At 40.7% G+C, this 288,358-nt stretch overlaps 8 protein-coding genes across 15 annotated transcripts; 2 read left to right on the forward strand and 6 right to left on the reverse strand.

The window, feature by feature from the left end:
* Positions 1 to 370: 370 nt before the first annotated feature.
* On the reverse strand, positions 371 to 22,744 carry lypd6b (LY6/PLAUR domain containing 6B). Of its 4 annotated transcripts, XM_077215593.1 has the most exons (7): positions 22,569 to 22,744; positions 18,457 to 18,627; positions 4,238 to 4,333; positions 2,091 to 2,216; positions 1,448 to 1,546; positions 1,210 to 1,337; positions 371 to 1,091 (listed from the first exon to the last, which is right to left on the reverse strand). In XM_077215593.1, exons 4-7 carry the CDS (start codon positions 2,191 to 2,193, stop codon positions 921 to 923), a joined length of 501 nt encoding a protein of 166 aa, XP_077071708.1. In that variant the 5' UTR covers positions 2,194 to 2,216; positions 4,238 to 4,333; positions 18,457 to 18,627; positions 22,569 to 22,744; the 3' UTR covers positions 371 to 920. The 4 variants fall into 4 exon arrangements, with proteins under 4 accessions (XP_077071708.1, XP_077071709.1, XP_077071707.1 ...); XM_077215594.1 differs by lacking the exon at positions 18,457 to 18,627; XM_077215592.1 differs by lacking the exon at positions 4,238 to 4,333.
* A 287-nt stretch (positions 22,745 to 23,031) lies between these two features.
* kif5c (kinesin family member 5C) lies at positions 23,032 to 48,743 on the reverse strand. Of its 2 annotated transcripts, none has more exons than XM_077215264.1 (26): positions 48,227 to 48,743; positions 42,191 to 42,278; positions 42,011 to 42,084; positions 40,321 to 40,425; positions 39,513 to 39,561; positions 39,351 to 39,406; positions 39,168 to 39,255; positions 38,901 to 39,025; positions 38,526 to 38,630; positions 38,187 to 38,335; positions 37,911 to 38,059; positions 36,631 to 36,797; positions 36,466 to 36,534; positions 32,576 to 32,782; positions 32,333 to 32,476; positions 30,865 to 31,053; positions 29,730 to 29,847; positions 29,511 to 29,587; positions 29,050 to 29,159; positions 28,778 to 28,879; positions 27,786 to 27,846; positions 27,585 to 27,656; positions 26,448 to 26,552; positions 26,152 to 26,368; positions 25,725 to 25,891; positions 23,032 to 25,170 (listed from the first exon to the last, which is right to left on the reverse strand). In XM_077215264.1, exons 1-25 carry the CDS (start codon positions 48,350 to 48,352, stop codon positions 25,737 to 25,739), a joined length of 2,907 nt encoding a protein of 968 aa, XP_077071379.1. In that variant the 5' UTR covers positions 48,353 to 48,743; the 3' UTR covers positions 23,032 to 25,170; positions 25,725 to 25,736. The 2 variants fall into 2 exon arrangements, with proteins under 2 accessions (XP_077071379.1, XP_077071378.1); XM_077215263.1 differs by having other exon boundaries at positions 23,032 to 25,125; positions 48,227 to 48,722.
* Positions 48,744 to 50,328: 1,585 nt separating this feature from the next.
* Positions 50,329 to 63,384, forward strand: map3k19 (mitogen-activated protein kinase kinase kinase 19). 3 transcript variants are annotated; one of them, XM_077215189.1, is made up of 15 exons: positions 50,342 to 50,468; positions 50,910 to 51,091; positions 52,493 to 52,684; positions 52,892 to 53,046; positions 53,201 to 53,313; positions 53,590 to 53,720; positions 54,592 to 54,646; positions 55,787 to 55,865; positions 56,291 to 56,499; positions 59,778 to 59,821; positions 59,913 to 61,781; positions 62,061 to 62,159; positions 62,279 to 62,461; positions 62,564 to 62,979; positions 63,115 to 63,368. In XM_077215189.1, exons 2-15 carry the CDS (start codon positions 50,921 to 50,923, stop codon positions 63,203 to 63,205), a joined length of 3,807 nt encoding a protein of 1,268 aa, XP_077071304.1. In that variant the 5' UTR covers positions 50,342 to 50,468; positions 50,910 to 50,920; the 3' UTR covers positions 63,206 to 63,368. The 3 variants fall into 3 exon arrangements, with proteins under 3 accessions (XP_077071303.1, XP_077071304.1, XP_077071305.1); XM_077215188.1 differs by having other exon boundaries at positions 50,329 to 50,468; positions 53,611 to 53,720; positions 62,279 to 62,979; positions 63,115 to 63,384; XM_077215190.1 differs by lacking the exons at positions 50,342 to 50,468; positions 50,910 to 51,091; positions 52,493 to 52,684; ... (2 more) ...; positions 53,590 to 53,720; positions 54,592 to 54,646 and adding an exon at positions 54,920 to 55,062 and having other exon boundaries at positions 62,279 to 62,979; positions 63,115 to 63,384.
* Positions 63,385 to 65,790: 2,406 nt separating this feature from the next.
* On the reverse strand, positions 65,791 to 74,198 carry ccnt2a (cyclin T2a). Its single transcript, XM_077215905.1, is given in 11 exon segments — positions 65,791 to 65,970; positions 65,972 to 66,160; positions 66,162 to 67,270; positions 67,359 to 67,429; positions 67,523 to 67,686; positions 69,889 to 69,934; positions 70,158 to 70,220; positions 70,584 to 70,644; positions 72,360 to 72,488; positions 73,311 to 73,392; positions 74,003 to 74,198. Coding segments are annotated over 11 exon segments (2,106 nt in total). The 5' UTR covers positions 74,161 to 74,198; the 3' UTR covers positions 65,791 to 65,936.
* Positions 74,199 to 91,229: 17,031 nt separating this feature from the next.
* On the reverse strand, positions 91,230 to 95,787 carry acmsd (aminocarboxymuconate semialdehyde decarboxylase). Its single transcript, XM_077215573.1, has 10 exons — positions 95,616 to 95,787; positions 94,991 to 95,035; positions 93,671 to 93,767; positions 93,301 to 93,350; positions 92,926 to 93,162; positions 92,690 to 92,783; positions 92,445 to 92,540; positions 92,133 to 92,305; positions 91,863 to 91,961; positions 91,230 to 91,423 (listed from the first exon to the last, which is right to left on the reverse strand). The coding sequence occupies exons 1-10, from the start codon at positions 95,670 to 95,672 to the stop codon at positions 91,361 to 91,363; spliced, it is 1,011 nt and encodes a 336-aa protein (XP_077071688.1). The 5' UTR covers positions 95,673 to 95,787; the 3' UTR covers positions 91,230 to 91,360.
* A 1,536-nt stretch (positions 95,788 to 97,323) lies between these two features.
* tmem163a (transmembrane protein 163a) lies at positions 97,324 to 150,391 on the forward strand. Of its 2 annotated transcripts, XR_013197124.1 has the most exons (9): positions 97,390 to 97,847; positions 101,461 to 101,580; positions 130,342 to 130,385; positions 130,732 to 130,823; positions 132,174 to 132,270; positions 145,641 to 145,752; positions 146,195 to 146,336; positions 146,476 to 146,786; positions 149,353 to 150,391. XR_013197124.1 is itself a non-coding variant. In XM_077215906.1 (8 exons), exons 1-8 carry the CDS (start codon positions 97,658 to 97,660, stop codon positions 146,534 to 146,536), a joined length of 858 nt encoding a protein of 285 aa, XP_077072021.1. In that variant the 5' UTR covers positions 97,324 to 97,657; the 3' UTR covers positions 146,537 to 150,391. The 2 variants fall into 2 exon arrangements, 1 of the variants encoding a protein (XP_077072021.1); XM_077215906.1 differs by having other exon boundaries at positions 97,324 to 97,847; positions 146,476 to 150,391.
* Positions 150,392 to 183,428: 33,037 nt separating this feature from the next.
* On the reverse strand, positions 183,429 to 185,009 carry arl4cb (ADP-ribosylation factor-like 4Cb). Its single transcript, XM_077215205.1, has one exon. It carries the CDS (start codon positions 184,637 to 184,639, stop codon positions 184,061 to 184,063), a length of 579 nt encoding a protein of 192 aa, XP_077071320.1. The 5' UTR covers positions 184,640 to 185,009; the 3' UTR covers positions 183,429 to 184,060.
* A 6,150-nt stretch (positions 185,010 to 191,159) lies between these two features.
* On the reverse strand, positions 191,160 to 215,302 carry sh3bp4 (SH3-domain binding protein 4). The gene is made up of 5 exons (XM_077215907.1): positions 215,157 to 215,302; positions 207,071 to 207,231; positions 204,628 to 206,975; positions 193,433 to 193,621; positions 191,160 to 192,108 (listed from the first exon to the last, which is right to left on the reverse strand). The coding sequence occupies exons 2-5, from the start codon at positions 207,180 to 207,182 to the stop codon at positions 191,884 to 191,886; spliced, it is 2,874 nt and encodes a 957-aa protein (XP_077072022.1). The 5' UTR covers positions 207,183 to 207,231; positions 215,157 to 215,302; the 3' UTR covers positions 191,160 to 191,883.
* Between the last annotated feature and the right edge of the window lie 73,056 nt (positions 215,303 to 288,358).

The following is a 288,358-nucleotide window of genomic DNA, read 5'->3' on the forward strand; positions in this document are numbered from 1 at the left end:
TGATGCGGGTGCATGTTTTCATATTTATGCAGCAATCAAAATCTCTTTTAGAGACATTTGCATCGTTTAGATAACTAGAACAACACATCCAGCGTCCTCTCATTGGTGTGGCCTGTGTGACAGAATCTGGGAACAGAGCCACAGGACCATCCCGCATAGAGACATCCAATGCTCAGTGTGAGCCTCAATTTGCTCAATACTAATCCAGTGAGGCAGCATAAGTGAAATCCACTGCTTTAGCTGCTAAATGCTACTTTGCTATAGCCATCTGTTTTTCGGTCCGATTTAGCACATCATTAGTAGCAGTCGTCACAAGCCGTACTAGTACTCCATTGACAGATCTTCCAGACACAACTGGCTGTCTTCTCACTGAATCCATTAAAGAGTTAGGTTTTGCTGGTTAGCACTTTCCAGTTGGTTAACCCCTACTGGTTGATGCTGTAACTACAACATATGGCTGCAAAATGCATCCACTGATGGAAATTCAAATGTATTTGTGTTTTGTTTTCTGACAGAATAAAAATGTTTTCGAGCAACATATAAATCACAAATATTTTATATTTATATTATAATAGATTTGTCCAACTGTTTTTGAAAGGAGTCAAAAAGCATAAAAATGGAATAGTCACTAGTGCTCCTCTTCTTCTTGTGGTGACACTCCAGGCTGATGAGTCACAGATCACTCATGAAAACATCAGTGAGCACATGAGCAAAGACAGCAGATTTCAAATCATGCTCTTCCAGGGTGTCCTGCAACATCCTGCCATTGAGATGGATGGGAATGCCAACAGATATCTTTCTCCAGCATGATATTACTGTGACCTCCATCTAACTGTATTAATATTCCAGTGTGGATGACGTCTCCTTGGCCTCATTCACTTGTAGTGTTGTTCATCACCAAACAAGTTCTCATGACAGGATCACAACGGTAAAAGTCCAGTGAGAGCCGGGATCAGCAGGATCACAGTATCCCAGTTCCTGAAAGTGGGTGCTGCTGAGCTGTGGGTTTGTCTCGGAGAAAACACTGCATTACTGTGATTGGTCGGCAGCTCTACGTTACAAACCATCCCTTCACAGCAAGATACACACTCCTGCAACACAGAATCACATTTTATAAGTGAATACAATTTTTGTACAAGAGATTACTGTATGTATGTACTATGTTGCCATGTATTCAGTACAATGAAGAGTGGATATGTGGATACTCACATGGTGTGTATTTTTGTGATGTCTACAGCCGGCTAACTGGCATTCTTCATGAATTGCACATCTTTTGGTAACAAACTTTGTCTTCCCATGATGGTAGAAGTGATGTATTGTCATACAGTACTGGGTATCTATAAATGAAGGAACGGGATATCAGGAATTTAAAAGGATAATGCCTTAATAATCTTTATTATCTATAGACAAGGTCTGAGAGCGGTGGGTTTGTGTTTTGTAAACTCACTCAGAGGGCACCACACATCTTCTGCCCAGCGGTTACAGCTGTAGTTGTCTGAGGCCTGTTCACAGGTGAAGCACTTGAAACTCTTGGGATACGGGGTGGCTGTACAGACATGAACACTGCGTTATTGCTATAAAGTCAGTTATGGTAATGCTTCATCATATGATAACATTCATGTCAACAAACATGATTACATTATTGCTTAACAGGTCACTGATTAATGTTTGGGGTAATACAGTAATATTGTGAAATATTAATCACAATAGATAACTGATTTAAGATAAGAGATTTCTATTTTAATATGTAATTTATTCTTGTGATGGCAAAGCTGACTTTTCAGCATCATTACACCAGTCTTCAGTGTCACATGATCCTTCAGAAATCATTCTAATATAATGATTTGATGCTTAAGAAACATTTCTTAGTATTATCAATGTTAAAAAGCAGTTGTGCTGCTTAATAATTTTGTGGAAACTGTGATACTTTTTACAAGGTTCTTTGATGAATAGAAGTTTACAAATAAAGCAAAATATTATAAATGTCTTTACTGTCACTTGATATATTTATTATGTATTATTAAATAAAAGTGTTAATTTCTTTAAAAAAAAATCTTACTTTTCCCAAACGTTTGACCAGACACACTCACCTTCTACAGCAGGCATGAGATTGTAGAAGTCAATGTTGTCACTTGCCACCAAATCAACAAGAAGCTGAACAAGAACAGTGACTAAAGCCAGATCTGCTGCCATGTTTAAAACACTGATAGTGACACCTAAAATAAACGGTAAAAGATATGGTAAAGTCTCTGAGCATTTGACTTCCCGCAATTGTCCTCATATTTTGTTAAGCACCTAAAAAGTATAACTATTATGGATTGGGCAAATACACATTAGCTTCTAGAGCTTAAGCATGATAAACATAAACCATATCTCCATGGTAAGAGGCCAATGAATGTTGACTGGAATATGAAATTATTTTATGCAGATTATGCCTGTAGACTGATCATCTACAATCATCTTTTTTTGTTCAAAAAGTAATTTAAGATCTAATATTGAACAAAGATCTAAGATCAAAGATCTACGATTGATGCGTACAGCTATAAGATAACCTACCTATTCATTCATATTAATCATACTTTCTTTAAACAGAATAATGACAAAGCTCAAATGCCCGACCAACAGGACAGAATGGTAGGTGATGGATGTTTTAACACATTAGTCCATTAATTATAGCAGAGGCTCATATTCTGGAGAACTACAACCTATGAATTCTAATCACCCAAACTGCATTTATTTCATGCATTATTCAGTTTACTGAATGCACCAGAGTCACTAATATATCCATTTGCATAAAGCCCTCTGGTCCTTCAGTTGCAAGTACCTACATATTTTTTTTACAATCCAAAATCCAGCATAAGGCCTTATAACTTATGACTAGAGACTAAAGTCTAATGTCGCCCACATTTTTGAAACGTCTTGCATCTGCCCCTGGCATTTTAAGAAGCAGTAAGACACATTGACCTCAGAGGTTAATCATTAAGGCTGAACACATTCTCTGAGGACACTAACATGCTCTAGTGCTTGTTTCCATCAGTGTTTAGTTACATTGACAATTTCATTCTGCGACCGACATTAGACTAGTGTTTTCACAAGTAACTTATTTCCAGTCTGAATTAACATGACACTTAATCTGTGAAACATGTGGTTAACAAGTTCTTTAAATCAAATTACAATCTGGAATATGAAGGCCTGGTTTCAGAGACAGGGCTTAAACCAGGATTAGGTTTTAGTAAAATTAGCACATTTAAGCACATTTCTAAATGTACCTTTAAAAAAAAGATACTGGTGCATCTCGAGACAAAACAATGGTACTGACATATTTTAAGATATGTCAGTGCAAAGTTGCTTTCAGACAGCTTAAACCTGCATTTTAGTCTGTAAAATTAAATTGAAATTTCTTATTTAACTTATTTAATTTAACTTAAGTTCTCCGCATTAAATCACACATCTTAGTACACAGAAATCCACAGGCTCTATTTCATCTCTAGACAGCATATGGTTTGAAAGTAAACAGATGAGTGTCATTAATCTTGTGGCAGTGACAATCTACTCCTGAGGGTCTCTAACAGAGTAAAGAGAGATCACACATATATAATGACTGACAGCACAACAGCAATCAGCTATACTGACCCAGAGGTTAAAACACACAAAGAGACCTGCGGTCTGAAGCCTTTCAGCTCCTGGCGTACGTGCTCTTAGGTCATAGACCAGCCAGCGGACATGTAGGGACTTAAAAGCAGTTCATTAAGAGTGAAGAGCGTAAAATGGTCATTTGCATGCATCTTTATGTTGGCATATTTATGCCGAATATAAACCCACACAGACACACACTCCTTCATTATGGGCAAAGATTGCATTATGAAACATGGTGGTCTTTTAGATCAAAACAGTTGTCTACTTTGATATTTAAACTCATTCTTTGAAAGTAAATGTCTTGAAGTGAACGTGATGTAAATGAGCTCTAGAGTGCAGTGCTGTCTGACAGCTTCAAGAACCTCAGAGGCCTGTTGATTGCTTCAGTGATCTGTGAAGATCTTTTAACATAGTAACTTCTAAAAAACATTTGTGAGAGACTAACTGCTGATTAATATTTATCATTTAATCACTTGTTAATTAGACCAAATTTGCAACAAAAAAAAACAAAACAAAAAAAAGCCAGGACGTATAAAAATACGTATCCAATACAAATATAATGCAAGCAAAATACACTTAAGTCACACAAAACATGGCTTACCTTTTGTCTGTAAAGTTGAAAGCTTATACACAACGTTACATGGGAGGCAGACAGATTCCCTGAGTCAATGTGCAGAGACTGCTGTCTTGACTGAGACTGTCAAAAGGAAAAGAAAAGAGAAAGCTTAGGAGTCATTTTCCATTTCAGCTCTCTCACACACAACAACAGAAAAGAGACCACCGACCCCAACCTCCTGACAACCCCCGCTTCTGATTGGACAGCAGGTGCATTGTGGGGGCGGGGCCTGCAGCCATTGTGTGAAGTCAACAGTGTAGTGTCAAGCCAGTCTAGCCCATGTAATTAGCATTCACACAAACGCAGTTAGCACACACCCGATCCTCATAACCTCTGGAAGACCAAGAGCCTCAACAAAAAACACCACACGACAGTTAGATTAACTGTACTTTCCTCAATACACTACATGAGTGAATGAGTGCATTGATTTTTGCTTAAGCTGCAGAGATCAATACTAATAACCCTAAAGATATTCGGAGCTTTATGGTCTTGGGGTGGGGGGTTCTTATGCTCACCAAAGCTGCATTTATTTGATGAAAAATACAGTAAAACAGTAATATTCTGAAATGAAATGACCTTTTTTATTTTAATAAATTTCAAAAAGTAATTTATTCCTGTGATGGCAAAGCTGAATTTTCAGAAAACATGATTCTTCAGAAATCATTCTAACATGCAGATTTGGTGCTCAAGAAACATTTATTATTATTATCATCAATGTTTAAAATAATTGTGCTGCTTTTTGTGAAAACTGCGATCCTTTTTTTTCCAGGATTGTTTAGAAACTTAAAAAAAGAAAAGCTTTTATTTAAAAACGACATCTTTTGTAACATTATAAATGTTTTTAATGTCACTTTCGATTAATTTAATGTGTCCCAAACTTTTGTACTTGTATTATACACCGCCTACTTAGACAGGCAGTCATTTATCATATCATGAATAAAGCTGTTTATTTCGGAACCTATACAAGCATCACCATGTTTAAACCTTCTGTCATGCACAGGGTTAGGTGGGGAAGATAAACGGTTGCATTTAATCCAGGACTGCTCATACATGGAAATGAGCAGTGATCACCAATTATATCAGTCTCTTTTTTTCTTTTTTAAACCATTTTTAAACCTCAAGGGGGATTTACCTACTGTAACATATTTTGATTGAATTATATACAGTTTTAAGTAGCAAAAAATATGTATGGAATCCCAATCTAATTATGTTTGTAACATAACTGAATCTACAATCTGACCTAACTGATAGCAGCACCAAAAGTTAGCAATATGTGGTATTCCTATGAAGCGCTGCATTGAAGCGGCCAGAGAAATGATGAAAAAAGACAGCAGAGAGTGAACAAATCACATCTATACCACAGTAACTCAAGATATAGGAGACTTCATATGTCACCACTGATTCTCTCATGCAATATGCTGAATAAAAAATATATATATTACCAGTAAATTCAGATACTCTTTTCTTTGTAAAATATATTATGGCTATCTGCCAGTCCCCATAAAATAGCTGCACGTGGAATATCAATGAAATATGATACAGTATTGCTCATTTGATATCTTGAGTTCTAGCTGTCCCTCACGGCTGCCACAGTAAATGTACAGCTGTGAAATCTTTAAGTCTTGTGTAAATATCACACCACAGTGAGTTTTAGTGCATCCTTTGAGCTTTATATAAGCCTGATGTGCTGACAGGTTTAGAATTACAGGAATGTTCCCAGACTAACCAAAGCTTTTAAAAATTCCTCAAATTAATGGTGGATCATCCTTTGAATATCCAAATAAAACACTTGTGATATTCTCAAACACATTCCCTATATTTCACAACTGCCTTATTGGAAATGAAAAGTTTTTGTCTTTCAGTGAAGGTTTTGCACTTTTTGTCATTACATTCTTTCTATCATGTGTGTAAAAAAAATGAAAAGCTCTTTAAAACACGGAGAACGCAAACTGCCCACTGTCTCGCCTCCAGGGAAACTGTCTTCCACAGTGATGATTTTGAAACAAAGAGGCTCAACAGGATTTGAAAGGAACGAATCAGGGACAAATTGTCCTGACTCCAGGGTCTTTGTTCAGTTAGTCTTAGAACTAGTCAATTCACTATTTTTCATGAGCCAGAAAATATGTTATAATATTTATAAAGTAAATAATTTGCTTTGAATGGAGATGTATATTATCTTAATCTACTGAATGAGACAAAGCCCTGTTTACACCTGGTATTAAGATGCGTTTTGGTCGATCGGATCACAAATAGACGAGGAAGACACATTTTCATGACACAAATTCTCATTAACAAATCATTTAAAAAAAAAAAATATGACAGTTTGAACGCTAATAGAACTAAATGTATCATTATCTTTTTTGAACAGGACCAAAAGAACCAAGAGACCCGAACTACAAGCCTGGCTAGCATGCTTCCCATCATGTTCATGCGTTAGGTCAGTAGGCGGTCTTTTGTGGATGTTCAAACACATTCGATCATATGAGCATCTACACTATGAAACCAATCACGTCGAATGCGTTTTCGACTACCTCTAGAAGTGGTCGAAAGTGGACAAGCTCAAAACATTTTAGACCCCGTTTACACATGTATTTAGCGTCGTCCACTTGTAATCGGATTGACGAAAAGGCAACCGGGTGTACAGGCCCAATAATAGTAAAACTACCTGTGGCTGGTGATGATAAATACATCATTTTCAGAGTCTGTGCTCAAGGCTTTTCAGAGAAATAGACTCCATTACTCTTAAGACTCGCTTAAAGTCTTATGATTAATTTATATTTTATCCTTTGTTCGTTAGGTCAGGTTAAAGTCAGACTGAGTTCATAATCAAAGGAGCTTCAATTATTGCATGATCTTTACTAAAATTAATACTAAAACAAGATATGTCCAGAAATGGTATATTGCTCTGTCAGCACTTTTACTGGAAGTGTATTGTTGATAGATTTACTACTTTGTTTTGAAACCGGCAGATCGTCTTTTGACACAGATAAACTGAACACATGACGTGACTACAGGTGATGGTCCCGCCCTTCTCAAAAGCCGGAGGCCTTTTCTGATGGCCTGAGGGCCAGTGGATCAATTTCATTATTTTGTGCTCTATTTTCGCTTCTTTGAGGTTACAGTTGAGAAAAAGAGGAATGTGCTCTCGGGGGGGGGGGGGGGGGGACTTCATGTCAAGATTAAATCTAATCTGAAAGGCCAATCTTCAGATGTACCATCTCAGAAATCATTTAGTAGCTTTTTGTTTAACGAATGGCATGATTTAATACTCCTCAACAACCTTCTCGTGGTATGTGATCCTAAGTCTAGCAATTTAAAGACAATTTGTCTGAACATGAAGAGAACCAGAAGAAAACATTCCCACAGTTGACTTGGAAGCACCTGCATAGGTACGACCCAGATCCTGACCATTCAAGTGAAAAACACTTAAACCCACATGTCATGTCTCTTGAAATATGTCAGCACTGAAAGCTTACCATGAATTAGAAAAATAAGCTCTAAAGACCTAAAGATGGTAAGACCTGGTTCCAAGACACTTTCATCAAATGAAAGATTTGAGGAATCAAATTTTTGTTGGCATATGGGTAGAAAGTGACATCAAAGCAATATTTACCAGACCTCCATGTTGCACAACACACAGTAACACTGGCAGGATTTCAAGTGCGCCACACTCAAGTGTGTGCGTATTCACCATGACATGAATCACCACAGCTTAGCAACAGTGATTCAACAATACAAACATTCAAATGTTACCTGAGATTTCCTGTTGAGATCCTTAAAAAGGGTTAAAAAAACTTCCTCTCTTAAACCACTTTCGTCCTTAAGAAACAGCTGATAAAAAAGGACACAATTGTGAAGAAACCACACAAATAAAACACATCCAGGGGCTGATTACTGAACAAGCATCTTCATTTCCTTTTTGAATTGAAAGAGGAATTTTCCTACACTATCTCACCACATTTATATCTCCCTTGTCTTACATTTGTCACTGACTGGTTTGGTATGCGAGTCCACCTTCACAGGAAGACAGGCCGTCATAAACACACCAGGTCAAGGATATAAACTCAGGGGGGCTTTGTGTGACTCCTTTTATTGCTCATTTGAGATGGGTGTCTTTCCAGCTCATTTATCAATGCTGACCAAGTCAGCACACAGACATGTAGGTTGTAAAACAAAAAAGCCCCGAGGAGGACAATATACAACTGAAAGGGACTTTTAGTACTCTTATGGAATTACAGGCTTAAAAACTATATGTGCTTCATGGAATTTAATTAATATTCGAAGGTTACTTACTGTATTACTTATACCTGTATTATGTGAATTTTTTAAATCTTTAAAAATATTCTAAAGTAACAATAAATCTCTCTCACAACTACAATTCAACAAAACAAATAAAGGGCCTTCTAAAATAATTAGCACTGAGAAGGAAGAAAACGCGCAGATCATGATAATTTATTGTTTACTTATCGAATGAGTTATCAGGGAAGGCTGTAGGCTATAAAAAGCTTAAATCTGTTCATTCTGTAAATCTATTACTGACTTACATAATCTTTTCCATTCACAGATAAACATCAGACTGGCAATTGTTCACTATTATATAAAACTGCCATATAAAGATTCCATTATATCCTTCAGGCTATGTCATGTGGATAACGGAGGTGACGTGCAGTAATAAATTCAGTATAATGCCTTTCTGTTACCCGATCAGGTCTAGTCGTGCCTAAGTGAGATTTGTGTGGAAAATCCCTGAGGTGTGTATTCATGTGTATTTGAAGACGAGGGTCACAGTGAGTTAGGATAAAAAAAGCAGCTTGCGGTGGATCATTTTCACTTGTGTCATGGCATTTCAGCTGAACTGAGAACAGTAGGGAAGACTGGGACTAGTTGTCAAACATTTAGTGAAGGTTTTAGTTTTAATTTTTAAAGTCAAATTCTGTTTAGGCTCATAATATATTGAGAACAAAAAGCCATGAAGATTTCTACTGATATTTGCCTGGGGGAAAAATATACTTTTAGTCACTAATTTGCCATTAAACAACCTAGGCTTTACAGCAAAATATAAACAGTAAACCAATAAATCAATCCAAAAAAAAAAGAAAAGAAAAATAACAATCCATTATTTTTTGCCTCCAAAAATATTGTAATTAATAAATTGCATACATTTGTAAAATGTGGCAAATTACCATAAAATGAAAGTTTATATTTTCAAGACATATTTTTTATATAAACAAATTCAGAGCTTATCTGACAATTTATAAACTACCATTTAATGGTTTGGGGTCAATGAAATTTAAACATTAATGTTTTTGAAATGCTCACTGATCAAAAATGCAGTAAAAACAATATGACATTGAGTGAAATTGTGAAATATTATTACAATTTAAAATAGCCATTTTTTATTTTAACACATTTTAAAATGTAATGTATTCCTTTGATGGTAAAGCTGAATTTTTAGCATCATTACTAGTCTTCAGTGTCACATGATCCTTCAGAAATCAGTTGAAAACTGTTGTGCTGCTTAATATTTTTTAATATTAATATTTTTTCAGGATTTCATTTATTTGAAATAGAAACATTTTCTAACAATGTGAAAGTTTTAAATGTCACATGAATAAATGTAATTTCTTTAAAAAAATTCTTACTGACCCCAAACTTTAGAATTTTAGTGCATATTGGAACGGAAACGCAGAAAACACCTTTTCTGTAAATGATCCCTGGAGTGAGCCACATCGTTTGGCATCTGCACTGAACCGAGAAAAGGGTTTCAGAGAGGGAACCTGAACGTCTCCTTCCACAATCATTTCAAGGGCTCAACAGCCACCCTGGTAAAATTACATGTCTCATATTTCACTTGTGATTTCTTTGTGCGCCCTGTCCCTTGTATTGATTACTTTGTGGTATGTAACACCTAAAAGCAGCTTAGAAAGCCTTTAAGAAATTCCAAGAACGTGCATATAGAGTCTCAAATCTAGAAGACCTAGTCCTTCATTTGTCAACCCAAATAGTTCAAATTACCGAAGGAGGGTCTTTCTAAAAGCTTATATTCTAAAGTCCATTATGAACCGAGTCATAAATTGGTCTTCTTTCCAAAAGCTTTTAGACCATTGTTCAAGATTTTAGAAGTGCCATCTTCTTCAAAATTTAGCATACTTTTTTAATCCTCGCTTTCAAATCAATTTTATGGTAGCTTAACAAGCATAGCTCATCTGTGCATGCGTACCGAAGCAGAAGTATTCCTTCCTAGGGTTCATATGTTGAGAAAGGAACCCTTGAGTGTCAGCCTCTCTCATTACATGGGGGTGAGAGACCAGGGTCTGTTTAATTGGCCAACTGATTACAGCACATACGCTTTTTCTCTCCCCTCGTCCTCCTGCAGACTCTCAGAAGCCTTCCTGTTCTTTGGCCTGCAGGTTCAGAGAGATCAGAGCTCCGCAACAAGGGCTTCCTTTGTGTGCTTTGCTGGGCTGGGAAATGGAGATGAGTTTGTCCATTTGCCTCTGAGGCCACAGCGAGGGCTGAATGGGGCCCTGGGAGAAACGTGGGCTCAGGTATCGCTAACAGCATCTGAAGCATATGACTCTGAACTGATATCTAACTCGAGGAGATCTGGAAAAATCCAGCATTCGTATCACCGATTGGAGTGCTGTGATGTTCTGCAAATGATTTGGCGTTCTGGAGCCAAGGACATTATTAAAGTTGATGACATCTTTACTTTAGGTTTTGCTCATGATTAACCTTGAAAAAGAAGAGCTGTTTCAAAGCCAGACCAAAATGCATTCTCTAATATTCGGGCTTGGCTCTCAGATATTGATGGACCCTAAAAATAACAGAGCTTTAAAAAAAATAATCAGCAATAATTTTATAAAATCTTGCAGTATTCTCTGAGTTTTTACAGCAGAACATTAAGGAAATATATGAATGCACATAAGTTGAGCAAATCAATTATGATCAACATGCTTGCTTGACGCATGACAACAAACCTCATTGGTTCTAGTGCATCAGGCAAGCATGAAGCTTCTGTTTATCATATTTGATGTGCTCTCTGTATTTGCGTTGGTCAATATTTATATGTGAATAATCTGTTCATCATATACAGCAATCATGTCTCTTCAGAAAACTTTGATACAACAGCTCGATTCATATGGATTACATTTACTATCTCTTTAGAAACTTTTTGAAGCTTGAAAATGTTAATTATAGAATTGTAATAGATGGTATAAAATGAGAGAATATAAAAATATCTTCATTTGTGTTCTGAAATTGACTTTTTATGGATTTGGAACAACATGAGGAATAACAAAATAACACTTTTGACAATCACAGTTAAAGACAATGTATTCAACTTACTCTATACTCTTCTAAACACTTCTTTATGTTACACCCAGTGTTAGAGAAAGTTACTTTTAAAAGTAATGCTTTACAATATTGCGTTACTCCATAAAAAGTATGTAATGTGATATGTTACTTTTGTGTTACTTTTTCTTCTTCTTTACTTTAACTTTTTTTCTTGCTTGCCAATTTTTGAATGTATGGTTGAATTGGATCATCAAATGTCAGCGGCAAAGTCGTTGGTTAATAAAGTGAGATTAAATATAGAGTGTATTTGTGTTAACAAACAGAATTATTGCAGGTTTGTGTAATATTCTGAGTTTGCTTTTCACGGTTTTTATTAATTTTTAGGAATACTGAATCTGTTTTTGTGCAAGTGAAATTAGTAAATGCCTGCTCACATTTAGTTAAGAACTACAATAACCATCATGTTTACAGAGCACACACAATGCCTCTCAAGAAGAAAAAGAATAAGAAGTTTTTATTTATATAGAGCCTTTCCGTAGCTCAAGGTCGCTTTACATTGTACATTACAATATATTAGCACACCCACATACAAATTGCAAACACACAAGGCCACATATAGCCACATTATCCAAAATATATATTAAATAGATATGTTTTCAGCTGAGTCTTGAAGGTAGGAAAAGTTGATATATATTACAAAGTGTAAGGGGTAGTGAATTTCGTAATTTAGGAGCATTAACACAATATGACCTTTCACCTACAGCGGACAACTGAAAACGAGGAATGGACAAAAGACCAAGTTCTGATGATCTAAGGGACCGGGCAGGGCAGTAGGGGAGGAGTAGATCTGACAGATATGGATGTGCAATACCATTTAATGCCTTAAATGTTAGAAGTAATATCTTAAAGTGGATTTGTGATGCCACAGGTAGCCAGTGAAGATCATGCAGTAGAGGAGTAATGTGAGCAGAGGCCTGGTGGAGATGAGAACTCTTGCTGCTGAGTTTTGAACATACTGTAACCTTGCAATAAGTTTTTTGGGGAGACCAAGAAATAGAGCATTGCAATAATCCAGATGTGATGTGATTAACGCATTCATTAAGATTTCAGTATCATTTAGAATGAGAAAAGATCGAAGACCTGCAACATCACGAAAATATAAAAAATAGTTTTTGAAACAGAAGAAATATAGGCAAAAGATAAGAGTTGAGTCAAATAAGACACCAAGATTACGGACAGATGAAGAAGGCTTAACATGAACCCCATCAATGTTAAATGACAGGTCCATCCTTTTGACTGAGGTAGCAGGGCCAATCATCCATATTTCAGTTTTGATATTATATTTAATTTAAGGAAATTCAGGGACATCCAATGCTTGATATCCCTGATACATGCAGTAATTGAGTCAGACAGGGATGGCCTATTAGAGCTGGTGGTAAGGTAAATTTGAATGTCATCAGCCTCAGCCAATGAAATTGAAATCCATGTATGCGTATGATGTCACCAAGTGGTTATTCTATAAATGATGAACTATAGTGGACCGAGAACTGAACCTTGAGGAACACCCGGTGAAAGCAGAGCAGTGGGAAATTTATTTCCGTGGTTGATGTAGCAAATGAGCCAGGAAAGAGCTGAACCAGTGATGCCGATAGCAACAAGGCTAGAAATAAGTATTTCATGGTAGACTGTGTCAAGTGCAGAGGCATCAAGATGTTTATTAACCCTGAATCCATGGACAGAAGAATTTCATTTACCACACGAAGAAGAGCAGTTTCAGTGGTATGAGATGGGAGAAATCCTGACAGAAAAGGTTCAAAAATGCCATTAGCATCCAAGTAAGATCTCAACCATGAAGTAGAGACCTGCGCGGGACGGATTTTCCCGTCCCGGTCCCGCAAGATTTTGTCCCGCTCCCGCAAAAATATATGTTATTAAAAATAAATTAAAATAAATAAAAAAATACCATAATAATTATAGTATAGCCTAATAAATTATATAATAATAATAAACCTGGATTTCTTGACACTTTCGACTGACTTGCCGTAAACGTCAGGGAAGTTTGGCCTTTCAAAACGGTGCACACATGACGCTTCAGACCTGAAGTTCCAGACTTGTTCCCGCTGTATGCGAGTATTTTGCTGCATTTGTCACAGCTCGCAAAAGGAAGGTGCTTTCCATCGCTGTCGCATACTACTGAAAAACATTTCCAAATCTCAGATTTTCCTTTGTTTGGTTTTGTAGTTTTCCATGTTCCTTTCTTTAATAACGAACTAATATCTGTAGCACTAAACGATCCACCTGAGTCATGCGGTGCAGACATTTTGCCTCTGTGTGGTAGGCTTGGCTGTTCTGCGCCTATGAACCATGCGAGAGTTAGCTTCCGACCTTGTGCCTGTAAATCGTTTTTATTTTAGTTATACTTGTTGCTTGTGCATTAAATAAATAACGGTTTATTTGTTTCTAGTTATTTTATTTTGTTCTATATTTCCCGCAAATAATTTTATTTTCCCGCAACCCGCACACAATAATATCTTGCCGCCCGCACCCGCATTCACCCATCAAATATTGTCCCGCGCCGCACTCGGTTGCGGTGGGTCCCGCGGTAGTCCCGCGGGAGTGCAGGTCTCTACCGTGAAGCCACAACTTTTTCCAAGTATTGTACTTAAAAATGGTAAATTTGAGATTGGAATGTAATTATTCACGTTTAGATGGTCAAGGCCCGGTTTCTTAAGAATGGGGGTCACCACAGCCATTTTTACTTCTGCTGGAACAATGGAAGATGCTAAACTACAGTTTTTCATACGTGCAACCTCTGGAATACACATCTTAAGCAAAACGGTAGGTGTAGGATCAAGCTGGTGGGATGTGGAATTAAACTTCACATTTAGGTCACTTATGGCATCAAAAGTAGTAAGAGCAGAGAGAGAGAATTTGTTGAGTGAGCCGAGTCAGCTGACATCAAATGAACATGAGTTGCTTACATGAGGGGTGTCTTTTGCAATGGATTCAGTGAAAGACTTCAATTTGTCTGAAAATAATTAAGAAAAGCTATTCACAAGCACCTCAGAGCCAGAAATAATATGTTGTGGAGGGTTACTTAGTGAGATCGACCATAGCAAACAGTGATCTGCACTTCCTCCCTATTTCTCTCAACATGTGGACAGGAGAGGTGTCAGTCAATAAATGAGAAACATTTGAAAAAGAGTGTTAGTCTTGGGGTCCTTGGGTCTGTAAAAGTTTGAAACCCCTAGTCTAGGGTTTACAATGGCACAAACATAAACTGTATAACAAATGAGGATTTCAAACAACCCAGTAATATAAGCTCAGGCTCTACCATAGAGGTCTTGATTTTAAAGGAGTTGCTGTACATGGTGTTTGTGGCTATTTAGTGACTTAAAGGGGTTATGAATTGGGAAATAACATTTTCCTTGAGATTTTGACATATAAGAGGTCATCATACTATACAAATATCCTGTAAGTTTCAGAACGGAAAACTTCCTTGTTAGTACAAAAACAGCTTTTATTGAAACCAAGCTTAGAAAACAACTTGTTTTGGAATGTGCCTATTTATGACGTCATAGATAGGTGAAAGACCGCCTAATCAGAAGAAGATCAACACCTACAGTACTTCTACATCGTTACCACTGTAGCCCCGATAAACATGCCTTTGAAGAGTGCAAAATGTTGTGCAATGCCAGGTTTTGGAAAAACAGTAGCTGCATAACTATGGAATGCCATTTCTGACTTAATAATAAATAAATAAATAAATAAATAAATATGCGAAGAAATGTAAAAACAAAACAAAAATAAATGACTATTTATACCTTTATTTCCTTATTTATGAATAATTATATATTTTTTCATTTATATCATTTTTATCATTTATTTATGTTTAACAATATAACAAACCGCAGAATACAGAACATCATGGCAACCATTGGAAGTGGGTATCATGGCAGGGTGCACCATATCTCCTCTAGCCTTCACCATGGCAATGGAGGTGATTATCAGGGCATCTAGATGGGTAGTCGGAGGGGAGCGTCAGCAGGCTGGACGGCGGCTACCTCCGATTCGCGCCTATATGGACAACATGACCACCTTGACCTCAAAATTCGCCTGTACCAAACGCCTGTTAGCGAAGCTTCATTCCAACATAACATGGGCAAGGATGAAGTTGAAACCCAGTAAATCCAGGAGCATATCCATCATCAAAGGAAAGATTACCGACCAGAGGTTCAATATCAATGAAACACCCATTCCATTGATATCAGAGCAGCCCGTCAAGAGCCTAGGACGGTGGTACAATGCAAGTCTCAAAGACACAGAGCAGGGTGATCAACTGAGCGAGGAAACCATCAAAGGCCTTGTCAGTATTGATAAGGCTTCACTTCCAGGCAAGTTGAAACTGTGGTGTCTGCAGTTTGGGTTGCTCCCCCGCCTAATGTGGCCCCTAAAGGTGTACGAGTTTCCCATTTCCAAAGTTAAGAAGCTGGAGAGCACAGTCAATGCATACGTCAAGAAGTGGCTGGGACTCCGGCGCTGCCTCAGTAACAGATTGGCAACTGGGAGGAAGTGGACCCCAGCTGAGGCGGTAGAGCAAGCACAATCCGCTCTCAGACATGGAGACATACTGGGACATGTGCAGCAAGGAAGATATGGGTTTGGACTTGGGACAAGTCTACCTACATGGCACAAGGCAATACCGGCAGAGAGAAGAAAGCTGGTAGTAGCTGAGTTCCGGCACCAACAGGAAGCAGAGAGATGTGCAAAGGCAGTGTCACAGGCCAAGCAGGGCCAGTGGACTACCTGGGAAAACCTGGAGGAACGTAAGCTCACTTGGAGAGATCTGTGGGAGATGGAAGGAAGCCAAATCAGCTTCATCATCAGGGCCACCTATGATGTTCTTCTTACACCCAAGAATCTTAAACAGTGGTTTGGAGATGATCCAGCATGCCCTCTCTGCCAAACCCTGGTAACTCTCAGGCACATCCTCACCGGCTGCAAAACCAGCCTGTCCCAAGGCCGGTACACCTGGAGGCACAACCAAGTCCAACGTTAACTGGCTGTCATTCTGGAAGGAAGGCGAAAGTCCATCAATGCCCTCCCTCACCCAACAGCCGGACACTCATCCAATATCCCCTTCATGAGAGCAGGGCAGTGCCCAGTGAAAACAGCTGCAAGAGTGGATAGCACCCTCTTGGATGCCGCGCGGGACTGGAAAATGCAAGTGATCAGCAACTCAAGTTTCCACCGGAGATTTTAAACACCAATCTCAGGCCGGATCTTGTTTTATGGTCTACTTCACAGAAGTCCCTGTTCATCGTGGAACTAACTGTACCATGGGAGGCTGCTGTGGGAGAAGCGTATGAACGGAAAAAGCTGAAGTACTCTGATATAGCTGTTGAGGCAAAACAACAAGGCTGGCGTACACAGGTACTTCCGGTAGAGGTTGGGTGCAGAGGATTTGTGGCCACATCCATAACCAGACTACTGAAGGGGGTGGGAGTTCAGGGACAGGCCTTCAGGAAAGCCATCAGATCACTGTCGGAGGCAGCAGAGCGTAGCAGCAGATGGATCTGGATAAAGAGGAAGGACACCAACTGGGCTGCAAAGAACAATAAAGAGGGGTAAAAGCAGAAGGGGGCTCACCTGGTCTGCCAGGTGTTGTCGTTGAGCCCTTTGGAGGTGTCGTGGGTTTATCAACGAAACACCGGTGAAGGAGTGTGCCCACCTGAAGACCCTAATGACGTTATTACCCCTCTCCCCACTTAAAACAAGGAAGTGCTGATTAATAGGGATATTAACAGCAAGTCCTATGAGCTGAACTGTTTTAATTTATTTATTTATGCATTTATTTATGTATATATGTATTTATGTCTACATTTAATTATATCCACATTTATTTATTTATTCATTTATTGCCCTGTATGCTAACGAGGGGGGCGTGTTTTACCTCAGACATAGCAATCGAGCTCAGAGTGGCAGTGCTGAAGCTTTGAGGCCACAGTGACACTTTGTGGTGTGACCAAACAATACGCAAGAGGTTTGTGGAAGTGACTTTGCAGGTCACGCAGTTAAGTAATGCCAAAGACATGAAGTTGCTGAAATAGTCACAACTAGTCACAACTCAAGTTGACCATACAGAAGACAGTATCAAATGACAGTCTATGTAGCCTCAACTCCTAGAGTGAACAAAAGTAGATGAGTCTATGTGCTGCACAATGTGATGAGTCCCTTATCTATTCACATCACAACACACAAACTGATACACACAGTGTCAATTTCAGAAAGCAGTGGGCCAAGCCTCCACACAATAGTACGTTTTATACTCACAAAATAGACTGTAAACAAAACTTGCAAGCACAAGGATGTAACACATATATTCTTAGTCTCCATCTCCTAAAAAAAGGTTGCAGGTACATGTGTATGGTTATTATGAATGGATAGTTGGCAATTGTTGGCAACCAGGAGATTAACAAAGAAACAGATAAAACTGAGAAATTAATTAATGTACGTCTTTTTGCATTTGCTATTCTAAACCTACACAACTCTATCTTAAAAACATTGTGAAATGTATTTATAATCGGAGAAGTTAAATTCAACAGAAGAACTATTAATTGGATGTAAATGAGTAATTCATGGGTCTGAATCATTTTATTTTGTCAAAAGCTTCTCATTACTCTTCCAGAACATTTCTATTCATGTTTAATTAACTGGTCAGAGTGCTTCATCTAAAGACACACTGGGATCAGAAGCTCAGACCTAAGTGCCTATTACTCTGGCCACTGCTTTCGACGCATCTGATTCGTGGGTGTGCGGATCTAATCTCCTGAGATGATGAGAGATTGGGTTCTTTTCCAAAGTGCTCTCTTCAAGTTAAGATTAAATAGACCCTTTAGCTGTCTCACCTGGGACTGTGGCCAAGGTAACTGAATAGAGATGCCTGGACATTTATTCTGTGTGAGAGAGTCTCCCTGCATTCTCAGGATCTGATGAGGATTACAGTGCTCTTATTGAAGAAAGCATTGAGATGGAATGCAGCATGTGCCATAATACTGCAGAGGTCATGCGCAGTTTACCTAAAGAGAATGAGAAAAAGGTGGAAATAAATACAGTTGCATAATGTGGGCTGCCCTGCAGATTGTGGCTGTTTGCTTAGCCAGATCCTGTTATAAATGACAATTAGTGCTCAAACTACAAAATGTTTTTCAAAGAAATCTCTTAGGCTGCATTTATTTGATCGAATATAGAGTAAAAACAGTAATACTGTGAAAAATTATTACAATTTAAAAAAAAAACTGTTTTCTATTTCAATATATTTTAAAATGTAATTTATACCTGTGGTGGCAAAGCTGAATTTTCAGCATCATTATTCCAGTCTTCAGTGTCACATGATCTTTCAGAAATCATTCGAACATGCTGATTTGCTGCTCAAGAAAAATATCTTATTGTTATCAATGTTAAAAACAGTTATGCTGCTTTTTTATGGAGACCGTGATAAAAAAATTGTTGAACTTTTAATTTTTTTAATTTTTGATGAATATAAAGTTTAAAAGAACAGGATTTTTTGAAACAGAGATCTTTTTTAACATTAAAAATGTCTTTACTGTTACTTTTGATCAATTGAATGCATCCTTGGTAAACATATTTATTTAAAAAATCTTACAGACCCCAAATAATATGTACAATGGATGGACCAAATTCACACATTTGAAAATGGTAAATGCAGCCACAACGTTGTAATATAAACAATATAAGTCATTTTATTTCTTGGAAGTTGCATTCAAAATATATCTGGCTCAAAAAACCTTGCCCTCTAAATTCGAATAGGCATGATTTTCCTAAGGAAACCTGATCCTTTTCATTATGACTTGAACCACCTAGACGCCAAGATGTAAGGGAGGAACTATTCTTCAACTATATAAGAGTTGATTCTAGATACTCTAGTAATGCTTCCTCTCACTTTTGGAGATAAAAGAGTACGTGTCTCTTATCGATGACCCTGGGGACCTCTATTGTTTCCATGACCTTGAGGGGAAGGACAGGTGACCCTCCCCTGTCGTTTTACTTGGTGAAATTGTGATAGTTCTGACACAAAAGGCCTCAGGTCAGGCTTATCTCCACGCTTGACCATTCCCAGTCATTCTAGAGGGGGACATGAGTTCACATTTCTACTTTTTGGTATCTTCAGGATCTAAACATTCTGCAAAATAGCAACTACTACAAACGGCCTCCCTCAACCTGAATGCATTGGTCTAAACATGCCCACAGTGAGGCAGAGCCTGTCAAGGTAGTTTTTAAAAACTGGGACAAAAAAATACAAGTCAGAACCTTGCCATGAACTGAAACGGCATCTTTACATCATTCCTTGAGTTGAACATGACATAACTAGAGTCATGTGATACCAGTCAAGATAGGCATGTACATTGTGGTTTGATGAAGACCCACTTGTGAGCTCTGAGCTCCCTCTTAAGTCATCTGTAAAGAGCTGATACTCATGACTCACTCTAATGATAGAGTGCAGTGAAATAGCTGAGCTGTGAGCTCTTAGCTATCGTAAGCAGCACTTCAGCGAGTAAAACTACCCTGTGTTTAAAGTAGATACAAACACCTATTAAGCAAAAATATCTCCCCACGTCATTCATAAAGGAACAAACCTGCTCAAAAAATGAGGAAAAACATGAGCATCCAAAACAAAAAGGGATAAATATTCCTCCTGACTATAAACATGAAGGATTTGGAAGTTGAAATGCTGCGCAAACATGAAAAGAACACAAGTAGTTTCGCCATCGAGCACAACGCTGTTTAGGTCAGTCAACAGGAGCTGCAACCTCCAAAACCATCAAGCCCTCGTGGCATCTGTCTCCCTTCATCTGTCCACAGCAACAACGGTCCTTCTGAATCAAAGAGGGCAAGCAAACAAGGCTCTTACTCTCTAAGCAAGTGATAAAAGCGTAATTGGTGTGTTATGGCCACTCTTGAAATTCCACAGTAATTGCAAAGGTTCGAATCAGGACCAAAACAGCAGTGTCATGTGGCTTTGATCTAAACAGTTTTATGCAGAACTTCCTAAGCTACGTTTTGAACCAACAATTAGAGACAATGATCACATTGCATTATTGTTGCAAGAACACTTTTCTTACAATTTACATAGACAACGAATTGCGGTCAATGACATCAAGCTAATTTTTTAAAATACAAAAATAAAAATTTATTCATATGTACATGAGTCTAATATTCCTCTTCTGCGATGAGCAAGTTTTCCCATTTCTGAATCATAATAATTCTTTGCTGGGTGGATCATGATGTCGGGACTTGGGATGGTACAACAGTCCTGATAACAAAATGAAGAAATAGGCCTCATTAAAAGGAATGTGTTTTGTGGGGCCTTACGTAGTTCGGCACAATTTCCTAGTTTATACTTAAAAAACTTTGGCCAAAGTCATGAGATCGACGTGACTAGCATGCAGAAACAAAAAAACAAAAAATTACATAACACATAAAACATTGGGGAGTAGTGCAACCTTGTATAAAAAAGAAAAATATTTTTTAATGAAAATTAAAACTGAAAATATAAAATAAAAGCCACTTCAAAATATTAATTAATACTATAAGAGTATATAAATAATATTAAAATGTTCAAGGTATTCAAGACATAAGGAAACTATATTACTGCTTTTTCCAGTCTACACAAAGTAACACGAAAATGTATTAAAAACAGCTAAATGACACAGACTTTTTGCAAAGTGTAAATGGGTGAGGGAGAAGCCTTCAGTCTTTGGGTTTAGTGAGGCGTACAACACACCAAGGTTTGAATGGCAGGACGTGACCAGCTCATCTCTATCTTGTGGGCTCCTCAAACCACTCTTAATGACAGTCTGACTCTCGATTGCACTGATACATGGCAGCTGACATCAGAATCTGATCCCCGGGTACGACTGAGTTTTCGCTGACAGACTAATGGAAGCTTTCTCGTAGCCAGAGACGGAGCCTCAATGAAATCTAGAGGAGCTAAGGGCCACATCAAAGAGAACAATCCTGCCTGTGATCTGCTAGTGTCCTCCAGTTCTACATGAGAGCAGAGATGAGTGACAGCCGAGGTAAGAAGAGAGGAGGGGCTCTCGATCACTCCTCAACCCCATGACAAATTACAAATGGAGGAAGATATGCAGAGGGCAACATGAGAGCCACTGATCACAATAACAAGTTGGACCTTCTGTAACATCTAAATGAGGTGTAGCAGATTTGATATTCTCAGTCAAGAGATTTGTCCTGAGGTATATTAAAGATATATTTTATTGATCCTGTTTTGTGAACAGCCTCACAACAGCTGTGTAACCACTATATAGTTACGCAACAACTGCTTCCAGAACAGGTGCCTCACCATGGTCTTACAAGTTAGACATCTCACTTTTTTTTTCTTCAAGATGGCTCACCATTTTATTTAAGTCAGTTACATAAAAAGGTAAATTGGTCTAATTTGAATCTGAAAAGTAAGACTAATTAGCCCTAATGGCTAGCTATTAAGACACAGATTTAAGTTGTAACTATGTTTATGCAACTGGCAGCTGGGCTAGTTCTCACAGTTGTTTTATGTACATTTTTTGTTTTATTAATTTGCTTCATAATTGAAAATCCATTAACTAGTCTACATACTTTTTAAATACAGGCATGTTGTGGAAGGTTACATTTTTAAGATAGTAATTCATTTTATAATATTTTGTATTAGGCTACTGAAGAATAAATAAACAAACGGCGTATTCCTATTGTGACAACTTACCCCATACAGTGGCAACATATAAACGTCACTAAATGTTCAATTACTTTTTGTACACAATATTTAATTGTGTGTCTAAATAACAGCATTAACAGTTATATTCAGTGGAATGAAGACAGGGAACTCAAATTTAAGTTTATTCTGAGTGAACGAAGGTAGCTTGTTTAAGGATTGGGAAAAAGATTTAGCCTAACTGACACTAAAAGTATCTAACGTTAAACGTAAATAAGAAGTCACACTAACTGTATTGGCGGTCTGTGTGGCGTTCCGTTCATGCGTTTGGGGTTGGTGAAGACAGAGAAGACCTCGAGCGTTTGTTTGTCCCAGAGTTTAACTGTCCAACTTCAAAGCAGAGCTCGAAACAACCTTACTGTTGAGTGAATCTCCAGCAGCAGAAACCGCACTGACTGCGACGCGGAACGACTAGAACGCACATTCGCGCCGGACCGGCACTCTCAAACAAAGTCTCTGATTGGTCGACTGGTTGCCGACGTCAGGATTCCTCATTTTCTTTTGAGTTGAATCTTTTAATAAATCAGTTGCATTAGTTCACAATCTAAATGATTCGTTAAATTGTTCCAAGTGGTTTTTATTTTTAAAACACAATTGTAAAAAAAAAAGATTTTTTTTATAGTGATATAAAAAGTATGTTTCACAAACTATAGCTGTAGAAGTAAAATTGTTTGCCAAGAGAAAAATACAGAACTGATGAAAGACACATTTAGTAACATTTTATTGATTCCACATCAATATCTGATAAATGAGTGTCAGTGTAGCTGAAACCCTGTTATGTTATCCATAACTTTAAGCTTGATATCTTGGAACAAACATTAGCAATCATTTAATATCCATGTTGTGGCACTTCCTTCAAAGCAACTGAAGTTCATTTATTGTCCTCTGATCTCATTTTCAGATGCTCCATACACTGCTGAGGTAAAGTTCATAGCATGTTTCATAAACGTTAGAAACACTTATGAACAAGAATCTGAAGACAAACACGATTTTAAGAGGTCACTGTGTGCATTACAGTAACTCACCACCATAGAGCTACATTGAAAAACAACATCCAAGGACATACAAAAACACTAGACCTTGTAAAGTTATGGGCTTTGAGTACTTTACATTAGTAATTCTTCAAAAGAGGAAAAACTAATTATTTCAATGATGAGCAAAGTTCATTTGCCTGCAGGGAAATCCTCATATGGAATCATGATGAATTTCTGTGAAAGTAGCCTATTTGTGTTTTTAATTTGTCAGTTACACAATCCCTCAAGGTAATGCAATAAAGTGCTCACAACACTTATCAAGTTGGTCAGCCTTTACAGTAAACTGAACAATTTGGTTTACACCATATTAACATTTTCATGTACTGATGTAGTTACAAGTGATGTGAAACCAAGCTGAGCACACAGACTCAAAATCTTTCCAGATACAATTAACACCAGACAGTAGGCAACGTTTTATAGTAGCAAAGGATTGTAAATAGCTATGGCATGATAGCATGGTTTACATGGTTTAATATTCGTTGAAACAATATTTGTGGTTCTTTAAAAAGCCTATGATATCTCTCTCATGGAGGTTTTTTAAAAATCCTTCATCATATCTTAATATCAATAAATAATGATAAAATTATATAAAAATAAACAAAATTAAATTATGCAGTATAATTGAGCATATAAAAATCTAATTATCAATCAGCTGTAAAATCTTTCCACATTTGCTTTCTTAAACGCATCTGATCTTTTCATATGTGCTGCTCTTATGTCTCTGACTTTGGCTTTCTTTAAATGATTGCATTTCATGCCCTTTAAAACATGTCAGTTTAAGTAACAATAGTATTACTTACACCAACAAAGATATCTTCAAATGATTCCTGGTTTTACCACTAATGTGGTATTACACTACTGATATTTTACAGTTGTTGTTTGCTCTAGAGCACCTTACGGTATAAATTACCGTAAAGAATATTTTCAAAGCACCGATATCTGTATAAAAACATGTACACATAATCAGCTGGCTCTAATGTGAGGAAATTAAAATAACCTAAAAAAGACAAATAAAATAAACACAATTCCAATACTTAATGTATACAAAAATAAATATAAAAATTAACATCCAGTAAAATCAGTTATTATAAATCATGACGAATTAAGCTTGAAGCAACGTGTGTGTTCCTAAACTACATTCCAGTCATGTCAACGCATGTTCTCAATGGCCATTAAGACTGATAGAATTAGTGCCAATTAAAAGAACCACACAGGCTCTGTTACTCCTGAGGTTGTAAAAACTTCCAATGCCGATTTTTGTGACAACTTTTCATCTTTCAAGTCTTCCTACTATGGAAACTATCCAGGCATCTTTGATGAAAGATGAGGTGAATTACTATAATCAGAATGTAATTCCAACACTGAAGACTTTTTGAAATACAAAGCGACTCAAAGCAGAAAATAGCCAAAGAAAAGAGAAAAAGCCACGATGAAATAGCACTTCATATCTGTTTAAAAGACAATATCCTTTTGTCTTAGTGTGTGGGTCTGGGTTTGTTTATTCATTGATGAGTCCACAGATCTCCATTCAGGGCTGATGAATAAAAGGAGGGAAGAAGGGAGTTGACTTAAACAGGATGAATGCGTGGAGGTCATGGTAAGGACAGTAAGTAAACCTGAAAAATCTTCGTAAAAGATGACAGTAGTTGTTTTCCCCCTCAGCGAATAGAAGAGACTGCATTGGAAAAAGACGTCTTGTTGCCACAGAATGAAAAGATGTGCAGACAGGTATCCAACTGGTCTTTTTTTGTCCCCTGTTGGAAGTGTGAAAAGTTAGACACACCATGTTGCAAGGAATCCTGTCAGGAAACATATATTAGTAAACATTTCAGCACCCTAAACATTACATTGCCAACAAACAGCTTTTCTTGCCACCCAGAACATGAAGAAAGTTATCTTCATGACTGGGTAAAAAAAGTGACCTACCCTGAAATAGATGCATAAACTCTGACAACATTTCAATGAATGCCAGATGGCACTAGAGTCTGTCCACTGTTCACTGACTTTCCCAAGCATTCTGGCGCAGATCTTTTGTAGCTATTATATCCACGTAGCTCCATCTTAGTCAAACAGTTGGCACAGTAACTAATGTTACACCACAACTTTCCAACTAGTCACTAGCGCTTCCCAGATGCATCACATGCTGTTGAAACCTAATTAGCAGCATTTTTCAGCACTGACCCATTCATTTCAACATTAAGCCAAGCAGAATCACACTAGCTTGTTCCAAAGTCAAATTAAGAAGAAAAAAACATTAATCTGAAGGAACATGACATGACTCCATAACTTAAATGAACCAAAACATTTTGTTGTAGCAGGAAAAGCAACAAAATACTGTTTAAAACAAACATACGTGGTGTGTTTTTCACTTGTTCCTGTGATGGTACTGCAGCAGCTGCTGCTGGTGCTGCGGTTGGTGTTGGTGGTGTCGGCGTGGGCTTGGGACGCCTCCTCCTCTGACGCTGTGGCCCGGTGAGGCAGAAGCCACTGGGTGATGATGTCCAGCACGAATAGGTTTAGCTACAAAAGTGAAAAAGTGTGGTTCAAAATGCAACGTATTTAAAATACGTTTAACTTACAGATAGAAGTAAATGTATATGAATTTGAAAATATCAAGTTAAGTGAATGAATTTACTTCATAATATATGGGAGACATATACAGCAATGCATGAGAGTATTTGGTCATCATGTAACAGGAGACATTGTGGTACTATTGAGTATGTGGCGCTCTCTACTGGATATAATGCAACATTGAAATCTGAAGAAGAAATGGGTCTGACCGATCTGTGCGGTGTGGTTCCTCCTAGCCTGATTCTTGGCTTGGATGACCTCCTTGATGCGGTCCACCTCCTGCTGGTACTTCTTACGGTCTCTCATGGCACTTTCTTTGGCCTCTCTCAGAGCAGACTCCAGGATCTTCACACGCTCAGCAGTTGCACGCAGGCGTTTCTCCAGTTTGGGCAGCTCACATCTTAAGTCTGCATTATCACGTACCAGCTACAGATAAATAGAAATTGAAGAATATAGATAACTATATACTGAACTACTAATTATACTAAATTACATTTCAATATACCTGTTTGTGGACTTTAGTGAGCTGTTCCAGGTTATTCTCCAGGAAAATTATTTTCTGTTTTTGTGCCAGACTTCCCCCAGATTCATCAGCATCCAACTCCATGCTCTACAAAAAAAAAAAAATGTTTTTGATACAGTGGCCAGTTACACTATTTATTTGAACCATAGGTAAAAAGGGTAAACATTTTAACTAACACTGTAGATATCACCATACATCCTAAGTTGATTTAACCACATTACACTAAAGGTGCTCTAAGCGATGTCACTCGTTTTTTAGGCCATAACATTTTTGTCACATACAGCAAACATCTCCTCACTATCCGCTAGCTGCCTGTCCCCTGAACACACAGTCTCTGCAGACACCCCAGGCTCCAAAAATGGCAACAAAAACACACTGTTCCAGCCAATAACCCACAAGAAGGATTACGGGGTGGGGTTTGGGGGGGTTAGTGCGCGGATGAGGAGGAGGTTGGGTCTAGCTAGCCTCCGTTTTGTTTGACAATACTTCGAATGTCAACAAGAAATTACGTCACCCAACATCGCTTAGAGCACCTTCAGGAAAACTGTTTTTTTATTGCAATATTTCTGAAAGGTTATGTTTAAATATGTAAGTGAGCGAATTATCATTAGCGAATTAAATTTGAAAAAAGACTGAACTTTGGACAAAGACAAGTTAAGAAATCTTTTTTATTTTGTTGACATTTTTTGGATCACTCCATGTATTATCAAAAACAACATATTCTCACCATGTTTTGAAGAATAAAATGTTGTACAAATCAAAGCTTGAAAGTTTGATGTATGTAATTGGACGGAGATTTCTGGCTCAATGCATGATAAAAAAGAATTTAAATATATGTATTGTGTAAACTTTTTTTAATTATATGTATTTTGGATAAGTCTGAAAGAAGATGTTTTGGAAGTAAACTCTCAAATTTGGCCAGTGCATAAAACAAAAACAACAATGATTTTGCCTGTAGTACCTTGTCTTAATGTTTTTCCTTGATATTGTCTAGTTTTGTATCATTAATAAAAACAGTCGCAGCTGTTGGTCAGAGAATACTATCACAAAGTCAACATGAAAAAAGAAAATTCATAAATGAAGGGAACACTATTTGGATTGAATAGTTTGGAAACTCACTCGTCCAATGCGACTATTGATGTCCTGGATGAACAGCTTGCGCAGGTTTTGGAGAGTCTGGAGCTCTTTGACCTTGTGGAAGAGAGAACAGCATGAACGGTGATATAAACAACTGCTCCATATAAGAAAAACAGCTATGCATGTTAAAAGTGAACTACTTGGAGATACAAACTCAGGGAATGCTGGGTATTTAAATCTTACCACAGTCTCTTCCAGACCTTTGAGATCTTCTTTGACTTGCTCTCTCTTCTCATTCAGCACACTAATTAAAACAAAAACAAATTTGATCAAAATGCATCTTTTCTAAATTGCACAGAGCTACAAATGCCTGACAAACATACACTGAAGTATTTGTCATTTTAACTGCTCAGAGATTGGTTAAAGGTGCAGTAAGCAATTTCTGAGGAATTTTGTTGAAAGTGAATTGGACCGAGCAGCACAACAAACTTGCAGCCAATCAGGAAGAAAGACTGTAGAAAGAGAGATGGCTGAGAGACATTACAAAAGAGAAAAGGTCAGAGGACTATCACTGGGAAAATAAGGGTTATGACCAGGCAAGAGCTTTAGGACCTGTGTTAATATTAGACAAGCTTTCCAGCACTGAAGAGACTGTAGAAGATTTTATTATTTAGAAAATAAGTAATTTAATATAATATAGCTATATGTTTGTACACTATTATTTTCCCTGTTTGTGACTTTGGTTTGACTTTCTAAAGCCTGCAGAAGCCCTGGAATGTTGCTCACAGCAGACAATTCTATTCTAGTGTGTCACATGGTGAAACACCTTTACCTAAGAATACCTATAGTGTGTGTTACCATTTTTGGAAAAGGATGTATGGTATATATTTGTGAACTGGGCAAAAATCTGGAGCTGTCTTTTAAAATAAAGTTAAAAAAATTCTGGCATCAACGATCTCTGAGAAGTGATTTTTTACAAAAGAGAGAAACCACAACAAGACCCGAGAAGGAGGGCCTGAAAACGGACACAGAGGTTCCGTTGTTTCTGCTCCATATGCGAGTAACAGTTTTGAGTGTGTGCTGCTGGTGACTAACAACAAACAACTAGTTTTGGGGGCGGATCAAGGAAGGGAGGGGTGTGTTTGTTTGGGTTGATTTCAAATACCAACAGTGTTTTTCAGAAATCACTTACTGCACCTTTAATCTCTCCTAAACAATATGAGCAGTTGACTCACACAAGCTTCTGCAGTCTCTCGTCCTTCTTCAGTTCCTCCTGTTTGAGCTTTTCATAGTCAGACAGAAGCTGCTTCTTTTCAAGTTGAAGAGCCTGGTTCACACTGACATCACATAACAGGATATTACTGCATAAAGTGTTAGACCAATGCCAGTCACAAGCATATGAATTGCAAAAAAGCCTTTTTCGCTAATTTTCTCTTTAATATTAATAATATTCAATTGTTGAGGTGACCACGAGTAGTCAGAAAATAAAGTGAGTTTAAGCTCTTACTCCTTAAACTCATCCAAGATCCTCTGTTTCTCTTCAATTTCATCTCGCAGACGTGAGAGCTGCTTCTGATGAGCCTCTCTGTGGCTTTCCATCTGCTGTTCTAGGGCTTGCTACATGCAGATACACAGAGAATATACATATTTCTGCTCGTATTAATATAAATGGCACTTATATGGCACTGTCTATGTGAATCTTCAAGGGCAATTTTGTGTAGAGTGTTATTCATTTAACAATGGATTTCAATAATAAAATATTTTCTTATTCTATGCAGCAAAATTGGCCTTTTCTATACAGCTAAATAGTATCTATATAGCTTAAAATATCCTTAAATACTTTCTTCAATCCTATCCCATTCATTGTTTGGTTCCTCAATGACACTGCTCTGCTTGTTTGAGCCTGACAACCAATGGTGAGATTTTAGCCGCCTAAGTCTATCTGACAAATGTGTTTGTGTACATCACCTTCATCTCCTCAGCGTCCTGCATCCTGCTCATGTGTTCCTTTTCCTTATCCAGGACTGAAACCTCATGCATCGTTTCTGTATGAAAAAAAATAGATTATTTTAAACATACTGTACAGTGAAATCGCTGTCAAAGGAACAAGTTGTGCTTTTTCTGGATCTAAGTGAAACAATTTTACTTTGTAAAACAATGCTTGTTTAGTATTAACTACACACAGACCCTGTGCGTGGAGTTTAGCGAGCTCCTCCGATAGCGAGTCGTGGCTTTCCTCCAGCTGTCTCTTCTTCTGTTCCATGTTCTGCATGTAGTCTGTGAGGGATTTGATCTTTGCCTGATGCTAGGTGCATTAAAAGCAAGTACACACTCAGAAATGACACATAGCCTACATACCAATTAAACGTATACACATACATTTAAAGGGATAGTTCACCCAAAAATGAAAATTCTGTCAGTATTTACTCACCCTCATGTTGTTCCAACCCTGTAAGACCTTCGTTCATCTTCGGAACACAAATTAAGATATTTTTGATGAAATCTGAGAGCTGGATCATTCCTCCATACTAGTCCATAGGCTTCTTCAGGGATATAACTTGACGGCATCGAAAAGTTATTAAAGACATTGTTAAAATAGTCCAAGTGACTACAGTGGCTCAATCTTAAGTTTATCAAACGACGAGAATACTTTTTGTGCGCAAAAACATAAATAACGACTTTATTTCAACTATTAATTTCCTTCTCTCTGGGCCTCGAGTCAGTTCACTAGTGTAATAGTGTAAACTACTGTTGTTGTACGTCACACGCATCACACACATGACCAGCGTCGGCCAATAGTGAGCCTACGTGTGATGTTGCTCTACGCAATCATACTAGTTTAACTGACTAGAGGCCCAAAGTGAAGGAAATGAAAAGTTGAAATAAAGTCGTTATTTTTGTTTGTTTTTGCGCACAAAAAGTATTCTCGGCGCTTGATAAACTTAAGATTGAGCCACTGTAGTCACTTGGACTATTTTAACAATGTCTTTAATAACTTTTCGAGGCCGTCAAGTTATATCCCTGAAGAAGCCTATGGACTAGTATGGAGGAGTGATCCAGCTCTCAAATTTCATCAAAAATATCTTAATTCGTGTTTTGAAGATGAACGAAGGTCTTACGGGGTTGGAACAACATGAGGGTGAGTAAATACTGACAGAATTTTCATTTTTGGGTGAACTATCCCTTTAAAGCAATAATAATGTATCCTTTAAAAACTTTGTAATTCATCCAAAGGGACATTATACAAGATAAAAGTTCAAAGGGAGGAATCACATATACAGGATTCTGATCTAGAACCAACACTAGATGGAGCCATGCGTACCTGAGAGATCAGGAGCTGGCAGGAAGCGAGCTCCTTCTCGTTGGCCTGCATTTTGCGCACTGTGTCGGTCTGTGTGCTTTCAAGTTGTTTACTGCGGTTGACCAGAGACTTCACTTCTGACTTCATCTTACTGATGAAGAGCCGTGCCATGGTGAATTCCTCCTCGATTCCTCCGTTCATCTCTGTCATCTTAATAAAGAGAGAGATTATTCTATTCTAGTCTATTATGAATTATATATTATTGAATTAGCTTTGTCATGAAAAGAGACGGTATTGCTGCATCTCTATTCACCTACTTATACTATGCCCTAAAAGTATGTACTCTTTTTGTGAAGAAAAAGTAGATACTTTTGAGTGTGTAGCAGAAAAGTAGACAAGCTTTGGGACATACTATCACGTCATACAATTGCCTCTTTAACGGTTGCTCTCTGTTGCATCATGTCACATTAAACTGGCCTGTCAATCATCTTGCCACAGTTAAAATCCTCCACATTTAATTTAATTCAATTTCCTACCGTATTTGAGAGAAATACAGAAGAAGTTTGACAGTCGCAAGTCTTTCATGTGAAGATTCCCCTCTTTTTAATGCATAATGATGCATTTAAAAGTTAATGGCCAAACAGATCTTTATAAAAGTCCACATTGTTATTGCAGATGGAATATAACACAGATAACATTAAATATTTTTTTTTATCAAGTTAAACTTTGATTAGTCACTTAAACCTTTATCTGAACCTCTCACCGTCAGTCGCGCATATCTGCCATGTATTGTAGTTTGTTTGTTTTTTTAACACTTTTTACTTGTATTTGTAGTGCCTCCTTCAAAGCGCAATGGGTTGTGGGAAATATTAGCCTTTAGGAGTGTGCACGGATCCACACTTCAAAAATCCCCCGGGAAATAGTAGACTATCTGGGGACTTCTGGCATGCTCTTTTTAACATACTATGCTTTGTGGCACACTTATTTTAATCTCACATACTGTATAGGATGAATAGTATGGACATTGAGACGCTTAAGAGTAAGACTCTTACATTGTTACACAAACAATTCAATTTCAAATCAATGCTGTTCTTTTGAACTTCCTATTCATCAAATAATCTCAAAAATATAATGGTATTTTTTTTTACATTGTTCAAATAAATGCAGTCTTGGTGAGCATGAGTCTTTTTTCAGAAACATAAAAAATCATAATAAATGCTTTTTGTAAACATCCACATATTCACATGTGTTGTTGTACTCTATGTTTTTGTGAGGTGTGTATTCTTGAGGTTGATGAAAATTGAGGTGCAATTTCCAAATTATATAAAAAAGGAAGTATAATGCACTCAGAATACTAAAGAAAAGTAAAAAAAAAATATATATATATATATATAAATAAAAATATATATCTTTTGTAAGTAAATAAGCCCATTATTCTTGGGCTTTTGTGTTGTGCAGTTAAACTTTTTATGAAGGAGTGTATTTTTACCTTGTGGTCATTCAAGGCAATAACACCGCCAATCTCATTGAGGTCCCGGAGCAGTAGACTGAGGATCTCTGCTGATCTCTTCTTGTGATGTCTACTGAGTTCCTGCAGGGCAGACAGATCCCTCTCCACACCAGTCAGAGCGACCTAGAAGACAATAACAGCATATAATCAATGAATTCTTCAGTTACATGAGCGTTTCATGATATTCATTCTCTCTCTTTCCCTTCTATTCATTGTACTTACACTCTTTTGCACAAGCTCCTCTGAGATCTGTTGGTTTGTCTTGCCTCTCTCCTCCACTTCATGGCTTTTCTGGTCGTAATTCACAGCTAGCTCCTCTAAGGCCTGGAGCACCTCCTTCACCTCCCCTTTTGCTGCCTCGTTCTCATGCTGCAAACGGTTCAGATCTTCCTGGATCTTCTCATAGTCACGCCTTGTGCATGCCATTAACTGTGTGGATGCAGAACGGGGAAGTCGCACATTTATGTTAGTCAGAGGACTGTCGAATTCCACCAGTCACACCTCCTTTTATCATATAGACAGGAAAATCACTACCCAAACTTAAATGGTTGTAATTCAAGAATGCTTTGAAATATAGACAATATTCCAAATATTCCACTTGTTTTAAAGAAGATATTTGCCAGATTATTGTAGACGTGAAATAAATTATGAAAGTGAAACAGAAAAAAGTTATATAAAATTGAGTTTATGAAAATGTACAATGTAAAAATATAATTATTAATATTTTATATGAAATATATATATGACAAAATATATTTTACTCTGCAAGAAAATGAAAGCCAGCAATGTAAACAAGTTGTGTTCCAAATTTTAGGTTGATATCTCAAAAAATGAGCTTTCAGTAAGATTTCATTTGGGTGCAGTACCAAACTTTTTCACTAGGTGGACAGCCAAGCTTCCTTACTGACCATACAGTAGAAGGGCACCTCCATTTTCATATTATGTTTTGAGTGTTCTGAACCATGTGATTCCATAATTTAAATACAATTTATGAAGTAAACATCCTATTCAGAAGTAGTATGGATGGGTTGGCAGTATTTGATTTGATTTCATCCTCTTATAAACGTATAAAAAGAGCACATGTGCGTTATAGCTCGCAGACGCATCACAAATCAAGAACCATAATATTTTTCTATATTTAAAACATTTTCAGACCTTTTTTTCTCATAAAATTGAACTGGTGTTGTCTTTTGAACTCTAGGCATGAAAACAAACTGAGGTTTCTACCAAGTTTTCATGATTTTTCATGTTTATTGCCATTTCAAAATAAAGGCCTAAACACGCCTAATGAATATGAAATATTCTTGTTGCAAATTGATTAATTTCTGCTCCTCTATAATTTATTTTAAATAACAGCCACCAAATATGAAAACTAGATATTGTAAGCTTTCAAATGATATATACTGTAGTTTGTCAATATTACCTTAGGTTTTTACTAAGATATTTTTGTTCTAATTATATAATGGCAACCGTCCCACCTGTGCCAGTTAAAGGTCAAGATAGGAGTCTTAATTAATACTTTTATTCAACAAGGATGCATTAAACTGATCAAACACAGAAACATTTCAACAATTTACAATTTTACTATTTCAAATAAATGATCTTCTTTTGATCTTTCTAGTCATTATAGAATCCTGAAAAAATGTATCACGTTTCCACAAAAATATTAAGCAGCACAACTTTTTCAACATTGATAATAATAAGAAATGTTTCTTGAGCACTAAATCTGCATATTAGAATGATTTCTGAAGGATCATGATTGTGACTGAAGACTGGAGTAATGATGCTGAAAATTCATCTTTGCCATCACAGGAATACATTACATTTTAAAATATGTTAAAATATAGAACAGTTATGTTTTATAATATTAAAGTTTTACTGTATTTCATCAAATAAATGCAGCATTGGTGAGCAGAATAGACTCAAATATAAAAAATGTGCTGCATTATTTCCTCACATGGAAGTAAAAGGTGTCAGTTGACAGTTCATTAGAAGGACATGTGAGGTCACTGCTATGTTGTTCAGTAAGATTTCATTAGAATCATCAGCAAAACTGATAAAGGTGCAGAAATATGGGAATACAAAGATATGTCCAAATTTTTCAAAAGAGGAGAAAACCCCAACAGAGATGCTGCAGAACTGTTTCCATGGGAACAACATTTATTTCCACCTGAATAATTAGGAGCAATTTTGCTTTGCAGCCGCTTGAGAGATTCTCTTTGTACCGGATGGGAATTTCTAAGTATAGGCAGTGAGATGATAGAGCTCAACAGGGAACATCAATTATTTTCAACCAATAATTACCTCAAGCACTTGTTTTGATAAAAATTCCATCACCTATGCATGTTTAAATAAGTGTAGCGTCTGGACGAAATCACGATGACTTATTCATTCTAAGCTTCAGAAAAGCTTTTAACCTACTGACCAACCGACTCATTCATTTAACTCACACAGTGGCGAGCAGGACGAGACTACAGATGAGCGACACGACCGTGAGGGGCTGCTGTCTTTTACTTTCGTTTTGTATTTGTTTTATTTTTGGTATTAAAATCTGTTGATTGTTCGCCGTTTCCCGCCTCCTTCTTCTACAACATCTAAACTGCGTTACACACACGTTTAGTGCCAAAGAGTCTGGATCAAATTGCCCCATTGTCACTTCTAGTGGCATGATAGAAGTTAAACAGAAACACTTACAAACTCCTTCGAGAGCTTCAAAAAGATCTTAATCAGCTCACTTCCCCTCCCACGGCAAGCACTGAGGCCAGGTGGCATGGATGGACATCTGAGAGACGCCCCAATACACATATTATGAGTTAAATGGACTTTACTTTTGTATCTTCCAGACATATCTTTCTTGGTACCGAATTAAACCTCTCGGTTTGCCTTAGCTAAATATATATATTAGGTTACGATAAGATGGATTATACTATGTTTACCATCCTTTGGAGTAGAAATGATGAATTCTGACACCATCAAAAACCATGCAAATGAGTCTGTCAGAAGGAGACAAAGAAAGTCTTTGCCGTTAAAAGTTTTCGGAGTGTTATTGGTCAGTTCACCCAGAAGAGGTGTGGGCTAAGATCTCCTTAAAGGACGATGACGGCGGCTCACCCTTGCTTCTGCTTCTTCGAGTTTTGTTTTGTGTCTTACCTCTTTTTCTTAGCTTTTTGTCTTAGTCTTATCTCTGGCTTTTTTCCTTGTTTTAGTCTTGTGCTTATTCATTTCGATCTCCGAGTGAAACGGAAATTTCCGGCAACTTCACTTTCAAGTAAACTTTTAAACTTCCCGCGAACTACACGCGCTTCGGAAGAACCGAAAGAGCGGTTCAAACTCAGGACCCAGTGAGGATCATCACACACACACACACACACACACACTCATTCTTGCTCAGCACCAAAGATCCATGCAAGTATTATTTCTATTGAGATTTAGATGCGTTTAAGATTGTTTGCCCCTGCGCTAAGGTGATTTGATTCTTTGCTGGCTCTGTTTGTGATATTTGCCCTTCTGTGATCTCTCTCTCTCTCTCTTTCTTTCTTTACTTTCGTTATTCTGTTTATATGTATTCTTTGTTTAAATGTAGTCGTATGTTTTCATAGTTTCATTAATTAAAACCCATTATACACTTGATTGTCTCTGTCTGCTGCTCACCTAACAAAGTCTCTTAAATGTGTGATCGGAAGAATAACCTTTCTTGAGAATTTATAAGAAGAATAATCCTCTTTGAGAATTGATAAGAAGAACGTACGGTCGGCCCGGTGGACGAACAGATTATTCGATGTGAAATTGATTCTGTTAAAGGTTATTCTGAAAACTGAAAGCCTATCTGTATATTCATAATTGATTATAATTCGTTATGATTAATTATCTATATAGAGAGATACAAATACATGGCCTATGCATTCCTTTTTGGGCGATTAAAAATATGTATGCAATACTCGATCATAGCCATAATTAATTATTAATTCTAGATTCCCTTCTTTGAGCTAATTTGCTACAAAGTAAAGCTGTTCCATGGTTCCTTCAGACCCATTGCAGGCGAGGCATCATGGGACGACATGTGTGACATCATAAATTGTAGAGTGTTCATCTCTATATTGAGCCGGACTCACCTCATCCTGATCCACCATCTGCTGTTTCAGGTTCTCTGCCAGCTGACTGTGCTGGTTGATCTCATCATCCTGTGGTGAAAGAGGGAAAGAGAGAGGAAGGACTGAATTGTGAGGCTTGCACCTTCTGATGCACATTTCTAACAGCGTGTGAGAAGTATTTATCACCTTGTCGTCTAGCTGCTGATATAAGTCATTGATCAGCTCCTCATATCGGGTTTTCTCTGAATCAGGAAGAGGCTCAGGAGGCGGAGCCGAAGTGTCAATTACGGGAGCAGCTTCAGAATTCTTTGTTTCTTTATTGCTGTGCTGTTCATTAACAGGTACAGTCTCACCTGAAGATAAAGGAGCGAAATATGTCAAAACAAAATAAATAAAATCAAATAAAAAAGCAAAGGTTCCTTAACTAATTAAATGAACAAGGCTTTCAGGAAACAGTCCTGCAGACCTGATGATAAAAAACACTGACTGGACGTAAATGAAAGAACAGCAAAAAGAGTCAGAGCCACATTCATTCTCTGGGCTTTATAAGTCTGAGGTGGTAGAGAAATCTTGAACTCAGCATCTGTGTGTTTTATTGGGCAGTAGAGGTGGAGGGGAGCTGATAACACTGACAGAGAAAAAAAACTATTCATGGGGATGCATGAGAGAGATTGAGACATTCTGAGAGAATGACAAACACATCTCAGGATTCAGAGAAGGAGAAAGAAAGTAAAGCTTTTGGTTGAGGTCTGAAGCTGAATATGTAACTGAAAATATTAAAGGAAAGTGAATATATTTAGCCATATAAATTAGTGCTTTGTAGCAAACATGCATTCACTTAATGACAGGCCTTCTGTTTCGAGTCATTACGTGTTTACCCTTCCACAATCTGAGTAATTAGTGCTAATTGGTATTTATCATTGTCAATTATTTGGGATGTTTGTCATCAATACACACATGGTTTACATGAAAGCCAATTTGTGTCAAGCTCTCATCAATATAACAATATATTAACAAATACTATTGAATAACTTCATTTCCTCTTTGGAAACATCATTATTTTACTCAAAAACTAAAATCGGCTATGACCTTAATAAGTCTTAAGCAAACAGAGGAGGAAGAAATAACTGGCTCCCCTCATTGTGGGGTTCATTTCAGAACTCAAATCGGAAAAAACAAAGCTTTTGTTAAGACAATTACATCAAAAAATCGAATGGCCTCTGCAGAAAACCAAATTATACGCATCTCAACCATTACAGTATTTTCAAATAAACTGCTTCAAAATTCAAACATCATTCCGGTGAAATGTTTCTCATTGTCCTAATTAACAATAAAATATAATAATAAAACTATTAAACTCAATAAAAATATCTTTCTAATCAGTTAAATATTTGTCAGTCTGTAACAACAAAGTGATGTGTTATCATTTGCGGTGGCCGTGTGCATTCTCCGTTTTCTCTATTTACCTTTTCGCCATCGTTTGAGCTCATTTTCCAGCCGCTGGATGATGATTTTCAGACCTCTGGTCTTTTCTTTCTCTTTCTCATATTTCTTCTTCCATTCCTCAGCTGTGAGCTCCATGTTAACAGAAACTGTGTTTTTGATGGTTTTGGCCCTGCGTGAAAGAGAGTACAGTGGAAATGATTTGTATACGCGCATGTTTGTTTCATATTTACCGCAGCACTGAAATTCAGACTTTCTTAATTTTAGGAGAAATATTATAGGGCATAAAATGGCTTCACCTCTGGCCGAACATGAGAGTGGATTTGGTCTCAGCCTCATTAAATACAGAGGGAGAGCAACAGATGACGATGGTTGTCCTGCAGTTCCCACCTAAAGAGTCCTGAAGGATCCTGGTCATTTTACTATCTCTATAGGGCACATGGGTTTTCTGTAATTAGAAAGATAAGGCAAGACATAAATAATTTATATCTCAAATGTATTGCTTTGTACTGTGAGAGGTGTATACATGGCCTAGATTCTGTACACAAGATGTACACAAATAGCATTTCAGAGAGAAGAGAGGAAGAGAACGGAAAATAAGAAAACGTCTGGGTAGATGAAACCGGTTTAGCACTTACGGTTCCTTCGGCCAGGGCTGAGATGACGTTCCCCAGAGCAGAGAGAGACTTATTGATATTTTTAGCCTCGTCCAACACAGATCCTTCTGCTCCAGTTTTACTGACCTGTGTGTGTGAGAGAGAGAGACACACAGGTGAAGAGAGAGTGTGGAGATATTATATCATTCTCAAACCTATTTGTAGGTTTATTATGACTCTGTCAGGATTTTTGAACTATAATTCTAAGACTGAGAGTGTGATCATGTATTGTAACGCTAGCCAAAGGCTGACGTAAAAAAAATGGATGCTGCGTTAAAAGTATTTTTAATTTCATACACATTTCATACAGAAACAAAGACAAAAACAGAAAGAAAAAATAAATCAATAAAAACATGCCTTTTCACTTCCTGCTAGATCCACCAGGTAGAGTTTTCCGCACAATTTCTTCTCTGTCTCCACATTCTCCTGCTTAATATTAATGAGGAAAATGCTGTGACTGCGGGAGCTGTGCTCATTCATGTCTGTAACACAATGTAACATCAGAGGACCTTGAGTTATGGTAAAAACAGTGTAACAAGGTCAAGATAACAGTGTACACTGGTTTTGTTTGATTGAAAATGTGATGTATTATATTCAGGGAAATTAGGTTAAATAGTCACTCACTTGTGACAGCCACATGACGATTGGATTTACCCTCGTCGATCACATCCATGACATCCTCTGGACTGGACACAAAACGCTCTGTGCAACCCTGGCAACAGAACAGCATCAAAATACACAACACATCAAGGAAGTGTTTGCTTCAAGCCTGTGACTGAAAAACACTGTATTTTGCATCTGTCCTACCTTCACAAAGGGCACCCTGTTCTTATCCTCATGAACAGCCAGGTTGGTTTTGGAAACTTTAGGATTAGACAACAAAAATGTAATTTACACCATAAAAAAACATTATTATTTTTTAAAAGAATCTTAATACGATGAAGAAGAAAGTGATTGTTTTTATCTCACCATCAAGCAAGTCTCTGATTTTGTCCAGGTAGATTTCAAAATAAGACACCTGTGATAAATGGGTGTCTGTTAATTTTTTTGTAAAAAAAATTAAAAATAAAAAAAAATATTAAAATTTAAATGGAAACTTAAAAAAAAAAACATTTAAAAAACTTTGAAACTAATGATTCAGTTCTACATTAAATGGACATTATTTCAAACAACAGTCCAATACTTTATTAATATACCCTATTACTGAATAAACTGTATATCACTTTATGTCAGAGATACATTCCACTAATATATATTTTTTCTAAACAACTAAGCTTTATATATTTTTTTCTAATTGTTAATATGTGCATTTTATTAAAAACGATGTAATAATTGATAGTTTCACATGTGAACATACACAAGCAGATTTAATGTTGACTAATTTCAGCTGGACCATTTCCATATTTCAGGGGTTCTCAGAAGCAGAAGTCATCATAGTTGGGTTAACTTCTATAGTGGTAAATGGAAATTCAATTACAATTTCTGCAGTCCCATTTGATCCAATAGTAAATGATAAAAATCCACGATAGCGTTTCTATGACTTTTTAAAAGAGGAAAAAAATATAGAGACTGTCACTCATTTGACATCACTCCCTCAGCCGTTGTGTTAGAAACACTCACAAAGCAGCGCTAACTACTTTTCTGAAATGTAATGCCAAAGTAATATTACAAAGTAAAGGTTATAACTGTACATAAATTTTTTTACAAATGAAAATATAATAAACAATGTTAATAACTGTAAAAACGTGTCATCACAGTTTGTGTAAATGGTCCATACCTTGATATGGAACTCCAGGTTCTCATCCATAGAGTAGATGTGGTCAAAGATGTCCTGGGAAATGCGAGGGATGATGCCCATCAGCTGGGGGTTGTGGAGCTGTCCCTGTGTGCATGTTGTAGAGGACAATCTGAGCAAATATTCGTTTAGATGGCACTTATTTGACTTAACTTATGTAAGAACTAAGCACTGTATTGAAGAATTTCCTTCTCCGTCTACTTTACTATAGAGGGTATGCGCATGACGTCACAGTCGGCCGGAGTGACTCCGGTTAAGCCCACTGAGTGGCAAAAAGACTGAGCGTTAACATTGGTATTTAGCGTGAATGCCGCGAAAAACACACAAAACACATCTAAACGGGGAAAGAGATTTGAGATTGGCTGTATAAATACACTTAACAAGAAATCTGGTCTATATTTTTACAGACTGCTGAAAGTTACAGAAAAGAGAAGCAAATGGATCACTGCAATTAATAGAAACAACTGGACTCCAGGCAGCGAAAGGTGGTATTGCAGTTATCGTTTTGTGTCAATATGCTGTATTTAGGGCTAAAATCATACCCCATATGTTGTATTGTTATATTTTGTATTGACAACTCATCAATTCAATATTTACCATCGTATATTCTGCATAATTGGATGTTTTTAAATAAACTCTGACAAAAAACTATACAAGTATTAGGGCTGATTGAATTTATGATATATATATAACATTGATATAAGTGATCAACCGGATTTAGACCTATCTATATTGTATTTATATAAAGCGTTCACAGGCAAATTTGCTTTATGTTTTTCCCCGGCGTCAAAATCAGGCACATATAAATGTCAGGAAACACGATTCCTTGCTGCGTGTCAATATCCATGGATAACTGGATCTTTGGCAAGTTGTAAGGAACACTATATCAAGTCCAACCTTTAGTTTAAACTGATAATCATTCATTTTACTCAGATTTTCGCAGTTTCCCTTATTAAATCCAGTCACACAGAAAGCTCCTTTGCCACTCAGTCCGGATGAGGGGGAGTGTTCCGGCGGGAAAGTGATGTCAATGCATACCCTCTATAGAATTTATGTTGCCCCGCCCCTTTTCAGCACTGCACTCATTGTGTTCTGACTTTTTTTTTGTTTGGTTTGTTGGTTTGTATTTCCACAGCATGAAGGTAAGATCTTACGGATTTATGAATGAACCGCTCGTTTTAAAATGTTCCCGGTCTACTGACATTTGTCATCCGCTTCAAACATTACAATGCTCATGATAACTTTCGTTAGTAAATCTATTTGACCAGCTAATTACTCTTCAACAGCGATGCCATTGGATTATACAGAGCTGCCGCAAAAACGGTATGAGGACATCTTGTTTGGCATGCTAATTTGCACCTTTCAGTGGTTACAAAATTATTCATTTTCAGAGACATTTTTCAAATAACTGAATTTATTGACTTTATATTCAAAACGTTTGCTGCAAGCACAGGCTGTTTCCAAGGCAACACCTGCAGTTAAGTGGCATTTTGCCGCTGGTACAGCAGTTTGGCATTTCAGTCATGAAAGATGCTGAGAGATATTCATCAATCTAGAGCATTTTGTGACTGAGCATAATGACACTCTGTGCTGAAAGGTTACTTTGTTATTTTACAGTAGAAATATTTGAACTAGATACAAATTGTTATATGATATATTTTTTCTGCCTTACCTCCATAGTGTGAGTCTTCCCTGATGCAGTTTGGCCATAAGCAAAGATAGTCCCATTATAGCCATCCAGCACATCTGAAATGCAAGATTCGTGTTTTAACTTTCAAACATTTTCATTTCTTTACAGGTCTGTAAATTGTAACCTTTCATACTTGTTCATGCAACTATACGAATGTACAACCTTTAACAATCTGTTTGGCACAGGCATCATATACTTGTTCTTGTGACGTGTTCGGAGGAAGGACTCGGTCAAAGATATAAGGCTTGCCCTAAAAAGACAAACACATTAGTCAAGATGCAAGTAATGAACAGGAACAAGTAAAATGGTTCAGTAAAAAATACCAAACTTGTAGTTGAAAATGTACTGTATGTGTTTGTGAATGTGGAGTAAATCAGACCCCCTTTTTTTGCTGATATTGACAATTGCTACAACATATTTTATAACACATAGTATGGAGGAACGATGTCTTGAATAGAAACTAGGGCTACATTCACACAGTGCTTACGAATAATAACTCTATTAGACAGCTAATGATAAAAGCTGGATGTTTATCAGTAAGACTGAAATTGTTACGTTTCTCTATTAGTTTGTATTATTTTAGCCAAATGCAGATAAACTAGTTTGATTTCATTATATATCATATTCATTTATGCATTATTGTATTATTGCATCGAGAGGTCAGTCAGCCTCTTTCTTTTGCTGACGCTACACAGATTCTATACCAACGGCTATTTATGAAGTTCCCCAGAGGATTTCAGTGGTATACATTGTTAAAGAGAAAATATGAAGGACCTTGTGATGAATACAGCCCTTCCCCCAACTGCCAGTCAATCTTATTGAGCCCTAACACATCCCTCTCTTTTGTTTTGATTCTCTGAGCTGAAGCCTGAACCTGATGGTAAGATCTGGATACTTTGAAACTGCTGTGCAATGAGAAATAATTCTCCAAAGAAAGAACCATGCGCAGTGGAATATTTTTAACATTATGTAATCTACAAATGAATAATGCTAAGCTAGGAAATTGGAGAGTGTTGGAAATGTGTTTGCAAACATTCATTACTACATAAGCTGGTAATACTTTAGTTCAGCGTCCAATTCTCACTATTAACTAGTTTTGTCACGATTAGCCACGCACACTACATTTCCCATCATACACCTCCCTGGACTGATTACACCAAACACCATACACCTGCACAGCACTGATTGCACACAAATCTGCACTTCATTTACACACTTCCACACACCACTTCTCTGTGAAGTATTGATCTGCCCTGGCTAACATTTCTACATTGATTGCATCTCTGTTTACTGACCCTTGCCTGTTTGCTGTTTCTCATCTCTTGTCTGCTGCCTGCCTTGACCCTTGTCTGGTATTGTTTATGATTCTGGATTTCCTATTATATCCCTGGTTGCTGATCTCTGTATTTCGCCTGTCTGACTTCTCTTCAATAAATACTGCAAATGGATTTGAACGTCTCTGACTCTGCATTACAAGTTTCTTATGAGCATGCATAACTAGGATATTGGCTGTTTATTAGTACTTACAAAACACATATTAACGCCTTATTCTGAATGACCATATTCTACATCCCATATCCTAATTCCTACTCAATGCCTAAACTGTAAAAACTACCTCACAAACTATTAATAAGCAGGAAATAGGAGTTTATGAGGCAAAAGTCATATAATAGTGAGAGTTGGACCCTAATCATAAGTGACCCAAAAGCTTTTGCAAATCTGTTCGAATTGTACAGAAAATCTTTCTCCTCAGCCATTCTTTTTTCCATTTGTTTTTGTGTATTTTTTTATATAATCTATCCTTTTTTGTCTAACCATTATGGTTAAACTTTTGTATAAATAAGTAATATAAAAATAGTAAGCTGCATACTGTCTTTTACTGTACATACAGTGCAAAATCAGCTAACCAAGATATATATTTTAGCACTCCCACTTTATATTAACTGTCTTTAACTACTAACATTTAAATTAATAATTTGATACATTGCATTCATTGAGTAAATATTACATTGTACAAAAATACTTGCTTGTAATTACAGCTGTAATTAACTTATAATCGCACTGTTGACTCTTCCTTCAGATTTAACCCACCCTTAAACTTAACCACATCACCAAACCTGTCCTAACCTTACCCGCATCACACCTCAATAGCAGTGTTGCAATTCAACATGAACACAATAAACACACTGTACCTAACATTTATGTACCTAACACATTTAAGACCCCCCTAATATTAAAGTGTGACCGTGTTATTTTTACTGATGCACACAGATATCATGGGGAGCTCATGTACTGCTGACAGCAGTTTTTCCACATCCTCCTCCACCCATGTGCACACAAATACTCTCTCATATGAGGAGAGAGAGAGAGAGAGAGAAGAGAGAGAGAGAGAGAGAGAGAGAGAGAGAGAGAGAGAGAGAGAGAGAGAGAGAGAGAGAGAGAGACCTTACTAAAACATCAATAAATCTAACATATGGACCAGCGGACCTAATACAGATGAAATGAAATATCCCTGACCTGCATTTACCCTGTTGATTATCCTGTTGAGACATCACACGCAGACAGCATTTCTGCAGCGTTTACACAGACGCATGATTTCTCTGTCTGTCTGTTTGATTAAGCAGGTAGGGGTCAAGCATCCCTACTAAGACACAAATGAGAGCTGTTGCTCAAAGCCAGACCGTCACCACGGAAACAACATCCCACTCAGAAAGAAAGGCACTGATTGGCTGACAGTCAGCACCTGTCTCCTGGCCAATAGTGGAGGAGAATAACATGATTGCTATACAATCATCTCTTCCTACCATCTCTATCCTTTCTTTCAGCACATATAGGCAATCTTTTCTGAGACAAATACTCTTATGCAAATTTAATTCATCTTTGTAATACAGAATAATTGTAATAAAAAAGAATTACCGGAAAACTGCTATCAAAAGGCAGATATGTTTTTAAAAGTATTTTATATTTAGTGAATAGCAAATATCTTAGATGAAACTTCACAGAAGTAGACAAGGACATGTACGCTAAATCTTGCATTTGACTTTCATATCTGCCATAGTCAGACCACTTTTTCCTTTATAAAAGATCCTTTATGAAAACATCCTTTATCATATTTTCCTGTTTTCCAAAGATGGCTCCTGCCTATATACGTGAAGTGTACTGTCTTTATAAAGTATCTCCATATTAGACTCTCTGTACACTTACAAAGTTCTTAATGCTTCGGTTTGTATGTAAAGACCCTCATTATGCTTCCGTGTCAGTGTGGGTTTATTTTAAGCCTTGTTAGTGGTATTAACTAGCGATTTTTATTTTTTACTTATTCTATGCCCCATACACTAGCGTTATGAGCTAATCTGTGGTTAAACTAAAACTAACGTTAAAACTGGGTACATTCGATTATCATGAAAACGCATCCCAGAGAACGGTTGACTCGCTACCCATCTGTTATTTAGCCCCAGGTTCATTTTTGGCTGGAATTGTCATTTAAGTCAATAATTTATGCACACTATCTAGGGACCATCAAGGCTTTTCCAGGAGTGCTCAGTATTTTACCAGCTTCAATCAAAAACCTATACTTCCTGAACAAATGCTTGAAAGGATAATGCATCTTTTCCTGTCCATTTCAGATGGGTTTGTAGAATAGAAATAGCAGACTGCATGCAGTATATATAAATGATGTGCATCACAAATAAATCTAATAATGCACTAAATGTAAGGGTGGTGACGTCAAAATATCAAAGAGAAATAGAAATGCAGGCAACTAGAAGGGTTTATACAAGCAACATGAATGTGACTATGTGCGTGACAAACAAGATTGTCCCAATCCTCAGAGGACTTGCTTAAATATTCCACTAAATCAGCCTAAACGTTCCCTGCCAGACCTGGCCCCTCAAATGGCACCTCTGTCACTACAGCAACGTAAATTACTCGCAGGAGCCAGGCCTCTTTGTGGCCTTGCACATATAATAAGATGTTTCCACCCACATTAAACACAGCTGACCAGACAACCCTCATAATGCAAAAACATCAAATCCAGCCTGAGACTGACATACTGCAAATGATTAGTGATTTCTCACTGTCACAAAATGTCCTATAAATCTCCCTGCAATTGTTTTGTGGTGGACAGTCATTTAAGGAGTTTATACGCAAACACAAACCGTGCAATCTCTTTACATACTTTTTTTATTTTTTAAATAATACATATTTAAAGAAATAATTATATTGTAAGATAAATTATTTTCTTCAAAATAATTGCAAAGTTTCTGAATTTTTTGATGAATTAGTCAGTTAAAAACAATACATTTTAGTAACAAATAATAATAATAATATTACGCCATCGATTACTAATTATTATAATTAAACACTCAATTATTCTTCACATTTTAAGTCCATGTTATATCATACATTTCAATCAATAATTCAGAGGTGGATTAAAAATACATTTCATTTCACGATGTGGAAGATTATATTCCATATAATATATTTGGTCGATTAAGAATCTTAAATGTTACCTTTGCATCATAGATAGATAGATAGATAGATAGATAGATAGATAGATAGATAGATAGATAGATAGATAGATAGATAGATAGATAGACAAATAGATATTTATTTTTATTACCAGTTCATCCGAACTGTTGGGGGAGGAGGTGTGAAATTCACCCTTCCCCCACAAATGAATTGGATTTTTTTTTACCGTTTACAATCTGTTGCGTTAAAGCTAAGATTAGACTTTCTGTGACACCACACAGACAGGTTCACTACTAAACAACTAATGAGATACAGGAAGTAAAACGTTGACAGTAATAAATGTACATATATTAACCAGATCTCCATTCAAAACCACACTTTTATCCTAAAGCTGAATGTCTGGCATTAGGACCATCAGGCTGTGCATTGCCTGCAGGGCACCATTAAAGAGAATTTACATCAGAAGCAGGAGTCTAATACCTGCTACGCTCGATTTTCTGTGCAGATTAGACATGGTAATGCTGATTACCATTTCAATGGGTCGGATAATATGGGCTATTGTGTTTGCACAAGGGATTTCTGGAGGTTTACTGTAAAACATAAAAACCATCAGTATCTTACTGCGTCGACACTCCAGCTTATTCATAGCATGTCATACACCCACACTAACAGTTTTTTGGACTCTGCATTCCAGGTATCAAAAGTTCTTTAATTTAATCACTACCATATTGTGTTATTAAAAGATAAACGAGGCTAGGCTCCGACCCATAGTAATCATCTTCCAAAGAAACCACAAATACTTCCAAGCCCTAAAGTGAAAGCATTGCACATGGCTGACAAGCACTACCTCTACATTCAAAACAAAGTAGAATGCAATAAGTTTAATCAATAAAACACTTGCCATTCCAAATTATTATTACAAAACCCTGTCACATCTGGTGGCCATTAAGAAAAAATTATGATATTAAAATAAACAAAGTTATTGTGGTGAGACATGAAAACAATGAGTGTGAGAATTTTTGTGTGAATTCTATCCTCCAAACTAAAATTTCACACTGTTGCATCAATTGAGCAAAGTGTAATTTAAAGTACATTCAGACAAGAGTCAACTAATGAAGATAGATTGAAAATGAATATATGAATTGTGATCTCGGAACCATGTTTTTTGGCAAAGTGCCACGTGGTATTTTATATAATGTGCAATTTATTAAATATATTATTTGTTATATTTGTTAATAATGTTTGACATTTTTGTACATTAGACCTACCTTTCAAATGTTTATTTTGTGTTTCAACTGTATCTGTTTGCATACTAAAACAATTTTGCTAAAGTAAAACAAAAGAAAGCATGTTCGATGCTATAATGCTTATAAAATCACTATATATAAATAACTTAAAATGCAACAAATTTTTAAAAAAGAGTTTGCTTTTCAAATGAAATGTTTGACTGTCAAAAAAAAAATACAAAAAAATAAATAAATAAAATAAGAACGTTGTACGAGCAAGTCCTGAATTCAGGACTTACCTTTTGAAATGAAAGAGCCATCAGATGATTCATCCAGACATGAGACATATATGAAATGATCACACAAATGAGTCACAACAGATAGGCTATTATCTAAAGTTACATCATATAGCTATTTCCTGCACAAATAAAGAAAATGTGAGAAAAAGATAGGGATTTTCTGTCCGCCTTAATAACATCTGTAGACTCTAAAGACATCTTACCGATATCACCACAGTGTCTTCTCCTTTGAATTTCGGTATGTACTTATCACCTCTGGTGATTTCCGATTCGTTGAGTGGCCTGAATCGGCACATCACCTTCACACAACATTCAGCTGCATCCACCATCGTGTATGATACCGATTTTATCTAACGAAACTTTCTCTCCGGTCAGCAGATAAAGTCATCCACCCAGCAGTCTGCAGAGGAATGCATCAATCAAACAATTAAAATGTCTCGATGCTTGCCAGCCGTTCAGCCCGTACGTTCCCTTCCTATTGGCTGGGCGAAAGAAGCGTTGACACTGAAAACAATCTCAGATAAAACTCCTGGACACCGTTTTAAATATCGCGTAACATATCATACATATTCACTTAACAACAGTTTTGTTGTCGTCGACGGTGGCTGTTAGTAGCTGAAGTCGAGTGCACCTTGATCGCTGGAAGAGCATCAGCACTGGACAGTTCCACCTCCTGCGGCTCCACGCGCTCTGACTGACGGCGAGCCGCTCCTTCCACGCGCGCTTCTGCTGTCCAACAGCGCCTCTCAGCAGCGCTGGCCGTGCCTGCAATAGCGACAGCGAGAGTTCATCAAAAATGCCCGAGTACTCTTTTGCTAATTAAAAAGTGCCAAAAATAAAGAAATTAATAGCAGGGGAATTATCATATAAATTATGTAGCTACACTCATGTATGCATCATCACAAGACTGTGCTTTTTTTTTTTTAAATACCGTAACATTACATGTAGCCTATATACCCCACCAAGGAGATCACATCTACATCTGGTAATGTTCACTTGAATTGTAATTTCTGTAAATTCAGTTTTGACTCAGTTTATCATATTTTCTTTAAATGTCCCCTTTTCAAAGAATTTTGGTCTGACCTTTCAAAATGATTTGCCTCAAAATCAAAATTGAGCTTTGATTTAACATTGTGTGACATAATCTGTTATTTCACTTACTGTAATCATAATATAGCATACATAGGAAATGTAATTATTTTATTTGCAAAATATTTGATCAAAAATGTACATATTCTTTACCAAGCCCAATTAAATAATTTCCTTAGTGATTTTAATTACCTAATTATGACACTAAAAACAACTTTTAGTTTGTTTTCATTCACATCATGTGTTCCTTTATTTGATTTTCCCAAAAATCCTTTTCTAAGGTTCCTGTTATTAGTTCATTCTGCTCAGGTGCACGTCATCTTGTTTGAGTCACCACTTAAGTTCTTCCTTCACAGTCTCAGTGTTCGGTCTACGTTACATTTAGTGTGTGTTGCCTTGCCTGTCTGATTATTATTTGTATTATCCTCATTAAACTTCTATTGGAATTTTATTCTTCATATTCTTCTGCCTTCCTGCAACCACCCGTGACACATGTAAACAAAACAAGCAAGCCAAATAATGCAACAGTAAAAACAATATACATCGACCAATCAAAAAAAAATGCATATAAGTGGAAAAATAAATTATTCAAACAAGTATTTCCTGCTGGAATGATTTAAAAAAAAAAAAAAAAAAAAAAAAATTTTTTTGCATTCTATAATAGTGTGTGAAATCCGCAGTGACCACTAGAGGTCGTTAGGTTCGGTGGATGTTCAAGTCTTGTATGTTATGTGATGTCTGATACTTAATGTTAAACCTAAAAATGTTCCTACTAAATCTAAAATGCGATGGTGTTCCATTTAGTACTGTAAAAGGTATAGCAAAGATTCAGTTAGATCATGATCAGTGAAGAGGATCATAGTATATGATCCTTTAATACAGTAGAATGAAAGAGCGGTGTAATTCTGCCTATAAAGGCTGTTGGTCTCAGTGAAGGTCAATCAATGCAACTGTATCTCCATAGAATGATTCCCAGGACAGCTTTTGCTTAACACACGCAAAGAGGATATAAGAGACAGTTTATATGCTGATTGGGAAATATATGTTTTTTGGGAACAGGTGTAAAATATTGGAATAATACAATATTTGTTTTTAAGAATTATGAAATATACAAAATGCACACTTCCCCTTAGAAACCAAAACAAAGGTCTCATGGTGAGTTCATTGTTTTCATGCCAAAGCTTTCCTTAGCAGAGTCTCCTTGGCAACAGGCTGTAAACTCAAATCTGCTTCAGGCAAAGACGCAATGAAGACAAAGGACTGACCCTTAAAACACAAGGACATAAACATTGGAACTAATTTAACTTAATTTAACTCAAACATTTCAATCCAGAGAGGCACGGATGAGTGACACTGGTGAGTCTTGCTGGTTTTAATGTACGTAAGCAACAACAAGACCTTTTCTTATGGTCTCTTATTTAATAAGTACTACTTTAACATAAAATAATTTGTCTTGAGAAGTTCTATGATGCATAACTTTATGCATTATAAATTGTTATTTTTGGCTCACAACAGCTTCTCTTTTTCTTATGCATAAATACATGATCATTCATTTTTGTTTATTAGTCAATTATGAGCTGCTTTAGGGTGTTAATAAGTAAGCAAGAAAAAAAACTATTTGGAATGTATCATAAGTTAAAAAAACAGTTAAAATAGTATTGTGCTGCACTCTTAAGACAGAACTGAACAATTTTTACTGCAGCACTTTTACATGTTGTGAATACTGAGGAAGGTATTCATTACAACTAGTGCCAGAACTGCTGCTAATTTCTGTGTTTGTGCATCTGCATCTGCCAGAACACTAGAGCATGAATAAACATGAAAGAAGCAGCTTTGTGGAGCAGCTGTTGAAGGAAGAGCTTGAGGCTGTGTCTCTGGGGCTGGAGCAAGGGATCTACTCCGGGGAAGAAATTGACCTGCCTCATGATTCACAAGGCTGCACTCCCCTTATCAGTGCATGCAGAAGGGGTTTTACTAGGGTGAGACATTAGTGTGATATGAAAACTAGGCAGAAACTATAGCTGACTTCTGTGTAGTAAATCTGGCTAATGTAATGGAGTGTATTGCAGTGAATGTAATATAATGGGCATTATATTTCACTAAGTAGCCTTTCTACTTCCTGTTTTCTTTATTTAATAGCTGCATTAAAGATTACACAATTAGTTATAAGGATACTAATATACAGCCCAGCGTCACTGGGGGCACTGAATTGTTTCTATCGTTCCTTTAGCTTGTGTCTGTGCATTGGTTATGAGGATTTTGCAGTGACACTGTCTGCATGTTACATCGTTACACCACTTAGTGATGACAAGTGACATGTTTTGATTCACTCAATCAATTCATTCTAAACATTCATTCAGGAATGAAAAAGACTGTATGACCCTCTACTGTACCTTTATTTATTTAAAGGGACAGCCATGTAGCAGTGTTCAAAACAACTGGCAGTTACCGAGTGCGCTCTCATAATGTACCCCAATAACGAGTGTACAACCAGGGGTCGGCAACCTATAAGGGATAATCCCTGGAATGAGACAATAGCTAAAGAAATGTATATTAGGCAAAATTTCATTTAGTTAAATTAAAGTCGCTCGAACTTGCATTCAGATGTACATTTTGAGGTAACTATTCATCAAAGTCACACTGCCTTTTGTTTTATTAAGATAGGTGATATAGCCTACTAAGGTGTGAGATTTTTAACCTGTGCTTATGCGCAGATTCGACAAACCATTCGTGTGACCAGTGGTGCGTGCCATAAGGTTGCCGACCGCTGCGCTAGAGATTCAATGCCCATGCACTGTGAGAGTCAAGGTGAATGAAGTTTTTCTTTCCGCCTTTACGTTTTTCTTTTTCGTTTTTCGCCATTCACGTGGATCCGTGAAAATGACTAAAAATGCTGCATTATGCATGCCAGGGCAGTAGTTGGTGATGTCACTTTGTAAAAAAAAAAATCACTACACGGCTACTGAACACGTAATACGCACGTGCATGCCGTCACTTTTTACACAAACTCGCGTTTTTGTAGTTTACACAGACGATAGGGCTCAAAAACGCTGTTGTCGTGTCTATGTTTATGTGGCTTGTAGTTTTTATGAGTGTGTCACTGAAGCATTTACTCAACCAATTAGTTCAAAATGACTGACTCATTCACAGCGGAATGGCAACATATAATTTTGATGTTGCTTCGTTTTGAACGATTTTCACATGTGGAACAAAAATATTAAAGTAACTGCTAATGCTGTGTCAAAAATGTAGATTACTCAATATTAACTTATTGTTTACTTAATTGTTGTAATATCACACTTGCAATCGTGATGTTGGTCTTAATATCACCACCATCATATGTGCATTGCTCAGACTACATACATACATTTTGAACACAGGTGATGCATTTCCTTCTGGAAAGAGGAGCTGATGCTACACTTTGTAACCATAGCAACCAGACAGCTCTTCACGTTAGTCAACCAGCACTCCAGAGGGAGATGTTGATGGCTATGATGAGTGGCATACCGCACCAGAGGCAGCTCTCACTAGCAGCCTGGTGGGGAGATCTCTACTGTCTACAGGACCTGATGGTGAGCAGCTCAGACTTTAACTTGCCATTTGACTGTTTGAAATGTGATATCAACCCTAGGTACAAACAAAGCAGGCCAGACTCCACAGGGAGATCTCTGATGGATCAGTATTGGCCATCTGTCATGAGATATTTTTACACTCACCTCAAGCAATGGCTGCTGGAAGGAATTATAACAAACAAGTCTTATATTGTTTATGTGTTGCAGGCCCGGACAGACTTGATGGACTTAAATAAACAGAACAGAGATGGTCTGACCCCACTGATGCTGGCTGTAAGGGATGTGGATCTGTTTGAAGGACTCGAGATGCCCTGGGACTATCAACCCGTGGAAGTGGTGAAAGAACTTGTGTCTCTTCAGGTGTAAGAAATCCAATTTCAATTTTATTTAATTTTACAGTTAATTTTACTTCTTGGATCTGTAATATATAAAAATAAAATACAAAGGTAAGGTATTTGATTTCTTGAGGCCTCTCTCATAAAAAATCGTCACTGATCCACATGTTCTGATTTCCAGTGACACAAGGATCCTTGATCGGAGTGGTCACACTGCTCTGTGGTACGTCTCTCAGATAAAGAGCACCAAGAAGGAAGATCTCTGTAGAATAATGGAGTCTTCAATGCAAACAGGTAAAACACTGCATGCTTTAACACTTTTCTTTTCATAAATTGTGGAAGAGATCTACATGGTCCATAATAGTACTATAAATGTTTTACCTATAAAAGTTCTTTCATGTGAATGTAAGGGTCCCAGCAATGCCAACTATAACTAATGTAATATGCAATAATGTTCTCAAATCACTGTTTTATTCATGAGCATTTTGCTTATACAGTGTTATTTTTATTTATTTGTAGTGCAATTATTTAGAAACCTGTTTATGTTCTCAATGCGTTTACTTATTTTAGTGTTTGTATTGTATTTTGGAGATACAATATTCACGTGTCTGGACGTGTCTAATTGGTCAACGAGTCCTGTTGTACACTCCAGCTGCCCTCCTACACGTGACTGTTGCACACCAGTTTCAGATAAGATGAAGGTCAGGTGCTTTAACACGACTTACTCATTAATGCAGTGAATATTGGCAGTGTCTCCCACAGAAATCCATGTGAACTGAGTGAACAAAAGCGAACAAGTATAATTACAGCATAAAATAATAAATATGTCTCAGTGGGACTGTAAAGGCAAAACCAATTAAATGTAGTTTATTTGCTCTGAAATGTTTTAATCAAGCCCTTAATGGCGTTCCATTTGGCTGAGCCTTGGTCACATGCATCACAGCTGGCTAATGATGGTGTTTGTTAGTTGATTGAACGGACCACCTCCAGATGGTCAGTCGTCAACAGGTGCATTAGTCATGTAGGATTCTGTGAGAGGTTATTGTATGGGACAGTCGACCTCAAAGCTTTTATGCAGTTTTGTTTCTTGCTGCATAAAAGCTGTTTCATTGAAAACCTTTCCTTTACTGAACTTTAAAGTCTCCATGAAATCAAAATTGACAATTCAAATTTTTCAGGAAATATTGCTGTATTTATTATAAACGATTTAAACCATGCACTTTTTTTTAAATGTATGTGCCCTCATAAACTAACTCCTTCCCTGCCAGCATTTTTTGATTTGTTGTATGAATATTTGAACATGCAATATATTCAAAAGAATTAACTAATCTAGCTTAATGTATTCTTTTTTTATCAAAACTTGAATGTCGAGAAAATCATGTTTTTGTCAAAGACTAAAACGTGCATAAGCAATGCTTTTATTGCTTGTCTATGCTTCAATTCCCGATAGGCAAAATCGAGTCCAGTTCTATATATTTTTCGTTAAGAAGCCGTTTCACTCAGATATACATCAGAATAGGGAAGAAAAGACTATTGCAACTTCTGTTTAATGCCGACTTTCTTTTTTTGCAGAAAGAATCAGCTGAGATTATCATTGCACAAAAGAACAATGCAGACATCCACCAAGGTGAGTTGCTAGAATAGACTTAACAAACATTAATTATGCTCATCCTAGAAGACAGAATACAGAATGTCTGAGGTACTGTACACCTGCTGAATCATTCCAAAAGGACAGTGATTCTCTGTATTCACCGGGCTTTCAACCAACCACTCCCTTTGGCAGCAACCACCACCCTGAAACACACACTCACACACTCCAGCCTCAGGCTCTCAGCCAATCCCTCAGAGGATCCATGATAATGGGAGGGGTGTGTCTGACTCTGCTTTCTGGGTTCCTCTATTTCAAATGACTCAGGCTACAGAGTCATCAGCAGAGAACCTCTGACACTCGCAGATCAGGATTATGTAAGACTCAGAGGAACTGTAAAACATTTGGTTTCAGTGAGGCTTGGGCAACTTTAGAGAGGATAGACTTTATCAAAGGTAATTTTTTGAGACACACACACACACACACACACACACACACACACACACACACACACACACACACACACACACACACACACACACACACACACACACACACACACACACACACACACACACACACACACACACACACACACACACATTTAGGTAGGTAAGATGTTTTAAATGTTTTTGACAGAAGTGCTCACAAGGTTGCATTTATTTGATCCAAAATACAGTATACACAGTAGTAAATGTATTACAATTTAAAAAAGCTATTTTCAATTTAATATATTTAAAGTGTAATTTATTCCTGCGATGTCAAAGCTACATTTTCTGTAGCCATTATTCCAAACTATTCTTATGTATATCTATCTATCTATCTATCTATCTATCTATCTATCTATCTATCTATCTATCTATCTATCTATCTATCTATCTATAATAGTTTTCTGTTAACTACATGAAAAGTGATGTCTATGCGTATATGATAAAAGGATTAATGCTTCTAAGGACATTTTGACAAACACATTTCATTTAATAATATTCATGTACGATGATATATAGATCTTGAAATGTTGGTGGATTTAATTTGAATGAATTTGTATTGGTTTTAGTGTTGCCTTTGGATAGTGAATCTAGTTTTTGTGAGTTTTTATACTAGCTCCACAGTATAACCAAGATAGGGAACGTTTCACATTACCCTTTTCACCCAGAGTGTATTTGGATGTCTCTGCAGATAACAGGATTTGCTTTGAGGGCTGTATTGAGCCAAAGATGGACATCAGACAAGACAAAGATGAGAGGAAACGAAGGAGGTTAGCCATCTGACTGCATACACTCATTCATCACTTCCTCAAACTAAATTAGCATTCAGATAAACAAGAGAGCAAATAGAGTCAACAAATCTGACTTAAACACCAATATCAGCAGCTGAGTATACATAAACTCCACAAACAAACTGCCCTCACAAACAATCTGTCTGCATGAAAGCCCATGTCCATTCAGTGGCTCCCTTTCATTTCTAAACAAAGACCGTACAGAGGAGTACAGTTACAGGATCAAGCCATCATCAACATAAGACTATGCTTCCAGGGTGTGCCATTATCCACAGAGAGAGAGAGAGAGAGATTTAGTTCTGCCCTTACTTTTCAGAATCATTCAGCACATTTCAAAAGAGGATATAGCTAATTTTTAAATGCTTTGAAAAATATGAACATGTTAATGTAAATTTTTCACTCAGTCGGACTTCATCCTTACCCAGCATATGGAAGAGTAGAAAAGACTGGGGCAAAATAAGGCCCTTGCATCCATCACTCAGTTTGACTTCCTCCTCAATACCCGTTCTCCCTGCTGCTCATGCCACTCAGCTCAGCAAATCTGCACCAATGCTGATGAACCCTCTTCTTGATGCAAGTGTGCTGCTGAAAGCACGGGCTAACATTCATAACAGTAAGTATAGACCGTTGTTAACTGTGAAAAAAAATCTTGTATTAAACCATTACAGAAGCAGATAAATAGATACATACAGAAAGATACATACATAAAGAATAAATGCACTTCCTGGAATGTAGTTTGACAGATTATATTGGGGGAAAAAAGCACAGTAAAATATTAAAACTGTACCTACATGCATCAGCTGAAATGCAAGTTGGTCCATAAGTTAAGGCTTATAGCTTGTTTGCAGTCATGTGATTCTGATGACGAGCGAAATTCAGATGGAGGGCAGGAAGTGAAAAGCAGAATGGATGAGTTGGAGGAAAGTCCATACTGTGCTGGTCAAGAAAGGTAAACAGAAAATCACAACATAAGTTGGACGTGATCCTTATGTTATGAAGAGGAGATATGTTTCTACTGAATTGAAAGACTTGTCTGCCATTGAGGTGATAGATATAAAGAATCTGAAGCTGCCGTCACGCCGTGTTTAGTTCTGGGTCTGATCTGTTTATATTTAGCTGCCTTTCTGCTATTGAGTTTAGGGGAGTATTTTGATTTTCTGTCGTGATTGTGAAAAATGTCGCCATTGTAGGTCCTCCACGCTGAATCGAGAATTGCCAATGGAACTCATATCATCGCTCCGGGAGAAAACTGAACAATGTAATATGCTTTTTTCCGCCTTTAAAAACACTAAAGGAAGCAGGTTGAGGAGGTGACGGGAAGACGCAGGATAGTGTTTTTGAAAGTTCTGTACTTTGTTTGGTTTCATAATTAACATTACATTTGCGAGTATGACTGTCAACTCGGCTTGTGAAATAACTTGCACGCAGCCACTTCAAAATGGTTCATAAGCTTCTGTGGATTTGATTTTGGTTGTCATTTGATAAAATAAATACAAAAACAGTGTGTCGGTGTCTGTCCGCTGAATGTAACCCTCTCCGATTATCCTCCGTGTCCATATGGGAAAGTGAATTTTTACAATGACAACAATAAAACTTCAGTCAACACTTGTTGAACACATTTATAAGCAGCAGCACGTGACTGTTTTCACGGTAACCAGATCAACATTTTTACAGAAATTCATGATCCTGCAATGCAATAAAATAGCTTCTCTTCCCTGCAAACGATACCATGAAGATTGTGAATATTTAACCAAGTCAATAACAAAACAAAAGGTAAGCAGGTATCCATATTAATGTCAGTATCAGCAGATGCAAAACGCCATTAAAAGGCGACAACTTTTAAAGTAAATAAACAATAAAAGTTAAGTAAACTATAAAAGCTCCTTGTGGTTTCTCGGTTTGATGGATTTGAGCAACCATAAATGATGCGAAACAGGCATTTTGAGTTTGTGATAGTGCTTCCCATGTAGAAAATCGCTTCCTGCCCTCCATCTGCATTTCACGCCACAGCAACGCAGTGATGTGATGTCATGTGCAAACAAACTATACACACGGCACCGACAGATGTCAACCAACACCAACAGATACATGCATCAAATTTAGTCGGTTACTCCTGTCAGAGTCTGTTGCAATTTGCTCTCATTGACTGCATTTTCAATCAGCATTTGTTGTTAGGTCGTAGAATGTCTGAGCAGTGATGATTTAAGCAGTCAACTGATCATTTTGCCAGCGTCTGCCTTTAGTAAAACTGCACGCAATCCAGAAGGTAGGTACAGATCATGGAGCACTATGGAGTTCACAATGGAGATGTGTTTATAGCCAGAATCAATAGAGCCCTGGTGCAGCTCCCCAAACAGTCCAGATTACATTGAATGTTACATAGTTTTGCTGCTTTCCCAGTGCTCAGGAAATTCTACATTGCTTTCCATATTGCTGATAAGACTGGAGGAGTTTCCAAAGAACATCTGCAGATAACAAAAAACTAGAAATGGACTGCGTATATGATAAACAAGAAGGGAAGTAGTGCCAGTGTTAGTCATTTCTGTATTATTAGGGTAGTCTGTGATCCAGGAGACATTTACTTGTATTGCCTGGAGATTACAGTTATAAAAACAGAATGAATTGAAAGAAGCTGGAGAAGTCACAATCTCAGATAAAAGAATCCTGACAGAGGTACCTTCATCCAGGTAGGAGTAGGTAAAGCATGAAGAACAGGCTCTCCATAATTTTCATCATAAGTGAGAGCAACTGGTTTGAAGTCGTTTGTGGTTCAGATTTTATGACAGGATTATCCAACTGCTGTGCATCTTCAACCCCCAATGTCTGATTTCAGCAGAACCCAGAATCTTGATCAAAGATAGCCTGAGAAGAATGAGTGTGGGAACTTTTTCGTCAGGTGACAGTATTGGTGCAGATGAGGAGTAGAATTACAGCATGCTAGTGCTGGCGTAATGTTATGGACATTTCCACTGAGCTGCTCTGAAAGTACTCCTCGGCTGCACTAATACTGTAGCAATCAGACGAACTCTAACCTACTAAATTTCTGACCTGATATAACTTTGGTCAAAAGGAACTACGAAATTGCACTAACCATTTTATTGTGAAATGATTTATTGAAATATTAACCCCTCATATTGTTTTTTGATGATACAGGATATTTTGCTGATGCCACTAATAAAGGGTAATGAAAAGGGGGGAATTTGATTTAACAATGTAACCAACCGTGGTGATTAAGAGCGTGATGATTAGTCATGATGATTCTGTTTTGATATGTCTGGCTTACCCTATAAAGAGGGTTGTATTTTTCTTATGGGTGGAGTTTCTCTGAGTATTGCTCGAGAATTCCCGAGGTCTGTTATTTTCTGCTGCAGCAGGGTAAGTTAGTAAACAAGTTAGAATTTATGCAATTGAAGACTCGGCTGTAGTCGACTGTAGACTCGCTGGAGTATAGGACTAGATGTATGCTGTAGTCGACTGTAGACTCGCTGGAGTATAGGACTAGATGTATGCTGTTGTCGACTGCAGACTCGCTGAAATTTAGGTAAAAGGCTGTAGTCGACTGGAGACTCGCCAAAATATAATTTTAGGTAAAAGGCTGTAGTCGACTGGAGACTCGCCGAAGTTTAAGATAGAGTAGTTAGGTTTAGGAAGAAAAATCTGCAACAATGTTCAAGAAGTATTTTTCAAACAAAAAGAATGTTGCCGACCTTGTGGTTGGTGTGTGACCAAAAATGAAGACCTGCTGAGTTAATGGGGCTGAATGTAACTCTACTTTTAAGTTGTGTCTGTGTGCAAATTTTGATGGCCATGAATGAAAAATTCTGTTGAAAAGGTTGTCACATGAAGGGAAAGCATATAATAAATCTTCTACAACTTCTTAATTAACTACAGGGCTTAGAGCTGTTGACACAGGGGATGACAATAACAGGCAGAAGGTGAGTGAAATCTTATCAAAATAAATACAAATAATAAAAGTAAAACATCTTGACTTTAATAGCATTTTGATTATTGTGATGTGATTACCAGATGCCACCTACTCTATGTTCAAGGACAGACAAACATCTCACTCCTTTGGACAATAGATGCACGGATGGTTCTGCACGTTCAAGTCTTGAGCACTCATTGATCTTAAAACAAAGGAACATCTTGCCCATCTCATCACAATCTGGACAAAGATTGGAAAGGATCTCCAGCCAGTCTTCACGAAGATCCAGAGGCACCAGAGCGGGCAGTGAAGAGAGCAACTCTTGCAGCAGTAGTAGCCAAGAGGAGGATGAGACTGTGCCCCAAGATGCACACAAGATACATGTGGGATTAGAGAAATCACTCAATTTGGAATTAGGGACCTATTTGGATTTTCAGGATTTAGTCAGTTCTGTAATTAGCAATACCACAAAAGATAAAAACAATATAATTTCAGACAACAATAAAGGCTATACAGCTGTCGAATCATTGACTGTTAGGGAGATCGAGGCTAATACAAGATCTTCCAAAACAACTGAAAATTCAAAGGATCTTCAAAGAAAGTGTCCAACTTTGGATTGCTGCTCTAAAGGACACAAAAGCATAGTCAGGGAAATACAACATTTAGTCAGAGAATCCCGTTTTATCGCAGATGAGAAGCACTTTACCACTGAGGATATTTCTGAAGTAGAACAAACTACGGATGAAAAGAACAAACCAGTTCAGAAAACTAAAGGAAATGACAGGAAAGGCAAAACATCTATTCAGACAAACCAGTCATTCAATGTTCTGGCACACATAAATCTAAGTACTGTTAAAAGTACAAGGAACAGGATAAATTCACCAATTCAATCAAAGCTGCAACTAGGAGAAAGTAAACCCACAAGCCTAGTAACTGCAGGAGAAACTACTAACAAATATTTGCCAAGAGCACCTACAATAGCTCACAAAAAAACAGCAGATGAAGGCCCAACAACAAGAAGGATCTCTGAACCTTTTCAGCACATGAGGTCAAGTGATGACAAGAAAGTAAACAATAACAGTCAAAAGCAAATTCACAGAGATCCAAGAAGTGCAAGAGCATCCAAAAAGCCTGCATCCGGAGTAGCACAGCGAGCAAGGTCTGCTGTCGATTATGTCACTTACAATGACATGTTTCTGAAGATCAGTCAGGGAGATGAAGGTCCAGCAATCTATGAAATGTTTGCAACTCCAATTTATGAAAATCTCAGAGTAGACTGTTCTGCGGAGAAAGCAAGACAGGTTCATACAGCGCTTCAAGTTAAAAGTAAGATAAATGGAAAACCGAGGGGCCAAAAAACAGTGGAGGTTAACCGAAGGAAACAAGCGCAATCTGAGAGATCCAGTCGAGCTAAGTGCAGGCATCTCAAGCGGAGGGATAATGTTACCAAAGGGATGAAGAAACACCCTCCTCCTTCAGAGAATAAATGCCATGTCATTATAACTTCTACTTGTGGAACTGTCCAGAAGAAATCTGAAATGCCCATCATTACGGGTGACGGGAGGAAAATTTCAGGCGTAGAAAGACAATGTACCTCCATACTGTCAGTGATTGAAGAAGTACTTTCCAACACTGTGCCCAAAGCAAATCCCATTAAGGACATAATACATCAAGAACAGACTCCAATGGTGGCAGGTGTTAAAAGTGAATCTGAAATATCATGTGTGAGCAGATTGCCCACGCAGCCACTGATCAATACATGGACAAGTGATGGAACGGTATCACCTGTGCACCCGAGGTTTCTAGATGAAGCCAGTGATGGACCTCTCACTGATGACCTGCTGCGGTCTTTGGCAGAGGAGTTGATCTCACTTGAGAAAAGAGATGTTGAAACACTCAAGACTGAAAAGGGAGATGGCACAGAGTTTAAACATAACTTGCCTTCAAAATTTAATACATTTCTAAATGAGGTAACATTCTAACATATTTGACGTGTACATAGTGTCAGGGTAGCCAGCAATGCTCCTGGAGAGCTACATTCCTGCTGACTTCAGCTCCAACCCACTTTCAATACACCTGCCTGCAATTTCAAATAACCCTGAGCACCTTGATTTGCTGGTATGGGTGCATTTTATTGGGGTTGGAGCTGAACTCTGCAGGATGGTAGCTCTCTAAAAGCAGAGATGACTACCCCATTCCTTAAGTCGATATTCTATGGCTAATCACATTGAGTTTCTTTCATCCATCAGGGTGTTTCCTCAGGCGAACTACACAACACTCTCGGATCTTGCTCACATGCTATTACATGGACAAAAGGAGAAGTTCTGGGTAAAGGAGCTTATGGGACAGTAGGTGTTTAAATGATAAACATTTCAAAGCACAATTTTTAGCTTTAAAATAAATCTCCAAGTACAATCTGATATAAAAGTTTTATGTTTCTCATTTTGTTCTATATCTTAATTTATAGGTGTACTGTGGGCTAACCAGTCAAGGTCAGCTGATTGCAGTAAAACAGGTGGCACTGGATGCTTCAACTTCAGAGATGGCAGAAAAAGAGTATGATCGCCTGGAGAGAGAGGTGGAGCTTCTTAAGAACCTTCATCACACTAACATAATTGGTTTCTTGGGAACAGCTCTCTGTGAGAATACTGTAAGCATATTCATGGAGTATGTTCCAGGTGGCTCCATCTCAAATATCCTGAGCCGGTTTGGACCATTGCCAGAGAAGGTCTTTGTTCTATACACTCAACAGATTCTGGAAGGTGTTGCCTATCTTCATGCCAACAGGGTCATCCATAGGGATCTGAAGGGGAACAACATCATGCTTATGCCCACCGGAGTGATCAAGTTAATCGACTTTGGTTGTGCTCGTCGTCTTAGCTGTCTTCAGACTTCAATTGGAAGTAAGAGTGACCTTTTGAAGTCTGTACATGGTACTCCATACTGGATGGCACCAGAGGTGATAAGTGAGACAGGTCATGGACGGAAATCAGACATCTGGAGCATTGGCTGCACTGTGTTTGAAATGGCCACAGGAAAACCACCCCTTGCACACATGAACAAGATGGCAGCCCTTTTTTACATTGGAGCTAGAAAGGGCTTAATGCCTTCTCTGTCTGATGACTACTCTACACATGCAAAGCACTTTGTCCAGGCTTGCCTAACCAGGTACATTGCTCTTTTACTCAAAAAGGAAGAAATATTTGCTCTGGTTCTTTTTGTGAAGTTTTTAAATCCACTGTATATGTTTTCCACACATTTCTTGTGTGCTTTCTAACAGTGGGAATTGTTTTCTGTTTGCAGAGATCCAAGGCAACGACCGTCAGCAGAGGAACTGTTAAGACATCCATTCATCTCTCATCACAGCCAAACCTACAATAGACCAGTAAACTGAAAACTTATTCACCAAATCAAAATGTAACCTACAATAGACCAGTAAACTGAAAACTTATTCACCAAATCAAAATGTAACCTTTTAAATCAATGATACAAAGCAAATTGACTATGTGACCCAACATTTGACATGGGGAAAATATAATTTACTAAAACACATTAAAGAACTGTAAATAGTCATTTGACAAACGTGGCAATAAGCTTTTAACACAAATGATCAAATACACAAAGACTGAGGTTAAGGTAGTGGAAACCATGTCATTTATTAAATCTAAATAAAATGGGGGTGGGGGGTGTGCCAGGGTTGTTTGCGTTTGCCTTATCCAACTGCAATTCAGTGATCAAAAGTAAAAGGATGGTTTATACAATGCTGGCCTCGTTTACCAATAGCCTCACACCGAAAAAAATCGAAATCAAAAGATCAAAACCATTCATCCATTCAGAAATTATGTTGAGGGCCAGTGAAAGCCCAGATCTCTTTGGGTCAGCACTGTGATAATGAAATGAATCTCTTTTTACCCACCTGTTTCTTATTTGTTATTGACTTACAGAGTTGCACAAATGGGCTACTGCTTCAAGCCAAGAAATATATAAAAATGCACTTCACAGCGAAGGTTATGTAAACTTTATAGAACTACGCTTTTTGAGGCACAACCTTTGGCATCCAGCTTAAGGTCATCTTGAAGGTCCAAAAAAAAAAAGGTACAAATTGCATGGCCTCTGACAACATGCCAGGTAATTGGCAGGGTGTAGATTGCCTGCTAGTTCACCCTCTTCTGGAACATGGAACACCAGTTCAAACACTGGAAGGCTGTGCTAGAAATGCCAACGATGGATTCTAACACGGAGTCAAACCCCCCCCCCCAACCCCACACATTATATATATATATATATATATATATATATATATATATATATATATATTAGGGCTGCAACTAACGATTATTTTGATAATCGATTAATCGGACGATTATTTTTTCGATTAATCGATTAATCGGATAGAAATTAAATTAGTTTTTTTTTTATTATAACTAAATAAAACCGTAAATCAGGGTATTTATGTGTAAAAGTGTACTTTAAAAAGTGCAAAAGCCACACATTGAGTTTTACTATTATCAATATTTGCATTGTTTTTAATGATAATTGCTGATGGCAAGTTGACAAACATGATTATTGTTAAAAAAATGATATCCAACATATTATGTTTTAACACAATTTTTGTTAAAACAAATTTACACAGACATGTTGTTCAGATGTGAATATCTGAACTAAAAACAAACTAAAAACATCTAAAATATATAATTCATTTAATTTTTATTTAAAATTAATTATATATAAGGAATATAAGGATAAAGAATATAATATATATTATATATATAATATATAAAAGAATATAATATAAGGATACATTGATTAAATAAATATAGAAAGACTGAAAACAATTGTGTGAATGTAGAGCCGCAGTAGATCGCGTTTGAAAAACAATTAAAACTTAGTAGACAAATGCTATAAAAAGAGAACGGAATGGAGGTAACGTTACCCAGCAAGCTAACAGGCTTGAGTAAAGGACAGGATAAATTATGCATTAGTGCACAAGCATTCGCTGAAAACCACTGAGTACAGTGACTAAAAAACAATATTTTACTGCTGCTGTTATTAACTGCCTTTGTATTTAATGCTTCACTTTGTAAACACCGTTTTAATTTAACCTATTTCTGCGGTAGCGCTATTTTAATCCATCACTTACGTTGCGAGCGAACTGATTGCACAACCTGATGCTCGAGACAAAATACAGACATCCCGGAAGTCCCGGGAGTCTCCCGCATATTGATTGCGGCTCCCTGATGCCCGCGAATTAGTTCAAACTCCCGAAATCTAGAGCGCGCAAGCAAGAGCGCGCTTGCGAGACAGAAGAGACTGCTCCAAACCGTGTAGCGCGCGCGCTCGGCAGAGCGCCTGAGGGAGAGAGACCTTGCGTGTGTGTGCGTACCAGTAAACGCTCCCCGTGACGTAAGCAGACCAACTAATCGATAATGACATTCGTTGACAACGATTTTCATAATCGATTATAATCGATTTTATCGATTAGTTGTTGCAGCCCTAATATATATATATATATACACACACACACACACACACACACACACACACACACACATACACACATTTTACAAGCAGCTCCAAACCTGAGAAGTTATGGTACAGCTTTTAACATACAAGAATGTATGCACATTTTTCTCCATATTCTGTAAACAACTCGTCCCTTTCATTTTAAACATGCAGCTCATACAGAGGGTATCAGATGAGGGGAAGGTAACAAAAAAAAAAAAACATTCAAGGAACTATAGAACCTAAATCTTGATTCTGCATTCCTTCTAACTAACAAACGAGAGGAGCGTCAGTCGTTTTAGAGGCTGCTTTCAGTCTTATAAATTTTCACTGCGGCAAAACTTTCATTACTTATTTTTATCACGTAAAGATTTTTTTTAAACTATAATGGCCCTGAATTTCACATATTGGCTTAAGCATTCATAGTGACTGTTCTTAAGGGAATACTGAGAAAAAAGCAGCAGTTACACAGATGGCGAAACTTAACCGAACTGCCAGAAGATCGGGAAGCATTTTTATTTATTTTCTTTCTCTTACTCTTCACATTCCTGTTTTTTTCTCTTCTTAATAATGAAATCTAGGCTTGATTTTTCTTTTATATTTTATCCTCTTTTCCTATCAGTTCAAGAGTCCATTCCATGGGCACTTAACAGCGAATAGCATGTCAAAAGTATCTTTGTAGTCTGTGTGTTGGCCATTAGCTCGGCCGGCGCCCTCAGGGCCATGGCTCTCCACTGGTTTCCTGTCCAGTTTCACTAGGGTGTTGAGATGTCCGTAGCCCACCTGGTATGTGACAGGGGGAGGGGGGAAGGGAAGGTTAAGAACAGAGTTGTGAGATGACACACAGCTGAACAGATGAACAATGAGAGGAACTACCTGCACTGCCTTTGGAGCTTTTGTTCTTTTTGGAGTGGTGATTGTGGCTGGCGTCGGGGTTCACCCTCTTGCGTGAGGAACTGGAAGCTGAGCTTGCAACATCGGCAACCGAACCTAATGGGCTCCTAAGGGCCGAACCAGCTGCGGGTGCCTCAAGGATGCTCCTGCCATTGCCGCTATGCGTGTGAGTGTGTGAGTGGCCGTGTTTGTGATGGTGACGATGGGCTGAGTGGTCTCTGTGTTTCTCCTTGCTCACAAGCGGGCTGGAATGTTTACTCTTTGCAGCACCCTCGTCTGAGGAGCTGTGCCGCTCAGAGGACACCTTTATTTTCATTTTTAGCTCCTCCTTACTCGATCCCCCTTTATCGGTTTGGGAGGGGACTGGAAGACGCAGTTTTAAAGAGCTGCCTTTCTCACGTTTGTCCAGGATTTTGTCCTGCCCAGGGACAGGCAGTTTCATCTTCAGGGGCGAGGGAGTGGTGACTCCTGCTCCCTGCTGCCCGTGAGACAATTGAGGTAAATGTTTGCGGTAATCTGTCTGTGTTGGAGCAACATAGACCTCAGTCTCCACACTCTGCTGCTCTTGCCTGCGTTTCTGCACCGCCAGTTCAGCAGCGTGTTTCTCCCTGTACCTGTCCAGAGACATTTTCTGTGTGGGTGCTGCAGGTGGAGGATTATTTGGTGCCTGGTGCTTGGCACCACCACTGGCCTTGTGTTCGTGTTTTGCAGGGTTACTCTCTGTACTTTTGTCAGGCCGATGTGGGTGCATAGATGTGTGTGGGGGAAGTTGTTTGACAGAATACAGGTCTGAGCGTACTTGGTCCTGAGGCCAGTCACTGGGGGCGGTGTAAGTATAAGAGGTTCCCTGCATGCTGGCAATAGAATCAAGAGAAAGACTGCTGCTTGAGTTGCCTGGAAGGGTCACTGGGAAAGACGTGGAGGCTTTGGAGAATGCTGTATTTGTAGAGACCCCAGGAAGGGCATCCATCAAGGACAGGTCCTGGGTTAACGAGGGTCCCGCTAAAGAGCTGCTATCTGAGCCCTGACCATCTGATTTGGGCTTCTTAGCCGCTTGTGTAGCCTAGAAATAAATATAGCAACTGTGTGTAATTTAACTACATTTAACAATGTAAAGACACCAAATGAATTATTTAGTCTTAACTGCTCACCCTCCAGTTACGAATCCTCTTTAACCTGCTAGGTGTCTTCTCCAGTATCTGCAGAAACTCGTGGGTCAGTTCTACAACAAAATTCAAATGAATATAAATCATGGGTGACTTACAAATAGGACAAAATGAGCCTTATGTGTTAATTTAGGGGAATGTCCATTTACCATCAAGAAGTTCAAGTGTAACTAAGTTGTCCACATACTCCCACCAGTGCTTTCCATCAGTGGAAACGGGGATCTCCCAGTTGGACCACTTGCAAGCCAGGTGAATGCAAACACAGGCGATGACTGTGGGCTTGTACTGCAAGCAGAAGGTGGTGAGGTGCAGACTGCAAGAGCAGGACGTCATGGAGGAAGAAAAAAGACAACAAAGAAAGAGCACAAAATGATCAATTGCTGAAGAGATGGAATGCAATGTTGAACATCTAGAAATTATTATTAAGATTAAGAAAGCATTATAGGCACTAAGGTGTTCCCCAATTCTGAGCAACATACTTCCAAAATTTGCTTGCACAGTTCGGAAACTACTTGATATAGTGGCATGCAATTTAGTCACATTTTACAATTTAGCGTATTAAAATAAAAGTATTTTTTCTCCAAATCTACTGTTCATATTTTGTGCTCTACAAAAAGGTACAATCTGAATGGCAAACGACAACACGAGTAGGGATGCTCTGATCAAGATTTGTTTTCCCATCCAATACTGATTGTAAGTTGAAAAAACCAAAACAAGTAGGCTTACTCAATATATCCATACAAGGATACACAGAAATGCTTATGAGGAAATGGTCTACAAGGCCTACTGTCAGACTGCAGTCTGCCAATTCTGATCAGCAGTTGATCGATTGTAGCATACCTACATTTGAAGTTTAGAATAGAAGTAACAAGTCTATAAAAGATTCTGTAAAATAAATTCTACTATGAGGAATAAAAACTGTGCTAGCAAAAAAATAATAGGTTTGTTACTCATAATCAAGGGTAAACTTGATACTACTGACATAAAACTGTACATTTAATAACAGGTGTAAAGGCCTGCAGTCAACAGAATCATAGGGAACAGTGAAGCAAACAAGCATATGGTTACCATCCATATTTACCACATAAGAATTGTAAACCTGTGTAATGAAAGGCATAAAGCTGTTTGGCCTCATTAAGTGCTTATTCTTTAATCTCTGTGAATTTGCCTAGTCACTTGTTCTGCTATACTGATGCCAGAAGAAAAACTGCATCAATAGTCCCTGAAGAAGCCATGAAGACTCGTACATTTCTAATCCGTAACAACAATAAACTGATGCCTCAGTCAAAGCTGGATGGTAACCTTGTGCTACAGAACAGAATCAATGTTTGGACATGGGGTAAGAGGAGCTGTTCAACCCTAATGCAACAAATACAAACAAATTATGACTGCAACATTCATAACATGCATTAGCTATCTGTGATAAAAACAATGCAGCCTCTACTTTATCTTGAAACAATAAAAAAATTGCAAGGATAAACACACAAGGGAATAAAACTGATCAGATCATCCATCAACTGTCATTGGCTATATTAAACTGGGGCTGATTTATCAATTCAGTTAAAGTCCTCCTCCTTTGGGTAACATGCTCTTGTTTGAGAACATCCATTTTATATGCAAACCACGTGTTAAGCATATGCTGCTCTAGACCCATGTTCAGACATCGCATATAGTGCTGCAGTATCCTTATGCAAAAAATGGGCAAATACTAATGACAACTAACCTAGCTTAATGAAGACAATAAATAAACAATGAGGGGGAACACACAAAATCAAATTCTTCTAATTGATTAAATTACAAGGAAGACTACACCCTTTAAGGACCTTGTGTTTCACACCTGATAGACATTTTTTTTACAGATTATAGGGCGTATACAAATACATAACCACTGAAAAAATGATTTCAATTTACAAATTCAAACAGGTCCTTAATGGGTTTGCTACTTTGCTTGCGTTAAAACAGGTACATCACAATGGAAGCACAACAGATGTCTTCATCTCACAAATCAATTCAGGCATTGAATGACAAAATAAAATAAAAAATACTTCTAAATAGATTGAATACGAAAGACCAAAACATGGTTTAATTATCACTTTGAGAATAACAAAATCATAAGAAAAAAACAAAGGGGTCTGGGTACTTACCGTGAGAACTTCTATGTAATGTTTACATCTGTGTAATCTTTAGCTGCTATTCAGGCTACCAAAGTGTCTTTTTTTAGACAAATGCACTTCTGTAACCGAGCAAACGTGAGGTTCAAGAGCACCACTACACTTCACATTGTGCATTCAACCCCTCTGTGCCAACAATGATCCCTCGTACAATACACCGCACTGCAACCGGGGCCGGTGCCGCCGGACCCCCTCCCCACCCTGATCTGAGGGCATGTTTGAGAGGGGGGGCGTCCCAGTAGCCACCGGTGCAAGGAGGGTGTTGGACACTGGTAGGGTAACCTGCAGTAAAGGAAGCTATAGTGTGCAGTCACAGTGCAACAAATGAGGTTCTGGATAACAACCTGTTGGTAGCCATGAAATAAGAAGTCTGTGCCAGATCCTTGCTTGCTGTGAAAGTAAACAGAGAGAAAGAGAAAGCCAAAAGAGTGAGTAAAACTCCATATTCAAGTAAAAATGAGACCTAATTACACTCAAATCAGTGAGGTTTACCTCTCCATGAACTGCATGCTTAGCCATAGTTCAAAAGCCAATAGTTCAGATTAATAGATTAAGTCAGCACTGTTTTATTTCTAATGGTGATTGCAGAGAGCATATGAAGTAAAGTCTATACCTCGGACTAGCTGGGAACATTTCACAACATCAGTGTGTGGATGTTCAATTGTTATTTCAAAGCCTGCAATATAAAGCACATGAATTTAATTCCTAACGGAATCACACAATTATCAACACCTGTGGATCATGAAAGAATCATGCATTAGTTAGAACAAAGCCTTTAAAACAATGCAGAATCATTGATACCCATGTGTCCTGTTGCAAAATTATCAGAAGATCCAAGATTAACTGAAAATCAATTTGACTTCATTGCAACAAAGCTTAACATCATCATTCTGTCTTTAAATTTAGCCATGATGATACAACTTTTCAGTGGAAATGCTTTTTTTAAATTCAAACTTTTTTTTAAAGGTGAACCACTGTCAGCAAGCCTCTATGTTCACTCTAATATTCAGTTCAAAGGAACCTCCTTCCATAGACTTACCTAAAGTCTGCAGCACTATGGTTTCAAGTATCACCAGCTCTTGAGCTTGCTGGAGGTATGCCTGAAGTTCAATAGACAATCATTACATGAGGCTTGTAATGTGTCTTTCTGTATCTTCATCCAATAAACAGAATTCTCTGCACTCTTCCAATCACGGGCAACAGATTTTTTGCTGCACAATTTAAGACTTTTTATAAATTAAGACCCTCAAGACAATATTTTCCTCCTTCAAGGGAGATTTCTGTCCTAGCACTGGCACACTGGATGTCTATTGTCAGTGTCTCACTAATCCAGTTTCAGTTGTAAGCCTCATTTACATCATTGCTGGAGAATCAAAGGGAGTGTGTGAGTTTCACATGAACGGGAAAGTCGAGAAATATCAGAGGCATTTGTTTAATATGTCCTCCTTAAATGGCTAGCTAGATTTGTTAAAGGAATAGTTCACCCAAAAATTTAAATTGTGTCATAATTTACCCTATGTCGCTCCAAGCTTGTAAATATGGTCAAAAGAAAGCTAAAAAGTGCTTGCATGACAGGCAAGATCAAACCTCATTATTTCTTGCGTATCAAGCACGTTTGCGCTTCTCTTGACCATATTTGATGTGGTCTATTTATATGTGCTTACCAAACTTCATATGTGAATAAAGCATACAAAAATTGCATCATACATTTCATTTCATCAGGGTGTAGCGTGAATAAACGTTGACAGAATTTTCACTTTTGTTGAACTAACCCTTAAAGGGATAGTTCACCCAAAAGTGAAAATTCTGTCAGTAATTACTCACCTTCATGTTGTTCCAACCCCATAAGACCTTCGTTCATCTTTGGAACACAAATTAAAATATTTTTGATTAAATCTGAGAGCTGGATCACTCCTCCATTGGCTTCTAAAGGATTGAAACTTGCCGGCCCCGAAAAGTTATTAAAGACATCGTTAAAATAGTCCAAGTGACTAAAGTGGCTCAATCTTAAGTTTATCAAGCGACGAGAATACTTTTTGTGTGCAAAAACAAACAAAAATAACGACTTTATTTCAACTATTCATTTCCTTCTCTGTGGGCCTCGCGTCAGTTCACGTAGTGTAATAGCGTAGTGCTACGTCACACGTAGGCTCACTATTGGCCGACGCTGGTCATATGTGTGATGCGTGTGACGTACAACACAGAAGCACTACGCTACTACACTACGTGAACTGACTCGAGGCCAACAGAAAAGGAAATGAATAGTTGAAATAAAGTCGTTATTTTTGGGGGGGGGGGTTTGCGCACAAAAAGTATTCTCGGCGCTTGATAAACTTAAGATTGAGCCACTGTAGTCACTTGGACTATTTTAACGATGTCTATAATAACTTTTCGGGGCCGGCAAGTTTCAATCCCTTAGAAGCCTATGGACTAGTATTGAGGAGTGATCCAGCTCTCAGATTTCATCAAAAATATCTTAATTCGTGTTCCGAAGATGAACAAAGTCTTACAGGGTTGGAACAACATGAGGGTGAGTAAATACTGACAGAATTTAATTTTTGGGTGAACTAACCCATTAATGTTAATTAATGGATCTGACATACATCTGATGAAAAAAAATTTATACAGATAAAAAAAAACATTTCTTAGACGAGAAACCCATGATCCAAGTCGAGTTGTTTAGAGTTGACTAGTGAGACGCCTGATTCTGTAGCGACAGAATCTAAACACTCTTATGGAGGCAAGTGTACCGGAAATTATTCAGTATGATGAAAAGGTGGAGGAAATAAAATCAATAATAATACCCATGACTTACATTACTCTTTGTATCGAGTGGAGGCTCTTGTGGATTTAAACACGCATGCGCTACTTTAATGACATGTTCGAGTTTCCGTGGTTGCTCTTCAACCTTTGCAGCCAGAAATAAAGTTGTTGGGGAGATGGTCTGCAGAGGAAAGAAAAGATTACATGGTCACATTGAAAGATGCAAGACTTTCCCCATAAAATGAAATCCTCAATTACTCACCCCTATTTTATTCCAAGCCTATAACACTTTTGTTAATTTCGAAACCCAAATGAAGACACTTTTAATCAAACCTGAGAAATTTCGGTTTCACCATTAAAAGTCAATTCACTCAAAACGTTGATGCTTTAAAAAGTTCATAAAGGTATTGTAAAAGAAATCCATATGAATCAAGCAGATTAGTTTTAGAGATTAGTTTCAGATTAGACACAACCGATTTAATTAGGCTTTTATTCATAAAAATACTTATCAACGCACATAAAGCACATCAAATATGGTAAACGGAAGCTCAAACATGTTTGTTTGCTTGACTTGCGGGAACCAATGATGCTGGTTCTCGCATGTTTTAGATGAATGGACTCAATGGAGGGACAGAAATCTCAACAGGTTTCATTATAATTATCTTTATTTGTGTTTAAAGATGAATGAAAGGCATACGGATTTGGATTGAAATGAGTGTGAGTAACTGATGACAAAATGTTCATTTTAGGGTGCATTTTAAGACATAAGCATCACCAGTGTGATTTCAAGAAACTAATAAAAAAATGTCATCACAGCTGAGTAGACCAGATATTACCAGTGCCTCTCACTTAACACAAAATTCTATGTTTCCATTCCACTTTAATTTTAAAAACTGCATTAACGGTTCCTCCAGATGAAATGAAACACAGAAGCTCACGAATATTCAAATGGTTAAAAAGGCTACATGCAATGGATGCAGGTAGTGTGGATGGAAACACTTACATTTCTGTGGAATTTGGTGAAAGAGTGGTACATATAAAATCTGTGCATGTAAACAATGGCAGTATTTATTGTGAGTTGAGAACTGATTTTTAGAGTTAAGGAAAACGTATGAATACGTTACTTAACTTCAGGTATTTATTTAAAACTACGTATTCGTGTTTCGTATCGATACAAGGTGGCCGCAAAGCCAACATATATTTTTTAACAACACCGAAACAATCACATAATTCATATTTTGTCAGGTTAAACGTTAGTGCAGAGCGGCTTTGATATTTACGGTAACCGGCCTGCTAGCGTGTTATTGGCATACACGTGAGATGCATGCTGTCGCGCGCATTAGCAACTAGAACATAAACCCAAATCGAGTAACAACTAGCGTATTATCATATTATGATTAGACAGACGTAGTTATAGCAAACATGTAGCCTAAATATACAAATTGTACCTCAGTCATTTGTAGAACATTAACATTAATTAGCACCAGCCTGCGCACAACATATGTACGAGCTGCTAACTTAACGAGGATAAACTGACAATCTCTAATAACTTCAGCCGAGGTCACAACTATTACATATATTCATGATAAACTGAAATGACAGATATTAACGTTGCTACAGGTGTGAAAGTGAAACAAACAGTCGCAGCGAGAGACACAAATGGGCCTGCTGCTGAAAAACGCATATGAAGGATACACATTTAGCCTCTGGCCCATGTCCTGAATAAGATTCGCGGCTTGCTGTCGATAGGACAGCTCTCTGTCTGGCTCCACTCCGCAGCGACGGGATGGGGTGGTTTCGAGCTGTTCCCGGGTGAAAAACCATTTGGACGATGATCCCCGGCACGCCGCCATTACCGTCCAGCAAACGAACAGAGGGCGAGCGTCACGTATTTTCACATACGTCACGTCCTTGACGTAAGTTTCACAAAGCATTGCTGCTGGGAACTGTAGTTTATTAGGCACAGCAACGTAATTAATAGTTCTATAGTTTATAATGTAGGCTACTAGTGCAAAGTGCCCGTGCAAAATCAGTTTTTGTGTGTGTTTTTAGTAATTGTTGCTTTGGTGTGTTTGAGTGATCATTGTTACAATTACACAGCAAAAGTTCAGAGACATTTTTATTTGTGCATGGTAGAAAGCAAATACTGATAGGCCTACTGACATAATGACATACAATATGGAAAACTGAACTACACGATTCAGGGAGCAGGCTACACAGTGAACTCCAAAAAAACGCTAGACTTGAGCAAACAGTTTGTGAATAGCCTATTACAAATATGTCAGAATGCTTATTTTTTAAACCACAACCCTCTAATTTCAGAATGTTTATTTTTAAACCACAACCTTTTAAGTGCTTCTTTTACCAATATATTTAACGATATCTTTTGCATTTCTAATTCAAACAACGTAAAACTTGGCACTGCACTTAGCCTACTCGTGCCCGTAGTAAGACACCTGTCAAGTTTGAAATCCATTGGACAAACGGTTTGAGAGATATGCGAACAACATGCCCTTTCAAATTTTTTGTGCGTGTTTTTAGTAATTGTTGGTTTGGTGTGTTTGAGCAGCTTAATATTACAATTACACAGCAAAGGTTCAGTGACATTTTTATTTGTTCATGGTAAAAAGCAAGTACTGTCTGATACTGACATAATGACATACAATAAATATGGAAAATTGAATTACATATATAACTAACTACTGACAACTAACTACTTCTTAATAACTACAATATTCAGAAGTAAACAGCTGAAAAGGCCCGTTCACACCAAGCACGATAACTATAAAGATAACGATAAAGATAACGACTCGGTTACTAACGTAACCTCGGTTCCCTGAGAGGAGGGAACGAGTATTGCGTAAGTAGCTTACGCTATGGGAAAACTCCTTTTCTCGAGAATATTGAAGTCTTTATGTAAAACGCATTGCAGCTGCACAGCAGACAGCAATGAGCGAAGGAGCTCGGTCATTGGCTGTGCTGCGGCAACTTGCTCGAACCAATGACGGGGGGACTCTGAATGCGCGACCAATGAGCGCGCCTCGCGCCCGCGCGCGTCAGAGCCCGCCAAGATGGGCGTGGCCAAGAGCTATATATTGGGCGCCCCGTCATGAGAGTTCTTTAGGTTAAAACGACTGAAGGGAACTCACCAAGCACAAGCACGGCAGCTTACGCAATACTCGTTCCCTCCTCTCAGGGAACCGAGGTTACGTTAGTAACCGAGTCGTTCCCTTTCGAGAGGTCTCTCCTATTGCGTAAGTAGCTTACGCTATGGGAACACCATGCAAAACGCCGTGCGTGCTGAACTTCGCCTTATGATAGCCAGAGGCAGGTGCCTGAGCTAAAAAAGCAAAGTTATCATCCAACCAGCCGGCAGAGGCGAGCTTTATATGTGGGAAAAAAGTAAAGAGCGGCCAGAAGGCGCTCAGTGTAACACAAGCACATACATAATCTAGATACGAACTCATAGTTCTACTAGCATCATGCTGATAGTACATTGGAATGCAATGTCAGGACCTGTAGGAGGTAAAACCTGATAAATGTGGCCGGTGAGGCCCAGCCTGCCGCCGCACAAATATCCTCGATCGGTATCCCGCTCGACCACGCACAGGAAGAAGCCACACTCCTGGTGGAGTGTGCTTTGACTCCCCAGGGGCATTGAAGTCCCTTGGCTTCATAAGCCAGCGCTATAGCCTCAACTATCCAGTGAGAGATTCTCTGCTTTGAAACGGCGGAACCCTTCGTACGGCCGCCAAAGCATACAAACAGTTGTTCTGTCTGTCTGAATAGGGCAGAACGCTCCAAATACACTCTGAGAGCCCTAACGGGGCAGAGTAGGTTAGCGTCGTGTTCGTCTGCTGGAGATGATAGCGCAGTTAGGGAGATAACCTGTGCTCTGAAGGGAGTGGTGAGCACTTTAGGAATATACCCATGTTTTGGCCTAAGGACGACCCTGCAGTCGTTAGGTCCGAATTCCAAGCAGGCAGCGCTTGCCGAAAGCGCCTGCAGATCGCCCACTCTCTTGACCGAGGCGAGTGCCAGCAAGAGCGCAGTTTTAAGCGAGAGCTGCTTAAGGTGCACGGTTCGGAGTGGTTCGAACGGGGGCCCTTTAAGAGCGTCTAGGACAGTAGCTAGGTCCTAGATCGGCACTGAGGGGGGGCGTGAAGGGTTCATCCTCCTAGCTCCCCTTAGGAAACGAATAATTAGGTCGTTTCTTCCCAATGGACGTTCCATCACAGGGCCGTGTGACGCTGTGATGGCCGCCAAATATACTTTGAGCGTGGAGGGGGAGCGGCCAGCCTCCAGAAGCCCTTGTAGAAAAGCGAGTACGTTCGTAATCTCGCATGTTTCAGGGTTCAGGCCCTCGGCCGCCTCAGCGATGGTTTTTAGCGCTCCACTCGTGAGGTTCCTGGGAACCCGTTGAGGGGCCATGCATGAAGGGCCCACAGATCGGGGCGGGGATGAAACATCCCGCTGGCCTGACTGAGGAGGTCTGGCCTCAGTGGAATCGGCCGTGGTGCAGATTGCATTTGCATCAATTCTGGAAACCATGTTTGGTTCTTCCAGAGTGGGGCTATCAGGAGCACTGCGTTTTTCTCCTCTCTGACCCGACTGATGACCTGTGGCAGCATCGCGATCGGGGGAAAAGCATATAAGGGGCGGCTCGGCCAGCTCTGGGCGAGCGCGTCCGTGCTTTTCGTGAAGAAAAGAGGGCAGTGTGCATTCTTCTTGGAGGCGAAGAGGTCGACCTCCGCCTCGCCGAAGATTTTCCATAACCACTGAATCGTCAGCGGGTTGAGAGCCCATTCTCCTGGGAGAATCTTGTCTCTGGATAGCATGTCTGCCCCTTGGTTCAGCGCGCCTGGCACATGCGCTGCTCTCAGCGAGCGCAAGTTGTGCTGGGACCATAAGATGAGTCTCCTGGCCATTGAATGCATGGAGCTCGACCTGAGTCCACCCTGGCGATTTATGTACGACACTACCGTTATGTTGTCCGTTCGGACCAGGACGTGTTCGTTTTTTAGATGTGGAAGCAGGGTTCTGAGAGCCAAAGCGACCGCTTTCATCTCCAGACAGTTTATGTGTAGGCGCTTCTCCGGGTTTGACCAAAAGCCGGAGACAGGCCTGCCCTCGTAAAGGGCCCCCCAACCTATTTTGGAGGCATCTGTTGTGATCATCTTTCTCCTTGTGTTCACACCCAGGCTCACGCCTGACTGGTACCAGTCGGCGGCTTTCCAGTGCGTCAAGGCTTTTATACAGCCGTGGTTCGCTCTGATTAAAAGGTGGCCCGAACGCCACGCGTGAGCAGGGACGCGGCTCTTGAGCCTGCGTTGGAGAGGACGCATATGCAACAATCCTAGCTGGAGTACGGCCGATGCTGAGGCCATGAGACCCAGCATCCTCTGAAACCGCTTGACGGGGGCACGCGCGCCCGCCCTGAATGATGTTGCAAGGCGCCGGATGGGGAGCGCGCGTTCTGATGAAAGACGAGCTGTCATTTGCATAGAGTCTAGAACTATTCCCAGGAAAGAAATCTTCTGGCTGGGAGATAGTATACTTTTTGCAAAATTGATTCTTAGACCCAGGCATTCTAGATGGCTGATAATCCAAGATCTGTGTGTTATTAACTGACTCTCTGATTGTGCTAGGACCAGCCAATCGTCGAGATAATTCAGTATTCGCACTCACCTTCGTCTCAAGGGGGAAAGTGCTGCATCCATACATTTCGTGAATGTACGGGGAGCCAGGGACAGGCCGAACGGAAGTACTGTGTACTCGTAAGACTGTCCCTCGAACGCGAATCTCAGAAAAGGCCTGTGAGGAGGCGCTATTGGAATGTGAAAGTAAGCATCTTTCAGATCCACTGAGAGAAACCAATCTCCTGGGCGTACTTGCGCGAGGATATGTTTGGTTGTTAACATTCTGAACGAGCGAATCATTAGTGCTTTGTTCAGGTGTCTGAGATCTAGGATGGGGCGGAGACCGCCATCCTTTTTCGGGACGAGAAAATAACGGCTGTAAAAACCTGCCCCGCTCATAGAGGGGGAAACAGTTTCCACAGCGCCCTTTTCTATTAATTTGCGCACCTCGGTGCGTACAACATGCGAACACTCCTTTCTCACTTTCGTCTCGACCACAGTCGTAAAACGTGGTGGTCTGCGAGCGAACTGGAGCGAGTATCCGTGTTTTATTATATTCAACACCCATTTCGGCATATCTGGAATGTTTTCCCATGCCGCTGCGTGTACAGATATGGGCTGAATACAGGCTAGGGGCGGGCCGCTGTGACGTAGGGACCCGGCCAGCGAATTGCCTGAGCTCGTAGCTCTCAGAGGCGCTGGCGCGCACTGAGCAGCCGACTGAATGGGCGCGTGTGTGATTACAACAGCGCGCGCTATGTCTGTAAGACTCGCAGCCTGAGCTGGGGTTGTGTTTGACACTGCAGGGAAAGTGTTTATAAGTGGGGGTGCATAGACAGTGGTAGGCACATGCGTCACTTTTATAATGTTTCCCGCTTTTACTGGGGATGAATTCATAACTGTGTGAACAGTGCTTGTGTGTAGTGGTGCGTACATGACTGTAGGCACGTGATCTACATTCATGGGGCGTCCAGCCTGAGCTGGGAATGAATTTGGCACTGTTTTGACAGTATCTGGGAATGCACACTTTGTGGACATGTGAACCCTTAGTGACACAGGCAGAAAAAGACTCTTTTTGTGTTTTCTGTGTGTCGCCGTAAAAACGGCGTTTGTTTGCAGGTGAGCGAGCTCTGTGACTGGCCCATTGACCCCGTCGCTCAGGAGGCGGCTTGCGGTTGTGGGAGCGCGAGCGGCGTCGAGCGTCAGTCTGAGGCGCGGGCTGAGAGGCGGTGGGGGCTGCTCTAGCCCGCTGCGGCTGTGGCGGCCTCTGTCTGCTCTGCGATGAGCTGGAGCGTTTAGGCAGAAAATGGCGCATAGCTTGTGAAGTGTTCTGGGCCTCAGTGAAGCGTTCGGCGAAACCTTTAACTGCCGGTCCAAACAGCCCGCTGGTGGAGATAGGCGCGTCGAGAAACGGGGCTTTATCCGCGTCTTTCATCTCCGTCAAAGTCAGCCACAAATGGCGCTCGAGAACAGTCAAATTAGCCATGGCGCGGCCAATAGACTGGGCGGTGGCCTTCGTGGCTCGCAGGGCTATGTCAGTCGCGCTGCGTAGGTCCTTGAAGGCTTCGGGTTCGGGGCCAGACTTGTCCAGGAGGGAGCGTAGAAGCTTGGCTTGGAACACTTGAAGTACTGCCATTGAGTGAAGCGCTGACGCAGCTTGGCCTGCGGCGGCGTAGGCGTGACCAGCGAGAGCCGAAGTAGTGCGGCAGGGCTTCGAGGGGTGGGAAGCCTTGGCTTTCCATCCAGTGGTGGAGGGCGGGCAGAGATAATTGTCCACGGCCTCCTCGAGGGGCGGCGTTCCCTCGTAGCCTCTTTTTCGGGAGAAGACCAATCGAGCCCGAGGTCCTCCACGGCCTTAGAGAGGATGCAGACAATCTCCGTATCCATAGAGGATCCCCCACTCGTGTTAGTTAGCGTCGAAGGGGCGGGGTCGAAAGTGGAGCCTGGCCAGTCGTCAGATGCAGTGTCGAAGGACAAAGAGTCATCTACTCCCCCGTCGTCCTCAGACGCGCCGAAAGTCACAAGGCCCACCGCTCTGCTAGAGGGGTGTGGGTCCGGCTGGGTGAACTGAACCGGCGGTGGGGAGGACACGAGCGGCGGTGAAGCACGCGGAGACTGGCTCGGCGTGACGTCACTGAGCTCAGGTTCAGGAAGCCTCTGTGAGCGGCGCTTTTTCTTAACACGCGGCTCAAACAGAGGGGTGTTGGCGATGGGCTCGCTCGCGGTGAAAACGGCGAAGCGAACCCGCAGTGTGGAGAGACCCAGGTCGTCACATTCCGGGCATCCGCCCTTGGTCAAAGCAGCTTCTGCGTGGTCCCGGCCCAGGCAGCGAGCGCAGATGATGTGACGATCCCCGTCCGGAAGAAGGTCTCTGCACGACCCGCAGGAAGGCATTTGGAACAACGCCTCAGAAAATTGCTCTTTTACAAATGTCGCGGGGCGAACAGATGTAAATACTTGTGTGTAGCGCGCTGGATGGCTCAGTAGTATGGCGTTCGAAGGTGGCTGAAGATGCCGACGTCCTCATAGCAATCCCGCTGGTACGCTTTTCCACGGCGGCGAAGGCTTTCAATAATCCGGAGGATTCAGCGAAGAAGGTGTTCGCTGAAGGAGATTAAATCTAAAGAACTCTCATGACGGGGCTCCCAATATATAGCTCTTGGCCACGCCCATCTTGGCGTGCTCTGTCGCGCGCGGGCGCGAGGCGTGCTCATTGGTCGCGCATTCAGATTCGCCCCGTCATTGGTTCGAGCAAGTTGCCGCAGCACAGCCAATGGCCGAGCTCCTTCGCTCATTGCTGTCTGCTGTGCAGCTGCAATGTGTTTTACATAAAGACTTCAATATTCTCGAGAAAAGGAGTTTTCCCATAGCGTAAGCTACTTACGCAATAGGAGAGACCTCTCGAAAGGGAACTATATAAGCGTCCACACCAACGACCGATAACGTTCTTTTAATTCTAAGCACGGGCGCGCCCGCGCTGCGGTTTCAAAGTAGCAAAAATGGATGCCGCTGCTTTACGTTACAAAAAAATATCAAAAGAAAAACAGGCGCTTTTGGATACACGGTATCCTTAAAAGACGAGAGGAGTTGGGAGAATCCGTATTTTATTATAATTGTTGTTTACAACATGTCATTGAATATGTTTTTGCGGTTCTTATTGCCTTTACTGTCACGGTTCATGGATTCACTGTCTCGCCCTCGCGCTGTGAGTATGGTTGTGTGTGGATTGATAGGCGTGGCTTGTGATTGAGGCTGACGAGCGGATGAGCGAATTAGCATCAGCTGTTTCTCATCACGGCACCCTATTTATTGTGTGTGAGTTTGTCCTGTCTTTGTCAGATCGTTGTCGAGGCTCTCTGGATTTACCTGTGTCTCTCGTCCAGTTTCTCCTGCCTGATCGTTTGCCCGGATCGCCTTTGTTCCTGCCTGGATTGCCTGAGTCTGCCCATCTGCGTCGCCAGTGTCCTGCCAGAGACTGAGACTTCCTTCTGAACCTACTACTTCTATTCTTTTGTGAATAAACAGTTGTTCATTGCACTTGAATCCTATCGTTCTTTCTGGCCCTGACTGACATTTACACCTCTTTGCCAGCAGATGTCCTCAGCCAGCATGCTATGTTCCGAGCGCATCTAAACAGTGAATCTACCAAGTCTAATCGATCTAATCTAACAGTGAATTTAGCTGACGAAGTCAACGATGGGAAAAAAACATCACCTAGTCAACACCTATATGTAGGCCTATAGCCTACAACGCCTTTTTCACTGCAACTTCAGCAATGTTGTCAAAACTAGCGCTGGATAGCCTACCTTAGGTAATTTTGTTACACTATGCTAACTGCATAATATCTCATCATTAATACTTCTCACCATTTATTCCCAGGATACGACGATTGCTTTCCATATCCATCTTTTTTAACGTATCCTTGAAAAGGGGGTTTGACTTGTCAAACAGTGGAGGATTTTTTTGTACCTCGACGTTTAACTTCTCTGCAATGTCATCTGCCATTTTAAATGCACGAGACCTTTAAATTAGAATGGATTCTGATTGGCTGTCAGTGTTTTATCGTTCGACAGCTGGAAAAAAATCGTTCTGAAAGTGAATCCAACGATATCGTTCCTCATATCTTTATCGTTATAGTTGTGGTGTGAACTTTGTTATTCTTTAATATGGAGAACGATTTTTAGAATTATATCTTTATCGTTATCTTTATAGTTATCGTGCTTGGTGTGAACGGGCCTTTAATGTTTAGCTGACAGAGTGTTTATTTTCTAACCACAACCCTCCAATGTCAGAATGTTTATTTTTAAACCACAACTTCAATGTGTGCTTATTTTACCGACATATTTAACACAATATCTTTTGCATTTCTAATCCAAACAATCCAATGCACTTACTTGTGCCCGTAGCAAGACACCTGTCAAGTTTGAAATCCATCGGACTAAAGGTTCGAGAGATATGCGATTAACACACACACACACACACACACACACACACACACACACACACACACACGCACACGCACACGCACACGCACACGCGCACACGCACACACGCACACACACACACACACACACACACACACACACACACTTGTTCCTGTAATTTATAGATAGATAGTATGAATGATGATGTCGTGACTGGGTACACAAACTGGGTGGTTAAAGAAATACTAAAAGACAAAAATGTTTTATCAAAAGCCTTTTTAGTGATTTATTCAAAGGAAACACCCAGTGGCGTCATGCCCATTCAAAGTGAGGGGGCATGTTAAACGTATTGCACCCTTATACATTGTATTACGGTATTGACTACCCGTATTGTTTTATTTGAAGGTATACGGTTATGTACGTGATGACGTTACGTTTTTCTTTACGTCTCATGTTTCTAAGTTGAGAGAACATGTGAACTGATGTGATGTTCAAGTGAAGCTTGCTAATAAAATCCTGCAAGAGGATAAAAAGCACTGAACAGCGTTTCGTTTGTTTTTCCTGCACGCGAGTGAAGGTGAATTGCGCACTCGGATGCTCAACAGGTTATGGGCCCAGGCACGGAAACAAACGAGCGTGAGTAAAGACAGACGCGCCGTATCAACGTTACGCGTTCTATGAAGCTAGAGAAGCAGCTAACTGAAGTGACCTAAGAAGAAAAGTCGGCGGGAAGATGGCAAACAGAGCGGTAGGAGTCCTAGCAAATCAATCTTTGTTTGATGGATCCGAAGACAAATATGATCTTTGGGAAACGAGATTCTTAAGCTGTTTACACACTCTAAAGTTAAAAGAAACTATCTTGCATGAGCCCACTGATGCTAACGCGGAACAGCTAGCCGAAGACAGACGGAAGAATGCTGATTGTTATGCTGAACTTGTAAGACTGATAGATGATAAAAGCCTATCACTGATAAGACATGAAGCTGCTGACGATGGCAGGAAAGCCCTTAAAATACTGAAAGAGCATTATTCTGGGAAAAGCAAGCCACGGATAATAAATATGTACACATCGTTAACTCAGCTACGCATGGCAGACAACGAGAGTGTTACTGACTACTTGATAAGAGCAGAAAACATCATCACAGCACTGAGAGATGCTGGAGAAGCCATGAGTGATGGATTAACCATAGCAATGATTCTCCGTGGATTACCAGATATTTTCAAACCGCTAGCCGTCCACATAACACAGAATGAGGACGACGTTACGTTCACAGATTTTAAGAGAAGACTGCGAATTTACGAAGAGGCGGAGAAAATGAAAGTAACTGAATCCACAGATAATGTGATGAAGACGCAGACGAGACAAGGAAAAGGTCCTCTCAGGTACCACACAAAAGAAAGAAAAGAGGAAGACACAAATGTGACATGTTACAAATGTGGAATAAAGGGACACAGAGCGAGAAAGTGTTACAAGAGAGTGTGGTGCAGTCATTGTAAAAATAGTACACACGCGGAGTTCCTGTGCAAGAAAAAGGGCGACCAAGATGGCGTCAGAAAGGTTACAGAAGAACACGTTAATGACCAAGATCATCTCTTCAAAGCTGAACACTCAGAATATGAAAAACCGCAGAACAAAGTGAAGATGAAAGGCATCATGGTAGACGCTGGAGCGACGTCTCACATTGTGAGTGACATCACAAAATTCAGAAGTTTTGATAACTCATTTCAACCAGAGACTCATTCAGTAGAATTAGCCGACGGTACGAAGTGCAGTGGAATGGCGCAACAAAGAGGAACGGCAGTGATTTATCTCATAGATGATGCTGGAAAGCAGCACACTGCACAGCTACGGGACGCACTATACATGCCTTCATACCCACATGACATTTTCTCGGTAGCTAGAGCAACAAATGGAAGAGCAACAGTCATTTTCAAAAAGGGAGACAGCCACTTGATTACCAAAGACGGAAGCAGGTTTGATATACATGAAAGTGGAAACTTGTACTATTTACCAACACTAGAAGAGGGCGTTGACCAGTGCAAAGTGTGTCATGATTTACAAACCTGGCATGAAATTTTGGGACATTGTAACCATGAAGATGTACAGAAGCTACAAGGTGTAGTAAGAGGCATGGAGATAAGAGGAAACAAAATGAGACCGGAACAGTTATGCGAAGTGTGTACAAAAGGAAAATTCACGCAGACCAGAAACCGGGAGCCAGACAGAAAAGCAAAGAAACCTCTGGAACTGATTCACACGGATCTGGCCGGTCCCATGCCAACACAGAGCAAAGAAGGACACAGATATGCACAGTCATTTACAGATGACTATTCAGGTACGATGTTTGTGTACTTCCTGAAAACTAAAGGTGACACAATACAAGCTACTGAGAAGTTTTTAGCTGACATTGCACCTTATGGAGAAACCAAGTGTATCCGTTCAGATAACGGCACTGAATTCATGAGTCGAGATTTCCAAACGCTGTTGACAAGGAGTAAGATTAGACATGAAACATCTGCACCTTATTCGCCACATCAGAATGGCACAGCGGAGAGAGGATGGAGAACACTTTTTGATATGAGCAGATGCTTGCTGATAGAGAGCGAGTTGCCAGATGAGTTGTGGAACTACGCAATGCAAACATCAGCCTACGTGAGAAATAGGTGTTACAGTAGACGCACAAAGAAAACGCCATATGAGTTATTCACAGGGAAAAAGCCAGATGTTTCAAAAAATGCAGAAATTCGGATCATTATGTTTTGCTTACAAACAAGAGAAGAGCAAACTGGACTCAAGATGCGAACAAGGTGTTTTTATAGGCTACGACAAGAACAGCCCCGCCTATCTAGTATACTACCCTAACACCGGAAAAGTCCAAAAACACAGATTGGTGAAGTTCACAACACAGACAACCAGTGAAAGAGAAAAACGAACATCTGAGACATACACAAGATGTGAAGACATGGATCCAAATATCTTCAGCAGTGAAGTCAGTGGCGCCGATAATGTGGAGGATGAACCAGATCATGGTGTTCAAAGTGTTGTTTCAGAGACTTTGCCCGAACAGGCTGCTCCCAATCAATCGGGTAGAGCTACAGAATCCGAGATCAGAAAGAACCCCCCAAGAACCAGGAAGAAGCCAGCTTACCTACATGATTTTGAAACTGAGGATGCTGAAGACAAACTGCAAACATGCATAGATTTTTGCTACAGGGCAGTATGTGATATACCTCAAACCTACCAGGATGCCATAACATCAACAAAATCCAAGCAATGGAAGGATGCTATGGACAAAGAAATGCGATCATTGGAAGAGAACAAGACCTTCACACTCACTAAACTACCACCAGGAAAACAACCAGTCGGAGGAAGATGGGTTTACGGACTTAAAAGAGACATTGACGGATCTGAAAAATACAAGGCAAGATTTGTGGCGAAAGGATACAGTCAGAAACAAGGGACTGACTATGATGAGACATTCTCCCCAACAGCTGACATGACAAGTGTGAGAATAGTTTTGCAAAAAGCAGCACAGGAAAACCTAATCTTGCACCAAATGGATGTCGAGACAGCTTACTTGCATGCACCTATAGATCACGAAATCTATATGGAACAACCAGAGGGTTATGAGCAAAAATCTGAAAAGGATGAAAAATTTGTATGCATGCTAAAAAAATCTCTCTATGGCCTTAAGCAATCTGGTAGGAACTGGAATGCTTTGTTACATGTATGTTTGACTGAGAACGGTTTTACACAGAACCCAGCTGACAATTGCGTATACACTAAAGAAAAGCCAGATGAGAAAGTAATCCTGATAGTATGGGTTGATGATTTAATCCTAGCTGCTAACAGTGAAAGTGTTCTGGAAAGTGTAAAAGAAATGCTCACACAAAGGTTCAAAATGAAAGACATGGGAAGGTTGAGACACTTCCTGGGCATAGATTTTGAACAAGCAGAGGGTCTAGTTAAAATGTCACAGGAAAGATATGTGAGAAGAATACTAGATCGTTTCAACATGCAGAACTGTAAATCAAGGGAAACGCCATGTGAACCAAAACTTGATTTTACAGAAAATGCAGAAAAAATGAAAGAGCCAAAGATGTTCAGGGAGGCAGTAGGAAGTTTAATATACTTGTCCAATTGTACAAGACCAGACCTAAGTTTTGTTGTCAGTAAATTATCTCAGTATTTTGCTGAACCAACAGAACAGCACTGGAACACAGTTAAACATGTGTTCAGGTACCTTAAAGGTACAGCAGAACAGCAATTATGCTTCAGGAGAAATGATACAGAGAGGCTAGGTCTGAGAGTGTATAGTGACGCCGACTGGGCATCTGACACAAAAGACAGACGTAGTACTTCAGGGTACTGTGTTAATCTGAGTGAAGAAAGCTCTTTGATCTCATGGAAAACCAGAAAACAACCGACAGTAGCGTTATCTACTTGCGAAGCAGAGTACATATCTTTGGCATCAGCCATGCAGGAATGTATCTACCTAGAACAGTTGCTTAAGGGTATGGACACATACAAATATGCACAAACAAAGGTGTTCGAAGACAACCAAGGTACCATTGCACTAGCCAGAAACCCAATCTGTAGGCAAAGGTGCAAGCACATTGATATCAAATACCATTTCATAAGAGAAATTGTAAATGATGGCAAAGTTATTTTGGAATATTGTCCTACAGAGACAATGGTTGCTGACATAATGACAAAGCCAGCCACCAAGCAGAAGTTAAAGAGGTTTAGTCGGGATATGTTTGGAACTTAAAAGTGTAAAAATGTTTTGTATACATTCAATTTATGTAAAGGAGAAAATTTTATTTTATGTTTAATTTGATGTTATAGAAAATACAATGGGCTAAGAGTGAGTGGGGGTGTTAAACGTATTGCACCCTTATACATTGTATTACGGTATTGACTACCCGTATTGTTTTATTTGAAGGTATACGGTTATGTACGTGATGACGTTGCGTTTTTCTTTACGTCTCATGTTTCTAAGTTGAGAGAACATGTGAACTGATGTGATGTTCAAGTGAAGCTTGCTAATAAAATCCTGCAAGAGGATAAACAGCACTGAACAGCGTTTCGTTTGTTTTTCCTGCACGCGAGTGAAGGTGAATTGCGCACTCGGATGCTCAACAGGGCACGTGCCCCCTCAGATTTTTCCTCCCTGATAATTTTTTTTGTCACAACTTTATTCCTATTATGCTCCATAATTACCAGAGCCTATAAAGACTCAAATGTATTCTCAGGGATGTGATTTTTCCGGATTAATTGGATTAAAATACATGAATTGGTTATGTCTAAACTGAAAGCAAACTGAGAAAATTTAGAGAAATCTGCTTGTCAAATGCGTGTATATTAGACGCGTCGCGTACAGGTCTTAAAGAGACAGCCCTAATAATAAACATGCAGCCGCTTTTCCTTAAAGGGATAGTAATAAAAATTAAATTCCAAAAATAAAAATTATGTCATTATTTATTTACTGTAATGTTGTTCCAAACCTATATTAATTTATTTCTTGTGCTGAACACAAAAGAAAATATTTTGAAGAATGTGAGTAACCAGACAGTTGCTGGTCCCCATTGACTTCCATTGCGAAAAATATACTATGGAAATCACTGGGGTACATCAACTGTTTGGTTACCCACATTCTTCCAAATAACTTCAACAGAAGAAAGAAACTTATTCAGGTTTAAAACAACTTGAGAGAGTAAATGATGACAATTAAAGTTTTTGGGAGAACTATCTATTTAATGTTAATAAAACAACTAAATCGGTATATTTTCCTGCTTTTTTGTCCTTAGCCAATCACATGCCTGATTCTTCTGGATGTGTAATAAATCGGTCAGCATCAGCCCGCCCCTTTTTCCTAATATGGTGTCTGTGTATATCAAATCAGCGCTCTAGAATCTTTGCTGTGTATGTTCAAACAACTCACTCGTCTCGCACGTTGAGCTGGCAATGTTTTACAGATGGTCTTGAAGTGGTAAGTGGGCAAAGCAACAAATCGGCATTGAATTAGTTATCGGAATATATTAAAAGGTAGTGGGATTATTTGTGGTTGACCTGGAAATTTGAACTTGATCAAAAAGTTATGGATTTGATATTAGCTGCGAATTCAGAGCATTAACTTCAGTTGTGTCAGTGTAACGTTATCGATAGCTAGCCTAGTCTAACCGTCAGAAAACAATTACCTCAGATTGTGCCCCCCCAGAATTTTGGCTTGCATGACGCCCCTGGAAACACCAGACTCCCTTTTTAAACGGTATCATCCTTTTGCATTTTGTGACAAACATTCATAGGTGTATGTATATATATATATATATATATATATATATATATATATATATATATATATATTAGTGCTGTCAAACGATTAAAATATTTAATCGCGATTAATCGCATTAATGTCATAGTTAACTCGCGATTAATCGCATTTAATCGCACATTTTTATCTATTCTAAATGTCTCTTGATTTCTTTTTGTCCCATTATTTTTTCTCATTTTAATGCTCTTATCAACATGGAAAAGTGGATCGGCTTGCTTTGTGCAAATGTTTTTTATTGAAAACAACATTGGCATATATTGTGTTCAATTTCACACTAAAACATTCTTACTTGGAGCAAATAATCTCTCACACAATGTAACACTGTCCATCAATAAAAGGGTGAAAGAAATACTGACGAGGTCCTGATATTGACGAGGGGGCGGAGAATTCGCATCAGCTGTGTGTGTGTGTGTGTGTGTGTGTTTGGCCATCATCAAGTGGTATTTCAGACTGGACGTGCTGCGATGATTATAGCTCAGTTCAAAACGACAAAACACACTGATCACTTTGGTCTCGTCAATGGAACCATTTGGCAACTTTTTAAAAGTAAACGTTCCATTCAGAATCTTATTGGCATCCATTTCGGTGTCTCGCGCTCGTCATCCACTCAAAACTGGACGTTTTGAACGTTCCTATAACATTCAGAAATAAGGTTTTTATAACTTAATGGGAACGTTATGAAAACGTTCTTATAACCTAAAATTGTTAGCTGGGGAAGAGGAGAGATTCGCGATTGCACTGAACACGTTTTAAGTGCAGGCACATATTGTCTGAGCGAGCCCAGAGAAAATTCTAACAAGAGCAGCGTGTATCTGAGAGCGCGCGACTCGAGCAGAGAGATTCGTGCTCGGCACATTATATTCCACGCGCGAGCAGAGAGATTCGCGCTCGCGCATCCGGCTCGTAAGCCCAAACAAGTGTGTGCGGCGTGCCTGTTGTTTTGTTTCCGGTCTAGCTAGATCCGCTTGCGCTTTCAAAACGTCCATGCCGCGTCCTAATGCAAAAGCATGTGAAAAAAAACTACAAAGTTTGCTAGGCCAAAAAGACCGTTAATCGCGCGATAAAAAAATTAACGCCGTTAAAATGGGTTTGCGTTAACGCCGTTAATAACGCGTTTAACTGACAGCCCTAATATATATATATATATATATATATATATATATATATATATATATATAGTATTACAGTTTTTCTTAATCTCGTTGGCACATTTTTTTAACAGTTTTAACATTCTCTTAACTTTAAGTGCAATTGTTACAAAATGGGATATCACACAATTGCATGTTTGCAAAATGTAGTGACTCACCCAAAACGTTTAATTCATGCTTCAAAACTTAGTTATTGTGTCAATAAATTGGCCAATGGCACCAAAATAAAAAGTGTTTTTGTCATTGTGTGAGCCACACTCAGTAGCAGATTAAGACTCTTTGGTGCCACTGGGCATTGACACCTAGAACTGTTATTCCATTTTATCGCAACGGCAGGCCATTTGCCAATTTAGCAAACATTACAAACATTATGTTATAAATATTTTTGGAATATAACATCTGACAGATTACGATCACTGAATGAATCATTTTGCATGTGATGGCTCACACGATGAAAGAATGTTAAGAAGTTGTGAGGAGTTTGAAAATTTCACTGAGAATCAACTAATCAGTATTGATCAACAAGCCATGTACATTTCGTCAAATTGTAGACAATTGTACTTACTCTTTTGCACACACGTGCCAAAACACATGCAATTTGTATAAATCCATAAGAAATTAGTATCTGACATGAACAAGAAACTATTGTTCATAGATCTGAGATCAATATAATGTCAAATATTACATTTTGTGGTTCAACATAATTTATTTAATACATTTTTTATTTCATAATTTAATAATAATTTTAAAAGTAACCAATAATTTTGACAATTTTTTTAATAGGAAAGAAAACAAGAAAATATTTTTTCTAGAGAACTGTACTATGTATAGGCTATACATCCTATACTGTAAATGTATTCTCAAGACTATGTAAACATAATAAAAAAGACAGTAGGGTGTCATAGGCTAATTAAACACAAATCAATAAAAAATAAAGCAAATCAAGTAAGATGTCATTCATATGCGGAGTTTGACTTTTGTGCTGGGGGATTTATTAGCCTATTTAATAAATGATAATAATAGGCCTAATAATAATGGAATTCAATAATTAAAGGCTTAAGGGGATTTAATGAATACATAAGCAAGAATGGTAAAAGTTCTATGTCTAATTATAGTTATCAAGTAATCAATTTAAACTATTTTGAAATCTGCACACATTCACTCTTATTCGTATGTCTTTCCAGTAACTCTTGTTGTGTTGTGACCCGCCTTCTTTGATTTGATTGGCCATCTCGATCACTTTGACATTGACATGCACTGTTAGACGCTGAGGCAGAGCAGCCTAACACATTTATTCAGCCTAAAACTTTTAAAACTGTCTGTCATCCTAACAACAAACAGCTTTACTCATTCTACATGCACTAAAATTATAAGATAAGACAAATACACTGAGATTTTTTTTTTCATAGCTCAGACAAAATCATTTGCACTCCCAAACTCTATGGTTTAGTTCTCATTATCCAGCTCTCTGGTCGAATCACTTCTGTTCTGATAGACAACTGATCAGTCACTCAAACTGTTTGCTTGACAGTCCTAAAAATTCCAGAGCATTCCCAGCAAGCAGTTTATCCTAAAATAAGGAGTAAAATGAAGATAAGCTGTAAAATGCATTTGGATATTAGTATGCTCTACATGCAATTAATATTTATTAACTTAATCACAGTATTATTACCCAAACTGAATATTTTAGCAGCAACATAGAATTTCAATGTATTTGCAATTTGAAATAAAACCTAGTGTGTTCAGATAATCACATAATTTATATTTTGACAGGTTTAACGTTAGTAGTGCAGAGCGGCTTTCATATTTACGGTAACCGGCCAGACAGACAGACAGATAGATAGATAGATAGATAGATAGATAGATAGATAGATAGATAGATAGATAGATAGATAGATAGATAGATAGATAGATAGATAGATAGATAGATAGATAGATAGATAGATAGATAGATAGATAGATAGATAGATAGATAGATAGATAGATAGATAGATAGAAGTTTCTTATACCTTTAGCAAACTATCAAACTCATCCATGGATTCAATCAATGCGCCTGGGTCCAGTTCCCCCAGTGGAAATGGGTAATCTGTTCCTAACATCACTTTATCCTGCAAAAAGACGAATCCTTTATTAAAACTAAAATAGCAAATAGAGTTGCATCATGTATTTTGCTGCATAGTTTTTTTTTGAAACATTGCACATTGTTGTATCTCAACAGTACGGTGTTGCCGGTGGATTTAGCATTACTGCTGGTACAGTATAAGCATTAAAATATCTACCTTTCCTATGACTTCCATGAGTAACTTCAGTGAAAGTGGGTCATGCACTAGAGAGTCAGTGTAGAAAGATCCTATGTATTTGCGTGGGTTGATTTTGTTGTCGATGGCACAAAGATCAGGGCGCACTTTAAAGCCATGCTCAATTCGGCCAATGGTGTATGGAAAAGCACCACCTGGAACACAAAGTATGAACTATAACACCACATCCACATCACAAAAAAAAAAACACCTGTCTTTATAGGTCAGGTTATCATTTCAGTTGATTTGCTGTATTAAATCATGATTATCTAAACATAGAATTACTATTTTTACCTCCGTGAGCAAAGCAGACCTTAAGTTTGGGAAATCTTTCGAAAACACCTCCAAAAATCATGGAACAAACTGCCATTGTAGTTTCTGCTGGCATACCTGTCAGAAATAAATAAAGTGGGGTCAAACAATGACTGGGATACATACTCTTCAATAAAGCTGATAATAAAACTGATTCAATAAAAATGATCACAATCGGCTATTAAAACTGTAGAATGTTCCATGTCAAGACACTCAATCAAACCCACCAACTAACCAAGGCAGCCAGTATTTTGCCATTCTGCCATCTGTCTGCATGTCCCACGGATGCACAAATATCGAGCAGTTGAGTTCCTCAGCGGCCTGTCATAAGAGGCAAAATACTTTTAAAATGCCCTACACACACTGAGACAAGACTCCCTGACAAAAAAAAAGAAGGAAAGAAAAAGACACCAAATACTTTAGTGTGAATGTGGCATGTTCTACTAAAGGCAAATGCACTTACAGCATAGACAGGATATAGCTCTGGGGCATTGAGGTCCCATGTGTTTATATGGGAGCCAATTTGCACTCCAGGAAAGCCTAGCTGATTCACACACCGACTCATCTCTTGTACAGCTAGATCAGGGGCCTGCATGGGCAGAGTGCCCAGCCCAACAAAACGCTTTGGGTATCGCTTCACTGTAGCAGCCAGATCATCGTTCAGAATCCCACACAGGTCCAGTGTGTCATGGGGTTTGGCCTTAAGAAATGCAGAGGAACATTAGACTGAAATAATAGACAAGCATCAAAAATAATTTTTACTGTAAAATAGGTAAATATGGGGTTTTATGGGGAGAAAAGTGTAATTGAAACCGAGAATTTTTACACTGATTCTTACCCAGTAGCTGAACATCACAGGCACAGTGGAAAGGGCCTGTACTGTCACTCCTGAAAAAAATGAAAACAAATCTCTATAATAAATAAAACAATGAACTAAAGTTAAACTGTTCTGTAGATAAAAAGTAGAAATAAACGTGAATAAGAATTAAAGTATATTTATATATACACACACACACAGACGGACGATAGACAGGCAGACAGACAGACAGACAGACAGACAGACAGACAGACAGACAGACAGACAGATAGACAGATAGACAGATAGACAGATAGATAGATAGATAGATAGATAGATAGATAGATAGATAGATAGATAGATAGATAGATAGATAGATAGAACCGAATTTGAACACTGCTTCACTCTTTACCATGTTTGTCCATATCCACAATCCGAGCATCTGCATCCCAGCAGTTCTCCTGGATCACTCTGAACAATTTTCCATCCTTCATCATTTTAGCTTCTCCCTGGTACACGAAAACCCATGGCGTTTCTTTTAAGAATACATTTTCCTTTTGACATTTCAGCGAATTTCTGACATATTGCTACATGACAGTTAGTATTTTCAGCCACTTGGTAGCAGTGGAGAGCAAAGTCAAATTCACACAGTAATACAATGCAAAGGACTTTGGAATGAGAGGAGGTGAAAAGTTTCTGGCATGACAAGCACATTTTACATCAGGAATCAATATTTATTTGAAGATCAAAAAATTTGGATTTTCTTTGAATACAGTATGAAGTGTCATTCATTCAACCAAATATAGTTTATTTAAAAAGTTTTATTTTTGTTTTATTATCATTATTGCAGTCATTCACTCTACATTGTTGTTTGTTTATTTGTTTATAAGGGCACAGTTGAAATGGTAAGATTTATTAAAGTCTATGTGTATGTTATGTGCAGCAGCCGCATTGTTGTGCTCAAGATGATCCGGTCTAATTCTGCTACTTTACTGAAGCTAAACCCCATGTGGAGCTCTACAGCTGCTCTTACAGGGAGCCCAGGGAAGGGCTGCTGTCCTCTTTTTCCACACACACACACACACACACACACACACACACACACACACACACACACACACACACACACACACACACACACACACACGCACACGCACACGCACACACGTTTTAATCTCAAAAATAAGTATTTTTTAAAGAAAATGTTTAAAAAGAAAAGTAGTATTGCCTGATTAGGAATTCAAGCAAAAAAAAAAAAAAAACTGGACTGTTTAATGAGCATTTTTCCCCATTATGTCTGTTTTTTCCGTTTTAAAATAGTTCTTCCTATTGCAACGTAGAATATAATAAGTCTCAGTCGACCAGAAACCACCAGAGACACCAGCAGAAACACAGTACAGAACAATTCAATTACTCTAAAGGCCTGCAGGTACATAAAAAGGCTGGCAGAAGTTTTAACATCCTCCTGCTCTGAGTGGAGGATCAGATCCGTCTCTGCTGCCCACTCATTCCTCATGGGGGTCGTAACATACTCGCACACACTCACACACACTTTCTCTCAGGAAGAGCTCATGCCAGCTGGATATATGGCCAAGCATGCAGAACCTGGTGTTCTTCCATTATCATCAGAATAAACTGCAAATTGAGCTGATTTTCTCTGTGAGCAATGATAATTTATATAAGTTTTATAAATTGATTTTTTTTCATGTTCCAGTGCAGATTTTAAACTTACTTTGCAATGATGGTGGAGTTGAATGAATCCATCATATCCATACCTCTGTGAAACATCAAATGTCAATATTGAAGTTAATTTTATAATGTCATTTTATGCTATAAAAATATTACACTTTTGCAATAGCAATACATGATTGAATAAATAAATACGCTTGGCTTTAATTTGCTTGTTAAGACATGATAAATGATTAATAGAATTCTTCCTTATCTCGGTCAGATAAACAAGCAATAAAGGTCAGGGTTAGTGATCAAACCCTTTCATTAATGTTTAACATATGCATACATAGTATGTGTAAATCTGTGGCCGTGTCTTGTCGTGTCACTTTTAGTATTGAAAAAACATTTTTAACATTAACATATAATCTAAAAATTGGAAGAGCAGATTTCCTTTATATTTGGACAGACACACGTTCTATAGGCCTATATTACATCAACTTTGATGTACAGGTGACCCAAACATATCAAAATCCAGCAGGGGCAATATAGAGGCTTGTCTAAAGAAGCAAGGCAACTGGCAAGTGAAATAATTGAAAAAAATGACAAATATGTTAGAAGGCACTTAATCCTGGTTAACCCATGATGACCTATAAATAAAGATGGCTTTCACACCTTATGCAACCTACCTGTTTCAGGTCAGGCCATTCCTTTGGTAAAATATGATTATGAATATCGATCTTCATTCTGCTGACATGAAGAGCTCAATTCTTAAGTGAGAAGTTTTGACAGCCTTGTAAACTGAATGTTAACTCCTCGTGCAGTTGTGAATGTTCAGCTGTGTGTGAAGCAGAAAACAAACATTCCCACCCCTGAGTCCGGTCTTTTGAAATGGCCCAATGAAAACTCCTGGAAGAGAGACATCAACCAGCACCATTCGCTTTTTATAACTTGTGAATACATACTGTACCTGTATACATGTTCCGTATTGTCTGAACAAATTCATGTTTGTAACTTATGCAATATATGGCAAACTTTTACATAAAATAAAAAATGTTAAAAAAAAATTAACAAACATTAAAAATAAGGTTTAAACATTTATAAGGAGAGACTGCTGCCTGCAATAACAATTTCTTGTATGTTTTGATACATTTAGGAAATATTGTATCTAATAACTTTCCATCCTGACCTGCACAACAGTGTCCTCTATGGGTTACTGGAGGTAGTACGTCAGAAGCTACAGGCATTTGTTGAAAACAAACAAACAGCGCATTTACATCTTTTAGGGAAGAAGAAGAAAATCCCGCATCCACTACGTATTGGATTTAATCCAGTAGATGTTCGCTTTACAAACTGCAGCGAGGACATCCTGACCTGAGAGGTTTGGGCCAAGAGTCTGTAAAAGAAAAGTGGGCAGGGAGTGAAAGTTATAGTAGCCTACTGTCGCTCAGGTACACCTCTTGCGACCATGTTGCTTGGTTACGTGCACAGCCGGGCGCTTTAACATTCTTTTTTTTTAAATTCCGTTTGGAGCTTTCGTTTGCGGGGAAATGTCCATTGTCAATGGAGTCAGTCTTGTGTTATTTTATGACGCACGTCACGCACAGCTCACACAGAAGACACTTTCAAACCAAACAGATTTCTGTTGGTCACCTTGGCAAATCCAACAACTCGAAACTGAAAACGGCATGGGGAAAATCGTTCACCCAGACACGAAATTTCAGACCGCGTGGGTCTCGCATCGCACCTATTTTTGTCCGAAACAATAGTTCACCCAAAAATGAAAATTATTTTTACCAATAATTTTCTACCAGGTCTATACTATTCTTTTTTTAAATTTATTTATTTATTATTTACTCACCTCCAAACCCGTATTCATTTATGTATTCTGTTGAATATAAAAGAAGATATTTTGAAGAATGTTCGTTGGTAACTAGACAGTTGAAGCCAGGCTTTCATAGTAGGAAAAAAAAAAACTACCTATTGGAAGTCAATGGGTTCCGTCAACTGGTTATCTATCTTCTTTGTGTGTTCAACAGAAGAAAGCAACTCATACAGGTTTAGAACAGGTTTAGAAATTTTTAAATTATTATTCAAATTAAATGGTCACTTATATGTAGACATAAAGCAATTTATAGGCTACTAAATATCCGATTGAATCACATTTAAAACAAGTGCTTGTGTGATTTCTTAGCCAACAAACACAACTAACCTACTAGTAGCCTACAAACAAACATGCATGTTCCTTGAATGAATATAGGCTAACAAAACTTGAAAAAGACAAGATTATATGAAGTTTTTCGTTATAATGGATTAAAGATGGCTATGTGGCAGCTGCTGACTTTGTCATAGGCTATAAAACAATAATAATAAAAAAACGTTTCTCAAATCTGTGTCAGTCGAAGGAGGAACTACAACTGAACTGTACAGCTAAAATCAGATTACGTGCAAATAAGAAAAGTCATTGTTGAGTCTAGAGAGCGAGACAGCATCTTAACCAAACTAACCCCATGTGAAATTACAGTTGGGTGGCTGCAGTTCTTGCGCTCGGATTGGAGTTGTTCTCGGTGGGAGGGCGGGGTGGTGGTCCGTTGCTGATGCTGGGCAGATTGCGTTTATCTCCGCATCTCTGCTCCGTTACCCTTAATGCTGCCACTGGATGGCTGCGCGTCGCATTTCGACGTGAGATCATTTATTGAGGGCTTCATCTGATTTCAAAAGGCTAACAAAAATGACAGACAGTACTACTTCTGATCCATGCCCTGTTCCCAATCCGACTATTGTGGACCCGTCGGCTGTGCGAAACGGACAATGCGCCGCTGCTCAGGATCCGAACCTACCCAAAAGAGGGAGCCAGGGCGATCCTTTCAATATGGACCGGGACCAGGAGATGAAAATCACAGATAGCGTTGAGGGACAAGGTAAACACACACCATCTCTCTAACAGATCAATCTGTACTTTTGTGGAGTTGTTTCAAGGATGTATTTAAAAGACAATGGTATTCTTTAAAGTAGAATTTATTTGGGATGTGATGTGAATAAGACTAAGGAGGCTCGCAAAGGTTGCGGTCAAAAGGACCACGCAGGCGCTCTTGAAGCTAAGCCTATTAATAATTCAGGTGAGCACAAAAAAAAAAAATCACACTAGATGTAAGTTAAAAACGGACCTGAAAATAAACAATCCTTTCTGGTATTGCACGTTTAAGAGTAGGATAGGCTATGTTTTAACAACATATTTAAGCTTAATAGCTTTTAAATTAATAGATGGACATGTTTTGTTTTTCAATGGAGAAGCAATGTTAATGTTAAGAGCAGCTGTAGAGCTCCACATGGGGTTTTGCAAATAGGCTACAAAGTTATTGCAATTCGAAATTTGACATTTACAACAGAATGTGTCATTTAGCACTTTATGTTATGTTTATTTGATGTCCTCACACCTGTTTTGTAACTTCATTTTTGTGTGTTTTGGCAGTAAAGTGGTTATATCATTTTAATGGTTTGTGTCAAAACATAAAATTCAAGGCGATTCAAATGAATTCATTAATTGTATTTGTATTTTTCTTAGCAGTTTCTAGAATTCTAGACTGGAATTAGTTGACTTAAGCAGTGGACTTAGTGCTTTTGTTAACCTACATGTTATTGCTACAGACTCAAACCACTTTTTCATGATTTGGGAGGAACAAATGTTATAGTTTATGATCTGGCCATCTATGTTGGTTACGGTCCAGCTATAGGCTAAAGACTGGAAACTTTGTTTCTACTTCTGCTCAAACCGAATCTATGGCTGACTCGCACCTCAAGTGGAGACGTTCAGACAGAGGTGCATCTTATCTCATATCAGCACTTCCACTCTTAGAAGCAGCATTACTCTGCACCTGCAGGATCTGAATGTGGCTGTATGCTGTAGCCCCCCCCTGTGCAATCAGTTTGAGCCACTGAATTATGCATAAGACCCTTCAATTCTCCACTGGTGAAATTGTGAGGGCATTAGAAGAAGTCTTAGAAAATAGAAGAAGTCTAAGAAAAAGACTGATGAGGATGGAATTTATGGATGGACTGGATGGGAATTCATGCTGGTCTACTAGTGGCGATCTGACTATTTCATATAATAATACAACTGGTTGTTCACTTTACATGCTGCTCGAACACTTTCTTCCTGTCTAAGATGCAATGCAGATCAAGCTTTGTCATTTAGTCAAATATCTGTTTGCTCACGACTTGCAGTTACTTGAACTGGCAGTGGCAGCCATCAGGATGGACAGCTAGTTTAGCGTAGGGCTCGCTTTGGCTGCCTTTAGTAAATTCTTCACACACATAAAGCAAGTAGACTTTAAACCACCATGCCAGTTGGCAGTCAGAATAGTTGGCACTACTGTCTTATACTTTTGAAGAAAATATTAAAAACATTTCTACTCAACTGCAGTTACATAAAATAGGTCACAGTTGTTTAAACTAAAATAATATGGATTAAAAACAGTTTCTTTATATTTATTCATTGAATTTGAACAGTTGTCAGAAATGATACATGTTGTTAAGGGAAGCATATCCTGTTTTTCTAAGTTACATCATTAATCCTGAAATGGCTTAATCCACTTACAGATTTTCCTAAAAGTTTAATAAAAAGCAAATCTTTTAGCCGAGATGTCCTTTAAGCCATTAAAAGGAATGTTTCTCTCTCTTTCATGCAAACCCTATTAAGCATGGAAGAATTGCTGGGTCATGTGGATGTCCTGCTTCCACATGATTAGCAGACGGATGGAGTGGGGGCAGGCCCTTTACATTGAGTTTCAGCTCATTTTATGTGCCTAGTCTAGAGTTTGCATGAACGGTACAAACTGAACAAATGTACTGTGTGCAAAGGTTTGTGTGGTAATAGATCGGGACAAACTTTTTGGTTTGGAAAGGAAATAGTTTGGAACTTATGGGTTACATTTGTGTGAGTGCAACAAATGCTCCCGATCCTTACTGATGAAATAAATCATGTGAGTGGCCACATTCCCCAGCTCTGTTTTTCAGCTTTTACAATCACACTGACTGACCACCTATTGACTCTGTGCTCATAACCCTCAGCATGTGACTTCCACAGGCCTGACAGATCAGTTTGGTGTACATGGGGGAAGATATACACAGCCTCCCACTGTCACGATGACATAGCTGCCATTCATTTTGAACAGATGACAAAGGCATATTTGAGTTTTACCTCTTTGGCAAACACAGCACAATATAAACATTGCTTGGACGCTCAACAATAGACAGTCAGCAGGTTCTGCGGCTTCTGTTCACTTAGTCTTATTCATAATTACACTCACAGATTAAATTTATGACCTGTGGTGTTGTATATATCTCTAATAATGACCTGATAAAGACTCTGTTGAGGGACACAGATGTATTGTATCGCACATACTGTGGAGTATCTCTGCTAAACATTTAACTAACAGCTTGTAAGGTATGCTGTTGTTTGTGGAAGTCTGTTTCTTCCTTTGAGCAAAAAAAATAAATAAAAAAGGTAGGCTAATTGTGAGACAAAGATGGATATTTAAAATGAAGAAATAATGTCACTTTCTTTCTCTTAATTGTGACTTTATCTCACAAAGTCATATTGAGAGATATAAAAGTTACATTAACGTTCAAAAGTTTTGGTTGTTTTTTAAAGATATTAATACTTTCATTCATCAAACATACAGTAAATTGATCAAAAGTGAGAGTAAAGACATGAAGGCCCGGTTTCACAGACATGGCTTAGATTAAGCCAGGATTAGGCCTTAGTTCAATTAGGGCATTTAAGTAGCTTTAAGAAACATGCCTTAGAAAAAAAAAACATTCCTGGTGTGCAACTTGAGACAAAATAAGAAGTCCAGTTAAAACAGCGCAAACTTTCATTTAAGTCTGGGACTATAGGGATAAGCCTTGTCTGTGAAACTGGGGGTTATTACGATAGGCCTATATTACAAAATATTTTACAAAAGATAAACTTCCTATTCATAAAAAATGTAAGCAGCACAAGTGTTTTCAACATTAAAAGAAGAATTGTTTCTTGAGCAGCAGATCATCATATTATTCATATACAATCATTACTATTTTTACTCTAGTTTTGTTCAAATAAGCAAAATACTGTTAAACACTATAGTGTACATTACACGATATGAAGTCATAAGTAGCTTTTAATATTTTACTCAGAGGTGGAAACAGGCTTTTAATCGCTGTCTCAACTTCCAGTAGCTAAAGATCTCGCAGGGCTGCTAGCAAACAGCATTTAAAGTCATATAATTTGTGACTTGATACACGATAAACTGAATTTATTAGTGGCATCTAAATGTGGTTGAAACCATTTTGCTCTGCTAATTAAACAAGACGAGTCATTCCCCGACAGTGCAGATTTATTTCTGCTCTTTAATATGTGTCTACCCTCTCCCTCTTAATGCCTGTCATGGTCCAGTGAGTAAATAATCAGCTCCTGTTGTTTGTTTCCATATAGAGCACTTAATGTAATTATATAATGGCCTTTAACCAGTGTTTTATTTACTTTTTTGACAGGTCTCTTGGAGAGCAGCATGCGACTGAAGCCTCATGAAGCTCAGAGTTACAGGAAGAAAGCTCTGTGGGTGTCCTGGATCTCCATTGTAGTGACGCTAATCCTGGCTGTGGCCGCTTTCAGTGAGTTCATGGTGATGCTTTTCCTGGCTGTGGCAGGCAGTCTTCAGGATGTTCAGCTACTTTTGGTTAGAACTAGTCTTAATCACCCACAGACCGCCCACAGTCTGTTCACCGACTGTCTGATGCATATTTCACACAATACTGGAAAATACTACTTCCTCAGTCTGGCAAGTTTCAGGCTGATTGGCTGACGGAATTATGATTACTCTGATTACACATTTTCTGTACAGCTGTTTGCAGTTATGTCACAAAATTATTATTCAAATAATTCAAGCCACTTTTTGTGTAATAAATTTCAGATTAACCTGGCCCTAAACGGAACAGTAGGCTACATGAAAATCTTCCTGTCTAAGTAGGCCGTTTTTGGCCAAAATAAGCTGCAATGTGGACCGGACCTTATGCTGTTGAGTCAAAGCGCTGGCTATGTGAGACTAGCTTGGCAGTGGCATCCATCAGGATGGGCAGCTAGTTGTGACTAAAGCTGCCAGAGCAGTCTTCAGTAAAAGTAGAACTGGATAGAACTGGCCAACTGCAAATTTTTGGCATTGCTGAGTTATAGTTCTTAAATCATTTAGGCTTAGTAGTTGGGATGTGTTTTGGTAATTACAGGACAATTGTATTCCATTATATTGATGATGTTAGTGGTAGTTTATGATCTCTGTAGGTCATGCTGCTTTGCTGTAACAAGCAGTAAATGAAAACTCTCCTCTTGAGTCACTGAAGATAAAGATTTTCATGATGAAGATTTTATGTAGTGTAAGTGTTTGCTGTCATAGTGCTAAACATTATTTTTCTATTTTTCTGGTTAGGTAGAACATACTCGGTTATGTTAGTATGTTATGGGAACCCATTTTGAAACGCCGTGCTATTAGCTGACGACTTTGCTCTGAGCAATCGCCTGGGGCTGAGCAGTCCCAGGCTTATAGTAGAACTAAAGTCAGAGCCCTACGGGGACCAGACAATGTCAGAGCCCATGAAGGGATGCCTAGAGGTTTGGGCCCTTCAGGGGCCAAGACCTCTTTTTAAATAGAAATAACTTTTTCCTGCAGTGCTGGCACTTCTAGATTATAATATCTTACAAATGTGGACGGCGAAGACCAGCCGGCCGTGGCACAAATGTCTTCAATTGGAACACCACTGGACCAAGCCCATGAAGAGGCCATGCCCCTTGTGGAATGAGCCCTGATGCCTATGGGACATTGAAGGCCCATAGAAGCATAGGCTAAAGAGATAGCGTCCAGTATCCATCGTGATAATCTCTGCTTCGTGACCGGAAGCCCTTTGGTACAGCCACAGAAGCATACAAAGAGCTGTTCCGACTGTCTGAATGAGGCAGAACGCTCCAGATAGATTCTGAGAGCTCTAACAGGGCAGAGCAGACCTAATTCTCTATCGTCTTCCATTAAGGGAAGCACCGATAGCGAAATCACCTTGGCTCTGAACGGAGTAGAGAGCACCTTGGGTATGTAACCATGTCTTGGTCTGAGGACGACTTTGGAGTCGTTGGGCCCGAACTCGAGACATGAGGCGTTCATAGAGAGCACTTGTAAGTCACCCACTCGCTTGACCGATGCTAGGGCTAGCAGGAGTGCAGTCTTGAGTGAAAGAGGCTTTAAGTCAGCCGAATAAAGCAGTTCAAATGGGGCTCCCTTAAGGGCCCTGAGGACCGTGGATAGGTCCCAGGCTGGTATAGAGGGAAGTCGAAGCGGGTTAAGCCTCCTTGCCCCTTTAAGGAAGCGCACAACCAGGTCGTTCCTTCCCAAGGACTGACCCGCCACAGGAGCATGGAAGGCCCACATCCAGCAGCTCTTGAAGAAAAGATAGTACCAGTAGTACATCGCACAAGTAGGGGTTAAGGTTCCAAGCTGCACACCAGCCGGGCGTAGAGGCGTCTCGTTGACGGGGCTCTAGCCTCAGTGATAGTGCTTAGGACTTTTTCCGGTAGGCTCCTGGATGCCTGTTGAGGGGCCATCCATGAATTGAAAAGGTTTCTCATATTCTGATATTAGATTGAAAAAAACCCTAATATTTTTCAAATGATATTCTTATGAATAAAAAATTATTAACTATTATTAGCCAATTATTAATGCTTTATTTAATTATTAAAGGGTTAGTTCAACCAAAAATGAACATTATGTCATCATTTACTCACCCTCATGGTGTTCCAAACCTGTATGAGTTTTTTCTCTCTCTGTTGAACACAACAGACTATATTTTGAAGAATGTTGGTAACCAGACAGTTGACGGTAGCCATTGACTTCCATAGTACTTCTTTTTCCTACAATGGATATCAGTGGATACCCTCAACTTTCTGGTTACCAACATTGTTCAAAGTAACTGCTTTTTAGTTCAACAGGAGAAAGAAACTCATAAAGGTTTGGAACACCATGAGGATGAGTCAATTATGACATCATTTTCCTTTTTGGGTGAACTAATCCTTTAATAATTTAATTATAATATCATGTAGGCCTATAGTATTTCACACAAACTAGCTGGCTTTTTTTCTAATTTAGATCTGTCTCAGTGGGTTCAACATATTTGGGGCCCCTTGGCATTTCTTGACATTAGCCTCTTAACTGCTCATAAGATTTAGGCAACATGCAGTCCAGAAATGTTGCTAATTTTAAAGGAGGTGTAACATATGTGCTGCAGAATCAGATACTCATTAAAAATGTCAAAATTCAGACATCTATTCAATGATCTGAAGATTTGCAAGCAACCTTGTTTCTTTGATGCTTTTTCTGTCTTCACACCCTTGATTTAGAGAGCACTAGGATGTATTGTCCATGCATTTTATCATTAGAATGAATGTGCTTTATAAATCATAATTATGCAATGCTTTTAGAAACACAACATAGAGTGTATGAAGACAAAGCACATGCACAAAGAGGAAGCGAAGGAGAAATGTAGAAGGTTGACAGGATGTTTCAGGATTTGCTTGCCAGATGACGATGACTCCCCCATCTGAGTCTTGGTTTCTGCCAAGGTCTCGTCCTCATTCTACCTAACCATCTTTGTTCATTCTTTCTTCCCATTTTTGCTTTTTTCTCAAGTCTTGTGAAAAGCTTAGGTAAAATTTCATTTAAAAGGAAGAATTGTCGGAAGACATGAGCTCAGAGAAATTAAGATTAATGCTACGGCCCTGGAATGAAGGAGAAAAGCAATTTCTCATCCCCATAGCTTTTGTAATGTATACTCTTTGTAATGCAGTCATCTACATTCACATACACCTTGCAAACAGACACACATGACACCCTACTGACACATGCACATCATGTCATCCCTGTCTATATTTGTAATCTTTATTTCGTAATATGATGTTTAACGGAGAAGAGGAAGTTGGCATTTGGCCCATGCCAAGCAGACAGTCTGTTTATCACGAGTTGTCCATAGTGATACAGCGTATGGTTGTTGGACATTTAATATGACAATAGTCACTGTGTTGTCGGAGACTGTGAACTTTCCAAAAGCTACAAAAACTTTAGAACTTAAAAACAAGTTCTACAGTTTTTACCAGTCGATTTTCTATGCCTCCATAGCCTTAATTCGCAAATCCCATGGCTCATCTGTCCATGTGCAGTCTGAATGTCTCATGCTGAAACAGCATGTTTAACTTGTCCTCTGTGTTTTGTAAGACATAATGGTGTGGCATGTGGCAGCAGTCACTACACTGTCACTGTTATATCGCACAGTCACACACTCACTGTAAAAAATCGTTCTTCACTGAACAGACATCATGACTTTTGTGATGCAAGTGGTGTGGGGCTTGTGACCATCTTTGGATTCTCAGAAGAAGAAGAAGAACACCCTGCTTTGTTTTTGTGGTTTGGCCTGAATACATAAATTTTTCCAGATATTTCATGCAAGTGAATTGGGAACTCATATGATATGCTGAAAATCTTAACTCATGGGGAATTATAAAATAAAACCTATGTTCAGGCAATGAATCTTATTTAAAAGCTCAGGGATTTACTGAGGCTTACAGCAGGAACTGTTTGCTCGCTCTACTAACTTTACATTCAGTGCTAGTCAGGATATTCTCTAGTGGAATATTTCAGCAAATGGTAAAGTGATAGTCAATTCAAAAATAAAAAATGTGTTATTTACTCACCCATAGCTGTCAACCCTCCCGTTTTTTCCGGGTTTCTCACGTATTTTAGCTCTTTTCCCGCTGTCTTCCCGTTTTAGTATTTTCCCGTAAAATATCACGTATTTTTACGCTCTGATTGTGTGAGACGTACAAGCTCGGGCAGTTTCGGCTTGAAGTCTCACGGTTATGGTCACAGCCCTAACACACACACAGACACACTCTGTCTCTCTCTACCTCACACACACACACACACTGTCTCTTTCTCTCTCTCTCATATACACACAAACACTATATGTAGGCCTATGTAGTTATAAACTCTTTAGACTGTTAATGATTAGTGCTTTTTTAAAAGTTTGTGGGTAAGAATCGTGTAAAAAAATCCCTTATTTTGGGGATGGATTCCGGGAAATCTCACTTATTTTCAATGTTCAATGTTGACAGCTATGTACTCACCCTCATGTATTTTCTTCCGTATAGGTTCTATAAAGTACTTTAAAGGTTTTTTTTTATTAGATTTAACCTCTTAGGGGTACCCAACATGGGATCATTTTATGGATTTCATTTTAATGAATTTTTTATTTTTATTTTGATTAAATTTTATGAATTAAACAGCATGTGAACATACTTTATCACTAGAAAGAAAAGTAAATAACCCATTAAACATGAAAGTATATAATAATATCATATCGCCAAATATCAAAGATGTCCATATTAAAACATTCACTATATCCAAGGTCTTCTGTATTACAATAGCTTTGTGTGATGAACAGACTGAAATTTCAAAGTTGTGAAAATCTTATAGTCTAGACGTATTGACCGTTGTGGATCATTGTGTTAGTGAATTGACCTTGAGAACTGGATCTGTCTGATTTGTAAAGAAATCATTCAGAACGCTTTAGTGAATTGGATCAATAATTCATTAAAAGACTCAAAATAAAGATTTTTCATATTGCAACTTCTCTTATGAACCTCCGAAAGAGAGTGTGAGGGCAAGTAAATAATGCCAAGTTTAATTTTTGGGTAAACCTTTTAAGGAAAGGATTAGGTAAAAGAAAAGTTTCTCTTAAATCATCAATTACGCGTCCTCTGTAATTAACACTATTTGAAACATGTTTTCATGATTGTTTTAATTGATCCTTTAAGTTAAAAACATCTACACTAAACATAAAGTCCCTTGTTCTGATTAAATGTCTAATTTGTTCTCAAATATTTTAATGAGATGAGAGCTGGAAAAATCTAGGGCAGTATTTCTGTGAAAAAGATTAAAGTCTTCCTTTGTACTTATTTTAGATTCAGAGTGATTATATATATATTATGTTTCCCATAAGGAAATTAGTCTCCACTTTAGTCTTGTTCAGTAGTTAAGCTGAATTGACTAGCAGGAAAATACGTTAATAACATGTCTGCCAGTTATTACTTGTCTGTATATTCAATTCAATTCAATTCAAATTTATTTGTATAGCGCTTTTCACAATACACATTGTCTCAAAGCAGCTTTACAGAAAGTGCATTTCGGAAATGTACATAGAAAAATACAGTTAGTTAATCAAGTAGTAATTTATGGCATAACATATCGCCGGCTTTGAGTCGTCTCTTCACAGGCGTCGAGTCGTCTCTTCACAGGCGTTGGGGCATCTGAAGTCTCCGTGAGAGGCTGGATACAAACTGGAGCTGACGAACGCTATTTACCTCGGGACTATTGTCCCGAGATTCCAGCAGAAAGGCAGATGGGAAATAATTAGCATAGCTGATGTTCATAATGTTAATGCATTCGAACTGATTCAGCAGTAGTATTAAAGGTTAAGCATTAAGTGAATGCTTGGTTAAAGAGATGCGTCTTTAATCTAGTTTTAAACTGGGACAGCGAGTCTGAGTCTCGAACAATATCAGGAAGGCTATTCCAGAGTTTAGGAGCTAAATGCGAGAACGCCCTCCCTCCTTTAGTGGACTTAGATATCCTAGGAATGACCAGAAGCCTCGAATTTAGTGATCTTAAAGAGCGCGATGGATTGTATGGCGATAGAAGGTCTGTTAAATACACAGGAGCTAAACCATTTGGGCTTTATAGGTCAGTAGGAATACTTTGTAATTGATACGTAACTTAATAGGTAACCAGTGTAGAGATGATAAAATAGGTGTTATATGATCATATTTTCTTGATCTAGTAAGAACTCTAGCGGCTGCATTTTGCACTAACTGTAGCTTGTTTATTGAGGATGCAGGACAACCAGCTAATAAAGCATTACAGTAATCTAGTCTCGAGGTCATGAATGCATGAACTAACTTTTCTGCATCAGAAACAGATAGCATGTTACGTAGCTTAGCAATGTTTCTAAGGTGGAAAAAGGCTGTTCTTGTAATATATGAAATATGATTTTCGAAAGTCAAGTTGCGGTCTAGTATAACACCCAGGTCTTTTACTGTAGTGGATAAAGTAACAGGACATCCTTCTAAATTAAAGTTGTATTGTAAGGGATTTTGTGGGTAGTTTTTTGGACCAATAAGTAGTACCTCCGTTTTATCTGAATTTAATAGCAGGAAATTACACGTCATCCAGCATTTTATATCATTTAGACACTCTGTCAATTTAGATAAGTTAGTGTTTTCATCTGATCGTGATGAGATATATAATTGAGTGTCATCAGCATAACAGTGGAAATTAATTCCATGTTTTCTTATAATATTACCAAGTGGCAGCATGTATATTGAGAATAGCAGAGGGCCTAACACCGATCCTTGCGGCACTCCATAGTCTACTGACGTTATCTCTGATTTTTCCCCATTTAAACAGACAAAATGGTAACGGTCTGATAAGTACGATCTAAACCAGCTTAATGCCTGTCCCTGAACACCAGTGTAGTTTTGTAGTCGATCCAAGAGTATTTTATGATCTATAGTGTCGAACGCAGCGCTAAGATCGAGTAGAACTAGTATTGAGATACAGCCTTGGTCAGAAGCTAAAAGTAAATCATTTGTAATTTTAACTAGCGCAGTTTCTGTGCTATGATGCGGTCTGAATCCCGACTGGAATTTTTCATAGATATCATTTTCTTGCAAGAAAGAGCACAATTGAGCGGACACAACTTTTTCTAGTATTTTAGACATAAATGGAAGATTTGAAATGGGTCTGTAATTTGCTAAGTTATTTGGGTCTAATTGCGGTTTCTTAATGAGAGGTTTTATTACTGCCAGCTTGAATATTTTTGGAACATGACCTAAAAATAAAGATGAGTTAATAATATTAAGAAGAGGCTCTTCCACTACAGGTAACACTTCTTTCAGTAGTTTAGTGGGTATTGGATCTAATAAACATGTTGTTGGTTTAGATGCAATGCTAAGTTTATTTAGCTCTTCCTGTCCTATAGTTGTAAAGCGGTGTAGTTGTTCTAGAGGGGCCATAATTGAGGCTGAATCATAAGACATCATAGAGGATTGTATATTTACAATTGTGTTTCGGATGCTTTCTATTTTCTCATTGAAGTAATTCATAAAATCATTACTACTATATTGTAACGGAATATTTTGCTCTGGTGATGTTTGTTTATTTGTTAGTCTAGCCACGGTGTTGAATAAAAACCTTGGATTATTTTGGTTATTTTCTATTCGTTTGCGGAGATGCTCAGCCCTGGCTGCTTTTAGAGCCTTTTTATAACGTGACATACTGTCTTTCCACGCGATTCTAAAGACCTCTAAATTAGTTTGTTTCCATTTACGCTCTAAGTTACGAGTTTCTCTCTTGATTGCATGCGTAGCACTGTTGTACCATGGTGCTTTAGTTTTCTCTCCAACCTTTTTTAATCTAATTGGTGCAACAATATCTAGTGTACTAGAGAACATGGTGCTCAAACTGCAAGTCATTTCCTCTAGTTCATCTGTTTGTTTGGGTGCACTGAGCAGCTGAGATAGATCAGGTAAGCTATTTGAGAATCTATCTATAGTGGTTGGAAGGATTGTTCTGCCTGGTCGATAACGTGGCGCAACATGACAAATTTCAGCAGTACGTATTACGCAAGATACCATGTAATGATCAGTGAGATCGTCACTTTGCGTTATAATATTTATATCAGTTGGATTGGTTCCATATGATATAAATAAATCTAGTGTATGATTTAGACGATGAGTGGGACCACTGACGTTTTGCGTGACCCCAAAGGAGTTTAATAAATCTGTAAACGCAGCCCCTAACGCATCATTTGTATTATCTACGTGTATGTTAAAGTCTCCAACAATTATTGCTTTATCGACATTGACCAATAGATCTGAGAGAAAGTATGCAAACTCTTTTAGGAAGTCAGCATAGGGCCCTGGAGGTCTATATGGGGTAGCCAAGGCTAGAGATAATATGGATTTGTTTCTTACATCTAAGAGCGTAACATTTAGCACAAGTACTTAAAACGAATTAAACCTGTGACCTGTTTTCTGAGTAACATTAAGAATATCTCTATAGATTGTTGCAACGACGCCGCCACGACCAATCAGACGGTGCTCATGCTTATAACAGTATTCTGGTGTAGTAGACTCATTTAGACCGAAATAATCATTTGGTTTAAGCAAGGTTTCAGTAAGGCAAAGTACATCAAAACTATTATCTGTGACCATTTCATTTACAATGACCGCCTTAGGTGTGAGCGATCTAATGTTTAGAAGACCTAGCTTTAGAAATTGTTTTTGTTCACTGATATTTAGATTTTCTGGTTTAATTACAATAAGATTTTTGCTAGATCCTACACTAGATTTATTGTTTGGCCTCACTAAGCGAGGAATAGACACAGTTTCTATATAATGTTCTACACTACTTATATCAATTAAGTTGGGACAGCAAAGACTGTGATTTGGACTTTGACTTACTAGTCATATGGTGTGTAACGTCTTGGAGATGTTGTCCGACAGAACAGCCGCTCCGATTCTGCTGGGGTGCAGGCCATCAGCACGGTAGAGCCTAGGTCACTCCCAGAACAGATTCCAATTATTTACAAAGAGCAGTTTCTGTTCATTACACCATACTACCAATATCACTACTAATTTAGGACTGAAATGATGGATATAACCCGTATCCTTTCAGTGAAACGGGTGTAAAATGAGAGGGTCGATAGGCGCGAGGCCACGCGTGAAATGCTAGCGGGCTAAAGGCTAGTAGCCGAGATTCGGAAAGTTGGATCTAAGTAGCGATATCAAAGCAATCCGATTGTTTTTTAAAAGGAATAGTGTCGAGGATAAGTTCACATGATATAAAAATAGAAAGTGCTTGTTTATAAATGAGTGGTAAAGAAGAAAATCAGGGATTAATGATTCAATTCGACGGAGCTCCAAACACAAACACAGATATATTTTTGACATATAAAAATGATTAAAGCTAAACAATGCTTTTCATTGGCACTTAGATAGAAATAATCAAACTGCAGCAGATAACACGGCTTTAAAATTATTTGAGATTTGCGTTTTTTTATATTTGCGCAGTTGTTTTGATCAGATGCTGTGTAAAAGATTTGGGTCGTCAATGAAACGCTTCTGCCTACAGTATTGGCCAGGTAGCTTTACTTCCATAAGATGGATGTTATTTCAGTGTTAAGCCATTTTTTTAGATTTACCTATAATTACTTTTTTTTTCAATTTAACGCACTGTCATCAAAAGAGCTTTGATAACACAAAGAAATGGATAGAAAACATCTGCAAAGCCTAACTTTGCAGATGTTTCTATAAGAATATTTTTTTTAGCCCAACAAAAAATATAGCCGCAGACAGTAAAGCTGCATAGAATATACTATCCCATCTAATTTGGTTGTTTAAGTCTTATTTTATTTTACATTTTCTTTTTATATATAATTTGAGGGTGCAATGCAATACTTTACAATGACTTTGATGTTAATGTAATATGTGTACTGTTCGTTCTGTTAATGTTTTCATTCATTCATTCAGGCCACTGTGAATAGTCCAGCCATTTTTGTTTTTTAATAATTTATAATTTATCATCATTCTTATTATTCTCTTATGTTATTACTATCATAAAGCAATAAGCATAAGTAATCCTTATTGATTGATTCCTGAGTTAATTCACGAACAATGCAGAGAGTAGAACAAGTGGTTGTTGAAAAGCTTCATAAGAGTTAGGGAAAGTAAATAAAGGTGGGTGAAGCTTAATGAAGGGTTAGTATTGTTATTATTCACGCTGGTGATGAAATCCACTCTTTTAGTATTAGAAAACTCTTTGCATTTAGTAATTGTTAAATAAGGACATAGCAACATTTAGCAGTATCTACTAACTAATTAAAAACTTTTTTTTTTTACTGGCTGAATGCCAAATGAGCTCAGACAATATTTGCCTTTTATGCAAATTATCGTCTCTCTTGCTCTTTCAGTGTGACCTTCCTCATTTTGCAGTAGCTCACTACATTCACACATTACATTGGCTGTAAAAACAGAAAGCAATTTTTAAAGGAATAGATCACTCAAAATCTATGTTACAAACTGTTTTGCTTATATTGAAGTAGACATTTTTAACGCATTGTTTAAGAGGGAAGATGAAAAAAACCCACCATAAATGCATCATAATATGAAAAAAGCAGTCTATACTTTTCATACGGTATTCCAAGTCTTCTAAAATTCTTTAAAAATGCTTAATTTTGGGTTCCCTGGGAAAAATAACAACACAAAAGGTTGCTAAGCTTATGAATACATTTGTATTTATGTAAATGTCTAGGTTAAGCAGCAAATATGGGGATATTCAGATGTGTTATAATGATATGTGTCACCTGAACTGGGTTTATAGTAAAACATGAGACAACACATTGGTGTCCAGGATCAATGTGGCACTCATGAAAATTCAGTATTCTAGTATAAGTCATGATATGTGGAATAATAACTAGACAAGTTCATTCTAATTAAGCCCTTCCAATGTGAACCCATGCTGCTCGGTACCAAAATAATACTGAATGTGAAAAAATATAATAGTGAGTCATTAGCTTGCAATTTCAGCCTTTTTAATGAACAAATGTGTTGTGCTGTATCACCGTGCTTTTCAACATGAGGTGCAGTGTCTTATTCCATTTCAATTTTGATCAAATATCTCATATCTTTACATTACAAATGGGATTGTTTAATTGAACTGTCATTTAGCCAGCTGAGTCCAGGTTCTCCAGATACATACAGCGCTGGTCAATTTAATTAGTTAATTAGGGGTTATGAAAATAGTGTGTGTGAAATATAATGTCGCCCTTTAGAACAACTTCAATAAGGGTGCTATATCTTTACGCTGCTGTCTCGTTCATCAGCCTCGTTCTGACATGCACTACAGCTATTAGTTTCACAGTATAATGGACTAAACAAGCACACAGTGCCAAAAGTCAGAGAAGATTTATTCAATGCAGTTGAACTTTATTCCCAGCTGTCTGTCTTTATTCCTGTCCTGCTGACAGGCATCTTATATCAAGTTCAACCAAGCATTCAGGAGAACGTTTTCACTTTAGAAACATTGCGAGCACTTTAATGCTATCCCTATTGGTCTCTTAAGTTCCTCACATATAAGCCCAGTTCTTTGTAAATTATTAGGCACTCCCTTTCACTTGTGAATCATCACTGATATGTGACATCCCCTTTAAAAGGATCGTGGTTGGTGACATTTTCAGTGTAGCGACACATTTTACCTAAAGTCACACCCCATTTTCTGCATGTTCTTCTCACCTTATCAACATGCTGTGCTGCCTGAAACTATTTTGAACATGTTGATAATGATGATACATAAGATGATGATGATGATGATGATGATTTATTGTTTTGTGTCATCCCCGCTGTTGTAAGCTGAGTGAGTATATAATGGTATTGTCCCTCTGCAGGACCTGCTTAAAGCATCAAGAAAGGGTTGGCTAAATGAGATGCATTTGTAGCCCTGTAACCTGAGCAGAGCACTGCAGATGTCTGCCATTCTGCTCCATTAGGAACCTGTCTAAACACATTAAGTCTCAGTGTTGAGTTCTCCTTCCAGTCCATTTAGGCGGGACCGGCATCACAAAATTGTTTTCTGATAATGGAACCAGTGTCCTGATATAGCAGATATGCTGCTGGTGTTTATGGGACACATCAATAGTCACTGTGAAACTGTACCTGAATGACTCGAGAAGCTTTTTCTTTCTTTCTTCCTTTCCTCCTTTGTTTCTATTTTTTTCATAAATATAATTTGTCTCCTGAATTTATTTACAAAAATTGCTTGACATATTTGTTTGTTCGATTTGTTAATTTATTTTAATTATGTTTTTAAAAAAAATTTATTCAATCATTTGGACGGAATGGCAAATCATTGCTCGACACACATGGGAAGTTCATTCCCTAGAGAATGTCAATGCCATTGCCTATTGAATGATGTTTAATGGCACGAATGCAATTTAAGCCCTCTAAATCAAGGAGCATCTCCATAATTAAAGGCAAGGTAGTAGATAAAACATTCTTCATTAATGGTGAGGCAATACCAACAGTTTCTCAGAAGCCAGTGAAGAGTCTAGGGAGATGGTACGATGGGGATCTAAAGGACACAGTTCGAGTGGGAGAAGTTAGACGACAAGCAGTGGAAGGGTTGAAGAGCATAAACAGCTGTGCTCTACCAGGCAAACTGAAACTCTGGTGCTTTCAGTTTGGTCTACTGCCAAGGTTGCTGTGGCCACTGACTGTGTATGAGGTTTCTTTGACAACAGTGGATAAGCTGGAAGCGTTAATAAGTTCATACATCAGGAAATGGTTGGGAGTTCCACGCTGCCTCAGCAGAGTGGGACTTTATAATAAAGGAGTATTGCAGCTACCAGTCTCTGCTTTAACCGAGGAGTTTAAGTGTGCCATGGTCAGACTGGAAATGACTTTAGCAGAGTCACGCGACAAATGTGTAAGGGAGACAGCCCCTGTGGTAAAAACTGGTAGAAAGTGGTCAGCAAAGAAATCTGTAGTAGAGGCAAAGGCTGACCTTCAAATTGGGGATATCGTGGGACAGGTACAGCATGGAAGAGGGGGTTTTGGGCTCAGTTTAGCTCCTCCTAAATGGCACAAGGCAGGCCCAGCCCAAAGGAGGAAGCTGGTAGTCAACGAGGTGCGAAAGCAGGAGGAGAGGATGAGATGTATAAAGGCCATTTCCCAGGCCAAGCAGGGAGAGTGGATGAGATGGGAGAGTGTGGAACAACGCAAAATGGGCTGGCAAGACCTTTGGTCAATGGAAGAGAGTAGGATCAGTTTCCTTATTAGGTCAACATATGATGTTCTCCCATCACCGCAGAACCTAAACCTCTGGGTAGGAGAGGATCCATCTTGTCCTTTGTGTTCATCACCTGCCACATTAAGGCACATTTTGACAGGATGTAGGTGGCTCTTAGCCAGGGTCGGTTTACTTGGCGCCATGACCAAGTATTGCGATGTTTGGCTTTAGCATTGGAAGGCAAGCGTAGTATGACCAATAAATTGCCGCCTGTTCTAGCAAAACATTACACGCAGAAGACAATATTCCTCCGCCCAGTCGAGCAACCACCAAGAAAAGGTGCTAACACCAATTCTCGCCCAGGACAACTGGAAGCTGCTAGGGACTGGAAGATGCTGGTTGATCTTGATCAACGGCTTATTTTTCCACCTGAGATTGCCACCACTAACCTACGACCAGATATTGTTTTGTGGTCTGGATCAGCACGCATTGTTCAACTGATAGAGTTAACAGTGCCATGGGAGGATGCGGTAGATGAGGCATATGAGAGGAAGAAACTGCGGTATGCTCATCTGGCCACTGAAGCAGAACAGCGAGGATGGAGAGTCCAGGTTTATCCAGTGGAAGTGGGTTGTCGTGGTTTTGTGGCTCACTCTACAACCCGGTTCCTCAGAGACGTCGGATTCAGTGGCCAAGAGTTGCGTCGTACAGTAAAGAACTTATCTGAAGCAGCAGAAAGGAGCAGCAACTGGCTGTGGTTGAGACGGAAAGATTCTAGCTGGCTGTGTACAGGCCGCCATGCTACGGTTTCGTAGAATTCTTGAAAACTTGAAAGGGCTGTTGGTTTATTTGTATAGGTTGTATAGTATTTACAGTCATTACGTTCCTGTGTATATTGCGTGAATGACGGGTGGTTGGGCAGATATTGTGTTTTGCGGTAGGTGGTATGCCATACGGAACCGTTGCGCCTGAAACTGCATATTAACGCACCAGTGGGGCTCGACAGCCTTAGTCAAACGGGTTGGCGCGTATGGTTGGGTTGCGGAGAGATTGTGAGTTTGTGGTTAGGTCTCAGCAGTAACTGTTGGTTTATTTGTATAGGTTGTATAGTATTTACAGTCATTACGTTCCTGTGTATATTGCGTGAATGACGGGTGGTTGGGCAGATATTGTGTTTTGTGGTAGGTGGTATGCCATACGGAACCGTTGCCACTGAAACTGCATATTAACGCACCAGTGGGGCTCGACAGCCTTAGTCAAACGGGTTGGCGCGTATGGTTGGGTTGCGGAGAGATTGTGAGATTGTGGTTAGGTCTCAGCAGCAACTGTTGGTTTATTTGTATAGGTTGTATAGTATTTACAGTCATTACGTTCCTGTGTATATTGCGTGAATGACGGGTGGATGGGCAGATATTGTGTTTTGTGGTAGGTGGTATGCCATACGGAACCGTTGCCACTGAAACTGCATATTAACGCACCAGTGGGGCTCGACAGCCTTAGTCAAACGGGTTGGCGCGTATGGTTGGGTTGCGGAGAGATTGTGAGATTGTGGTTAGGTCTCAGCAGCAAGAGGGAAGTAGAGGTCAGTAACCTGGGCTGAGTTGAGTGGGGGACGAAGGGGGGTGACTCTGGGACGCCAGAGTCACTGTCGAGCCCTCTTGAGGTGTCGTGGGCTAGTCGACGAAACACTGAGGACGGAAGGTGCCCACTTGAAGACCCTAGAGATGTTCCCTACTCCGCTCAATCCAGAGGGTTGTTATGGGGGGACAGCACTGTGGTTGCAGCCGTTGTGTGTGCTGACGCGCAATACACTGTATTAACACCAGACAGAAGATTCACGTCACCAGATGGAAAGAAGCGTAAATGGATGGAGAAGCATAGGTTACTGTAAAGCTACGTCTTAGTTGGTGATTATCTTGGCGAAAGCCGAGTACAAATCAGCATGAAGTTTTAACATCTACTCTCGTGTAATGGAAATCTTGATGGTATCCAACGACAGTGGTGGTCCATTTGGGAAATGTTTATAATATCTTGGCTTTTAAATTAATTTTTTTTGCCTGCTGTTATGATCCTTTTTTTTAGTAATGAGTCGTTTTACATGTGCACATGCAATAAAGCAATAACGTTGAGTTATGCATATAAATATTCTGTTCCCAGAAGGAGGGAAAAGAGGTACAACACTACACTCAACACTCTCACTGACTATGGGATATCGCGCTCGTGCACCATCTGCTGAAAACACCTTTATTCACACCTGAAAGGCCAATGACGCATGACGTCGTGGGCGGGGCCACCTGTCCACAGCATATAAATGTAGTCGAATGCATCATTTCCTTTGTTCAGTCCAGCTCTTCACCGAGCCTCCGACTGCGCGGGGTTCATAGGTGTTTTACCTCATTTCCCTCCTTCTGGGAACAGAAGTTATATGCAGGGTTGCATATGCACCAGAAAACAGGGAGGGAAGCGCTTTTAAGTGGGAACATTTTTGGGGACAGGAACACGTTTACTTACTGGAGTAGGATCATCAATCATGATGATAAGTGTGTTCATTAATTACTAGGGGTGCAACGGATCGCAGTTGATTTGTCATCCGTACGGACCAGGCCCCACAGTTCGGCATGCATGTGATTCGCAGATTAACTGCTAAGTTTAACCATCATAGAGTGAAAGTTTATCATTTAGACATGTTTTGTCTTGGCAATTTAGACATTCAAACGATTTTAAACGCGGAAAAAGAGGTCAAAATCGGGACTCGCACGCTGTTATCTACACCCAAAGCACTCATATGCAGAGAGAGAGAGAGAGAGAGGCATGTTTCAGACAGCGCTGGACCACTGAATTGATTCCTCTTTCGCGTTTAATTGCGCTTGAACGGTACACTTTCGGTTATGTCATAAGTGAAACCGGATGTGTGTCAGTTTATTCTGTCTGTGCATTCAGTCTTAAAGTGACAGCAGCCTAATATTCCTGCTGTTGTCTGTGTCATTAATGTTGACACTGAGCCTGATAGCTGTGAAAGCTCTTAAGCTCTGATGACACAGCAGATCCAACACCTCTTCTGCACATCTTTCAGATATGTGTGGCGCTATAGGGACCTAAAACTTGTAGGCAACCCCTTCGACAGAACCCTGTTCTGTGCCCAGGGTTCATGTGGCAATATGCATCAGGCAAATCTACTGATGTATCCGACTGTGAGGTTAATGGTTCTAATACATTTAGATTGTTTCGACAAATTAATACATGAGAGCAGGCTAATCAACCGATAATCTTTGTTGTCGCTCTCCAATACTGATCCATGCAAGGGCCATCACTTCGCTTCCACCCACCACCTCGGGGTGATCTGCCCTGCTTGAAAAAAATTCAATCGTCAGAGCATTCCTCGTCCGCATCCAATCATCCCCCTAAAGTCAAAGTTTCGCTCAGACTTAAGGTAGCTATAGGAACTTTGCCGTGAAAAATGATCTGTGGCCTCCAAAAACAGCGATCACTGCATCTGTATCTGCACCCGAAGGCAGGAGCGGTCCGTGTTTGGCCACCGCTCCACCGAGCATGCACTGCACGCCACTCGAGTGTGGAACGATAGTGCTGTCGACAGTGCACACATGTTTTGGGGTTGGAGAGATCCATCCTTGCGCCAAACACAATTCCAAACACACCGGACAGTTCTCGTGAGTATACCATAAACACCCACATGACATAGGACAGGGATGAGAACTTATGTTCAGATGAAGTCTATTAGCCATTTGTGTCACCATCACCTTGTGGACTCCTGCTGTCCATGGTCCTGAATTCCCCCTGGCTAGTGCAGTTTAATAAGCCTAGACTGAGGTTCAATAATTTTGTTTCAAGTAATGCTTCACATAGAAATGTATGCAGCTGAAAAATCTGTTTTTTAGAATTATAGTAGCCTATAAAAAAACCTTGTTGCCCTAAAAACATTGTAGTTAAATATAACGAAATACATAATTTAGGAATGCAAGAAAGGACACCATATTTAACACTAGGACATTACAGTCTATTTCACCTGAACTCCTGTAAGTTACTGGTGATGTTAAAATATGGACAGGAACAGCTGCTCCGCTGAAAGCTTGTCATGGCCTCAGACATGTGTTTATGTAGCCTACAGCACATTCACGTGCTGAGCAGGTGCTCCTAAAGCATGTCAGATCATCAGGTCAGCTTTCAACCTTCAATATTAAAATACTTTTGTTCTGTCTTTGATATATTGGTAAGCTAATTATAAAACAATTCCCTAGAAAACTGCATTGTCAACTTTACTCCTTTTAGCATTCCTTTCAGATTTACTCAGACATGTTCATGTAATCTGCAATTTTTACAATTCTATTTGATGATGTTATTTGGTTTATTACACACTTCAGTGTAGAGCCCTAAAGCCCTTCAAATTCACCATAAAGAATTACGTTAAAATGTTTCACTGTTTAAATATTTTAAAATGTACTTTTAGTAATTTAAATATTTATCTACTGATATAGTTATAGTTTCCACTGTGCCATAGTCTAATAGGCTGCTCTAAAATACACCATAGAAGCTTTTGAGTAATATGAAGTCATTATACCAACAAGCAGATCCTATCTGTTTAAACAAGGTAGTTAAACTAATCTTGTTTTTGACAGAAACCATTAGAGTGTATAAGTTATCTTCACAAGCTTCAGCTGCCAAGCATTTAGCAATTAAACATAATATTTTCATCTTTCTTTTTTCCAAAAATATTTAACTTCTATTATTATTAATATTTACTGTGTGTATTAAGTGACATTGATTATTCTTTTCAGACGTGCAGAATTCATCCAGTTATGCAGTCAGCCACACTATTGGAGTGTTTACGTGAGTGTGACAACTGACTGGGGATCAGATATGTCTGTGGACATGCCAATCCTGTCACATGATTCACACACACGTCATTAAATCTAAATGCCTTGAAACACACATACAAAACATAAAATTAAACCCCCTCAGTTTGGCATATATACAGTAAGCCTATATTAATATAAATTTCATAGCATTCTGCTGCAGAAAGCAGGTGCGGCTCTCTTCCTGTTAATAAATGGCAGCCAAGCAAATCTGCTCGACCGGCCATATTGGCTGGGAGTCTCAGGTCTCAAGGGGCTCCTGGAAGCCGAGCTCAGACGTGAGCTGCATGTGTTGTGAGTGTGACCTCAATAAATCAACCTAGATTAGGAATCTGGACCCTGGATGCGGTACCACAGAGGAGTCGGGTCGGGCGTGTGGCGGGTCCCACAAGAGGGAATACCTGGAATCTGTGAATAATGCTGAGAATAAGGGGAATACTATCTTGATAAAGGGTATAAAAGAGAGTTACATCCAACTTGTTCAAATAACCAATAATCAGTAATCACAGAAAAAGTAGCAGTTTCATTGAAACGTCCCATTTTATACTATTACATAAAATGATTTTAATGTTAACCTAATGATATCATTCTTAATATTGTCAAGAGTTTTATATGCAATGGCAAAAAAAAGATGACTAAAGTTTTTTTTTTATTTAAACATTTTATTTACTAACATATTGTTATTATTATTTTTAATTGAGATTATATTATATTGAGATTAATATATATCAGTTCATAATTATTCACATTGATTAATGACTTGAAGCAAATCTAAAGTGTCATCTAAAATTCAAATTTGGCAAGCTAAAGTGCAGTGATTTGTAGTTTTGTGAAAAGCAGACAGATACCCTACACTTGCAATTTTTTTCATGTTTGACATGCTAAATGAATGTGTGTAAGGCAAAGTGTAAATTCTTGTTGTGTATAAACATCAATTTTAAAGTCACACTTTTCCTCCAGCTCCCAGCTGAACACAAAACTAAATATACACAGTCATGTCACTGGGGCAATAAGTCACTGACATACTGCTTCACTATTCGCTGTGTTTATTTGTCCTTTGACTAAAGGTCTTAGCAGTACAAATATTCTATTGAAGATCAAAGCTTACTTTATGAATGTGCAAAGTGCCTTAATCCTTCTTGAATAATATTGCTAATACTGCAAATGTGTTTGCAAATGCTGTTTTCTCCTCAGATTCCATTATTACTTTTTTCTTTCTAATAAGACAGTGGAGATCTGTGATTGGTTGGTTATTTTTGTTTGTGGTAAGAGAGTTTCCAGAAATCAGGTTATATGAAACCTAAATCAAATAATAGTAAGATGTTAGACCCTCAGTGTACACTTTTAAGCTTCTTTAATGCTAGTCTCACCCACAGAGCACACGACTTTAACTCGCTTTTAAGGCCTTTTAATGATCATATTTAATATAAAGCCTAAGGCCGTGTGTCCACCAAAGCGTTTTTAGTCGGCTGAAAACGCTGGACGCTCTGCTGAAAACGCCTAGCTGTGGGCGCTTGAGAGCGTTTTGGCAGCGCTGCGTTTTTTCAGTTGAGACGATTCGTTGCTATGATACAGAATATCAGCAGCACAGTTTACTTGTAACTGATTTCGCAGATAATTTTGTTTCATACTAAAAATGTATTTTTCATCCATTTTGTTCGGTTAGCTCTGCTGGTTGACGTCGTTGTACAGAAAGGATGTTGTGACAGTTGGTCGTGTGGTATTTGTCCCGCCCCTCCTCCACTGTGATTGGACGTCTGGGTAAAAAGTGACAGTGATGAGCGCAGCGTTTTACCCAAAGTTGAACATTTTTCAACTCTCGGCGACCAGTAAAAACGCCGGGCGCTCAGCGCTTCAGCGTGAAAAAAACGCCGAACGCTCAGCGCTTGAGCGTTAAATACTCGCTCAGCGCCTCGCTACGCTCATGGCGTTTAAAAAACGCGGCGCTCCCATTGAAAACAATTAGAATTTTACGCCAGGAGCGTGAAAAAACGCTTTGGTGGACACACGGCCTAAACTCCACCGTTTTTCAAATCCAATTCTTTTAATTTGATGGCAGTGGCGGTGAGTTGCACTGAGGGGTGGGAGTGCAGTAAACTCCACTCTGCATGTGGCAAATTGTCCAGCACTGTAGGTTGTGAATTATTAAAGACAACATATTGCTTCAGAGCTGAGGAAGAGCATTGTTGTGATAGCTCGTGTCCCTGGATTTGGCTGCTATATGAGGTAGAGGAATTTGCATTAATTTGCATTGGAATTGTTAATTATGTTCTTTGCAGAAATTACCAGACTGAGGTAAATGTTGATTATTCACGTAGGCCAGTGTGGGATGGCTCAGTAACTATCCTGACTCAAAGTGGAGCATGTTCTATATTGATATTCCTTTAAGTCCATTGATTCTTTCAAAGTGACGCTTTCTTGGGCGCTCCTAAGATTGATTTCAAATAGATTACAGTCGAATTAGTGAGACACTGGATTGTTTTATCCAGTCTGTTAGAAATGTACTGGATTTCTACTCAGAAAATCCTTTTCATAACAAATTAGCTCCACTGCACCACAAATAAGTCATTAAATAGGGAATCACAGGATTACCTGTGACATCTTAAGTCACAAACTACAATAAACAATGAAGCCATTAGCAATATATTTGTGACAGCTTTTAAACAATTCTGCCTTTTGAAATTTGATCAGAAAAGCAGCAAATCCTACTTCATGTTTCACTGACGACTCTGGCTGCCTTCTTTTGAAATTCATAGCACACACAGTCTTACAAGAGGAATGACATCCTCAGTCAGCTCCGGTCCCCTGAGACGGGGATTAGTGTGATGAAAAGCAGGGGCGGTGGCCATTATCAGCCCGAAGCACTGAGAGAGGGGTTCTCCCACCACGTTCATTACAGAAGGACATTTTGTTGTCAGGAGTATGTTCATTGTGTTTTGGTTTAGCTTTCATTCTGTTCCCTGTTATGGTTTTCCTGAGTTCATTCTGCTAGTTTGTTTCCATGGTTAATCATTAGTTCCACTCCTGTTCTTAGTTCTGTTAATTACTCTGTGCATTTAAGCCATTCGTTTCCTCAGTTCATGGTTCAGGGTACATTTACTTGACAACGATGTACAAAAAAGCGTAAAGGTTTTTTTCTTTGTACAGAATGTCACGATCTTAAAATTTGGCCGGCGATTAATTGTCTAAAAAATAATTGCCGTTAGGCCGATTAATTGGCAGTTTTAGGGCTTTGGCGATTATGACGATTAATTTATCATTTTGCAGTGTAAGATTACAGTTAACACATTTAAAAAATAAATAAATGTATTCAATAGCTATGTTGTTTTTTTATTATTAAACTTAGTGAGTGTATAAATCAGCAGCAAAAAGTAATTCTTGAAAAAATTGCACAGTAATTTTGTAAAATCTAAACATGTTAATAAAAACAACTGGAGTTGGTCTTGCATGCCTGAAATAGCTGCCTTGGAAGGCGTTGTAAATATGGCCTCTAAGTGAACTGAGTTTCCCTGAAAGGGACTTTGGAGCATATACATCTGAGTCTGGAAGAGATTGAATGTGAAATGGTGATTGAGTGCAAATCAGAGATGTGCCAGCCATCTCCCTCTCTCTCCTCTGTCTCATCCTCAACAGCGTTTAACTTGTTATGTCTTGTATCTTGTTAGCAAACCCCCTACAGGGAGTTTTCGTTTTGTGTTCTAAGTCAAACCTGCATTTGTCAAAGATCTGGACAAACCTTTATAAGATACGTTAAACAAATGTATAAAGGCCAGAGTATACTTCGATTTTTATGCATAGGTGAAAGTCCTCTTACAGTGAATGTGACGCAAATTTCGTCACCAGAATAGTACATGGGACACTGGATTTTTTTTTAATGCCAATGCGCATTAAATTTGCACTAATCAGTTCCACAAGGTGGCAACACTGGCCTGGACTGTTGTTTCACTGTAGAAAAACGAACAAAAACAACAACAAAATACCGCAGACTGCAACAACAGACGCCCACATTGACAAGTGCTTGTTTGAGGGGGTTAGAGATTGCAACTTCAGTTTAAAAGAATACAAAGACATATTTATCGGTCATAACTTCTGAAGAAAAATAATGCAGACACTGGACAAAGATGAAACTTTCTAGAGCGCATGTGTCGGCCGCCTGTGTGCGTGGATGCTATCAAATGGAGTATACTTTGATAGGCTAGGCGTTTGACTGTACACATAAGCTACCGTACACATACAAAACGAAGTATACTTTGGGCTTAATGACACCTGAACACCACACCCATATGTGCTTGTTGAAGTAATTACAAAACCATTTTTCATTTTTTTTTTCTCTCTTTTTAATACTAATAGCCTACTATTATTGATGTAATGCAGGACTAGAGACATTAACACTTATTTTGACCTTCTTCCTCAGGAATATTTCTTCTGCTGCAACTACACTCACTGGATTTTTTGATCATCACATTCCTGCTTATGTGCTCAGTTTTGGGGGAATATTTCATATGCAAATAGGCCAGTAAGAATGTGAATGTTATCTTTTCCAGATCCTGTACTTTTTTGTCTGCTCATATTGGCAATTTTACAGATACCAACAGCAAACAATTGCACATTTGGAATTAAGCTTGTAAGCTTGTTGTTTTTTTCTATTATTATGACACTTCAGCCATAGTTTTAGGACCTTTGTTGATCAGCTAAATGCAGAAATTCAAGGAATCTAGAGCTACTTGTTTTGCTGTGCAACTGCATTCGTATAAATAAAGGTTCCAAAAGGGGTAAGGGGTAAGGGGCAGTGGGGATTTCTTTAAGACTGCTAGGGAAGCTCAGCTTCCCATATAATGTCAAAAAATTTAAGGTCAAATATGTACTATTGTGTTAACATTTTTTTGACTAAAAATGCGTTACAACACGTTAATCTCAAAGACGAGTGCGTTCAGAATCAGCTACATTTAGCAGTCAGCTGACTCGATTTCCTTCATTCATTCCATAGATATATACATTAGATGTCGCCTTGGCTACGGCAGTTCATTGGAACGAATACGTCAATAGAGCCGCCATCATGGAACAGGGAAGCCCCTCCTCTTTAATGCATCAGCGTCAATGTAGGAAAAGGTCTAATGGAAATAAAATCACCATAAATCATCATGAATGCGATTTTCTAGTTGTTTTGGTTCGTTCCAACGGTCAGACATGTATTTATCATTGAGTCCAGAGAAATTTTAAAAAATTTACAAAATTTCACATTCTTGTGAAATGTAATCCCTTGCTGTCTGGTTTTTATATTTTATATTTCAGTCGTGTGAACATCCATACGCAGCACAAAAGTCCAGCATCATCCATGAATTCAGCGTTACCAAGCTACTTCCTAAGACTCCTATTCCAAGATGGCGGCGGGTTTGACGCATGCTTAGAACCGTCAAACAGTACATTTCCCTGATATCCGTACAATTGCGGATTAAGCTATTTTTAGGTCTAAACTTAAAATCCACCTGTTTAGAATGGCTTTTAATACGCAGTAGTGGTGTGACAATTTCCCTGTTTTTGTTTCTTTTCAATTTTACTTTTCTTTGTTGATTTTACTGTTATATGTATTTATTGTATGATATTGATATGTTTTATGATGTGAAGCACTTTGGATACCTGACGGTTGTGTAAAGCGCTATAGAAATAAAGTTGATTGATTGATTGATTGATTGATTTCCCTGTTGAAGCTGAGCGTCCATTGCATTCAATGGGGCTGCTTTGAACAGTTTTTTTCAGTGCTTCGAAACTAGACGGTCATTGGATAAATGCTGCGATTATGTCCCGCACACGGATGCTCAGCTTCTCTGGGTGAATAGAGGAGTGGGCGGGCCTGGACACTGGGCTTCCGCGTGATGATTGGAGGACTTCATCCCCTTTTGATTGACAGTGATTTTGTACAATAAACAGTTCGGAGAGAATAGAGAATAGCACGTGGAAGTCATTCTAGCTCTGTCAGTCCCATCGCGAAATTTGAAAGTATAGTCGAAAGACAAACTGCTGCAACCTATTTCTTGTTATTTGCTTGGCGAAATTGCTAGCCAATTTTTATCATACATTTCACACAATTATACACCACATTCCTTGTTTCAGTTTAACAAAAAAAGCATGGTAAGTTTTGTGATTACTGTCCTTTACTATAAGCATGGTAAGTTTTGTGATTACTGTCCTTTACTACAACCATGGTAAGTTGTGTGATTACTGTCCTTTACCACAATCATAGTTGTGTGATTACTGTCCTTTGCCACACGCATGGTCAGTTGTGTGATTACTGTCCTTTACTACAAGCATGGTAAGTAGGTATATGTAACGATTCACTCACAACCGGTTGAAAATCGATAAAAATGTGTGACGATTCAAGTCGGTTGAAATGTTAAACGAAACGCGATACACGTTTTAAGCAGGGGCGTTTACTGTAGCCTACTGTGAAGTTGTGAACCTCGCTTTACGGGCACAATAGCAGCAAGCACACACTGGCGCGAAGCTAGCGAGTGTTTTCACTTAATTCATGGAACTTGAGCTTGTGTGAGCCAAACTCAACTTCCACAGGAATGAACTGAAAACGCCCGGTTTGCTCCGCTCGCGCCGCGCCAGTGTGTGCCATAAACTGGTGTGCACGCGCCGTTGTTCTGACGATTTGTGCTGCCTTGTCGAAAAATGCTACCGTAGCGCGAATCGATAGCAGAGTCTGTCGATTTGTGCTGCCTTCGCAAAAAAATGCTACTCAAGCGCGAATCAATCGCAGAGAATGTTGATACATTCTCTATTGTTTCCATAATTGTGTAAATCTCACAATATTATGACATCTTTATTTCATTTAAATCAGGGTAGGTATATGGGGAGCATATTTTGATGTTTTAAATGAACTATAGTTCATATAGCAATTATCACTTTTGATATAACAAGTAAAAATGACATTATTATATGAAATATAATTATAATAAAATTCGAAGTTAAGAGTACAGTATTCTGTACTGTTTTTATTTTTAAAACGGTGTGAAAAGTAAAAATTATCATCAAATATTCATCTTTGACCTGTCAAAGTTTCCTACAAGTCTCCACAGCAAGGATGCATAGATTTATGGGCGTGGTAAGCAGAAGAAAAATTAGTCTGCACATGCGAATAACCAGTAAGTAGCACATCTCGATGGGTAGCATGAATCGTCAGAACACCTGTTAACACATGGCGACGGCAAGTGTAGATATTGACTCATTCAAATCGGAGCTGTGGCGGCATTTTGACTTTACGTAGACTAATAAAAATCACCACCGTGACTAATAATAGTCACCTCCGTTTTGATGTAAAAGGCATTAATACGACAAGTGCGAGAGCCACGGAGGTGCATCAGTGTTTCCGTGGCAACCAGGTGTTGTATTTATTTTATTATCTCTTTCTCTAAATGTGTACATGGATATATATTTTTTAATATATATAATTTATTGATGGTTATGGCATATTTTTCTAAATGTGTGTTGTTTTTTACTCTTGCTAGTGTAATGATACAAATTATAACAAAATTAAAACCCCTCTAAATGTGGTACCAATTTTACAGTCTTTTACTTAGTGTGCGAAGGTACCAGTGTCCACCCTCTTAACCAGACAGACAGAAAGACTGAGTTGAAACAACCTTGAAGGGATTTTTTTTTAAATTTCAATGTAGTTTTTTTAGTTGACAAATTAAAATTAGTGCTGTCAAACGATTAAAATATTTAATCGCGATTAATCGCATTAATGTCATAGTTAACTCGCGATTAATCGCATTTAATCGCACATTTTTATCTATTCTAAATGTCTCTTGATTTCTTTTTGTCCCATTATTTTTTCTCATTTTAATGCTCTTATCAACATGGAAAAGTGGATCGGCTTGCTTTGTGCAAATGTGTTTTATTGAAAACAACATTGGCATATATTGTGTTCAATTTCACACATAAACATTCTTACTTGGAGCAAATAATCTCTCACACAATGTAACACTGTCCATCAATAAAAGGGTGAAAGAAATACTGACGAGGTCCTGATATTGACGAGGGGGCGGAGAATTCGCATCAGCTGTGTGTGTGTGTGTGTGTGTGTGTGTGTGTGTTTGGCCATCATCAAGTGGTATTTCAGACTGGACGTGCTGCGATGATGATAGCTCAGTTCACAACGACAAAACACACAGATCACTTTGGTCTCGTCAATGGAACCATTTGGCAACTTTTTAAAAGTAAACGTTCCATTCAGAATATATTGGCATCCATTTCGGTGTCTCGCGCTCGTCATCCACTCAAAACTGGACGTTTTGAACGTTCCTATAACATTCAGAAATAACGTTTTTATAACTTAATGGGAACGTTATGAAAACGTTCTTATAACCTAAAATTGTTAGCTGGGGAAGAGGAGAGATTCGCGATTGCACTGAACACGTTTTAAGTGCAGGCACATATTGTCTGAGCGAGCCCAGAGACAATTCTAACAAGAGCAGCGTGTATCTGAGAGCGCGCGACTCGAGCAGAGAGATTCGTGCTCGGCACATTATATTCCACGCGCGAGCAGAGAGATTCGCGCTCGCGCATCCGGCTCGCAAGCCCAAACAAGTGCGTGCGGCGTGCCTGTTGTTTTGTTTCCGGTCTAGCTAGATCCGCTTGCGCTTTCAAAACGTCCATGCCGCGTCCTATTGCAAAAGCATGTGAAAAAAAACCTACAAAGTTTGCTAGGCCAAAAAGACCGTTAATCGCGCGATAAAAAAATTAACGCCGTTAAAATGGGTTTGCGTTAACGCCGTTAATAACGCGTTTAACTGACAGCCCTAATTAAAATGAAAAGAAATGTGCAGCATTTTGTCTGGGAAATAATAAAAGGGACACTTTTTCATTTTTAATTTCTTAAATTAATCACTTGTTAAAAAATCGTGAGAAAATCGTATCGTGAAACCAGCATCGTGAATCGTATCGCATCGTGAGTTGAGTGAATCGTTACATATCTAATGGTAAGTTTTGTGATTACTGTCCTTTACTATACACCGTGTAGTAAAGGACAGTCATAATAAAACTTACAGTGCTTTTACCTCATTATTGGTAGTTTTAATGTGTCATTTTTTGTAAATGCACTTGTAACCTGACTGTAACCACAACACTTACCATGGCTTTACCACAGTAACCTTAGTTGTATGGTTATAGGTGTAGTAAAAGGATAGTAACCACTATTACTATTTTTTACCAAAAAAATGAGGCTCCCCTCTTTGAAAGACCAGCATCCGCCACTGGTAAGGGGGTTTACAGCGATGACATGGAACCAACCATTTTTGCTTCCCCAAACATCCTTTCAATGAACAGTTCTTTAAGGAACCATTTTTCCACAAAAAATGTCCACTGTGGAATGGAAAGGCTTCTTGAATTGTTACGGTTCTTAATGGAACCAGTAGATGCCAATAAAAGAACCTTTATTTTTAATAAAGGTTCTTTATTGGCATCTACTGGTTCCATTAAGAACCGTAACAATGTGTTTTAATGTGTTTTTTCTTGTTTTTGCCACATTTTTATTGATTGAGAGTTAGGAAAGGAAGAAAAAGAATGTGATGGGAGCAATTATCTGGGCCAAACTATTGAGTGGGGAGCGACCCGGCCGGGTCTCATGTACTGACCACAATGCCACCACTCTGATGTTGTTGATGTTGCATATTATATATTATAAAACACTGACTACATGAGCATCTGTTATGGCCTCTGAAAAAGTCCCGAGTTGTTTTTATCAGTTGTTTTAATGAACCAAAAATCTCTACATGTTTTCCATACGTAACAAGTAACAACAGATCTGGAGCAGAATTGTTGTTTTGTTTCAAGGTTAGTGTAAGATATCATGCGGTGAGCAGCCCCTCTGTTGCTATGACACGTGGTTGTCGAGTCTGTCTTCAAAGTTAGAGATCAATAGAACAGTGAGAGTTCTTCACTCAAGAGGGGGGCAGCAAATAGAGCCTCTCAAATGCAAGCTCACGGTTGGTAAAATGGAGAGCCTCACATCTCTACAGTCAGAGAGCTTTGTCTAAAAAGTCAAAACACAGTGGGCAGCCTTTTTCCATTCACATTTTAATAGATGCAAATAGTGGAGTGACTTGGCTCTGCATTATAATACCGATAAATCTAACAAGGGATTTGACAAGTACAACAGATCTGTACTGTGAATGACCCGTCAGTTTGGGCTCAGAGCTGAACATGTACAGAAGGCATTTTCTCTTTTTGTACATTTCACTGATGATACATAAAAGTAACAATACCCTCAGCCTTTCCAAAAGCAATTTGTCTGTTGTATTCTAGCTTATTATATTATATTATATTATATTATATTATATTATATTATATTATATTATGATGTTATGTTGTATTACTATTTTATTATTATTTAGGTTACACTTTATTTTAAGGTGTCCTTGTTACAGTGTAATTATACATTTAAGTATGGAGAAATATGAATTAACTACTTGTACTTACAATAGGTTTAAGATTTGGTTTAGAAGCTAAAATTCTGAAACAAAATCAGCTCCTTTACACTAGTTAAAATGTACTGTGCAATCTTTATGGTTTAATTTACAGATATATCTTTCTCCTTCTTCTCTGTTCTTTTGCTCTTCCCATAGCTGTATCCTTCATGAGACACAGTGCATCAGCTTTTGGATTTGCTGTAAGTATAATTTTCAGTGTTATTGCATGTATGCATATACATTTGTCGTGAAAAATAATTACCCCTACATCTCAGGGATCATATTAGAGTTACATCAATGTCAATGCAGGAATGAATTGCATTTTATTCTTTAGGCAAAGATGTCTGGAAGTGTGTGTTATTGTATATAATGTTCAGTTACCATTCTATGTATAAATATGATTAAATAGTGTTAACATGCTTGTGCTAAAGGCAGCTCTGGGAATGTTTTATGAGACTAAATATATCACTGGATTTCAGTTTGTGACATAGTGAGATGCTTTGAGCATAATTTCTATAGCACTGAAGAATCACTGTTGTTTTTCAGTTTGATGCGACGTTAGATGTTCTTTCCTCCATTATAGTGCTGTGGCGCTATAGCAACGCTGCAGCAGTGCACTCTGCCCATAGAGAATACATGTAAGTAAACAAAAGATGAGCTGTCTGTGGTATGTAGGGCATTTCATGGTACAGAAGACCTGCAGCAAATCACTAAAAAGAATAAATAATGCTTCCTCTGTGACCAACATTCATAAAATATATTCCAAACATATTACAATGTAAGTCAGCAATTCACTGGCAGGGCTGTTCCTTGTAAAGCTAGTACATTAAGAATTGTGTTGGAACATCTTAGAACACAATTTCCTTAGATTAAATTCTACCAACAGTCAATGCAACATTTTTAAAGTCTGAACATGTTTGCTTGTCAAGTCTGTTGAGTGATCTGCCTTGTTTCTGGCTTTCGACTGTCTCAATTTGAGACGTATTATGTTGATAAAGGTTTGTGCTGCTGGTTTCATCCTAGGTCTGTTCGGAGATTGTGAATCTAATTTTTTCTGGTCGATTTGTCAGAGTGGGAGATTTATATCACAATACTAGAGACGAATTGCACGTCTCTGTAGGTGTACCAGTGGCCGCTTGCCACACTGGGAATATGAACATGGATTGTGGACAGTTTTCATATTTTCAGAATGGATTAGGTGTCTGTAGATTTACTACAACAATAACAAAAAGTCTGTTTTTTTAAAAAATGTTTTTGCTTCAAACTTGAACCTAAATTAGCTACACATATATACAAAGAATAAGTTTAATATATACTACCGTTCAAACATTTGGGGTCAATAAGATTTTATAATGTTTCTGAAAGAAGTCTCTTATGCTCACTAAAGCTGTATTGTGAAATGTTATTACAATTTAAAAGAACTGTTACATAAATGATCAATATATATATATATATATATATATATATATATATATATATATATATATATATACATATACTACGCAGCGTCTGCGTCTACTGTTATCTATGCAGGCAAAGCTAAATTTTTTGCATCTTTACTCCAATCTTTAGTGTCTCATGACCCTTCAGAAATCATTCTAATATGCTGATTTGGCACTCAACTAACATTTCTTCTTATTACCAATGTTGAAAATAGTTGTGCTGCTTAATATTTTTGTGAAAACTGTGACACATTTTTTGCAGCATTCTTTGATAAATGGAAAGTACAAAAGCACAACATTTATTTGAAACAGAATGTTTTGCAACCTTATTTATATACTGTCACTTCTGGTCAATTTAATGTATCTCTGCTGAATAATTTCTTTAAAAAAATCTTACTGACTGGTGAACAGTGAGATTCTAAATATTATTTTAATTATACATTTTATGCATCATACCAGTTATATACTCAAAACATTTAAAATTATAAAATTTGATTAACCGAATAATTTTATCGACATATCTTTTCTGCTTTTCTCCATCCACAGAGCATGTGTGATCCTGGGAGTGATTTTCATCTTGTCGTCTATGTGTATTTTGGGGAAGGCCATCCATGATCTGGCCACCAAACTTCTTCCTGAAGTGGTGAGTTCTGTGCCAGGGTGTCATATTTATATGCGCACGCAGCAGCCATTGTACGTCCACAAGACCGAAAGGGCATATAAAGTGTGCCATTTGGGACATGGCCATTTCATCTCAAAGGTCAGATGTGGCTTTCCCCAGCAGTCACAGCTAACACAGGTCTTTGTCCGTTAATTAATCAAAGACTGGCACCATTCCAAAGAGCTGTGGGATAATAATTTCAGAGGTGGTGATTAATGGTATTGCGAGTTAATCTCTATCCCTATTTTCATCTCCTTTTCACCACTGATAAATCTCTGAGCACTGATACACACCATAATGTGACATTATTGAACAAGATTTTCTTGATCTTCTACCAACAAAATTTTAATCAGTGTCAAGGTCTAGAGACTTTTCTACTTATCTCTGCATCACAAAATACTCTCTGTTTATGTTGAATGAGGAAACATGTAAGGTAGGAAGAAAAAAATATTAAATAATGTAGAGTGAAAAAAATCGTCTCGGTTACGTATGTAACCCTAGTTCCCTGATAGGGAACGAGACGCTGCGTCAAACGCTGTTGGAACGCCCCTGCGTTGTGCGTCATGAAGCACGTATGGAATCAGCCCAATGGAGAGATGGAACGTCATAGGCGGGTGACGTCATCAACGAGGAAACTATAAAGCACCCCATAAACACAAGCGCAACAGCTTCTGATAGGCCTGAAGGAAGCGCTAGCGGGAATGCCGGGAGTATGGTGGAATGACGCAGCGTCTCGTTCCCTATCAGGGAACTAGGGTTACATACGTAACCGAGACGTTCCCTTTCAAGGGAACTCGAGCTGCGTCAAACGCTGTGGGAACGCTAATACCCACGTCGCCATAGGACCAAGTGACCGCCATGTGAGAACTAGCGCACAGAGGACGAGAGCACCTGTGCCCCAGGGGTAGAACTTAAGTCTAGGTCGTAGAACTTAATGAAAGTATGCGGTGAAGACCATCCAGCCGCATCACAAACGTCACTGAGGGAAACTCCTGACAGTAAGGCTTTAGAAGCCGCCATACTCCTGGTAGAGTGGGCTCGTACAGCCAAAGGTGAAGGCTCACTAGCCGACTCATAGGCAAGTGAGATAGCCTCGACCACCCACTTGCTCATTCTCTGTTTAGACGCGGGACACCCCTTCTTGGGTGGCCCAAAGCACACAAATAGTTGTTCTGACTTCCTCCACACGGCAGTTCTGTGGACGTAGGCGTCTAACGCCCTAACAGGGCAGAGTAAATTAAGTTTCTCCTGGTCAGACGACAGAAATGGAGGAGGACAAAAGGCCTGCAGAACTGTAGGTCTAACAACATTAGTAGGGACCTTGGGAACGTAACCTGGTCTAGGATGCAGAAAAGCCTTAACCATGCCATACGAAAATTCCAGGCACGAGGGTGAAACCGACAGAGCCTGCAAATCTCCCATTCTCTTTAGTGAGGAGATAGCAAGAAGAAAGATAGTCTTAAACGTGAGAAACTTCTCAGGAACTTCTTCAATAGGTTCAAGAGGAGCTAGGGAAAGAGAAACTCCACTGAAAGGGACGTGGTAAGCAGCCAGTGACGCCACATACACCTTTAGTGTGGAGGGGGATAGCCCTGTGTAGAAGCGCTCCTGCAGGAATTCCAGCACTGCACCCACTGGGCAGTTAACTGGGTCCTGCAGGTGCTCTCCCCACCAAGAAGTGAAGAGTTTCCACTTCAAGGCGTAAAGCTTCCTCGTGGATGGAGCTCTGGAGTGAAGAATGGTCTGAACAACCTCGGTTGAGAGACCAGAGTTCATGAGCTGGGCCCCCTCAGAGGCCAAGCCCACAATACTGGGCGGGGGTGAAATATCATGCTGCCCGCCTGAGAGAGTAGATCCCTCCTGACCGGGAGCTCCAAGGGAGAGCCGTCCAGGAGAGAAATCAGGTCCGCAAACCATACTCGGGCCGGCCAGAACGGGGCTACTAATAGTAGGCTGACCCCGTCCCGGCGAACCCTCTCCAGAACTCCAGGTAGCAGAGCAAGCGGGGGTAAGGCGAACAGACGTGACCTCGGCCACGGCTGCACCATAGCGTCCAACCCCAGAGGGGCTGGATGGCTGATGGAAAACCACAGATGACAATGCGTGGTCTCCTTGGAAGCGAATAGGTCCACCTCGGCGCGACCGAAACTCAACCAAAGGAGTTCCACCACCTCGGGATGGAGTCTCCAATCCCCCGGCCTCGGCCCCTGTCTCGACAGGGAGTCTGCTACCACATTCAAATACCCAGGAAGATACATTGCTCTCAGAAATAGTAACCTCCCTTGGGACCACAGGAGGATCTGACGGGCCAACTTGTAAAGCCGGCGAAACCGCAGGCCCCCCTGATGATTTATATAAGAGACCACCGACGTGTTGTCTGACTGAACTAACACATGATGACCTCTCAGGTCTGCTAGGAAGTGTTTCAGAGCCTGGAACACCGCCAACATCTCTAGACAATTTATAAGCCGTGATAGATGATGGTCCTGCGACAGCCCTTGGGCTGGATGACCACTCGTGACCGCCCCCCACCCTGTGAGGGAAGCATCCGTCGTTAGCGTTACGCGACGACAAAGAGCCCCCAACACAGGCCCTTTGAATAGGAACCAAGTTTCTTTCCACATGACCAGAGCACGAAGGCAGCGCCGCGTGACTTTGACCGTGCGGAGCGGATTTCCCCTCGGGGAGAATCCCTTGGTCCTGAGCCACCACTGTAGCGATCTCATGTACAACAGGCCGCAAGGTATAACGTCGGATGCTGCTGCCATCAGACCCGACAGTCTCTAAAACTGTTTTACAGTAAGTAGCTGGCCTAGCTTTACTTGTTTCACAGCTGAGAGAATCGAAACGATGCGGGTCGGAGTGAGTCGCGCCTGCATCGAAACCGAAACCCAAACGACACCCAGAAAAGTGGTCTTCTGAGGAGATAATACACTTTTCTTTGCGTTCAGCCTCAACCCTAACTTCCTGATATGAACGAGAACGACATCTCAATGTCGAACCGCCATCTGCTCTGTCTGAGCTAAAATCAACCAATCGTTGATGTAATTGAGGACACGAACACCCTGAAGCCTCAGGGGCACTAGTGCTGCCTCGATGCATTTCGTGAAAGTGCGGGGAGATAAAGCTAGGCCAAACGGAAGAACCCTGTGCTGGTACACCTCGCCCCCGAAGGCGAATCTCAGGAACTTCCTGTGTTGTGGAAGGATGGAAATGTGGAAGTACGCGTCCCTTAGATCTATCGTGACAGACCAGTCCTCGGATCTGATTTGTGACACGATCTGCTTGATAGAGAGCATCTTGAATTTTGGCTTCCCTACCGAGCGATTCAATAGGCGCAGGTCTAAAATTGGACGCAACCCCCCATCCTATTTTGGAACGATGAAATATCGGCTGTAATAGCCTGACTCCACACTGGGAGGAGGAACCCGTTCTATAGCCTCCTTTTGAAGGAGTGCTTTCACCTCTTGTTCCATAACCAGAGCCTGCTCGGGGCCCACCACTGTAGGCAGAACCCCTCTGAATCTTGGTGGACGACACCTGAAATGGATAGCATAATCCCTTTCTATTGTCTGCAGGACCCAATGAGATATTTTTGGAAGGCTTTTCCACTCTGCCAGAAATTCTACTAAGGGTACCAGTCTCTCGAGACTGGCCTCTGGTGTAACTTGAGCAGCAAACGCAGCGCCTTGTAACGGCACACCGGCAGGGAACAACTGGTCTAACCGCTCTGAAACCCTCCTCAGAGGGAGCGAGCGTCCCCCGGGAAATCGCTCGCTGGGACCGTCTGCGCCCCGGCATGAAGGCGGGGTTGGCAGAACGGGCCCCTGAGGGCACCGAGGAAGAATGGGCACCGTAGAAAGAGGTGAACACCTTTCTGCCTCGGTGGGGACCACCCTCAGTGTCCTGCGCACCGTGGCGCCAGGACTTCTTCTTAGCCGAAGCCTTCTTAGCTAATATAACTGTCCTCAGATCAGTTCTATTACTGGGAGATTTCGGCTGAGAGTGCCGCGGCTGAGCCCACTGTCCAGCAGCCCCAGGGACATGAATTTTTAAAGGGAGAAATTTCTTGTTGTTTGCTTTTCCTTCTCCTGGAATTTATCGATGACAGAATTTACAGCATCGCCAAATAAACCCGGGGGGGGGGGGGAGAGGAGTGTCTAAAAGGAAAGCTTTTTCTTTTTCTTTTATATTTGTCTGATTTAACCACAGATGTCTTTCTGCGGCCACCAGAGCTGCCATAGATCGACCCACTAGCTTGGCCGACTCTCTGGTTGCGCGCAGGGATAAATCAGCAGCCTGACTCAGTTCGCGAACCACGTCAGCACTGACCTCCTCACTCTCACTCACGTCCCTCAGCAGGTCAGCCTGGTATGCCTGCATAATAGACATAGTATGCAGACATGACAAAGCCTGACCCGCCGCCGAATACGCTTTACCCACAAAAACTGAAATATTTCTAAGAGGCTTGGTGGGTAATGCCGGTGCCTTAACAGATGACGCAGCCTCGAGGGAGACAAAACTCGCAAGCGTCTCTTCCACGCGAGGCATAGCCGAATAACCATATGATTTTGCCCCCACAATATTAGAATATGTTGAAGTCTGGGGACTAAACACTCTATATGACACCGTTTTTTTCCACGATTTTGACACCTCAGTGTGGAGATCGGGAAAAAACGGCAAGCACCGGCGTGGAGGTTGCGCTCGTGACGGCAAAAATCTCTCATCTAATTTTGATTTAGAAACAGACTCCTGTCTAGTCACTGGCCATACAATCCTGAGTTTTTCTACAGCTCTTGTTAATACCTCCACTAGCTCATCACTTTCGGGAGTGTAAGGTGGCGAATCCTCCACATCTCCCTCATTTATAACTGGTGCTTCAGCCCGAGCGGAAGAAACCGCAGTGCGTGCTTCCGAACACGGGACTGAGGCACTGGATCTCACAGGTGAAGGGAGAGATAAGGCAGAGCCCGTCTCTAACCCCGCTGATCCATCTGCGATCCCCACGATACGCGTCGTCGCTCTGCCTCGGCAAGAGCGGGACCCGAACCGCGGGGAGCGCGCACCAAACCGCTCTCCTCGAAGAGCGCCCGGCGGGAGCAGAGCGTCCTTAATGGCAGACGCTCGCAATGCTCACAATCAGCTCCCTCGAGAGCTGACTGGGCATGCTGCACTCCCAAACAAACAACACCAAGAACGTGTGTATCCCCACTCGTAAAATAACGCGAGCAGGGAGGGACACACTTCCTAAACTGCTGTTCGTTCGCCATATCTCTCTTAATATTTATATATATATATATATAAATTGTTTGTGTGGTGCAGAGTATGTAAAGACAGACAATATTCACACAGGGACAGATTCACATATAGCGCGACTGAAGGCACAGAAAGCTGTTGCGCTTGTGTTTATGGGGTGCTTTATAGTTTCCTGGTCGATGACGTCACCCGCCTATGACGTTCCATCTCTCCATTGGGCTGATTCCATATGTGCTTCATGACGCACAACGCAGGGGCGTTCCCACAGCGTTTGACGCAGCTCGAGTTCCCTTGAAAGGGAAGTCTATAAACTGCTTGAAGCTAAAAACTATTCATTTTTAATGACAATCTGTCAGGGTTCTGTCACTTCTGTCTGGTTTATATCTTGGTTTGGTGACAGAGCTCTGACACTCCGGTTTGTCATGTGTTTGTGTATAGTCTGGTTTGTTGTGAGCACATGGCTTGTCATGTATTTCCTTGTGCCATGTGCTCTCCTGTCAATTGTCTAGCCCCTCCCATCTTGTTATCTGATTATTGATTAATTTGCCCATCCTGCCTTCCTCGTTTCCCTCTTTTGTTTGCTTCCCTATTTAGTCTCCCTGTGTTTGCAGTCCTCTCCTGTGCTGGTTTGTTGTCTATTTTCCCTTGTGTTTCCTGTTTTTGCCAGATGCCTGTCTCGTTTTCCCCCCACTGGCAGTTTTTGTTTGCAGCTTTGTTTTGTTTCTTTATTACTTAATATCCTTATTCCTGCACTTGAATCCTCGCTTCACTGTTTTACCATTCCGTGACACAATCAATCACTGTTGTTCATTGACAGCCTAAAGCTATCACCTCTCTTATCAAAGAAAATCTAAATGCAAATGAGTATTTTCACTCAGTGTTTATTTCTCTGGCTGGGAAATTGCAGTTCCCATCCTTTTCATCTTTCCAGACTATGAAATGCTAATGAGTATGAGGGAACGGCAGTAATCTGGTGTCAGACATAGATGGAGACCACAAGAATAATAGGTATCAGGGATCTATTATGGTTCACTCCAGCAGCACAGCATGAGGGTCAAGATTAGTTTTTATCACTGTCCTCTGCAGTTTACATGATGAATTTGTAATTTGTGAAAAATCATATTAAATGTGTCTATTTTTAGAGGAAAAATGTTGCCAATTGCCTGACTATTGGAATGAGTGACTTACACCAAGGGTTGCTATTGTTATCTAAATCATTTTTGCTAATTAAAATAAATCTAAAAATAAATAAAAAATATTTAATGAAAAACTTAAACTTGAAAATTTTTAATACAAATTAGGAATGCTGCCATGGGACCTAACTCAAATAAAATAAGTTTAAGTTCTAAAATTACAAAAAAATTAACTAAAATAAAATAAGTGAAAGCTAATAATACTAAATTAACAGTGCTTCCACTGAATTTAAATACTGACTTACTAACATAGACTATTTGCATTATGTCTAGTAATAAAAGATAATAATTCACCATTGCCATTATTTTAAAAACATATTATTTAAAAGGCTACATCAGTTCTAGTTTTATCAAATTGTAGACTTTAGCAATGTAAGAATGTACAAATAATCATAGTAGATTATTTATATTAATGTGTGTGTGTGTGTGTGTGTGTGTGTGTGTGTGTGTGTGTGTGTGTGTGTGTGTGTGTGTGTGTGTGTGTGTGTAGTTCAGTCATGAAACTCTAGAGGGTGCAGGCTGATAGGTCTTTTATATGCTATCTAGGGTTGTAACGGTATGAGATTTTCACGGTATGATAATAGTCTCAGAAAATATCACGGTTTCACGGTTTACGGTATTAAACAATGATTATTATTATCAGCTGCAATGAACCTTAAATTAATGAAAACTGATAGGGTTTTTTGGTTGAACATGGTTTATTAAAACAAACTTTTTTAATCTACCTTTTGAAAAAATAAGAAAGAAAAAATAAAGCTGCAGATCTCCCATTTGAACAAACATGTTTGATCAATTGAGTTAATAAAATTCTTAATTTATTAATTATTATTTAAGATAATTTTTATTTTGACAGGTTGTACTAAACTCCTATGAGTTTCAGTCAGAGTGTATTTGACAATGATTATTTTCAACAAAATTATGAAATGCTCATTTAGTTCTCTCAGAGCAGCTCTGGATATGTTCATGTGTTCACGTCCTTATATAGTGAGTGAGACGGCAGACGCTTTAAACAACATGAGCGTCCCACATACTTGAGTATATACTAGGTGAAACGGTGCTGCTCATTCACACAGACACGCTGAACAAGCAGAATATAGATTTACAGTTTTTTGCGCTGTTTAATAGACACACTCATATAGCGATTTTATTTATTGCACAGCTATATTTTAGATTTATTCATCCATCTATCAAATCGCGCATTTTACGTGACATCTGCGTTATATTGTAAATTCCCTCAGCAACACGTAAATAATATGGACTTAAGTTATAAATGGAACTTTATCTGCAGGGAGGGAAGGTGTTCGCGAATATGGGAGAACATATTTGACATATTTCCTCATTTTGCAGCCACTCTTCGTCCATATTTCTGGACACAACTGGATATCAATCTTCAAGGAAAAACCCACTTTCGTTTTTCGGATACCCAAAGTATTCCCACACTGCAGATTTTAACTTTTTTTTTTTCGAAGAATTCGCAGCCTCAGTCTCAGACATTTTCTCCAGTGCACATGTATAGGTGGAGTAGTCAAGTGGAAATAAGTTGCATATGCGCATTTGAGATCTGCTTTAATTTTTTTTCCAAAACCGTGGATAAGCAAATGTTCACGATATGATAATCGTACAAGTCAATATCGCGATAAACCGCCATACCGGTATACCGTTACAACCCTAATGCTATCTGCAAGCGACACCATTATTACCGCATGGTACAAGCTGATTGGCCTTTGCTGATCCTGGAGCCAATGAAATTGCTTACTCAACATTTAAATTCTCTGTGAACCGGAAGTTGCAACTGATTTTACTTCAGTGTTGTGACATATTTCCTAGTGAAACGGAATATTGAATAGAGCCCAGAGTTTTATTTTAGCGCACCTCCTTTCCATCTCTCGTTTATAGCAGACTAAAGCCATGTTTATACTCGACGCGTCCGCACGAGCGCCAGTCTCCGGTGACTGCGCGCGCACCTCTCCAAACGGACGAGGCGTTTATACTTGACGCGCTCGCCGTTGTGCTATTCTGTGAAACGATAGGGGGCGACTCTGAGTAATTCTCCTCTAAACCACCAGGAATCAGCAGTGAAGAAGTAGTTTGCGGTTTATTAGTAGTTTATTAATAGCTGATTCATATTAAAAGAGTAATAAATGTAGTAGGTTTATTGTACTTTCTTGTACAAACTCGTTAAACAACTGAAGCCTTATTGAAGAGTGTTTAAATCTTGATTTCATCAGCAGGGCTTACTTCTGCTATTGTAGGCTTATTTTATAAATGTAAGCAGTTACTTTAGACAAGTGCAAACTGGGTGCTTAATGCAAATGTGTTCCTATTCACAAAATGAGAGGCTTTTATGGTTGCCCATCAATGCAAATGTGTCTGTGTATAGAAGGATCATAAACATGCTGATACAGACGTACCAGTTCGGCCAGATTCGGCTCGAAGTCGTTCATCTTCAGATGCGGCGCCGCGCGCGATGTTACAAAAAGTGCCGTGCACACCGCCAGGCGAAATTGGGTCTTGCGCACCCAACGCGCAAGACCGCCCACATCGCAATTACGTCATTTTCCCGTGCGCACCTTCGCGCTCTGGCGGACGCGTCGAGTTTAAACAAGGCTTAAAGGTCCTTGCACACTGAGTCCGAAATTTTCATATGCGTTTTTCGTATTCGTCCTTCGGTGGCTCTGAATTGTTAAAACACCTCTCAAAATGCTTGCTATGGATGGGAAAAACGCAGGAAATCGAACCCGATCCGAATTTTTAAATGACGGATGAAAGTTTTGGAGGCAGTGTGTAAACGTGATTAACACAACGTGAGGTCGTAATTATTTTTTAACATGCAAACATTTTGGACAAGAATGTCGGAATCAGTGTGCAAGAACCTTAACGGTTGGAGGGGAGTGGTTAAGCGTTTTCTTACCAAGTCGTCAAACTAACGTTATTGGAAAATTCCAGACCGGTAGTAACTTTTCAGAGTTTGATTAAAGATTACCATGACAAACTATTTTTTTCTGAGTATTAATTTGCACAGATTAATTGTTCACCTCAAGACCAGTAATGTGTGCTTAAGTAAATAGGGGTCAATTTTGATTTCATGAAGACTTTTAATAGTGTGGTTCAGGGGTTTGCTGAAGGGTAGTCCTGCAGACCAAATAAATTAGCATTGCCATATTCAATAACATGCTAAGATTGTCATATTATAAAGTCACTATTGAATGTGTGAATGCCACCTCTTCCCTGAAAAGCTGAGCTTTCAAGCCTTGTTTTGCCCCATAAGTGCTAATGAAACATCACTGCTGCAGCTTTAGTGATGGATTTGTGCTGGCCTTAAGCCATCTTTTCTTTTGGTTCTATCATTGCATTAGGATGGATGAATCGGAAACGGGCTTCCACCTTCTTTAATGTGCTGTCCCTTTTTTCATTCTATCAGCCCTCAGCTCCTTTCTCAAATTTGTTGGACCTGGCCTCTCCATTTCAGCACCCTTCACTGGCAAATAGCCATCACACTGAATCTCTGAGGTGGCCTTATTGAAATCTGTGTTGTCCAGTTCATCCAAATTGTCAGTCTTAACTTGCCGGTCTACAGCTTAAAAGATGAAAGTCTGAATTTAAACACATTCATTGTCTCTCGGCTGTTACCCAGAGATGAAGGTCTCTGAACAAACTGTCTTATTAGAAATGTAGGAGAAGTGCTTCTGGATGTTGTGTGGGTGGAAAGCTGACATTCTTACTTTGGAGAGAAAAGAGAAAAAACAAGAGAGACAAAAACAGCTGTAGTTCAGACGATACTTCAGGCATTGCACCTGAAAATGGCCCAAGGACTGATAAGAGACATTTTATTTATAATATCTATTTTTACCTTTGTTTTTCTTTTTCTTGATGCTTTCCCTTATGAAAAGAAAATATATGTCCCATACATGAATGATAAATATATTAAATGGTTTAACAGTATATTAAAAAAATACAGAATAATATATTGCACTATACTGAATAATACATAAGGAATTGCTGCTTTTCACATATTGAAAAATATGTGACAATATATTTACTAATATATCATAATGTATATAATTTTATATTAATTAATAATCTTCATAATATATAGTATTATAATATATGTGATCTGATATGGTACTGCATGTGTAATATATTGCAGATATACTCATTCAACATAAACTCACAGAGAAATATATAATGTAATATATTTCTTATATTTTTTAAATTATTAATGTTTCATATTTTCAAGCTAGTTAACAAAAGCACACCTGCTTGTATTAAAGTAATTAGTCAAGAGACTATTACTGTGCTGAGGAGTGCATTGTTACGGAACCGGAGACAGAGAAATAGGTGATGGAGTTTATTTGCAGCAAATGGGCAGACAAACAAGTAAATGGTCAACACTAGGGAGAGGAGAGCACACACAGGACGCAGACACTGGGGAGGATCGCTGGAGAAGAACGTAGGAGAAGACACGGGAGATATAAAGGTCCTCAGGTTTCACACACTAGGGTAAAACGAGAGTAGACCATGAGGGAACACAAGGTGAGGGGTTTTATGGTAAAGATAACAAGGGAGATTGCTGACAGGTGCAGGTGATTGTGGAGGTGCAGATGTGGGCCAAGGAGGATGCTGCAGGCGGCCAGGGAGGAGACGACCCTTCAGGCGGCCAGGGAGGAGACGACCCTTCAGGCGGCCAGGGAGGAGACGACCCTTCAGGCGGCCAGGGAAGAGACGACCCTTCAGGCGGCCAGGGAAGAGACGACCCTTCAGGCGGCCAGGGAGGAGACGACCCTTCAGGAGGTCATGGCGGATCGGCCTTCGTGGCCATTCCGTGTGAGCCTGGTCTGTCCACCAAGGTCGAGGACGTATAAACTCAGAAACTCAGGCTCGGTAGACATGACGTGAAGATCCAGAGGAATACAGGGTACTTCAGAGACGAAGTCGAATAAGTTTATTTCCTCTGGAATCTGGATGAGGACAGGAACAGGGGACACTGGACCGGTGGTCTCGGCAGGACGAGACTCTGGTTTTGGTGGAGGGGTGTTGGTAGACTCTGCGATGCAGATGGTGAAAGCAGAGTTGTTGTTTACCAACACCCATTCCACACATGCAGCTAATTCTTCACGAGGACCACTCCCTGGGAGGCGTGCCCGGGACTGCTCGCTGAGTCTGGCAATGTAGAACATGCACAGCGAGCCGTCAGGATAGTGCATTAGGCACGCCAACTCCAAGAAATCCCTAGTGTGAGACTCCATGGAGCGGTACTTCTGCTCCAGGCATAGCAGGGCAACAGCAGTAATGTCCATTGAGCTGCAATCTGTCTAGGTGTAGTCTTCTGTTACGAAAAAGAGGACCTGGAGACAGAAATACAGTAGGTGATGGAGTTTATTTGCAGCAAATGGGCAGACAAACAGGTAAATGGTCAACACTAGGGAGAGGAGATGAACGCAGGAGATGAACGCAGGAGATGAACGCAGGAGATGAACGCAGGAGATGAACGCAGGAGATGAACGCAGGAGATGAACGCAGGAGATAAAGTTCCTCAGGTTTCACACACTAGGGTAAAACGAGACTAGACCATGAGGGAACACAAGGTGAGGGGTTTTATGGTGAAGATAACGAGGGAGATTGCTGACAGGTGCAGGTGATTGTGAAGGAGGTGCAGGTGTGGGCCAAGGAAGATGCTGGGAAATGTAGTGAAGCATACATAGCATAGCTATTACTTTTAAAATATAGTAATTATAGTCTTAATGATGTTTGGCCAATCGTCAACTGAACCACAGGCTCTTCTCGTCAGCACAATGGTAACCACAAAAACCACAGAAAACCTTTTAAATGACCTTTTAAAATAATAGAACATTAAACACTAACAGATCTCCCTCCTGTATTAATATTGAGCAAAACACATTAAAAAACACTTAATTTTAACATTTTCTCTCCTTTAACAGTCAGAAGCAAAGCATGCTGGGAACTAGAAATCTGTGTGTGAACATACATTCATATTTATATGGGAACATGTATGTGCAATATATGTACACAATAAAGGATAAAACTTGAATATTAAATGTAATGCTAGTCTTCATTCTTACATATTTTATATGTACTAATATAAAGCCATACTTTACATGGTCAATGCATATATTGCAGTATATTGAAAAATATAAGCACTAGTTTTCCATATATGAAAATGTACTATATAACACAGTATATCGTATTATATTTTGCAGTATATTTCCATATATTTTTGTTCTGTAAGAGTTAATGGGTTTGTTCACCTAATGTCTGTAATCTATCATATACACATACACACACACACAAACAAACACACACACACACACACACACACACACACACACACACACACACACACACACACACGTAGTGTTTCCATGTTTTATGGGGACTTTCCATAGACATAATGATTTTTATACTGTACAAACTGTATATTATATTCCCTTACACTAACCCTATCCCTAAACCTACCCATCACAGAAAACTTTATGCATTTTTACATTTTCAAAAAACATCACTTAGTATGATTTATACACTGTTTTCCTCATGGGGACCAAAAAATGTCCCCACACGAACAAGGATTTCAGTGATTGCCATCCTTATGGGGACATTTTGTCCCCATAATGTAGGGTTTACCAGGCCACACACACACACACACACAATTTACGTCGCCTCAAGAGCCCCATTTTACAGATGCACAACTGAAAGACCTATTTATATTGTTATACTTTTATCCCTATTTTATTCCACTGGCCTTTAAGAGTTCTAGTTTTAACATCTCCATATTGGCATTGCCTGTGCATTCACTCCTAGTTAATAATTCAGCCATATGGACGCTGTATCATTTCTACTGTGAACACTTCTTCTTTCTGTCTCATTTACTGTCTGTCTCTCTGCCAGGATGACTTCCTGTTCAGCGTTTCCATCGTCAGTGGCTTCATGTGTGCCATTCTTGCTGTTGCCAAGTTCATGCTGGGAAGGGTTTTGACCAGCAGAGCCCTAATCACTGATGGTATGACACACACACACACACACACACACACACACACACACACACACACACACACACACACACACACACACACACGGATGGTGCCTCCTTGTCTCTGTCTATGAACATAGTAACTAGCCCAGTGACTATATCAATGTTATTTATATACACTACTTTGAATTGATTAGCTTTTAGTTTTAGATTTTCAGATTTCATTTTAATTTTCGTTTAAGTTTTTGTCATTTTTTATTCGATTTTAGTTAACTTTCATTTATTTTTATTTCAGTTTTAGTCTTAGTAATTTTAATACTTAAACTTATTTATTTCGGTTAGTTGGCAAGGTAACATTTCTAATTTGCTTTTAAATGTTTCCACTAATATTTATTTTTTTACATAAATGTGTCATGAAGATAAGATTCATAATAACACATAAAATTGTTCTATTTTCTATTTTTTTCTGAAGGCTTCAATTCCATGGTTGGAGGTGTCATGGGCTTTTCCATCCTCATTAGTGCTGAGGTGTTTAGGCATTATCCCAACATTTGGTACCTCGATGGGACCATTGGGGTCCTGATTGGACTCATCATTCTAGCTTATGGAGTCAAGTAAGTGTATTTATTGCGATCATCTATTTATATACAGAACATACCGATAGTTTCTTTTTTCTCCATAACTTCAAGACATTACTCATCCGCACTATAATGTCTCTAATGTGGATAATTCCATTGTTCCTTTCTCCTGCAGGCTGTTGATTGACATGGTACCACGAGTAAGACAAACTCGAAACTATGAGCGCTTTGAGTAAAGCTGGTTCAGTGAGAAAAAGGCATTGTATGGATCCATCCATTCCTCTCTGCTCCTGCTGCTCTCTCAACACACACAACAATACCCAAATACATCCAGGAATAAAGTCTGCGGGCAGCCATTTCAGTATCACGTACCTGTAGAGCCATCACTCCGACCAGCTCTTGATGTCCTCTTTCACTCAGCACAACATTTAAGAAGGAAAGAGGAAGAACAATGAGCAGGTCAATGTGTACTCCAGGCACCCTAAGGTATCATTCTGGATAGTCATTGTTTTTAAATATAGACTGTAAATATAAAAAAAGGACAGCGTGTCTCCGCTTCCTTCCATAGTAGAAAAATGAAGCCAAAATATCCCAGTAATGGTTGTTGCCGATTCCGTCGTTCGGTGCCCGAGTCTGCGCAGGATCCTGAGGTGTAGCCGTGGCATTAAGGTTCCACCAACACTCCAACTCCCGCAGACTCAATCGCAATGATACACCCTGATTTCAAAATCGAACTAAAATCAAACTTATTGGGAAAACAAACACTTGAACATACGTCTGCGTGATGACAACTTCCTAAAATGACAGAGACCATCTTTGGAAAAAAACATATTTGAAATGTAATTGGATTTTTTAGTTTGGTTTGCGTCCCATTAGATTAGATTAGATTAAGACCTATACTGAAGCCAGCCACTAGGGGGCGATCGAAATCCTTTGGCTTCACTTTTCAGGACGCGCAGCACACTTGGTTTTAAACAGCATTTATAGTGTCATCATGCTTTGGTCACATCCATGAAATTCTTGTATGTTACATTTTATGTTATTTGTTTCCTTCTATAACCATTAGTTTTTAAATTATGAAGGAAAAATATTCATTTATTCTAAAAACTGTGAATGTGTATTTGAAACTACGCAACTCTTGTAATGCATTTTAGCTCTGTTTTAGATGTCATCTTTCTGTTACATCTCATCATCCTGCCCGTTACCCCAAAACTATTTAATTCTAAGTCACACTTCGTTAGGTGCGTTTATATTTTACTGTACACTATTGTAGATAACCTCTCAGGCTAGAGATCAGCCACATTTCTAGTGTAGAGGTAAAATACATTTCAGTGAAGAAAGCGCACAGGAAATTCTACAAAGGAAGGCACAAATATACTGTAGGCTAAAGAACTCTAAGAAGCACAGTTCAGGGTCAGCAAAATATTTACATGAAATATTGATATTGGAAAAAACAGCTTTATTGCTAACAAGAAAAGTCCACAATGCATTAGTGATCTGTCACAGACATTACGAGTCAACAGTCAAAATGACTAACCACCACAAACCCCCTCAAATAGAGAACTGAAAAGGTTTTTAAAAGGTTGTAACACCTTGAACATCCTGAACATTGAACCATTTATACCACTAAAAACAATAAAAAGACAAACCAAATTACTGAAATATTCCTAAATCTATCTACTTGTCTTACTGTAACTTTTTCGCTTGATATTGCGTGCTTTGCAATTCAATGCAAAAAAATCTTCTTCATTGTATTTAGCACACTTTTTATAATTAAATCAATGAATCTGACCTTTGCTGTGTGACGATTCACTAAGTTTAACCAGTGATTTTCTTGGCTTGCACTGCTGTGTCTGTTTGACACTTGCAATAGAATTCATCAGATATTCCTTTCGTGCCAAGACATAATGAGATTAGAATGGCCTGAAGTATCGTCTGATGTAGAAATGATTGATTTGGACTGTCGGCAGACAGTGATTGATGAATGATTGTTGAATTATGGAGGGTTTGTGGGGGAGGGCTTATTCTGCAATGGAGAGCAAATCATTGGAAAAACAAAGCACATTTTAGTTTCTTTCTGCACTGTTTGACAATACTAAAGTATAATATAATGGGTTTTCACCTTTAATTTATTTTTTCTCCACAGAGACTGAAACATAAATACAAATGTTTGTCATTTGTGCCCTACTACTACACTACCATTCAAAAAGTTTGGGCTCACTAACAATTTTTAGTACATTTTTATTCACAAGAACGCATTAAATTAATCAAAAGTGACAGTAAAGACTTGTATAATGTTTCAAATAAATGCTGTTCTATTGAACTTTTTACTCATCAAAGAATTCTGGAAAAAACAGCATATCTGTTTACAACATTGATAAGAAATATTTCTTGAGCAACACATTTAGAATTAGATTAGAATGATTTCTGAAGGATCATGTTACTCTGAAGACTGGAGTAATGATCACACGTATAATTGATATTTTTAAAAGTTTTTAAATATATTAAAAAGTTATTTTAACTTGCAATAAAATTTCAAAACATGACTGTTTTTATTGTATTTTGATCAATCAAATGCAGACTTGGTCAGCATATGAGACTTCTTTCAAAAACATAAAAATGTTTTATCGAACCTCAAATATTTGAACGTTAGTGTATTATAAACTCTTTTTATTTTATTCATATAACACATCAGCAAATTAAAAATGCCCACTAATTTTAATTAACGTCATTTTTTCATTCACACATTTTACACGACCTGCTTCCTAAGCACAGCAATTATGTTTTTTTTACAATGCAGTTTGTCACTGACCATCCCAAGTACATTAACTCAAATTCATGTTACAAACGAACAAAGTATTCGACATGTTTAAGCAAAGAGTTTCGGAAGGAGATGATTTTAGATTTTTTCCACACACAGGGTTCCTCGTTTATCTTTTACTTAATTAATATTGAGCATCAGCATTTTTTTTGCTTTATAATTTTTTTGTCATATAGTTGGGATGTAAATGCAACTGAATACAAATGACTGATCGGATGGTTCGGTTCACAGCTCACCTACTGCGCACCTACTGATGTATCGTACCAATATTACCAGACAATCACGAGTCAACAAATAACTGAAGCACAGACTCCTAAAGCCTTTTTGTGTACTGCTCACTGGATCTCATCTGAAGAGGGGAACTTTAAAGCAGAACGTCTCATATTTGTGTTCTTTTTACCATCATGACAAAGTTATTGATTTTATTTATTACTGATTTTTACTCAAGTGGCGTGTTTGTGCCATAATGCAATAGCATTATGCTCATTCCATATACGTATCGATGGACATCCTTGTGTTATAACTTGAATTCTTTTTCTCCATAATCCTATATAAACTGTACTGACTTGACTGTATATGTGTATAAACTGCCCATGGTAACCAATATTTCAATGTGCCGAATTAATGCTGTATTATGTTTACAAAATTTGGTATTGAGTATTTATAATATTCAGATGTCAGGTCACAACTGCCAGAATAGGCAGGTCATTTATTATGAGTCATTTGCTTTATTCGTTCATTCTCATCAGGTATATTGTGCTAGTTTGTAAATCTAAGCATGTGTTAGGCTGTAACGTACCATCAGCGGAGAAAAGCTCTGTCTGTTCATAGACTTACTTCCGTGGCTGTAGTCGCTTGTGCATTACTATAAATATCATCAGGGTCACATTTGCTTAGTATAGGTTGTGATGGTTGTTCAAATCATAAATCAGTCTATATTCCAAAGACAAACTGACAGCTAGACCCGGTTTTAGTTTGGCTGAGGCCTTCTTTTTACTAATGCTGTAGTTTAGTCTTAAGCAATAGGCTCTGTTCAGTTAATACTGCAACGCTTTGCATGAAAAAAACTCCACATACCCACAAAATGCTGCACAAACTCACACTGACACGCATGCACAAGCAAATGCACACACAACACATTTATAATGTCTGCACATAGATGAGAGGTTCTGAATGTACTTATTCCAATAATAATAATCTATATTTCTGTAGAAGATGTGAAATAGCTTGACCTATAGGTTGTACAAAAATAAAAACTCTTTACCAACCAGATTGTGTGGAATTAGTTTTTGGATTGTGTACTGACTAATGTCACACGATCCAAATACATGACAAATCAACTCAAACTCAAAGTAGTAACTGTTGTGCTTTCATAAAGGTTATATGGAAAACCTTCATGAATTCAATCTTATAGACATGCATGATGAAGCAAAGCCGTTCTTAAAGTTACAGTATGTGCATAAAAACTACCAGTCAAACTTTTTAAATAATTACGATTTTTTTGTTTGTTTTTGAAAGTCTCTTTTGCTCTCCAAGCTGCATTTGTATGACCAAATATACAGTGAAAACAGAAGGCCTATAATTGTAAAAAATTATTCCAATTTAAAAGAACGGTTTTAATAGGCCTTTACTGTTTTTTGTTTGTTTTTTCAGCTTTCCTGTGAAGTATTCTTAGCCCAAACTTTTGAAATCATCATATTTGAATGATTTCTGAAGGATCATGTGACACTAAAGACATGTGTAATGATGCTGAAAATTCAGCTTTGACATGACACAGCAATAAATTACATTTTTAAATATATTAAAATAGAAAACGGCTATTTTAAATTGTAGCCTAACATCATTACTGTTTTAATGTAGGGCATATTTGCTGAAATTAAATGCAGCGTATAAGAGTCTCCTTTCAAAAACATAAAAGCTATTAGTTATTTCAAACTTGTGACCGTTAGTGTACAAAAATGTACACACTCACTCTACATAAACATTCACCGGAATGTCTTGATTTATTTCAGTATGAGGTGTTTTGCACTTTTCACTTATGACCACTAGATGGGGAGATGTTAACACGTAGTTCGGCTACATAGCCTACATGACAATTCAACAGGACACAACTCTTATTTGTGTCTGTTTTTCTGGCCAGATTTTATACATACAAGCGAATCTTAAAGATTTCCAAAAAAATTAAAATGTTGTTATAAACGTTGTTCTTTCACTTAAATAAAAAGATAGAGCCACACGTAGGCCTATAGCTAACCAATCACAAATGGGACAGGTAATTGCACAACTATATGTTGAATTAAGTAATAAGTACCTACACATTGTCGGTTTTGTAAATAAGGACTTGTTTGTGTCGCTTTGATGTTTAGCAGGCATCTTTTAAGTTGTATTAAACGTGTTGGCGAAGTGAATGTGTGTAATACTTCATACAACCAGTAGGAGGCAGAACTAGAAAGATGACAGATTTGCCGCTCACATGTGACCTCTGCAGGAAAACAATGGTAATATCATGGTACCTTTTTGATGGTGAAAGATAGTCAGGTGAAGCAGGGATGTTTACAAAAACCTTGACTGTTCATCATGTAAGCTTGCACTGTAATTATATTAAGTTGCTAAACATTATCTATCAATAATACTTAACAGGTAGATGTTGTTTATGTCAGTCATGTAGGCCTATACGCAGTTCTTAGTAATGTTTTAATTACAGAATCTGTGTAATTTCAGCTTTATCTAATAATCAGGGGCCTCATTTAGCCTATAACCATTGCGTACGCACAAAACAGGCCCTGAAAGAGGCGTACGCCACTTCCGACGCACAAGTTGGGATTTATAAAAACAAACTTGACGGGAAAATTTGCGCACCTGCAAGCAAACTCTGACCCATGCGTACGAACATTTTGGAGATGGAGCAGTTTGGCGACACCGATGGTGAGCTGGAGTTACATGTCTTTTTGGTCACTTTTAGACAGAAAAGCTAAAAAAATATATACATATACAGAAAGATTATAAAAATAAAATTTTACTCACCAAGCCTATCACATGAAGCAAACATCCATCCCTTCTTGAAAGCGCGTTGGGCCGTTTAGTGGAACTGACGCATAGCATGTAACACATCTAAAACCGTAAATCTTCATTATAAGTCCTAATCATAAATACAGTTCATGTTCACAATAACAGTTTAAATAAATAAAATAATGATTTAAACTTTGTTTTACTTCTGTTGTAAATATTTAGATTAAATATGCCATTCTGATTAATGGAGTTAAACACTTAAATTACATGAAATCATTACTGAAAAGTTAAAAAAAATGTATAAGCTATTCAATAAATAGAAATAATTGTTGTGGATGCAATGCTTTTGAACACTTTTCCTCTGGCATCCTGTGTTTTAATGTTTTAACTACAGAGATAATTGCTTATCATGATAATAGCAGATTGTCTGAGAAAATAGTTTCGTGCAAATAATGCACAACAAGGTCTGTCTTTTCCATTAAAAATATAAATCAATTAAAAATACTCTTTGGCCAGTGGGAAAGATTGAGAAAAACTTTCTCCGAAATGTATTTTACACTATTTAATTTATTTATTCAAAAACAGGGCAAGGATAGGCTACTACATGATCAACTAATGTGACATCACATCCGCATTTCATATTTTCCTAATATCTTGTACCTAAACATGTTATCACGTGGATGAATAATCATACGCAGATGAGGATATGCATAGTAAAACTAGGCGTTGTAAGCTCAATATATGGTTGTTTCGGGGAGGAGACGCATGTGCGCACAATCTTCCGCTAACTGGGATTTATAAAGGGAATTCTGCGCAGGTTCCGTCGTACGCACGGTTTTATAAGTCTGAATATTTTTTTGCGTAAGCCATTTTTGGCTTTCTGGTGCACGTACACTTTAATTAAGGATCATACGCACATTTTTATAAATGAGGCCCCAGAACATGTGGAAACTACAATATGCCCATAGCACTTGGATTTCAGAGCACTGGATTTCAGAGCACTTCCACAAGAAATTCTTGACAGTGAGACATTGAAGTGTCAGACTGTGCTGAATGAACAGATTTCACACTGGATGCAGGCGTAGAGTCAAACACAAGCTTGGAGCCATGGTGACAGACAGACCACAACAGCCGAATCTCTTGGGCAATTGGAAGTGGTGTTCAGAGAGGAGTCGAGCTTTCAAATGTTCCCCAAAGCCAGAGGGAATGTTTGGAATCTCCTGAATCCTGATCCATTCCACCCCCTCAAGTGTAAATCCCAGACTGACATGTTTGAGATGACAGTTACAGCTGTTTTTGGACTCCGGGACTATATATGCAAAATGGAGTTTGACTTGCAGATTCCATCACTCTCACATGTCAAAGACACGTATACACTTAGATACGTAGACCATAGTTAGATAGACATTCATAATGTCTGTGACTAAAAAAAAAATAAAAATAAATATATATATATATATATATATATATATATATATATATATATATATATATATATATATATATATATATATATATATATATAATATTGTGTCTATAATATAACACATTAACTTCTTATCTATTGACCTGTTGAATACTGTTCTTAGATATTGCACTCTTCAATATGAGCCAAAATCTCATACTGGGGCATTTTTGCCCTAATATCTTGAATTTTAGCGGCATTCTATAACTGCATTCTATAGGCTACATCTCGCAGTGAGTTGTTGCCCTGCATCATCACTAACAGGGAATGCTCCCATTCACTAAAAAGCTTTAAAAGTTACTAAAATGTTAGGCTAAAACGTTCTTAAAATAATGTGTATGGAACTTACTTATAACATACGTTCTCGTAATGTTAAGAAAAAAATGTTCTTAAAATAACATCCTCAGAACTATTTTCATAAAACGTTTTGAGTAGGCCTACAACGTCCTAACAAGTTAGAGTATCCAAAAACTGTACTCAAGTAAAAGTACAAGTATAGGCTATATAGAAATATTTACTCAAAGTAAAAGTAAAAGTAATAATCTTAGTTACTTGAGTAAGAGTAAAATGTATCCAATGAAAAAACTACTCAGCTATTGCTATACTTACTATATATGCTATATATTGCTATATATTGCTATACAGTTATATATATATATATATATATATATATATATATATATATAAAAAAATAAAATAAAGTGTGTCTAACTCAATTTATTTAAGTTGATCCAACTCAGTTTGATTAAATACCGTTTATATTAAACTAATACGTTTATATAATTACTTTATATGCTTGTCAAACTTAAATACAATTTTTTTTATTGGAAAATCAATTATAAGCAGTTTCCTTCATCATTATACACAATGTATATAATGAACAAATAAGAAAAGACTGGTGTCACTCCTGACATTAGCATAGATCACATGCCCACAGCCGGAACATAACTGAACATTAAACAGTAACATTAACTAACAACATTTTTCCCTTACTGAAAAACACATAAAATAACACTTTAATACCTAAATTTATTGTTATGCAGTTCTTTTTCAAAGCATGCTGCAGATCCTGCAGTTAATTATGTCAAAACAAAATTATTCATGTATACTTTTAACACAAATTAATTCAGTAAACCTTAAGCTTTAAATACATTAGGTTGATTGAACACAATTAAATAAAGTTGTGACAAAATGTTAAAAAATCGTGTTACTTTAGCTCATTATAATACTTAAACTCAACAAGAGGCAAACATTTTTTTTTTGAGTGAATGCGCAGAAGGTGCTCCTCTTTCAAAAAAAATCTAATTTGAGTTGATCAAACTTAAAGCTGCAGTCCGCAACTTTTGGCGCTCTAGTGTTTAATAAACAGAACTGCATGTGTCTTGCAGAAGAACAATAGTCGGTGTGGTGAAGAGATGAGTCCCAGCGAAGAGATGAGCCTGACCTAAAGCTGTTCTCGCAATACCTTGTTGTAGTTAACGTGAGCTGTTTTAGCTCTATGTGGTAGCTATGTGTAATATGCTAAATCCCACTGCTATGAAGGCCTACTGCTAAATCCCGCTGCTACAAGATAAGATAAAAGCAGTTTGTATAAACATTTAAGCAGGTATAGCAGTTTTCATGCCATCAACACATTTATTTGTATAGCGCTTTTCACTGGTTCACACAGCTTTACAGAAAGAGACAGCTATTGTATAGAATTGAATTGTAGTAATATTGTAATATTTCAAATCTCAAGTTGTTGAATGTTTTATTTTGATACAAGCAAAATATAATTTAATTTGACATGCCAAGGCTTTTTTAATTTATGGCTGTAATTAAATTATTATACCACATAACAATTTTCACTGGTGTTTGTCTTTTTCTTTTATCCATCCAATATCCAGGTAAATCAGTTACACAAATAAATCAGAAAGATCTCTCTCTCTTAAAAAGATTGGTATAGTAAGGGTCATGTGGAATAGGATTCGGCTTGCTAGATCATCGGATAGCTATGCTTCTATGTAAGCTAACTAAAAAAAACAATACGAACGAGAAATATTTAATTTCACAATCTAGTTTTGGTTATATACTGAAACATATAAGTTAAAAGACATTAATGGTAATTTAAACGTAATTCAACTACATACAGGTCCTTCTCAAAAAATTAGCATATTGTGATAAAGTTCCTTATTTTCCATAATGTAATGATAAAAATTAAACTTTCATATATTTTAGATTCATTGCACACCAACTGAAATATTTCAGGTCTTTTATTGTTTTAATACTGATGATTTTGGCATACAGCTCATGAAAACCCAAAATTCCTGTCTCAAAAAATTAGCATATTTCATCCGACCAATAAAAGAAGTGTTTTTAATAAAAAAAAAAAGTCAACCTTCAAATAATTATGTTCAGTTATGCACTCAATAGTCAATACTTGGTCGGGAATCCTTTTGCAGAAATGACTGCTTCAATGCGGCGTGGCATGGAGGCAATCAGCCTGTGGCACTGCTGAGGTGTTATGGAGGCCCAGGATGCATCGATAGCGGCCTTAAGCTCATCCAGAGTGTTGGGTCTTGCGTCTCTCAACTTTCTCTTCACAATATCCCACAGATTCTCTATGGGGTTCAGGTCAGGAGAGTTGGCAGGCCAATTGAGCACAGTAATACCATGGTCAGTAAACCATTTACCAGTGGTTTTGGCTCTGTGAGCAGGTGCCAGGTCGTGTTGAAAAATGAAATCTTCATCTCCATAAAGCTTTTCAGCAGATGGAAGCATGAAGTGCTCCAAAATCTCCTGATAGCTAGCTGCATTGACCCTGCCCTTGATAAAACACAGTGGACCAACACCAGCAGCTGACATGGCACCCCAGACCATCACTGACTGTGGGTACTTGACACTGGACTTCAGGCATTTTGGCATTTCCTTCTCCCCAGTCTTCCTCCAGACTCTGGCACCTTGATTTCCGAATGACATGCAAAACTGAGCAACAGTCCAGTGCTGCTTCTCTGTAGCCCAGGTCAGGCGCTTCTGCCGCTGTTTCTGGTTCAAAAGTGGCTTGACCTGGGGAATGCGGCACCTGTAGCCCATTTCCTGCACACTCCTGTGCACGGTGGCTCTGGATGTTTCTACTCCAGACTCAGTCCACTGCTTCCGCAGGTCCCCCAAGGTCTGGAATCAGTCCTTCTGCACAATCTTCCTCAGGGTCCGGTCACCTCTTCTCGTTGTGCAGCGTTTTTTGCCACACTTTTTCCTTCCCACAGACTTCCCACTGAGGTGCCTTGATACAGCACTCTGGGAACAGCCTATTTGTTCAGAAATTTCTTTCTGTGTCTTACCCTCTTGCTTGAGGGTGTCAATGATGGCCTTCTGGACAGCAGTCAGGTCGGCAGTCTTACCCATGATTGCGGTTTTGAGTAATGAAACAGGCTGGGAGTTTTTAAAAGCCTCAGGAATCTTTTGCAGGTGTTTAGAGTTAATAAGTTGATTCAGATGATTAGGTTAATAGCTCGTTTAGAGACCCTTTTCATGATATGCTAATTTTTTGAGACAGGAATTTTGTGTTTTCATGAGCTGTATGCCAAAATCATCAGTATTAAAACAATAAAAGACCTGAAATATTTCAGTTGGTGTGCAATGAATCTAAAATATATGAAAGTTTAATTTTTATCATTACATTATGGAAAATAATGAACTTTATCACAATATGCTAATTTTTTGAGAAGGACCTATATAACAAAGTGATATTGACTGATTTGTAACCAGGCACTCCAGCGATTACCCATAAAACGTGCTTTGAACCAATCAGATTGCTTGGGTCCAAAGCTTGGACTCATCTCTTCGCTGTGACTCAGTTGTTCACCACACCAGAGCTACTTCTCTCTGTTTATGTCTATGACGAGGCAAGCAGGTATGCTGCTCCAGCTCCGCAGTGGTACGACCCGAACCAGTTTAAAATTATCCAAATATAAACACTTATTACAGGTGTACCGTAGTGAATAAGACTACTAATAAACAAAATGGATTGTTTGGAAAATGGATAAATGATGTTCTCGCTCATTATATAATTTTTTAGACATTTTTAACACAAAAAATTATAAACTTTCAGAAATAATGTTTTCATAACATTTTCACATAAAAAAAAACGTATTAATACATAAAAAATCTGCCCATTTTGAAAGTTTAAAAAACATTCATAATGTTTTCATAACTTGACAGGAATGTTAGCAAAACATTCTAAGAGCATATTTTTGTTAGGGTGGGATGTTCGTCACCAACTGTACATGTAAGATGACCTACGTAAGTTCGGGGCGGGTGTGTTAAATGCATTAAATCTTTTTTACAGTACATGCCTTAGGATCTGACTAATGAGAAGGCAGTTCACATTTCTCATTCCAACATGTTCCCAGGCTGGTCAGAGTGCTCCAGTAACTCAGAACATGTTCGATACTCTCCTCCCCTCTGAGGTGGATGAACCTGAAAGCAGGGGTAAAGCTTTGTTCACTGAATGGAACAGCATTCCAGAGGTGATGTGAGCATACCACAACACACGATCATGTGAGCTACAGCTCACAGCTGCAGACCTTCATCTTCTCTGACCTTGGTTTGGCCTCCATGGCCAGAGAGCCACAGAGTGTTAACTTTCAGATGCAGGGTCTTTTATGAATTACAACTGTGTTTAATTCTCAATTGTATTTATTCTTAATGTATTACATTGATATGGTTTATGGTATTATTGATATGTGAATTCTTTTTTTTATGGGGGGTTGGACTTTTCTAAGGATTTTTAGTATTTCTGCTAAAGTTCATCTCTGAACTATGTTGGTGTGGTGTCATTAGGCTTTAACTATCCTTTGTTATAATTTGTTTAGAAAACACTCAATGAAGTTATGATCAGAGGTGGACAGTAACAAAGTGCATTTACTTGAGTACTGTACTTAAAGTTCACTTTTTGAGTATCTTACTTGAGTATTATTTTTTGTGGAAACTTTTTACTTTAACTTCATTACATTTGAAATACAAATATAGTAATTTTTACTCCACTACAATTCTGTCAAGGTCCTTGAGTAGAAAGTAGTAACGTCAGTCGGGGGATGATTTTGGTTGCAGGGGTTGTATTTTGGTTGGAAATGAAAGTCGGGTTGACGTCAGAACCCGACTGATGTTGAACCCGACCCGACAGTTCTGAAACTTGTCAGATTATGTGATTATAATAAATGTACCCCGGGTTTCACAGACAAGGCTTAAGTCTATTCCCAGACTAAAATGCATGTTTGAGCTGTTTTAACTGAAAGCAACTTGCACTTATATATTTTTTGGCTCAAGATCACACCAGTTGCTGAATGTTTATAAAAGCTACTTAAATGTCATAATTGAACTAAGGCCATAATCCTGGCTTAATCTAAGCCCTGTCTGTGAAACCAGGCCATAGAGTGAAAAAATAATATTTAATTGGTCAATATGTACAATTGTACAATACATTTGCAGGTCTTCACAGCTTCTTGTGTTTTGTAAGAATATTCAATAAGCATTTGTGTTTCTGTTTTACCATAGTGACATGCGTAGATTCGTTGCAGCCACATGCTCTGTTATGAGGTGTTGTGTACTTAAATGATGCAGTTTCCTTGATGAAAGTCAGGTATCATGGGGCTAGACCCCAGACAAAAGACAGCACTGTATTGCTTCAAAGGCCCGGAGGATCAACACTAATGGAAACTGATGTTGCACTGTACCAAATGTACACATTTTAATGTATACAGAGGGTCAAACACATGAGAAAAATACACAAATGGTTCCATCAGCACACACGCACTGACACTGACTGATTGAGACCTTAGGATTTGCTGCTTATGCAATGTCTGTATCAGCCAATGGGGAGCAGGAGGGTTGGGGGGGGGGGGGGGGGGGGGGTGTTTTTGCTATGACGACAGCCATAAGCTTGACATATGGAGGGGGAGGGTGAAAACAGGCATCTAACAAATGCCAATGAGTGGTGGATGGAGACGTCTGCCATGTTGGAAAATGGACTCAATTTACCATAGGGAACATTCATATAAATAAACTTGTGAAATTATTTAAATGGAAGATATCAAAAGCTTTTTTAAGAATTATCAGAATTGTTTTTGGAGATTTCTGTTCAACTTTACTTACAAATAAATTAACTGGAAAGCAAGGGAAACCACAACGTTAAAACAACATAAAAAAACATCGGTTGCATCCGAATATGCATACTTCCATTCAGTATGTAAAAAGAGTAGAATGTCTGAATTCACCGTATTTATAAAACAGTTGCCAAAACGGATGACCTAATACATCCGACAAGATTCTGAATTATGCATCTGACTTTACTATCCCATTAGGTCATGGGAGAAGAGTTATGAATGACAGTGAAATGACGCAAATAAAAGTGTCACATACATTCATACGGAACACATTCATAATGTGTATGAATGATTAATTGAATCGCTCACTCAACCGATTCGTTCAAGATCACTGATTCATTCCTGAAAGAAACACCACTACTGTTGTGTTGCTTGGAGGCGCTGAGATTCTGTAGTGGCTTCGTTTGGAACTGTTTTCGCTAGCGGTAAATGTAACTGGCAACATTGTGTCTAAATGTAAGTTCCTCACAGCCTACTAACTTCTTGTTTATTGAACTGCTGTATAAAAGCAATAGGCTATCACACTCGTAATGGTTCTACTATTCAGCATGACTGAAATTGCTTGTCGTGTGATATTAATTGTACTACTGAAGTTGTTCTGTTTCCATATTTTAGATTAAAATTCCAGCATCATCAAATTAAATAACAAATTGAATTTAGAGAATTAGCAAATGCAACAGTGCCATAAAATTATCCTTTTTGCCGCTGTGATAAAAGCAGTAGCACTTTTACATAAAAAACAATGGAAAAGCAGTGCTGTGGAATACAAAAACGCATTCTTTGTGAATGGACCTTAGAGTGTTTGGTTTCCAAAGCACTGTTTACAAACAAAAGAGATGCAAGCTATTAAATCTATGGCAAACACCTAAAGATTCCAGTCTGACCCCAACAGACATAATTCCTTGAACATAATACATGAACAGAGAACAGGAGTGGTAGGTCTGGATTTGTGCCTAGATTATACGCAATAATTACACAACACACTTCTGTGTGTTACGACATGCCATTGAAATAACTGCGTCAAGGGTGCTATGGACAGAGCAAATAATTGACTAGAAAGGATTAGTTGTGCAAACTTTTTTATATTTATATTAGACCAACCAGTTGGCACCATCCTTCCATAGAACCATGTTTTCTGTTCAGTTCACTCATGAGAATTTAAGTTCTATTAGTTCAAGTTGACAAGAACATAGAATAGAGGAATACAAAGAGGTCAAATGATAGTTTATATACTCTGCTGGGGATTTGTAGAACAGCTTGTGTGGATCTATCAGTTAGTCTTACTTAGTTTGACTTTAAAGTTTGTCTGTAATCTTTTCCATCTCCTTCAAAACATTGTTGACTTTAAAATGCCATTTTGGGCTTTTCAGGTTTATCCGATATGCTTATCTGTAAATATACATGCTATTTTTGGATAGTCAGCAGGTTGTGGTAAATCAGACATTGTCTTTGATCCTTTGCTTTAGAGCGGCTTGCAGTAAAAGAGAAGCTGCGGGGTTGATGTGATTATGGTTGAATCTCCTGCTGCAATATGATCTCATGAACCACATTCTCTTAAACATGTGATTTACAAATCCCTATACTTATCTTTCATATAAATCTGACAGCATGTTTAATATATAAAGCCATATTTTTTTAATGAATGCAGATTTTTAACAAAAGAAGACATTGCGATTTCTAATAAATATGCATTAATATTTCTAAAGACAGCAATAACAGTGTAGTAAGCAGTGCAATGCTACAATAGCCAAGTTTCCATCAAACAATTTATTTATTTTTTTGCTAAAAAATGATAAGTGATTTAAAACATTTACTGATAAAGCTGATGGAACTGCTAATTATAAATACAATTTTGAGTGTCTATATAATAATTTTTCGTGTAACTTTAGCAGAATTGTATTCAGGCCTATCACTATTCCTCGATTAAATTTGAGTACTCAGATTTAAAAAAATCCTCGATTGCAATTTACCAGTGTCTATTAACTGGCGCATTCCATAGACGAGAATCCATGAAACTCATTATTGGACCATTTTCTAAGGCTACATGATATGTTAAAGGCATTTAAAAATCATAATATAGCATAGTGCTATGTCAAATCACAAACGCTGTGATTTGATTAAATAAATGTATGTGCTGCAAGTTTCAGAGTGAAGCACGGTGCTTTAATTACGCATGCGTGCCGGTTACGTGTTTCTTCCAGCATCTCAGAGTGACCCCGTTCACAGTAAATGCGGCTACACATCGACTTAGTCTCTGCAAATATAATGATTTTTTTTCTCAAGAAAAAATAGTTTAATGCATAAATGTGGTGTTAATTAATTAGTTAATTAATGTGGTGTTAATTAACGAAATTACACATGCATATTCATCCAATTGTTGTTTTAGTTAAAGCAATGAGTCAAGCACAAATGTTCAACAGTTCAAATGTTTGGTTTGTGACACTTTTCTGTTAATTGTTCAGTTTTACCCTCAATATTTCTTTGTGTAGCCTATAAACATGCTCCTTACAAACAAAAACCTTAATTTTTCTAATGTAGGAAATTTTTTCTGTCTTCTGTGTAACAATTAGATATCCATTTTTGTTGTCTTCATATCTTATTAGCAAACCTCATTTCAGTAACTTAAAATTACATTGAAAATAACTGTAAACTAAACATTCATGTTAGCTGATAAGCTGTTATCTGATTTAAAATGGCAAATCTTTTCAGAGATCACACCGGCAAGATAACTGAATATAAATCCCGATAATTCACTTAGTTACTGTTTTTTGCTATAAATGAAATGCCAACTGCAGGTGTGTTTGCCTTGCAGGTTTGTTTGTCGAATGTAAACAACACATGTGTTTGTGAAAGTCAGGCTCTTATTATTGCTACACCCTGTAATTGAGAAACACCCAGAGCGCTTGTTCAGACTGGATAATGTTTGACTCAGAACGCAAACACTACATAAGCAAGCAAAGACATGTCTGAGTGCTCTCCCTATCTCTGTATACTGAGGCCACGATACCCCACAAATAATATTTCATATGGTCAAACTATGTAATGTGCTCTATATTGCCTGCAATTTAAAACATATTTAGTGCTGTTTCATTGAGAAAATGTAGCCCAGTGCAAACCAAAAAAGAGAAAAGCTAATTAACCAAGCAACCCACGAAGACTGGCAGTCAAAGCCTGTCTGTATTTACGTTCTCCAGCTGGGGACCCCTTTATGACCACCTCTGACCCTCCTGTCCCACATGACCGGGGCTGTGTCTCAGTTAGGTTGTCCATGTGTGGGAATTGCTTCCTTAGAGGGAGTGGTTGAAAAAAAGAGGAGAACAAAGAGAAGAACAAATAACTCTTTGTTGTAGTTCCCAAAACCGCCCATCATTTAATCTAATTTAGCAAGATAATGTTTCTTCGATGTCTAATGTTTTTTTTTTCAGGAATAATGGTGTAGATTTTAGTTTATAGGATGAGCATTTCCTGACTTTTCCTAGCTTAGTAATTATTATAAGTGCTCCCTATCATTATAACAAGGACAGAAATATTACATAACTCTTCAGTCTTCAAGTTCTTAGGTTGTTCATACAAGCTTTCTATAATACAGTTGTGAGACTTTATAAAAAGTACATAAAGATGAGTTCCTGTTGCATTACCTGGCAGAATGTCCCGTCTTCCTCCTTGCTTCCACCCCCACCACCTCCCAGCTTTCTTCAGGGTTAATTTGTTCTTCTATTACTGACTAATAGTGTCTCAGCCATGAATCAACCTTTGTACAAGGAGTCTCTTTCTCTCTGTCTACTCTTGTTTTTTTTTGTAGTGCAAAGAGAGACCATTCTACCTTCTTTAGTAGGTGCATTGAATGACTCGTTCCCTTCCTCCATGAGAAATGTTTACCCGTGAGGGCCAGTAAAGGTAACTTAATTTAGGGCTTCAGTAGCTACTTAGTCAGCAGCTTTATGATGCTGGAGAAACGTTTTTCAGCCATTTGATCATACATTGAATTTAAATGTTCTTCCATGATATTCATCAACCAATATTTTTGATTAGAATTTTTGTATATTATCTGTCTGAATATGTATACATTCACTGTTACACAATTTACCACGCGCATAATGTCCAAATCTTTATAGTACAAAGATGAGTCACAATACTTGCTCCAGTGATGAACCAGTGACTCATGCTATTGATTTAGCAATGCTAGCCGCCTAGCGCTCTCACGAGTTTACACAGAATTTGCTAAATAAATTTCAGAGTCGTCAAAAAGTGTGGATGAATGGTCAGCATTTGACTAATGGCATTTATGATGCGAAATGAATCACATTCCCACCCACAATTCTGTCACAGCTAAATATAACAAATGATGCTTAATGCTCAAATGTTGAAAAAGCCTTTAGAAATCATTTTTTTTAGCAAAATTAGTTATTTAAATGAAATACCTCCAACAAAGATATTGTTCATTCAAGATCAAAGGTACAATGTATGTAAAATATGCTTGTTCTAATGATTTTTGGATCTTAACACACTGTAGATTGTGATGTTGTATAAACTGTGTATTTATTGGTCTGAAACACAATCTTTGAAGCAGAACAACACATTGTTAATCTTTACAGTGAAAAAATGCAATCTGTCCAGCTTGAAGCAGAGGACCAACTGCAGACTGAGACCAACAAAAACATGGGAAACCACAAGAGAGCCAATAGATCCCTGTAAATATATAATCTGCATGTGCTCATGGAAGCAAGATGGCATGGCAGATGTTGACCACAGAAGACCTTTCCTGGGAGGACAGTCACTAGAAGCATGGCAGACAACGGTAGCAAACATTTTTGGAAAAGAAAGTAGTCAGTGTTTACAGAAGCATATAGTGTTGTATTAAACGAAAAAAGTTCTGTATTAAGTGGCTCCATCAAGCCTGAAATATTCAAATAGTAATTAAATGTTGACATCACACAAAGATGTCCAAAGAAGTCATTGAGTCACATGAAAGACAATGGAAATGTTATTTATTTTAAGCCTATCCAACCGGTATTTAGTTTGTAATACAAAGTTATTTTCGTAACAAGATTACAATAAAATAGATTTTTTTTTCTAAATTAATTTTGTTGTACATGGACAAAATGTTATCTGTGGCTTCAGAGGAAGTACAGAGTTTCGCATTCAAGGCGTTCTTGTGAATAGTTTCCCCCACTGAAACCCTACAATTCTCTCAAGACAGCTGGAGTGTGACCAGATGGACCGGTTGCCATGTCAACCTCTTGATTCCCTCTCACTCTTGTGAAAGTGGGCTGATCATAAACAAAGCTGAATGTCATTACGAGATCCTTCTGCCTCTCTCTCAAATTTCAGTAGATGGGAATCATGTTGGGCAATATGAATGAATGCCACTCATGGATCAATCCCTTGCAGGACACATATTTGAAAACTGATTTTTTAAATAATAATTTATATACACTTATTCCAGCAGCCATATCACCCTATAGCCCAAGACTTGCCCACTGAAGCTAAGCAGGGCTGAGCCTGCTTAGTATCTGGATGGGAGACCTCCTGAGAAAACCAGGTTGCTGCTGGAAGAGGTGTTAGTGAGGCCAGCAGGGGGCGCTCACCCTGTGGTCTGTGTGGGTCCTAACGCCCCAGTATAGTGATAGAGGGACACTATACTGTCAAAGAGCACCGTCCTTCGGATGAGACGTTAAACTGAGATCCTGACTCTCTTTGGTCATTAAAAAATCCCATGGCACTTTTCGTAAAAGAGTAGGGGTGTAACCCTGGTGCCCTGGCCACATTCCACCCATTGGTCCTTGCCAATCATGGCCTCCTAATAATCCCCTAAATTGGCTCTATCACTCTCTCTCTCCTCTCCACCTGTAGCTGGTGTATGGTGAGCACATAATCCAAGTGGATGCTGCACGCTGGTGGTGGTTGAGGAGAGATTCCCTGATATGATTTTAAAGCGCTTTGGTTGTACAGTAGTACATATGAAAGCGCTATACAAATGCCTCATTCATTCATTCATTCATTCATTCATTCATTCATTCACTATACCGTTTAAAAGTTTGTGGTCAGTAAGATTGAAATTAATACTTTTATTCAGCAAGGATGCATTAAATTGATCAAACTGACAGGAAAGAAAGTTCAAAAGTTTTCCATTTTAAAATCATGTGACACTGAAGACTGAAGTAATGATGCTGAAAATCCAGCTTTGCCGGCACAAAGCATTGGTGATAAATGCAGCATTGGTTAGCATTTAAGTCTTTAAAACACATCTGTAGTATTTGTATGTAAACATACAATGTTTCAGCTAAGAATTCTTAGCCAGGAGCAGCTTTTAAAGGTGTGAGTGCTGACTTTACACCTTCACACGTGTCACTCATATTGAGAAATGTTAGCACATCCTGTAGCTGCAATGAGCCGATCATTTATTTTGGATGGTGTTACAAATAAAGAGGTGAGAGTTATGTTGAGAATATATTTCCACAGATAATGTTCTTATAGCCTGAGCAATTTTAAATATTTTGTGCAGCGGATGAAGAAATCATCATATATCTTTTTTACTTACAACATCTCTCATCCCCTTTTAAACAATCAAAGGTTTCTGCATCAAAATGCCTTGCTCTGCTTTTCACTCAATTGTCACCGTGCTGTGGGGTCATGTGGAAGAGTTTAGACAGAGATAATGAGACTAATCCAGCGCAGTCAGTAATCATGTATTTATTATAACTGAGTTTATGGAGATGTGATGCTTCGTGGCTCAATGCCAGTCTAGGACTGGTCACGAAACATTTAGTTCACACAGTCGTGTTTAAGTTTTAACCAGGAATAATAATAATCATCATCATCAATTAGCTAACTGGTAAAAAATATATATATTCCACCAGTATTATGGATCATAGTATAACAAGCATCAGTCAGCTAATGCAAAATTTGAAAACCTCCTGACATTTTATGGACCTCTATTTCCATCCCAGCCAAGAAAAATATGTTCTAAGAACATTTTGCTAATGTTCTTGTTAAGTTATGAAAATGGCTTTACTAGATGTACACTAAACATTCAAAACGCCTAGTTTTAAAAAAAAAAAGTTATTTTTTTTATTATTGTTAAAGAAAAGATAACTTTGAACAAATGTTCTGTTAAAGTTACTGGAAGGATGTTTGTTCATAACTTTGAGAGAACCTTGCCAGAATGTTAGCCAAAGTTCTGAGAAAAGTCCCAGTTTACTGGGATTTACATTTATTTGGTGTGATAGTGAACAGGTTTTTAAATCTTTTGCATCTCGCCTGTTAAGAAAAGGGAGCCAGAACTGTGAGCAGATAGTGTTAGTCTAACACAAGCTCTTCTCAGAAGGACACTGTGCTCAGCAGTTCAGCCCACCCACACACTATACTATCAAGCATGGATGCAGGAGAAAAAGCAGTGACTATAACAGGGACTCCGTTGTAACATCTTAAAAGGTAAAATAAAAAAAATAAAAAAGGATGACATCTAGTCGAGAAGACTAGTAATAATATTCACATTAATCAGATATTGGTTGTGTCCGAAATCACCCTTATACCCTCAATATCAAATGTATTTCTATAACACAGTTCCAATAGTGGGATTGAATGTGAGATTTAATAAGTGCATTCAATAACATCCAGAGTGGTTTTGGACACCCAAATGGCTGTTCCCTCAAATAGTGCCCTATTTAATGTCTCTATGAAAAGTTTTTTGGCTTTTAGTATGCATATGTTAGCCTTACTGTTATCTATAAGCTAGTGTGCTCCAAAAAAATGACCAAATGTGCATTTAGAAGACCAAACTCAACAGTGAAAATGAAAATAAGGTTGATGTCAGAATCCAACGTCAGATTGTCGTCAATCTCCAACGTTGGACAGACGTTGTATTGTGGTTGAACACAAGGTCGTAACTTTGGTTTGAGAAGTGGGGGGGACACAAAATGGGGGAATTTTTTTTCCGATTTGAATCCCATTTCCTTTATTTACATACATTTAGGGACTATGGTGATACAAAATATAGGAAATATTTAAGTTAATTGTAATGATAAATTCTGCCCGAAAAAAGTAGGCTACTAAACTATGTATAACAAAAAGATTTCTTACTTTTTTATTGTTTAATAGGGGCCGATTGCCAAGACTTGACAGAATAATTTTATAAAGTCAAAAATGTTCACCATTAATGTTTTGTGTGTAAATAAAATTGAAATTATGTGAGACCCAATTTCCACTGTAATGTAAACAACACATAAAGATAGTATATTTTTAATAACTGCTTAATAGATATTTTTATGAATGACGGCCAGTAGGCCTATCACTGATATTAATATAGCTACTGATGTCTTTATGAAGAGCACCCCCCCCCCCCCCCCCCCAAATTTGAAACATTCTTTAATGAAACATAACTTTAAACAATCCTCACAATAAACCCATAATAAATGTCAGATTTACCTGTGCGCTTCCTGTCTAACAGGTACAAAATATACAGAAATTGAATAAGGTTATGAAATAGTCTGCACTGCATACATTATAAATTATATATATATTATATATATATATATATATATATATATATATATATATATATATATATATATATATATATATATATATATATATATATATATTCCCCTGTGTTCTTTGGTTAACTTTACTGACAGAGAGAATTGGCTGCTGTCCCTTTAAGATCTGTCGCTGATGACAGGACCTTTCGCATTAATTTTCTCATTTACTCTTGACGTTCATTTAAGATTTTATTTAACTCATTTAAAACTGTTCTTGTGAGGATACAATTGACAAAACGGACATTCTGGCATAAATGTGTTTGTTATTATTCAAGCGCGAAAGAGAACTGGATTTTGGCGCACGCCAGAATCCATTCTCTTTCACGCTTGAATAAGAGCGATACCTGTTTATTAGAACTTTCAGTGAGGTATTTTTAGAGTGTAGACTATGGTGTGTGGACGCGGACGCGGACGCACGCATCGGCTCTAGGGTGGCCATTTCCATAACACCAAAAAGGAGGACACATATTTTGGCGCATTTAATTAATCATATCTCACTGAATACCGAACTGATTTTCACGCGGGTTTTTTTTTTTTTTTGCTGCAGAGGTCATAGCCTACACGTAGCTACGATACAGGACACATTGAATATTTTGTTCACAAAATAAAACCAATAGTACGGTAATGTTAAATGTTAAATGTTACTTGTGAAAAGTAATCCCCGAGTGATGGTCCGCCGATTTGAGCAGGAATATGCTGCATGCACAGTGCTCTGGCATCTACTGCTGCTATGCAACGCAAATAGGAGTATGACCGGTTTATGATGGTGGCCGCATTTCTTGCGCCACAGCGGCCAATAGGGCATCTAATCTCTATATGATGTCTATGGGGACACAAACGGGATTTTGGAAAGTGGGGGGGACATCTGCTCTTCTGCTGGTAAATAGCGTTCGTCAGCTCCAGTTTGTATCCAGCCTCTCACGGAGACTTCGGATCCCCCAACATCTGCGACAGAAATGTAGTGGAGTAAAAAGTACGACATTTGCCTTTCAAATGTAGTAAAGTTAAAGTAACATTTTTCCAGAAAAAAGAATACAGAAAAGTAAAGTACAGATACTTAAAAAAATGTACTCAAGTACAGCACTCAAGTAAATGTACTTTGTTTCTGTCCACCTCTGACTATAATGCTTATGGTCATTTATGACGTTTGTATTATTCTTTTTTTCTAACAAATAGTTACTCTCTGATCTCATTTATGGTGATTTCTGCTTGGTAAGGGCCGATAATAAATTGTGTTTAAAACCGTGTTCTTGCCTTACCCGAGTAACTTTGGTAAATCTGCAGCAATTATTTATTTTCATAGATGTTGAGTTTGTTTTTGCAGGAAAATTTCAGCTTCTGTCATTCATTCTTGTTTGTTCACATCATGTCCGTAAACGAAGAAATTAACTCCTTGCTACTATAGAAGCAGTTCCCTATCGGTCAGTCACTACAACGTAGGTCATGACTGACCAATAGGAATCTCGCTAGAGAGGCCAATCTACTTCGAGTGAAACTAAAACAAGCCAATACACATTGGCGTGCAATCATTTGTATCAGCTGCGCGCCCTCGTTAGCGCGGGTATAAACGAGCAGCTGGTGCGATTGCACACTAGCTTTTTGCTTCGGAGCCAAACACTTCGATGTCTCTGCTTTCAGTTGAAACCAACTACTACGAGCCTTCTGGACCTCTCCTTCCCGGTGCGGGCGTGACAGCACGGCAGCGCGAGCAGTTTCTCTTTCTCTCTCTTTCTTTTTTTTTTTAATTTATTTTAAAAACTGAGCAAAGAAAAAGAGCTGTTTTAACAGCTGGTGAGGTGCGCTTCAGAGCGCTTAAAAGCTGTTATAACAGCTGGTAAGGTGCGCCTGGCAAGCGCTCAAAAGCTGTTGTAACAGCTGGTAAGACCTCCAGCGAGAGAGATCCAGCGCACAGACGGGTGCACATTCCCGTCTGTGATCGCTGTGGCTGTTCCCCTGCGTGCTTCAGCACCAGTGAGAGTAGTCCCTAAAAGAGCTCACACAGATAGTTCGCGTCTTTTTCAAGATGACGTTCTATCTGTGTGTTTCTGGATGCGGTCGTTACCTGGGGTCGCGGGATGGTCACGATCGCTGCCTCGTGTGTCTGGGCCTCGAACACGCACAGGCAGCGTTCGTGGATGAGTCATGTACCCATTGTGGGAAGATGACCATCTCGGAGCTGAGGTCGAGACTCACGTTCCTGCAAAGGGGCGGAGTCCCCGTGCCTGCACCTCGTTCCAACCCCCCTTCGCGGGTTGCTTCGGGCAGTGACACGGGTGATCTGAGGATTACAGTGAGCGCGCTTCCTTCGGGGAACCAACCCCCTAGGAACCCTCACTCCTCTCATGCTCCGCAACCAGTTGAGCTGCCAACGGAACGTTCTGGACCGTCCTCGAGATGTGTACCGGTCGTTTCGTTCGGCGCTCCCTGCGACGACCAGATGTCGATCGCTGCATCGGAGGGTGGGTCAGACCTCTCTGCGGACGACGGCTCGGAGCCGCTGCCTCCTTCAGGTGTGTCAGCGGTGCCCGAGTCGGACCCGGAGATGATGGCCATGCTTTCCCGGGCCGCCAACAGGATCGGGCTCGTGTGGAACCCTCCACCGTGTCCCGAGCCCTCGAGGTTGGACGATTGGTATCTCGGGGTGGCGCGCGCTGGTTCTCAGCAACCCACCCCAGTGCCTTTCTTCCCGGAAGTGCATGAGGAGCTCACAGGGACGTGGACGGCACCTTTTACTGCCCGAAACCGTCTCGGTGGCTCCTCCTCCCTCACCACCCTTGATGGCGGGGCAGCTAAGGGATACGCGCGTATCCCGCCAGTGGAACGGGCCGTTGCTATGCAACTGTGCCCTAACTCCACTTGGCGTGGAGAACCGTGTCTTCCTTCCCGGGCCTGTAAGTACTCGTCGCACGCTATGGCGTTGTTGCAGGTTCATCAGGCCAAGGCACTGAAGGACCTGCACGAGGGTGGTCATGATCCACAAGTTCTCCAAGAACTTCGTGCCGCAACTGACCTCGCGCTCCGTGCGACGAAGGTCACTGCGCGGTCAGTGGGTCGTGCGATGTCCACACTAGTGGTCCAGGAACGCCACCTCTGGCTGTGTCTGGCTGACATGCGGGAGACCGACAAGATCAGGTTCCTTAACTCCCCCGTGTCCCAGACCGGCCTCTTCGGCGACGCGGTCGAGAACTTCGCCCAGCAGTTCTCGGCTGTACAGAAGCAGACTGAGGCCATTAAACATATCCTGCCGTGGCGGTCAGCTGCTGCCTCCACCCCACCGCCCGCGGCTCCTCGGTCTGCTCGTCGCTGTGGGCGTCCGCCTGCGTCTGCCCCTGCTCCCGCGCCGCAGCAGCAGCCTCCATCCAAGCGGCACCGTGGAGCCAGTCGCAGGCAGGGCGCCCCGCCCGTCCAGGCCCCCGCCAAGAGGGGCGGCAAAGCCAAGGGTAAGCGGCCCTAGGACGGGCGACCCAGAGGTGGAAGGGACTGCTCTCCAGGAGACGATGACTGCATCGCTCCCTCCCCCGGAAGAGGGCCGGGTGGAAAATCCTTTGTTCCGTTTTGTTTGTGTTCCGCCGCTGGCCTTAAAACCAGCGGTACCCAAATTTTCAATAAAAGAGCAGTTTCTATCATCTCTGGGTCCGAAGAGGGCCCGGAGAGTAGTGGGGGGTCAGAATCCTCACCACTCTCATCCGCCTCTTCTATCGCCAGCCGGCAGCTGCGTACGGTCCGAGAACGCCATCGAGCCGCCTCCCGCACCTCCTGCCCCGTGGAACCAGGTAAGTGCTGCACAGCACACTCAGACCCCGCTACGGGCCGCCTCCCAGAGAGAGCCTCCCGAGCTGCGTCCCTGTGTTCCACCTCGCTGCCCCACTCCGGGTACGCCTTCGGTCCCTTTGGTCCCGCTTGTACGGTCTCTGCGAGCCTGGTTAGCGCTCCCCAGGCCGTCTCGCTGGCTCATTCGAACCATCAGGCTCGGCTATGCGATTCAGTTCGCCCGGCGTCCCCCCAAGTTTCGGGCCATCCACTCCACTACAGTGAGAGCAGCCGATGCCCATGTCTTGCGTGCGGAGATCGCAGTCCTACTGGCGAAGGATGCGATAGAGCCGGTCCCTCCAGCCGATATGAGGTCAGGGCACTACAGTCCCTACTTCATTGTACCCAAGAAAGGGGGTGGGTTACGACCGATCTTGGATCTGCGAGTTTTGAATCGGAGCCTCCACAAGCTACCGTTCAAAATGCTCACGCAGAGACGCATTTTCGAATGCATCCGTCCCCAAGATTGGTTTGCAGCGATCGACCTGAAGGACGCGTACTTTCATGTCTCGATTCTTCCTCGACACAGGCCATTTCTGCGCTTTGCGTTCGAGGGTCGAGCATATCAGTACAAAGTCCTACCCTTCGGGCTGTCCCTGTCCCCCCGTGTCTTCACGAAAGTCACGGAGGGGGCCCTTGTTCCCATGAGAGAACAGGGCGTTCGCATCCTCAACTATCTCGACGACTGGCTCATACTAGCACACTCTCGAGATCAGCTATGCGAACACAGGGACCTAGTGCTCAGGCACCTCAGCCAGTTGGGTCTTCAGGTCAACTGGGAAAAGAGCAAACTCTCCCCTGTGCAGAGGATCTCTTTTCTCGGTATGGAGTTGGATTCGGTCGCCCAGACAGCGCGCCTCACAGAGCAGCGTGCTCAGTCGGTGCTGAACTGCTTGAACACGTTCAAGGGCAGGACAGCGGTCCCACTGAAACTCTTTCAGAGGCTCCTGGGGCATATGGCAGCAGCATCAGCGGTAACCCCGCTCGGCCTGCTACATATGAGACCGCTTCAGCACTGGCTTCACGGCCGAGTCCCGAGATGGGCGTGGCATCATGGCACTCACCGGGTGGCAATCACACCGGCGTGCCGCCAGACCTTCAGCCCGTGGTCAGACCCCTCGTTCCTGCGGGCAGGAGTCCCCTTGGAACAGGTGTCCAGGCATGCTGTGGTATTCACAGATGCCTCTGCCACCGGCTGGGGTGCCACGTACAACGGGCATGCAGTGTCAGGGGTGTGGACGGACCCTCAACTGCATTGGCACATCAACTGCCTCGAGTTGCTACCAGTACATCTCGCCCTGACCCGCTTGAAAAGACGGCTACAGGGCAGGGACGTGCTGGTCCGTACGGACAACACTGCGACCGTTGCGTACATCAACCGACAAGGTGGTCTACGCTCCCGTCGCATGTCGCAACTCGCCCGCCATCTCCTCCTCTGGAGTCAGAAGCATCTGAGGTCGCTTCGAGCCATGTATGTCCCCGGCTTGCTCAACCGTGTGGCCGACGAGCTATCACGAGCTGTGCTCCCGGGAGAATGGCGACTCCACCCCCAGGCGGTTCAGCTGATCTGGAGAGAGTTCGGGGAGGCTCAGGTAGACCTGTTTGCCTCCTCAGAGACCTCCCACTGCCAGCTGTTTTACTCCCTGACCGAGGGAACACTCGGCACGGACGCACTGGCACACAGCTGGCCCCGGGGCCTTCGCAAATATGCGTTTCCCCCAGTGAGCCTACTTGCGCAGACACTGTGCAAAGTCAGGGAGGACGAGGAGCAGGTCCTTCTGGTGGCTCCCTATTGGCCCACCCGGACTTGGTTCCCAGAACTCATGCTCCTTGTGACAGTCCCTCCCTGGCCCATTCCTCTGAGGAAGGACCTTCTGACTCAGAGACGGGGCACCCTATGGCACCCGCGTCCAGACCTCTGGAAACTCCATGTCTGGTCCCTGGACGGGACGCGGAGGGTTTAGGTGACTTACCTCCTGAGGTACTTAACACCATCACTTCAGCACGGGCGCCGTCCACGAGACGTGTTTACGCCCTGAAGTGGAACCTGTTCGTAGAGTGGTGTTCTTCTCGCCGAGAAGACCCCCGAAGATGTCCGATAGGGTCTGTGCTTTCCTTCTTACAGCAGGGGTTGGAGCGTAGACTGTCTCCCTCCACCCTCAAAGTACATGCTGCCGCTATTTCAGCTTATCACGACCACATAGATGGCAAAGCAGTGGGAAAGCACGACCTGGTCGTCAGGTTTCTTAGGGGGGCGAGACGATTAAATCCTCCTCGACCCCCCTCCATACCCTCTTGGGATCTTTCCCTGGTGCTTCGAGCACTTCAGGATGTTCCCTTTGAGCCTCTGCAGTCAGTAGACTTAAAGCTTCTTTCCATGAAGACTTTGCTGCTGGTTGCACTGGCCTCTGTCAAGAGGGTAGGAGACCTGCACGCTTTTTCGGTCGACGAATCGTGCCTAGAGTTCGGGCCGGGTGACAGCCACGTGGTACTAAGACCCCGGCCTGGCTATGTGCCCAAGGTTCCTACCACTCCCTTCAAAGACCAGGTAGTGAACCTGCAAGCGCTGCCTTTGGAGGAGGCAGACCCAGCCCTGGCTTTGCTCTGTCCCGTTCGCGCTCTGCGTATGTACGTGGACAGAACTCAAAGCGTCAGGACCTCAGACCAGCTCTTTGTCTGTTACGGAGGCCAGCAGAAGGGAAAGGCTGTCTCCAAGCAGAGGATGGCCCACTGGATAGTGGATGCCATCGCCTTGGCTTACCAAGCACAAGGCGTGCCCTGCCCGCTCAGGTTGCATGCACACTCCACGAGAGGCGTTGCATCCTCCTGGGCGCTGGCACGTGGCTCCTCGCTAACAGATATCTGTAGAGCTGCGGGCTGGGCGACACCTAACACGTTCGCTAGATACTATAGCCTACGTGTAGAGCCGGTGTCCTCCCGTGTTCTCACCCTAGACGGGTAGAAGCACTGAGAGGTCTGGCTCTGTCGGCTTGCTGCACCCTACTGTGCACCCTTATTGCTCCAGAGTAAAACCTGTTGAGTCCTCCAAAACCCCTCGGCCCGAACTTGGCGGAGCGTCCGGCGCCAGGCCCTTATCCGCTGAATCCTTGAGAACCGGATCTGGGCTGGGTTCCATTTGTGTGACCCTACGGGGATCCCATATGTGTATATTCCACGGCTGCTCCTATCGGAAGCCCGTGTCTTTCCCTTGGGCTAAGTCACCCTTTATTTCATATGCAGTACAGCCTTCGGCTAGTCCATATGCATTTCCACATAACTCTTTGAAGAAGTGGCTTCCGCAGCGTTCCTTCCTAAACAGAAAGGGCACGCTTTCCCAGTGTTATCCAATATCTCACTGTATGGGTTATTACGGAACAACAGTGTCAGACTCACTCTGTGTAAGCCTCCGCCTATCGTCCTTCCAGGCAAGAAGGTGTAGAGGCTTGCACGGGGGCGCTGGATGGGGTGCAGCGGCTGTGGCGCTTTGGTAGGGATTCCTATTGGTCAGTCATGACCTACGTTGTAGTGACTGACCGATAGGGAACGTCTCGGTTACATATGGTAACCCTCGTTCCCTGAGGGAGGGAACGGAGACGTAGGTCCCGTCGCCACATCCGCTGCCGCCCGCCGGGGCGGCCAGCTTTCTCAGGCTTGGCTCCTCAGCAAAAAACTAGTGTGCAATCGCACCAGCTGCTCGTTTATACCCGCGCTAACGAGGGCGCGCAGCTGATACAAATGATTGCACGCCAATGTGTATTGGCTTGTTTTAGTTTCACTCGAAGTAGATTGGCCTCTCTAGCGAGATTCCTATTGGTCAGTCATGACCTACGTCTCCGTTCCCTCCCTCAGGGAACGAGGGTTACCATATGTAACCGAGACGTTATACTTTTCCCCCTTTTTAGAATAATTTTTTTTTCTATATATGTTTTTTCTATCTATTTTATACTGTCATTGATCTTTGTTTAGCTAGCCAAAAAAACTGCGATTTTATGTTTTAGCCACAGATGGCGACAGATAGCAAAGTCTCAATCAGCTCTAGTCCAGTGACCACTGATCAGGGAGTCGGCCATTTTGAGAGCTGTCTCAATCGCAAAATCCTTCCAGTGTACTGAAACGTTCACTTCTTAAATAGTCTCCCAATGCACCGTGAAAACCAGGGATTATTGATGCTCTATGCTCAATCAACAGAAATTCTGAAGTGAGAAATATAAATCACGTGAGCCAACTCACCTCATATAATGACAAGCAATAGATGTTTTTAAAAAATACAAACATTACCGGTCAGGTAATGAACATAATCTAGCTAACATTTATAATTTATAAGGCTGAAATGTTGCCCGTGTGTAACAAGCAAAGTATTTATCATAATGCCCTTTAAATAACATAAAAAAATAACATCAGAAAGATATCAGTTCTGTTGTTCATAAATAGTAGTGATGTTGTTCAATGAGGATGTTGAAATAGAGTCATCAATGTGACCCAATGTGTAGTGAGCCACAGGCTCCTTACTGTCCTTACCAGAATTGGTCTACACGATATACTGGTTCACAACCCCGGAAGCTAGGGAGCTGATTGAGATGAACCCTGTTTGATCAGGGTTGGAGCTGAACTTTGCAGGAAGGTAGATCTCCAGTATAGGCCGGTATATGCTAATTAACACTGCAGACCAACGCCGATAGTTACCAGATTATAGCACGTCACTTCTCAGACATTATAATTCTGATTCAGCATGTTCAATTGGCAAAAGCAAGCTCTGACAGAGGCCAAAAGACTCCTGCAGCTACAGGGGTTACACACTGATCCGACAAAAGTGTCTGGGAATTGGCCTTTAGTCAGTATGGAACACTGACGTTTTAAATTATAAAACTGAATGCAAACATACATTCCATTTCTGTTGTGAAAACAGACCAAGAAAAATATTTTTATTCTGTCTTAAATTAAAACTTAATGTCAAACATTTCAACCACTCATTACAAAATAAATGTATATTTTCCATGATTGACTCTTGATGTTTCTAATTTGTCTTTCGTTTTTATATTTCTTTAAAGCATAAGCTTATAAAATCATTATTATTTCCCCCCGGAATGCCATGCCTCTATCTTTCTCTCAAGCATTAGTGTGACTGCTGCACCCAAAGCCGGTTTGTTTACTCAACCATGCATGGAGTCGTAGAACTTTAACCTTTGACCTGTGACACTTCTCACAAAAAGTCTCCTCATTGGGGCCTACAACCCCCAAGTCAGTGGCATTTTTGTGCAGATCTCTGACCACCCCCCTCTCCAACCCAAATCCAGATTTTATAGTTCCTAAACTGGCACTGAACACTTTGTACATCATTAGGCATGTTGCTCTGAATAGCTGCGGTGAGCTCAGGGCAAGACAACCAGAAGAGCCTGTTAATGAGAGGAAGTCATGCTCTTCGTTATATCCATTATGTTACATAACATGTTAAACTGGTCTACTCAAAATATGATACAATATTCAGCCTCAGCTATAATACAGAGAAAGACAGGTTTTCACTTTAAATATATGAAAGAATCTTGTACACGTCAAGGAGATTTATCAGACAGGCAAACAGGTGCATCACCCCACCTAAACGTAAGAAAGAAAAAAAACGTAGAAAAATGTAACAGTGGTGTTTTGGAAGCTGCATGAACCTCACTGACTGCCTGTCATATTGAAGGTGAGTCAGAATAAATTGGCTAAGTTGAACTTATTTATAGGCTATTATTATTATTATTATTATTATTATTATTATTATTATTATTATTATTATTATTATTATTATTATATAGGCTATATTATATATATATATATATATATATAGACAACCTTCAGTTGAGAGAATTCCCGGTGAAAGATGTAATGTTGACGTGTTAGAGAGATGTTATAATAGCCCACACTTCTTGAGACACAACCTCTAAAATAACTTTCTAATGTCCTCACATCAAGTCTGTCAAATGGTATATGTTAGGTCAGATCAGTTTCCCTATTACAAACACAATCATGTACAGAGAATTTGGTTGCAACACGTTATTGTATGTGTCATGGAGAATTTTCCCAATTTTGCAATTTCCTTTGCATTCCAAAAACGGTCATAAACAGACAGAATGAATGAACTAGTAACATTATACCTGAGATTTTGAGATTTTGAATGATCTGTGACTATATAATATTTAACGGCTTTTAAGCAAGCAATTCAAATATACACTCTACTGTTAAAAATGTTGGGGTAAGATCTTTTTTTTAAAAAGAAATTAAAACTTTTATTTCCGCACGGATGCATTTAATTGATCAAAAGTGACATTAAAGACTTTTACATTGTTAATACATTAAAATCAATGCTTTTATTTCAACTTTCCATTAATCAAAAAATCCTGAAAAACAAAAACAAATGTTTGCACAAAAAACTTTAAGCAGCGCAACTGTTTCAATATTGATAATAATAAGAAATGTTTCTTGAGCACCAAATCACCATATTAGAATGATTTCTGAGGATCATGTGACATTTTTTCAGGATTCAGAAAGTTAAAAAGAACATGATGCTGAAAACTCAGCTTTGCCATGAAAACAAAATACATTACATTTTAAAATGTATTTGAATAGAAAACAGTTGATTACATTGTAATAATATTCCACAATATTACTGTTTTTACTGTATTTCTTTTATAAAATAAATGCAGCTTTAGTGAGCATAAAATACTTCTTTCAAAAAACATTTATGGCAAAAAAAATGATGCCACCAAACCTTTATACAGTAGTGTACCTTATTATTGTGCTGTTAAAGATCTAGCTGTTAATGAGAAAAATGGTAAATATATTACTTGAGTAAGTGGAAGTTATTGATTTGTGACATTTTATTTATATGCAAGGCATTTGATCACTAAAACAGTAATACAGTAAAATTTAACAGGGTAAACATAAGGAAAAGCAGGACCTTATGTGTCTGGGGCTTTCCACGGTTATTATTGTGTAATGAGTTTATATTGTTGAATAAAAGAGAGGCAGGAAGTTCTTGTTGCACAATGACAATTCAATTCAGGAACATTTGAGTTCAGAAAAACTGAGAAATACAGACATCTTTTTTATTTTCAGTGTAGGAAATATTTAGCAAGTGTGCTTCAAAAATATGAACCCACAGTATTCCGCAAAGCAAAAATTGTCAAACATTGTGCTGCTGAGTTTGATTCAGTAGAACAGGGGCACATTAGGAACAAGAATCAGATAGGGTGGGACAGAGAAAGAGAGAAAGAGAACAATAGAGAGCAACAAAAAGTCGCTCCATTTCCATCTGAAAGGAGTTCCCCAGCTTGGGCCCTCTCACGTTCTCAAGGAAAGAAGATGTGGCATTGAGATGTCTGCATAAAGTAGTACAAAACAGTCTGTTGCATGTCTGCATTCAGTGTAAATCTACCAGCGATCAGTTCATTTAAGATGATTTTTTTTCCATTGTTTTTTTGTTTCATCATTTTTTTGGTCAATTTACGGTTTTAGCCATTAAACTTATTAGCAAAATTGTAGCATTAGAATTGTATAATTGGTTAAAGCTGTAGACAGAAAAGGTTAGAAAGTGTATTTTTCACACTGATATATTAACCAGTATATTATCTATATCTCATGGCTAGACAGAAACATAGTATTTTAATGTTTACTGATTGGCCCCATTGACTTCCATTGTAAGTGCTTCACTGTAACCCAGATTTTAGCTATTTCTCTTTTAAAGAAAAGGGGAGACATATCAAAAATTATTTTAGCAGTAATCAACATTATGCCAAAAGTAATGCCGATTTAGGTTGAAGCTGAAATTTTCCTTTTACAATTTCCAATGTTATTATCACAAGTGTTTCATGTTATCAAATGAATATATAATTTCAGCTTAATCATCTGATGCTCTAATGTACCAAAGTTATAGTTTAGACATCCTACTAAGCACAAACAATTCAACGATTGTATAATGGCCTAAAAACATAAAATAGTAGAAGAGGTGGGTGTGGGATGTGACCCAGATTTCTCCCCAGAACAAAAAGTCTGTTGGGTGTAGCTGCTGTTTCACACTCATCAAACATCCATTTGTGGTTTCTGTTACGATGATACAAAGTCAAGGCTTAAGAGAGGGAAACCTTTCAAAAGCCTTTTATGCCTGAAGGATGTATAAGCTAATATTTAATTTCCAGCTTTCTGAATAAAGAATAAAGTCATGTATCATGGATCTTTTCTTCATTGCTCTATTTTCCTGAAGGCCGTGTGGATCTTCAGTAGTTCAGTTCTGCTCATCGGTGCAGTGGACTGGTGATGTCAAACGCCTGTTTGTTTATTCTGAGTCTGACAGGCACCCTTTGTCATTAGATTAAAGACCTAATTAATTTGTCTCCTCATGACTGCTACTGCAATGTGTTTTAGATTGTTTTCACACTTTGTTTCTCACAAATTAATTGCTGTATTTTGTGCTGGGGGAGAGGTGGGGTGTTCCAGAGGTCTCTTTCTCTGAAGCCTACAGTAAGCATAATAGCAATTATACTGTATATAGTAAAACAAAAAATCTCATGCTCACCAAAGCTGCATTTATTAGATCATCAAAAATACAGTAAAATCAGAAAAGGAAATCTACAATTTAACATACTTAATGTTTTCAATTTAGCCTATCTTTTAAATTGTAATTCATTCCTGTGTTTAATCCTAAACTGAATTTTCAGCATCATTAGTCTTTAGCATCACAGTCCTTCATAAATCATTCTGTTGCTGTATGCTGGTTTGCTAAGAAACATTTCTTATTATCAATTTTGAAAACAATTGTCCTGCATACTTAATATTTTTGTAAGAATTTTTTTTCAAGTTTCTTTGATGTAAAAGAAAGCATTTGCTTAAAATAGAAATCTTTTGTAACATTATACATGTCTTTACTCTCACTTGATCAATTGAATGCATCCTTGCTGAATAAAAGTAGGATGAATAAAAGTCAGTTGAGAGGAGTCATAGCAGTTTACAACTCAAGTTTTTCACTTCAGATATTCTGATAAATGTCTCTATCAAGCTGTCTGATCATAAATAAGCACAACTGTCCCAAGCAAAGTCTGCATGTGCAGCAAAGCATGCTGGGAAAGGAGGGTTACCTGACTCTAGATCCAATGGCAGAGTCCAATCCACAGGGCTGGATAAGGTAATAGGCAAAATAAGAGGTTTGAAATCTGCTGTTGTTTTACTTGGATTACTTGTTGATACTGTTTTCTCTACTGACACTACATTGACATTCGGGAAAACCCATGGTAAAACGTCATTATGAGACTGTTAAATGGAGTGTATTTGCACATACATGCAAGTTTATCAATGCATTGGGAATGTAAATGCTAAATGCTTTTTGATACTTATTTTGTGGTAGAACTAGCCTGATGGTCATAGAGGGGGGTTGTGGGACTCACGCTGTACTTCTCTCTCCCGTGAGAGGGAGGTCACAGGCATTGATTTGCAGCCATTTACTGAAGGTTTCTTCTTTCTGTTGTGCTATTCCCTCAAGGAACCTGGCGATATCCACCCACCCACCCTTGCCCCGACACAGACACACACCCTTTATGTGTCTCAGTCCCCATCCCCCTCTTGAGGGAAATGTAAACAGCTTTCCCCTCCTCCGTAGATTTCTCACTCATATCTCACATCTTTCTTTCAGGCACCTTCAGTCTCTTGCACAATTTACACATATAAGGCCAGATGTGCATTGACTGACAGAAGGGCAACATTTGGTTCTAAGATGGGCCGCCTAATAGCTTCATGAATTTATTTGCACATACTAAACTATATTTGTATAAAGTCAAACTTCAAAACAATAAAAGCCAACAGAAGCCCAAAACGCAGCTGAGAAAACAGACCATCAGCATGTTCCACAAGAGAAGGAACACACAATTTAAAACATACACACATTTACAACATCTTAAATGTTCTTAAACAATCTTTAGGTTTCTTCTGATTTGGACAGAGTTTGACACTCATATTTATTTATTTATTTGCTTCAAATCATAAATCAACTTTTCTTTCAACAGTTTTAGTTCCAACACTTGCAGAACAGCAATGCAATAATGCGCGTACTGCAGAGTGGAAACGTTAAAATGCTCTGTTGCAGTTTTTAACAAGATTTTTTTCTGACTCAACAGTTGCTTATTTTTGTCACCATTTCTATCTTTGTAAGAGGAAATTCCTCTACAGTTTAATCATGTGAGACATCTCGGCTGAAACAGTTACTGACAGAAGATTGAGAGAGATTTCTGGAGTTTTTGCTGACCTCCATCTTTACGAAGGTGTGTTGAATTGACTTGAATGTAAACAATTATATACTCAAAATTGTATATTTTCGAGTCAATATTCCTCAAGTCCACATTATGCATTCTGTTAAATACTGCTGGATACTGGGCTAGTAAAACAACTATTGCTATATAACATGGTCCTGAACTTAACCTGATAAAGTTAAATATTAAGAACTAGTCTTCATAAGACATAACAAAATGTAAAGATCGCCTTCATGACCTCATTATGGCATAATCTTCTGCTCTCCATTTGGAGGTGCACAGGGAATTGCCTTCTGTCCTCACAAAAGCCTCATGTGAAACCTGATCTTCATCAAAGTTTCATGTATAGTGAGTCTCTTATCATATCACCATCAAATCAAGACAAATTACTCTTACCAGCTAAACCTTAAAAAATTCTTATTTTTTCAGTTTGTAACCACAAAAATATTTTTTATTATACTTGTATGTTTATTTAGTGTGAATTTATGGGAAATTTGATGAGTAAAGACAACGCTCAAAAAGCAAACACATATTATTGTATAATTACTAGTATACTATTTAAAATTGAATCTAATCCTGAGTTTTTAGGCAAGACCGTGGAATTTCGGTATAACTGTGGCTGTACGTGACCAGCCAGTTTTCTTAAATGGGATTTCTGTATAGACTGACCATCTCTTCCCTCTTGGGATGAAACCTTAGAGTTATATGGGATAGAAAGACACCATTGTCAGCATGGCTGGAAAGGGGGCTTATTCTCTTGAGCTAATATAACAAAGAGCATGGGTATCCAAATACACACTAGTTGTGAAAAACATCTTAAATTTAACGCGTGTGTGTGTATGTTTGTAGAAAACTGTAAAATATGTAGATAATATCAAAGGATATCAATTCACCTATCCATACAATGTTTGTAAATTTTGTTCACTTCAAGTGTGCTGAAGGTAAATATATTCCTGAGAGTAAAAAAAACAACAACATAAAATCTGAGGTGCGATTCATCCATACAGCTGAGCTGACCTCACCTTTTACCCTCAGATCGACATGCAAAAGTACATGAGAAAAGAAGTTTGCTTTAACACATTTTAATTAAAAAATACTTCAGGTTTCATTTTGACTCTGTAATACACTGACAGTTTAATATCTGATCTACAGTGTTGTACACTACTATCTTGGTAAGAAAAAAAGTGCTTAGAGGTGGACCGTGTTGCAGGCAATGCCATGTCCATCACTTGAGTTCCTGTATCTTCATGAGGTCTCATATACTCACTGCAGGCTCTGTGAAGTTACAGTAATTTTGTGAATTACAAGGTCCTCAAACCCCAATTTCCTTCTGGGATTTTGAAGCTACAGTTCTTGATGATGTTCTTAGAAGTTCACTCTCTTCCATGAGAGTCAAAATAAGATATCAAGCATTCCATGAAACGTTACAGCGTTTTTCACAGTGCTTCAGAGAACTCCTTCAAACTGATGACCAGGCTATGCAAATAAATGGCAGCTTAATCAGGACCAGCCCTTTTATATTAAACAAATCATTTCCATTTTTTTGGTTCACCTGCGCCATCACAATCACATGCATCACAAATCCAGCTCGAGAACAACCAACCATTCAGATGAATGTCAACAATGCAATGTTGTAATGGCAAACCCAATGACTCAGGGAATCAGCAATGGAAAAAAGGCAGGTTCAGGCTAAGAAAGTTATCGCTTCTTCTTCTGTTTGAGGCTTTTTCGTCTTTTGACTATCATTTCATACAGTTTGTCCATGCCTTCGTGAAGGCCCTCACCGATGATGGCACAGGCCGGTTGGATGTGGTATGTAGTGGCAGGCGTGAGCTCCTGGAGCGCGAGCTGTTTCTCTATGTCAGCCACAGACAGAGATTTCGGCAGATCCTGTTTATTAGCTATGACTAAAAGCGGTGTTCCTTGGTTTTCAGCAAATTTTGTGACTTTATGGAGCTCTGTCTTGGCCTCCTCCAGTCGATCCACGTCTACTGAGTCCACCACATATATAATGCCATCAGTGCACCTACTGTAAGATTTCCACAAGGGCCGGAGTTTCTCCTGCCCACCAACATCCCAAAAATGACAGCTTATTCCTTTGGCCGTGCCATTACTAAGCTTGATCTTTTCTGTGTTGAATCCTATTGTGGGTACAGTGTTGACAAACTCGTTGAATTTCAGTCTGTAAAGGACCGTGGTTTTCCCTGCGGAATCCAAACCAAGCATCACTATATGGAGTGACTGAAACGCGGATATATTGGAGAAACTGTTCCCCATTTTGATCTCCTCGTTAGCAAGGGTAAAACCAAAGCAGACCCCCTCGGCACCAGCGATTCGACCAAATTCAGACGGGATGTGATGGAGTGATCATTGCAGTGCGCGTGAGATCTCTCGTGCTCGGTAAACACTCCTCAGTGAGGGGAGAGTCTCCGCAGTAACAGCTTACATCAACATTCCCGACACAAACTGCTTCAAATTCCTCCAGACGTCTCGGTGTTCAGTCTCTCCCGGTGGTCGTCCACATCAGCGATGAATGAATGTGATCAGAAATGTGTTTTAGACATATTACGAACGTGTCTACTCACGAGGTGATGGACACAAGCGAATGCATGATAATGAATGGAAGCCAGCAGTGGCCCTGCAGCAGCTGCTCCTCACACTGGAGAAACTCCGCCCGCATTTCATGTGGAAACTGACAAAACAAACCCCCTTTATGGCAAGCCATTTATTCCTTTAAACTAACTAGTATACGTTTTTGTTACTAGCAATTGTATTTTTAAACACTTGGTAGTCCACGAATGACTATCTTTTTCACTATTAAATATTAGACTTTTAGATAGGACTTAGCCTACTTTTTAATCACTATAGCCTATAATAATTCTTTGTTTTTACAGTAAAACACATTACATAGACAATTTGAGTCTACAAGAAAGCCTTCATAAAAACATTTTGTGCTTAAATAACAATGGAATAGGCTAATTGGCAATGAATAATTTAAAAACAATAACGCACACACAGAATGTAGGCCTACATTATTTTTCAATAATTCCATGGTCCCTCATTAATTAAGTCTATGCCTATATCTAATGAATAATAGGCTAGATAGTGATTTTGAAAAGTACCTTTTAGTAAAAAGTTCTTAAAAGAACAATGTTCTCCTTTTTGTGGAAAAACATTTTAATAGCTTAATCTAAATAACAATTTTACTCTATAAAGAACCTTCTGTGCAAAGGAAAGGTTCCGTTTCTTCATGGAACCATCGATGCCAATAAACCTTAATTTTTAAGAGTGTACGGCCAGTAATAAAATTTAAGCAAATAGTTCACTACTAGTTGGTTCTAAGGATTAAATGTTAAAATGGTTTTCCACACCACCCTTCCTCAGCAGTCTGTGCACAGGACACAGGTTATTCCTAGTTTTCATGAAGCTGTGTTGCATTCATAAAGAAAACAGGGTGGGTCAACAATATTCTATCCCGATTTGTTCAGAAACACGTTAGGAACAAATGCTACATTTTAGACACGTATTTCAACATTCCCTGAAATCATTTAAATAAGATAGGCCTACTTAGGCCTAGGATTCTATAATTCCACAGCAAATTTGAATAATTATAGCATAACCAACTACCTCTTCAAAGTGATTAAATTTGTAATTCGTCTGGCCAAAACAATTTCTAAAACGAGCGTTATCTCACAGTCTTAGCATATCTCAGTTACATAAAAGTTACATTGCGGATATTGTTATTGTTGGTATGTAGCGCCACCTGCCGTTCATAGTAGGTACAGGGTGTTTATCAAAACCCAGCCTTTCAAATTGACCCCGGAAAAAAACACGGTCAATAAAAAAAAGAGTGTATCTCTGTGTACACAGGCCAGGGACTGTTTGTTAAACTTTATTGCATTTGTTAACATTGTAGCCGGGGCCTCTGAGACCAAAAACGTAAGCAATGTAGGCCTAACACGTTTCATGGATGAGTGTTGTTGTGGCATGCTATCAAATAAAAAAAAAATTCTAAAACCAGTCCTCATAAAATTGAGAAAAGTCATTAAGTCACTAATTCAGGCGGGTAATTAAAATTGTTGACAAATCCATAGGCCAAAGTATTTATCAACATATCGGTGCAATTAGGCTATTAAGAAAAGGAGCACTGAATTGGCAACTATAGACTGAAAAGTTAAAAGCACTTTCCGAATTTTAATCAGACCTACTAAGAAATATCTAATAACCCAAAGGAACCCGCATCAACAACACAAAAATGGCAAAAGTTTATTTTACATATGATAATCATTAATGTCAGGTTTAATTAGGGTATCATACAATTATTGCTCATTGAACACAACTCAGATACGGTTTACTGGGCAACAATCTGAGTGTCAAGGGATTGTCTTTACTGAGTAAACCTTAGGTTTACAACTGTGTGTCCACTAGATGGCAGATATGTGATGGAATTACTAGGAATGAGAATTCCTTATTTTTACCCATTTGCCTATTTAGGTAGTAAGAAAATGACTCAGGATGTATAACATTCAATCATGAACTATTTCAAAACTCCATTATTTTTTAGCATTATATAAAGAGAAATAAAAATGAAGCAATGTACGGAGGAAAGTCATTTGACTTCGTCTTCCTGAAATGAGGGGAAAAAAACCTCCAGTGCTCACTCACCCAACTGAGGAACAGTTTATTTATGGCATATCACAGCAAATGCAGACACATTCATAAACAGACAACTTGCGTGACTGTATCTTTGGAATAGCAGGTACAACTGTATAAAATCTTCACAGTTGATTCTACATGTTCATTACACAAATAGGGCTGTTGCTAGCTGGGTGAAAGGTGGTGATTATAGGGGACCCTGGCTTTAGGCCCCGAGATTTAAAATGAGGGGGACCCCGAACATTATTTCATCTGAGGGGAGCCCCTCTGCTCCAGAACGCGATTTCAAGGGGGCCCACAGCAACAACCTGCATCGGGGCTCCTGACACCCCAACCCCCCCCCCATCCTCCTGACTGTTTACATTCGTCAAAATTTCTCTTGGGAGAGCCTGTCAAGCAGAGAGAAAAATGATGCTGGAGTGATAAGACTGGAATTTGCACATAATTCTTGACATTTGTAAAACTCTCAGTAGCCACTGCAAGAAAATGAACTTTGAATGCTGTTCAAGTTTACAAAAGGACTGCAACAAATATATTTGAGTGAATATATATATATATATATATATATATATATATATATATATATATATATATATATATATATATATATATACATACACACACACACACACACACACACACACACACACACACACACACACACACACACACACACACACACACACACACACACACACACACACACACACACACACACACACACACACAAAGCTAATATGAAGGATCTGAAAAATAAAGACACATCAGTTTAACATTAAAAAATTAACCTTTACAAATGTGGCTATTCAAGACAACTTGATACCACATAAGCTCTTTGGAGAACAGGTCGACAGACATGAAAGAAACATTATTTTCAGCATGTCAGATGCTGGTTAATGTATAATTTACATCAGAACAGTATCCTCTCAGAATGTGCACAGTAAATGTGTAACAAAATCTACTGTGACATGTTGTACAAGGCATGGCAAAAATATGCAAACTATATACAGAGATGTAGAATAGGATGCTAGCATTTATTTACCACAGAACAAACAAATAAATAATATAATACAATTTTATTTTATTAATGCATTAAAACTTTGAATGAACAAAGTGATTTTTTTGCATTGATAAAATAATTGATAAAACTACAATTTTATTAACAATCTATGCTGTTTGAAATGACAGCATACACCCTTGGACTACAGAGGCCGCATGAATAATTAATACTGGCTACATTAACATCAAACAATGATAACTGGTCATTTTGTCAGAGAATTTAGAATTTTCTCATTAGGGACATTTTACTTAGAGCTAGACCTATACTTCTAGCTCCACACACTTTAACTCGTACTCACCTCTTGAACGCAAGCTTCTCCCACAGGCGAAAAAGTTTTGACTTCCGCTACGCAACAAAGTGGAAATTTCGTGAGCTGTGAATTTCAGTTTGAGCAGATTCAGCAGAATAAATGAAAATTACATTACAATTGCAGTACAAATGATGGCCTTCAGCCAGAAACCTTTAAGATTAATGTCGTTTATCAGAGGAAAATGTTAGCAAAAGGGAAACACGCTGAAATAAAGTAACGGCACTAAAATGGTCAAAGGAAATGTTCTCATCACCTTCAGCCACTAATGGCGAGTAAACATTTTATTTGTCAGTTGATGATCAGAAGCTTTTTTCTTTCTTTCTTTTTTTACATGTGCTGATGTGTGCTTAAGTTTAGGCTATATTTCGCTACTTTCTCTTATACCATTACTTAAAATTGAAGTATAGTCTAGGCCTTCATAAACAATAGACACTTAGAGCAAAGTGAAACAGGCAGTTTAGCATACAAGTTAGGGTTATAAAACAACACATAAAAACAAAAGAGAAAAATGGTTACAATAGGGCTGCTCGATTAGCCTATGGCAAAAACCAATCACGATTATTTTTGGTCAAGATTATTTCACGTAATTATTGGTGGGCGATATGATCATAGTCTTCACGATCGAGTAATTTCAAACATCAGTGAAATTTCACAATTATCGATACTTCAGGAAAAACTAATACTAGGTTAACTAATGTAAAAAAAAGGCCTCGAAACAATCACAGAAGACAAGTAAAGAGTCAACAATACAATAACAAATAAACCAATTTCAAACAAAACGGAAATAAATACAACAGAACGAAAATACTAATTCAATAAATAGTGTTTTAAATTTTCATAAAAGATAGCCTACTAACAGTTGTAGTTATACGTAATAGACTACAAAAAATAATAATTATGAAACACTGTAAAAAAAAAAATCCGTTAAATTTACGGGGAAAAACTGGCAGGTGTGGTTACCAGAGTTTTCCTATTAAAAATACGGTAGCAACATTTTAGGTTTTACAGACTTTTAACCGTGTATAATTTTACAGCAATAAACCGTATTTCATTATCTGATATAATGTTAATTTACTGATCTTTTGACGTATTAATATCTGTTTTGTTCCATTGTAATACACTGACAGCCAACAATCGCAAATGAAAGGAGCGTCAAATGATCAGTCAAAGCTCATCATGAGCAGCTCTTCCACATTCCACATGGTAACATGTTGAAATTTAAAAAATGCAATAAGCATTAATTTAACAACATTATATGTAACATAAAACCCTAATGTACATAACTGATTAGAAAAAATGTAAGAAAATTATGCAGAAACAGTTATTTAAAAAAAAATAGGCCTACATTAAATGTGAAGTGTCACGCAGGGAATTGTGGGAATGTCAATTTACATTTCTTCACTGTAAATTATACAATGACTTGTTCTTTTTCACTTCCAAAAACTGTAAATTTAATGGTATTTTACAGTAAAATTACATTAAATGTACCATTATATATATATCACAGTTATTTACCGTATATAGTAAGGAAACTTTCTGTTAACCAATTAACAGTTTTCAGTTTTAACAGTCTTTTACCGTTAAAATCACGATATTTTTTTACAGTGAAGGTAAAATTAACACTATAGGCTATATGACACAGCATAGTCTGTACACATTAAATATAGATTAATCCCTATTAAAGCTAAGTTATTCAGTCAAGATCAGGAGTGATTTGCCTTTATCATTTGTTGTTTGATTATCATTAAAGGTGCTCTATGCGATGTTGGGTGACGTCACTTCTTGTTCGTCTCTTTGGTCGTGTGTCGGCCATATCAGAATTCAAGAGATTTTAATTTTAACGTTAGTCGTTGTCATAGACATCCGTCCTCTACCTAACTTCCCTCTTCATGCTTCTCCACTCCCCACACCCCAGGTTGGACCAGTTTGTTTTTGTTGCCATTTGTGGAGCACTGTCTACAGAGACCGTGTTTTTTTACGGTGTGTTCAGGGGACAGGCAGCTACTGGATAGTGAGGAGAGGTTTGCAGTATGTGACAAAAAACGTGTGACATCGCTTAGAGCACATTTAATGACAGACTGCATCATGTGTATTAGGCTGCTGTCACTTTAAAAGCTAATGCACAAATCCAATATACTGTTACACACACATTTTCTTCCTCAACTCTGTACATTTACTTAAGACATAACCCACTGTGTTAAGGTAAATACTTTCCAAAAAGGCATTTTGACTTTTTTTTGTGTGTGTGTGTGTGTGTACGCGTTTAGGTGTGTATCTGAAGCCCATTTTCTTATTTTCGTTTGTGTACACAGAAAGCCACCTGGGTAACAGCGGCATAATGTGCTTTTAATAACACTGTTTTTTATTAAACACTTCCCGCAGTTTAGCAACAGTAGACTGCAGTTTACAATACTTGCGTATGGCTGATTTGGATGTTAAGTTTCGGGTGGAATGAAAGCGTTCTGTGATGGAAAGAAAGGTGCCCTGGCCTGAAATGAATGTGGCAGCGGCACAATAATTGTTTTACCTTGATTATGTTGTTTTCATAATCGTTGGAAGCCAAAATTGAAAATCAATTACAATTAATCGTACAGCCCTATATTACAGTATTAGTGAAAATTTTTTACAAGTATGTAAAAGCATATCTTTTGTAAAAAATGTACAAGTATAAATCATGAATTTGAACAATCATATCTAATTTTACATTTAAAGTTTTAAATATCCATGAGATAGAGGCCTTTGTTTTGTATTAAAACAGCAGAAATACACAATTGGTCGAATGTACTTTTATTTATTGTACAAACAAAAGGGTCTTTAAAGGGGACCTATTACCTATTTTAAATGTGTGTGCATGTAAACTGGAGTTTATCTTTTTTTTTACTGCGATCAAGGGAAAAACATCATTACAAGGACTTACAAAAGCATAGAAAATCAAAGAATCAGTATTTAAACACTATTTCTCAGCGGTATAACTATCTGGCATTTTTTAACGACTCCTACCTGAACTATGCTGTTAAATGTTATAATGGAGAGAGTTGTATCATATCTGATAAATGGAAGAGAGGTTTAAAAAAAAATCAGTGTGTTCTTCTTGACTGTCATTATCAGATGCCGGCTCGAACTGATACAGCAAAACATAGCGTATTTACGGTAGTCTTTACAGTGCCTGTTCACAGCACCAGAAGCTAAAACGTGCCGGTTATGGTAAGGGGCATTATATTTGTGACACACGCTCCAAGTGGTAGACCAATCACAGCAGACTGGGCTTTCCAGAAGGCAGGTTAAAAAAAAAACTAAACTTAAACAGGTACCGTGCCGTAACAATGTAAATTAAAAGAAAAAATAGTTTTTTGAACGTTTAATCATGTAATTTTAATCTAGACCCCCTAAACAAAATTATGAACCTGTAAATGAGCATAATAGGGGCCCTTTAGTAATATAAATTGAAATCAGGTGTATCTGGGTCTTGTAAAAGTCAGTTGGTGTAGGCAGTTCTTATATGGCACAGTCATCTTGAGTGGAGGGGCTAAAGGCGGAGCTCCGTAGGAGATCCAGACAGTTGACAAGGACGAGGGATCCAGTGATATGTCTCCAGCGTTTGGTAATGGGGTTCTTCATTTTGTCCAATCCAGTGTGAAGTTCCTGAATCACATCCCTGTAACTGTCCCCAATCTGGGCTGCCCATGTGACCAGGAAGTCATACGCAGGTTTCCACATAGCCTTAGTGAGAGAAAAAAAAAAAATTTATAATAATTTGATGTAAACCTGCATGCACATGATATTCAGGCGTCTATACCGAATCTGTATACTTTCCATTAGAGTGAATGTGTGCAAATTCCTCAAGCCAGTGAAACAAATATAAGAGGAAGCTCATAATCTCATCAATTGTTGGTAGAACATTTTGGTTCCTTTTCTGAGCTAGATGCAAACAATTTAATCAGGTTTCCTGTAATTGCTGCTCAAACCCAGTTCTGTCAGGAGGACCACTATTGTCAAATATGATTGACAATTAGCATACAGTTTGGATTGGCAGTATTGGGTTCTGTTCTGGGTAAGAACTCCCTGCGCATCCATGCAGCCTAGCATGGAAAAGGCCCCCTTAAGGGGGTCGCACACCTGACAAGAACCGCAGCGCCACGTCGTGCAGCGCCATGTCTTTAAAATTCGAACACATTATTCTCTATGAGTGGTCACACACCGGCGGCGTCATTCGGCGTCTGTCCGTGGCGCCCAGCAACGGCTCAGGACCTTGTTCAAAATCCTGCCGTGCCACAAAGCGCCATTTACATAGTTTTATATTAAATTTACATTTATTATCACGGTTCATAAATTCACTGCTCCTTCTCGTCTCATGTGTTTGTTATTGTGCGTGTGGGCGTGGTCTCATTACCGCCGCTGATTGGCAGCACCAGCTGAATCTGTTCAGCGGCGCCTATTTATGTTCACAGTTTTCGTCCTGTCTTTGTCAGATCGTTGTGGAGTACCTGTTTCTGTCTGGCGTCTTGGTCTTCGTGTTGTGCTGTATTGGAATTGTCTCTTGGTTTATTGTTTTCTGTCTGGATTATCTGTTCAACCTGCACTTCACGGACCTGGTTTCATCCGCCATCAACTTCACCCTGATCAGCCCATCGAAGTCCCTGTGTCACTTCACCGCCGCCGTGTTGTGTGTGTGTTCTGACATTTGTGATCCTCAATAAATCATTTTACTTGTTATTGCATCCGTCTCCGAGTTCATTACATTTATTTGTCTCAAATCGTCGTTAATGTATATACTGACTTCACCCTGTGCTGCAGTATACAGTTAGTTTTACGTTGGACTTTAGTGCGTGGAATGTCATGTAGTCCCTACCAGCCGTTTGTTGTAGTCCTTAAAAAACTATTTCTTTAAAAGCAAATATCTTCCTTTGCTTTGAACTTTGAGCGTTGTAACTTTGCAAATGTTGTTTATGCTCAAACAGCAACATTACACAGTAACTAAAGTAAATGATGGTGAGTAAATTATGACAGAATGTTCAGGTTTGGCTGCGTTGTGAATTTGTTTTACCTCGCTGTCCAGTTGTCCTCTGCTGTCCCTGTGTGGAGCTTCATATGCTTCCATCTGCTGCCGGGACACTTTAGCCAGTCTCTCAGCAAGCTCCCTCCAGCGTCCCGCAACCTCCACCGCTGTGGTCAACAGCACAAAGTCCATGATCAGCCGTGCCACCAGGCCCTGACAGTCCATCTTCAGAAGAGCCTGAAAGAAAGATACAGAGATGCATACCACATTTTTTTTCTCTATTGGTATATATTGGCATATAATGGACATTTAATTGTGCAATTCTTTTGCAATGGTCTAACACTTGCTTAGAGTTATAATTTCATAAAGGTGTATTTCATAGGGATCACTCAAAAATGAATATACTGTCATAATTTATTCACCATTATGTTGTTCCAAACCTGTATGAGTGTTCCCTTTCAAGGGAACTCGAGCTGCGTTGAGACGCGGTGGGAACGCTCTGCGTGATTGCGTCGTGAAGCACGTGTATAATCAGTCCAATGGAAGAGCGAGACGTCATAGGCGGTGACGTCATAGACCAGGAAGCTGTAAAGCACACCAGAAAACAGACCGCGACAGCTTCTGTTGCCTTCAGCAAGCGATCTGTGTATTCTGTCCTTGTCATATTTATTGTTGTCTGTCAAGTTGCAATATATATATATATTATGGCAAAAGAGAGCAAGCAGCTTTTGTGTTGTTCCCTGCCCACGTTATATCACGGGTGGGGACACACACATCAGCTTTTTGTTACTATTTGGGAGTGGAGCATGCCACAGTCAGTTCTCGAGGGGGCTGACTGTGAGCATTGCGAGAAGCTGTCCGTGAGGACGCTCCGCTCCCGCCGGGCGTTCTTCGAGGAGGACGGCTCGGTTCGCGCTCCCCGCGCGGGTCCCGCTGTTGCCGATGCACGGCGGCGACTCGCATTTTGGGGTTCGCAAACGGATCTGACAGCGGGGGTTGGGACGGGCCCCGCCCTATCTCAGCTTTCACCTGGCAGATCCAGTGCTGGCGATTTCCAGTTCCGAGGAATTGGTATCGTTAGTGTTTTGTTTAGAAAAAGAGAACAAAACAAATAAAGATATTAAAAAAGGACAGATGTTTGAGTTTTCAATAAATGAATAAATAAGTCAACTCATAACTCTGTTGAATAAAGAGGAGCTTTAAAAGGAGGTTTATCTAGTGCTGTTGCTAGTTAAATATTTTCTGGCCAGCTGAACATTATGAGAGTGAAAATAAAAAGAGTTTATTAGATGAAATAAATCTAAAAACAGAAAAACTCTGTATCTCAGCCTCCTCGTCGGGGACTGCCGTTTTTTCCCTATCTCCACACCACACTGAGGTGTCGAGATCGTGGAATAAGTCGGTTTCTATTTTATGTGTTTAATGCCCAACGTCTAACTATAGTAATGCTATGGGTATTAAGTATCATGGTATGACAGTGCCTCGGGTTAAAGAGACGCTTGCTAGCTTTCTCTCTCCCGAGTCGGCGTCATCATTTTTAACCCCGACGTTACCCACCAGCCATCTAAATAAAATTTTTTATTAGGCAACGCTGGTGGGTAAATTATAAAGACATGGATGAATGTGAGGTTGAAAAAAAAAAACAGCACTGACGCTATTCGAGAATTGCGTCGTGCAAAAACAGATAAACTATACTGGGGAGGGACGGTTTCGAGAAATCGTTTCTCCTCTGCGTCCTCTGGGTGGCGACTCTCTGAGGAGGGTCGCAGCACGGCCAGTTCGGTTGTTTTCCTGCTGGTGGCCACGGAGTGATATATTTATATATATATATATATATACGTTTTTCTGATTTAAAAATAAAGAAAAATAAGATAAAATTATATCTGTTCTTCTGGACGCTCCGCTTTCAAAAAAACTAAGAATAAACCGTTCAGCGGCGTTCCAGAGGTTTCTTCCTCACCAATCTAATGTTCCTGAGACTGCTGGGCGGAGCAGTCTCAGTCTACTAAGCTCCTCGCAGCACAGAGTGCAAGAACGAGCATCGCCATTTGGGCTCCTCCAGAATCGAAGGGGACTTGGGTGGCGGTAGCAGTCTAGCCAGTTAGAGATATGCAAGATCTGAGGACTATTTTATCTCTAAAAAAGCTTGGACAATAGGAAGCCCTGACGCCAAGACTATCAGGCTTCTAAAGGGTGGTCCCCTCCGGGGTAGGGATGGTTTTGAGAAAATCTTTTCTCCTCGGCGCCCTCTGGGGTGCGACTCTCTGAGGAGGGTCGCAGCGCTGCCAGTTCGGTTTTCCTGCCGGTTCGCCGTTCAGGACACCAAGGTGTCAGTGTCCCCAAACGATCCTCCGAGGGGGGTCGTAGAGCAGTCAGTTCGGTTTCCGTGCCGGTTCGCCGTTTCAGGGTGCCGAGGTGCCTGCTTTTTCCAATGATCCCCCGAGGAGGGTCGTTGGAATTAAGTTATTTAAAGGGAAGCATGATCTGAGGACTGTCGTCATCTCTAATAAAGCTTCTGAGGGCTCCTCCGGGGCAGGGACGGTTTTGAGAAATCGTTTCTCCTCTGCGCCCTCTGGGGTGCGACTCTCTGAGGAGGGTCGCAGCGCTGCCAGTTCGGTTGTTCCCTGCCGGTTCGCCGTTCAGGGCACCGAGGTGTCAGCGTCCCCATACGATCCTCCGAGGAGGGTCGTAGAACGGTCAGTTCGGTTGTTCCCTGCCGGTTCGCCGCTTCAGGGCACCGTAGTGACTGTTCAACCAAATCCAGAGGCCAGTCTTGAGAGACTGGTTCCCCTAGTAGAATTTCTGGCAGCGTGGAAACTACTGCCACATATTTCTCGGTGGGTCCTGCACACTATAAAAAAGGGTTCAGAATTCGGTTCTTGTCCGCCCAGATTTCTAGGGGTCCTCCCCACTGTGGTGGACCCCGAGCAGGCTTTGGTTATGGAGCAGGAAGTTCTGACACTTCTGCAAAAGGAGCTGTAGAAGGGGTTCCTCCTCCCGGCAGACAGTCGGGGTTTTACTGCCATTACTTCATTGTTCCGAAAAAGGATGAGGGGTTGCGTCCTACTCTAGACCTGCGTCAATTAAACAGCAGGTTTCAGAATCTTAAGTTCAAAGTATGCTTACGCTAAATATGATTGTGTCACAGATTCAGTCCGAGGACTGGTTTGTCACAATAGACTTAAAGGACGCTTACTTATCCATCCATCCTCATCACAGGAGGTTCCTGAGGTTTGCTTTCAGGGGCGAAGCATACCAGTATCGGGTTCTTCCATTCGGCCTAGGTTATCACCCCACACCTTTTACAATATGCGTGGATGCAGCTCTGGCTCCTCTGAGATTCCAGGGCATTCGCGTATTAAATTATATCGACGATTGGTTGATTTTAGCTCAGTCCGAGCTTTTGGCAGTTCAACATCGAGATGTCGTTCTGTCCCACATAAGGACGTTGGGGTTGCGGCTCAACACCAAAAAGAGTGTACTCCTCCCAGCTCAGAGGACCACTTTCTAGGTGTATTATGGGATTCGACAACAATGCAAGCACGACTGTCTCCTGCACGTATTTCTGCGATTCTCACAGCCGTAAAGAATGTAAAACTAGGTCAGTCACTCACTGCAAACAGTCTCTGAGACTGTTGGGGCTCATGGTAGTTGCGTCTAACGTAGTTACTTTTGGCCTTCTGTACATGAGACCCCTGCAGTGGTGGCTCGGGACCAAGGGGTTTTCTCCGAGGGGAAATCCGTTTTCGCATGATCAAGGTCACGCGGCTATGCCTTCGTGCCTCGGACATGTGGAAGAAACCTTGGTTCCTCGCGCAGGGCCCAGTGCTGGGTGCTTCTTGTCGACGCGTCACGCTATCGACGGATGCTTCCCTCACAGGATGGGGGGCGGTCATGAGTGGCCGCTCGGTGAAAGGTCTTTGGCTGGGGCTCATGGCAGTTGCGTCCAACGTAGATACTTTTGGCCTTCTGTACATGAGACCCCTGCAGTGTTGGCTCGGGACCAAGGGGTTTTCTCCGAGGGGAAATCCGTTTTCGCATGATCAAGGTCACGCGGCTATGCCTTCGTGCCTCGGTCATGTGGAAGAACCTTGGTTCCTCGCCCAGGCCCAGTGTTGGGGTCTTCTTGTCGACGCATAATGCTATCGACGGATGTTTCCCTCACAAGTCGGGGGCAATCATGAGTGGTTGGTCGGCGAAGGGTCCGGACAACACACTGATGGTCTCGTATATCAGAGCAGATATCCTGTTGAGGCAGGGGCTGTGGCCCGGGGAATGGAAACTTCACCCCGAGGTGGTGGAGCTTCTTAGGGAGAACTTCGGTCAAACTACAAGTCGACCTTTCGCATCGCTTGTACAATGCATTGCCCTTGTGGTTCTCCCTCACGCATCCAGCTCAGCTTGGACTGGATGTAATGTAATAGGTGTGGTTGCCGCTACACCTATACGCTTTTCCCGATATCTTTGCTCCTGGGAGCTCTGGAGCTGTGGATACTGTGGGCTCGGCCTCTGAGGGGGCCCAGCTCATAGATTCAGGTTTCTCGACCGAGGTCGTGGAGACCATACTCCAGTCTAGAGCTCCCTCCACGAGAAGACTAATATGCTGTTCTCTGCCTGGTGCAGAGAACGCCTTCTGAATCTCGTTTCTGCCCTGTTGGTACAGTACTTGATTTCTGTAATGAATGTTTCTTTGCTGGGCTATCTCTGAGGAGAGATCCTTAATTTCGTCTTCTCCGTGGTACATGAGGCTGAGGCCTGCACGTACTTGGATTTGCACCTGGTTGGTGGTAGTATTTCTTCACCCCAGATCGGGTTGTATTTCTAGGTCCCTACTAAATGTGCGGGTCATTTGTGCTCCAGGCCTTCTGTCCTCCACCTCTAATACCCCAGATCAGGAAAATCTTAAATCTGTTATGCCCTTTCCGGGCTTTGGATGCTTAGGTCCACAGAGCTGCTCAGTGGCGTTTATCAGAACAATTTTTTGTCTGCTTCGGGTAACCTAAGATAGGTTGCCCTGCATCTAAACAGATAATGAGCAAGTGGGTAGTTGAGGCTATCTCACTTGCTTATGAAGCGGCCGGACAGCATTCACCTGTGGCTGTTCAGGCCCATTCTACAAGGAGTATGGCTGCCTCTAGGCTTTAATTTTGGGTATTTCCCTTCAGGATATTTGTAATGCGGCAGGCTGGTCCTCACCTCACACATTTGTCAGATTTTATGACCTACACCTCTCCACTCCCGGGGCTAGGTTGCTTGCTTCTAGTGTGCGCAAGGACTTCACACAGAACGGGCATTTGTCTTATGGCGTAGTGGGTATGGGGTTCCCACCGCGTCTCAACGCAGCTCGAGTTCCCTTGAAAGGGAACGTCTCAGGTTACGTATGTAACCCTGGTTCCCTGAGAGGGAACGAGACGCTGCGTTCTCCTGCCATACTTCCTGCATGCCCTGATCGACTTGCTTCAGGCTTTTTCAGAAGCTGTCGCGGTCTGTTTTCTGGTGTGCTTTATAGCTTCCTGGTCTATGACGTCACCGCCTATGACGTCTCGCTCTTCCATTGGACTGATTATACACGTGCTTCACGACGCAATCACGCAGAGCGTTCCCACCGCGTCTCAACGCAGCGTCTCGTTCCCTCTCAGGGAACCAGGGTTACATACGTAACCTGAGACGTTTTCTTCTGTGGAACACAAAATAAGTTATTTTGAAGAACTGTTTTTATTTATACAGTTAAACTCGGGTCAAAACCACACAGGAACCCATTGACTTTCCTTGCATGCACAAAAAAGAGAGATATTTTTCAAAATATGTTCTTTTAGTCATACTGGTTTGGAACGGCATGAGGGTAAATGATAACACAAATTTAACTCTAGATGCAATCTTTAGCAAAGGAATATCCATTGTACTTTTCAATATTGTAAACACTATTGTAACATTTAAAATGGTTTATTTTAGTTTTCATTGTTTTCAGTTACGAATTTTAACATTGACCATTTATTGGTTATCACCTTTAACATATAAAAAATAATGGTAGCTCAGTATCGGGCATAATTTTATTACCAGTGCATCCCTAGTTACAATGCATTACCCCATATAAAATATCATGCCCAAAATCGTAAATGAGGTTGAATCTATAATGCAAATATTTGTCACAGTAAAATAGTTCAAATCAAACTGAAATTTATAGTTTGTGTACTTTCATAATTTCATACCATGTTATCTGCTATTAAAAAAGTGTTTTCTTTTCCCCTTATTTGTTGTTAAATAAAGCATGTTCTAATAAGTAACCTTCATCAAGAGTACACAGCAACACAAACTACAAACCTGAGATAGTGTTAGTGCTTTTCTAAGTACTGCCTCAGAAGATCTGGACAAATCAAGAGCTCAAGTCATCCTCCAGGGTGCTTTGATAAATGTGGCGATATGCAGGAAGCGATGTGCATGCTCCTGTGAGCACAATATAATGAGAGTGACTCCAGGCCCCATGGACAAGGGAAATGTTAGGGTGGAATATCCGGCCGTTGTTTTGGCAAGTGTTCTGTCTTATTATCATGACTTTCTTTTCTCCCTTAGAGTTTGTTCTGACATTTAAAAAACTGAATAAGGACTTATATTCAACTGTGCCTTTTGAATATATGACATTCACTGATCTACAAAACTGTTGTCTTATGGTGATGACGTGACATTTATACTTTGTTAGCGCTTTTTTTATACAATAAAGAAAATATTCTTTCTACTAGTGCCATCAGTGAATGCAAATCAGCATTTGAACATGCATTTGTCAAAATTGCAGGTGTTCTTTATGCACTCAAATATGGTCTTACAACAGCAGCAAGTGTTTAAAAGTTACACGCCCTGAAACCACTAATCTCTGATTCCAGTTCCGTGGCTTGGAATGTTTGGAATGACAGGAAGTCTGCTCAGAGGGGGAGGAACACGGCGCTGATGCCCCAGAAGACCTGTTTGGCTCCAAACAGAGCAATGAGATAGCAGGAGTCTTGGATGCTTTGTATCTTATCAAATATGTTAGTTCTACAAACAAACAGGACGTCATGTTTTTGACTTGTACATTCAGTCAGTGCTAAAAGGAAGATACATTTTTGTGATCGGTACAATCTTCACTCCTCTCCTGTAGCACAAGTAGTGAATTTGCCACTCACTGTCTGGATGCAAGTGAAATAGAAAGCATATTGTGTGTGAAAGTATCACACTCTGTACACATTGATTGTGTGTATTAGCTAAAGAAAGATAAGGCCTTTCATGTGCACCTGTTTCCTAAGGTGTCTTACCTCTGACCCCTGTCACAGTCAGGAACTTATTAAGTAAACCCTCCCGAGACACAGTAGTATAACAGAAAGACAAACAAAATCTGCTGCTCAGGATTTTGACTGTCACAGAATCCAGAACCAGATGTTAATTCCTCAGAAATGACAAAAATGTCAAGTAAACGTAACTAGAAAACAGAATATCCAAATGTGTAATCATTTAAAAATATATTGAGGAAATGATCCAGGGCAAATTGTTATTATAATGATTTTAATTCCTAATCATTTCACTGTTTTGCACACAAATATGCCAAAGCTGGTTTCATTGTTTTGTTATTTTCTTCTCTTCTAAATTTCTCTTAATATGCTGGAAACCATTATAAAATAATAATAATAATAAAACAAACAAATAATGGCAGACAAGAGGCTTTTAAATTGAGGTGTACAAAAAAAGAAAAGTAAAAAAATGTTTCAGTCCAAGTACTGAGCCTCTTATTTCCATGATTTATTTGTTTATTTTTTTGGTGCGCAGATTCTTTCTCACTGATGATACATTGATTCAAAGTATACCCAGTGAACCTAGCTGGCTAATTTTTGCACAGAAAAAGTTTATTTTATATTAATATTCTGGAAAATTTAAACAGTTCCAAAAGAAGTGTTGTTAATTTGACCTATAAACAGTCTGTAAATACACACATTGTGAATTGAGTAGCGCATCAGAGTGTTTTTTACTCAGTAAAGTTACTTGCAGTGAAATCATGCTAAAAAAAAAGTATTCGGTATATGTTCAGTCGGAATCCAATTGACAGGTATTGTTAGTGTCATGATCTACCTGTTGACCTACTACAGGAATTTAATTATATATTATTACACAAAGCCTGTCTGAGCAAATCAAGATATTTGATCAGTGCAGATTCTTTAAATTCATATAACATAACACGTGAATTAGTTAGCATGCTCATACATTTGCTTAGCCTTGATTTAACACTGCATGTGCACTAAACAATGCAGCTTTCATTAATAAAACAGCTGAACACACATTTACTTGAATGCTTTCAGTACATTTCTCTCTTAAATCCATTTTCTTTAACATCTGATTTTATGATATTACTCATACTTCATTATATATCCTCTTTTGATTTCCTGTTATATAAGCTGACCATTCTGTCTTCTTTTTTTCTGTTTATAAACTATTGTCAGAAATCTCTGACCATTTACACAGAACCACTCTTCTGCTCGAACAATAGCCTAAGGGAAATGGGAGGAGACCATGGGGAATCAAAGACTCAAAACGTTTAGAGACATTCACTCGTTCTTCTGAGGCATGCCTTTAAATTCATCTGAGCCTAAATAAAGCCCAGACTGGAGAATATGCCAGGAAAAAGTTTTACAACTGGCACTTTTACTGATTAAAAATGGAATTGCAAAGTTCTATAAAGCTGTTCAGTCAGAATGCCCATTTTTTTAGGTAACCCGAAAGACTATTTCACCATGGCTTCCCTATGGGAATTTCTAATGGGTTTCAAAATTCACATTTGACTGTGTGTGATTTGTTTTGTAAAACAAAACAGTAAATTATTTTTGTGTAATATTAACCGCAGACCTCATTTTATTCATAAATTCAAAAGCCAGAGGGAATTCAAGAGAGAACCCATTGCTCTAAAATGCGAATTCTTCTCTATTCAGAATATGCAAGAAGCTTATTAAAACATGCACAGAATTACAGTTGCATATCTGTTAGCAATCTCCTGGCAATAGATTTGTAGGTGTGGAGGGATTGTGTAGTTTGAGGCGCCTCTCGATGCTTCTGTGTAAATGTTAACAATAAGAAAGGAAACATCTGCACAACTAAGACTCTTCAACACGCTCACATCTTCCGGCATTTTCACTCACGGGTCTGTTGTCACGTTTAAGATGGTCACAGATGACCCTTCCTAATTTTAGTACATAAAGAACATTTCTATGTATCTTCACTTCAGTTATATCAAGCTCTTAAACTGACTTTGTCAAAGGGACGTGCTATGTGACAATGTATATTGTCAATATCATAATTTTAATCTCACTACAAATGTGGTGTTTTGAGCAGATGTTGTTTCAGCTCATCGTTATTTCAATTGAGACCCAGCATTAAGAAAACTGAAGCGTGCATGCGCATGCCTTTTATATGATATTACTCAGCGTGTTGATATCAGATACTGAAGATATTCTTTCAAGTCTTGCGCATTTCGACTGTATGTTTTTTTTTTCATTTGGGTGGTTGTTTACTTTTACAGTTGCACATAAATTTAAAGTTTAAAACCCCTATTTTGCCAAATTATTGTTAGGTGATTTGTTGTGTTTCTGACTTTTCAAAATTGGTTTGAGTAATTGAATCACACACACACACACACACACACAAACACACACACACACACACAATTATCGTTGAAGCTCATATGAAATGAAACATATGAGCAAAACACAGTATTAATGAGCAGGCCACTGGTGGAGTGTTGGAGGCAAGGCAAGTCCTTCTTACATGTGCATTTTTATATTGATATACTTAGAGGTTTAATTAAAATTTCTTTTTTAATTTAACATTAAAATATGTGATTTTTATTTAGAGTGGCTGCGGTAATGTATGCAATTTATTGTGTGTGTGGGAATCAATTACTCAAACCAATTTTGAAAAGTCAGAAACACACCAAATCTCTGACATAGAGAGGTTTGCTTTAAGAAATTACTGCAGATAGACTTATGCATTATAGAGCAGATTTATATTTAAAAGTGTGTTTGTAATACAAGCTAAAATGCAACTTGATATTTCCTTAGGAAACATCCTGCTTCAGGTTCCTGTTGACATAAGTTTTCACATCAAGCTTTATTGACAGTTATATGAAGAGTGCTCTGAGTAAAGTTATGAAATATTAATTTGACAGGCTCTGGTATGAACTACAGAAATTATATATTATTCATAGTTTAATTAATACAAATCTACTCATTTGAAAAACTGAAAAGTGTAGAATAAATCCTTCAATCACATCTGCAAGGTCGATTGCATGCAGCTTCATTGTTTTTATAATTTTCAGTAATGACATTTTTTCGATTTCATGCTGGATCTATTGCTATCATAGTTGACTTTCTGACTTTCGACTTGTTAAAGGGTAACTCAACCCCTGGTCAGAGCCTGACTCCACCTACTGGCAATATTTGAAAAATATCAGCCCGTTATCAGCTGTCAATCACGCTGTCAATCAAAGTTAACCACGCCCTTATTTGTCATACATATTATATCTAAATACGATCTAAATTAGTTCTCACAGTTGTCAGGCCCTTGGAACCTATCAAAAATACAATAAAAGTCCATGGGACAAAACTGTAAAAACATGAATTTATGCTGTGAAAACAGACATTTTAACATGGGTGTCTATGGACATTTGCTCCCTTTTGGGACCTGCCCCTAGCGGATTTTCAATTTATTGCAGTTTTTCGCACTTCCGGGTAGGCTTCCTTTTTCAGATTAGAATGTTGCCGCTTGCCTGAGACCCGCGTCTCTCTGTAGGCAAGGGCGTGGTGAGCTGGTGCCTGCTTACCTCAGGCAGTACCACAACATCCAATAGGAAAAATCAACTGCAGTAGCCACCGTTCAACCTGAAGATGGCAGCACTCAGACGTTTTAACACCATATATTGTAGAATTAATAACACTTTATACCCAAAATTTGACATTTAATGTCAAAAAATGTACTCAAATCAATGAACAACATTAATAAAGCCCCAGTCTTACAGTTCATTAACTAAAAAAAATTGTTTTAGGGTTTAGTTACCCTTTAATTTTCAATAACGATACTCTTCTCCGGATTCTCTTTGCAGTTACTAATCTTATAAATAATAAATTAATTAATGTAAAATATAAAATTTTATACAATTAGTATGTTTAGTTTCTACGAAGGTGCTCTCAGTTAAGTTTAGCTGAAAGATCTACATCCATATCAACGCTTACCTTCATGAGTTCCTTCTGGAAAGACTTCCTCTCCTTGCCCTCAGCTGTGTTGCACTCTTCCTTAAGCTTCTCGAGAACACAAGCCACTTTTTCAGGCTCACTGTCTGGCTCTGTCCGACAGAAATGTGCCAGAGGCAGATTGATGTAGCCCAAAGCATCAGCAAATGCTCTCCAACTCGCCACGTTCTCCATCAATATCGTTCGCACTGATGCGTAGATGTATGTCAGGCACATGCAGGGCTTCAGGATCTGTTCTAAAAGGACTGTAGTCATAAGATCAGGCCCTTTGAAATGAACAGGTTTCACTTTTCCCATTATTAGAATGTTTTTTGCATGTACCAACCCAATTCTTCCATGGTAATATCCGATGTACCACTCTTTGGTCCATAGATGTCCTTTAAATTTAATTTTTTCCTCACTCAAAAGAGCCATCACATCTCCTTTAAGATACTCTAGCAAATACAGGCTTTTGGACTGTCTTATAACAGTTTTTAGCAACTTAGCAAATTTTATGTTTTTGACTAGTATGTCCTGAAACACAGGGTACTTTGTGGTCGCTGCAAGAGGAGACAGTACAATTTTGTTTACTTCCTTTTTCTTTAGGAAGCGCCTTTGAGCGGAGCTTGTGCTTGTTTTTGGTGGTGGGGTTGGGGTCTGAACGCAAAACTGGGCCAAGATACAATCCTTATCATCCTTGACCTGAATTCGCAAAGTAAAATCTAAAATGTCAGTAGAATCCCGAGCTTCAATCATATTGACGAGACGGGCAACTTTGCCGAGTTTGATCTGGAATCCCCTCACGGTTCTTGCCTGTTCATTGGCTTTTACTTCAAAATTAGACATGTTCGAATACACGCCAACTTGAAGGTCTTGAGGTTTTGTTAGTACAAACTGATGCTTTCCCCAGAGCTGGAGGATGACAGGTTGAGTAGAATGTGAGTGTTTTTTTACGTCGCTCACTAGCAACGTCTTCGGGGCGCAGTCGTGGCCAAAAATGGCCACCACTGTCTTGAAGGATGGGTGGATGTGTTTTGGCCCGTATACCCCAAGAGTGACCTTTTTTACGACATTATCCCACACCGTGTTGTATGGGGCCACAGTTTGTGCTTGGGCAACCACAGAAACATACATGCAAGGTTCTAAATTGTCCAGAGTCACTTGAACTGTGTCTCCATACATGTATGCATGTGGAATCGAGACATATGGACCTTCTTTGAAGTCGCTTCTTACGCACACCACCTCTGTGGCTTTGCGGCTCTCTATCTTCACTACAACAGACACCTTCATCTCTAAAGTGACTGGGGTCTTGGTTTCCATGTTACTGAGTTTTACTTCTACCACTGGACTTACAGTAGTACATCTATCATTGTTAAGCTCCAATGGTGGGTCCAGAAGGGCCTTCAGCGATATCTGTTGAGTCTCACCAGGTGCAACATGGCCCTCAGGGATATGTATGCTGATACTGGAATCTGGTAGCTGCACAGCACCGCCAGCACTGTCCAGATTGCACACAATGTTGGTCTCTATTGGCTGGGTTTGCCCCCAACCTGGGTTTTGTCCAATGGAGTCCAGGTCGTGGCAGGATCTTGTAAGTTTACGATGATTTAGCCATGCCGTTTTGAAATCCTCTCTACTTTGATAATGCTCAGGTTTAGGTGACTTCATGCCACCAAAAAAACTCAAGGAAACTTGATTCCCATCAGACAAGGACTGTAGGACAGACAGCTCTGACATGCTGTAGCAGCGCTTGCTCCTAAAAAATGAATTGTTTCGGCGAAGATTTGGACCAATCCCTGAGCCGGGACTAAAATGGTTTGTGTCGAAGAGCCCACTTTCAAATCCATTAATGTTAACAGTGCTGCTGGTGTTTGAGATGGGAAGTGAGAGATTATCAAAACACAAAGCATTTGCTGAATTATGCTTACTGTTTTGCTCAGAGGTGCCTTGCACCGTGCCATTTAGGAAAGGGTTAGTTGACATCCGTTTATTAACAAAAGGATTTTCATTTCTAGATTCTGTGGTTTTGGAGGACCCCGGCCACTCCCCTGAGATGTCCATTTCTTTCACTTCCTCAGAAATGTCACCTAGGCTGTCAATCATACCACTATCACTGAACGAGGAGTCTCGATAATTGATTGGGTGGACATAGGCTGCTGGGATGTATCCCATTTCTTTACTGTTGTGTGCATACCACCACTCTCCACCCGATGTGTCTATAACATAAAGACAGTCTCCCTTTGAGAACTTAAGAGTGGTAAAGCTGGACGGACAGTAATCCTTAATGGCAATGACTTCCTTGACTGCTCCAAATGAGGTAACATCCAGTCGTAAGGCGCTAGGAGAAGGTGCTGGAATAAAGAAAATAAAATGGTGCATGAGATTAAACATATAGTTAACAATACGTTGATTTCAAGGTAAGAATAAGAAAAGAAACATTTGACACCTGTAAGGGTGGCCTCTGACACTCCTACACTGTGATCGATAAGTGCGCCCTCAGATCTGCAGCGAGGGAGCACAGTGTTGTTGTTCGCTGATCGAATGCGATGGGCAGCCATGGTGAGTATCGAACTCCCCCTCTTGTCTCAAGTTTTTTTCCCCATGTTTCTGTTTCAGGATAAATTGTACATATTTCATAAGAATGTTACCATGTGCAATTCTTTAAAAAATATTTATTTCTTAAATATTTTCTAAAGAACAATCATTTTATTATACTGATTGTGTGACAGTTGTTTTCAGACAGTTCTTCACTGATTAAGAAGTGCAATCAGAAAAAATAATCTACAAAGAGAATATATAAATAAAAACACTGTTAACTGTGATAACTGTGATTTCTTCAATGATTTAATTAGTCATTGAGAAAATCCTACAACTATTTTCATATTGGTCTATCAGGCTTGTGTGTGTGTGTGTATATATATATATATATATATATATATATATATATATATATATATATATGGGAAATTTCTGTTTCATTTCCTTGTTCCATTTATTATCCTAAACCTAAGAGAGGCCACACTTTGCCACTACATGTCTTAGATAAGGCTAATATGGGCAGAAATATTTTTTTCTTGTCCAGACATGTCTACCTTATTCGTGACATCCTCCTGAAAACAAACAGAGAATAAAAAGCCCTGGTCTCTATGAAAGTTCACAGTCAATTGCTTCTATATCCTGAAATCAAAGGAACTAAATTTATTTCCTTTTTATTTTATTATTAGCCTATACTTTTATTTTTGTGCAATGACTTATGTTGTCAAATGATTGCTTCAAATATTGCGCAAAGTGATTGAATTATTCATAAATAAATAGAAGTTCCATCTAAGCTGCTTTAAGAGCGCAGTTTGCAAGCATAAGGATCAAACATCGCCTGCTTTTAGTAATCAAAAGTAGGATAGTGTTTGAGTGGAACTCGGCATCCTCTTAAGTCTGATCATGAACTAAAAAGGCTCTCCAGCAATACACATCAGTGGTTTCCATGGCTACCACCTTGGGGAAGAAAGCACACACAGTGAAGCGCCTTTAGAGAAAATGCCCAGCTGTAGGCTACTGGGAATGTCTCACTCACATCAGTCTGACATGAACCCCAACTATTTTGCACTCCAGCAGATTATCACTCCAACAAAGCAATCACTATGTGGCTGGACTCAATATGTTTCAATATGTTTAAAACTAGAAGGTCTCCATAAAGCCTCACTGTTAGTGAAAGCAAATTCACTCAGTGAGGGTTACAGTTCCCTTTCGAGGGAACTCAACACTGCGTCGAGAATCGACACTTTGGGGGACGCTCCCTTAGCGTGCGCCTCTGAAGTAAGAATGAAACTAATCCAATCCTGATTGGTGTTGCGTCGTGATGTAACATGTGACGGCATAACCGGATGCATAAAAGTGACGCTGACACACACACACATCAGCTTTAGCTCTTCAGCAAGCGCTCTCTGTGAAACTGCCTGTCTTATTTGGTGTTGTTTGTCTGTGCAAATCTCTGTATTATGGCGAGTGAACAATACACTAAGTGTGTGCACCCCTGACCAAGATAATATATATGCCACGGGTGGGGACACGCATCAGGTGTGTGTATTGTTTAGGGGCGCAGCACGCACTGTCAGCTCTCGAGAGGGCTGCCTGTGCACACTGTGAAGCACTTCCTATTAGAGTGCTGCGCTCCCGCTTGGCTATATTATTTCCTGATGATGGCCAGGCTCACGATCCCCGCGGTTCGGGTCCCGCGTCCATTGAGGCGGCGCGACGGCTTAGATCGTGGAGATCGCAGAAGGATCTCGCGGATGAGAACGAGACTGCTGAGGCACCTTTTCTCTCATCATCCGCAGATTCTATGACACTCGTTCACGACGCAGAAGCCCGCGATGCGGCTTCTTCTGCCCGTGACGAGTGCCCAGTGCTCGAGCTATCTGTTTATAAGGAAGTAGATGTGCTCAGCATCGGGAACGAGCAACATGAGTCACACTCGCCGGCTTATGTTTCTGCTTATGTAGAGCTCGTGGAGGTTGTGATGCGTGCGGTGGCCAGACTAAATAAATATATAAATAAATATATGAGCTGGCCACAAAATAAGCAGGATGATCCCCGTCAAAATGAACTAGACGAGAGACTCCCGCAGCACCGTTCACAACCTCAGAGCCGGGGCTTACTGTTTTTCCCAGATCTTTATAAAAATATAAATATATATGTGTAGATCCTGGGAAAAAACCCATTCTTTAGGTATCTCACCACATTCATTATATGTTTATTCGAATGTGGTGGGTGCGAGAGAGTCGGGTTATGGCAAGTTGCCGCAGATGGAGGAAGCTTTAGCGTGCTATCTTTCTCCTGATCCGGCATCTTCACTTTAAGCCCCGGCGCTGCCCAACAAACCGTGCAGGGACACCTCTGCACTGGTTGGCTGGGCTTATATGGTGCAGGAAATCGATGTTGCTCTTCCGCCGTTAAAAACGTTTCGGGACACATCGGTTTCCAGCGAACGCAGGCTGCACTGTCCGCCCCACATTTTTGCGGCCAGGCAGCATTCGCGTTCGCCAATCGAGAATCTTTTTCGGTCCAGCCCTTCCGGAAACCCGCTTCAGGGGTCCAGAACGAATCCCGATTAATACCCGAAGCCAGGCTCGAGAGCCTGGTTCCTTTGGTAAAATATTTAGAAAAGAAAAGGTCAGGCTGGTGCGTGTCTGCACTCTAGGACGATTTTGCAGGCGTACCAGGCCGATCTTCTTAAAGATCTAAGTGAGGCAAATATTTCCTGTTGGCCGCTCCGCTATCTCCTTCTGGCCTGTTTTCCAACGCTGTCACTACAGTCGTTGACAGGTTTCAGGAAGCAAAAAAAAAAAAAAAAAAGAGAGAGCGTTGCCTCTAGAGGCCCTCCTGCGGGAGTTTGGCAAACAGAGGAAGCACTCTCAACCGAAGTCCTCCAGCCAGAAGGGTGACCTGAGGGCCGTCCTTCAGGCGAAGAGGTCCTAATTGTAGGACCTCTCTGAGGGCTGCCCCCCCCGCTGTGGAACAATCGAGGTTGTTCTAGCAGCAGGTGCCCTCAGGGTAGAAGATGTTGTCACGCCGTCTTTGACGCTTCGGGCCACATCGATTTCCAGCGAACGCACTCCGTGGCGTTCACCCCAAAAGCTTGCATCAGGGCACCGACTATGGTCACAAAATCTGTATCGACTTTTATCCTGCCGGTCCTCCGCTTCAGGAAGTCGAGAATAGTGCTCGGAAAACACCCGAGGCCAGTCTCGAGGGGCTGGTTCCCTTAGTAGATTTTGTAGAAGAATGGCAACGCCTTCCGAATATATCTCTATGGGTACAGACTGCAGTTCGGTGCCCGACCTCCCTAGTTTGCTGGGGTGGTACCGACTGCAGTGATTCCAGAACAGGCTCGGGTTATGGAACAAGAGGTACAGACTCTACTGGAATTAAGGGGCCATAGAATGTGTTCCCCTACCAGACAGGGAGTCCGGGTTTTACAGCCGGTACTTTATAGTTCCAAAGAAGGATGGCGGACTGAGGCCAATTTTAGATCTAGGGCTTTTGAATCGTTCTTTGAGGAGATTCAGGTTCAAAATTATTACTATTCCCATTATCGTGAGCCATATCAGATCAGAGGACTGGTTTGTCACGATGGATCTAAAAGACTCTTATTTCATGTCTCCATCCTTCCATGTCACAGGAGGTTGCTTTCGGGGGCGAAGCATACCAATATCGGGTTCTTCCGTTCGGCCTAGCACTCTCTCCCCGCACGTTCACAAAGTGTATGGATGCGGCTCTGGCTCCTCTGAGGCTTCAGGGCATCCGTATACTGAATTACATCGGCGACTGGCTCATATTGGCCCAGTCTCGAGAAATGGCAGTTCGGCATCGAGATGTCGTCCTTGGCCACATTCAGAACCGGGGGTTGAGGCTCAACACTAAGAAAAATGTGTTGGACCCAGCTCAGAAGACTACTCTTCTGGGCGTGGTATAGAATTCGGTTACGATGCGGGCACGTATGTCTCCCGCTCGTATCGAATCCATCCTGGCCATGGTGTCCGGGATAAAGCTAGGCCAGGCCATCACTGTAAAGCAATTTCAAAGACTGCTGGGCCTCATAACAGCGGCATCCAACATAATTCCTTTGGGCCTGTTTCACATGAGGCCCCTTCAGAAGTGGCTCAAAGCCAAGGGTTTTTTCCCCAAGGGGAATCCGTTCCATATAATAAAGGTTACGCGCAGATGCCTTCGTTCCCTATTAATATGGAAGAAACCTTGGTTCTTGTCCCAAGGGCTAGTGGTAGGGGCGTCATGTTGCCGGGAAACTGTTTCGACAGACGCTTCCCTCACTGGCTGGGGCGCGGTCTCGGACGGCCGCTTTGCCAGGGGTCTGTGGCAGGACCATCATCATTCTTGGCATATAAATTGCCTAGAGATGTTGGCTGTGTTCAGGGCTCTGAGGAGCTTCCTCACAGACATCAAAGGTTACCACGTCTCAGTGGTAGCTTATCTAAACCGACAAAGGACACTCAGATCGCGCCCTCTATCCAGATTGGTGCATCAGATCATTTTATGGCCCCAAGGGAAAATATTATCTATAAGAGCAATATATGTCCCGGGGGATCTGAATCAGGGAGCGGACATCCTGTCGAGGCAGGGGCTGAGGCCCGGGGAATGGAGACTCCATCCAGAGGTGGTGGAGTTCATATGGCAGAGGTTTGGACCAGTGGAAGTGGATCTGTTTGCGTCTCGAGGGACGTCCATCCCACTGTCCACTTTGGTACTCCCTCACTCATCCAGCCCCGCTGGGGTTGGATGCCATGGTACAGGCCTGGCCGAGGCTTCGCCTGTACGCTTTTCCCCCCGATCGCTCTGCTCCCGGGGGTCCTGGAGAGGGTCCGTCAGGAGGGCATCAGTCTTCTTCTGATAGCCCTGTTTTGGCCAGCCCGAGTATGGTTTTCAGACTTAATTTCACCCCTGATAGCTCCGCCATGGCAGATTCCTCTGAGGAGGGGTCTGTTGTCTCAGGCGGAGGGCACTATATTCCATCCTCATCCAGAGCTGTGGAAATTGTGGGTCTGGCCTCTGAGGGGGCTCAGTACCTAGATGCTGGTCTATCATCTGGGGTGGTCGAAACCATACTTATCTCTAGGGCTCCGTCTACTAGGAGATTATATGGCCTCAAGTGAAATATTTTTCTACTTGGTGTAGAGAACTTGAGTTAGACCCAGTTAACTGCCCAATGGCTTCAGTTCTGGAGTTTCTTCAAGATTGTTTCTCTGCGAATCTCTCCCCTTCCACACGTAGGGTGTACGTGGCTGCCATTGCGGCGTTCCATGCACCACTAAATGTTGGGCCTTTAGGGAGGCACCAACTGGTCATACTATTTCTCCATGGTATTGGAGGATGAGACCGACAGTCAGGTCCAGGGTTCCTTCCTGGGACCTGGCGGTGGTTCTCGAAGGGCTATCCCTGGCTCCCTTCGAATACCTCCAGTCGGCTTCGCCTAGGACCTCACGTTCAAGAAAGCCTTTCTCTTAGCTAATTCTTTAAAGAGACTGGGATATCTCCAAGCCCTGGCATTAACGCCAGTTTGCTTGGGGTGTGCCCCCGGCGGAGTTAAGGCCATCCTGCATCCGAGACCCAGCTATGTGCCTTAAGTGCAATTTATCATGGCTAGGTCCATGGTCCTGCAAGTATTTCATCCTCCACCTCATGTGTCGGCAGAAAAGGAGAGGTTCCTTGCTCTGCCAGTCAGAGTTCCGAGTATTACCTTGAGAGGTCCTCTTCTTGGAGGAGGTCGGACCTACTGTAGTGTGTTTTGGATCACCTATTAGGGGCTCCCGGCTATACAAACCATAAGTAGGCCTACAAGGTGCGGAATTTCCCTTCACCTTTGGCCGTTAGGGCTCATTCTACTAGAGGCATGGCATCCTCTAGGGCCCTCCTTTCGGGAGTTCCCATCAAGGAGATCTGTGAGGCAACCGGTTGGGCTACCCCACACACTTTTGTTAGGTTCTATAGTCTGCACCTCCCTAGTACGCTTGGCGCACACGTGCTCTCGTCCTAGCTGAGTGCCTGAATCAGTTTCACTCCGGGGCAGGCCTGTTTTCGGTGCGTGGCTTAGTGGGCATTCGTTCCCCAAAGTGTCGATTCTCAACGCAGTGTTGAGTTCCCTTGAAAGGGAACGTCTCGGGTTATGACTATAACCCTTGTTCCCTGAGAAGGGAACGAGACACTGCGTCGTCCTGCCACGCCCCTCGAGGCCTTAGAGCGTCTTGCTTCATCGCGGAGCTGATGTGTGTGTGTGTCAGCGTCACTTTTATGCATCCGGTTATGCCGTCACATGTTACATCACGACGCAACACCAATCAGGATTGGATTAGTTTCATTCTTACTTCAGAGGCGCACGCTAAGGGAGCGTCCCCCAAAGTGTCGATTCTCGACGCAGTGTCTCGTTCCCTTCTCAGGGAACAAGGGTTATAGTCATAACCCGAGACGTTTTGTATAAATTCAAACGACAATGTTATACAGTAAGACCATTCGTAAATAGATAACATAAGCAGCAAATTAAGTATCAGCAAATGGAGAGCAGCTGTGTTAAGTTTCATATTATATGAGATATGACTACAAATGTATCTGTGGTAAACTGTTTGTTTAGAGATTAGTTTCTTTAGAATTGGGTCAAAATGTTCCTGAAAGTGAAAACGTGTGTGTGTGTGTGGATCTGTTCTGTGAAAGACTGTTTGATTGTTCCACCTTTTGTTTCAGAAAAACAGAGGAAATGCCTGTGAAATAAGGATGCAGCATTTCCCAAAACTTACTTTGTACAACGTTATCATATTTTAGCGAGCCAACATGGTACATACCAGCCCTACCCAATTTAACAATCTCTGTGCTTGTTGAATTAATTGTTACTGTCATGGACATTTTTATCATTGGCTATTTTCCAAACTGAACTTGTTTTACAAGCCTGCAGATTTTTGAAGCATGCATGGTCACTGCTTTTGGTGACAGCGCAATAATCTAGTTCTAGTTATTTTATTTTTATAAAGCACATTTAAAAACAGTCCCAGGACTTACCAAAATGGTGTGTAAAGCCAAGTAATCAAAAAAAATGATAAAAATAAGAATTTAAAGAAAACAAATAAGTTTTCAAGAGAAATTTAAAAACTGATATGGAAGCAGCCCTAAGTTGTGCTGGCAGGCTGTTCCACAACCCACCACCGAAAAGGCTATTTCTCCTCTGCGTTCCAGCCTTGTACAGGGCGATATTTAAACATGAATTTGTAATGTTTTATCCTGTGTAGATTAAATCTAGGCAGAGCTCAAAACAGTGTTCAAAACAGTATCAGGACCATGTTTAATAAGCATGTATCTCAATATTCAAATAACTTTTGAGGAGAAATGGGTGGAAAATAATGTTCAGACTGTTAAATTAAACATTAATGCTGTAGAGAAAGTATATATTATTTAAGAGGAGCCTCTAGTTTGGCATGAGAGGATTCCTGAAGGTTTGAGTTCTAATAGCCTGCTAATCAAATTTGCATACAGGCGAAAGATATAGCGCAAAAGAAAATGTTCTGACATTTCTCGAATATTTTCCAGGTTTTTAGAACTACATGCAAGTTTTAACTCTCAAACAGTAAGTTCAGATTCTTTATGTAAGATAAAAGACGGTTGGTGGGTGTACCTCAGACAAGTTGAGACGGATTGTGAAATATCAACTGACGAGGACATTCAGTATAACTTACCTACACACACACACACACACACACGCACACACACACACACACACACACACACACACACACACACACACACACACACACACACACACACAGGCTCCACTTTAATCCACTTTAGTGTCTAACACTACGAAAACAAAAAACATAAACTCGATTTAAACTTAGTTGTCAGAAACCACAGATGAAAATTCAGCAAGGAAAGTTGTAACTCAATGGTAGATATTGGCGGAAAAAGCAATGCAACACTAATCTAAAACCCCGATGAAGAAAAAAAGGTAAAATATATATGAATCATAGCCTACTTACTTTACTGCAGGGGCAGTCCAGTCTCTTGAGAGTGTGGACCGTTATGTGAGGCTGTCGTGAGCGCGCGTCTCAATCCCAGGCGCTTCGCTGTTCAGTTGAGAAGCTGCGTGACGTCATTAGCCAGGAGGAGTCCCGCTGTTGTGCCTAATTTCGAAACCCTGACAAATTGTTTAAGACGCTAACTGATTGCCTAACCCTAACCCCACCTCCATACCAAATGCTAAACCTACCTATACTGGGGATTTTGAGGGGTAATAATCTGACGTTGGTGGGGGTCCGAATTAGGCACTAGGACTACACAAAAACATATCAAACCCTTTACACTTTAACTGCATACAGCTTTTTAACTGCCATAATAAATAGGCCTACGCCAAGTTTTATTGAGCTAAGGTAGCCTATATATGCCTTATAGGTCTACTCCACAGTGTAAAAACCATTTATTTATTAAATTACACTGAAAATCTTGCTCATTAGATAATTAATCTAATTTGATCCTCATGTAGCTAGTGCCCTAAATTTCCACTGCATTTTTAATACACTGGCAGTCACAAAAAAAGTTGACACATTGAAATTGCATCTAATCAGCTCATCAAGTTCAACCCTTTGGGGAAATGTGTCTCAATAATAGGCTACACGTCTGGCATCACCTGGTGGACATGTAGCATATAGCAAAGTTCCTTATAATCTAATCTCAAATGTGACCTGTCACCATTTGATTAAAATTTACTCTGTACAGTTAGAGAACGTAGATCTCAATTTTCCACAGTTCAATATGTCAGTTTAACAAGTCAGAAGAGCTGTGGGGATGTCATTATACACTCCCATCTCCCTTTTGAGCTCACATGAAAAGTGGCATGTGATTTTCAGCAACATTGTAGATTTTATTACTAACACAATATTTTCAGAAAATAAAATTTTTTATCAAGATAATTTTTATTTTTTTTGCCTAGCAATCATATTGTTGTACCATTATTTGAGTTAGTACATAACCTAAAGTAGCCGTTTCTCTTCCTCTCAACCCCACATGCTGAAATCATGTTAGGGGTTTGGATAGTTGTAATGGTTCATTAAAAAATGTTACAACCAACCCCTGTATGATCCAGTTATCCATCACATGTTCTGTTAAGTCAAAGTCATGTGCATTTTATTGCGCACCAAGGAATTTAATGTGGTAGTTTATGCGTATCTTTTTAACAGATAAAACACGTTTTTTAAATATACAAATTAAGAATTAATTTTTTTTGAGCACATTTGTTTAATTTAGGCGCATCTTGGTTTTTCCATCCAGCGTTTGTTTGAGTGTGTGTGTTTTTTTGTTTGTTTTTTAACGTGAGAGCACAATTTACATACAAATAGGTGGATGGCTACAGCTGACTGAACCCTTATGTGTCAGGAATACAGTATACACACGGCACACAGCAGTTGTTTTTGTGATAAATGTTTAAATTATTTACTTCATTAAAAAATGAGTATTCTTTGTTCTTCAGTGAAATTCATGCACAAATTGAATTTGGATCTTATTTCAGCAAATTACCTCTCATTGTTACCTCTATCACCAGCTGTTACAATTCACCCCAGAAGGTTGTAACAACCAAACTCTTTGTATTTGACATTACTCACATAATCTTTGATTGTGCAGTACACATCAAAGTGAGTTTTATATTTGTAGTAGACAAATGTGGCTACCGTGTATCAAAGTTTGAGAGATCTGCAACACACAACCACGGAGTATCTGATGCTCAAAGAAAAAGTGTTACTTCCATCCCCCGTCTTCACCTTATGGTAACAAATTCCCTCCTTGATAAAGTACATCATACTAGTTTTTTATAAAGTGAAATTTAAAAAAAGTTGTATAAAATGCAGGTTTCCCCTATTTTAAACAGGCTTCTTTTTAACATCCATCCTTTTTCTTCATTCCTTGTAGTTTGTAACTTACCAGTTGAATGCTAAGCTCAAGGAATTTGTTGTAACTCTTGATTTTTGACTTAAATCCAGTTAAGCTCCCATTCCCATTCATTTAGATAATATCATGTTTACTTGTCCTCAATGTAACAGATTAATTTCTTAACTAAATTTTCTCACTTCTTGAATTTATTTGATCCATATCAGTCATGATTGGCAACATGCCTTTATATTTTGGTTCCCCCCTTCTCTGTATTGTATCGATTGCAATAAAGCTGAGACTGTTGTTTCTGTTCTCAGACAAGATTATGGATATGTTTATCTCTGTGTATGCTGTGGGGTGGGCCCTAGTCACCAAAACCATAGCAGTGTAGTCCTGCTTCCAGAGACCCACCTAAAGGCTGCAGGATTGTGGATCTCTACCCCAGCTATCAGCTATGAAGAATTCATAGTTGCACAGATAGGGCACAACCACTAGATGTCATCCAAAAACAGCTGATAGAAAGTTTTTGCTTTTGTTGTTGTTAGCAAACTGTAAAATTATTATAAAATCATAGTTGTATTATTGTACAGCCTTTTACATTAACGTTATTAGCAGGGTAATTTAATTAACGATATTACATATGCGTATCAGAGGTTACGTTCACATTGCGAGCCTTAGTGCTCAATTGCGATTAGGCTACTGCTCAGATCTGATTATTTATTTATTTTGTATAGCGGTTCACATTGTTGTTTTAATTGTGGCCTCAAATCTTGGTCCTGGACTGACCCGTATGCACAAAAGAATGATAAAATGATTTCACGCAGCACGCTGTCATATGGAAGTAAACAGAAAAAGCTGAACATATTCAACTGTCATTTTCAGTATGACATATCAAGGCGTTACCAACATACAAGTGATAACTCAGAATATAGACTTTCTTTTGTGTTTTTCCCCACTGCTAGATAAACAACTTCCTCTAACATTTCCCTTTAACCTAAAAAAAATGATTCCAGATACCTTTTTAACATATCTTGTGAACACAGTCAAAATATGTATAGAACAACATCTCAGCGCAAGCTATTTCCTCAACAGGACCACTCAACAACAATAAAAAACAGTCTGATTTGTGTCTATGGTCTCATTTGTGGAGCCACCACACCACCTAGTGGCAAACTCTGTGTTGGCATTTTGTCAGAAACTGTTTGCTCTGTCCCTTTTCAGTCGCTCACGTTCGATGTAATGTTGACGTGACGACTTAATTGGGATCACTTCAAGGCTTGCTTACCTCAAGGGAGGTGCAGTCCCCTCGCCTATGCCCCAATCTAGTGTCTATTCTGGAACTCAGAATAGACCTACTTCGGCGCATGGTCAGGGTAATCTGAGGATCTGAGGGCTTCCCCGCCGAGGCAATCTCCGTGGGTTCCTCACGCCTCACAAGTGCTGCCGCCGTTGGAGCCTCCAAAGGAACGCGCTTGTCCTTCTCATGGATAACCAGCCGTGTCCTTTGGGGCTCCGTCTGACGATCAGATGTCGATCGCAGCATTGGAGGGGGAGCTTCAGTCCTCTGGAGATGAGGATTCGGCTGCGTTGCCCCCTTTGGGGAGTGTAGCGTTGCCCGAGTCTGATCCAGAATGGGCGGCTATGCTTTCCCGGATCGCTGAGAATGTCGGGCTTGCGTGGAACCCTCCACCACGTCCCGATACCTTCTCTGTTGGACTATTGGTTTCTCGGAGCGGGCTGTACTGGTTCTCAGCGCGCCGCCCCGGTACTATTCTTTACGGAAGTGCATGAGGAGCTCACTTGGACTTGGACGGCGCCGTTTAGTGCCAAAAGCCGTCCTAGTGGCTCCTCCCTCCTCACCACCCTCGACGGCGGAACAGCTAAGGGGTATGCGGATATCCCGCCAGTGGAGCGTGCCGTTGCGATGGCGTCCGCTTCCTCTTGGTGGGGTAATCCACGCCTCCCGTCCCAAAGGCTTATAAGGCCTGTGGACAGGCTGCTTCCGCCCTCCATGCCATGGCACACTTGCAGGTCCACCAGGCCCAGGCACTCATGGACATGAATGAGGGTGGTTCTGACCCAGAGCTCCTCCGGGAGCTCTGTGTGGTAACTGACCTCGCCCTCCGGACGATGAAAAAAACCGCCAAAAGAAAGAACGCCACCTCCGGCTCAACCTGGCCGATATGAGGGACACCGACAAGTATCGGTTCCTGGATGCCCCTCTGTCCCAGGTTGGGTTGTTCGGCGACGCAATCGAGAGCTTTGCCCAGCAGTTCTCGGCCGCACAGAAGCAGACAGAGGCGATCCGACACATCCTGCCCCGGCGGACCGCTGCTGCTCCCATCCGTCAGCCGTTCGCAGACCCTCCACCTACTCGTCGCCGAGGTCAGCATCCCGTGGCATCCTCCGCTCCCGCTAAGCCTCAGCAGCAGCCATCATCTAAGCCTCAGCATGGAGCAAGGTGCAGGAAGTCGACCCAGCCCGTCCAGGCCGCTGCCAAACCAGGTGGCAAGCGCAGGTGGAAACGACCCTGAGACGGGCGTCCCAGAGGTGGATCAAGTTGCTCTTCAGGAGATGGTGAACGCGCCGCTCCTTCCCCCGGTGGATGGCCGGGCGGAGAATCTTTTGTTTCCTTTTCTTTTTGTTACGCCACTGGCCCTCGAGCGTCCCCCAGCTTTCAGGGGCATTCAGTTCACCCGTGTTCTGGCGGACAATGCCTGTGCTCAGGGCAGAGATCACTGTCCTATTGGCGAAGGACGCGATCGAGCCGGTCCCTCCAGCTGTTATGAAGTCCGGCTTCTTAAGACCCATACTTCACTTCTACAGCCCATACTTCACAGGACCTGCGTGTCCTGAACCGGTCCCTTCACAGGCTGTCGTTCAAGCTGTTGACGCAGAAACGCATTTTCAAATGCATCCGCCCCCAAGATTGGTTTGCAGCGATCAACCTGAATGATGCGTACTTTCATGTCTCGATTCTCCCTCGACACAGACCGTTTCTTCGCTTTGCGTTTGAGGGGCGGGGATATCAGTACAAAGTCTTACCCTTCGTGCTGGCCCTGTAGCCCCGTGTCTTCATGAAAGTCGTGGAGGCGGCCATTGCTCCCATGTGCGAGCGTGGTGTTCACATTCTCAACTATCTCGACAACTGGCTCATTCTGGCCCAGTCGAGAGAGCTAGGGGTTCGGGTCAACTGTGAAAAGAGCTAACTCACTCCCAGGCAGAGGATCTCTTTTCTCGGTATGGAGCTGGACTTGATCAACATGACAGCGTGCCTCACTGATGCCCGCGTCCAGTGAGTGTTGAACTGCGTGAGCACGCTCAGACGCAGAACAGCGGCACCACTGAAACTTTTTTAGAGGCTCCTGGGGCATATGGCATCTGCTGCCGCGGTAACGCCACTCAGATTGCTTTTTATGAAACCACTCCAACACTGGCTCCACGATTGAGTTCCGAGATGGGTGTGGGTCCAAGTGACCCCGCACCATCACCAAACTCTCAGCGTGTGGTCGGACAGTTCGTTTCTGTGGGCAGGTGTTCCCTTAGAACAAGTGTCCAGGCACTCTGTGATCACCACGGATGCCTCTGCCACCGGCTGGGGGGCCACGTACAACGGGCATTCAGTTTCAGGTCTGTGGACGGGGCCTCAACTGCGTTGGCACATCAACTGCCTCAAGTTGTTAGCAGTACATCTTGCGCTGGGCCACTTCAAAACGTTGCTACTAGGCAAGCATGTACTGGTCTGTACGGACAGCACTGCGCCCGTTGCGTACATCAAACGCCAGGGTGGTCTATGGTCCCGCCGCATGTCACAACTTGCCCACTATCTCCTCCTTTGGAGTCAGAAGCATCTGAGGTTGCTTTGTGCCATTTATATTCCAGGCCTGCTCAACCGCGCAGCCGACGAGCAGGTGCTACCGGGAGAATAGCGACTGCATCCCCAGGTGGTCCAGCTGATTTTCAGGCACTTCGGGACCGCACAGGTAGATTTGTTTGCCGCCCCGGACATGTATCACTGCCAGTTGTTCTATTCCCTGACCAAGGGGACCCTCGGCACAGATGCTCTGGCACACAGCTGGCCCCCAGGCCTACGCAAATATGCGTTTCCCCCAGACTTGTGCTAGGATGGGTTCCATATGTGGTGACCCCTGCGGCTATCCCATATGCGTATTCTTCCACGACCAGCTCCCTGCGGTGAGCCCGTGTCTTTCCCTTGGCAGAGTCCGCTCTGCCATCACTGTCTGGTGTAGCCTCCCCCTTCTCAGGCTGGAGCCACCACAGTGACATTCCATATGTTGCACTGCCCCTTCCGGCCAGTCCATATGTGTATTCTCCACATGTTACCTCTCTTCGGGCAGGATGTGGCCTTGCAGTGTCCCTCTCCCCTGGAAAGGCACGCTTTCCCAATGTTATCCAAAGAGTTCCACTGTGTTGGGTATAACGGAACAGCAGTTGAACTCCCTCTACGCCCCAGCCAGTTGGGGGTCTGAGAGTCTTGCGTAGGGCACTGGGTGTGGCAGCAACCGTGACGTCGAATACGTCGAATGTGAGCAACTGAAAGGGAACTTCCTGGTTACTAATGTAACCCTCGTTCCCTGAAGGAGGGAATGGGAGATGCAACGTCCTGTCGCCACGGTTATTGACCATCGCTGTCCGGCTGTCACGATCTCGGCTCCTCAGCGAAAAACAATGAGTGCGTGCGCCCGCTTCCTGTTTATACCCGCGCTGCGTGATGCGATTCAAGCACGCCAACGTTCATTGCCTCGTTCTGTAGACACTCAAAGATGATAGGGCTCCCTGAAGTGATCCCAATTACGTCGTTACGTACGTCTCCCGTTCCCTCCTTCATGGAACGAGGGTTACATTAGTACCCGAGACGTTTTCTCTGTTCCTGATTTTGCTGGTTTTGTCTCTGATTGGTTTTGCTGTTCAATTGGATTGTCATTTGCATAATTCGTACTGAAGAATTTCTTCACAAATGTGGTGTTGCTTTTATATTGTGTTCCACCTGAATCTTCAATGGTCACAGAATTTCCCTTTCTAGACACAGCAGTGTATGGAACTTTGTTGAATGCAGTTGTCAATTTTTTCTGTCTTTTCTTGATCTCCCACTTCCAGCTATGAATATTTTGCCCCACGGCGGTGATCGGCACAAAGCTTTGTTCTACCTTTTCGTTCAGTGTCATGATCCCTTATCTCCTGGTTATTTTCCGGCATGGTACAATCATCAGACAGTTTACCCCTGATTTTCCTATTGAAAAGCAATTTTGCAGAACTCTTCCCAGTAGTGTTGTGGTCAATAGCTGTGGTCAATATGGCCACATACCTGCGGAGCTCCTTTTTCCAGTCTAGCCCCTCTGCCTGAACAATCCACCTCGCTGTTTGCCTGTGCCCGTTTTGGTGTTATCTTCACATGCTGAATACCATTTGTCTCACAGAATCGTTGACATTGAGCAGGCATAAACTGTGGAACACAATCTGATCTGATGGTGCAAGCCAAACCATGAAGGCTGAAAACTTCCTCCAAACAGTCAATGACTTTATCAGCCATAGCAAACTTTAATGCATACTTATAATAGCGGCTGTAATAATAAACTACCAATTGTATGCACTGTCCCATTGACAGAGGACCTAATATGTCAATGGGTAGATTTTGCCAACCGTTTTAAGGTAGATGTGTCATTCTCAGTGGCTCTGGTTTATCAGGTCTCATCACTAAGTGGCTTTCACAGCACAATCTGATATGCCTTTCTGCGTCCTTATCCATGACAGGCCACCACACTTTACTTTGAAGGTTCTGTTTGGTGCCTACCAACCCAAATGTCCTTCATGAGCTAGATTTAAAGCTCTCAACTGGAGACAGTGACTGTGGTAATACATCAAAACAGATTGTCCAATCACATTTAACTCATTGGAAATGTGAGCATACGATTTGCATTCATCAAAACAACCAGTTTGTATGGCCTGTCTGACTTTCCATGATTCATCTTTTGATTCAGCTCTTGTTGTAAGTGCGCTTGGAGTAGCATTAACAGCTCCATGCTTTCCACAGACAAGATGTGAAAGTGGGTCTGCTATATTTTGCTTGCTGAGAATGTGGGCTCCATAAAAATCATATGGTTGTAGTCTTAACACCCACCTCTCAATGCGGGCACATGATTTTGACCGCTGGCCATAGCTGGTTTCAAGTGATTTATGGTCCGTGACTAAGTGGAATCTTAGCCCATATATGTATATGTATGTATATATATATATATATATATATATATATATATATATATATAATATACTGATGGAGTCTCTCACATGCCCATACTAAAGACCAGGGGCGTCGCTAGGCCCTTTTTAGGGGGGCTTCAGCCTAAACTTCTGCCTAGCCCCCCTAAAAATGTGTGATTAATGTAGGCTACACAAATTCGTGTTCGCTTCAGTCTTGTTATAATCAGATTCAGCGCGTTCTTCGTCTTCAATCCGCAGCGGCGCCGAGCAGAGAGCACGTCAGAAACAGAGGACAGGGTGTGTGTGTGTGTGTGTGTGTGTGTGTGTGTGTTCATCTGAGCCTCACTGGTCTGTCACTGCTCGTCAATGTCAGAATATTTGAGATGATCAATCAAATCAAAGTAGGCGGGCTTTATGTTCCCAGACGCTGCTGAGCGCGAACTTTAACGGTGCGACTCGACGTGTACGGTCAAGTGCGAGATAAGACGTAAGTAGCTAAACTTAACATTTCATATTTTAAATTTTTTTAGGTCATAAAAGTTAAACGAATAACTAAAAATAATCATATATACTATTATAGTTTTGTCTAATTTCGCCATTTTGAACCAAAATAGGACTATAACATGACTTATGTAATGTAATAATTAGTTTACTGTCATTGTGAGGGAACAAGAAACATTAACAAATCCGTTTTTATCATGTTAGGCACAAGATTAATAATGAATGTGTACATATTGCGAATATAATACAAATTGTAGCCTTTAGTAAATTGAAAAAGCTTTAGGAGAGGAAGAGAAAGGGATGAAGAGACTAAGAAAAAAAGAAAGAGTGATGGAGATGAGGAGAGAGCAGGTATTGACAAATAATATAACGTTACTGCCCATATGACATGGTTTTAAAGCTATTTCTTATCATTTTCTTTTTTGGTCTGTCAAACTTCTTGAAATGCACATATCGGAGAAATAAAAAATTTGATCCCCTACCAACCTCAAATTTAGGACTTCTTTGATGATAAAGCCCTGTCTACGAGCCTGTATTAGGCATAAGATCAATAATGAATGTGTAGCCTACATATTGTGAATGCATTTAATAAACTTAATTACATAGCTTTAGTAGCTTTCAGTAAATAAACGCATCTGAGAAAATGATTCATAGGCAAAATCAATCAGTTGACCCTATGTTTACTTTCTTCACTGACAGACACACATGAAAAGCCTATATCAGTCAAAGCTCAGCTTTAGGAGGAGAAGAGACAGGGCAAGATAAAAACAAAGAGAAAAAGAGTGTGATGCTGTCTGATGAGGAGAGAAAAATAATCATCTGCCCACTGACATGGTTTTAAAGCTGTTATCCAATTTTTTGGGCCTTCAAAACATCTTAAAATATGTAGATCAGAGAAATCAAAGTTTGGTCGGGGAAACCCAGAACCCCCCTATCTGCCCCACCTCACATTCGGGACCACAGTGATTATAAAACCCTGCCTTTGCATGGTAATGTAACTGGTTAATAGTGAGCATTAGATCCTAAACTAAAGTCTTGCCTTTTTTATAATTTAAAAAAAAATCATACCCTCATTGGGGGCTTAGTCCCCCTTAAATGAAAATCCTAGTGACGCCCCTGCTAAAGACAATGCTTCGCGTTCAGTCTGGGAGTATCTTTGCTCACATTCAGTCAGGCTTCAACTGATATAACATATGGGCGAGTTCTCCATTTTGTTCTTGAATCAGCACATCCCCGATGCCTACACAATGTGTCACAGTGTTGGGTTTGTGTTCCCCTGATGTCCACTAGATGTCCTCCTTTCCCACGGTGTCCTTCACTTATGAACTACATTTCCCACGATCCTTTGTCTCATCACTGCACTCAGCTGTTCCTTAACACTGATCATTGCACTCAGCCAATTCCCCATTATCATTGTCGATTCCCTGTGTATATAACCCTGTCTGTTTCAGTATGTGTCACGGAGTCCTTGTATGTATCACACTACTTCTGTCATCCAGTTTCCTTGCTTCCTGTTCCTGTTCCTGTTCCTGTTCCTGTTGGATTGCCTTTTGGATTTTGACCCTTGCTTTGGACTGGTTTACGATTTTGGATTATCCCTAATAAAACTACTGCTTTTGGATTTAACCCCTGTTTCCCGTGTGTGGATCATGACAGAAGGACTCCGTCACACCCTAAATCCAGCGGTATGTTTTCAAACTTCTCTTTCCCAGCCACTGAGCGGGAGAGGAGAGATTTTTTCAGGGAACCTGCCTAGTAATTTTTCGTGGGTCCCATGGAGGTCACAGTGGAGGAGGTAGTCGGGAGATGATCCCTGTTCCGGTGGTCCCGGTTCCGGTGGTCCTGAGTCCGGTGGTCCGGAGAAGGAGAAGGAGGAGACAGGTTCCGTCTGCCCAGTCAGAGAATGTTCACGTCACGTCTGCCCAGCGAGAGACTGTTCACGTCAGGTCTGCCCAGCGAGAGATTGTTTGTTTGTTTGTTTGTTTGTTTTAACTTTATTGTCTGTTCAGATTCACTGGACAGAAAGTCATCTTTGATACTGGCTTCAACAACATTCTACAACCACATTAAACACATAAAACACATAATACACACATAATAATTGATAAATACATGATTCGATAAAATACAGTATACATAATTCACAATAACAACCCTAATTGAGAATTTGGTTTAAAACAGTAACTGCCAATGGGACAAATGATCTTTTAAAAATATTCTTTCTAGCATACGGTGTACGTAGCCTGCGACCCGAAGGGAGGACTTCAAAGCAGGTGTGAAGAGGATGAGTCTGATCTGAGAACACAACTAGCGCCTTTTTCTCCATAAAATTTAAGAATAGTTCTTGCAATGTACTCTGTTTATGGCCGATAATCTTGTTTGCTTCGTTAATTACTCGTGTTAATTTATTCTTTAATTTCATTGTTAAATTTCCATACCATGAGACAATATTATAGGTTAAAATGCTTTCAATCATCGATCTATATACAATGGTTAAGATCCTCCTTTCGATGTCAAGGTTTCGCAACTTTCTAAGTAGGCTTAAACGCTGTCTTGATTTCTTATGTACATAGTTCCCTATCAGGGAACTCGAGCTGCTTGAAACGCTGTGGGAACGCCCCTGCGTGAGTGCGTCATGAAGCACGTATGAAATTAATCCAATGGCGAGACGGAACGTCATAGGCGGGTGACGTCATCGACCAGGAAACTATAAAGCACTCCCAAAACACAAGCGCATCAGCTTCTGTTACTTCAGCAAGCGCTCTGTGTGTGTGAAATCATTCAATACTGTGTTTTGTCTGTCATTAGTTGTCACTAGGCAGGAGTTTTCACTTATATATTCTCATATATATATAAAAAACTATTTATCATTATGGCGAGCGAGCAACAGTTTAGGAAGTGTGTTTTCCCCTGCACTCGCTTTATTACTGGCGGGGATACACATCTACTATGTGTTGCTTGTTTAGGAGTGCAGCATGCCCAGTCAGCTCTCGAGGGGGCTGATTGTGAGCATTGCGAGCGTCTACCTCTACGGACGCTGCGCTCCCGCCGATCGCTCTTTGAGGAGAGCGGTTCGGTGCGCGCTCCCCGCGGATCGGGTCCCGCTTTTGCTGAGGCTGAGCGGCGACGCCTGTCCTGGGGATCGCAGTTGGATCTAACAGAGGGGTTTGAGACGGGCTCTGCCTTATCTCAGCCTTTACCTGTTAGATCCAGTGCCTCAGTCCCGGGTTCGGAAGCACGCGCTGCGGTTTCTTTCGCCCAGGCTGAGGCACCTGTTCTTCAACTATCCAGTTCTGAGGAGCTGGATGTTGAAAGTATTGATAACACACTAGAGACTGGGGACTCGTCACTTCAGTCTCCTGCCAGTGAGGAGCTTATGGAGGTGCTCACTCGAGCCGTAGAAAAATTAAGCATTGAGTGGCCAGCTGATAGGCAGGAGTCTAAATTAAAATCTAAACTAGATGAAAGATTTTTGCCGTCTCGCGCTATGCCTCCGGGCCGGTGTCTTCCTTTCTTTCCAGACTTCCACACTGAGGTGTCGAGGTCCTGGAAAAGACCTGCATCTTCTCGTATTTTTAGTCAACAGACCTCCACTTATTCCAATATATCTGGGGCTAAGTTTTATGGGTATGGGGCGATGCCGAAGGCTGAGGAGACTCTCGCTAGCCATCTCTCTCCCGATTCGGCATCGTCTTTTAAGACACCGGCATTGCCCACCAAGCCCTTAAGAAATACTTCGGCTTTGGTGGGCAAAGCTTATTCAGCGGCGGGCCAAGCAGCATCATGCCTTCACACCATGGCGATACTTCAAGCGTATCAGGCTGATCTGCTTAAAGATGTGAGCGAAGGGGAAGAGGTTAGTGCTGACGTGATAAGAGAGCTTCGTCAGGCAGCAGATTTATCTCTCCGTGCCACCAAGGAGACGGCCAAGTCAGTGGGCCGTTCTATGGCAGCCCTGGCAGCCACGGAGATACATTTATGGTTAAACCTCTCCAATATGAAGGAGAAGGAGAAAACTTTCCTCCTGGACGCCCCGCTTTCAACTGCTGGCCTCTTCGGTGACTCGGTAAATTCTGTCATCGAGAGGTTTCAGGAAGAAAAGAAGCAGGCGGCGGCGCTCCAAAAATTTCTTCCCCTTCGCGTACACGTCTCCGGGGCTGCTGGGCGGGGGCAGCCTCGTCCGTCTACCAGCTCCTCACACCGCACGCAACAGAAACAGAGCGTCGCGTCTCGTGCTCCTCGTCAGCAAAACTGGGACGAGACGCGGCGCTCTCAGACGAAGTCTTCGAGGGGTAAGGCTGATCTGAGGACAGTCATTATGGCCAAGAAGGCTTCGTCAAAAAAGTCCTGACGTCTCTGGCGTCAGGATGCTGAGGGTAGTCCCCACCGTGAGAGAAAGGAGTTCACCGCATTACACGGTGCCCATTCTCTCTCGGTGCCCTCAGGGGTCCGTTCTGGCAACCCCGCCTTCGTGCCGGGGCGTAGACGGTCCCAGCGAGTGTTTCCCCGAGGGGCGCTCGCTCCCTCTGAGGAGGGGTCCAGAGCTGTCAGACCAGTTGTTCCCTGCCGGTGCGCTGTTACAGGGCACTGTGTCTGCAGCTCCAAATATTCCAGAGGCCAGCCTCGAGAGGGTGGTACCCTTAGTAGATTTTTTGGCAGAGTGGAAAAACCTTCCAAATGTATCTCATTGGGTCCTGCAGACAGTCGAAAAGGGCTACGCTATTCAGTTCAGGTCTCGTCCGCCTCGATTCAGGGGAGTCCTACCTACAGTGTCTGGCCCCGAGCAGGCTCTGGTTATGGAACAGGAGGTAAAAACTCTTCTACTGAAGGGAGCTATAGAACGAGTTCTTCCTCCCAGCAGGGAGTCAGGTTATTACAGCCGGTACTTCATCGTTCCGAAAAAGGATGGGGGGTTACGTCCAATTTTAGATCTGCGCCTGTTAAATCGTACAGTAGGGAAGTTCAAGTTCAAGATGCTTACGCTCAAACAGATCATGTCACAAATCAGATCCGAGGACTGGTTTGTCACGATAGATCTAAAGGAGGCATACTTCCATATCTCCATCCATCCACAACACAGGAAGTTCCTGAGGTTCGCTTTCGGGGGCGAAGCGTATCAATATCGGGTTCTTCCATTCGGCCTAGCACTGTCTCCCCGGACTTTCACGAAATGTATGGATGCAGCTCTGGCTCCGCTGCGACTCCAGGGCATCCGCATTCTAAATTATATAGACGATTGGTTGATTCTAGCTCAATCGGAGCATCAGGCGGCTCTGCATCGAGATGTCGTTCTCGCTCATATCAAGAAACTGGGGTGGAGGCTCAATGCCAAGAAAAGTGTGCTATCTCCGCTTCAGAGGACCACTTTTCTGGGTGTAATTTGGGATTCGACGACGATGCAGGCACGGCTGTCTCCTGCTCGTATCACTTCGATCCTTATGGCCGTCAAACAAGCAAAGCTAGGCCAGTCACTCACTGTCAAACAGTTTCAGAGATTGTTGGGTCTGATGGCAGCAGCGTCCAACGTTATTCCTTGCGGCCTGTTGTACATGAGACCGTTGCAGTGGTGGCTCAAGACCAAGGGGTTCTCCCCGAGGGGAAACCCGTTCCGCATGATCAGGGTCACGCAACGTTGTCTTCGCACCCTGACCATGTGGAAAGAACCTTGGTTCCTATCTCATGGGCCCGTGCTGGGAGCTCCTTGTCGTCATGTAACGCTAACAACAGATGCCTCCCTCACGGGCTGGGGGGCGATCATGAGTGGTCGCCCTGCTCAGGGTCTGTGGCAGGACCATCATCTCTCTTGGCATATAAACTGTCTAGAAATGTTGGCTGTGTTTCAGGCTCTGAAACACTTCCTCCCAGACCTGAGGGGTCATCATGTTCTTGTCCGGTCAGACAACACATCGGTGATCTCCTACATAAATCACCAGGGAGGTCTGCGTTCGCGCCCGCTATACAAGCTGGCTCGCCAGATCCTTCTATGGTCCCAGGGGAAGCTTCTTTCATTGAGGGCGATTTACATCCCAGGGTATCTAAATATAGGGGCAGACATCCTGTCGAGGCAGGGGCCGAGGCCCGGGGAGTGGAGACTCCACCCCGAGGTGGGGGAGCTCCTGTGGAAACATTTCGGTCGTGCCGAGGTAGACCTGTTTGCATCCAAAGAGACATCACACTGCCCGCTGTGGTTCTCTCTAAGCCTTCCAGCCCCTCTGGGGTTGGACGCTATGGTACAGGCGTGGCTGAGGTCACGTCTGTACGCATTTCCCCCGATTGCTCTGCTCCCAGGAGTTCTGGAAAGGGTTCGCCGGGACGGGGTCAGTCTACTGTTGGTAGCCCCGTACTGGCCGGCCCGAGTATGGTTTGCGGACCTGGTATCTCTCCTTGTCGGCCCTCCTCTGGAGATTCCGATCAGGAGGGACCTTCTCTCTCAGGCGAGTGGGTCGCTTCTTCACCCCCGCCCAGAGCTGTGGAATTTGTGGGCTTGGCCTCTGAGGGGGCCCAGCTCGTAGAATCTGGTCTCTCGACTGAGGTCGTTGAGACCATCCTCCAATCCAGAGCTCCGGCCACGAGGAAATTATATGCTTTGAGGTGGAAACTTTTCACGTCCTGGTGTGGGCAACACCGGCTGGACGCAGTTAACTGCCCGGTGGGTGCAGTGCTGGAATTCCTGCAGGAGCGTTTCTCCACAGGGTTATCCCACTCCACACTGAAGGTGTACGTGGCGGCCTTATCTGCTTACCACGTCCCTTTAAGTGGAGCCTCTCTCGGGAGACACCCACTTGTAACTCGTTTCCTTCGTGGCATTTTGAGGCTGAGGCCAGCAGTTCGCACGAGGGTGCCGACCTGGGACCTTGCGGTTGTTCTAGAAGGTCTCTCTCTAGCACCGTTCGAGCCCATCGAAGAAGTTTCTGAGAAATTCGTTACTCTAAAAACTATTTTTCTTCTTGCTATCTCTTCTTTAAAAAGGATAGGAGATATTCAAGCTCTATCGGTCTCTCCCTCGTGCTTGGAATTCTCGCCCGGCATGGTAAAAGCCTTTCTCCTTCCTAGACCGGGCTATGTTCCTAAGGTCCCTACTAATTCTGTTAGGCCTATTGTACTGCAAGCCTTCTGCCCTCCTCCTTTTCTGACGTCGGACCAGGAGAAGCTTAATCTGCTCTGCCCAGTTAGGGCTTTAGACGCTTACGTCCACAGAGCTGCCCTGTGGAGGGAATCTGAACAGTTGTTGGTTTGCTTTGGACCACCCAGAAAAGGGTGTCCCGCGTCTAAGCAGAGGATGAGCAAGTGGGTGGTTGAGGCCATCACACTTGCCTATGAGTCGGCTGGTCAGCCTTCACCCTTGGCTGACTCTACTAGGAGTATGGCTGCTTCTAAAGCTCTTTTCAGGAGTCTCTCTTCAGGACGTTTGTGATGCGGCAGGCTGGTCCTCACCGCATACATTCGTCAGGTTTTACCATTTTGACTTCAGCTCCACTCCAGGGGCGCAGGTGCTTTCGTCCGAATGTGCGCCTTGACTACACACGACGGACACTTGCTCGTATGGCGGCGTTGGTATTAGCGTTCCCACAGCGTTTCACGCAGCTCGAGTTCCCTGATAGGGAACGTCTCTGGTTACGTATGTAACCTTAGTTCCCTGAAGGGAACGAGACGCTGCGTGTCTGTTCCATACTCCCGGCATGCCCGTGAGCACTTGCTTCAGTCTTATCAGAAGCTGATGCGCTTGTGTTTTGGGAGTAATTTATAGTTTCCTGGTCGATGACGTCATCCGCCTATGACGTTCCGTCTCGCCATTGGATTGATTTCATACGTGCTTCATGACGCACTCACGCAGGGGCGTTCCCACAGCGTTTCACGCAGCGTCTCGTTCCCTTCAGGGAACTAAGGTTACATACGTAACCAGAGACGTTCACATTATCCAAAAACGAAAGTTTGTCATCAATGATTGTGCCTAAATAATTAAAATTTTTGAACTTGCTCGATCTTTACACCTTTTATAGTTACTTCTTCATATGGAAGGTCAACTGTACATTTCTTATTCTGATTCCCACAGCATAATTCCTTTGTCTTCTCAATGTTCAACCATAGATGACTATTGTCACACCATTGTACAAGACTTTCAATATACTCAAAGTAGGTGGGACAGTTCTTGTGTGTTTGGCACGAAATTAAAACCAAATCATCTACATATTTAATCAACGTAAGATCATCACTGTTACACTTAAGTTCATTAGTATAAACAGAAAAGAGCAAAGGGGATAATACACATCCCTGAGGTAATCCAGAATGTAAGACTATGCAGTCAGATAAGATTCCGTTAACATGGACTCTTTGTGGCCTGTTGCTTAAAAAATTCTAAATCCATAAAATTAACCAGCTATGTACACCTAAATCTCGCAACCTTTCTATTAAAATTTGTGGCTGTACAGTATTAAATGCTGATGTAAAGTCCATAAAAAAGATTCTGACATGAGCATTTGTTTTATATAAGTGATGCTGTGCTTTATGAAGTAAGGTCAGGCAGGCATCAGAGGTGCTCCGATTGGGCTTATAAGCAAATTGTAATGGGTCAACAGATCCGTTAATTTGTGCTAGAAGTTCCTTGCTCACTATGCGCTCCATGCACTTGCACAGAACAGATGTGAGAGCAATAGGGCGGAGATCCTTTGGGTCCTTTGGATCCTTTGCATAAGTGGTTTTAGGTAGGGGGGGTTATGTCACAGTGTTGGGTTTGTGTTCCCCTGATGTCCACTAGATGTCCTCCTTTCCCACGGTGTCCTTCACCTATGAACTACATTTCCCACGATCCTTTGTCTCATCACTGCACTCAGCTGTTCCTTATCACTGATCATTGCACTCAGCCAATTCCCCATTATCATTGTCGATTCCCTGTGTATATAACCCTGTCTGTTTCAGTATGTGTCACGGAGTCCTTGTATGTATCACGCTACTTCTGTCATCCAGTTTCCTTGCTTCTTGTTTTGTTCCTGTTCATGTTGGATTGGCTTTTGGATTTTGACCCTTGCTTTGGACTGGTTTATGGTTTGGACTGGTTTGGATTATCCCTAATAAAACTACTGCTTTTGGATTTAACCCCTGTTTTCCCGTGTGTGGATGGTGACCCAATGACCTTGGTTGGTGCCCTCTTGTCAAAGTAAGCAAGGGTTCTGGCTTCAGCTGACTTCTTCTTTAAAGCTAGAAACACCCCTCTTTGTTTGGGACCAAATGTGAATGAATATCTTTCTTTGTCAGTCTCCTTAGTGGTTCAGTGACAGATGCAAATTGTGGAATGAAGATATCCCACTAATCCCAAGAAGCTTTGTACTTCTGGTGAGTTCTCTGGTTCTCTGGCCTCGACCACAGCACAAATTTCTACTGTTGGGCCAATCCCTTTTTCTGCAGCATTCCCTTAAACACTAACTTGTTTATATTGTATTAGCCATTTTTTTTACAAGCCACCATACAACTGCATGTAGTCTCTGATGTGTCTCTTGGTTTGGGACTTGTATAATAGTCATATATATTCTCCACTCCATCAATACCTGCAAGTGCTGATGCAACTTCATGTTGATATTACTTGCTGGATACTGGATCCAGAACTAGATACTGTTCTCGAATTCGGCTTGCCACGTTTCTGATTGCAGCTAGTTGACAGTGACTTTCATTATCCTTGTTTAGTAGCTGTCTCGTTACCCAATAATGGCTTTCCTTTTCCTCTGATTACTGTGAATTCGGCCTGGGTGCTCCATTATAGACATTTTATTTCTCACGTGAAAGCTCCTTTTATGGGGAGGGGCTCTTTAGCAGCATAAGCATACAGCTTCTTATCAGACCTGAATGAGTGGCACACAATTCTTTTGCTTTTTAGTACCCATCATGTAGCTTTGTCTATGACATTGCTTGTGGCCCTACAATCAATCAACATGTCTAAATCGACTCCACCAATATCTCTATGAGTCACAGTCTTTCACCATGAATGCATAAGATTGATTATTGTAATTTTTATCAATTCCTCTGCTGACATGTTTAGCCGTTTGTGTAGTCACATTTTTGGTTTTGAACATCTTAGCAAAATGATTAGTGCCTTTGCACTTTCTGCTCTCCTGACCCTGAGTAGGACAGGTTGGATCTTTGGTGAAATAGTCCACGCGTCCACATCTATAGCTGTCTCTCTCTTTTCTCCCCCTTGCTCTGGGATTCTTTTTTGGATTTTCCCCGTTTTCATAAGGTGACGCACAATTCCTGTTTCTCTCACCAGCTGACTGACATGGATGGCAGACATTTGTAACTGCATTTGCTCAAAACGGCATAACTGATTATCTCTGTCAAATCTAAAGTCACAGTCTTTAGCAACTTGTCTAAGCCGTGTGACAAATTGTTGTACAGTTGCTTAAATTGTTGTTTGTTGTTTAGTCGCATCACTTGCATTTTGTCCCAACAGCAGTCATTTTCCATCTGCGAACAATTCAAGTGCCGACAGCCATCTTGACCAGCTTGATACTAGCGTTGCGGGTTCAATAGCAGTCGAATTGCGGTAGGCTACTGATGCAGTAGGATCCATCTTTTGAGTTTAAACTAACGATAAGATTTAACTTTATTGTTTCAAGCCTGGTTTGATGGATGCTGTCTTTACGCAATGGTCAGATAAAGGTTTAACTACTATCAGGGATCTTTAGGTTTATAATTACTTTGCATCTTTTGCCCAGCTCCAAGCTAAGTTCAAACTCCCAGCTTACCAATTTTTTCGTTATCTACAAATTAGGAATTTTGTCAAGCATACTTTTTTGCTCCTAGATGTGACCCACATGCAACATGTCTTTTTTGATATTATGACCAGCCCTCCAACCTCCAAGCATTTGATTTCTCGGTTTGTTAATCTCTTTGTTGTGGCAATCCCCTCTCTTCATATTAAAGAGGCGTGGATCAAGGACACCGGCAAAGTTATATCTGACGAGCTATGGGCGAAAGGGTTAAACAGGATAAAAGCATTCTCTATTAATGCTCGACTTCAGCTTATTCAGTTCAAAGTAGTTCATAGGTTGCACTATTCCAAGACTAGACTGAACAAATTATTTCCGGCTGTCTCCCCCACTTGTGATAAAGGTAAATCAACTAATGGAACTCTTGGGCATCTTTTCTGGTCCTGCTCTAAGCTCACAAAATTCTGGGTCAACATTTTCATTTTGTACAGTGCTGTGTACAATAGACAACTGGTTCCTGACTGTCTCTTAGTAATACTGGGCTGCTCCGAAGGTTCTTTGGCTCTACCATCCGCTTAACAACAAGCCCTCATGTTTGGTATGGTCATTGCAAAACGGGTTATCCTAAAGGAGTGGAAGTCAGTTCCCTTTCAAGGGAACTCAAGCTGCGTTGAGACGCGGTGGGAACGCTCTTCGTGATTGCGTCGTGAAGCACGTGTATAATTAGTCCAATGGAAAAGCGAGACGTCATAGGCGGGGAACGTCATAGACCAGGAAGCTATAAAGCACACCTGAAAACAGACCGCGAGAGCTTCTGTTTCCTTTTAGCAAGCGATCTGTGTATTCTGTCCTTGTCATATTTATTTTTGTCTGTCAAGTTGCAATATATATATATATTATGGCAAAAGAGAGCAAGCACTTTTGTGTTGTTCCCTGCCCATGTTATATCACGGGTGGGGACACACACATCAGCTTTTTGTAACTATTTGGGAGTGGAGCATGCCACAGTCAGTTCTCGAGTTGGCTGACTGTGAGCATTGCGAGAAGCTGTCCGTGAGGACGCTCCGCTCCCGCCGCGCGTTCTTCGAGGAGGACGGTTCGGTTCGCGCTCCCCGCGCAGGTCCCGTGGTTGCCGAGGCACGGCGGTGACTCGCATTTTGGGACGGATCTGACCGCGGGGTTTGGGACGGGCTCCGCCCTATCTCAGCTTTCACCTGTCAGATCCAGTGCTGGCGATTTCCAGTTCCGAGGAATTGGTATCGTTAGTGTTTTGTTAAGAAAAAAGAGAACAAAACAAATAAAGATATTAAGAAAAAGGCAGATGTTTGAGTTTTCAATAAATAAATAAATATGTCAGCTCATAACTCTGTTGAATAAAGAGGAGCTTTACAAGGAGGTTTATCTAGTGCTGTTGCTAGTTAAATATTTACTGGCCAGCTGAACATTATGAGAGTGAAAATAAAAAGAGTTTATTAGATGAAATATATCTAAAAACAGAAAAACGTCTCAGTTTACGTATGTAACCCTGGTTCCCTGATAGGGAACGAGACGCTGCGTTTGAGACGCGATGGGAACGCTCTGCGTGATTACGTCGTGAAGCACGAGTAAAATCAGTCCAATGGAAGCCCACTACGACATAGGTGACGTCATAGACCAGGAAACTATATAGCAGCCCTGAAATCAGACCGCGACAGCTTCTTAAAAACCTGAAGCAAGTCGATCAGGACATGCTGGAAGTATGGCAGGCAAACGCAGCGTCTCGTTTCCTATCAGGGAACCAGGGTTACATACGTAACCTGAGACGTTCCCTTTCAAGGGAACTCGAGCTGCGTTTGAGACGCGATGGGAACCCCATACCCACTACGCCATAGTGACAAATGCCCGTTCTGTGTGAAGTCCTGCGCACACTAAGAAGCAAGCAACCTCGCCCCAGGAGTGGAGAGGTCAAGGTCATAAAACCTGACAAATGTATGCGGAGAGGACCATCCTGCCGCATTACACACGTCAAGAAGGGAAACTCCCGAAATTAAGGCCATAGAGGCCGCCATACTCCAGTAGAATGGGCCCGCACAGCCATAGGTGAAGGCTGTCCCGCCGCTTCATAAGCCAATGAATAGCCTCGACTATCCATTTACTCATCACCTGTTTAGATGCAGGGCATCCTCTCTTGAGTGACCCAAAACAAACAAATAATTGCTCAGATTTACGCCACAGAGAAGCTCTGTGAATGTAGGCATCTAAAGCCCGGACTGGACATAACAGGTTAAGCTGTTCCTGATCTGGGGTATTAAAGGGAGGAGGATAAAAGGCCTAACGCACTATTGGGCCCCCAACATTTAGTGGGACCTTAGGAATATAACCCGGTCTAGGGTAGAGGAATGCTTTCACCATAGACGACGAAAGATAGACGAAAATAGCAAGGAGAAATATAATCTTTAGAGTGAGGAATTTTTCTGAAACCTCCCCGATGGGCTCGAAGAGAGCCAAGGCCAGACCCTCAAGTACAATGGCCAAATCCCAAGCCGGTGCTCTAGATTGCAGTGCAGGCCTGAGCCTCAATGTACCACGGAGAAAACAAATAATAAGAGGATCTCTCCCAAGAGAAGAAGCCCCGAGAGGGGTGATAAGCAGATATAGCCGCTACGAACACCTTTAAGGTGGAGGGAGATAATCCAGCAGAGAAACGGTCTTGAGGAAATCGAGAACTGTACCAACCGGGCAGTTAACAAGATTTAAAAAACGTTCTCCACGCCATGTAGAGAACAGTTTCCATTTCAATGTACATAGTTTTCTCGTGGAAGGAGCTCTGGATTGAAGGACGGTCTCAACGACCTCAGTCGAGAGACCGGATTCTATGAGCTGGGCCCCCTCAGAGGCCAAGCCCACCGTTTCCACAACTCCGCTCTCTCGAGACTGGCCTCTGGATTTGATTGAACAATCATTTCGGCGCCCTGAAGCGGCGAACCGGCAGGGAACAACCGAACTGACCGTTCTACAACCCTCCTCAGAGGCTGGCACGGGGACGCTGACACCTCGGCGCCCTGAAGCGGCGAACCGGCAGGGAACAACGGAAGTGGTAGCGCTGCGACCCTCCTCAGAGAGTCGCACCCCAGCAGAACTCCCGGGAGCATTGATAACGGGGGGAATGTGTACAGGTGCAGCCTCGGCCACACCTGCACCATAGCGTCCAGTCCGAGAGGAGCTGGATATGTGAGGGAAAACCATAGCGAAAAGATCGACCTGAGCTTGACCAAAGATTTCCCATAGGAGCTCCACCACCACGGGGTGAAGTCTCCATTCCCCGGGCCTCAGCCCCTGCCTCAACAGGATATCTGCTCTGATTTACGAGATTGTCAGTGTGTTGTCCGGACCCTCCGCCGAGCGACCACTCATGATCACTTCCGACTTGTGAGGGGAGCATCCGTCGATAGCATAATGCTTCGACAAGAAACCCCCAACACTGGGCCTGGGCGAGGAACCAAGGTTCTTCCACATGACCGAGGCACGTAGGCATAGCCGCGTGACCTTGATCATGTGAAAACGGATTTCCCCTCGGAGAAAACCCCTTGGTCCTGAGCCACCACTGCAGGGGTCTCATGTACAGAAGGCCAAAAGTAATTACGTTGAACGCAGCTGACATGAGACCCACAGTCTGAAACTGTTTCACAGTGAGTGACTGGCCTAGATAAACCCATATTACACCTAGAAAAGTGGTCCTCTGAGCTGGGAGGATCACACTCTTCTGGCGTTGAGTGGCAACCCCAACATCTTTAAATGAGACAGAACGACATCTCGATGCCGAACTGCCATATGCTCAAATTGAGCTAGGATCAACCAATCATCGATATAATATGTAAGGAACTCAGCTTTTTGGAAATATTAATAATCAATAATATCTTGTTATTATTAATTATAAATATTTGGGTCAGTTAATTGGATTAACTTGATGTGGCTGAATTAATATTACAATCAATTAATCAGTTCTTCCAACGAACTCTTTTGATTATTAATTTATTCTAATAAAGGGTATCTTCCATGGCCACCGAAGAATAATTATTTCTTCGCCTGTACAGTACTTTGAGCCAGTAGCAAAAACCGTGATCGTAAAGTGACTTGTATTGCAAACAAAACAGAACCAAATAAATATTATGTACAAGTTTTATTAACTAAATATAGATATTTCTATGAATATAAATAAACTAAACAACATACACACATTAATACATAAATAGGTTAGTGATAGGATGAAATTGGAAACCGGAAGAGGGTCTATGAGAAGAACCATCAGAATTTCATTTTCACATTTCATTGAATTGAATACTTGCATTTGTAATGGGAACAATTCTTGAAGTTGTTGAAAATTGAAGTCGTTGATGGTTCTGGCAGTGTCAAGTGGAAGTTGGTTGAGCGTTCTCTTTCTCCAGGAACGCATGACTGGTTTGGTGAAGGCCTGGGACTCTGTTGAGGCCACGCCGAGCACCCAGGAGAAGTGAGGAAGTCGGAAGGATGGGTGATTGGAGTCGTTGTTGGTTGGAGTCTTTGTTCCTAAACTCTTGAGATTGTCCTTGGTTCTTTGTGAGAGAGTCATCTCTCTCCTGCCTGAGCCCATATCTGGTTGGAATCGAGGCCTGCTGGGCCCTGGGGCCCCCGTGGAGGGGGAAGGGGGTTCCCCAGTAACACCAGAACAGTGTTCCGGCTGGATGAAAGAACTAAGAGAGAGAGGTCACATGTGGACTGTCTGTAATAAGGCCTGGAGAAGATCCTCCCCTAAGGGTTGAACTCGACCAATCAGAAAGGGGACATGTCTGAGAGGGAAAGTGGCTCTTAGTTGATTTACGGATCTTTGTCCCATAATATGATTATACCTTCATTAATGCTAAAATAGCTATAACACATCCACACTGCATTCTAGAAGAAGGTGATGTACATCAAAGTGTGAGTCATTAAATGAGGATTATTTAGGTAGGAGGCATTATACAGGTGAGGTTACATTGATCGTTAGTTGGTTGTATACCAGGATACATACCATAATATATACCTAATAGTACACGAGACAGTAAACCATTTACACTGTTTCTTTCACAGTTTTATGCATGTTCATTTATAGATCAGTTAGTCTATGATTAACGCAGCAAAGTCTGTTTTAAAGAGGGTTTCTGTTTCATAGTCTCTCTCTTGAGTATGTGGCCACATTCCTCGGAGGTCGTAAAATCTCCTTATCATGCCCTGTAACATGACACTGTTTCTTTCACTTGTGTTTGTTCATTTGGGCTGTGTGAGGAGTTTCATAAACCTTTGTATATAATGAATAAATAGTATGTGTCTGATTGGTCCATACCCTACAAATACAATACGCGAATGCCCTGGAATCTCAAAGGAGCCAGAGCTGCATCCACGCATTTTGTAAAGGTGCGGGGTGATAAACCTAGGCCAAATGGAAGAACCCGATACTGGTATGCTTCGCCCCATTTTTAAAGCGAACCTCAGGAACTTCCTGTGATGAATAGATACTTGGAAGTACGCGTCCTTCAAGTCTATTGCGACAAACCAGTCCTCGGACTGAATCTGTGATACAATCTGTTTGAGTGTAAGCACTTCCTGCTCCATAACCAGAGCCTGCTGTGAGTCCACTACCGTAGGGAGGACCCCCTGAAATCTGGGCGGACGAGATCTGCTGTAACCCTTTTCTATTATGTGCAGGACCCATAGAGAAATATTTGGCAGAAGTTTCCACGCTGCCAGATATTCAGATAAGGGGAACCAGTCTCTCGAGACTGGCCTCTGGATTTGCTTGAACAATCATTTCGGTGCCCTGAAGCGGCGAACCGGCAGGGAACAACCGAACCGACCGTTCTACAACCCTCCTCGGAGGATTGCACGGGGACGCTGACACCTCGGCGCCCTGAAGCGGCGAACCGGCAGGGAACACCCGAACTGGCAGCGCTGCGACCTTCCTCAGAGAGTCGCACCCCAGTGGGAGCCGAGGAGAAACGATTTCTCAAAACCGTCCCTCCTTTTACTTTTTCGACAGGACTTCTTGTCTAAGCTTTATTAGAGATGACGACAGTCCTCTTTTTATTTAGATCTTGCCTACCTCTAACAGCTTAGAAAAAGCAGGCACCTCGGCACCCCGAAACGGCGAACCGGCAGGGAGACCGAACTGACTGCTCTACGACCCTCCTCGGAGGATCGTATGGGGACGCTGACACCTCGGTGCCCTGAACGGCGAACCGGCAGGGAACAACCGAACTGGCAGCGCTGCGACCCTCCTCAGAGAGTCGCACCCCAGAGGGCGCCGAGGAGAAACGATTACTCAAAACTGTCCCTACCCCGGAGGGGATCACCCTTAGAAGCCTGATAGCCTCAGCATCAGGTCTTCTTCTATGCCAGTTTAAGGAACATAGATTGGTGAGGAAGAAACCTCTGGAACGCCGCTGAAAGGTTTAGTTTTCTTGAAAGCGGAGCGTCCAGAAGAACAGACATTTTTATCTTTCTTTTTCTTTATTTTTATATCAGAAAAACGTATACATATAAATATATATATATATATATATATATATATATATATATATATATTCTCGAATAGAGTCAATGCTGACATCCTCACATTCTTCTATGTCCTTAAATACTTTACCCACCAGTACTGCCTCATAAAATTTATTTATTATTAAGATGGCTGGTGGGTAACGTTGGGGTTAAAAATGATGACGCCGACTCGGGAGAGAGAAAGCTCGCAAGCGTCTCTATAATCCAAGGCACTGTCATACCATGATACTTAATACCTATAACATTACTCTAGTTAAGACGTTTGGGTGAGGCTGAGATACAGAGTTTTCCTGTTTTTTTTAGATGCATTTCATCTAATAAACTCTTTTTATTTTCACTCTCATAATGTTCAGCGGTCCAGTAAATATTTAACTAGCAACAGCATTAGAAAAACCTCCTTTAAAAAGCTCATCTTTACTCAACAGAGTTATGAGCTGCCCATTTATTGAAAAATCAAACATCTGCCTTTTTCTTAATACTTTTATTTGTTTTGTTCACTTTTTCTTAACAAAACACTAACGATACCAATTCCTCGGAACTGGAAATCGCAGCACACTGGATCTGCAGGTGAAAGCTAAGATAGGGCGGAGCCCGTCCCAACCCACGCTGTCAGATCCGTTTGCGAACCCCAAAATGCGAGTCACAGCCGTGTCTAGGCAACAGCGGGACCCGCGCGGGTAGCGCGAACCGAACCATTCTCCTCAAAGAACGATCGACGAGAGCGGAGCGTCTTCATAGATAGACTCATACAATGCACACAATCAGCCCCCTCGAGGACTGACTGGGCATGCTCCACTCCCAAACAAGCAACACAAAGCTGATGTGTGTCCCCACCCGTAATATAACGAGGGCAGGGAACAACACACCGTCTATAATCTTGCTTGCTCGCCATAATAATGATAGATTGGGCTTGACAGACAACAATAAATAGACAAGGACAGATATACAGAGAGCGCTTGCTGAAGGTACAGAAGCTGTCGCGGTCTGATTTCAGGGCTGCTATATAGTTTCCTGGTCTATGACGTCACCTATGTCGTAGTGGGCTTCCATTGGACTGATTTTACACGTGCTTCACGACGTAATCACGCAGAGCGTTCCCATCGCGTCTCAAACGCAGCTCGAGTTCCCTTGAAAGGGAACTCTGTATCTCAGCCTCCTCATCTGGGACTGCTGTTTTTCCCTATCTCCACACTGAGGTGTCGAGATCGTGGAATAAGCCAGTTTCTATTTTATGTGTTTAATGCCCAAACGTCTAACTATAGTAATGCTTTGGGTATTAAGTATCATGGTATGACAGTGCCTCGGGTTAAAGAGACGCTTGCGAGCTTTCTCTCTCCCGAGTCGGCGTCTTGAGAGACTGGTTACCCTAGTAAAATTTCTGGCAGCGTGGAAACTACTGCCACATATTTCTCGGTGGGTCCTGCACACTATAGAAAAGGGTTCAGAATTCGGTTCTTGTCCGCCCAGATTTCTAGGGGTCCTCCCCACTGTGGTGGACCCCGAGGAGGCTTTGGTTATGGAGCAGGAAGTACTGACACTTCTGCAATAGGAGCTGTAGAAGGGGTTCCTCCTCCCAGCAGACACTCAGGGTTTTACTGCCATTACCTCATTGTTCCAAAAGAGGATGAGGGGTTGCGTATTACTCTAGACCTGCGTCAATTCAGCAGGTTTCAGAATCTTAAGTTCAAAGTATGCTTACGCTAAATATGATTGTGTCACAGAAGCAGTCCGAGGACTGGTTTGTCACAATAGACTTAAAGGACGCTTACTTATCTATCTATCCTCATCACAGGAGATTCCTGAGGTTTCCTTTCAGGGGCGAAGCATACCAGTATCGGGTTCTTCCTTTCGGCCTAGGTTATCACCCCACACCTTTTACAATATGCGTGGATGCAGCTCTGGCTCCTCTGAGATTTCAGGGCATTCGCGTATTAAATTATATCGACGATTGCTTGTTTTTAGCTCATTCCGAGCTTTTGGCAGTTCAACATCGAGATGTTGTTCTGTCCCACATAAGGGGGTTGGGGTTGAGGCTTAACACCAAAAGAGTGTACTCCTCCCAGCTCAGAGGACCACTTTTTTAGGTGTATTATGGGATTCGACAACAATGCAAGCACGTTTGTTTGTTTATTTATTTGGATCCCCATTAGCTGCCACTAATGTTGCAGCTACTCTTCCTGGGGTCCACATACAAAAACATACATAAAATACATAGAAACATAAATACGTAAAAACATACATAATCCAACCAACATTTAACATACAAGTTACACATAAATCTAAAACCGATACCTACAATACTTATGAAGAGTATCTTGTATACATAATAACGCAAGCTACCACCAAAACAGCATCATAACACACAAAACACAATTATACATCAAACCATTTATCTAAGCTCATCAATGTTTGTGTTATTATTCAAGTATTTTTTAGTAGGCTTTTAAAGCCGGCCTTACTAGGTGTTTCAACAATATAAATTGGTAAATTATTCCACATTTTAATGGGTCTATACATTACAGATCTGCACACAGCATCAGTCCTGGGTTTTTTCAAAGCTAGACAACCCTTTGTAGAATGTTGAGTACTATGACTATGTTGGTTTCTCACATACTTTATTTTTGAGTACAGACAAGTAGGTTGTTTCTTATAATAGATATTCCTAAAAAAAAATCATAAGGTTGCATGACAACCTCTCCTCCACTATAAGCCAAGAGAGACTGGTATGCATACCGTCCGTACTCACAACACATGGACAGGCCAGTGCGAGTCTTGCAGCTTTATTTTGAGCTATTTGTAGCTTAAACAGATATTTTTTAGCCACACCTGACCAGACAGGTGAACAGTAATCAAGGTGGGATAAAACCAATGCCTGTGTCACCAGCACTCTAGTGGCAGGGGTAAGAAAAGGGGAACATCTTCTAATCCCAAATATTCCATTACCCATTTTCTTAACAATATTGTCAATATGTTTCTCCCAAGTGAACTGTCCATCCAATGTAACACCAAGCAAATTTACCTCTTCAACTTGTTCAATGTTCGAGTCTGTGAGTGATAGACAGAGCTGATTATCACCCTTACTGACATATCTAGACCTGAACAAGATACTTTTGGTTTTAGTTACATTTAAAACAAGTCTGTTTTCACAAATCCAGTTCACTACAAGTTGTAATTCTGATTGAAGTGTGTTTCTTAGTTCGCTTATACTAGCTGATGCAAAATGAACAGTTGTATCATCCGCAAATAAAGTCGCAGAGCACTTATTCAAAACATATGGCAAATCATTAATAAATATAGAGAAGAGTAACGGCCCAAGACAACTCCCCTGTGGCACTCCACACTGTAAAGTTTTAGGGAAGGAAAAACTACCATTAAAAAATACATACTGTTTCCTATTTAATAAATAGTTATTCATCCAATTTATGGCTAATGGACTAAACCCATAAGTAGCAAGCTTATTTAATAATAACCCATGGTCTACAATATCAAATGCAGCGCTAAAGTCAAGTAACACAGTTCCAACCATCATCTTGTTATCAATACAAGTCAACCATTTATCTGTCATGTCTGTCAGAGCTGTGCACGTAGAATGATCAGCCTTATATGCATGCTGACAATGAGAATTTAAGTCATTAAATACAAAATAATGTAGTATCTGCTCAAACACAACTTTTTCCAGTAACTTACTTAAAACTGGAAGAATACTGATGGGTCTGCTATTTGCAGCTGAGAAACTTTCCCGTTTATTTTTCTGAAGAGGTAAAACCCTAGCAGATTTCCAAACCTGAGGGAATAACCCCTCCTTTAAACTCAAGTTAAAAATATGACATATTGGCAATGATATAATACTTGAAACAACCTTAATTAATCTCCCATCTAAAGTATCCATCCCAGCTGGTTTATGATTATTTAGGTTGTCAAGTAGCTTTTCCACCCTGTCAACTTCTATAGGTTGGAACTCAAAAGAGCATGATTTATTATTCATGATAGAGTTTATTATTATTTTAGATGATATACAACTCCCACTCGGGGAGCGCATTTCATTCCTTAATTTATCAACTTTGTCTGCAAAATGACTACTGAAATGATTAGCGATGTCCTTTGCTTTTGTCAAGAACGCTCCATTCACTTCAATGAAGGAAGGATTGTTGATCCTGCCCCTACCCATTATTTCATTTAAGGTTTTCCAAAGTTTGTTACCATCATTTTTCCTCTCCTGAATTTTATCTTGATAATACATTTTTTTCTTTTTCCTATTTAACTTAGTAACCTTATTTCTCATTTCACAATGCTTTTGCCACTTTTCAGTACCCTTGGAACCAATTGCAGCTCTTTTCATCTCATCTCTTTTACGCATCCACTCCCTTAATTCTTCATCAATCCATGATGCTTTGTTTGATCTTACTGTGAATTTTCTTAATGGGGCATGCTGATCAGCCACAAAAAGAAACAATTTTGTGAATAACTCGATGGCTTTTTCAACCTTGTTTAAAGCTAGTACTTGATTCCAGTCAACATTCTTAATATCTCTAACAAAATCCCTCTCACAAAATGTTCTATACGACCTCTTATAAAGTACTTTAGGTCCAGCTTTGGGTGTTTGAGTTTTTCTAACAATAGCCACTAAATTATGATCACTGATCCCTACAGGAACAGATACTGCTTTAGAGCACATTTCACAATTATTTGTAAATATGTGATCAATACAGGTTGCGGATGTTTGCCCATCATAACTACAGTATACTCTAGTTGACTTTTTTACCATTTGAGATAGATTACATGTGAGCGCAGTACCGTATAACTTTTTCCTCAGTGGACATGAATTTGACTGCCAATCTATATTGAAATCACCTAGAACAAATGTTTCTTTACCAGTATCCGTTACCTTAATTAGAACAGAACATAATTCATCTACATTCTGCACATTAGCATTTGGGGGTCTATAGACACAGCCAACTAAAATCGGTTTACAATAAGCAAGATGAACCTCCAACCACAACGCTTCAATACTAGAAACCATGAAGTCCGATCTAACCTTAGAAGGAATTTGGCTTTGTATATATATTGCAACACCTCCCCCAAAAGTATTCCTGTCATTTCTAAAAATGTTATACCCTGGGATAGCTACCCCCATGTCTGTTATGGATTGATCTAAATGTGTCTCAGAGACAGCAAGTACATTGATATTTTTTCACTTTCAATTAAAGTAGATATCTCATGAACTTTATTTCTAAAACTCCTAACATTTATATGAGCTATTCTCACACCTTTTTTTGGTAAGTTTATCGCCATGCCGTCACCTAGTTACTACTAACCCATGACATCACACACAATTAGAAAGATTGTTAAAAACATTGACTGGGGCCTTCTCTACTCTCATTCCCTATTCTTTGGCCTTACAATTAATCGATCATAGCTAATGATGGCATAGTCCCCTCTTGCTCTAGCCTCTTTCATTGCAGGTAGTAGCTCAGCTCTTCTCTTTCTCACCCGTTCGGAAAAGTCCTCATTGATATAAATTGAGGTATTTTTCAAGTTGGATTTTGCCCTAGCCAGGATTCGCTGTTTATCCTTAAAACGGAGCAGCTTAATTACCACTGGCCTTGGCCTTTCACTTTCCCCTCTGAATTTTCCATTCCTGTGAGCTCGTTCAATTTCCACAGGAGACTCCAGCTTGAGTCTTGTTGTGAACAGTTCTTGCACCTTAGACTCAGTTTCAGCCCAGGTTTCATCAGCTTTATCAAGTCTAAGTCCATCAATTACAAGATTATTTCTCCTGCATTGATTCTCAAGGTAATCCACCTGCTCATAGTGTCTATCTACAGCGTGTTCAGATTTCATTTCACTCACCACCTTGGACAAAGTCTTACACTCACTCTGTTGTGCCTTAAGACAGTTATTTACATCGTCAATATCTTTTTGAGAGTAATTCAGACTCACTTTAAGTTCTTGTAACTCACCCAACACTGAGTCCACTCTTTTGTTGGCTGAGTCCAGAATCATCTGAGTGAAACTTCTAAATGCAGTCTCCTGCCTCTTCAATAGATCCTCATAAAAGCTCTTCTGCTGGTCCAGTAATTCCTTAAGAGTGTCCATTGTCACATATTCAGGATCATCATTTAAAGTTGCTTTGTTTGCATTTCTGCCGCGACCAGCCATGATTGCGTTATAGGCCGAAACCAATTCCTTCAATGTCCTTGATTATCTAAGCAATCCACACTACTGACCGTAAGGTAGTGAGACCACTCCAACACACCCGCTGCTCCGGCAGCTCCGCAAAAACGCTCCCGTCGTGATGCAAAAGCTCCCCAGGCGTGAAGCTCCAAGCTAGACACCCAGTGCCGTCCCCGACACCGAAGAAATGATGTTTTTTGCAGCCGGGTATAAGGAAAGTATCTCCTCCGTCAGTCGCCACAAGTGCTAGCAGGCTAACATCCACGCTCACCCTCGCCAAACGCCGACACCGATTCCGACACCGATTCAACGCTGATGTTATTGTTGTGTGATCAAACCGCTGAAGCGAGAGACTCAGGAGAGTTATCAATGCCTTCTAGTAGCCTGATGATGATGATGGTTTTCATCTGAATCACTGAAACTCTTGTACAAACGGCAGACATCTCGTGCTCGGAGATCCACATCCATGTGACCACATTCCCGTGACCACGTCTGTCTCCTGCACGTATTTCTGCGATTCTCACAGCCGTAAAGAATGTAAAACTTCAGTCACTCACTGCAAAACAGTCTCTGAGACTGTTGGGGCTCACGGTAGTTGCGTCCAACGTAGTTACTTTTGGCCTTCTGTACATGAGACCCCTGCTGTGGTGGCTCGGGACCAAGGGGTTTTCTCCGAGGGGAAATCCCTTTTCGCATGATCAACGTCACGCGGCTATGCCTTCGTGCCTCGGTCATGTGGAAGAAACCTTGGTTCCTCGCCCAGTGCCCAGTGCTGGGGGCTTCTTGTCGACGCGTCACGCTATCGACGAATGCTTCCCTCACAGGATGGGGGGCGGTCATGAGTGGCCGCTCGGTGAAAGGTCTTTGGTTGGGGCTCATGGCAGTTGCGTCCAACGTAGTTACTTTTGGCCTTCTGTACATGAGACCCCTGCTGTGGTGGCTCAGGACCAAGGAGTTTTCTCCGAGGGGAAATCCGTTTTCACATGATCAAGGTCACGCGGCTATGCCTTCGTGCCTCGGTCATGTGGAAGAACCTTGGTTCCTCGCCCAGGCCCAGTGTTGGGGGCTTCTTGTCGACGCATAATGCTATCGACGGATACTTCCCTCACAAGTCGGGGGCAATCATGAGCGGTTGCTCGGCGAAGGGTCCGGACAACACACTGATGGTCTCGTATATCAGAGCAGATATCCTGTTGAGGCAGGGGCTGTGGCCTGGGGAATGGAGACTTCACCCCGAGGTGGTGGAGCTTCTTAGGGAGAACTTCGGTCAAACTACAAGTCGACCTTTCGCATTGCTTTTACAATGCATTGCCCTTGTGGTTCTCCCTCACGCATCCAGCTCCGCTTGGACTGGATGTGATGTAATAGGTGTGGTTGCCGCTACACCTATACGCTTTTCCCGATATCTTTGCTCCTGGGAGCTCTGGAGTTGTGGATACTGTGGGCTCAGCCTTTGAGGGGGCCCCCAGCTCATAGATTCAGGTCTCTCGACCGAGGTCGTGGAGACCATACTCCAGTCTAGAGCTCCCTCCACGAGAAGACTAAATATGCTGTTCTCTGCCTGTTTTCAGGTGTGCTTTATAGCTTCCTGGTCTATGACGTCATCCGCCTATGACGTTGCGCTCTTCCATTGGACTGATTATATGCGTGCTTCACGACGCAATCACGCAAAGCGTTCCCACCGCGTCTCAACGCAGCGTCTCGTTCCCTCTCAGGGAACCAGGGTTACATACGTAACCTGCGACGTTTCTTCTCCTTGCTTCAAGAGGTGGCTTAATGATATGGTTTCCTGTTTACACCTTGAAGAAATTCGGTTCTCTATGTCTAACTCTCAAGATAAGTTCAAGTAGATCTGGGGCCCTTTCATAGAATACATCAGGAAGATAAAACTCAAACTGGGACCTAAATGCATTGCATTTTTTATTCTATTTTTTTTAAACTTCCGGTAGTTATCTTTACTGAGACTGCCACTCCCCTTCAGCTCAGGCCTCCTTGACTCAATTTGTGTGAGTGGAGTTTTTGTGATATCTATTCCTTGTACTGACACGTATATTTATACTTGTTTCTTTCTATAGAATGTGTAAGTGCTGGCTGTATGTTTTTTTTTGTGCCTTAATTGTCTGATTTACTGCCTTTCTTTTTGTTTGTATTGTGTGCACCTGTGTATAAAAAAAAAATCTGTATTAAAAAAAAATAGATTTAACTTTATTTTATAATCTACTAACTGTCCTCGTCACCATTTTTTTGTCTTCGCACAAACCAAGTCGAATTAAATCAGAGTTTAGACAGACTGTTTTTGAGGTCAACTTGTGTCTTTACCTGTCTTCCTTATGTAATGATGTCCCACACATTACACTCATAGGCATAATTTGCGGGTGGGACCGGTGGAATGTCCCCACCATTTTTATGCAAGGGGTGATATTGTCCCTATATCACTTTTTGAAACATCTCTCTACACGAATGTACCTAATTCAAATGAAACATCTTCAGTTGAATAGCAGAGCATTCATAATGTACTTTTGTTAAGATAAGAGGCGATCTAATGCTGGAATGTGTTGTTTTTTAAATCGTGCTGAGCTTTCATTGCCACTGTTATAAGTGGCGGAAGACAACGTTGTTCTCTTGGTGCTCATGCACTTCATACAGATGAGTGTTTCTATCTATCACTGAACACCGTTGCAGAGACTCTCTATTCGTTATGGTGAAATCACAAAAGAAAATGCACACAAACGTGTTTTAATGAAGAAAAAAATAACTATACGAGGGTGGATTAGAACCCAGAACCATTCTGACACACTTAACAAAAGTTTTACCCACAGACCATTAAGAGACACAAACATTTCACGTGAAATTGTTGAAATAAATACAAATTTTGGTCTTTTTTTTAGAGTGTTGACTGATAAATGTCAAAAATAACAAATATTTTGCGGTGTGATTATTTAGCCAGTAAAACCTGAAAGGTTTGGGACCTAAAGGTGTCCTGAACACAGACATCTCCTTTAGCTGACAACAGAATTCTTAAGAGATCAATTAATGAGCTCATTTATAATTAAACAGCATTGATTTTGTGGAGCTGTTCTGATCATTTGAAACACACTCTGTGAAGCCTTTATTTCACATGCTTACCTTGTCAAGCACTTGATGTTGCCCTGCAAGACCGAGTATAGAAGAAAACAGATCGATGCTCATTGAATATAAATTATGAAATTTCAAATCATTGCTATCTTAGTCTTTCAAAAAGGGGGTTGAATAGGAAAGAAAAAAGCTGTGAGAAAACAGATGTGATAAACCACTGGGTCTGGCATGAAAACAAGCCATGTTTCTTTCTCTCTCTAAAGTGGAAATATATTGATCTCAATGAGCGATCGCTGAAGCCATCAAAAATCAAATGCAGGTTTGGTTCTTATACCCTCTGACGAGTGTTTTTAGAAGTGCTCTTAGAGAAAGTCTTTTGATGAACAACAACGATTGTGCGATCATATGGAACTCTGAACCAAAATATTGAAAAGCACATCAACGGTGACAGAAAAAAAAAGAAAAAGAAAAAAAAACTTGATATTCAGAGGAACAAAAACATAATCATAACTTTAGAAAAATGTGCCCCCTTTCTGATAACATCGGTTGAAAGGAGAATTTTGTCAAAGTAATGAAAGAAAGATTTTAAATATTTACCGCCTGAACGTTTATCAGCTATTTACAGAGATGATAGTGAAATTACTAATGACATAGTGAGGTGGATAAAATTAATATAGCATTTTACTGTTATCATTGGTCAGGGTTTATTATTGTATGTCAGAGCATCCAATGTTGTTTTTAATTGTTTGTAATTGAACTAGAGCCAAGAAGAAGTGCCAATTTGGTCTGCCTATGTTTTAATAATCATAGAGCTTATTAACTTGATGCATTAACGTATATCTGGTGTCAGTAATAATCGCAGGACTAGATTGCATGTGCCTCTCCTCTCCCATGGGTTTAGAAAGGAAATTATTTTCCTCACCAGCTGCTAGAAATGAATCTAATCCCACTTGCTCCAGTTTTGTTCATCTCTGGGGTTCTATTGTTCTCAGATGTTTGCTGCAACCATAAACTGCACCATCTGATCCAGCCCACTAGGACCAGTTAATTAGATAAATCAAGAGTCCTGCTCAGTTGGAAAAAGCACCTGTGGACAAACTGCTATAGAGAAACCGCTCAGTGAGGAACACACAGAGATTGATAATTCATTACACACTATGGCTTCTGTGAGCAGCTGGATGTATAAAGGCAACTTCAAAAGCAGAATAGGCTTAGTGGCTGTCCCATTTCACATATACAGAGGGAAAAGGAAAGCAACACCTAAGACATGCAAAGACAATGCTTTGCAAGTGCACTTCCTCCGCCTTTCACTTGGTGTCACCAGCGGTTTAGCCAGTTCGTCGTCAACAGCACGGTATAAACTACTGCTTCATACTTTGCACATAAAACCTAAATGTCTCTCAGAACTCTAGTCTGAGATAATTTTTGTATGATATTTGTGGATACACTACAGTGTGAGAAATACTGTAGAAAATAAGCAAACTTAAATAATTTAGTCATTATACAGTTCCAATTCCACCTTAATGAAGAAATGAAAAAAAAAGATAAAGATAATTTTGATTATAAAACCATTATTAAAGAACACTGTGAACAAACCTGTAGTTTTTACAGAAATAATGACAGCTGTAGTTGTAGTTTACATATAGTAAAAATGTAAACATATTTACCGAACAACCTGAAAATGTTAAACTGTAAACTGAAAAAAAAGAAAAAAGAAAGCATTTTAAACCGGTAAATCCAACAGCACTTTTCTGCTGAATTAGCAAGGATATGTTGCTTTTGTATTTTTAACATTGACATCCACTATCTAACACGAATCAAAATTCATCAGTAGCTTTTTCAAATACTAGCAGATTATGCCGACTAATACAAAACACCATTATGGTAATACACACATGACGCTAAAATAATGCATAAACATCCAATTATCAACATAGGATGTAACATACAACCCTAATGTACATAAATGATAACAAAAACATAAGAATCCTTCTTCTTAATTTTTTGTTATTAAAAACCATCAAATGTGAAGTATCACACAGGGAATTCTATAAATATCAGTTTACGACTTTTCACTGTAAATTGTAATATGATTTGTTCTTTTTACTTCACAAATGTTTTACTTTTACAGATAAAATTACAATCATATTTACAGTAAATATTACTAAAATAAATACATATTGTGTTAATAGGCTATATGTAATGCCTTCTTTTATCTGTTTTTTTTATAAAACACTACTCACATGAAAAACCTCAGAAAAAATCTAGGCTATATGTGCGTAATCCATTCACGGAACAAATGTTAATAGGTTCTGGGATTTTTTTATATTTTTTATCAGAACTGGTTCTCAGTTCCTAAGCCTAGTTTTCTTACTAAATAGGCCTAGATGTATCCATTACCTGTGTTAGTGCATAACTTTTATTAGTTAAGGGCATGGTGTTATATGAAATATAAATCACCCCTGTATTTTTGCTATTTTAATTTTTTGCTTGTTTGCTTATTATTGTGGTAAACTCGATTTTTACTGATGCACGTTGAGTGATGGTTACTGTATATCAACAGTTGCTTATATCACCTGCTTTTCAATGAAACCCTTAGATACTTAATGGCATTCAAAGTTGACAGTTCATCATTTATTGTTTGTCTCACAGCTGCATAAAACACTACAATTTCTACCCATATCCCAGTAATTTCTCCTCGGAACTGAACTCAACTGTAACTCAAGCCTGCCTTATTTTTAGACGTTGACCTCCGCTGTGTGAGGAGTCTGAAGCAAACAGAATGATTCCTGCCCCTGGGGGCGTCTGGGTAAATGTTGCTTCCTCTGAGCTGAAGATCTCAGCTTGATATTTAGCTCTCATCTGCAGTCTTCAGAAGCTGAGTAATATAGCTCTCCGCCAGACCTGTTTTACACCATAGCTCAGGTGCCGGAAGAATGAGGGGGCTGGAATCTTCATAAATTTTTGCACAAGAAACTGTAAAATCATTTTCTTTAGCAGCAAAGATTTGCGCGTAAGGATATAAAGATATCCCTGCTGTTCCATAAGTGAGTTTTATGGCTAAACAGTTGAATGTAATATGACAGTCATGATTCCTGTTTCAGCAATACATCCTCCCACACAAGCACTGCAATCCACCCCTAATATCTTTTGATGAAAATTAAAATCTCTTTTTTGCACCCTCTTTTTGCGGTGTTGATGTATTTGGACAGTGCCGCTGTTTTTGGCTCTGAACTCCAGGAGAGTGGATTTGAAATAAATCAATGCTGCATTAACGTTAAAGTGCAGCCTGTCAAATTTACAAGGTATTTTCTGCTACAAACTGTGAACCCTGGAGGACTTGCAGTCAGAGGCCATGTCCTCGGATGCAGTCAGATTGCGTTTGAAGTAGAACTAAAGGGGTAGAACTGTTCTGTCAGGAGAGTACAGACCTAGTGAGATAAGTGGTGAAATTTCACTTTTTTGAAACAGGCTCCTGTGTTATTTATTATTTTATTTATCCAACACTATAAAAAAAGAGATGTATGACACTTCTTTCAAGTCTCATATTCATTTGTCTCAAGCATTTTATAGTGTGGTCATCCTGGACATAATTGGGTGGTCCAATTTAATGTTGTGAAGTATGTGCAATGTGGACGGACATAAATTATTCAAATCAAATATGGAGATTTATTTGGGAAATATGCCTGAACTAACATAGTATTTACTAAAAGCAGAATAATTCAGAAGTGCTTATTAAATCAATTATTAAAGTGATTAAATTAACTGAAAGTTGCTTCAAAAGTGGTTATTTTGAGTATCTATTGAACAAATTGTGGCATCGTGAGAGGGTATGTCATAGAGGCAAGGTGTATGCCATCTAGGTGGTTGCAGCAATGGGGACTACAAACCAAGATGGCCACTTGGTCCCAGAGTTATCAGGTTCTTCAGCGGTGGGGACACAGCTGTTGCTAGTGAAGGAGAAAAGCTGTTAATGAGCTGAGAACAGAGAGACTGACTGTTTTTTTGTTAGAGAGCATAAAGAGAAGCTGGGAGAGTGTTTTGGTTAAAACGTTTTGGAGTTTTGAGTTGATTATTGAAAAAGAAACCAGTGACTTGATCTCTGCCTGGACTCGATTTGTGAAGCAACCCACACTTTGGTGATACCCTACCTCTCACGATACCAAAAAGTATTTGAACAATATACTGAATATATAGGTGCTGGTCATATAATTAGAATATCATCAAAAAGTTGATTTTATTTCAGTAATTCCATTAAAAAAGTTAAACTTATATAGTATATAGACTCATTACATGCAAAGTGAGATATCTCAAGCCTTTATTTGTTATAATTTTGATGATTATGGCTTACAGCTTGTGAAAACCACAAAATCAAAATCTCAGAAAATTAGAATTTTACATGAAATCACACAGTAATTACACAGTAATCCCATAATCCCATGGTCATTGAACCAGGTTTTGGTTCTTTTGGCAGTGTGGGCAGGTGCAAATCCTGCTGGAAAAGGAAGGAAGCATGAAGTGCTCTGAAAATGTCCTGGTTGACGGCTGCATTGACGAGCAAATTTTGCATCTCATTTGGAAACCCAGGTCCCGGACTTCAGGCATTTTGGCATTTCCTTCTCCCCAGTCTTCCTCCAGACTCTGACACCTTGATTTCATTGATGCATGCAAAATTTGCTTTCATCCGAAAAAAAGTACTTTGGACCACTGAGCAACAGTCCAGTGCTGCTTCTCTGTAGCCCAGGTCAGGCGCTTCTGCCGCTGTTTCTGGTTCAAAAGTGGCTTGACCTGGGGAATGCGGCATCTGTAGCCCATTTCCTGCACACGCCTGTGCACGGTGGCTCTGGATGTTTCTACTCCAGACTCAGTCCACTGCTTCCGCAGGTCCCCCAAGGTCTGGAATCGGTCCTTCTCCACAATCTTCCTCAGGGTCCGGTCACCTCTTCTCGTTGTGCAGCATTTTTTTGCCACACTTTTTCCTTCCCACAGACTTCCCACTGAGGTGCCTTGATACAGCACTCTGGGAACAGCCTATTTGTTCAGAAATTTCTTTCTGTGTCTTACACTCTTGCTTGGGGTGTCAATGATGGCCTTCTGGACAGCAGTCAGGACGGCAGTCTTACCCATGATTGCGGTTTTGAGTAATGAAACAGGCTGGGAGTTCTTAAAAGCCTCAGGAATCTTTTGCAGGTGTTTAGAGTTAATTAGTTGATTCAGATGATTAGGTTAATAGCTCGTTTAGAGAACCTTTTCATGATATGCTAATTGTTTTGAGATAGGAATTTTGGGTTTTCATGAGCTGTATGCCAAAAATCATCAGTATTAAAACAATAAAAGACCTGAAATATTTCAGTTAGTGTGCAATGAATCTAAAATATATGAAATATTAATTTTTATCATTACATTATGGAAAATAATGAACTTTATCATAATATGCTAATTTTTTGAGAAGGACCTGTACATATGAGCTTTATTTTTTATTTAACACCAAATGGGTTACACTTTACAATAAGGTTAAATTAATTAACATTAAAGCATTGGCTATTATGAGATAGTGTACAAATATGTTACATTTATTTTTTAATCTAGATTTATATTACTGCTACTGTTCATTTTTATTTATTTGTTCATAGTACATTAACATTATTAAAAAAAGAATACTAACAAAATTAACATTAAGCTAGATTAATTAAAGTTATTTCATGTTTATTTAAAAATGTAACATACATAACCTTATTGCAAAATGGTAATTTGTTATCAGTACATAACAAAGTAACGTAATATTGTCACGGATGGTGGTGCTCAGTTATAGAAATTGTAGTTGTTGCGATGTTCTTTTCATGTATTCTCTGATGTCTGTATTTGTGATCTGAGAGGTGACTGAGGGTCTGGCCCATGCCAGGAATACAGTAACAGTGCTTGCTTATTCAGCCCGGCTTCCAGAGATGAAATGTGGACTTGTTTTGTAAAGTTTGAAGAGGCATCCAACATGTGTTAAGACATATATCTGTATCTGACCACGACAGCTGAGGTCACAGGGGTCACTTCAGCCCGTGGTATACCATGTCTTGGTTAAAGCATTTTACTTAGCTCTTCTCTATATTCTAGCATTAAAGAATAATAATGGAGTTGGCATTCTTTTTTACAGATCAGTATTAGAGAGATGGTCAACAACTGTAACTCTGGAAGATTGATTGACTTGTTGTCCAGGACAAGCTGCCGCCTAGAAACACAGTTCTGTGACCTATAAGGTCACAACTTGCCTAAATCCAGTGTCCAAATGTCAGCAGTGTGATCAATGAAAATATGTTTCTGTCTATCTGTCCATGTTTGGAAATTTGTCCATGTGTGGAAAATTACTATGTTTATCCATTTCTTAGCCAATCAGAATTATTTAACCTGAAATAATGATGTAGCTTAGACCTTGGTGAAGGGTATAATTGTGGTGTGAAAATGTAATGTAAGCAGAGTGGCCTACAACCTCCTTGTGAGACTTGAAGCTGACTTCTGCTGATGAAACTGCAAACTATCTTCAGTAATAATGTTCTTTAATTGACTGCACTTCTGACTTCTGGTCTTTATTCATCATATCTGGTCCTTGGTCTTTAACTTTTATTCCCAACACAGGGCAAACCAAAGGATTGTGACAACTACAGTAAGATTAAATTAAAAACAGTAGTTGATAAACTATCCATTCATCCGTCCACCCATTTTCCAAACTGCTTATCCTATGTAGGCTTGTAAGTATACTTGAAAAGATAAACATGGAAAATAATAGACAACATAAATCATTTTCTCATAGTCACTAAGCACTCATCACATGATTTGGTATTTTGTAGCATTTCAGTCAAGGGTGAAAATTTATGTTTTTTTAAGAATGGATGTTAATGGGCCTCTGTGCTGGAGGATGCCCAGTCTGTAATGCTGCCCTGATCATGATTCAGGACATATTTATAAAGCCAGATTGTTAAGATGTTAAATAATGGATTGACAAAATGAAACCTTTTTGTAGCACAGGGCTTGGTTTTCTTCGTGAAGGGATGTTTTATTTCTTAATGGTCTTCTCATTTAACATGGTGGTAATTCTTTCAAATCCAGCAAGACAGCACATTAGTAACAGGCTGTATTCTGTGTAGAATACTCTTACCCTGGGACTGTGCCTATTTTTCAGTCACACATTTTCTAACAATTAGTTAAAGCATTCTGACTCTCCAAGGAAGGGAGAATTCATTTAAAGCTCTGGCATGATCTCCTTGATTAATTGTTATGAGAGGTAGCAGATGCATGAAAATCCCATATTCATTCTACTGGGCAAATGGGGGTTATTTTTAGCCCAGACAGCTGCTGGGACAAAATCAAACACACCAAAGTGTCAGTATTCACTGACATGAAGCAACATATCCTTCAAAATTATACTTTACACCAAGAGCGTGCAACTGACACCATGTAGATCCATTCTGTTCTTAATATCTGACATTATCTGCCTCATAGCTCTTCTGGAATCAGATCAATTTCTGATAAGTAATGTAAGATCTAATTGTCTTTTGTGTTTAAATTGTATGGTTGAATACAACAGGAAGTATTCAGATTTATATAAATAGCCAATTTGACAGGCCTGTTATTGTAACAGCAACAACGATTCTGTATTCTACCTGTCACGGTAGATGTATTCTCTACTTCCCTTTAGTCTTGTGTTTATGTTGTTGTGTGAATGCACGTGTGTAGTGGGCGTGAATGTATGTCATTACCAAATCCACTACAGCTGACCATCATTATCATCACCAGCTGCAGTCCATTTCACCTCTCTAAATATACTCATCCCTGTTTCATCTTCCTTGTCAGATCGTTGTTGTTGGATGTGCGTCTTGTTTGGTTCCGGTTCTGTCTCCCTGCCTGGTGTTTCGGTTCATCGTCTTCATCATGTTCGTCTACTGTATTGTTAGTCTCACCATCGTCACCGCTGCACTGTTTGTCTGCACAAACAGTGGACAGTACAAGTAGATACTAAGTAGATGGTAAGCAGGTGACGCAGGGACTCAGATGGTCAGACCGTCACAACCCTCGAGTAGACTGGCAACAGAAGTCTGTGCTGGAGTGGAGCAAGGAATGTCATAAGTCTTGTCTCATGTCTGCTTGTCCGTCTGTACCTGTGTCTGTGTTTCAGGAGGAAGTAGGGGATTTATCTAACGTGCCCGCGGAGTATCTGGACCTGAAGGAGGTATTCAGTAAGTCTCGGGCTGCTTCTCTTCCTCCGCATCGTCCCTATGATTGTGCTATAGATTTACTGCCAGGTAAGTCTCCGCCTAAGGGCAAATTATATTCACTTTCTGTTCCAGAGAGGGAGGCTATGGAGAAATATATTTCTGATTCTCTAGCAACCAAGTTCATCCATCCTTCCTCTTCTCCAGTGGGGGCGGGGTTCTTTTTTGTGGGGAAGAAGGACGGATCTCTGCGACCTTGTATTGATTACCGAGGGTTGAACAACATCACGGTAAAGAATACTTATCCTTTGCCGTTGATGTCTTCAGCCTTCGAGAGGTTACAAGGAGCGTCCATCTTCACAAAACTGGACTTACGTAACGCTTATCATTTGGTTCGCATTAGGGAGGGGGATGAGTGGAAGACTGCTTTTAATACCCCCAGGGGGCACTTTGAATACTTGGTCATGCCGTTTGGGCTGTCCAACTCCCCAGCAATCTTCCAGGCACTGGTCAATGACGTGTTGCGAGATATGATAGACCAATTCATATATGTTTACCTGGACGACATATTGATTTTTTCTTCTTCTCTCCAGGAACATGTGCAACACGTCCGACAAGTGCTTCAGAGGTTGCTAGAGAATGGGCTTTTTGTCAAGGCGGAGAAATGCGATTTTCATGCACAGTCTGTTCCTTTCCTCGGGTACATCATTTCGTCTGAAGGAGTGCGAATGGACCCTGAGAAGATTAAGGCTGTGGTAGAATGGCCAAGTCCAGATTCCCGTAAGGCCCTACAGAGGTTTCTGGGGTTCACCAATTTCTACCGGCGTTTTATTCGCAACTTCAGCCAACTAGTCACTCCTCTGACTGCCTTGACCTACCTTGACGACTTTCAGGTGGTCGGACACAGCGGAAGCTGTATTCAACAAACTGAAAGGCCGCTTTGTTTCAGCCCCCATCCTCATCGCCCCTGATCCTTCACGTCAGTTCGTGGTGGAGGTCGACGCATCAGAGGTGGGAGTAGGTGCAGTGTTGTCCCAACGCTCTTCTGTAGATGACAAGATGCATCCCTGCGCGTTTTTCTCTCATCGTTTATCCCCAGCCGAACGCAATTACGACATTGGTAACAGAGAGTTGTTGGCAGTCAAGTTAGCCTTGGAGGAATGGCGCCACTGGTTAGAGGGATCAGGGGTTCCCTTTATCGTCTGGACCGAATACAAGAACTTAGAATATATTAGAACAGCCAAAAGATTAAATTCCAGGCATGCTCGGTGGGCACTTTTTTTCGGGCGTTTTGATTTTACTCTCTCGTACCGCCCGGGTTCCAAAAACATCAAACCCGATTCTTTATGTAACCCTGTATAATTTTACGATTGAATTATAAAAAGGAATTAAATAAAGAGCTGTTAAAACTAACCAGAAATTAGTAAAGAGTGTAAGAAAAATGATAAAATCGGAAAAAAGAAATCCATGTCAGTGTGATGATTGACATCTTAATGATTGTCCAATTGCATGAGATTTATGTTGATGTCCCGACCCACCACGTTAGTTGCTGTATGGGGGAAGCCATTTTACTTATCTGCGTTACTGTGAGACGAGCAGCAGCATAACTTTGATTGTAAAAGTTAAGATCGTCAGAGATGATTGAAAAAGAGACATTTATATAATCTATGTTCTTTGGATTTGGTGAGTACACATTTTGAAATGTGTCAACTTTCATAAATGCAAATAATTGTGTACAGATGTGTTAAATTGAGAGAGAGTGAAATCATATTTCTTTGTCAGCATGAAATGCTGATATGATCTGATGTTTAACGAGCAAAAAGTAATGTAATGGTAAGAATATGTGTATATGAGTTCGTAATGTTCATATTTTGTTGTTGATCATATTGAACGAGTGATTTTTATTGTTGAAGTTGAATAATATTATCTAAGCTGTCGAATTACGATGGAAGTGCAGCACTATATATTCAACAGGATAACAAGTGCTACTATTTTCTGTTGTTAACCTAAACGCAGTGAATCTAATGTGTTATTGTGAACTAAATACTGCCTGTTACATATGCAGGTCGGGTTTTTTTTGTACTACGCTGGAACTGCGTTCATTTCAGCGTGACGACCCAAGATGGCGAGCCTTCCCAGCGAGATGAACATTGAACGATGCAAGATTTGAGTTTCAAACGAACACCTGTGGAATTGGGTAGGAGAGTTCTGATTGCCTGCTAGTTTTTTTTCTAAACAGGACTGAGTTTCGTTTTCGCAAGACTGCTCAGAGTATTTTATTTCCCTGCACAACCGATTTTTTCCCCTTGGACTATAGAATCATTTTTCCATGGTTCTAAGGAACTTTGGATTCTCCGAACTGAATCAGTGAATCGGATCTTTTGAATCGGATCTTTTGAATCGGATCTTTTGAATCGGATCCTCTAACGAACTTGAACTGAACTTTTCGAATTCAACCCTTTTGAACTGATTAGTTCAAACAAGTCTTTTGAACTGATTCATTTAACTGTTTTCTTCTGAACTGTTGTATGCATCTTGTTCAATTCGGATGAGTTATTTTTGCATGTGATTCAGCTGTCAAATTTACAATTGTGACCATTTGTAAATGTTTATGGGGTCGTATTTGATATTGATATTGAAAGTGTAGTATTCTAGGATATCCTTATAGCCTAGAGGGTGCACCCAACTAATCGAACAAACAACTGAGTCAAGTGAAATTGTTAATTGATTGTGAATTGAATTGAATCCATATAACTGTGGTTTGATATTGAGAAAAAAAACCTCACAATTTGTTGATTTATTTTTCTTTTTCTTAATATCAACAATTATTTCTAATAGTTCATTTAAATACAAAGATTTACTTTATCATTTAACCAGTGTTGTCTTCATTACACCTCCATAGTCGAACCTACTGGCCTATGGTTGATACTAGTAACCAGTGCAATATTATTTGACACGTGTGCTACATTTACCTCGTATTTTTTACCAATCCGAACGCCTGTCCACTCCCGAGTGTATTTTACCCGAGACATTAGTGGTCTCCACTCTCAGATGGGAAGTCGAATCGAAGGTCAAGAAGGCCTTAGAAGGGGTAACGCCTCCGCCCGGTTGCCCACCGAGTCGTTTGTTTGTGCCGGAGGGATTACGGTCTGACGTCATCCTGTGGGGTCATTGTTCCAACGTGGCGTGCCATCCAGGTGTTAAGCGCACTAGCTTTTTAGTCAAGCAACGATTCTGGTGGCCACGTATGGCTCGTGACATTCACAGTTTTGTTTTGGCTTGCTCGGTCTGTGCCACTGGTAAGACTTCCAATCAACCTCCAGATGGGTTACTTCAGCCGCTGCCTGTCCCTTCGAGACCCTGGTCCCATATCGCTCTAGATTTTATTACCGCCCTCCCACCCTCTCAGGGTAACACAGTCATTTTGACTGTAGTGGACCGATTCTCGAAGGCGGCACATTTCATTCCCTTACCCAAATTACCCTCAGCTAAGGAGACAGCGGTAACTGTCGTAGATCACGTCTTTCGCTTACATGGCCTCCCGATAGACGTGGTCTCCGACAGGGGTCCCCAGTTTGTGTCCAAATTTTGGCGAGAATTTTGTAGATTGCTGGGAGCGACTGTTAGTCTTTCTTCTGGGTTTCACCCCCAGAGCAATGGTCAGACAGAGAGAGCCAACCAAGATCTGGAAAGAGTGTTGCGATGTATGGTTTCCAAGAATCCTTCCTCTTGGAGTGCGCACCAAGGCCAAGGCCGATCGCCACAGGTCAAGGCCTCCCGTATACGTCATTGGTCAAAAAGTGTGGCTTTCTACTAAGAACATTCCTCTCTGCACCGTGTCTAATAAACTTGCTCCTAAATTCATTGGCCCGTTTACTGTCACCAAGATTATTAGTCCGGTGACAGTCCGCCTCAAACTACCTCTTGCGTACAGGAGGATCCATCCCGCCTTCCATGTGTCTAAGATTAAGCCCGTGTTTCATTCTCACATTAATCCGCCAGTCCCGGTTCCTCCCCCACCGCGACTCGTAGATGGGGAAACCACATATTCGGTCAACCGTATTCTGGACTCGAGGCGGAGGGGACGCGGATTTCAGTACTTGGTAGACTGGGAAGGTTACGGTCCGGAGGAGAGAAGTTGGGTTCCTGCTAGAGACATCCTGGATAACTCCCTTATCGATGATTACAATCGACAGGTAAGGGAGTCTGAGAATGCCAGGAGGCGTTCTTAGGAGGAGGGGTACTGTCACGGTAGATGTATTCTCTACTTCCTTTTAGTCTTGTGTTTATGTTGTTGTGTGAATGCACGTGTGTAGTGGGCGTGAATGTATGTCATTACCAAATCCACTCCAGCTGATCATCATTATCATCACCTGCTTCAGTCCATTTCACCTCTCTATATATACTCATCCCTGTTTCATCTTCCTTGTCAGATCGTTGTTGTTGGATGTGCGTCTTGTTTGGTTCCGGTTCTGTCTCCCTGCCTGGTGTTTCGGTTCATCGTCTTCATCGTGTTCGTCTACTGGATTGTTAGTCTCACCATCGTCACCGCTGCACTGTTTGTCTGCACCAGCTCTGACCGTCTGAGTCCCTGCGTCACCTGCTTACCATCTACTTGTACTGTTCGTATTTTTACATTAAACTTGTTGACTCGCTATTGCTTCCTGTCCTTAATACAAACGTGACACTACCTGAGATAACATTTTAATTATTCCTACATCATTTTGTAGAAAAATAATTAGATTTAAAAAAAATCAATTGTCTCAGTGTGCTAATTGGGGATTATTCATGCACACCACGCAAGGTGTTTAAATTTGTGAGGACAGGAAATTGTAAGGAACTAGGAATATTTTATATAGTCTTTAAGGAAAGCATTAGAAGAACACAAGGAAACAACAACAAATACATACAGAAAATAACCGACAGAGGACTGAACTGAACAGGGAGTAGGCTATATATGCAGGAGATAACAATGAACTAAATAAGACACAGCTGATAATTATAAGTAACCATAGAAACAATCAGGGACATAATCAGAAACCAAGGAAACCAGAACTAAACAGAGCAGGGAAACAGAAACTAAGGGAAATAAAACAGAACATCAAAATTAGAGTCCATAACCTTGACAGAAGTATACATACATTACTGTACTGCACTTATTTTGGGTTGGTCAGATATTTTACATTGTGTGCTCACCACAGCTGCATTTATTTGATCAACAATATAGAGTAAAAAACTGTGATATTGTAAAAATATTATTATTATGGTCAAATAACTGTTTTCTATTTGAATATATTTACAATTTTAATTTATTCATTTTGTCACAGAAGTTTTTGGTTTTGTTCATGTTTTCTTGTCTTTTTCTTAGTCATGTTTCCTGCTCATATCATGTGTTTCCCTTGCTCCTCTTGTGTTATGTTTTCATTTTTTTCTAGTCATGTGGTTCTCTGTTTTGTTTTGTCACTGGCTCATTGTTCATTGCTTTCAGGTGTGTCTTGTTAATTCATTAGTCTTTGTGTGTAAATAGCCCTCATGTTACCATTGTCTGGTGTCTAGTTTTGTTTGTTATTTTAATATGTCACAATATTATTGTTTTTACTTGTCAAATGCAGCCGGGGTGAGCATACGAGACTTATTTCAAAAAGAAAAAAATCTTTTTTTTTAATAAGATTTAATGTTATATAGGGGAGCGCGGGGCACAACCTAACGCGGAGTTAAATGTAACACGGACTAGGGGTGGGCGATATAGCCTCAAAGTTATATCACGATATTTCAAGAATATTTGCGATAATGATATTTTTGACGATATAGACATTTTTTTTGTTGTTGTTGAAAATTTTCTTATTATGTTTATCTCGCCTAAATGTTTGCTCACTCATTGCGTTTTTAAAATTAGGTAATTTTGTTGTTAAGAGTTTACACAACACAAGGAAGCTTGATTTCAATCTTTGAATTAAATGTTAAATGTGTGTAGGTCTAACACCAGTATTCAGAAATACTACACAAACATAATAAAGTAATCAAATGTAAAATAACACATAGTCTTTTAGTTCTGTTTCTTGATTAAATTAAATACATAGGCTAATAATTCTCATTCATTACAATTAAAGCTATCTTTTGTTGTTTTGACGACAACATTAATGACAGACTTGCATAGCCTATGGCTGCGGTCACTTTTACAGCTAGTGCACGGAGCCATTGCTGTTTTCATTATACTGTCTGTCACACTGTCACATGCGTTTTATACATAACCGACTGTGTTTATGAGTATACTTACCAAGACCGGAAGTTTTACACAATTTTGCGTTTTTCCCCCCATTAAAGCGATATAATCCGTGAAAAATAACTTTAGTTTCTCGCGAGCTGTAGGCTACTCTATGTATGCACGCAGTGCAACTCTCTCAGAGAGTGTGCGAGTAGCTTACTGGATAGTTTAAAACCGCTTGAATGTTTAGACTGATAAGAATTAAGAAGACTTGAAAATTATAAACTTTAGTTACGATGCACTGATGGCCCGATTGTGCAAGAGACCATTCAGTCATGTCCCGACTCCTAAACGCACGCGACGCGCGTCGGCAGCCCCGCTGAACACTCAAGTTGTTTGTGAAATTGCTAAATCTTCATCGGAGGCTGAGAGGCTGCTCTCGCGCTCAGACAGGTGTTGTTGTTGTGCGTGCTAGGGAACGTAAATGCGCCATACGTCATTGCGTCGCTATATCATTGATATCGCGATATGACACTTTTTTATCATGTAAAAATGTATACCGGTATTATCGTGGACGGTATGATATGGCACACCCCTAACACGAACGGACCTTTTACATAGTTAGTCAGGATCAAGCAGGTTGTGTTTCCGCTCTTTTTCTCTCGCTGCCAGAAGACAGTCTCCCGCGAATTTGTGGAAAGTTTTGATAAGATTTCGTGAAGATACTGGACAAAGAGTGTTTTGACCATGGAAGTAAATTTTTTCATCATACTTTTTTTTCGGTTTCTGGGTTGGGTGTGTACGTCTCCAAATCTGGCTTTATATTACCTTAATCACTGTCTTGTTGGCTAAAACATAGCACCATTTTGAAACATACCAGCAACTCCTAGCAACTTTTAGCTAGGCTTTTATATGTTTTACACAGTGGGGTTAGTTGTAGCACAGTGTTACAACTAAGCTGCCAATGATAATGAAATGAAAACAGGGAGCCACACAACTTTTCAGGTTTGAGTATTTATTTATATATTTAACTTTGTTGGACTTTCACAAACAATGTTGGAATGTTTTTTTTTTAGTTTTTTTTTTACTATGCATTGGTCACTTGTTTTTTTATTTAAATATAGCCTGTTTTTCATCCAATAAACCCTTGTGATTTTAAGCTTGTTTTTATTATTATTATTATTATTATTATTATTAATAATAATAATTTTGCATGCAGCTACCACACACAAATATAATTCAATTGCAATTACAATATTGGATGATTTTATTTATTGCAAAACTGTGCAGGCCTTTCCTATATATCTATCCATGATATTGATCCATAATAGAAGGATGATTGGATGAGGGATGGATCTATGGTTATATATCTATAAAGATGCACAAACAATATCAAACTAAACAGATAAAATAGTACTGAATTATGTGTGTTACACACAAGTGTTACAACTAACCCCTCTGTCTGTTACAATTAACCCCGCATATGGGGTAAGTTGTAACATTTGCACTTCTGTCACTTTCAGTGCAACAGTGTGAAAATGGTAGGTCCTAGAAAAAAACTTTAAGTGTTAATTTGTAGCAGAGATGTGTAGGTTGCTTGTGTAAAAAAAAGATGAATCTAACTTTATTTTTTTAATAATTGAGCCAAAACCAAAATATGTTAGGTTGTGCCCCACTCTCCACTACATCCAAAGCATTGTAAATCAAAAATGGCTCTTAGATTTGGCTTCAAGTTTTTGCTTGAATGTTTATGGTGGCATCCTGACTTTATTATTGAATTATTTCAATATTACAATTATTGAAATCATAATTGTGAAATGGAATCATTATTTTTAGGTAGAATTGTCTTCCACAGAAATCCTGCATGTATGTGTGTCTCACAGAGAGAAATGCTACAGAAAGATAAAAATGTGTCTCATGGCATTAAGTCAGCTAAAAATGAAGCCAGGGAAAGCCATGTCTGACCTGTTATATGGAGAGGACAATCGAGTCATTCAGTCTATTCCCAAGGAAACCATGACAGATTCAGATACCATTTCTAATCCATCCATTTTATCTCCATTGTTTTGGCCCATGGGGTCAGTCAGTCTGCTTTATTTCTACATCACTACATAACACGCAAAACATATCTACTGCATTTATTACCCAAACATTTCCAAAAACGAGGCAAAGCAGAACAGATGTGGCCTAATGGGGCAACAGCGTAAAACAGAGGAAAATATTATGATGACAAAAGTGCAACTTTCTTTGTTCAAATGTTTATGTTGTCAAAATTAAATCTAAAGTAGGCCTATTTAATAATAATCTATCTCACAGCTTTCTTGGCATTAACAATTTAACGCAGTCAGTCCCATGCTGAAATTGGTTTACTATTCTTTTGCTTTTACAACCCCATTTCCAGAAACATTTTGTAAAATGCAATAAAATCAAGAATCTGTGATTTGTTAATTCTCTTTAAACTTAATTTAACTGACTAAAATACAAAGGAAAGATTTCCAATGTTTTCACTGACCAACTTAATTGTATTTTGTAAATATAAACAAATTTAGATTTTGAGGCTACAACACACTGCAAAAACTTTTTTGGGCCGTGAAAATATATATATATACAAAATACAATTAATTTGGAAAGTGAAAACATTGGACAATTTTTTCTTTGGACTTTTTTCTGTTGAATAAAGATTCATTAAAGAGAATTAACACCACAGATTCTTGATTTTATTTTATTTTACTAAATGTCCCAACTTTTCTGGAATTGGGGTTGTAAAAATGCTTGGCATTTCATTTTAATTAATTCTCTTTCATGCCATTGTGTTGATATTCAGTCATAAATTGTGCCAAACAAACCCAGTGAATATTATTATTTGGATTTGATTAAAAAAAAAGGAATTAGCCTTTAAGAAGGTCTATTCTATTCTATTCTATTCTATTCTATTCTATTCTATTCTATTCTATTCTATTTTAATTTCATCATAACAATCATAGCAGTGTTAAAACATTCTTCAAGATAGAAAGCCAGTGGTTTAAGGAAGAGAGATGGAAACTTCACCTTTAATGGCTCAGCTCCTCTCACAGATGTCTGGTCACATTGATATCTAATTATTGTCTTTTAATTATTGTCTAATTATTGCCAGACATATGAATTCATTTCTTGTGCATGACACAACATTTGAATTTGTTATTTATGGTTAATGGGGTTATTAACAACATGGAAAGTAAGGGAAACATATGTGATTTTCATACCTGCACAATAGCATCATATTCTTTAGTTATGAAGCAGTCGAGTATATTGCTTAAAAACAAAAATAAAGAATAATATATTTTGATAATGGCATATGGGTTTATTAATTAAAAAGAGCTGTTTAACTCTCAGTCAGTGACCGTGTAATGTTGAAGGTCAGTGAAATCTGAATCAGCAGAAATAAGCCTGTGTGAGAAGAACACCACCTGGCAGATCTGTCATCCAAAGAAGTGCTGAGATGGAGGATACGGCTAATAACTGAGGGACAGTGAGCAGCATACATATCCACAGTGTTTGCGCACAAAGTTATCTCCAATTTACTCTGACTACTGAGAAAATCTGCTTCAGAGCAGCATTAGTGAATGATATTCCAGAGCTGGGGCAAATGAACTTTTATAGATCATTGACTTGATATACACATTACTCAAATCAGTTGCGGCTGGTGCTTTTCAAGAGGGGGAAGCATAGATGTAATTTTGCAAAATGTCTTGGGCTATTCAAATATTTCTTTTCCCCTTTTTTGATGTGTGATATTTTAGATCTTAAAGGAACACGCCGACCTTTTTGGACTTTAGCTTATTCACCGTATCCCCCACAGTTAGATAAGTCCATACATACCTTTTTCATCTGTGTGCGTGCTGTAACTCTGTTTGACGCACCCACCGATAGCCTAGCCTAGTACAAAGACTGGATGTAAATGGCTACAGCTAGCATACTAATCCCAATAAGTGACAAAATAACGCAAACATTTTCCTATTTACATGTTGTGATTTGTATAGTCACAGAGTGTACAAATAACAAGGTCATATGAGACACAGACATCTTTTAACCGTATAAATACTGGGAACTATATTCTAAGAAGGCGAAGCACTGCTACTTGGGCGGAGTGATAACCGCAGCACCTGAGAGACGCACCGTTGTTTCTAACGTCAACAAAACCACAATACTAACATTACAGGGTATACATGGAGCCCGGGGACAACTGCAATAGTAGTTACCACCCTATTCATATAACAGTGTCATTACGTTACATTAGATCTAGCTAATGGCACTGTAACAGTAGGCTAGTCATCTAAAAACATAACGGAACACTTACCGCAGGCACAGGTGATCCACTTCGTCCCGTCTGTGCTATCGATGGGATGGCCGTATCCTTCAGCACAAGTTTCATGGTCCGTGTGGCAAATTCCATTTTCTCAAAATAGTCGTCCTCAGTGAAATGTACTGAGCAAACTCGATGGTCCTTGATAATCTCTTTAGGTGTGTTTGGATCGATATCCAGTGCAAGTAGTCATTGATTCATCAGATCAGCGTTTTTGATTGGAATTCTATGAAACATCATGGTATTACCTGGTCTCTCCTGTTTATTGTTGCAGCTCTTTACAATACAGCGAACACCCATGATTGTAAACTATGCTTTTACTATCTAGTAATTTCTGACTCTATAACTCCAACTCTGAGCGAATTCTCTGCTCCTCAGCACGGTGCGTCTGTCTCTCAGGTGCTGCGGTTCTCACTCCGCCCAAGTAGCAGTGCTTCGCCTTCTGAGAATATAGTTCCCAATATTTATACGGTTAAAAGATGTCTGTGTCTCATATGACCATGCTATTTGTACACTCTGTGACTATACAAATCACAACATGTAAATAGGAAAATGTTTGCGTTATTTTGTCACTTATTGGGATTAGTATACTAGCTGTAGCCATTTACATCCAGTCTTTGTGCTAAGCTATGCGAACGGTGGATGCGTCAAACAGAGTTACAGCACGCACGGAGATGAAAAAGGTATGTATGGACTTATCTAACTCTGGGGGATATGGTGAATTGGCTAAAGTACAAAAAAGTCAGCGTGTTCCTTTAAAATACTGTATGTTTTATTTAAATAATGCGTGTATATAATATAGGAGGATAACCACAAGAACGTCTCAGGTTACGTATGTAACCCTGGTTCCCTGATAGGGAACGAGACGCTGCGTTTGAGACGCAGTGGGAACGCTCTGCGTGATTACGTCGTGAAGCACGTGTAAAATCAGTCCAATGGAAGCCCGCTACGACATAGGTGACGTCATAGACCAGGAAACTATAAAGCAACCCTGAAATCAGACCGCGATAGCTTCTGAAAAACCTGAAGCAAGTCGATCAGGGCATGCAGGAAGTATGGCAGGCAAACGCAGCGTCTCGTTCCCCATCAGGGAACCAGGGTTACATACGTAACCTGAGACGTTCCCTTTCAAGGGAACTCGAGCTGCGTTTGAGACGCGGTGGGAACCATATATCCACTACGCCATAATGACAAATACCCGTTCTGTGTGAGGTCCTGCGCACACTAAGAAGCAAGCAACCTCGCCCCAGGAGTGGAGAGGTCAAGGTTATAAAATCTGACAAATGTATGCGGAGAGGACCATCCTGCCGCATTACATACGTCAAGAAGGGAAACTCCCGAAATTAAGGCCATAGAGGCCGCCATACTCCGAGTAGAATGGGCCCGCACAGCCATAGGTGAAGGCTGTCCGGCCGCTTCATAAGCCAATGAAATAGCCTCGACTATCCATTTACTCATAACCTGCTTAGATGCAGGGCATCCTCTCTTGAGTGACCCAAAACAAACAAATAGTTGCTCAGATTTACGCCACAGGGCAGCTCTGTGAACGTAGGCATCTAAAGCCCGGACTGGACATAACAGGTTAAGCTGTTCCTGGTCAGGGGTATTAAAGGGTGGAGGATAAAAGGCCTGCAGCACTATTGGGCCCCCAACATTCAGTGGGACCTTAGGAATATAACCCGGCCTGGGGTAGAGAAATGCCTTCACCATACCAGGTGCAAATTCCAGACATGAAGGAGCAACCGAAAAAGCATGTAAATCACCAATTCTCTTGATAGATGAGATAGCAAGGAGAAATGAAGTCTTTAGAGTGAGGAACTTTTCAGAAACCTCCTCGATGGGCTCAAAGGGAGCTAAAGCCAGACCCTCGAGTACAATGGCCAAGTCCCAAGCCGGTGTTTTAGAGTGCAGTGCAGGTCTCAACCTCAATGTACCACGGAGAAAGCGAGTAATTAGAGGGTTTCTCCCAATAGAAGTACCCCCCAGAGGGGTGTGGTAGGCAGATATAGGCGCCACGTAAACCTTTAGGGTGGAAGGAGATAACCTGGCCGAGAAACGGTCTTGCAGAAAATCAAGAACTGAACCAACAGGGCAGTTAACAGAATCTAACTGACGTTCAACACACCACGTGGTGAAAAGTTTCCATTTTAGCGCATACAGCCTTCTCGTGGAAGGAGCTCTGGATTGAAGAATGGTTTCTACAACATCGGTCGAAAGACCGGTCTCCCTGAGCCTGGCCCCCTCAGAGGCCAGGCCCACAGTTTCCACAACTCCGGCCGAGGGTGAAATATCGTGCCCCCGGCCTGAGACAGGAGGTCCACCCTGATTGGGATCTCCAAGGGGGAGCCGTCCAGAAGAGACACCAAGTCCGAGAACCAAACTCGGGTCGGCCAATAAGGGGCTACTAGTAGCAGACGAGCCCCTTCTCGGCGAACCCTCTCCAGAACCCCCGGAAGCAAAGATATCGGGGGAAAGGCGTACAGGTGCAGCCTCGGCCACACCTGCACCATAGCATCCAGACCGAGAGGAGCTGGGTGCGTTAGAGAGAACCACATGGTACAATGGGTTGAATCTGATGATGCGAAAAGGTATACCGGAGCACGACCGAACTTTTCCCACAGGAACTCCACCACTTCTGGGTGAAGTCTCCACTCCCCGGGCCTCAGCCCCTGTCTCGACAGAATATCTGCTCCCACATTCTGACGCCCCGGAATATATACCGCCTTGAGCGACAGTAACTTCCCCTGGGCCCATAGGAGGATCTGATGGGCCAATTTGCAAAGGTGACGTGACCTCAGACCCCCCTGATGGTTGATATAGGAGACCACCGAAGTGTTGTCTGTGCGGACCAACACGTGATGGCCTCTCAGGTCTGGCAGGAAATATTTGAGTGCTCGAAATACCGCCATCAACTCTAAACGATTTATGTGCCAGGAACATTGATGGTCCTGCCACAGACCGTGCGCCGAGCGGCCACTCATTACCGCCCCCCATCCCGTGAGGGAAGCATCCGTCGAAAGCGTGACGCGTCGACAAGGAGCCCCCAACACTGGGCCCTGGGCGAGGAACCAAGGTTTCTTCCACAAGGCCAAGGCACGAAGGCATAGCCGCGTGACCTTGATCTTGCGGAACGGATTTCCCCTCGGAGAAAACCCCTTGGTCCTGAGCCACCACTGCAGGGGTCTCATGTACAGAAGGCCAAAAGTAATAACGTTGGACGCAGCTGCCATGAGACCCAACAGTCTCTGAAACTGTTTCACAGTGAATGACTGGCCTAGTTTCACATTCTTTGCGGCTGTGAGAATCGCAGAAATACGAGCAGGAGACAGGCGTGCCTGCATTGTGGAGGGTGGCCTCCCTGGAGGGGACCACCCTCAGAAGCCTGATAGCCTTGGCGTCAGGACTTCTTCTTAGCCCAAGCTCTCCTAGAGATAACAGTCCTCAGATCTTGTCTACCCCTAACAGGTCTGGGCTGCGAGCGCCACTCAGGAACCGTAGATTGAGGAGGTGCCCGAGCGGCGACGCTCTGTTTTTGTTGAACTCTGTGAGCGGAGCTCGTAGACGGATGAGGCTGCTCAGACTTTATACTACGAGCAGCCTCGGGGACAATAGACCGGCGAGGAAGAAACCTCTGAAACGCAGCCGCTTGTTTCTTATTTTCTTGAAACCTATCGACGACACAATTTATAGCGTCGCCGAACAGACTTGTAGGTGACAGCGGTGCGTCCAGAAGAACAGATCTATCTTTATCTTTTATTTCTGATAAATTTAACCATAAATGGCGTTCCGTGGCCACCAAGGCTGCCATAGAGCGGCCCACAGACTTGGCCGTCTCCTTGGTGGCTCGGAGAGATAAATCTGTCGTGCGACGCAATTCTCGAATTGCGTCAGCACTAACTTCCTCACTATCGTCTATGTCCTTCAGCAGGTCAGCCTGGTACGCTTGGAGAATCGACATAGTGTGCAAACATGCTGCGGCCTGACCTGCTGCCGAATATGCTTTACCCACCAACAAAGATTTATTTTTTAATGGTTTGGTGGGTAACGTCGGGGCTTTCTGAGAAGAAGAAGACTCAGGGGAGAGATAGCTCGCTAGTGTGTCTTCAGCACGAGGCATAGTCAAATAACCATAATGATCAATCCCTTGAACTTTACTATAATTCTTAGTTTGTGGGTTATGCACTCTGAAAGACGCTGGTTTAATCCACGATCTCGAAACCTCGGCGTGGAGATCGGGAAAAAACGGGAGTTCCCGACGAGGAGGTAGTGATCTAGATGGTAAATAACGTTCATCTAAAAGATTCTTTCTAGATTCAACATCGAAATCATCGGCTGGCCACTCAATATTTAATTTAGTAACAGCACGAGATAAAACCTCCATAAGCTCCTCATCAGCAGGGGTATGAGCTGGCGAACACTCAATATCCCCCATACTACCGACATCCAGATCCTCAGAACTGGATAGCCGTAATATTGGTGCCTCAGCCTGGGAAGGAGAAGCCGCAGAGCGGGCTCCTTCCTGGGCAAAGACACCGAATCCAGTAGGTAAGGGCTGAGAAAGGGCGGGGCCCGTCTCAAACCCTGCTACTAGATCCATCTGCGAACCCCAAGATGAAATTCGACGCTGTGCCTCGGCAGCAGCGGGACCCGCACCTCGGGGAGCGCGAACCGAACCGTCCTCCTCAAAGAACGCCCGGCGAGAGCGGAGAGTTTTCATAGACAAACTCAAGCAATGCTCACAGTCAGCCCCCTCGAGGACTGACTGGGCATGCTCCACTCCCAAACAAGCAATACACATAGGATGTGTGTCCCCACCCGTGATATAACGAGGGCAGGGCACAACACAAGGTTTATAACTTTGCTTGCTCGCCATAGTGATATATATATATATATATATATATATATATATATATATATATATATATATATATAAGGGGCTTGACAGACAACAATAAATAGACAAGGACAGATATACAGAGAGCGCTTGCTGAAGGTGCAGAAGCTATCGCGGTCTGATTTCAGGGTTGCTTTATAGTTTCCTGGTCTATGACGTCACCTATGTCGTAGCGGGCTTCCATTGGACTGATTTTACACGTGCTTCACGACGTAATCACGCAGAGCGTTTCCCCACCGGGAAACTCCCGAAATTAAGGCCATAGAGGCCGCCATACTCCGAGTAGAATGGGCCCGCACAGCCATAGGTGAAGGCTGCCCGGCCGCTTCATAAGCCAATGAAATAGCCTCGACTATCCATTTACTCATAACCTGCTTAGATGCAGGGCATCCTCTCTTGAGTGACCCAAAACAAACAAATAGTTGCTCAGATTTACGCCACAGGGCAGCTCTGTGAACGTAGGCATCTAAAGCCCGGACTGGACATAACAGGTTAAGCTGTTCCTGGTCAGGGGTATTAAAGGGTGGAGGATAAAAGGCCTGCAGCACTATTGGGCCCCCAACATTCAGTGGGACCTTAGGAATATAACCCGGCCTGGGGTAGAGAAATGCCTTCACCATACCAGGTGCAAATTCCAGACATGAAGGAGCAACCGAAAAAGCATGTAAATCACCAATTCTCTTGATAGATGAGATAGCAAGGAGAAATGAAGTCTTTAGAGTGAGGAACTTTTCAGAAACCTCCTCGATGGGCTCAAAGGGAGCTAAAGCCAGACCCTCGAGTACAATGGCCAAGTCCCAAGCCGGTGTTTTAGAGTGCAGTGCAGGTCTCAACCTCAATGTACCACGGAGAAAGCGAGTAATTAGAGGGTTTCTCCCAATAGAAGTACCCCCCAGAGGGGTGTGGTAGGCAGATATAGGCGCCACGTAAACCTTTAGGGTGGAAGGAGATAACCTGGCCGAGAAACGGTCTTGCAGAAAATCAAGAACTGAACCAACAGGGCAGTTAACAGAATCTAACTGACGTTCAACACACCACGTGGTGAAAAGTTTCCATTTTAGCGCATACAGCCTTCTCGTGGAAGGAGCTCTGGATTGAAGAATGGTTTCTACAACATCGGTCGAAAGACCGGTCTCCCTGAGCCTGGCCCCCTCAGAGGCCAGGCCCACAGTTTCCACAACTCCGGCCGAGGGTGAAATATCGTGCCCCCGGCCTGAGACAGGAGGTCCACCCTGATTGGGATCTCCAAGGGGGAGCCGTCCAGAAGAGACACCAAGTCCGAGAACCAAACTCGGGTCGGCCAATAAGGGGCTACTAGTAGCAGACGAGCCCCTTCTCGGCGAACCCTCTCCAGAACCCCCGGAAGCAAAGATATCGGGGGAAAGGCGTACAGGTGCAGCCTCGGCCACACCTGCACCATAGCATCCAGACCGAGAGGAGCTGGGTGCGTTAGAGAGAACCACATGGGACAATGGGTTGAATCTGATGATGCGAAAAGGTATACCGGAGCACGACCGAACTTTTCCCACAGGAACTCCACCACTTCTGGGTGAAGTCTCCACTCCCCGGGCCTCAGCCCCTGTCTCGACAGAATATCTGCTCCCACATTCTGACGCCCCGGAATATATACCGCCTTGAGCGACAGTAACTTCCCCTGGGCCCATAGGAGGATCTGATGGGCCAATTTGCAAAGGTGACGTGACCTCAGACCCCCCTGATGGTTGATATAGGAGACCACCGAAGTGTTGTCTGTGCGGACCAACACGTGATGGCCTCTCAGGTCTGGCAGGAAATATTTGAGTGCTCGAAATACCGCCATCAACTCTAAACGATTTATGTGCCAGGAACATTGATGGTCCTGCCACAGACCGTGCGCCGAGCGGCCACTCATTACCGCCCCCCATCCCGTGAGGGAAGCATCCGTCGAAAGCGTGACGCGTCGACAAGGAGCCCCCAACACTGGGCCCTGGGCGAGGAACCAAGGTTTCTTCCACAAGGCCAAGGCACGAAGGCATAGCCGCGTGACCTTGATCTTGCGGAACGGATTTCCCCTCGGAGAAAACCCCTTGGTCCTGAGCCACCACTGCAGGGGTCTCATGTACAGAAGGCCAAAAGTAATAACGTTGGACGCAGCTGCCATGAGACCCAACAGTCTCTGAAACTGTTTCACAGTGAATGACTGGCCTAGTTTCACATTCTTTGCGGCTGTGAGAATCGCAGAAATACGAGCAGGAGACAGGCGTGCCTGCATTGTGGAGGGTGGCCTCCCTGGAGGGGACCACCCTCAGAAGCCTGATAGCCTTGGCGTCAGGACTTCTTCTTAGCCCAAGCTCTCCTAGAGATAACAGTCCTCAGATCTTGTCTACCCCTAACAGGTCTGGGCTGCGAGCGCCACTCAGGAACCGTAGATTGAGGAGGTGCCCGAGCGGCGACGCTCTGTTTTTGTTGAACTCTGTGAGCGGAGCTCGTAGACGGATGAGGCTGCTCAGACTTTATACTACAAGCAGCCTCGGGGACAATAGACCGGCGAGGAAGAAACCTCTGAAACGCAGCCGCTTGTTTCTTATTTTCTTGAAACCTATCGACGACACAATTTATAGCGTCGCCGAACAGACTTGTAGGTGACAGCGGTGCGTCCAGAAGAACAGATCTATCTTTATCTTTTATTTCTGATAAATTTAACCATAAATGGCGTTCCGTGGCCACCAAGGCTGCCATAGAGCGGCCCACAGACTTGGCCGTCTCCTTGGTGGCTCGGAGAGATAAATCTGTCGTGCGACGCAATTCTCGAATTGCGTCAGCACTAACTTCCTCACTATCGTCTATGTCCTTCAGCAGGTCAGCCTGGTACGCTTGGAGAATCGACATAGTGTGCAAACATGCTGCGGCCTGACCTGCTGCCGAATATGCTTTACCCACCAACAAAGATTTATTTTTTAATGGTTTGGTGGGTAACGTCGGGGCTTTCTGAGAAGAAGAAGACTCAGGGGAGAGATAGCTCGCTAGTGTGTCTTCAGCACGAGGCATAGTCAAATAACCATAATGATCAATCCCTTGAACTTTACTATAATTCTTAGTTTGTGGGTTATGCACTCTGAAAGACGCTGGTTTAATCCACGATCTCGAAACCTCGGCGTGGAGATCGGGAAAAAACGGGAGTTCCCGACGAGGAGGTAGTGATCTAGATGGTAAATAACGTTCATCTAAAAGACTCTTTCTAGATTCAACATCGAAATCATCGGCTGGCCACTCAATATTTAATTTAGTAACAGCACGAGATAAAACCTCCATAAGCTCCTCATCAGCAGGGGTATGAGCTGGCGAACACTCAATATCCCCCATACTACCGACATCCAGATCCTCAGAACTGGATAGCCGTAATATTGGTGCCTCAGCCTGGGAAGGAGAAGCCGCAGAGCGGGCTCCTTCCTGGGCAAAGACACCGAATCCAGTAGGTAAGGGCTGAGAAAGGGCGGGGCCCGTCTCAAACCCTGCTACTAGATCCATCTGCGAACCCCAAGATGAAATTCGACGCTGTGCCTCGGCAGCAGCGGGACCCGCACCTCGGGGAGCGCGAACCGAACCGTCCTCCTCAAAGAACGCCCGGCGAGAGCGGAGAGTTTTCATAGACAAACTCAAGCAATGCTCACAGTCAGCCCCCTCGAGGACTGACTGGGCATGCTCCACTCCCAAACAAGCAATACACATAGGATGTGTGTCCCCACCCGTGATATAACGAGGGCAGGGCACAACACAAGGTTTATAACTTTGCTTGCTCGCCATAGTGATATATATATATATATATATATATATATATATATATATATATATATATAAGGGGCTTGACAGACAACAATAAATAGACAAGGACAGATATACAGAGAGCGCTTGCTGAAGGTGCAGAAGCTATCGCGGTCTGATTTCAGGGTTGCTTTATAGTTTCCTGGTCTATGACGTCACCTATGTCGTAGCGGGCTTCCATTGGACTGATTTTACACGTGCTTCACGACGTAATCACGCAGAGCGTTTCCCCACCGGGAAACTCCCGAAATTAAGGCCATAGAGGCCGCCATACTCCGAGTAGAATGGGCCCGCACAGCCATAGGTGAAGGCTGCCCGGCCGCTTCATAAGCCAATGAAATAGCCTCGACTATCCATTTACTCATAACCTGCTTAGATGCAGGGCATCCTCTCTTGAGTGACCCAAAACAAACAAATAGTTGCTCAGATTTACGCCACAGGGCAGCTCTGTGAACGTAGGCATCTAAAGCCCGGACTGGACATAACAGGTTAAGCTGTTCCTGGTCAGGGGTATTAAAGGGTGGAGGATAAAAGGCCTGCAGCACTATTGGGCCCCCAACATTCAGTGGGACCTTAGGAATATAACCCGGCCTGGGGTAGAGAAATGCCTTCACCATACCAGGTGCAAATTCCAGACATGAAGGAGCAACCGAAAAAGCATGTAAATCACCAATTCTCTTGATAGATGAGATAGCAAGGAGAAATGAAGTCTTTAGAGTGAGGAACTTTTCAGAAACCTCCTCGATGGGCTCAAAGGGAGCTAAAGCCAGACCCTCGAGTACAATGGCCAAGTCCCAAGCCGGTGTTTTAGAGTGCAGTGCAGGTCTCAACCTCAATGTACCACGGAGAAAGCGAGTAATTAGAGGGTTTCTCCCAATAGAAGTACCCCCCAGAGGGGTGTGGTAGGCAGATATAGGCGCCACGTAAACCTTTAGGGTGGAAGGAGATAACCTGGCCGAGAAACGGTCTTGCAGAAAATCAAGAACTGAACCAACAGGGCAGTTAACAGAATCTAACTGACGTTCAACACACCACGTGGTGAAAAGTTTCCATTTTAGCGCATACAGCCTTCTCGTGGAAGGAGCTCTGGATTGAAGAATGGTTTCTACAACATCGGTCGAAAGACCGGTCTCCCTGAGCCTGGCCCCCTCAGAGGCCAGGCCCACAGTTTCCACAACTCCGGCCGAGGGTGAAATATCGTGCCCCCGGCCTGAGACAGGAGGTCCACCCTGATTGGGATCTCCAAGGGGGAGCCGTCCAGAAGAGACACCAAGTCCGAGAACCAAACTCGGGTCGGCCAATAAGGGGCTACTAGTAGCAGACGAGCCCCTTCTCGGCGAACCCTCTCCAGAACCCCCGGAAGCAAAGATATCGGGGGAAAGGCGTACAGGTGCAGCCTCGGCCACACCTGCACCATAGCATCCAGACCGAGAGGAGCTGGGTGCGTTAGAGAGAACCACATGGGACAATGGGTTGAATCTGATGATGCGAAAAGGTATACCGGAGCACGACCGAACTTTTCCCACAGGAACTCCACCACTTCTGGGTGAAGTCTCCACTCCCCGGGCCTCAGCCCCTGTCTCGACAGAATATCTGCTCCCACATTCTGACGCCCCGGAATATATACCGCCTTGAGCGACAGTAACTTCCCCTGGGCCCATAGGAGGATCTGATGGGCCAATTTGCAAAGGTGACGTGACCTCAGACCCCCCTGATGGTTGATATAGGAGACCACCGAAGTGTTGTCTGTGCGGACCAACACGTGATGGCCTCTCAGGTCTGGCAGGAAATATTTGAGTGCTCGAAATACCGCCATCAACTCTAAACGATTTATGTGCCAGGAACATTGATGGTCCTGCCACAGACCGTGCGCCGAGCGGCCACTCATTACCGCCCCCCATCCCGTGAGGGAAGCATCCGTCGAAAGCGTGACGCGTCGACAAGGAGCCCCCAACACTGGGCCCTGGGCGAGGAACCAAGGTTTCTTCCACAAGGCCAAGGCACGAAGGCATAGCCGCGTGACCTTGATCTTGCGGAACGGATTTCCCCTCGGAGAAAACCCCTTGGTCCTGAGCCACCACTGCAGGGGTCTCATGTACAGAAGGCCAAAAGTAATAACGTTGGACGCAGCTGCCATGAGACCCAACAGTCTCTGAAACTGTTTCACAGTGAATGACTGGCCTAGTTTCACATTCTTTGCGGCTGTGAGAATCGCAGAAATACGAGCAGGAGACAGGCGTGCCTGCATTGTGGAGGGTGGCCTCCCTGGAGGGGACCACCCTCAGAAGCCTGATAGCCTTGGCGTCAGGACTTCTTCTTAGCCCAAGCTCTCCTAGAGATAACAGTCCTCAGATCTTGTCTACCCCTAACAGGTCTGGGCTGCGAGCGCCACTCAGGAACCGTAGATTGAGGAGGTGCCCGAGCGGCGACGCTCTGTTTTTGTTGAACTCTGTGAGCGGAGCTCGTAGACGGATGAGGCTGCTCAGACTTTATACTACAAGCAGCCTCGGGGACAATAGACCGGCGAGGAAGAAACCTCTGAAACGCAGCCGCTTGTTTCTTATTTTCTTGAAACCTATCGACGACACAATTTATAGCGTCGCCGAACAGACTTGTAGGTGACAGCGGTGCGTCCAGAAGAACAGATCTATCTTTATCTTTTATTTCTGATAAATTTAACCATAAATGGCGTTCCGTGGCCACCAAGGCTGCCATAGAGCGGCCCACAGACTTGGCCGTCTCCTTGGTGGCTCGGAGAGATAAATCTGTCGTGCGACGCAATTCTCGAATTGCGTCAGCACTAACTTCCTCACTATCGTCTATGTCCTTCAGCAGGTCAGCCTGGTACGCTTGGAGAATCGACATAGTGTGCAAACATGCTGCGGCCTGACCTGCTGCCGAATATGCTTTACCCACCAACAAAGATTTATTTTTTAATGGTTTGGTGGGTAACGTCGGGGCTTTCTGAGAAGAAGAAGACTCAGGGGAGAGATAGCTCGCTAGTGTGTCTTCAGCACGAGGCATAGTCAAATAACCATAATGATCAATCCCTTGAACTTTACTATAATTCTTAGTTTGTGGGTTATGCACTCTGAAAGACGCTGGTTTAATCCACGATCTCGAAACCTCGGCGCGTGGAGATCGGGAAAAAACGGGAGTTCCCGACGAGGAGGTAGTGATCTAGATGGTAAATAACGTTCATCTAAAAGACTCTTTCTAGATTCAACATCGAAATCATCGGCTGGCCACTCAATATTTAATTTAGTAACAGCACGAGATAAAACCTCCATAAGCTCCTCATCAGCAGGGGTATGAGCTGGCGAACACTCAATATCCCCCATACTACCGACATCCAGATCCTCAGAACTGGATAGCCGTAATATTGGTGCCTCAGCCTGGGAAGGAGAAGCCGCAGAGCGGGCTCCTTCCTGGGCAAAGACACCGAATCCAGTAGGTAAGGGCTGAGAAAGGGCGGGGCCCGTCTCAAACCCTGCTACTAGATCCATCTGCGAACCCCAAGATGAAATTCGACGCTGTGCCTCGGCAGCAGCGGGACCCGCACCTCGGGGAGCGCGAACCGAACCGTCCTCCTCAAAGAACGCCCGGCGAGAGCGGAGAGTTTTCATAGACAAACTCAAGCAATGCTCACAGTCAGCCCCCTCGAGGACTGACTGGGCATGCTCCACTCCCAAACAAGCAATACACATAGGATGTGTGTCCCCACCCGTGATATAACGAGGGCAGGGCACAACACAAGGTTTATAACTTTGCTTGCTCGCCATAGTGATATATATATATATATATATATATATATATATATATATATATATATATATATAAGGGGCTTGACAGACAACAATAAATAGACAAGGACAGATATACAGAGAGCGCTTGCTGAAGGTGCAGAAGCTATCGCGGTCTGATTTCAGGGTTGCTTTATAGTTTCCTGGTCTATGACGTCACCTATGTCGTAGCGGGCTTCCATTGGACTGATTTTACACGTGCTTCACGACGTAATCACGCAGAGCGTTCCCACCGCGTCTCAAACGCAGCTCGAGTTCCCTTGAAAGGGGACATAATTGGTCAACAGAATACAGAAACTTAACTCTGGTTCCAGATCATAGATTGATAACACGGAAGTCAAACACCACGTGACAGCAGGGAATACAAATACAGGAAGGTAAATACTGGGGTAGGAACATCTACAAAAGGGAGTGGCGGATTAAGACTCTTTCGTGCCCCTCGGCACTGACACTTTGTCACATTTTGGGTTTTGTTCCTTGTTCTTGTTTCATGTATGTCATGTGATCCCTTGTTCACGTCATGTGATCCTACCATGTGTTCCCTTTTCTGATGTGTCATGTTGTCATTGGTTCATTGTTTCATTGCTCACAGGTTTCCCTTGTCTAGTCGTTAGTCTTGTGTATTTAAGCCCTCATGTTTGCCCTGTGTCTATGTCTAGTATTGATTGTTTCATGTACCACTGTTGGGAAGACCTGTCCATGTCATTGTTCCTGTTTTAAATTTCTAGTTTCATGCCTTGCCATGCCTTTGTTTTATGTTGTATGCTCATTTAGCAAGTAAAATTATTGGTATCTCTACCCCCAATTTATTGGATAGTGTCTCGACATTCATGTTGCGAAAAGGCACAAAAAATCTTAAATGACTCAGAACACCCACTTTACAAATATTTTATCCTTCTGCCTTCTGGCCATAGGTATAGGTTACCGATGTGTAGAAAGGTCAAGTTTAGTAAGAGTTTTGTTCCTGTATCTATACGAGCTCTAAATACATAGGAAATCAGTCATTGATACGTCAAGTATGCTCTCTTGTTTCCTATTTTTGCATGTTTATATGTTCATGTTCCTAATATGTTATGTGTGTTTGTATTATGTACGCATCTATGGTGGAAACAAATTTCCTCTCGAGGACAAATAAATTCATCATCATCATAATCAGCATCATGTTTAATCACGTTTTAAAAATAAAGCTGCACTTGGGTTCTCACTTTAAACTTGCCTTCAGTGGACTATCATTACAGAATACTAGACCAACATGGACCCAGCAATTAATCTTTTCCAACTCAGCCAAGGTAACCGTCCAGTTGAGGATTACGTGGAGGAGTTTTGTGGGCTTTACCATGGAGTGGATTTTGGTGATGAGGTCTTGAAAGACATGTTTCACCATGGACTTGATGAATCCATTTACTATCTCATGCCTGCCAATACCCCTCACTGCACTCTGGTGCAGTATATGGACTTTGTCCTTTTGTTGAGAGATGAGGAGCCCCACAAACCCACAACATCCCTTCAGCCTGAGCTTCACATCAGTCCTGCCGAGCCAGAGACCATTCACGTCATGCCTGCCAAGCCAGAGACCATTCACGTCATGTCAGTCGTGCCTGAGTCAGCTCTGGATGATACGGCACTTACGTCACAGCTATGATGTGTGTGTGTGGGCAGCACACAAACCTTCGCCCAAGATGGCTGCCGCCGTTCCAGAGTCTCATCCCGAGATGGCCACCGCCGTTCAAGAGTCTCGTCCCAAGACAATTTTGGGGAGGGGCAGTATATACCTGACTAAGGCCTCAGAGGCCGAGCCTCCTTGGCCCCCTGAACTGTCGGCACCGCCCTGGCCCCCTGAACTGTCGGCACCGCCCTGGTCCTCTTAACTGTCGGCGCCGCCCTGGCCCCCTGAACTGTCAGCACCGCCCTGGTCCTCTGAACTGTCGGTGCCGCCCTGGTCCCCTGCATTGCCGGCTCCACCCTGGTCCTTGTTCCTGTTTCATGTATGTCATGTGATGCCTTGTTCACATCATGTGATCCTGCCATGTGTTCCCTTGTCTGATGTGTCATGTTGTCATTGGTTCATTGTTCACAGGTGTCCCTTGTCTAGTCGTTAGTCTTGTGTATTTAAGCCCTCATGTTTGCCCTGCGTATTTGTCTAGTATTGATTGTTTTATGTACCACTGTTGAGAAGCCCTGTCCATGTTATTGTTTATGTTTCATGCCTTACCATGCCTTTTGCTTTATGTTTAATCACGTTTTGGAAATTAAGCTGCACTTGGGTTATCACTTCAAACTTGCCTTCATTACACACCTAGAGGGTTCTGATGTCAACCCAACTTTATTTTTCAACCAAAATCCAACGTCTGTCTGATGCCGGATGTTGACATCAGTCTGATGTTGGGTTCTGACATCAACCCAACGTTGGGCGCTGACACCTAGAGTTAAAGAAATGTTAAAAGTTAAGAAAAAATTATTACAAAATCAAGTTACCACTTTTTTCAATGTACTCTATAAATGATAAATTATAACTTGTGAACCCAAATGTTATAGATAACCTGCAGCAAGTATGCAACATTTTAGAACTAGTGAACCCAACTGTTACAGGCATAATATAATAAACATCTGTTTCACTTCAAGATACGATATAAATTTGAACAAAGCATGCTGCAAAATATTGTTTAAAAAAATTAATCTAGACAACTGAAAAATGAAATGCAAACATGCCAAGGTTTTAGACTGGTCTTGCAATAAATATAGCTATATGGTTTTACATTAGCTATATTTATTTATTTATTTATTTATTTTATTTAGCTATATGGTTCTCTATAGCTAAATGGTTTTCTGAGGTTTTGAACTGAAAATAAAATTTTAAAATTCACTCGATTACACTCTGCCTCTTTTTGCAACCTTTTTTGCAAAGTACAACGTGAAAGTGCAAGGCTGAAGTAGTGGTAGTATGCAGTAGTGTGAATCTGGTGGTAGATTGCGCGTCCCAAAATAATAATAATTAAAAAAAAACGTATAAAATAATGAAAATAATAAACTTTCAATAAATATATTTGCGTCAAATAAAAATATTTGCCCAATGACAAAATATATCCCAAAAGGTAGCTACTCTGATCTCCTGGTAATGACCAAACTTAATAAAAGTATTATTATTAAATCTTACTGACCCCAAATGTTTGAACGGTATGTATTTGTGCAATATTGATGTCTGTTTTAATATTGATGTTTGTTCTAATATTGATGTTTGTTCAGTTTTAAAGTTATAGTTTTCAGCATTGTCGATCATCTGGGACAACTGTTTATGAACATTTTACGACACCAACACATAATGTTGAGGCCATAAACTAAATTTTTCATTGTAACTTGTGACAAAAATACAGTATTTAGTTTCAGTTGAAGGACCATTAAAGTAATTTTCAATGGGATTTAAAATAAAGCTATTATGACCTGGATTTATATTTAACTCAACTGGATTTAATTCAAACATAGATAATCATCGTTCCGTTATCACATGGTCCACTGAGCAAATCCAATCATCCTCACACCATTCATTTAGGGTCCCTTTGTGGTCTTTGTCCATCCAGAATGACAGTATGAGAAAGGTGTGCGATTAAGTGCTCTGGAAATAGTGTGTGGGGCTGAAGTATGGACATTTATGAGCCTTCACAACAGTTCATAAAGGAAGTTCCTTTACATCTTACCTAGAATGGACAATGTATGAAAAAGACATCCATCAAAACATGTCTAGAAATATGCACATTCAACTTAATTAGAACATATTCACAATAGTTAATGACATGTTCCATTTTTGAAGCTGTATTTATTTTATTACACATAGGCTAAATATATTTTACTCCGAGTTTGGGCAATTGGATGCTGTGTATATTTGATTAATAGTATTTGAGATTGATGTGAAGTGCTTAAAAATGTAAATCTTGAAACTGCACACTTCCTTGAACCTTCTTTGTGATCTTTAGTTTTTTAGCATTTTTTTTGGCTTGTCACGTAAAAATCTTTCATCTACAAAGAGACAGACAAGATTATTATCAACGCTTTCAATACTGTATATCTTATCTTTTAACATATCATCTTCTAAAAATCTCATCAAAGTGATGCACACTTTCTACTTTAAAACATTCGAGTGATGTTAGCAATTAATTGTAAAAAGCGAGTGGCATTTATTCAGCTTTTTATAAATGTATGTGATAACATAAAACTTGATTATATACAGCATGGTCAGTATTATTGGCACCCTTGGTAAATATGATCAAAGAAGGATGTGAAAATAAATCTGCCTCATTTATCCTTTTGAAATCTAACCTTTCATTGAAGTAAAAGTAATGAATGTGGGGGGAAATTTCTCTAATACACATGTTGTATCAACATGGACCTGGGAATATGAAGGATCTTGGGAGATTCAGAATGGAGGAATGGTCTCTGTCAGGTGTACCAAACGAGAAGATAGTGTTAGGTCCCTGGAGCGGGAGTTTATTAACAGAGTTGGTAATGAGGTAATGAGGAATATTGCAAGAACATAATAGGTCTTGGAACAGGATGCAGTCACTTAGCTCTCATTCCAGATAATCGATTGATAACATGGAAGTAAAAAACGTCTCGGTTACGTATGTAACCCTAGTTCCCTGATAGGGAACGAGACGCTGCGTCAAGCTGTGGGAACGCCTCTGCGTGTGTGCGTCATGAAGCACGTATGGAATCAGTCCAATGGAGAGACGTAACGTCATAGGCGGGTGACGTCATCGACCAGGAAACTATAAAGCACCACCAAAACACAAGCGCGACAGCTTCTGATAGGCCTGAAGGAAGCGCTAACGGGCATGCTGGGAGTATGGCAAAACGACGCAGCGTCTCGTTCCCCATCAGGGAACTTAACAAATGTATGCGGTGAGGACCACCCAGCCGCATCACAAGCATCACTAAGCGATACTCCTGACAACAATGCTTTAGAAGCAGCCATACTCCTAGTAGAGTGGGCTCGTACAGCCAGGGGTGAAGGCTGACCAGCCGACTCATAAGCAATTGAGATGTAACTTCATATACGTAACTTTATACGTAACTTCCCCTGGGACCACAGGAGGATCTGACGGGCCAAGTTGTAAAGTGGACGCGACCGCAGGCCCCCCTGATGATTTATATACGAGACCACCGACATGTTGTCTGACTGAACTAACACATGATGACCTCTGAGGTCTGCTAGGAAGTGTTTCAAAGCTTGGAACACCGCCAACATCTCTAGACAATTTATATGCCATGATAGATGATGGTCCTGCCACAGACCTTGGGCTGGACGACCACTCATGACCGCCCCCCACCCTGTGAGGGAAGCATCCGTCGTTAGCGTTACGCGACGACAAAGAGCCCCCAACACAGGCCCTTTGGATAGGAACCAGGTTTCTTTCCACATGACCACAGCACGAAGGCAGCGCCGCGTGACTTTGATCGTGCGGAGGGGATTTCCCCTCGGGGAGAATCCCTTGGTCCGGAGCCACCACTGCAGTGGTCTCATGTACAACAGGCCGCAAGGTATAACGTTGGACGCTGCTGCCATCAGACCCAACAGTCTCTGAAACTGTTTTACAGTGAGTAGCTGGCCTAGCTTTACTTGTTTCATAGCTGAAAGAATCGAAGCGATGCGGGTCGGAGAAAGTCGCGCCCGCATCGAGATCGAATCCCAAACGACACCCAGAAAAGTGGTCTTCTGAGAAGGAGATAATACACTTTTCTTTGCGTTCAGCCTCAACCCCAACTTTCTCATATGAGCGAGAACAACATCTTGATGCTGAACCGCCATCTGCTCTGTCTGAGCTAAAATCAACCAATCGTCGATGTAATTGAGGATACGAATGCCCTGAAACCTCAGGGGCGCTAAAGCTGCATCCATGCATTTCGTGAAAGTGCGGGGAGATAAAGCTAGGCCAAATGGAAGAACCTTGTACTGGTACGCCTCGCCCCCGAAGGCGAACCTCAGGAACTTCCTGTGTTGTGGAAGGATGGAAATATGGAAGTACGCGTCCTTCAGATCTATCGTGACAAACCAGTCCTCGGATCTGATTTGTGACACGATTTGCTTGATAGTGAGCATCTTGAATTTTAGCTTCCCTACCGAGCGATTCAACAGGCACAGATCTAAAATTGGACGCAACCCCCCATCCTTCTTTGGAACGATGAAATATCGGCTGTAAAAACCTGACTCCAACCTGGGAGGAGGAACCCGTTCTATAGCCCCCTTTTGAAGGAGCGCTTTCACCTCTTGTTCCATTACCAGAGCCTGCTCGGGGCCCACCACTGTGGGCAGAACCCCTCTGAATTTTGGTGGACGACACCTGAATTGGATAGGTGTAAATCTTTAAAAGTATATCTTTAAAAGCTGCATCTTTAAAAGAAGATGCAGCTTCAGCAGAAAGATGACTAGCAAGCGCCTCTTCTGCTTTGGGCATCGCCCCATAACCATGAGATTTAGCCCCCACAATGTTTGAATAAGTGGAAGTTTGAGGGCTAAAAACACGATAAGAGACCGGCTTTTTCCACGATCTCGAAACCTCTGTGTGGAGATCAGGGAAGAAGGGCAAGCACCGGCGTGGAGGTTGAGAACGGGAAGGCAAAAATCTTTCATCTAATTTAGATTTTTCTCTAGACTCCTGCCTAACAGCTGGCCACTCGATGCTTAATTTAGAAACAGCACGAGTGAGCACCTCCATAAGCTCCTCACTTTCGGGAGAGCGAGATGGCGAATCATCGACATCTACCGCATCCAGACTAACAACATCCAGATCCTCAGAACTGGAAAGTTGCAGTACTGGGGCCTCAGTTCGGGGGGAAGAAACCGCAGAGCGTGCTTCCGAACCCG

This window comes from Siphateles boraxobius, unplaced genomic scaffold (genome assembly GCF_051911475.1).
Source record: "Siphateles boraxobius isolate OS27281-9 unplaced genomic scaffold, OSU_SipBor_1 7, whole genome shotgun sequence".
Classification (NCBI taxonomy): domain Eukaryota; kingdom Metazoa; phylum Chordata; class Actinopteri; order Cypriniformes; family Leuciscidae; genus Siphateles; species Siphateles boraxobius.

What these genes read in the sequence shown, in the direction of transcription:
- kif5c (XM_077215264.1), bottom strand. Translation starts at nt 48,352, where the DNA reads ATGGTGGATGCAGCTGAATGTTGTGTGAAGGTGATGTGCCGATTCAGG. An exon ending in GCTCAAACGATGGCGAAAAG is followed by an intron (nt 36,798 to 37,910) that starts GTAAATAGAGAA and finishes CTTTATCTTCAG; the next exon opens with GTGAGACTGTACCTGTTAAT. An exon ending in TCACTAAAGTCCACAAACAG is followed by an intron (nt 26,369 to 26,447) that starts GTATATTGAAAT and finishes ATTTATCTGTAG; the next exon opens with CTGGTACGTGATAATGCAGA.
- lypd6b (XM_077215592.1), bottom strand. Translation starts at nt 18,499, where the DNA reads ATGTCCAGGCATCTCTATTCAGTTACCTTGGCCACAGTCCCAG. An exon ending in TACCTTGGCCACAGTCCCAG is followed by an intron (nt 2,217 to 18,456) that starts GTGAGACAGCTA and finishes CGTTTATTTTAG; the next exon opens with GTGTCACTATCAGTGTTTTA. An exon ending in AGATGTGTGGTGCCCTCTGA is followed by an intron (nt 1,338 to 1,447) that starts GTGAGTTTACAA and finishes CTTCATTTATAG; the next exon opens with ATACCCAGTACTGTATGACA.
- tmem163a (XM_077215906.1), top strand. Translation starts at nt 97,658, where the DNA reads ATGACAGACAGTACTACTTCTGATCCATGCCCTGTTCCCAATCCGACT. An exon ending in CCTGGCTGTGGCCGCTTTCA is followed by an intron (nt 101,581 to 130,341) that starts GTGAGTTCATGG and finishes CTCTTCCCATAG; the next exon opens with CTGTATCCTTCATGAGACAC. An exon ending in CATCAGCTTTTGGATTTGCT is followed by an intron (nt 130,386 to 130,731) that starts GTAAGTATAATT and finishes GTTGTTTTTCAG; the next exon opens with TTTGATGCGACGTTAGATGT.
- sh3bp4 (XM_077215907.1), bottom strand. Translation starts at nt 207,182, where the DNA reads ATGGCTGCCCATCGCATTCGATCAGCGAACAACAACACTGTGCTCCCT. An exon ending in TCCAGAAGGAACTCATGAAG is followed by an intron (nt 193,622 to 204,627) that starts GTAAGCGTTGAT and finishes TCTTTCTTTCAG; the next exon opens with GCTCTTCTGAAGATGGACTG. An exon ending in GAGGACAACTGGACAGCGAG is followed by an intron (nt 192,109 to 193,432) that starts GTAAAACAAATT and finishes TCTCTCACTAAG; the next exon opens with GCTATGTGGAAACCTGCGTA.
- arl4cb (XM_077215205.1), bottom strand. Translation starts at nt 184,639, where the DNA reads ATGGGGAACAGTTTCTCCAATATATCCGCGTTTCAGTCACTCCATATA.
- acmsd (XM_077215573.1), bottom strand. Translation starts at nt 95,672, where the DNA reads ATGAAGATCGATATTCATAATCATATTTTACCAAAGGAATGGCCTGAC. An exon ending in AATGGCCTGACCTGAAACAG is followed by an intron (nt 95,036 to 95,615) that starts GTAGGTTGCATA and finishes GATGTTTCACAG; the next exon opens with AGGTATGGATATGATGGATT. An exon ending in GGTCTGCTTTGCTCACGGAG is followed by an intron (nt 92,306 to 92,444) that starts GTAAAAATAGTA and finishes TTTGTGTTCCAG; the next exon opens with GTGGTGCTTTTCCATACACC.
- map3k19 (XM_077215188.1), top strand. Translation starts at nt 50,921, where the DNA reads ATGAATAAACATGAAAGAAGCAGCTTTGTGGAGCAGCTGTTGAAGGAA. An exon ending in ACTGTCTACAGGACCTGATG is followed by an intron (nt 52,685 to 52,891) that starts GTGAGCAGCTCA and finishes TATGTGTTGCAG; the next exon opens with GCCCGGACAGACTTGATGGA. An exon ending in GATGAGAGGAAACGAAGGAG is followed by an intron (nt 55,866 to 56,290) that starts GTTAGCCATCTG and finishes TTTTTCACTCAG; the next exon opens with TCGGACTTCATCCTTACCCA.